The sequence below is a fragment of the Carcharodon carcharias genome, chromosome 2, assembly GCF_017639515.1.
Source record: "Carcharodon carcharias isolate sCarCar2 chromosome 2, sCarCar2.pri, whole genome shotgun sequence".
In the NCBI taxonomy this organism is placed as follows: Eukaryota; Metazoa; Chordata; class Chondrichthyes; order Lamniformes; family Lamnidae; genus Carcharodon; species Carcharodon carcharias.
The window spans coordinates 175301718-175590075 of NC_054468.1; the positions used below are offsets into that span (position 1 = coordinate 175301718).

Sequence of the window (288358 nt, forward strand, 5' to 3'; positions counted from 1 at the left end):
GCTTTACATTGAAGAGTGCAAAAATCGGATGCTAAGCATTATGAGTGGGTTGGGAAATGAAAGGCACAATAGAAGAAAAGTGTTCTCGGGCTTTTTCCCCATGCAGAGAGGGTGGAGAAAACTGAATAGAGGACAGAACCGAGTGGCTAAATGAGGGGCCATCAATAGTGAAGAGGTGAAAACCAGTAAGAAATTTGGTCTTAGAGTATTGGAAGGGTGCACACAGGAATTTGAAAATTAAGCCAAAATTTAAGTCAACTTCCTGGGGCTTTTGTAATGCCTGAACTGAGTGAGAGAGAGAGCATGTGGGTGAGAGATAGAGAGGTGGCACAAACACTCTGGCTCTCAAATTCATCTTCTTCATCAAACTCACCCATTAGAGCTGAGCCCCAGGATGTGCAGGTTTCACTCGGTCTGGCCTGACTCTCAAAGTGAGCCACAGTGGCAACATCAACACTGGGATCCTGCTAATCAAATGGCGAATCCCGGCTCTCACATGTTGCTATGGGCCAGGGCCCCCTGTGTCACGTGTTTGTCCAATCTGCTTGGTGGCCATGAGAGCAGATATGGAAGCTAGATTCACGGATGATATCTCTTGCTCCCAGGTGCCAGCAAGAGATCTGCTCACACTGGTCTGTGGCACTGCATGATGACCTCACAACAAGCAATCTTACTCCAACCTTTGGTCCACACAGCCTGGAAGAAGAGTATGACATAGTAGCCTACATTTTCAACCTGCCTGTAACAATTCCCAAGATTTCAGAGCCCTCTTGCAAGATAGCGAGATAGGCTAAATTTTGCTTAGAAATTGCTCGACTTGTGATAAATGTGCAAGAGTTGGAATGTCTGGAATTCCCAGTAGATTTATTACACAGGAATAGTGACTAATGTTTATGGTCCCTAATTTTGTTCTTCCTTTCTTGCATGCCAGCAGCATTTTCCAGCTAACTTGCTTTGATTTGAAAGATGACTGTTCAATCCTAATGGGGGTTAAGGTCCAAGGCTTTAACAGAATCACAGAATTGTTATGGCACAGAAGGAAGCCATTTGGCCCAGCGTGTCTGCACCTGTTCTCTGAATGAACAACTCACCTGGCACCATTCCCTGCCTTCTCCCATAACCCTGCACATTCTACCTTTTCAGGTACCAGTCTAATACCCTTTTGAATGCTTCAATTGAACCTGCCTCCACTACACTCAGGCAGTGCATTCCAAACCCTAACCACACGCTGGGTAAAAAAATTTCTCCTCATATCACTTTTGCTTCTTTTACTAATTACTTTAAATCTGTGGTCTCTCATTCTTGATCCTTTCTTGAGTTGGAACAGTTTTTCCCTATGTACTCTGTCCAGAACCCTCATGATTTTAAATACCTCTATCAAATCTCCTCTCAGTCTTCTTTTCTCTAAGGAAAACAATCCTAAATTCTCCCATCTATCTTCATAACTGAAGTTCCTGGAACCATTCTTGTGAATCTTTTCTGCACCTTCTCTAATGCCTTCACATCTTTCCTAAAGTGTGACGCCCAGAATTGGACGCAATGCTCTGAAGCCGAACTAGTGACTTATACAAATTCAACATAACCTCCTTGCTCTTGTATGCTATGCCTCTATTAATAAAGTTCAGGATGCTGTATGGTTTATTAACTGCTCTCTCAACCTGTCCTGCCACCTTCAATTACTTATGCACATATACACCCAGGTCCCTCTGATTTACTAATCATTTCTGCAACTAAAATTCTAATAGGTGTCAGCACTGGCTCAGTGTCATTTGAGTCTGATGTTTTTAGGTTCAAGCCCCACTCTAGAGTTTTGAGCACATAACCCAGACTAGCGCTTCAGTGAAGGAGTGCTGCATCATAGGAGATGCTGTCTTTCAGATGAACCATTAAATCAAGACCCTGTCTGCCCTCTTTGTTGGATACAAAATTTTCTATAGGCAATAATCAAAGAAAAGCAGGAGATTTTTTTCCAGATTCCTGGCAAACAATTTGTTCCCCAACCAGGACCACCGAAACAGATTATCTGGACCTTTATCCTATTGTGTCTGTGGGATCTTGCTGTTTGTAAAATGGCTGCTGTGTTTTCTAACATTACAACAGCGACTGCACTTCATTGGCTGTGAGAACGTGAAAAGTGCTATATAAATGGAAGTTCCTTCAAATCAAAGCACATCCAATAAATGCCCCTTGCCTAAAAGGTCCTTCAAGCTAACTTCAAAGGCAATGGGATGTTTCCATTTACTTCTTCTTCATAATTACTGTGAACCATCCATTTAAAGGTATACATAGAACGGCTGAAGGTACAGACAGGCTGCTAGAATATGATACCAGTGAGAACTGTACATGCTTAGTTTCTCTTCAGAGCGGATCATGATGCCGAGTTGCAGTTCAATGATTCACATTAGGGCATTGGTAATATCACTTATTGCTTAAGGTTGAGGCAAGGTAACTTGATCTTCTTTTCTTCAAGTGAACCAGTCTTTAAAGTGCATTGGGCCTGATGTGCTATCATGAAGTTAGTGGATACCCTGACACAATTATATACGTACAAGCAAAAATGACTGGCAGGAAAAGATCAGTTGGTTCTTTAAGCCTGCCCCTAACTCAAGATTAAAGAGCATCATGAAGTACTTCCAAACAACGTGCAGTCATGTAATCTGGGAGAGACATAAAACTAGAAAGAAATCCAGGGTCAGTAATGGGAAAATTCTACTCCAACACCATCAGGCCACCTAAACCAGTGCAAGAGATCACATGTGTATGTTAACGTGTACATTGGGACAGTCTTCCCTGGAGCAGAGAAGGCTGAGAGGAGATTTGATAGAGGTGTTCAAAAACATTAGGGGTTTGGACAGAGTAGACAGGGAGAAACTGTTCCCACTTGTGAAAGGATCAAGAACAAGAGGGTATAGATTTAAAGTAATTGGCAAAAGCAGCAAAAGTGACATGAGAAAACATTTTCACACAGCGTGTGATTAAGACCTGGAATGCACTGCCTGAGAATATGGTGGAGGCAGGTCAATTAAGGCATTCAAAAGGGAATTAGATTTATCTGAAAAGAAAGAATGTGCAGGGTTATGGGAGAAGGCGGGGTAATGGCACTAGGTGAATTGCCCATTCAGAGCTGATGCAGACATGAGGGGCTAAATTGTCTCCTCCTGTGCTGTAACAATTCTGAGATTCTAGTGATAGTTGTTTCTTACTGCTATTCATCCACTTACTATTTATATGATGTGATCTCTGTTGCAACAAAGAACTGGTTCACCTCTGTCTTGATGATGTGCAGAAAGTCAGCACACAATGCACGAACCAGCAACAAATTCCAGAGATAAAAACCAGAGGCTCCCTACTCTGCGAAAAGAAAAAACACCTAACATCTGGCCTATCTGTATTTTCGAATAATTATGATTCACTTTTAGGTCATTAATCAATTAAGTTTCTTTGCTCCTTAAGCAAATAAATAACTTTAAAAAATCTGTTTGTAAAAATACACATTAAAATGCAGACAAAATAACTACTGATTTCCAAATATTCAGGATGTTCAAAATGCTTACCGAGATATATTAAAATGCTAAGGTTCCCTTTTAAGTCCCACTTTGAGAACTTTCGTGGAAACCTGTATGGGCATATGGGGAAATTATTCTCTATAGATATTGGTAAGTTTCTCACGAGTCAGTGGTCTATTGCAGTCGTAGACAACCTTATAAAGCTCAAGACCTAGAAAAATAAATCATCTACAGATAAAGCCTCAAATTCTAATTAAAAATATACTAACTACCACGAGTACACCAAGAAAGGTTAAAATCTAGCCAGTGAGGGAAATTTTGACATTCTTTGTTTCAACCTATTCAGTTGAAATCAAGATAATACTAGATAAACAAGGTAGTTATGCTAAAACTTTATAAATAACTGGTTATGTTTCTGCTGAAGTATTATGTCCAGTTTTGGACATTATTCTTTGGGAAGGATGTCAAGACCTTGGATAGGTTGCTGAGCAGATGTAATAGAATTGTACCATAGACTTCAGTAATGTGAAGAGAGGCAAGATTCTCAGATTGTTCTCTTTAGAACATAAGACATTATGGGGCAATTTAATAAATCAGTTCAAAGTTTTGAGGGGTTTTGAAAGGTCAGAAAGAGAGAACTTGTTTCTATTGGTAAGAGATTCAGTGATCAGAAGGCAGTGATTTAAGACAATTGACAAAAGACTCAGAGAAGAGATGAAGTAAGTTATGATTTGGAATTCAATGCAATAAAAATTTTCAAAAGGGAATTGGATTTTTACTTGAAAAGGAACAATTTGCAGGCTTATGGGGAAAGGACGGGGTGTTAGGGCTAGGACTTCCAAAGAGTTAGCACAAATACAATGGCTGAGATTTTCCAGCCCTGTCCTGGCAGGAACCGCCGTGGGAGATTCAATGGCCCAGCCTAAAGTCCGTTGACTTTCGGCAGGACCGGACAATCCCAGCAGTGGATGGGGCCAGAAAATCCTACCCAATGGCTCCAATGATATCCTTCTGTACTGTACAATTCCTCTTTTCTCTGTTTCATTCCCTTTCTTATGACATGTTCCCCATTCTTTTGTCTTGTCTCTCTCCTTTCCTCTCATACATTGACAATTTCACATACCCGAACTTCACTTCCATTCAAACTAAAACTAACTTGCTTTCTGTTGCAGAGGCCAATAATGTGTTGAGAGTATGTCTTTGTGTAACTCTGTTTACTCCCTTTCTGTGGTCTGCACTAGTTCATTGTAGAAGAATGGAGTTTGTAGGGTAGGACCCTTATAAGAGCTCAACCTTAACCACTGAAGATTGGCAACTTTGTTCAAAACTTATTCATGACTAAATGAACCAGTAATCAACAGCAATAATCAAACACCATACTCCCATCCATCCATACTGGTTCTCAACTAAAATTCTCATGCATCACCTTTCCCAGTCCATGCTGAGTTTCTCAATGAGTACTCCCTACATCAAGAAACTTATCGCACTTTGAAACACATAAACTTCACTGTCCCCATCTTCTTTGACAATATTGCCCTTTTGTTATTCAATCTCACTATTCACAAACTTTTTCACCTGAAACAATGGCCACCCTCCTGACCTCACCATGACTTGGAGGCTCTTCATTTCTGACGTTTTTTTTATCACCTATGACTTTCTCATATGCTTGCCATCTAGTTTCCTATAAGCTCACTCTTCTTACCATCTGCCCAATGGTTAAAAAAACTCTTCCAGATCCCTGATTAATTCACTCTCAAACTTATAATGCCCTTTCCCTGTATCCACCCGTCTCACCCTGCCTCATCCCATCCATCTGTCACAATACCTGCTCTTTATTTGCTCATTTGACTGCTCCTTCACCTCTGCCTTCAATATCTTCATTCACATCAAATCATTCTTCCATCTCTACTGGTCACCTGATACATGAAACTGTTAGAGAGCTACAAAATTGAACACACCTGAAACACGACTGATATAATTTGATCTGGCTGAACCATATTGAGCATCACCATTTTATTAGACACAGCTCTGGCTGAACATGATCATCCTTGAGGGGGAAGAAAAACCCCAAGAATCGTTTCTCCATTGCAATCCTTTTCCCTATTTCCACTAATTTCACAAGATAACTGTGGATGAGAAAAGCCATTCATTCTATCATAGTTTATCCATCCAGGATAAAGCAATTCTTGCCTTTATGACTCAATTAGAATCCAGTCCATTGGTCACAATATATGTGAAAGAAAACTTCCTTGATATTAGAACCATAGAACCATAAACACTACAGCACAGAAAACAGGCCATTCAGTCCTTCTAGTCTGTGGCGAAATATTATTCTACTAGTCCCATTGACCTGCACCTAGTCCATAACCCTCCAGCCCTCTCCCATCCATGTATCTATCCAATTTATTCTTAAAACTTAAGAGTGAGCTCGCTTTTACCATGTCAGATGGTAGCTCGATCCACACTCTCACCACTCTCTGAGTGAAGAAGTTCCCCCTAATGTTCCCCCTAAACCTTTCTCCTTTCAATCTAAAGCCATGTCCTCTCATGTTTATCTCTCCTAATCTAAGAGGAAAGAGCCTACTTGCATTTACTCTGTCTATACCCCTCATACTTTTGTAAACTTCTATCAAATCTCCCCTCATTCTTCTACGGTCCAAGGAATAAAGTCCTAACCTATTTAATCTTTCCCTGTAACTCAACTCCTTAAGACCCGGCAACATCCTAGTAAATCTTCTCTGCACTCTCTCAGTCTTACTGATATCCTTCCTGTAGTTAGGCGACCAGAACTGCACACAATACTCCAAAGTTGGCCTCACCAATGTCCTATACAACCTCACCATAACATCCCAACTCCTATACTCAATACTTTGATTTATGAAGGCCAGTATGCCAAAAGCTTTCTTTACAACCTAGTCTAGCTGTGACACCACTTTCAGGGAATTATGTATCTGAACTCCCAGATCCCTTTGTTCCTCCGCACTCCTCAGTGCCCTACCATTTACTGTGTATGTCCTACCTTGATTTGACCTTCCAAAATGTAACACCTCACACTTTTCTGCATTAAATTCCATCTGCCATTTTCTGGCCCATTTTTCCAATTGGTCCAGTTTTCTCTGCAAGCTTTGAAAGCCTTCCTCGCTGTCCACAACACCTCCAATCTTACTGTCATCAGCAAACTTGCTGATCCAATTCACCACATTGTCATCCAAGTCATTGATATAGACAACAAACAACAATGGCCCCAGCACAGATCCCTGAGGCACATCACTAGTCACAGACCTCCGATCTGAGAAGCAATCATCCACTACCACTCTCTATCTTCTCCCACACAACCAATTTCGAATCCAGTTTACAACCTCTCCATGGATACCAAGTGTCTGAACCTTCTGAACTAACCTCCCATGTGGGACCTTGTCAAAAGCCTTATTAAAGTCCATGTAGACAACATCCACAGCCTTTCCTTCATCTACTTTCTTGGTAACCTCCTCGAACAACTCTACAAGGTTTATACCTACCACGCACAAAGCCATGCTGACTATCCTTAATCAGCCCTTGGCTGTCCAAATAATTATATATCCGATCTCTCAGAACACCTTCCAATAATTTACCTACCACTGACGTCAGGCTCACTGGCCTGTAATTACCTGGTTTACTTTTGGAGCCTTTTTTAAACAACGGAACAACATGAGCTACCCTTCAATCCTCTGGCACCTCACCCGTGGCTAAGGACATTTTAAATATTTCTGCCAGGGCCCCTGCAATTTCTACACTAGTCTCCCTCAAGGTCTGAGGGAATATCATGTCAGGCCCAGGGGATTTATCTACCTTTATTCACTGTAAGGCAGCAAGCACCTCCTCCTCTTTAATCTCTATATGTTCCATGACATATTGCTTGTTTCCCTTCCTTCCTTATGCCCTATGCCAGTTTCCTGAGTAAATACTGATGCAAAAAAACTGTTTAAGACCTCCCCCATCTCGTGAGGCTCCACACATAGACGACCACTCTGATCTTCAAGGGGACCAATTATGTCCCTTACTGTCCTTTTAATATAATTGTAGAAACCCTTCGGGTTTACCTTCACATTATCTGCCAAAGCAACCTCATGTCTTCTTTTTGCCTTCCTGATTTCCTTTTTTAGTATTTTCTATACTCTACAAGTACCTCATTTGCTCCTTGTTGCCTGTACCTGCTATACACCTCTCTCTTCTTCTTAACTAGATCGCTAATATCCCTTAAAAGCCAAGGTTCCCTATGCCTGTTAACTTTGCCTTTAATCCTGACAGGAACATGCAAACTCTGCACTCTCAAAAATTCGCCTTTGAATGCCTTCCACTTACTGAACACATCCTTGCCAGAAAACAACTTATCCCAATCCATTCTTCCTAGATCCTTTCTCATTTCCTCAAAATTGGCCTTTCTCCAATTTAGAATCTCAACTCGAGGACCAGACCTATCCTTATCCATAATTAGCTTAAAACTAATGACATTGTGGTCACTGGACCCAAAATGTTCGTCTATACATACTTCTGTCACCTGACCTGTCTGGTTCCCTAATAGGAGATCAAATATTGCATCCTCTCTCATTGGTACCTCTATATATTGATTTAGAAAACTTTCCTGAACACATTTGACAAACTCCAAGCCATCCAGCCCTTTTACAGTATGGGAGTCCCAGTCAATATGTGGAAAGTTAAAATCTCCTACTATCACAACTTTCTGTTTCTCACATCGGTCTGCTATCTCTCTACAGATTTGCTCCTCCAATTTTCTCTGACTATTGGGCAGTCTATAATATAACCCTATTAGTGTGGTCACACCTTTCCCGTTCCTCAGCTCCACCCCTATGGCCTCTGTAGACGAGCCCTCTGGGCTGTCCTGCTTATGCACAGCTGTGATATTTTCCCTGACTAGTAATGCCACTCCTCCCCCTTTCATCCCTCCCCCTCTATCACGTCTGAAACAACGGAACCCCGGAATATTGAGCTGCCAGTCCTGTCCCTCCTGCAACCAAATCTCACTAATAGCAATCATGTCGTAATCCCTAAGCTCATCTGCTTTTCCAACAATACTCCTTGCATTGAAATAGATGCGCCTGAGAACATTTCTATCACGTACAGACCCTTGATTTCTGTCTATACATGCATTCCTCTCTTGACCTTTATCCTCCTCCACCTCACTATCTGCTCTAACACTCTGGTTCCCCTCCCCCTGCAAATCTAGTTTAAATGCCCCGGAGCACACTAGCAAACCTACCGGCAAGGATGTTAGTCCCCTTCCAATTCAGGTGCAAACGGTCCCGTCGGAACAAGTCCCACCTTCCCTGGAACAGAGCCCAATTGTCCAGAAACATGAAGCCCTCCCTCCTGCACCATCTCCTTAGCCACGTATTTAGCTGCATTATCCTCCTATTTCTAGCCTCACTAGCACATGGCACGGGTAGCCACTCCTGAGATCGTAACCCTGGAGGTCCTGTCCTTCAACTTGGACCTTACTCCCTAAACTCTCTTTGCAGGACCTCCCCCTCCTTCCTATCCACGTCATTGGTCCCTACATGGACCATGACATCTGGCTGCTCACCCTCCCTCCTAAGAATACTGAGAACTCGATCCGAGATATCGTGGACACTGGCACCAGGGAGGCAACAGACTGTCCGGGATTCTCGATCTCTCCCATAGAACCTCCAATCTGTCCCCCTAACTATTGAATCCCCTATCATTACTGCTCTCCTCTTTTTCCTCCCTCCTTTCTGAGCTGAGGGTCCAGCCTCGGTGCCAGAGACACGACCACTACAACTTGTCCCTGGTAGGTCGTCCCCACCACCAGTATCCAAAATGGTATACCTATTGTTGATGGGAACGGCCACAGGGGTGCTCTGCTCTTTCTGTCTATTCCCCTTCCCTCTCCTGACATTCACCCAGCTGCCTGCCTCCTGACTTTTAGGGGTGACTGTCTCCCTGAAACTCCTGTCTATTACTGCCTCTGCCTCTCAAATGATCCGAAGTTCATCCAGCTCCAGTTCCCTAAATCGACTTCTCAGGAGCTGCAGCTGGATGCACCTTTAGCAGGTGTAGTCATCAGGGACAATTGTGCTGTCCATGACTTGCCACATGCTGCATTCGGAGCACTCGACTGCCCCAACTGCTGCCTCCATTACCTACTCCTAATTTACTTAAAGGACTTTACCCGGCCCTACCCCACTGGGAGCAAGCTCGTCCTCAGCCTCGGCTCGCCTAAGCCTCTCGAACCAAAGCCTCAAAGGTCCACTCCTTCACTGGGCCACTCACACGCTGGCCACTCACACGTTGGCCGCTCCTCTTCAGCTTCCCCTCCTTTTATTTTCGCTCTCCGTGCTCTTTTTCAACTGACCTGCCTTCAAGATCCGCGCTCTTTTTCAAATGACCTGCCTTCAGGATCCACGCTCTTTTTCAAATGACCTCTCCCATGCTCTCTGCGCTCTTTTTCAAATGACCTGCCTTCAGGATCCACGCTCTTTTTCAAATGACCTTCCCCACGCTCTTTTTCAAATGACCTTAAATTTTCTTTCAAACTAGTTTGAACTGATGATCCATTCACCTACTTTCAATTTAAATTAAATACTTTTTGGATTCATCTTTTGCATACTACTTAAAGTTTAAATACCTCTTTACATGATCACCTTACGGATGCATTTTTTCAAGGTTGAAAAGCCCATATTTGTCCAATCTTTCTGAATACCTCTGACCGATACAACCGAGGAGCAGAAATTTGGTTCTTTGCACTGCCCTAACAACTGAACGCTTCTCTTTGATCTTGCTGTAATCAGACTGGACACAGCACTCAAGATGTGTTCTGAACAATGGTGTTTGATCATGACCCCCTCTGACTTGTCTTCTGCTGGTTTGGCTATTTAGTTCATCATTGGTTTTATTGATTGTTGCTCTGCATTGAGTCTACTAAAATTCCTAGGTCTCTTCCAATTTCATCTTTAACTATTTAGCACCATTCATTGGACAGTATAATGGACAGTATATGCCGTCCATTTTTCCTTTCTGTACACAGTACTTTATATTTTTTACCTCTAATATCAAGTATGAGGAACCATGGATTTATCTCTAAGATTGAGACCATTGTGCAGTTGCCTCTGCCTCCATTTTTCTTTCCTCCCTCCTTGTCCCAACTTCCCCCTAATCTCTCATCAACTCCAAATCTTGTTATTCTGCACCATCTCTCCCATCTCCTGCTAAATTCTTCAAGTTAATTTATTTTATAAGATCCAGCACCTGCCTTATAAATCTCTCTCCTATTTAACCCACATTCAACTATTCCTTCTGGCCTCATGCTTGCTGATAATCATTAATAGCTCCCCTTACTTAGACATTGTCTCTGTCCCTTTCAAAACCGCTATTACCACCTCCCCAAAAAGCAACATGCAACACATCTGTCTATTCCACAGCTCATTTCTAACCTCTCTTTTCTGTGCTCTGAGCTTATCACCTTCCAATTCCATGCCTTTTTGGTGATTTTTTCAGTGATTTTTTTTCTCAGTTTGACTTTCACCCTGCTCACAGCAATCATCCTGACCAATGTCAGGACTTAAGGTGTGTTGGGAAAAAGAGACAGTAATATTTTCACCTTGTGGTCAGATATGCTTTAGATACTTCTATATGCAAAAATCTGATTAAAGCCCAAATTTTCTCCATGCTTACAACAAATAAGGAATGGTTGATTGGTGGCTTATTCACCTTCCTAGCTGAAATGAACATCAGGACTGTCATTCTCCATTGTGAAACTTCATGTCAATTGCAGCCAGTAATTCAAAGGACATTAACTTCAACCAAACCAGGTTCAGATGCGAATTCAGATCAACCGGTTTACCAATCTCAAGTTCTTTCATAAATCTAGGATCTATCCCTGGCCCATCCCCTTTCTCAACTATACGCTGCCCTTGGCAACATTATATAAAAACATGCCAGTTTCCACAAGTGCGTTGATGACACACATTTCTACCTCACCACAACCTCTCATGATTGCTTCACTACTTTTAAATTGTCAGAGCTTAGGCCTAGGCAGCAGAAGGCACGGCCATATCAGACATCTAGTACTGGATGAGCAGAAATTTTCACCAATTAAACATTAGGAAGACTGAAGCCATTGTGTTCAATCTCTGGCACAAACTCCACTCCCTGGTCACCATTTCCATCCCCTTCCCTAGAAGATGTCCAAGGCTGAACCAGACTGTTCACAACTTTGGTGTCACATTTGACCCCAAGATGAGCTTTCAACTACATATACTAAGATTGTCAATTTCCACCTATGTAAGATCACCCCTGCCTCAGCTGTTTTGCTGCTGAAACCATGATCCAAACCTTTGTTACCTCCAGACTGGACTATTCTACTGCACCCCTGGCCTATTTCCCACAATCTACCCCCCTTAAGCTTGAGGTCATCCAAAACTCTGCTGCCTGTACCCTAACTCACACCCATCACCCCTGTGCTCACTGACCTACACTGACACCCAGGGTGGAATTTTCTGTGCCCGTTGGTGTCGGGCTTCATGGTGGTTGTGAGTGGACAATATGGTGGGAAGGCCAAAAATCAGTTTCACAACGTCATGAAATCAGTTTGCAATCGTCCACCCACCCGTCAATGGTGGGCCCCTTTTCCGACGTGTTTCATAACTGAACATAAGTGATGTGCACTTGGCGAGCTGCACTTCGCTTGGGACTTTGGGGCTTGTTTACCTACCTTGTTTCGGGCAGTACTCACGGTCATCAGTGCCAGGCTTCGCAGGCAGCACCAGATTACTTTAGCAGGGCTCATGGCAGATCTCTACTTATGAGACCAACCGTAAAGCGGGGATGGCTTTTTAAAGGCTGCAGGGCTATGGCTTGGTTGGGTAAGTGGGAGAAGTGACCTCGGACAAGGGAAGAGGCTGCAGGATTGGGGCAATACTGGGGAAGGTGGGTATCCCAGGGTATTTGTGGGGACATATGTTGATCTGTGCAAGTGGCCTCAAGGGAGTGAGGGCTGAGGAGGCAGTCTCCAGAGGAGATGAGGCCAGATGGAGATGTGAGGGTGTGCGTGAGAAAGTGAATGGTGATATCCCTTGAGCTGGTGGTGAGTGAGATGCCAGTGATGGGCTTGTGAGTGTGAGTTTAGAGTGATGGGATTGTTGCCCTACCCTGGCTGCACGGATGAGATAATTCATCCTCTTTCTGCATTGGATGGCAAACCTCTTTAGTGCAGCGTTGGCACTGACCACCATTGCCTCCTAAGCTGGAATGGTGACCATGATGGGCTTCCTGCTGCCATAGCGGGGTAGAGGACATCGTGGCAGGCTCTAGTGATGCCCAGAAAGTGTTCCAGGGATGTGTCACTGAATTGGGGGACTGCAGTCTTCTTGCCTTTTGGGGCCATGTCTTCTGTGCCGCAGTCATGGGCTGGAAGCACTGAGAGGTGTGCATATGGCTGCATTTTAAATATGGTGCTTGGCGTGGAGAAATGGCAAGGTGATGGCATAGGGGGTGAATCGGAGGCTGCCCGCCACCAAAACGGCGTGTTTCCCAGGAATGTACGATTAATGAGGTGGAATTGGGATGATACGGCGCAAAAACCTGCCATTGTGGCCAGCAGGTAAAATGTCCTTTTTCCCACCTGCTACTGTACTTAGTGCAAATCTGGGATGATTCTGCCCCCAGTTAACACTACCTTGATTTTAAAGTTCTCATTCTTGTTTTCAAATTCCACTAAGGCCTAGCCCCTGCTTACCTCTGAAATCTCCTTCTGCCTTACTACCTTTCAAGATACTGCGTTTCTCTAATTTTGGCCTCTTGAGCATCCCTGATTTTATTCTGTCCACCATTATTGGCCGTGCCTTTAGCTGCCTAGGCTCTAAGCTTCAGAATTGCATTCCTAAACCTCTCTGCCTCTCTTTTGTCCTTTTAGATGTTCCTTTAAAACCTGCCTCTAAGCCTTCAGTCATCTGCCCTAATATCTTATGTGGCCTGGTGTCATGTTTTGTTTTATAATGCCTCTGTGAAGTGCCTTAGGGAATTGTAGTACATTAAAGGCACTAAATAAATACAGATCGTTGAACTGAACTTTCTTTGAATCCAACCTGAGCACATAATCAGTTGTGAATTAGCTGTTGCAGGTTGCCATTTTTTTCCTTTATTTGTGTTAAGTTCTGAAATTTAAGCCTTTAAGAAGGACAAGTAATCCTAAAAAATTTTTTTAGTGTAAGCAATTTAACTAATTGACTCCTTCTTACTTAACTTTGCTGGTCCATTAGAAATCCGAATGATAACATAAATCTTGAATGAGTGAAATGTGTGGTCGGGTTACAGAGTATCCTCAAAACAGAGCATATGGTAAAGATATTCTTAAAATGCAAAGATATCTTTGTAGCTTCCCCAGTTGGATTGTTCATTTTCCCATTGTGTGTGAGAACAATACAATTAATACTTTTGAAACTTAAATTTATTCTTTATGGAGGTAATTCTTTTGAGATCTTGGAAAGCCTTACAAGATGTAAGAATATGAGGTATGTGGCAAGTCCATTAGGAACACTTAAAGAGAAGGAGCAATTAATGTTTGCAAGGCTACTTCTATTCTCAATGACCATTTTGTAAACAATGGATTATAGTTTTCTATTTAAAAATGTCAATGAACTCAAAATTATAAACACAATGCAATTGTACTTGAGATGGAGAAACAAAGAGCATCTGTTGACTTCATTTGAAAGGATCCTTTGACAATACAGAATTAATCTCAAAATTCTTCTTCTGGAGGTTAATGGAAGTCTGTTTATGTTCCCTGTCAAAAATTCCATGACTGCAGAATTGTGAGATAGGTTTTGAAATTCAGCTTTAAAAATAATGCACATGAGCCCCAAAATAATTGCCTTAATAATAAAGGATGACATAAGAACAGTATTGCGAAATGATCTTGGTTCAGAAGATCAGGAAGTGGAATAGAGAGGACAAATCAAACTGGCAAAGGTAGTATGGAAGATGAGTTTGTAGAATGTTGCAAAGAACAGTAGTAAGCCTGAGAATTGGGAGCGTTTTACAAACCAGCAAAGGGTGATCAAGAAAAGGGGAAAAAAGAGAGTAAACTAGCTGGGAATATTAAAAAAAAAACAGATTGCAAGAGCTTTCACAAGTATACAAAAAAGGGGCAAGAAGTTAAAATAAATGTTGGTCTATTAGAGGGGGAAATTATTATGGTGAACGAGGAAATGGCAGAGACATTGAACAAGTATTCTGTCTTCACAATAGGAGACACAAATTACAAACAGAAATAAAGGGTAACCAGGGGCTAATAATAGTGAAGAAATTAAGGCAATTAATATCAGAGAAGAAAAAGTACCAGAGAAACTTAAGGGACTAAAATCTGAAAAATCCCAAGGGTCTGATATCCTACATTCCAGGGCTCTAAAAGAGGTAGCTATAGAGATAGTGAATGCATTGGTTATGATTTTGCAAAATTCTTTAAATTCTAATATGGTCCCAGCCAATTGGAAGTTAGCAAATAACACACTGCTATTCAAGAAAGGAGAGAAAGAGAATACAGGGAACAACACAACAGTTAGCCTGACATCAGTCATCAGGAAAATGCTGGAATATATTATTAAGGATGTATTAACAATGCACTTAATCATAATATGATCAGGAAAAGTTCTACAAAAAGTAGTGTTTGACAAATTTATTAGAGTTTTTTGAGGTTATAACTAATAGGGTAGATAAAGGAAACCAGTAGATGTAGTATACTTGGATTTGGTAGTGCAAAGCTTAAGTATTGCTGAAAAAAGAGACATTTTTGTCAAAGCTTTTCATCTTGCACTCATCAGGACAATTTGCAAGGAAATGCCAATGTCAAGGGAAACAACGAATTTATACTATATGAGAAAAGAGTGCTGATTTGTTGGCAAGTGGACTGTGATTGGTAGAGGAATTGCCATGGAGAATGCACCAGTTGATGGTGACTGACAGTTAACTGCCAAACATTGTTTGAAATTTCAAATAAACAGCTCGACTCTGATTGGCCAAGACATTGCCATAGGAGAAGAACCAGCGAATGGCTGTCACTTATTTGCTTAGCTGATACAGGCACATTATGTGTACATGTTCTTTCCGTCTGCAAAGAACAGGGCCCTGTGTATTAATATATGTAGCTTCTAGTATACGCGGAATCCTTGAAAGTGCACCTAGCTGATCCACTGTACACATATTGTGGGATTCTGAATGATATGTCTGATTTTCACATGTATGCGAATGTCTTACAGCATTGCAAGCCCTTAAGACCAACTTGGCCATACACATCAGTAAACTTGACAAAGGGACGGGAATAGTCACCTTAACAAGTGCGACTATATCAACAAAATGCATGCCATTCTTAATGACAGGTCCAAATTTGTATCCATTGGACCTGCTGCCCAATATGACTGGACGGCCTTGCTCAAAAATAAGCTAAAAAAACGCTTGCAGGATTTGTATAAGAGCGATGAGCTGCACGTGATATATGACAGGGTTTGTCCTCACAGTTTGCTGCGTCTGCGTATGTATGGGCTGCCCAAGACACAGAAAAATGATGTCCCTTTACGCCCTATCTTATCCATGACCAAGTTTGCACAGCATGATTTGGCCAAATGGTTGGGTGAATTGATATAACTAGTTTTTAGCAAGTTTTTCAGAAACATGGTGAAAGAATTCTTCATATTTGTGAAGACCATACAGGACTTGCATATCGATAGTGGTACAGTATCCATGTGCTCATTTGACATTGCTAGCCTATTCACCAATGTTCCACTTGAGGAAACCATAGATATTTGCACTATAGTGCTATATCATGGCTTTCTAGATCCACCACCATTGCATTAATCTGTATTCATTGAGCTTATGAACTCAGCAGCTTGCGCAGTTGAGTTCAGCTTTAATGACACCATGAATGCTCAAATAGATGATGTTGCCATGAGATCCCCTCTAGGCCCAGCTCTTGCAAACATCTTTGTTGAGTTCCATGAGAAACGTGTCTTAGATGGAACGGCACTTAACCTCCTACCCCTTGCGTATTTCCGATATGTGGATGATATGTTTGTTATATTTAAATCCACAGCTGCATGCAATAATTTCCTTGCATGTCTTAATGAGCTCCATCCTGCGCTCAAATTCACTTTTGATATGGAACAGTCAAATAAACTTCCCTTTTCTTGATGCACTAGTCGAGAAATCTGCCAGGGGGTTCTCTACCACGGTCTACCGCAAGCCTACCTTCACTGGTCAATACATGCACTGGGATTCTTACAGTTCCACACGCTATAAGATTGGTCTTATCGGAAACCTCATAAGTAGGACCTGAGCCATTTTCTCACCATGCAGTGGCGCATGGAAGCCATTCTGCAGGATAATGGCTACCCTGATCAGATCACGCAAATTCATGAACGGGCCCAAGGCTGTCACCTTTGGCCCTGAAAAGTGTTCAGTCTACCTCAGATGACCCTGGAAGGAGAAATGACCTCATTGAAATGTACAAGATTCTGAAGGCACTTCACAGGGTAGACACTGACTGGTTATTTCTCCTGGCCGGGGAAATGGGAAATCTAGAGCACAGGGGCACAATCTCAGGATAAGGGACCGATCAGTTGCTGAACGAAACATTGGGACACATGCCTGATGTCATTGCGCATCATTTTACGTTCCAGCGTGTCGGGGCCCGCCCCCGCATGCCAAATGTAAAATCTTGGCCAGACTTAAAGTCTGTATGACCCTTCTTCAGTGTGGACCTGTCAAACCTGCTGAAGTTTTCCAGCATTTTCTGTTTTTATTCCTGAGTCTATAGAATTTGGAAGATGACCACCAATGCATCCATTATCTCAACAGCCCCCTCGTTCAGCACATCTGGGATGCAGATTATCAGGTCCAAGGGATTTATCAACTTTCAGTCCCATTGATTCCTCCAGTACTACTTTTATCAATACTAATTTTGTTCAGTTCCTCATCCCTGCTAGTTCCTTGGTTCTATATTATTTGTTAGGTTTTTTGTATCTTCCTTCTTGAAGACAAGACACAAAGTACTTGTTTAGTTTCTCTGCCATTTCCTTATTCTCCATTATAAATTCTCTTGTTTCTGCCTATAATGGTTCCACATTTGTTTTAGCTAACCTTTTCCTTTTTACATACCTATGGACAATTTTACAGTCTGTTTTATGTTTCTCACAATTTTACTTGCATAATCTATTTTCCTTTATTTTAAATCAGTTTCTTGGTCCTCCTTTGCTGATTTCTAAAAGAACTCCCAATCCTCAGGCTTACTACATTTTTTAAGCCTTTTCCCTTGATCAAGTACAATCTTTAGCTTCTCGTTAGCCACGGTTGGATCACTTTTCCTGTTGACCTATAAAACGTGTATTAATTCCCCATTGTATTGTTACACGCACCTCTAATTTCCTGAAATTATAAAGTTAATGCTGCAGTAGTTGACAGGGGGATGTGGGTGGGTGTAGAGATATTGTATAGAGCCAAAATAAATTGGTATCACAAACTTAATAAATCACCTGGTTCAGATGGGATGAATCCTAGGTTGCTGAGGGAAGCTATAGTGGAGACAGCAGGAGCTCTGACCAGAATCTTTCAATCCTCTTGGACATGGGAATAGTGCCAAAGGGCTGGAGGATTGCAAATGTTACACCACTTTTACAAAAAAGGGAGGAATAAACCTGGTAACTGCAGGCCAATGTCAACTTAGTGGTGGTAAAACTACTATGGACTACCGTTAAAAACAAAATTATTTGGAGAAGCATAGGTAAGGGTCAGCTGACATGGACCTGTTAAGGGTAAATCATGTCTGACATACCTGATTGAGTTTTTTTGATGAAGTAACAGAAAGGGTTAAGGTGGTACAGTAAATGACTCTTAAAAAGCATTTAATAAAATACCACAGGCTTGCATGGAAAATTGAAGCACATGGTATTATGGTAACTTGGGTACCTAAATAGTTCAAGAGTAGAGAGCAGCAGTAAACAAATAATTTTCTGAGGGGAGACACTTTTGCAGTGGGACCTCCAAGGATCGGTTGTAGGACTACTGCTTTTCTTGTTTTATACAAATGATCTGGACTTGTGTATAGGGAGTACAATTTTGAAGCTTGTGGGTGATATTAAACTTGGCAATGTAGTGAATAGTAAGAAGAGCAGCAACTTCAAGAGGACATCGATAGGCTGATGAAATGGGCAACATGTGGCAGATGCAGTTTAATACATTTATGTGTTAAGTGATGCATTTTGGGGAAAAAGCAACATAGCAAAATCTAAATAGTGCTTTTTTTGGGGGAAGGGAACTGCAACAGGAGAGGGATCTGAAAGTGCATTGTCACAAATCCTTGAAGGTAGCAAGGCAAATTGATAAAGCAGCTAAGAGTGTGTATGGGGCACTTGGCTTTGTAAACAGGGCATTGGGTACAAAAACAAGGGGGTTTTGCTAGATCTTTACAGATCACTTGCTTGGCCTCAGCTGGAGTGATGGATAGAATTCTGGGCATCACATTTTAGGGGCAGGATTTTACCGTCGGCGAGCGGGGGCGGGGCCCGCTCACCAACACGTAAAATAACGTGCGGTGACATCGGGGGGAACTCCTGACATCACCGTGCCTGATTTAAATTTTCAGGAAGGCGGGAGCGCAGCAAAATCAGCTGCGCGCCCGCTGACCTGACCATGGCCAATTGAGGCCATTGACAGGATCAATTCAGCAATTAAAGGACATGCCCGTCCAACCTTAAGGTTGGTGGGAAGGCCAGGAGCCCCGGTGGCAACTAGAAAAAAACACGAAACCTCATCCACCGGCAGGATGAGGTTTCATGTAGGGTTTTTAAAATTTTAATTAAGTTGTTATGGAAATTATGAACATGTCCCAACTCATGTGACATTGTCACATGAGAGACATGTAGGGGAAATTTTTTTCTACTTTTAATATTGTTGAAAGTAGAGCCGATCTCTGAGGCAGCACTTAGCCTCAGGGAGATGAGTGCACTCTTTCGTGCGCATGCGCGAAAGAATGCACTCGATTTTAGGGATTCCCCTGCCTGCACAGGGAGCGCAAAGCGCTTCCCTGTGGATGTCACGCTGGGCAGGTCTTAATTGCCCCACCCATGTAAAATGGCGCCGTGCCTCCGTCATGGGCGCCGATTGGAAGTGCGCCTGTATGTGCCAGCCCATCAACTTCCCCACCGACTGGGGGAAAATTCTGCCCTAAGAATGATGTCAAGGCCTTGGAGACAGTAAAGAGAACGTTAAACAGATTGATACCAGGAATCAGGGATTATAGTTATGTGGAGAGATTAGAGAAGCTGGGATTGAGAATGTTAAGGAGAGCCCCAGTGGAGGTTTGACAAACGTGGTTTATAATGGTGCCTTAGAGCAATCCAGATTTAAAAGTAATTTTCAGTGCAAGTCAAAAGTCTGACTAGCTTTTGTTATAGCTTAAAACTAAAAATTATATGTATAAAATTGAGGGATTTTAATAGAGCAAATAGGGAGAAATGGTTTCTTTTGGCAAGTGGGTTGTCAACCCAAGGTCATAGATTTAAAATAATTGGCAAAAGAAGTAAAGGAGAAATTATGATCTGATTCACGCTACCTAAAAACTCATTGAAATCAGATTCCATAGGAACTTTCAAAAGGCAATTGGACATGCATTTGAAGAGAACTAATTTTCAGGGTTATGGGGAGAAAACAGGAGTGTGGGACTAAATGAGGCAGTTTTTTCAAAGAGCTGTCACAGGCAGGACAGATTGAATGATTCCTCTGTAAAATTCTGTGAAAACTCCATTTTTCAATTAGAAAGGGATGGAATGTAGAAATTAATTCAACTTGGAGCTATGAAAATAGCTGTGTGTTAAACAGGTTAGCAGGGAATACCAAATAGAAATTAGGACTGTTAGCTTCAAGCCTTAAATAATAAAGGTCAGTACCGCATAATACATGATTCCCACTCAAATTAGAATTTATAAGATTTAGAATTTGTTGGTATCCATAAGTAAACACCAAAGGGATACATTTGAAATCAACATTCCTATTAATAGTATCACATTTGTCTTTATTTTAAAAATGGCTTATTGTTTATTTGAGGTTCATTCAAAACTGATAAATGAAGTTCAATGACGATATTACTTTAGATTACATTCATGAAACATAGAATCACACTTTCTAAACAACAGCAGCTTGACAAATGTGAATTACAATGGTGCCTTAGAGCAATCTCGATTTAAATGGAGTTTCCAGTGAATGTCAAAACTCTGACTTACTTCTATTTGAATTTAAAACTAACTAAAAACGACGTATTTCTATTGATAGCTTTTACAGTACGAAAATAATTATGGCTTATTGTACTGTAGCTTGCAATCTCACCTTTTCCAAACATTGAAGTATTTGACAAAAAATCGGCATATCGATATAGTGCACAGAGGCAGATATTCATAAACCACATACACAAGCTTGAGTGCAATTCGGACATTTTATAGTTTGACTTAGACTAAACACCTAGAATATTCAACATGTGGTCTGGAGTACAAAAGGAAAATGCTGCCAATGCTGGAAATCTGAAATAAAAGTAGAAAATGCTGGAAATACTCTGCAGGTCAGGCAGTATCGGAGGAGAGAAAAAAAAAGTTAATGTTTCAGATCAGTATCCTTAAATCAGACCTGGAAAATGTTAGAGACGTAACAGTTTTTAAGCAAGTCTAGAGAAGGAAGAGGTGGAATGGTCTTTTATAGGGTGGAAAACAGAAGTGATTAAATAATGAAAATGGGATGATGGTGCGAAAAGGGGCTGGTGAAAGGCGCATGAAAAAAAGAAAAATGTTGCACTTACATAGCACCTTTCATGACTTCAGTATGTTCCAAACCATTTTACAGCTAAGGAAGCACTTTTTAAAAAATATTGTTACTGTTATGATATTGCAAATTGTGGTCACTGCTCTAATGCGCTTGTCCCATTACCACTCCCTTTTGCCTGGCACCATCATCCCTTTCTGTCATTTAATCACTCCTGTCTTCCACCCCATCACATACCTTCCCTGTTGTCCTTTCCTTCCCTTTCCCCGCCACTGAAATTGCTTAAAGATTGTTACATCTCTAACCTTCTCCAGTTCTGATGAAAGGTCATCGACCTGAAACCTTAACTCTGCTTTTTCCAAAGATGCTACTGAATATTTCCAGCATTTTCTCATTTTAGTTAAGTGTTCTCCAGATTCTGCTGGGAAGTGCAATGATCACAGTACAAATGCTTTGATTATCAGATGTTCTACATACAAGATCAACTTCTGGGACTAATTCTGCATTCCGTTGTTCATCTATTGTACTTTAAAACACTGATTTCAATCCCTGGATGGCTGCTGTTTCCAGCAACAAGACAGGCAGACAGCATCCATGTGAATGACATTTTACTGGATAATAATATAAGCATGCCAAGTTGAAATTTGACTTCTCCACTTAGACTTTATGGTAATAATAAAAATATTACCAATACCTAAATATGCAGTGCAAACTATTCTTGGGTTTAATCTATAACCAAAGTATGCCTCCAGCTTAAGCATGACTTTGCTAAGGACCATGGTTAAATAATGAGAGAACACATTTTGATACAGAGAATACATGGATGCATACATACTTTTAAAATATCACACTAAGGTCATCAGCATTGCATTTAATACCCCTATGTTTTGGTGGGCATTGTCAGCAAAAATAGTGATACAGCAAGAATAAATTAAGAGTAAAAAGGGGTTAAGGTGAAGACAGTCTCTGATCTAGCCCTGTTTTATTGCAACAATCCTTTATATACAGTTATTTTTTCCATTTCTTTCTAAAAGCTCTTTGACCATTTTCTCTAATGAAAAGAGATGTTCATCTGTATCTTCTGGAACAAGCTTGCGTATGGAGTCAGCAAGTTCAAATAAGTACTCCGTGTTCCTTCCACTTTGCCCAACAGCACTTGAAATCTGCAAAGCCATGTCTTCCAAGGGCGCTGGGCCCAAGTAATTGGGATTATCACATGTTCCTATGTATTGCATCACAGGGAAAGGATCTATTGAAGTATCTTTAGGATAAAATGTAACTGTAATAGTCCTGTAACCATCTTTTTCTCGAAAGTCAAGATATTCCTTTACCTCCTCTTCCTTTCCATCTGGAAGTTTATACACCACACCCCATACAAGGCCCTGAACATAAACACATGATATGGTAATGCATTTGTCCAAAGAATACATTTTACTCAATAATGAATTGCACTAGTTTACTGCAGAAAACAAGTTTAATGAGATATACATCTTTCACATACATGGAAAAGCTCCTTGCATTAAAGACATTTGAGGTTGCATTATGGATTATTGAGCCAATTGTATATGTTTATCAATGTAAATATTCATGCTTTGGATTGGTGCAATTTACACTCTTCCAACCCGGATTAATAGCTTGGCAGATCCTAATGCTGTACACATACACACACACATATATATATTCACATCTTAATTTTTATTGCTAATGTTCTGTACTGACTCTGATGCAATGCTTCAGTTGAAAAAGGTCAATAACAATTGCAATAGTTTCCTATTTTGAGTTGCCCCATAAAATTACTATAATGCAACACAGAAGGTACAAAAGATGAATAATCATGAAACTTCAGTTTACCATATTAAGAATTCCACCTCCTCCTCACAACCCGCATTTTCATCTGAACCAATCTTAATCCAGGCAAAGAACATTGCTTAGCATTCCCTCTGGTGAAAACCTTGTGTGTAATATGCATGACTCTCAACCTCTTGGCTGAGATCCGAAACTCAACATGGGACAAAATACCTCAGAATACTTAAAATCTAAAGTATTTACACTTATCCAACAAATCATTTAATGGAAACTCTCACCAAAGTAATGAAACTTGACTAAAAGCCTGTCTTTCTTCTGACAAGATGCAAGCATGAAAAAAAAATCAAGATTGCAGTTTAATGTTGTTTTTGTATCAGCTCCTTCAAAAGAAAATTTGAGGTCTCAATAAACACACCGTTATGGAACGAGTGTTGATAAGCGTCAAATTAAATAGGGAATAATTCTATCTGATGTATGAAATTAAAATAGTGTTTAGTTTTACATAATATACCAAAGGTAGTAGAGAACAGAAGCCTCTCTGGCCATTCATGGATAGCTTATTATAAAACAGGCTCAGTTACAGTTTAGTGAATTTACTATTTGATGTGCTGTGGTTTTTCTATAGAAAATCAGCATTTTACTATTATTTATATTTTCTGCCGATTTAATGTATTTTGGATCAGAAAAACCATCCAGCAAACAATTGCATAGTAGTTATGTTACTGGACTAGCAATTTAGGGGCCTGGACCAACGATGGCCAGAGACATGAATTCAAATCCCACCATGGCAGCCAGGGAATTGAACTTCAGTCAATTAAATAAATCTGGAATAAAAAGATATATCAGTAATGGTGACCATGAAACTAATAGATGGTCATAAAAGCCCATCTGGTTCATGAATGCCCTTTAGGGAGAGGAATCTGCTGTCCATGCCTATTCTGGCCAATACGTGATTCTAGACCCATAACAATGTGGTTGATTCTGAAATGGCCAAGCAAGTGTCTCAGTTTTATTAAACTTTACAAATTTAACACACAGACTGTGGCAGTTCATGAAGGTACCTCATTAGCGCCTTGTCAAGGGCAATTAGGAATGGGCAGTAGCTAGCCTTGACTGTGATGCCCACATTCAATTAATGAATAAATTCCAACTGTTACATAAAATTCCTAAAATTTGTATGTTCTAAAGATGGCAAGTGTACTCCATGATGGAATTATTCTCACCTATCTCTACTGTGGTAAAAGCAAAAAACTGCGGATGCTGGAAAAGAAAAACAGAAATACCTGGAAAAACTCAGCAGGTCTGGCAGCATCTGCAGAGAGGAACACAGTTAACGTTTCGAGTCCGAATGACCCTTCAACAGAACTAAGTAAAAATAGAAGAGAAGTGAAATATAAGCTGGTTTAAGTTGGGGGGAGGGGGGGGGGGAAGATAAGTAGAGCTGGTTAGAGCACCAGTGATAGGTGGAGATAACCAAAAGATGTCACAGACAAAGGGACAAAGAGGTGTTGAAGGAGGTGATATTATCTAAGGAATGTGCTAATTAAGGTTAGAAAGCAGGACAAGCAAGGTACAGATAGCCCTATTGGGAGTGGGGTGGGGTGAAGGAATCAAAAAAGGCTAAAAGGTAGAGATAAAACAATGGATGGAAATACATTTAAAAATAATGGAAATAGGTGGGAAAAGAAAAATCTATATAAATTATTGGGAAAAAAGGGGGGATTGGAAAGGGGGTGGGGATGGAGGAGAGAGTTCATGATCTAAAATTGTTGAACTCAATATTCAGTCCGGAAGGATGTAAAGTGCCTAATCGGAAGATGAGGTGCTGTTCCTCCAGTTTGCGTTGAGCTTCACTGGAACAATGCAGCAGGCCAAAGACAGACATGTGGGCATGAGAGCAGGGAGGAGTATTGAAATGGTAAGCGACAGGGAGGTCTGGGTAATACTTGCGCACAGACCGAAGGTGTTCTGCAAAGCGGTCACCCAGTCTGCGTTTGGTCTCTCCAATGTAGAGGAAACTGCATTGGGAGCAACGAATGCAGTAGACTAAATTGAGGGAAATGCTGCTTCACTTGAAAGGAGTGTTTGGGCCCTTGGACGGTGAGGAGAGGGGAAGTAAAGGGGCAGGTGTTGCACCTTCTGCGGTTACATGAGAAGGTGCTGTGGGAGGGGGTTGAGGTGTAGGGGGTGATGGAGGAGTGGACCAGGGTGTCCCGGAGGGAATGATCCCTGTGGAATGCCGCCATTGGGGTGGGGGGGGGGGGGGGCGGTGAAGCGAAGATGTGTTTGGTGGTGGCATGCTGGAGTTGGCGGAAATGGCGGAGGATGATCCTTTGAATGTGGAGGCTGGTGGGGTGATAAGTGAGGACAAGGGGGACCCTATCATGTTTCTGGGAGGGAGAGGAAGGTGTGAGGGTGGATGTGTGGGAGATGGGCTGGACACGGTTGAGGGCCCTGTCAACCACCGTGGGTGGAAAACCTCAGTTAAGGAAGAAGGAAGACATGTCAGAGGAACTGTTTTTGAAAGTGGCATCATCAGAACAAATGCGACGGAGGCAAAGGAACTGAGAGAATGGGATGGAGTCCTTACAGGAAGCGGGGTGTGAGGAGCTGTAGTCGAGGTAGCTGTGGGAGTCAGTAGGCTTGTAATGGATATTGGTGGACAGTCTATCACCAGAAATTGAGACAGAGGTCAAGGAAGGGAAGGGAAATGTTACAGATGGACCATGTGAAAATGATGGAGGGGTGGAAATTGGAAGCAAAATTAATACATTTTTCCAGGTCCAGATGAGAGCATGAAGCAGCACCAAAGTAATCATCTATATACTGGAGAAAGAGTTATGGGAGGGGGCTGGAGTAGGACTGGAACAAGGCATGTTCCACATACCCCATAAAGAGACAGGTATAGGTGGGGCCCATGCGGGTACCTATAGCCACACCTTTTATTTGGAGGAAGTGAGAGGAGTTTAAGGAGAAATTGTTCAATGTGAGAACAAGTTCAGCCAGACGGAGGAGAGTGGTGGTAGATGGGGATTGTTCGGGCCTCTGTTCAAGGAAGAAGCGGAGAGTCATCAGACCATCCTGGTGGGGGATGGAAGTGTCAAGGGATTGGACGCCCATGGTGAAGAGGAGGCGGTTGGGGCCAGGGAACTGGAAATTGTTGATGTAGGGTGTCAGAGGAATCACGGAGGTAGGTGGGAAGGGACTGGACAAGGGGAGAGAGAATAGAGTCGAGATAGCAAGAAATGAGTTCCGTGGGGCAGGAACAGGCTGACACGATCGGTCTGCCGGGACAGTCCTGTTTGTGGATTTTGGGTAGGAGGTAGAAGCAAGCTGTCTGAGGTTGGGAGACTATCAGGTTGGAAGCTGTGGCAGGAAGATCTCCAGAGATGAGGTCAGTAACAGTCCTGGAAACTACGGCTTGATGTTCAGTGGTGGGGTCGTGGTCCAGGGGGCGGTAGGAGGAAGTGTCTGCGAGTTGACGCTCAGCCTCTGCGAGGTAGAGGACAGTGAGCCAGACAACAACAGCACCACCCTTGACCAGCGGGTTTGATGACAATGTCAGGATTGGACCTGAGAGAACGGAGTGCAGCAAGTTGAGAGAGAGACAGGTTAGAGTGGATGAGCAGAGCAGAGAAATTGAGACGACTAATGTCACGCTGACAGTTCTCAATGAAATGATCAAGAGAAGGTAAGAATCCAGAAGGAGGGGTCCAGGTGGAGGGAGAATACTGGATGTGGGTATAACGATCCGTTGAACAGGGAGAGGACTGTGGTAACCCTATTATCTATTGTGGTAACCCTGGTTTAAATGTGTTCATCTCAGTCTTATTAACCTTCAAATGAACACTGAGGGCTGGATTTTCGCCAAGTTGAGATGACTTGGGAACACTAAGAATGGCGCATTGGTTTGGGATTCCTGACCTCATTCTTGGGGTTTCTGATTTTTGGGAGTGCCTTTTAAGGCTGTGGGCTGCTTTGGGTTGCAAGCCTGCACCCTGCATTCCCAGTCTGGCTGGCTCCATTGCGGGGATAGGCATATCCTACTTCTCCGCAATTTTCATGGAGTTGGGCCAGCTTTGCAAAGAATCGTGACACCTCAAGAGGTGTTGTGAACCATAGTCTACATGAGGGAACCTTTTGAAAGGCCAGTTCAAAAGGTCTTTCTCATGTCCCTCGTGCCAAGTTATGCCCCCACAAACAACCTCCATGGCCCCTCATGCCAAGCTATGGAACATCTATGTCCATTCACCCACTACACAGTGTTAGAAGCAATGAATGCTATAGTAACAACGGGATGTGTAAAAACAAAAATTTGGAAAAAAAAGTCATTCATTGATAACTTTCCCTTTAAACAAAAAACCCTCCGTTTACTCATCCGGTAGCCTCACGGCAGGTTCGGCGAGCTATTCAAACTTCCATTTGCTTTGGTGGGGCAGGAAGATCCCGCTGGTGGGAGAGATTGAAAAATCCCACCAATTGCATATTCCTGGCTGACAGTCCAGAAATACATTAGCCTGTTGAAACACCTGCACCCCAGGGAAGGCATTGCTTGATTGACAGTACTGGCTCTCTGATCTATGTTGTCAATTTCACAATGTTTATTTACACAAGATAGATGTTTCAAGTACTTGCATTTTCTGCAATTGATACTTTAAAGGGTCTGGCTGATTGACACTTTTATTGTGCTGTAGTAAAAAGATTTTTTTTGAGTGGAAAGTTATCAATGACTTTTTTTTAAAAAAAGCCTTTTTAAAAAAAAAACTTATCCTACTGTGATTATAGCATTCATTGCTTCTAAACAGTGTATAGTGGGTGAAGGGACATGGAAGTGCCATAGCTTGGCATGGAGGGGCCATAGGGGTTGTTTGGGGGCCACATCTGGGCATGGGGGCATGAGGAGCCATAGGGGATGGGTGATGGGATGTGAGGGGTGAGGTCTGGAAGTCCTGCATTCATTATAACTGCGATGAAGTCCCACAGCACCGAGATGTCCCACAGCCCACCTCTGCACCCGGCAGGACCTGTGGCTGCCTCCGAACTTTTTCCTGGGGCAGTCCTCACCTGACCCCAATAATGAAAGAGCAGTCCTTGCGGGCAATTTCTCCCGAGGTGGGTGGTGTCAAGTCGGGCCGCTGCCTGCCTCAAGGATGAAAATCCAGCCCTGAGTGTTTACCATTCTTCTACAAGTCCCTGGTGTCTCCGTTTATGGCTATAGCACTAACCTTCTTTGACCTCCTCACCTTATTCCTCTTGGCTTCTCTTTAAACTCATTTTATTTCTTGTCCATCCAAACTCCATCCTGAGTTTCTCAGCAAAATATCCTTACTCCTTTCCTCCATCAGGATCTGCACAGAGTGATCTTCATCCTCGGTGATATCAACCTCCATCTCAATTTACTTTGCTCTTTTTCCTCAAGAGTTCACTGCTCATCTTTCCTCACTATCCATATTCATGGCTGTCTGCTTGACTATGCCAGTTCATGGGGCATCTGTATTCCCATTGCCTCAAATGGCAGAGAAGGCCACTCTCATCACTTTCTTGTATCCCTAACAACTCACATTCCCCCTTGCAACACGTGTGTCTGCAACTGGAAAAATCTCTCCCCAAATGATACTTGCAACTGCACTTCTGTACTCCCAACTGTCTAGCCTGTGTAGTCCTCTGTTCCTCACAATTATCCTGAAGTTGTTGATCTGCTCAATCATTCTTTTGTCTCCATCCTTGATGTTCATCTCCCGAGTAGAATTAGTCTTAACCTCCAATACAGCTCTCATTTTCACTCCATTGAGTACAAGGGTGCAGTATTGAATGTAGCAGGCATACAACTAGTTTTGATCACATCAAGCACTATCAGATTCTACACTCCTCTGTCAAAACTACTCAGTTCTCCAGGATCATCCTTAAACGTAAAGATAAACTTCAGGTTTATTTTCTCATGACTAACCACCTCCTTAATCCCTTCTCCCCGCCCCCCTCCCTTACCTCCCACAAGTGTAAGAAGCTCAGGTAATTCTTTATTACTAAAATTGATTAAATCAGTTGTCTCTTATACGACCCCCATCCTCTTGCCCAGCTTGCTAAACCAATCCAGACTTTCCCCTACCCAGCCTGGACCCATTGTTACGAAAGTATAATAATTTTCATAATATTATTGTGATTTACTGTAAAAGTAGGTTAATGGTGGGGTTCAGATAGTTTGTGTGTGCGTGGGATTTAATTGAATTGGAGTCAACTGGTCTAGAGGTTTGGAAATATCAAAAGAAGTTAGATAGAGGGGGGTTTGAAATGCTAAATACGTAATTGCATTTGATAAGGTCCCACTGGGAGACTGATAACGAAGGTAAGAGCCCATGGGATCCAAGGCAATCTGGCAAATTGGATCCAGAATTGGCTGAGTGGCAGGAAGCAGAGGGTGATGATCGAGGGGTGTTTTTGTGACTTGATGCCTGTGTCCAGTGGGGTTCCACAGGGATTGGTGTTGGGTCCTTTGCTGTTTGTGGTATATATAAATGATTTAGACTTGAATGTAGGAGGGTTGATCAGTAAGCTTGAGGATGACATGAAAATTGGTGGGGTGGTAAATAGCCTTAGATTACAGGAGGATATAGATGGGCTGGTCAGATGGGCTGATCAGTGGCAAATGGAATTTGATCTGGATAAGTGTGAGGTGATGCACTTGGGCAGGACAAACAAGGTGAATAGTAGGACCCTGCGAAGTACCGAGGATCAGAGGGACCTTGGTGTGCAAGTCCACCACTCCCTTAAGGTAGCGGGACAGGTAGATTAGGTCGTTAAGAAGGCATACTTGCCTTTATTAGCTGAGGCATAGAATGTAAGAGCAGGGAGGTTATGCTGGAACTGTATAAAACACTGGTTAGGCCACAGCTAGAGTATTGCATGCAGTTCTGGAATCTGCATTATAGGAAGGATGTGATTGCACTAGAGAGAGGGCAGAGGAGATTTACCAGGATGTTGCCTGGGCTGGAGAGTTTTAGTTATGAGAAGAGACTGGATAGACTGGGGTTATTTTCCCTGGAGCAGAGGAGATTGAGGGGGGACATGATTGAGGTGTATAAAATTATGAGGGGCATTGTTAGGGTAGACAGGAAGGAACTTTTCCCCTTGGTGGAGGGATCAATAACCAGGGGGCATAGATTTAAGGTAAGGGGCAGGAGGTTCAGAGGGATGGGAGGAAGAATTTTTTTCACCCAGAGGGTGTTGGGAATCTGGAACTCACTGCCTGAAAGAGGCAGAAACGCTCATAAAATTTAAGAAGTATTTGGATGTGCACTTGCGATGCCATGGCATACAAGGCTATGGGCCTAGTGCTGGAAAATGGGATTAGAATTGTTAGGTACTTGTTTGGCTAGTGCAGACTCGACGGGTCCTTTTTCTGTGCTGTAGACCTCTATACCTCTATGTAAACATGGCTGAAGTCTTAGCTTTTGCATTTTTAGATAAATTGGGACAGTTTGAATTTCAAAGAAATAGTAGGATGTTTACATCTAACAAGATATGAAAGGCCAAGCAGTGTGTCTATTTTTCCCAAAGGTTAGTGACAATATTAGTGCCATGAAAAGTTTATATTATGGGAAAGTAGATTTTCAAAGACATATGGCACAATGGAATTTACAGATTAAAAAAAAGAGAAAACGTATATAAGGGAGAATGAAAGGCTATGTTGAGAGAGGCCCTGTGGCATCTAGCATAAGCTTGTGAAACAGCCTCAGAAAAGCCTCCAGCCATGTCTGCATGAGTCTGCTGCATCCAGCCCTTCAAGGTGATGGTTTGCAATTTTTCAATCTCACTTGCCACGGAGGGTTTTGGAATTGACTAGGGAACATTGTTTGTGATGGGCCAAAAAAAATGGTTTTAGCCTTGCCAAGGTTTAATTGGATGAAAATGTGGTGCATCCAGATCTGGATACTTATGATAGGTGTGCTGACAACATATCGGGCAGGGATCAAGTGAGGTGGTGGCCTGTCTTTCTAATTTTAAAATCTATTTTTGACTGTTGCCTTACAAGGGAGTGTATTTGGGAGGCAGCTTAAGTAGGAATTTTAGTATTTACTATGGTATTAAGTAATTGAAATCTTATGTATGTGTTTGAACGCTTCTATTTTGTTAGAAAATATTTTCATTTGAAATTCTAAAGGTCTTAATGGACTCGTTACTTCTGATTTCAGTGTTCAGTCTTCTCGGAATAAATACAAATTGCGAAGCCATTGTGACTGCGGAACCAAGTTTCCCTCGTGGATATGGGTCCAGCTGGCACACATCACTTGCAACGTCATAACACCGTGTCTTTATTTTCCCTCATGTCTTTTCTAAGCTCATCTTGTCCATGAGTCCATGACACCATGCTCCTTTAACACCATTCCCAGTAAACTGTTGACCACCTAATTTCCCATCCTGGCCCCCATACTACCATGTAAATTGCTTTCAAAACTGTTGTCATCACCCCTCCCCTCATTAAGACTTTGACTTCTCCATCCTTGCTAGCCACCTTCAACATCCCATTCCTCGTTTTGTTCTGGCCATCTCTCAAAAACTGTGCCCATTTTTCTTCAAATGACATTTTTGAACTACAGATTTCGATTCCTGTCAAGCACTAAAATGGACCTAATCAGTTGCAAATTATACACATTTTGACTGGGATCACAGTGCAGAATCTCTCCTCATCTTTCTCAATCTTTCTGCAGCCTTTAATACAGTCGCCCATGCCATCCTGCACTAAAGCCTCTCTTCCATTATCCAGCTTAGTGAGACTGCCTTTCCTTGGTTGCATTTTTACTTATTGTGAAGAAGTGTATATCCGCTCAAGGTGTTATTGGGCACTTGGGGTGTGTGGTGGTAACCATCTAAGCTCCCACAATTGAATTGGTTTCAAGAACTCAAGGGTGTGATTAAAGTGCTGGCCATCCCAACAAGGAATACTTGATCGTAATATCCAATCTGAGCCGGAGAATCTTCTACTTCTCTTTCCAGCTCTGCAAGTCACCCCTGGAGCTGCCAAGGATCTATCCTTGGCACTCATCTATTCCACACCTATATGCTGAGATATCAGGTTCCACATGTATGCTGATTAAATTTAGCAATACCTCACCACCACCTCACTTGATCCCTGCCCTATATGTTGTCAGCACACCTATCATAAATATCCAGGTCTGGATGCACCACAATTTCGTCCAATTAAACCTTGGCAAGGCCAAAACCATTGTTTTGGCCCCCATCACAAACTATGTTCCCCAGTCAATTCCAAAGCCCTCCGTGGCAAGTGAGATTGAAAAATTGCAAACTTAAGAAAGTTGAGATAAAGAAGGAAGAAATTATAGCCTTGTTAGTCTAACATTTGGGGAAGTTATTAGCTTCTATAATTAAGGTCAGAGTGACTGAGCACTTCTGAGAAATTTGAGCTGATTAGAGAGCCAAAATGGATTTGTAAAGGGTAGATCATGTCTAACAAACTTAACTGAATTTTTTGAGAAAGGAACTAAAATATTAGACAATGGGGCATCTATTGATGTAGTTAACATAGATCTTCAGAAGGCATTTGATAAATTTCCACATTAGAGACTGTTAGTTAAATTTAAAGCTTTGAAGGCTAATTATTGACTTGGTTAGGACATTAGGTGGTAGAGGACTGACAGTATTAATAATGGGTATGCACTTGAATTGGAAGGAAGTTCCACAATGATTTGTGCTGAAGCCTCAACTAATCATATATTCAAGTGCGCTGATGACAAAGATTGGAGAATATACTAAGTAGTGTAGATTGGGGCATAAAACTACAAGGAGACATTGACAGATTAAGTAAATGGACAAAACTGTGGCAGATGGATATCAATCCAGGCAAGCGAAGGGTGTCGGGCGAGGTCTGTGGTAGGGGAAGGAGGGAGAAAAGAGTGTCCCTGTGGGGGTGGGAGGAATCCTGTGGGAGTGGGGGGTGAGTCTTGGTCTGTGCAATAGTTATTATTGGTGTAACCCAGTCGGAACCATCCGATGTTTGCGATTTAAATCACATTTTTTGGATGGTTCCCAGTACAGGGCAGTTGCCCAGGGGAAGTTTGCACTTCTGGGCAATTGCTATGCAAACCTTACCTAGGAACTTCCGATAGGGATTCCCCAGCGCGTCTTTGGGGTAGCTCCGCAATACAATGCTGGGGAGCTCAGAAGTTACGGCCCAAAATATTATAGATGTAACTTGGTGTCATGCTTAGTTCAATATGATTTGAACAATGTTTGCATGTGGTACTTTCTGGGGATTTCGTTTTAAAAGAAAGGAAGCATTTAAATGGCAAATGCATAATGAGCATTACAAAAGAACAGTCACACCATTTGAAACTAGTCTGCTCTACAGCATCTATAGTTACCATTCAACACCACCATGTTCCTACTGAGAAAGGCAGAATCAAAGCAAAGCTGAGGATTAGGGCAAAATAAAAGGATATGCTGTCAAGACTGACAATAAACAACAGCGAGCAAAAAAATATGGAAAAATGGCAATTAGGAAATTTTGTAAAAATCTATCAACAACTTACATTTATATAGCATCTTTAACAAAGAAAATGACTTTAGGATCTTCACAGAGGGGGAAATTGGATGGCAGCTAAAAGAGGGGGACCGGGAGGGGTAAGCATAGGTTTGGTCAAAGAGGTGGATTTTAGGAGGGTATTAGGGAAAGAAAGGTAATAGAAAGACTATGGGTTTTGTAGCAAGTATTTCATGGTAGGACAGCAACTAAAAGCGTAGCTGCCAATGGGAGGCCCAAAAATGGAGGGATAAATAAGATTCTCTACAAAATCCAAACTTCCAGTATTGTAATAATATATTGAGAACTAGCTGGAACGCCACAGAAAAAGTGGTTATAAATGGATTTGGATCTATTTGGAGACAGGTCACTGGTGATTTCCTGCAGAGTTCAGTGTTGGGATCTTTGCTGTTTTATTTTTAACAATGTTCTAGATTGGGATATGATCTGCAAGTTCGCATAAGATACTCAAGAGTTGTGCGAATGTCATGATTGTAGGTGGTGCTCGACTGCATCAGGTCAATCTTGATGCACTGGGATTTTGATTGGCAAATGATGGTTAACTTGGAAAAGTGCATTGTTATGTGGGCAGGATGAATACTAAACATACGTACAACCGTTAGAGAAAAGCATTAAATTAGGGAAAGGAAGAGAGAGATCTGGGTGCTCTAGTGCATGGATCTCAAAAGGCTCATGAGCCATGAAGTGATAGCCAGAGTGGGGTGGATTTACAGGATAATTAATTACAAGACAAAGTATACTATTTTGTCCTTATACATTATGTTGGTCTGGCCTCAGTTAGAATAAGGTGTCCAGTTTTGGTTTCCTCACATGTTGTGTGTTAGAGGCTTTGGGAAGGGAGGACCACTCAATTAATGCTGAACTTGAAGCATTTTAGGGCGCAATCATCCCTGATTTGAATAAGTGCAGTAGTGGGTGAGATAAAGGACGTTTTACCTTGCCAGCTGCAGTGGCGGGTTTATATGCGGTATCACCCCATTCCCACCTCATTCACTAAGCATTCCTGGGAAACACGCTGGGTCGCTGGCAGGGCGGCCTCTGATTCACCCACCCTGCTGTCACCTCAGGCCTTCAGTAAATCAGGCGCCATATTTAAAGGCTGCCCCTGGACAGAGCTAGCACTCTTCATGGGATAGGAAGCTGCTGGGAACTGATAGCTGTCAAAGGGATGAAACATGCTGCCCCCAGATTTAGCAACACTGCCCTTGAGCACCTACTGGTTGCAGTGGAGACCCGCTGAAGTCCTCTAACCCTGCTCTGGGTGAGGACCAGCAAGAAAGATCACCAATCCAGCATGGAAAGCGGTATAGCGGTGGTCAGCACCGACGCCCTACAAAAGAGGACAGCCAGCAAGTGCGGGAAGAGGAAAATGATCTCCTCCATTCCACCAGGGTAAGTCACTCTTCTCATCACTCTCAATTCTCAAACCCATCATACATCCACAGGGATCTCAATCACTGCCAGTTCAAGGGGCATCACCATTCACACAGTCACACATCTTCATTTGCCCTGCGGATCATGTCCTCATTCAGTCCATGGCATCACTCACCACCCACACACATGCCAGGCATCCTTGTTATCTGGCCTGGCAGGTGTACTGCTTACACTCTCTCCATCTCTTTTCATACTGGACAATCTGGCACACAAAAAAGGGACAGGTCGCAGATTGGTGGAGGAATGCCAGAAATCAAGGTCCTCACAGACTTTGAAAATAGAGTCATCACCTGACCGACGACAATCTGGACCGTTCCTGTGCTGACACGGAGGCTGGCGGTGCTCAACCAAGTGAGGATCCAGCAGTGCAACATCCATCAGATAACCATGCTGTGAGTGAGTTCCCCTGTTCCGCAGTCCCCTGCCATGCACTAATTATCTCCCCTTGCTTTCTCAAGTACATCTGGGAAGCAGCTGAGGGGGTCCACAACCCAGGTCTTCAACTTGCGCCCCAAAGAAATCTCAGAAGTGTCTGATGACACTGTCATTGAAAATCCGTCACGGCGCTCACCCACACTCTCCACCAGCGCAAAGACACACACCTCAGTGGGACCTAGCTCTAGAGTAGCCTTGGGGTCACAATCTGGCGAGCACATTGCACTGTCTAATCCACAGCAGGCAGCGGCAGGGACTTCCCAGGTTTTTGGCATCGGAGGACTGCTGGAGTCCAGAAATCTGCTGGGTTCAAGTCAGATGAGGAACCTCTGGGCTCAGTCGTACCTCAATTGCTGGAGCTGCAAAGGCAAGCTCAGGAACATCAGGAAGGGATGTCCGCTGCAGTACACTCCTCAGATTGCAAGGCACAATGGAGTAGTCCGTCCGTCTTCAGTCTGAGGTGATAACGCCAGCATGCAAATCACAGAGGTTAACACTGGTAGGATGGTGAGCCGCCAAAGAGACCTTGGACGAGGACATTGGTCCTGCACTGCTGCGAGGGCTCAACTCCATCGCTGATGCCATAGTAGGCCTCCAACAGTGTCAACATGAGAGGAGCGTTGGGTAGCTTGATCTCACTCCAGCTTCCCCTTCGCCTCAAGGAGTCAGCCAGGGGCCCAAGAGCACCCATAAGGAGTATCAGCAAGTGCATACTGTGGGGTCATCCACCCAAATGACTCCAGGAGTGTCCGACCCATCCAAATCCCCTCTTCCTATGACCCCAGCTGCTCCACAGGCCAAAGAGAGTGCCACTGTCACAAAGCAGGACCCCGAAAACTGGCCGGGGTTCTCCAGAGGATGCCGGTCAAGGTCATCATAGACAGAGCGTAGCAGTCAGCAGGGTGTCTCCATCTCTGCTGTGGATGTCAGGGGAGCACCAATAGACATTGTGGCAGGGTTAGGAAGGTTAAGAAGATATAGTTGCACAACCTGGGCACAGGTGTTAATCACTTGTACATAATGTTCACTATTGTAAATAAACTCCCAAGAATGTCTCCTTGACTTGGCTCCTCGTTCTGATGAGCAGTGTTTGTATCACTCAAATGTGAAACATTGGTCCCCGCACAAGATAAAGTTAATCCAGTGCCTCTTCCCTGTGCTTTGTGCAACCTTCTCAGCAACTGATGGTGCACCTTCAGAGTCACTGGACACATCAGTCATGCCTGCACCTCAATGGGGCTCATCATTGCTGCTAGAATGTACAGAGCCGGTGACATAGAGTTCCATCATTTTCTCTGTGTGCTCTCAGCATCTTGGAGGCATAGCTCCACCCTCCCCCCCCCCGCCCCCGCCCCCTCCCCACCATCTCATGAGCATCTGTGCCCAGTGACAGTGTCTGGTCCTGAAGGGTTCAGCTCATGAAGGATGCCATAGGATCAAGGGAAGTTGCATCTCCATGCAATAACCCTGTTCACAGAGCACAAGCGATCTAGCATCAGCCAGACAGCTTATGTGAATGTCTGACTCCTGTGTGAGGTCTATGGAGTGTCCCCACTGCACGTAGTCATCATCCTCCTGGAATGTAGGGACTATGGGCATCCGCTGCGTTTTCATGATAGGAACCTTATCACAGAGGGTATGTGCAGTGCCATCAGCCAGACAGAAGTCAAATGTTCACAGATACAATGTGAGGATCTATGGTGTCTCCTCCCTGCATGTTGTCATCATCCTCCATGAATCTAGCAGCTATGAAGGTTTCAGGAGTGCGCCTGTCTTATCTGGCCAGTGTGATGGCCACATCACCGTCATCCTTGCCTTCGAGGACCTCCTCACCTACATCCTGGTTGACTTCCTCCTCATTGAAGGAGACGTGCAGCTCCTCAATCTCCTCCTCAGCAAGCTCCTCTCCCTGTTGCAGCGCTAGATTGTGAAGGGTGCAGTAGGCGACAGCGATGCATGACATCCTCTGTGGACTATACTGTAGGGCTCCAGCAGACCAGTCCAGCACCGGAACCTCATTTTCAACATTCCGATGGTTTGCTCCACTGAGGTGTGAGTTACAGCATGCGCCTTGTTGTACCTTCTCTCTGTTGTGCTCTGAGGCCGCTGCATGGGCATCATCAGCCATGTCCTCTGCGGGTAGTCCTTGAGGAGCCAACCCTGCAGCCTCTATGGACCCTGGAAGGTGTCGGGGATCTGAGACCTCCTGAGAATGTAGGAGCCGTGGGCACCCTCTGGAAACCATGTGCAGACCTGTTGGATGCACTTGTGGTGGTCGCACATCAGCTGAACATTCAGTGAGTGGAAGCCCTTGTGGGGCTGACATAGCGGAGATCTGAGCACCATATGAGTGCAGTCAATCGCACCCTGCACTTGTGGGAAACTCGAGATCTGCGCAAATCCCAGTGCTCTTGCTTGCTGAATTTCCTGATCCTGGGCAAAATGCATAAAGTTGTGTGCCTCATGAATATGGCGTCTGTTACCTCCTGGATGCATTTGTGTGTGGAGGCTTGCCAGATCCTACAGCGGTCAACTGTGGAGCCCTTAAAGGACCCAGTGGCATACAAATTGAGCACCGCAGTCACTTTCACAGCCATTGGCAGTGGATGCCCTCCATGTCGCCGTGGCGCCAAATCCTGCTGCAGGTGGCAGACATGACCAACTAGTTCCCTGGACATGCGCAGTCTTCGACAACACTCCTTCTCGATCATCTGCAAAAATGATAGGCATTGTCTATAGACCCTAGGTCTAGCTAGGTGCTGCCCAGCGACGGCTCGTTGTGGCTCATCAGCGGTGTGCACAGGAGCACCAGCCGCCCTTTCTTCTTGAGTGCACTGCTCCTCTCTCTGCCCAGCCAGGTGCCTCTGTTGCTATCTTCCCCTTTGTCTCTGCTCCCCCTGTAGGCCATGAGGCATACAGCTAGGTCACCAGGCTCCATGCTCTTGATGTACTCCTCCTGCAGGATGAAGGAGAGATATGCATGGATTAGCTTGGGTATACTAAGAACCTCTCTTGAAGGCCCCTTAACGCATGCTGGAGAGTGCTGGCCACCATATGGATGGCCAGATTTTAATGCACTGCATGGCTACCTGAAACCCCAAACACCTTCGTCCCAATCCACCTGACTGATTGGGGCCAGCTTCACCCACTGCATGCTGTGCTGTCAGTTCAGGCATTCTCCTAACCCACACTGCAAGGGTGCACTGTTAGCTTGAACCATGGGGGAGAATGGTCCAAACCTGATGAAGACATTGTAAGGGGCTGTGAGCACCTCCATCACTGACTGCTCCATGGCCAGTTTTCGCAAGGAGATTGCACAACTTGCACATTCATCCAATTGTTCTGCACTGAAATGCTCATTAATATCGAGTCTGTGCCCGAGGGATGAAAGGTTCTGGAGTATTTGGTGGCACTTTAAAGCGTCTGCGTTGGCTGAAAGGGCAGATAAACTAGAGGCTGGACTCCAAGCCTGTCAATGTGGCTGCGCCTGAACTGTCTCAGCAGGAGAGGAATGGTCACTTTATACAAGGTATCCCGAATGTGTGGCTGCTTCTTCCCCTCCTAGCTCCTGCATGTGTTTGTGCTCTACCATAAGACTGCTGCCTTGCCCCTACCCCCTCACCCGAACTGCAGTGTAGCCTTTGACTCGCGCAACTCGCTTCAGACCGCACTTCCTTGCGTACCACCACCCCCTACCAACTCACCAGAGACAGTGCAGCCCTTGCCTCGGCATCACACTGTCAGCCAGCCAGGAAAAACTTTTCTGTGCCCTCGCCTGAATGCATGGCACTTCAACCTTGAAGTTGAACATGTGATCTTCGCAAGTGCTGCGCAACATTAGTGAGCACTCACCTCCAAGTTCCCCTCGAAGTTCAGCTCAGCAGGTGCAGACATTTTAAATGCTGTTACGAAACACGTCAGTGTTCCTCGAAGATCCAGCCCAGGAGGATGATTCCGGTGAGCAGGGATTATAATTACATAGATGTATTAAAATGATATTCCTGATGTCCAGCAGGTGGAACGGATGATCGCAAACTAGTCTAATGACGTCTTGAACCCGATTTTTGGCTTTCCCGCCATATTATTTGCTCACGTCCACCATGATGCCCGATGCCAAAGGGGATGGAAAATTCTGGTCTTAGTGTGGGAGCTGCTGCATTGTTCCAGGGCACTGCTCAAGAAGATAAAGGAGCTGCAAGGGCATGGATTAATTTAAAGACAAGGACGGGAAATTTAAATCTAAGACTTTTTGATAATCTGTCAGCATTAGATTTAAATCCTGTGCAATAAACAAGCACGCTTTAGTTTAGTATAGTTTCCCCTGCCTTCCTAATCTGGATGCTGATAAATAAAAGGTGCTGTATTTTACTGCAAAGTTTGTGTTACTTGAGAGAATAGATCTTAACCAATATTCAACAATATAATTTAGAAGAATTCTACTGCTATTTTGCACACACTTGATCAGCTAATAAATATACAATGGCCTGTTGTTTCTATGCAGAAACTTAAATATTTCAAATACATTTATGAATGAATTGAAAATCTTAAACTGAAGGACTGATTTATAATTATGCATTATTCTTTTACCTCAGGATCTTCAACAAGTGTGACAACTCTTCCAGGCTACAGGAATGGAATAAAAATACATAAAGTCTTAAGATGTGTATAATCACACGAGTTAATTATACTATGATAAAGGACAAGTCAAATTTGGTCGAATTTTAAAAGACCTCATAAAATAAAAATTATTTTCTTACGTTACAACAAAAGTGACATATACTTAGGCTCCAAATACTATTGGTCCAGTAAAAAACATGTGACTTAAACCAGAATTTTATTAATGACAGAATACATTGTAACTTGTCCTTTCAGAAACCATTCTACAGACTACTTACCTGTACTCTCCCACAACCTAACAGGAACAGATTACCTCGCTGCTATCAAGCAAAGTTGCTGTAACTGCAGTCACTCTATATTCTAAATTTTATTTAGCATTGCACATTTGAATGTACTGAATCTTAAGCCATGATGAACATTTAATACCCTAAATTTTATGCACTTTAAAATGTTCTCCAAGCTTATTCTATTTGTACAGTGGAAATAATAATTAAAATTATATTGGTAAATTACAGACCTTAATGGAAATAAACCCTAGAAGAAAAGTACTTTTAGAAATTTTAGGTTTGTTTTATTCATAAAACTTTACCTCAATTTGAAGAGGAAATACTGATTATACAGTACAATAATCTATTGCTTAAGGTCTGGGACTAGCAAGTCTCAGGTGGCAAGTTCAAATCTCACCATGACAAGTTGTGAAACTGAATTCAGTTAATTCTGGGAATTTATGGGACAGCTGGACTTTTGTAAAGAAACCCAACTGGTTCACTCAAATTACCACTCCTATCTGAATCAGCTCACATGGGACTGCAGTTTCATATTCCGTGGTTGACTTCTAATGCCTACAGACGACTAGAGATGGGCAATAAAACTCCCATGCCAGTGTCAACCACATCCCAAGAACTGCAAATATTTGAATGTTTTAATTTGATGTTTCTGGACTATAAATGATAGATATATTTTCAATACAACACCTTGATAGATGTGCTGTTTTCAATAATAAAGAAACACTAAGTTGTATTTGCCATACACAGAAAATGTTTCTTAACTTACATCTTTGAACCCCCATGATCAACTTCCTGGGGGGTTACCATTGAACAGAAATTGGGCCACAGAGCAGGTCAGAGGCTGGGAAATTCTGCAGAGAGTAACTCGCCTTCTGTCTCCCCAAAGTCTGTCCACCAACTACAAGGCACAAGCCAGGAGTGTGATGGAATAATCACCACATGCCTGGATGAAAGCAGCTCCAATAACACCCAAAAAGTTCAATGCCAATCAAGATAAAGCAGGTCACTTGATCAGCACCTCATTCACCAATTAAACGTTCACTCCCTCCACCACCAACACACAATGGCAGCAGTGTCTACCATCTATAAGCTGCACTGCAGCAACTCACCAAGCCTCCTTCAACTGCACTTTGCAAACCCACAACCTCTATAACCTAGAAGGATAAGGGCAGCAGATGCATGGGAACACCACCACCTGCAGGTTCCCCTCCAAACCACACACCATCCTGACTTGGAACTGTGTTGCCGCTCCTTCACCATCACTGAATCAAAATCCAGGAATTCCCTTCCTAACAGCACTGTGCGTGTACCTGCACCAGATGGACAGCAGCAGTTCACCACCATCTTCTCAAGAGCAATCAGGGATGGGCAACAAACGTTGGCCTTGCCAGTGACGCCCACACTCTGTTAAAGAATAAAAAAAATTTAATCCCCAGAGGAAATGCAAAACAAAAGATCTGTCTTTGCACTAGAAAAAAATCGGAAATGCCAGGTACAATTCTCATTTTCAGTGAAGAATTATCAACACAAGCAGTCACTCTCATCTCAACTCTGGAATTCAGGTCATGTCCAAGCTTGGACCAAGGATGTACTGAGATATGCAGCAGTCTTCTTGGCAGAATTCAAACTGCATCAGTAAGCAGGTTATTGGTAGGTGTTGCTTGACAGAACTGTTAATGACTCCTTCCATCATTTTTCTGATGATTGGGAGTTGGCTATTGGGCTATTGAACAGTATTTGGCTGGATTTGATTTGCCCTGCTTTGTTGCAGTGCAAGTCTGAACCAGTACATCAGACTCAATAGCTTATTGAGAACAGGACATATAATAAAAACTAATCTAAAGATTGGCTGCAGGAATATCTGTATGGTATATCCTTAATAAACAAGTATGATTGACAAACCGAGTTCTTTGAAAATGCCACAAATAAAAAAAAAACTATGATAGTGAACTTCAACCATTTGTTCCCACATGAAAAATTTCTAAGTAAGTTAAAAACTATATTTAAAAAAAGCCCAAGATATAACATGAACCTTGATTAAGCAATTGGTTTAAAATAAAATACTTTGAGAGGCATAATGTTAACTTGGGAGGTTTTGAAAGGCATCATGCAGGGTTCAGTGCTTGGAAAACATGTTTTTCTCATCTATACTCATGTCCTAAATTTGAAATCAAATGCAAGCTGCTCAAATTTAAGTGACAGCACTAACATAGGGAAAAAGTAAAGATAGAAGGCGCTGAAAACAAATTACAGAATTTAAATTAGCAACGTAATTGCAAAGACAAATGGCAAAATTAAACTTGACACTGCTAAATATTACATAAGAACTATGAAATAGGAGGAATAGGTCATTCAGCCCTCGTGGTCTGGGCTCCACTTTCCTGCCCGCCCCCCATAACCCTTGTTAGATCAAAAATGTGTCCAACTAAGCCTTCAATATATTCAATGAACCAGTCTCCATTGCTGTCTGGTGTAGAGATTTCCAAAAATTAATGACCCTGTGGATAGAAATTCCCCCTCAGCCCATGTTAAAAGGGAGACTCCTTATTCTGAAACTTGCCTCCCTAGTTCTAGATTCCCCTACAAGAGGAAACATACTTTCAGCATTTACCCTGTTAAGCCCCCTCAGAATCTTATGTTTCAATAAGATCACCTCTCATTCTTCTAAATTCCAATGAGTACAAGCCCAACTTGCTCAACCTTTCCTCATAAGACATCAGAGGATGGTCTTCATTGTTGGATTCAACCTTGTGTACCTTCGCTGAACTGCCTCCAATGTATTCATATCCTTCCTCAAATAAGGAGACTAAAACTGGAAACAGTACTCTAGATGTGTTCTCATTAATGCTGTATACCACGCTTGTCCAACATGCAGCCCGTGAAGCCCCTCTATGCGGCCCCCAAAGCCGGTCAAACAGGTAAGTTGGAATGGAAGATGTTGCAAGGAGCAGCTCCTCCAATTAGGGGTTGTTTCTCTTCCGTGTTTGTTGCTGATAGGCTCACTCCCCCTTCGCAGCGGATGCAGGTGGGTGGGAGGAGCAAGTGAGTGTGGCGGGCACAGTGAGCAAGTGTGCGGAAGGAGCTTGAGAGAGAGAGAGAGAGAGACAGTGTGTGTGACTGAGAGAGAAAGTGTGATTTTGTGTCTGCCTTACTCCCAAACTCAGTTTTCTCAATTACTCTCACCACCACACATACACACATCCACTTACAGTGGATGAGGGTGAGTGAGCACCCTGAGCCTGGGTGACACACTCCGACCCTCTCATACTCTGGTCATTTTTATTAATTACTTATTTTTAACCTAACTTATTGCTATGACATTGAGAAAAAATAGACCAGTCATTGTTTCTTTTCTTAATAATTTCAAAATAAAATGTTGAGTTCAGTTTAAATTTGTGCCGAACATTATCTTTCTGAAATTTGCTTGTTGGCCCCTTGAGGGAAAAAAATGGAAATGTGGCCCAAACGAAAAGGTTGGACCAGCCTGCCCCACACAATTATAGCAAGACTTCCCTGCTTTTATACTCCATCCTTCTTGCAATAAAGGCCAACCTCCCATTTGCCTTCCTAATTACTTGGTGTACCTGCAGGACAACTTTTTGAGGTTCATGTACTAGCTCACCCAGATCTCTCTGTACTACAGCATTCTGCTCCCTCTCTCCATTTAAATAACATTCTGCTTTTCTGTGCTTCCTACCAAAGTGGGCTGCCTCACACCTTTCACATCATACTCCATTTGCCAAATTTTAGGCCACTCAATTAACCTATTTATACCCGTTGCAGATTCTTTGGGTTGGATGTTTAAATTGGGGTTAGGAACCTGACACCCGGATGAATTCCGGGGCCCAACTCTGCACCACAGCAGTGTCGATCTCATTTAAATGTAAATACCCTAATTGGGCAGGAGGTGAGCTTGGCACCCAATTTGAGGATTCAAGTGTCTCCAGGAGATGGAAACTGTCTGCAGAGCACCAGCGGCAAAGATGGCAGCCATGCTGGGGGCTACTTCTGCAAAGATGGATATAGCAGGCAGCTCCTTACAAGGCCAGTGGCATCAACGAGGATGAAAGGGGTCATGTCAGAAAAGTGGAAGTCCACTGCTTGCATCGGCACAATTATGTTAATTAAAAAACAGTCCCAACACAATCCCTGGATTTCCCTTTCATAAAACCATGTTGACCCTGCCTGATGGTATTATGAATTTCTAAACATCCTGCTACTATTTCCTTAATAATGGATTCTAGCATTTTCGCAATGACAGATGTTAGGCTATCTGACTTAAAGTTTACTGTCTCTCCTTTCTTGAACAGAGGCATTACATTTGTAGTTTTCCAATCCGCTGGGACCTTTGCAGAACCTAGAGAATTTTGGTACATTATAACCAATGTATCTACTATATCTGCAGTCACTTTTTTTTTTTACAGACCCTAGGATATAGGCCTTGAGGTTTTTTAAAATTTATTTGTTCATGTGGGAGTTGTTGGCTAGACCAACATTTATTGACCAGCGTTTATTGACCATACCTAACTGCCCTTGCAAAAGTGGTGGTGAGCTGCCTTCTTGAGCCACTGCAGTCCATATGATGTACACCCACAGTGCTGTTAGGAAGGGAGTTCCGTTTTGACTCAGCAACAGTGAAAGAACCGCAATATAGTTCCAAGTCATGATGATGTGCTGCTTGGATGGGAACATGCAGATGATGGTCTTCCCATTCATATGCTGCCCCTGTCCTTCTAAATGAGAGGTCACAGATTAGGAAGGAGCTGTCAAAAGAGCCTTGGTGAGTTGCTGCAATGCATCTTGCAGAGGGTACACACTGCTGACACAATGCACCACTGACGGAGGGAGTGAACGTTTAAGGTGGTGGTTGGGTGCCAATCAAGCAGGCTGTTTTGACAAGAGGTGTTGGTTAGATTCTCTCTTGTTGGAGATGGTCATTTTCTGGCACTTAAGTGGCAAGTAACATTTGTGCCACACATCAGCCCAAGCCTGAATGCTTCCAGGTCTTGCTGCATCTGGACTGTTTCAGTATCTGAGGAGTCACAAATAGTTCTGAACATTGTGTAATCAGTGAACATCCTCACTTCTGACCTTGTGATAGAGAGAAGGTTATTGATAAATCAGCTGAAGAACACTACCCTGAGGAACTCCTGCATTGATGTCCAGGGATTTGTCAGCTTTTGGTCCCATTAGTTTTCCTCGTACATTCTCCTCAAGTGACTGTGATTATTTTAGATTCCTCCCTCTCTTTTTCCCCCTTGATTTTCTATTGTTCTTGGGATGCTTTTAATGTTTTCGCCCATGAAGACAGATATAAAATTCAAAGTCTCTGCTATTCCCTCGTTTCCCATTTTATGTTCTCCAGTCTCATCTTCTAGGGGATCAATGTTTACTTTAGCTACTCTCTTCCATTCTATATAATTGTAAAAGCTCAGTCTGTTTTTATATTTCTTGCTAGCTTACTCTCATCATTTTCATTCATTCTTTTCTCTCTATTTTAATTGGTCATCCTTTGCTGGTTTCTAAAATTCTCCCAATTTTCTGACTTACTGTTAATCTTTGCAGCATTGGATGCCTTTTCTTTCAATTTGATATCATCCTTAACTTCCTCAGCCAGTCAGTGATGGTTCATCTTTCTCATAGAAACTTTTTCTTCTCAAGGCATATATCTTTGTTGAGAGTTATGAAATATTTCCTTAAATAAATGTCTGCACTATCTATCTTTTGACACCTTTTCCCAGTCTACTTTAACCAACTCTGTCTTCATACCTGTGAAATTGCTTTCACTTATGTTTCAGACCCAGGTTTCTCACTCTCAAAGTGAAATTCTATCAGTTCTGAGTCTATATTGACTATGAGATCATTAATTAATCCTGTCTCATTATACATTTCAGGTTACCTGGTTGATTCCACCAGCGTATTGTTCTAAGAAACTGTCCAAAATACACTATGAACTCATCCTGAAGACTATGTTTGCTAATTTGATTTGTCCAATCTATATGAAGATTAAAATCTCACAATTATTACAGTACCTTTCTTACAATGTTCTACAGTGTAGCTACTGTTAGGATAACAGTACTCCCACCAGTGACCTTTCTTTTGCTAGCTCTTATTTCCACTGAAACTGATTCTACGTCTTGATTTTCCAAGCCAAGATCATTTCTCACTACTGCACTTATCTCAAACTTTATAAGAGCCACACCACCTCCTTTTCCTTTCTGCCTATCCATCTGAAATGTCAAACACCCTTGAATAGTCAATTTCCAGCCTTGATCACCTTGCAACCCTGACTCTGCAACTGCTATCATATCATACCCATTTAATTCTATTTATGCTATCAATTCATCTATCTTGTTACAAGTGCTTTTTGCATTCACTTAAAGAAGCATAAATTTTGTCTTTTTACCATTCGTCCTTACTCTGTCCCTAATTGCTGGTGCACTTATATGTTTGTGCACTCTGTCCCTTCCTGTCACACTCTGGTTATCATTATCCGTATTTCTACCCTGTGCTATTGCCTTGTCTTGTCTTTTCTTGTAAATGTTCTAAATCTCCCCTCAGGTGAACCCTACCTCTACTGTTTAGTTTAAAGCCCTCTCTGTAGCCTGAGTTTTTTGATTTGCCAGGACACTGTCCCAGTACAGTTCAAGAGAAACCCGTCCTAATGGAACAGCTTCCTCCTTCCCCATTGCTGGTGCCATGCATTCAACTTTCTGATCCCATTGATAGAATTTTCTCGTGCCTCAGGTAGTAATCCAAAGATTACCATTGTGCTTCTGCTTTTTAATTTGGCCCACAGCTGCTCATATTCCCTCAAAAGAACCTCTTTCTTAGTCCCACCTATGTCATTGGTCCCCACGTGGACCATGACAACTGGATCCTTCCCCTCCCACTCCAAGTTCCTTTCCAGTCCCATTACAGAAATGCACATAGATCAAAGTGAATTATACTGAGGGAAACTTAGAAAGTAGGTCCAAGAGTGATGGCATACTCATGACTTTCGGTGTGTGAAATATAAAGAAAAGAATACTGGATATATAGTCAGAGCATTAGAGTACAAGATACTAGAGCACATGTTGACACTTCACAATGCAGAGGTCAGACCACATTTAGGGAACATGTACAAGTATTTAAGGGATAACGAGGGGAACAAGGTCAATGTGGTGAAAAGGAATAAGCAATGAGGATAATTTAGAGAAACTCAACTGTTTAATCTAGAAACAAGAGACCTCTTAAAATGCATAAAATATTAACTGGTGAAAAGATATAGCCTTTTTGTTGCACAGTATACATACTTTAGTATACATTATCAAAAATTAAAATGACAATGGCATAGATTTTGTGGCAGTCATGACACTGATAGTGTCAGTGTTCATTATCATGCTCTACTGAAACTGCCAGCAACCTCTGGAGTCTGCATTTTCTCAGTTAAATACAGAAATCCAGAAGTTGCTGTCAGTAATTCTACTCTTCTCTATAGGGTGTACTATTGAAGTCCCCATGAATGGCAATCAATTAGAAATCACTAAACTGACAAGAACTTGCCCTATATGCTATTAGCTTCATCGTAAAAATCTTTGATAAAGTTACACCTTGTTGATTAAAGTGTAACTAGGTTTTTTAACAGTATACTAAGTTCATAATTATTGCTAAACAGCCTCAATGGCCCTGAAAAACAGATTTTATATTTGAGAATTATCAAATTTCTCCATTATGTTAAAAAATTCGCACATTTTTAAAAACATTTTATCTAAGAAAAATTTGTCATCATACTTCATCTTCTACTTTAATCCCACATGTATGCCCGAATCATTTATTTCATTTTCTGTGAAGTTTAAATTAAAATGAAGGATAATCAGTGCATTTTACTTCTTGGTTTGATGTCGGAGAACTGCTCAACGTGATTGCTTGTTTACCCTGCTTAATGACTTCATTGTAGTTAGAACGTCTGGAGTACCCTTGACTTGGCACCAGATTCAAATTAGCATTGAGAAAGAGGAAATCCACAGCAGAGATTGCTAAATCTTTGTGAGCAGTTTCCTTTTAGTTTAACAGTGACCACCATTGCTTCACAGCTGATTGCAAAATCCAGGCCAAGAACTGGGAGAGTGAATTTTACTCATTTCTGATCAATGCCACATAATCATTGTGGCCACATCTTCCAGCCATTTTCAAATCTCCCAATCCAAGAAAATTTAAGACAAAGTAATGGCCAAGAGATAAAATTACAAATACAGTCAAATTGACCAGGCATTCAGCAGCTGCTGCAGTTTCCAAGGCACTTTGGGGCTCTAGTTAATCTGGTGTATACCTAGCACTTTTGAGGTTCGTTGCTCCCTTATCACCTTTAATATTAACACTTCGCACACCAGTGTATATGCTGAAAGTCCACCATTGAAAGTCAAACATTTACTCAATGGTGACTCAATCCTCATTGTTCAGATTAGTTCTGTTATTTCAGCACGTTCCTGACTTTGATGGCTTGACAAAATAACTTGGGTGAGGAGAAACATCTATGCAGATGGTTTGCAATCATGATGCCAAAGATTTGTTTCAGTTGTATCAATATTGAAGTGTTATCACCAAACACTTCATTTATGTTTGATATCAAAGATGCCAATAAAGGAAATAATGAGATAAGTAAGTTTGCCTTATAAGTCAGGGCACCTCATATGCAGACCAATCTCAGGTTCAGTTTTTTAAATGTATTTACAGGATGTGGACGTCCATGGCTAGGCCAGCATTTATTGCCCACCCCTATTTGCCCTTGAGAAGGTGATACTGAGCTGCCTTATTGAACCACTGCAGTCTCTGTGGTGTAGGTACACTCACACAGCTGTTAGAGAGTTCCAGCATTTTGATCCAATGTCAGTGAAGGAATGGCAATATATTTCCAAGTAAGGGTGGCAAGAGGCTTGGAGGAGATCTTCCAAGCAGTGGTATTCCCAAGTATCTGCTGCCCTTGTCCTTCTAGATGGTAGCAGTCATAGGGTTGCAAGGTGCTGCCTAAGGAGCCTTGGTGAGTTTCTGCAGTGTATCTTGTAGATGGTACACACTGCCACCACTGTTCATTGGTGGTGAAGGGAGTGAATGTTTGTGGATGGGATGCCAATTAAGCAGGCTGTTTTGTCCTGGATGGTGTCAAGCTGAAGTGTTGTTGAACCTGCACTCATCCAGGCAAGTGGAGAGCCGGTAAGCACTGAATCATAGTATGGTACTGCAGTGGGTGAGTCAAAATTTAACATAGAAATGTTATTATTCTATAAGTAACTAGTGAAGCACAAATTAACCATGGAATGACAAAGGCTTGTAGCTCCCATAAACGTGAATACAGTTAATAACTGATCAAGATCGCTTGATCCATGAATAAATCTGACCCACATTTTATACTGACCAGGGAAAATATTATTGGGGGTTTATGCATGGTTTTTGAGTCGGCTGCAAAACCTCCGAAAATCAGACCACGGGCTGGTTATACTATACGGCATTAAAAGGAGCAAGTCCTGTCTGTACTACTCCAAATTTATATTGAGCAGAGGTGTGACCGTGTGGAGGAGGGGAGAGTCACAGCCGGCTCCCAAAGATCTGAAAGGTGAATTGGGGGGGGGGGGGGGAGAGACATTTTCTGTCACTTCACCGGGATTTAAACAGCTGCCACAACTGGGGACAATTAATCGGATCAAATGTCAGCCCCTCAGCAGCCTGTGCCGGGACTGAGAACCCAGAGCCGCCTCCCTGACTCACCTTGCCCGGGACACCCCGGTGGTCGGTGCTGCCCTGCCAGAAGCGACGGATGTAGCCCCGAATATAACCCACTAACTTCTCCTGGTAAGGGAAATCCACTTTCCAAATCAGCGAGCCGTAACCGAATATCCACATGTTGGCACACCCTTCCCCCCCTCCCCCGACTATTACCGACTGCTGTGTCCCTTTTAACCGTAAACAGACCGATCTCAGCAAAGGTCTCAGTGCCTCCGCAATCAGACCGGGAACCGACTCCCCAATACCGCGGCCACCTCCAGCGCAGGCGCACGGGCTGTGGGGCGCGAAAGGCTTCACGGGAAATGGAGTTCCACTGTCTTCACTTTGTCACGTGATCTCGCGTTGCACTGGCGCCCGCCTGCTCAATTCCCAACAGACGCAGCGCACCGCCCCCTCCCCCAATCATCGCTCTCCTCTGATTCGTTCGTCAGATTAAACCTATTGCTGAAGGGATCGCGGCCGGGCGAACCAATCAAGTATCAGTCACATAGGCGCGAGTGCGCGCGCGGGTTGGTGACGTATCAGCTAAACAGGAAGGTGTGGGAAAGGTGAGAGGGAAAACTCGAAATTGATGGTGAATAACGGAGGAATTAGAAAGTTCAGGCATCAGGTTTTCATTTTGGTTTCTGTTAATGTGGCTGCATTTTTATTGTAAATCAAATTCGGGGAGTATTGCATTTGGAGGAATCTTGTCACCCGCTACTTCATAAGGCTGCAGCCGATTTCGTCTTTAAATTAAGCCCAGTTGTAAGTGTTGCGAATCTGGATCAAAAACGGAAAATGCTGGAAATACTCAACAACTCATGCAACATCTGTAGAGCGAAAAGCAGAATTAGCGTTTGAGGTCAGTAACCTTTCATCAGAACTACAGATATGGCCTGACTTACTGAGTATTTACAGCATTTTCTGTTTTTATTATTGATTGTAAGTGTACCGTTATCGAAGAATTGGAAACGGTCCGAAAATGTAACTGACGATTGTGTCTACTTTATTTTTCTATACTTGCCGCTTTGTCAGTTTGTCGATGTGTCATACACATGAGCATTTTTTTCCAGTGGGGTTAGAAATAGTTCGTATCAACTAATAAAAACCTTTTTAGTGGAGTATAGGTTCAGGGTAAGGCTTTTCAGTCTCCAAACAATGTTCTGCCATTCAACGACCAATCTCTGTCTCAACTTTATTACTGTCCTATGTTCCATTTCCTTTGGTATCCTACCAATACAAATATATGACCTCAGTCTTAAATTTAAACCGAGTACCAATATCCCCAGTCTTTCTCGAGGGTGGGGGTGGTGGGGGAGAGAGATTTCCAGATTTTTAACCACCTTTTGTGTGGGGAAAAATGCTGACTATTTCTGGAGGAAATAATTTTTCTTACCCCTTTTACTTCAAACAACTTAAATTAGATGCAGCCTCAGCTTTCTTTACTTGAGAAAATTTGAGCCAACTTCATGCAGCTGGTTTTCTTAATTTAACACTTAAACCCTGGGTATCATCCTGAGAAATCTGTACTGTAGTCCTTCCAAGGTCATTATATCCTTTGAGTCATGGTAGCCACATTTGAATGTAGAATTCCAGATGGCGATTGACCAAGGTTCTATGCAACTGAAGCATAACTTCATTGTATTCCATCTCTGTTGAGATGAAGACCAATATTCCATCAACCGTTGTTGTACCTGTGCACTAGCTTTTAGTGATCTGTGTATTTGGGTCTTTGTTCTTGGTTCTCACCAATAAAAAAAAATCCAAAGTGGACTTCACACTTTGCCCATATCAATCTCCATTTGCCACACTTTTGACAACTCATTTAATTTGTTCATATTACTTTGTAACTATATGTTCCTATCTGTATAATTTAGTGCCACCCGCAAACTTGGACATAAACTCTTTTTTTCCTTCATCCAAGTCATTGATGTATATGGTGAAAAGCTAAGTGCCAGTACAGACTCTGGGAAATGCTACTTGTCATATCTCAACAATCAGGGCGTTCTCTTTATCCACACACACACACACACACACACACACTTCCTTCCTGCCACCAATTTTTAACCCATGTTGCAACATTGCTTTCAATTCCCCACACACACACATTTTTGCTGATAATGTATTGTTCTGAACCTTATCAAGTGTCTTCTGGAAGTTGGCATGTAGACAACACCCATATACTCTCCCTCATCAACCATGTTAGTGGCCAATTTTTAAGCAATCAATTGGATTAGTCAGAATTGACTTAACCTTCAGAAACCCATGATGACTCTCTAATCATCTTGTAGTTTTCAAGTGTTAAGTCACTGTCCCTGAAGATGGATTCCAGTAACTTCCCCACATCTGATGTTAGACTGACGGGTCTGTGGCTACCTGATTTTCCTAGCCCCCGAGTGATAAATACTGGAGTGTCATTTGTAGTTTTTTAATCTGACAGACCAATTCCTGAAGCTTTGGAAAATTGTGACTAATAATTCTGCAATTTTGTTTTAATTTGTCTATCTTATGTATCACTGTTTTCTCTCTTACCAGAAACTTGTACTATTATCCATCAAGTTCCCAGTCTGCTGAGTTTTTATTTTTCCTTGTAATAATGTAAATCTTTTAGATACTGCATCTTACCTCACCTGTTCTGCATGGTTGCTTAACTGCACAAGTGGAGCTTTTGAGGATATAACTTGTATTGTGCCAGTTACTACTTTGAATTCTTGCATTGTTTGTAATTTACCCATACTGTGGTCAATTTATGTCACTTTCCTTTGAAATCTGTCTGTCTTCGGTTCAAAACCATGATTTGTGACTCTCCCTTCTTAAACTTAAGAACAAATTAATGATATGGTTATTGTTAGAAAATGTTTGAAATACCAAGTACATTGATCAACATTTTAAAGAGGAAAGGACAAGGTAATTTTTGAGTATGAACCCAAGTTTATTAGAACTTGGATTTAAAGTTATGTTTCAATGATACTGACTTGCACTAGTCCCTCCTGAAGTTGTTTAGTTCAAACATTAATCAGAATACCCTCAATTCATGTCATTTCACAGCTGCCACTGTGTCTCCATGGATTTGAATACTGGGACAGACGTGATAATGGATTTGTTTTATTTTGTGCATGAAGATTGTGCTCCTGTATTGTATATTGTAGACACATGTTATAATTATTTCATTTCAATAATTGATATAAAGTATCTGGGCCCAGATTTTCTTGACCCTTTAAAATTGTTTTGCAATCCCTACACCTCCCTCCTAATCTAAAATTGCTGAAACCCTTCCAGGAAAAAATATTTTTGATGTAGTGGCAAAATTAGAGTATGTGCCAAAAATTGAAAATGCAACATTTTCTGAGGATGCCTCACTTCTCTCTAGAAAATAAATCTCATGCTTTCAGTACTTATAAATCCTTTTACCATTAATACTGCAAACTGCATTTTGTGATCCTGGGATTTCAGGAACAGTTCCAGATTTGAACATTTATGGTGAACAACTGGCTTAGCAATTGAATGCAAGATCTGTCTCAACCACATAAGGCACTAATGAGTCGTACACTCCTGTGCCAACATTATTCACAGTTCCACGATCATCCTGGAATGCAGTGACAACCACTGGCTTCTATTCTCCATGCCAGAATATCTTCTGAAGCCCTTCTCTCCTGACTTTTCCTCTTCATTCGAACAACAGCTGTGATGTGCTCATGGACTTCTTGTCACTAAGACTGAGTCCGTTTATTCAGCTGCTTTTGCTCTTTATTTCCATTCTCCTAGCTCACTAGGTCACCTTCCCATAAGGTCCCCCATGCCTTAACCCTGAACTTGTAATTTCTGTGGCTTCTTATCTACATCTCCTCATGCCCTCTCCAAGCTTATCTTAACTGAGATACCCTCCTTTCCCCAACTCAATCAACCCTATTCTCACCAAACTGCTGATCGCCCAACTTCCCATCCTGATCCCTATGTTAGCTGCTACTGTTTACAGTTCCTCTCAAGTATACCCCCCATCTCTTCAAATCTGCTGTCAGTACTCTTCAAAAAACCCACCCTGGACCCTCTGTATTTGCAAACTACTGTTCCACCTCCAACCTCTCTTTCCTCTCCAAATCTCTTGAATGTGTTGGTCATCTCTAAATGTTACCCACCTTTCTTGCAACTTCATGTTTGAACCCTTTCAATCTGGTTTCTGCCCTGTCACAATAAATGACATTTTATGTGACTCTGAGACTATCTTCTCTCTCCTTCCAATCTGCCTGCCACCTTGGAGGTTGACTGCATTATCCTCCTCTAGCATCCCTCCATTGTTGTCCAGCTGGATGGGATGTCTCCCATGTAGTTCTTTTCTCTAGCTCCTACATGGTTATCTCGAGTCCTCCAATAATTTTTCCTTGGCATCCTCCTGTTTCTCATCTAAATGCTGCCCCTTTTGTGGCATCATCTGAAAACACATCAGGTGCCATATGTACGCTGATAACACCCAGCTTGACTTCACCACCCTATTTCTAAATCTGGCTGCTGTCTCAGACGTGTCATGCTGCTCGTCAGAGTTCCAATTCTGGATGAGGATACGTTTTCTTCAGATGAATACTGGGAACCCCTAAGCTGTTTTTGGTTCCTGTCACTGACTCCATCCTTCTCACAGGTCATTGTTTGAGACTTAACCATAGTTTTGCAAACTTGCTGGCCTATTTGACCCTGAGATGAGTTTCTGCCAGCACCTTTGCTTAATCACAAAGCACACCTACTTCTACCTCTGTGACATTGTCCATCTCCAACCCACCATCTCCACCCCACCTCAGCTGCTCTGCTGCTGAAACCCTCTTCCATGCCTGTGTTACCTTGATTTGACAATTCCAATGTTGTCCTGGCCGTTCTCCTATCTTTCACCCTCCATAAATTTGAGCTGATTCCAATCTGCTGCTTTACTGAAACTCATAAAAGGTCCCTTTCCCCCTGCTATTTTTGTGCTCATTGGCCTCACTGGGGAAACTTGCAGCTGAAGACTGTGTTCCGCTGCACCTCCAATCTAACTCGATTTCACGTGGGTGGGGCTATATTTAGGGCTGCTTTTAAACTATCAGCTTTTGTCAGATTGCTAGGTTGGCATATATGCATGTCATCTTTGGTGACACCATTGTTACGATCTGGTTAGGGACTGTTAGCATTTAAAAAGAAATCGGAATACATGTTTTAACTAATAAAACCACATCACAAGATTTCACTTTTTAAACAAGACAAACTTTATTCTATATAAAAGAATTAAATAAAGCAAATATGACTAAGTTAACATTATAGCTTCTAACTAGATGTTAAGCATTCAGGTTTGCTTCTTACTTCCCCCAAGAATTCTTTATAGACACATCAATCTTAAAAGTTATTTCCTTTTGAAGGGGCCATAAGTATGCCATAGTCCTCTGGAGAGTTCTCCAAATGTGTGCAATTTGCACCCATATGCAAATAAGACTGCAGTGGGGAAAGGCCACCATCTAAGGCCTTTCTGCTGCAGTCCACCGAGGGGCTGGTAATACTGTAGAACCCCATTGGCTGTATGCTTTTCAATGAATGTATATAGTAAATGCAATTGTATTGTGGCACCTCAGAGTTCAACATGTTGTATGGAGAAAAATTAAAAGTTATTACACTTTCCTTAATGTCAAATTTGAAATGGTTTGTAATGACCTTTTAAGTATTTTATGAATAAAGTATATTTTTGGGAAGAAAAGACTTTCAAGCGGTGTCAGGAGTCACCGTGAAATGCAAATTGTTGTTGATTTTCTCAATCATTCCCTCATCTCTGCTTTTGTCCTCTTTCCTAGCTGTTTTGCTATTTTGCATGTTTGGCATTCCCTCTGGTACAACCCAGATATTTGTGCTCTCAAGTACATGAGGCACAAATTTGTGTGCATTGAGCATGTAACCTATTTAGTTTCAATCACAGTTTGGTGTTTTTTTGGCCATTTTTTCACAAAGGATTTGGGAAAGTATTTTTTTAAAGCAAAATGTATTCACTTTGGGTATGGTCGGTACATGCTTGATGTGAATACCCGAAGGGACATGCTGTTTGATTTAATTTGCCAGCCTTTGGGACATAGGGCCTGTGTACCTAGCATCACACCAGCTCGGAAATTCATATACCACATTACTCACTTGTGATAAGCAGCGTGTATTTTTTGATGGGTGTTAAGACAGAAGGTCACCCAAGTGCTAATTTGCCTCAAGACACTAAACACACCACTTGTTAGCTTGTCTTGGTATTTGATAAATGCTGAAATTGTATTATAAACTCTTGGGCAAGTCTTCCTTTTTGGCCCTGAGCACAATGAGCAAAAATACATACAGAATCAAGCAGTGATTAGATCTTCAAACAGAAAACATTGAGGGAATGTTTTGACGAGGGCTAGAAAGAAAGTGCAGGAGAGACATGGGAACAGCAAAAGGCCATTTTGCCCCTCATCCCTGTGCCTTCATGGTTGATCCATGACCTAACTGTACCTGCCTTTGCCCCATATCCTTTAATACCTTTGGCTTGAAAAAGCCAGTGAAATTTCAGTTTCAAAATTGACAATTAATCTAACGTCAATTGCCATTTGTGGGAGAGCGTTCCAAATCTCCACTGCTGTGTGTAGAATTGTTCCCTGAATTCACTCTTGAAAGGCCTGACTGTAATTTTTAGACTGTTCTCTAGTCCTACACTCTCCAACCAGCAGAAATAGTTTTCCTCTTTACCCTATCTCTTCCCCTTAGAATCTCAAACTTCAATCAAATCACCCCTTAACCATCTAAATTCCAGGGAGAACAACCCTAGATGATGTAATTTCTCCTCATAATTTAACCCTTTGAGTCCAGGTATTAATTTGGTAAATCTATGCTGCACTCCTTCCCAAGACCAGTACCTCTTTCCGAAGGTGTGAAGCCCCAGAATTGCTTGCAATACTACAAGTGTGGTCGAATCAGGACTTTATATAGCTGAAACATGCCTTTTACCTCCTTGTATTTTATAGCTCTAGATATAAAGGCCAGCATTCCATTAGCCTTTTAAAATTATTTTCTGTATCTGTTCATGACATTTTAATGATCTGTGTGCCTGGGCCCCCAAATTTTTTGGACCTCTAGTGTTTCTAGTTTCCCACCATTTTAAAAAGTAGCCTGTTCTACCCTTTTTAGGTCCAAAGTGGATGACTTCACATTTGCCTATATTGAATTCAATTTGGTACAGTTTGGCCCATTCTTGTAATCTATTAATATATTGTTGTAATTTTATGGTTCCATCTATACTGCTGCCTATCTTTGCCATCGGCAGATTTGAATATGTGATATTCTATCCCATCATCCTAAGTCATTAATGAATATGGTGAATAGTTGAGGCCTTAACACAGATCCTTGTGGAATACCATTAGTCGCATTCTGTCCATTAGAGTACCTTTTGATTATTCCTACTCTCTTGTTCCCTGCCGCTCAACCAATTTCCTACGTAGCTATTTTGGTTAAGTCAAGCAAAATTACTCTCTGATATGGGAACTCCATCATATATTCTTTAGTGTTGCTGAAAAAAGATACGTTGGTGGAGCTTTTTGTCTTACACTCATCAGAACAATTTGCAAGAATGCCAAATGTAAAGGGAACAACAATTTATACTTCATGAGAAGAGTGCTGATTGTTTGGCAAGTGGACTCTGGTAGAGGCATTGCCATGGTGAATGCACCAGATAACTGATGACTGGTTAAGACATAGCCCTGGGTAATGAACCAGAGGATGGCCGTCATCTATTTTATTTAGTTGACAAAGGAGCAATGTGTGTCTTTCTGTCTCAAAGAACAGGGATCTACGTATTAGTATACGTAGCTTCTAGCACAAGTAAATGCGCCATACTGTAAGCTCGAATGATTATCTTAAATTGGTTGTCAGCGTAACTCTTAGTATACTCAGTTGTTTAGCAAATGTTGTCTAATTGTGGATTCACATCTAATGTTGCACACTATGTTTGGGGTTTTGCAAGCACGGCTGGTCAGGTATGTCAGTACATGCTTGTTGTGAGCACTGAAAGGACGTGCTGTTTGATATGACCTATGATCTGCCCGTCTTTGGGATGTAGGGCCTATGTACCTAGTATCACACCGGCACTGAAATTCATATACCACGTTACTCACTTGTGATAAGCAGCGTATCTTGGCTTGGCCACAGCATCCTGTTAGTGGTGTTGCTACTGCATCGTAGGAGCATGAAGTGGCTTGCTCCATCTGTTACTTGAATTTTTGAGATACTTTATCCGTCCAGGGTGATCTGAGGTAGACTAGGCACTATTCAGGGCCAAAAGTGACGGTCTATGCTTGTTGCGTATTGTGCTGTGATCTGATCAGGGTAGCCATTATCTGCAGAGTGGTTTTGCTGCCGTGATCAGTCAAACCTGAGTCCACTTGCCAATCAATCAGCACACTCTTCTCATGAAGTATAATTCATTGTTCCTTTACATTTGGTATTCTTTTGAATTGTCCTGATGAGTGGGGGATGAAAAGCTTCGACAACATGTGTCTTTTCAGCAATGCTCAAGTTCCCTACTACCAAACGACTGAATGTGTTTGCATTAGGACTGACTGAATTAAGTGAGTATGATTGTAACTGTTATTCTGTATGTTTATTTTTTGTAAAATAAAGGAACTTAATGATCTGCATCTGACCTCATCTTGCCAATTGTTGTCTTGGTCCACTTTTGGGGAAAAAAGTGGAAAACTACATGTCAGAAAAACGAACATCCAGTTTGGATCACAAAGGAATATCATTGTTTGGCTGTTGACTTGCACTATTGTATGGTTAGATACTGTATGGGCACACCCAGAAATATTAAGGTTCTCAGACTGTTTGTGGGATCGACTAGCACCACTGTATGAATGAATGTTGAAGGTAAAGTCCTGGACTTGTAATACCGTCCATCACTCAATCTGGCTGGACTATGTCAAATCCTGCTGGGATTTCTTTCCTCTGCCAAAACTGTTTATATCTGTTTATAACAAAACTGTAGGATTATCCTGGAGGATCATCATGGCTGCTTTTCTGTTCTACCAGTTGTTTTCTTAAACAACTTTCACCTGTCCACTCCATTTTCTCTAATGAGAAGCACGAGGAGCTCAAGCAACTCTTTGTCACCAAGATAAAGACCTTTGATTTGGCTGCCTATACTGCTTCCTCACCTCTGGCATACCTTAAACCCATTTTTCTTTCAAGTTTCTTTTCCTTCTTCCTCGGTACTCATTAAGCTGGTTTCATTTTTGAGACACATTGTCTTCTCCCTTAACCCATTTTCACATCTCCCATCTAATTTCCCTTCCTGGCCCTATGCTTGTTGATTGTGTAAATGGATCTATTGACTCTGTGCCTTTCAAAGCTGCATCATCAACATCCCAATCTTCAAAAAGGAATTCCTTTGTCCTTGCAAATTACTGCTCTTTCCCAGCTTCCCTTTCTTTTCTCCCAAGGCTTCTCGTGGGGGCGGGAGGGGGTCTCTGTTTAAATTCCTTGTGCTAGATTCCTTCTCTCACAGCTTTGAAACTACTTTAACTTTACAGAATAAAGTAAATAGTGCTAAGACGCTTCCATTAGTTGGCAAAATGGTAATAAGATGTCACACATCTAAGATAATTGCAAAAAGAATGAAAGGTGGGGGTGTTTAGACAAATATTCACAACATGGCGGCGAATTAGAATTTGGAATTCTCTGTCACAGAATATTGTTGAAGCCGAGTATGTAAATTAGTGTGAAAGGAACTTGGATCAAGTTACTCTGCTTTTGATCTTAAAAAAATGAATTTAAGTGATGCTGCATTTTTATCCATACTATATTGGATAATGATTGAACTGATTCCCACAATAGAGTTTTTAAAAGCTTTTAAATTCAGTTCCACGTGAGATATAGCCACAGTGGACCGGTGGCTGATTTATGCAGGTGACTTAATTACAGCCTCCATTTAATGTGCACAAAAGGACCAGTTTTGACTTCCATGAGGAAATGGTTATTTCAAAGGTTGAAGAATCTCCCTTCCCCAAGATGAGGCTTATGAATTGGTTCAAGCAGAGGGCTGTTGGAGCACGGAGTGTTTTGCCACAGACAGTAGTTGAGGCAGAGATAATAGCACCTATTTAAGGGAAAACTGGATAAATATTTGAAGCAGAGGAAGGTACAAGTTTACGGGGAGAGGAATGGGAAGAAATATGCCTCTGTGTGCAAATCTTTAGAGTGCCTCTGGAGAGAATAGACTTTAATGCTATCAGTTTCAGGTAGCTCATGCTTGAAATCAGGGACCTTTCAATAAGGGTTCTAAGCAACTGCACTCAACAACTGTGGTGCATCAATTTATAGTTCAATGGGACCCTTCAATCTCTTGCATTAGTTTGTTTGTTAGAGGTTTCTATCACTGGTAAGTAATCATCAGTTGAAGGTTGTCTTTATAGAGATTACGTTTTAAGGTGTGAGTGTCAACTAATACTTTTGGCAAGTGGGTGAAAATTATTTTTTAGATACACTTACTTTGTTGTATTGGTGCTTCTTTGATTCATTTGTTTTAAGTTCTGACATCTGTTTGGGCCTTACCCATTAGTCGTGTTTGGAGGAACAAATGCTTAGATTTAGAAACCAGTCTGCTAGGACTTCAGGTAATTACAGAGATTTTAATCAGGATCTAATCCTGCCGTAGTGCTTGTTGTATAATTATTTTTGTCACTAGATATTGAGACTGGTATTCTATAGGAAAAAATAATTGCACATAAGTGCTGAGTCTCTTAGCAAGACACTGATGTCCTGGAGAAACAAGGCAGCTCGGTCAGCAGTTTCCTGATTTCCAGGTTTAATTACATTTGTACAGTCACCATAAGTTACTGTCTGATTTACTCTTTACTCAGACTAATGGTGAATGCTGGTAGCCTCTCTGTTATTTTTACCTGGAAAATCTAATGCAAGATGTTCTTTTCAGACAGAATCTAAGGTTGGAAGGAAAAAAATCTGCCATTCTCTATAGTACAAAATTAAACACACACCCATCACTATGTTTTCTGAAATTCTAGTAATATACTAGTCTTGTACATAGCAATCTTTGTTCCTTAAAAGATACTTTTAGTAAAATGCCTTGTCCTAGTATATTTATTCTGTCATAATCCTTAACTTTGTAACGTCAGCTTTGAATACTTGGGTGGCAACTCTTAAGGTGGAATGTACAGGAGAGAGGTGACATCTAACATTTTCTGACTTCAATTTAATGTTCTTGCTTTATTCATTCAGCTCTGGAAAATGGACTTCACTGAGGCATACTCTAATACATGTTCAGCTGCTGGTTTTGCTGCAAGAAAAGGAAATGTAGAACTTTTGAAGGCTTTGATTCAAAAAGGTCATAGTCTTGATATTGCAGACAACCGTGGTTGGTGTCCAATCCATGAAGCCGCAACTCACAAATCTTTGAGATGTTTGAGGCTTTTAATACATGCAGGTACTGTAAACTACTATACAGTTATTATTGAAATAAGACCTGTCCCTGTCACCTAAACCCTGAGCCTTACTAATTGCTTACACATTACAGTTGTAGTAATTGTCTCAGTTTGTGATATCCTAGTAAAAATTGACAGTTATTGTAAGTTTTAAAAGGGGGATTTAATAAATTCAAATTTGATTTAATTTAGTTGCAGGCAGCCTAATTACTGGATCCCATATTAACCTTTTAAACTGTTTGAGTTTGACAAAGATATAACCATCAGGCAAAGACTCAGACACTGAATTAGCAAATAATACCAAAGTTTATTGAACATAAGCCAAATAAAACAACAATACACTTATCAATTAACTAAAGACTTATCACTTAAATAATAGGAAGAAAATAAAAGTATGCTTATCAACCAAACCCTACAAACTTGATCCCTGTGCTGACAGGAAGCTTCCTCTGTCCTGGAGGATATCAATTATCCCAACCCTTTGCGCCGACAAGTATTCGCCTCCTAAAGGCGAAGGAAACTGCACTATCCGGGGCCCACATCAAGAGCAATTCTGTCTCTGTCCCTAGGCCCAGTGTTACACTCTTCATCTCCGTGCTGACAGGAGTTTTCCCTTCTGTTCCCAGAGATTAAACTAGTTTCCCTTCACTTAGTGTACATGCCAAGATGGTTCTCATAACCCCTTTTTATACCTAAGAACACACATCATTCCACCTTAGCCAATGTTACTGGAAGTGGCTAATTGATCAATTATGTTGTAAAGGTTCTGGCTAATTGCGCATATTGCCTTAAACTTAAGACAATGGGTTTGCTTCAAACTTTGTTCCTTACCTTAAGACTTACAGGCAACCCATTGATCAAACTAAGGCTGACTCAGTCAAGGCCAGTGCGTTCCTGATGCAGTAAGATCCCATGGAGTTCAGGCCTTCTCTTTCCCAGACTCTGTGACAGTAGTTTTAATCATTACACACGAATATTAATGGAAAAATACAGAAATCTAACTTAATTGATTATTAACTACTTATCCATCAATTACAGGGTAATTGAAGCACTTCCTTCTGATATAATCATCCAAAGCTAGTCGGTGACTACTTCATAGTACTATGTTAAGTTAGCTTGTTTCAATAAGTCTTGCAATATCAATATGGCTTCTTTTCTGTTCACGTTAGTACAAAATGGCGGAATTAAGCAAGCACACTAAATCCTACTGAAGTAAAATTTAAAATCTAGGCTGGTTTACAGTATGTACACCATTGTTTGTGATCAGTCATTTTGTACAAAAATCATGTCCAGGCTGTGCTATTTTTTACGATCCTAGAAGCCTTTTGTAAGAAGGCAGAATGTTGTAGGATAGCACTTTCCATCGAAATCAAATTAGGCAAACAGACACTTTTTCCTTGACTAAATAAAAGTAGCTGCAAACTATTTTCGTTAAAATGTAAAATAGTCTAATAATTGCATATCACTTAATGGCAATACCATGGTGGTATTCACAGTGGAGCGCGCACACGCTTAACTGTCTCATTTTTCTTTTGTGTTGCTGTTTCTTTGCTTCTGACTCTTTTTTTTGCCCTCTCTCCCATTCTCCCTCTCTCTGTTTCTGTGTCCTGTCCTCTTGATGGATGATTCTGTTGACATCCAGGTGCCGATGGACACTTGGCTCATGACCAGAAAGTTCCATTTCCCTTTTATGGACTCACCCTCACCAGACTCCCCCAGAATGTTGTCTGGCACCTTGGCCCTCATTATCAGGGTCACCCTGGCCTCCCTCCCACTCATCAACTCCCCCTCCCAGTAAGCATTTCATCCTTTCATTGTATATTCCCCATTTGCCTGGATGAGTGCAGCTCCCACAGCACTCAAGAAGCTTGAAACTGTCCAGGACAAAGCAGCCCGCTTGATTGGCATCACATCCTCAAATATTTACTCCCTCTACCACCGACGCACAGTAGTAGCAGTGTGTACCATCTACAAGATGCACTGCAGGAATTTACCAAGGCTCCTTAGACAGCATCTTCCAAACCCATGACCTCTACTATCTAGAAGGACGAGGGAAGCAGATAGATGGGAACACCAACACCTGGAAGTTTCTCTCCAAGTCACCCACCATCCTGACTTGGAAATATATCGCTGTTCCTTTACTGTCGCTGGGTCAAAATCCTGGAATTCTCTTCCTAACAGCTCTGTGAGTGTACCTACACCACTTGGACTGCAGCGGTTCAAGAAGGCAGCTCACCACCACCACCTCAAGGAAGACTAGGATGGGCAATAAATGCTGGCCCAGCCAGCGAAGCCCACATTCCCTGAATGAATAAATAAAATTTCCACACCTCACACCACTCTTTCCATATCCTTGTTGTTTATAGCACCTCTGCGTCAACTTCTTCCTATTTATTTTCCTGAGTGCCTACTGAGTGATTTTCATACTTGGTGATTTAAACATACCCGCATCTTCCTAAGTGTGTCTCCTGTAACCTTTCTCTTCTTCAATCTGCCCTTGAAATAAATTATCAGACCCCATTTCCTTTGGCATCCTTGATCTTGCCCTTGTCCTCTCTGCACCCAAAATCTTGATCATTGACTAGGCAACCTGTGATCACTTCCTTATTTCACTTACTGCCTGCATAGATCTATTCCCTTCCATTCCCACTATTCTTACCACCTGGCCACAAGAAAAACAAATTCTTCCCTAACTGCCTCAAAGCTCCCTTTGAAATTCCCAATTTTCATGACTAGTCCATCAGCCATCACAGCAGCTTTGTTGCTGTCAGTATCCTTGATCGTTCCCTCATCACAGCCTGCACCACCCTTGATTCTAGCAAATCAATCACTATTTCCCCACCTCTGTCACTCCCCTGATTCAGCTCCTTTTACTGCTCCAAGTCAACAGAATGCAAGCTCACATGCCTAAGGCACATCTGGCTTAGACATCAATCATCAGATCTAACTTGGCCACACCATAAAATATTGTGCTTCATCCCCACTTCTCAAAATCACCTACTTGATCATCCTGAGAAGATGAATCTTGCCCCACTTTTTCATAACTACCTCAACTCAGTTGCCAGATATGAGAAGGTTATAGACCTCTGACTTTTAAGATTGATATCACCTGTGCAGCACCCTTTGCTGCTTCCTCCTCTTATTGCTGCCTACATTAACATTGGACCCCATGGGCTACATTTTCCCCCCGTTGTGGGGGGAAGAGCAGTCGCGGGTGGGCTTCCGGCGCGCTGCCATTTTACGTGGGCGGGCCAATTAAGGCCTGCCCAGTGTGACGTCTGCCAGGAAGTGCTACGCTCTCCCTGTGTGTGGGGGTAGGGGGGGGTCCCCTGCGGCATTTTACGCGTCGGTGAGCAGGCCCCACCCCCGCTCACCGACTGGAAGATACAGCCCCACCTTTTTTCAGTTTTCTGCTTATCTCTTCCCAGTTCTTTCAAATCTCATCCTTTAAACCTACCCCCTCACCTTTTAACCTATTCAACTCCCTTTTCTGGCTCCCATACTAACTGACATTGTTAATGGTTTCCTTTCCTTCAAAACTACTATTGTGTCCTTTAACTTCAACCTGCTCACCCTTTCAAATTGCCAACCAATCTCTAAAATTCCTTTCGTCTCCTTAGTTTCTCAAATGTAATAGTGGCTCTGAGCTCTTTACTCATTGCTCCCAAAACTCCTTTGTTAAAAACTCTGCTCTTTGCTACAATTCCATGTTCCTCTCCAGATACTGTCTTACAATAAACAAGATGAGTTGTAAATTTGTCACCCTGTTTGACTCTGACCTGAACTTTAAAACCACACCATTTGTGTCATAATTATTTTCACCTGCTCAATATTGCTAACCTCTGCCTCAGCCTCTCTGCTGTTGAAACTCTTTATAGTGGCTTTGTCATCTTCAGATTCAATTATGCTTATAGCTGTCTCACTGGCCTCACACTTTCCATCTTCCATAAACTATGATTTGATCAAAACTTTGCCAAATGTACTCTACTCCAGTTTTTGCTCCCACTGTCCCCAACACAGTAAAAATTATAATTCTTGCCCTTGATTAAAAATTCCTCCATCTTTATGCTGTCCTCCACTCCACACCATGTCTGCATTTACCTCCATCCCAATATGTCTTCCTCAATGGCTTCTTCCTTTGACTGCAGCTTTCTGCGCACTTGACCTTCCCACCGCCACTCCCCAACCAGGCAATTGCTAGTAGAGCTTTCAGCCATCTTGAAACTCCCTCCTTAAATGTCTTCATGTCCCTGTCCCCTTAAAATTGTAACTTTGATGCAGTCGCAGCTATGTGTACCATCTACAAGATGTACTGCAGCAACTCACCAAGGCTCCTTTGACAGTACCTTCCAAACTGTGATGTTGGCCACCTAGAAGGACAAGGGCAGCAGATGCATGAGAACACCGCCACCTGCAAGTTCCCTTCAAAGCCCACACCACCGTGACTTGGAAATATATTTTTTTTTTATTCATTCACAGGATGTGGGCTTTGCTGGCTGGGTCAGCACTTATTGCCCATCCCTAGTTGCCCTTGAGAAGGTGAGCTGCTTTCTTGAACTGCTGCAGTGGGTGTAGGTACACCCACAATGCTGTTAGGAAGGGAGTTCCAGGATTTTGACCCAGCGACAGTGAAGGAACGGCGATATATTTCCAATTTAGGATGGTATATCACCATTCCTTCACTGTCGCTGGGTCAAAATCCTGGAACCCCCTTCCTAACAGCACCATGGGTATACTAACACCACATGGGCCGCAGCAGTTCAAGAAGGTGGCCCAGTGCCACCTTCTCAAGGGCAATTAGCGGTGGGCAATAAATGCTGGCCTAGCCAGTGATGCCCACATTTTGAACAAATAAATAAGAAAAAAAAAGTCAAGTTTTCTGTCACCCCTTTTTAATCTTTCCCGTCTTGACTCTACCCATTTTCTTTATGCTTAGTTATGAAGCAGGTTGGGATGTTTGTTTGTATTGAAACTAGAGTAGCAATGCAAGATGTTTTTCAGTTTTCTTGTCTGCTGTTGTTTGACTCTTACACTGTATACTGACTGCAATTAGAATTGGGAAGGCGAAGAACTTAAAAATAGGAAAAGTTGACGAGCAGTTGGGCAGGGGCCTGGTGAGTGTTGGCAGTAGCTCTGGCTGGGTCAAGTCTAGGTCAAGTTACAAAGCTGTCCTGCTTGTTTACCTGTCTATCTGGAGTGTCGTCCATCCTACTGTTGTCCTCCCTCCTTTCTCCTAATTACTTTCTGAACAATCCGCTTACCTGCCTGCTCGCTCATATGATGATCCTACGCGAGCGCTTCTTGACTTGATCTAGAGTGCAGCAGCTACGTTACATGAGTGCCTCTGGCTTGCTGAAATATGAAATTGGACAGTAAGGGGCAGGAGGAAGTAGAGGAGGAGTGAAACTGAAACAATGAAGAAAAGTGAAAAATGAAGGAAGGGGGCAAAAGAGAACGAAGTATTAGACTAAGTTATGTAAGCATTTGAAAAGACCATCTTTAATTCAGTGGAAATTGCTCATTTTTTTATATCCCTCTAGCTTCGTCAACTCCATGCATCGAATTAAAGACTTTTGAAGGCGAAACAGCACTACACCTTGCTGCTAAATGTGGCCATTTAAAAATTGTTCAGATTCTGCTAAAGGCTGGGGCAGATCCGAATGCCGTCACTAATGAAAACATAACACCACTTTTTTTAGGTAAGGCACCAGAACCGTGGATGTTGGGCCATAGTTTTCAATGATAGGGCATCTAACAGTGTCTGTTGTTAGACTTGCCCTTGCACTTTTAGGATTTAAAATTTTTTGCATATCAAGTAGCTGAAAGTGAGAGCTGATACCATCGTAGGGAGGGAAAACGGGGCCAGAATTTTTCAGAGATGGCAGAAGTCTGCCTGCTGGGGCCAATAAAACCCCTGTTTGTGGCTAGTCAGGCGATTAGGGTGGGAGGGTAAGGGTAGGGGAGGTCTTGGTGCACACGTGCTGTTGCCATGCGGAGGGCCCTCTGTGGGCCAAAGAGAGCCCAAAAGAAACACCCCCGCCCCCTGCACAAAGTGCTAGTAGGTAAGAAATGCCCACGAAGGCAAAAAGTAGCTGCCCTTTGGCTACTTAAATGGTTAAATTAGGTTTGGGGTGGGCAGCTTGTCTATCATTCTTTCTGCTGCTGGCAAAATGACACCATGGCAGAAAGATGTCAGGCTTTCTATACCATTCTGACAGCCTTTCCACTTCCCAGCCTGTCCCCAAAAGGCAGGTGAAATTCAACCCTCGGCATTTGGGTCCTGAGTAAACAGGGCAAGCAATTGTGTACCTCCTTAACCAACCTGATTGAAAGATTATGAAATTAAGATTATGAAATTAACAGCACAAGTACTGAAAAGGAAATTAAATTAGGGTGGATAAATTCAATGTCAGTTCTGGCACAGAAAGTGGAATAGAAAGGAAAAGATTGGATTAAGAGAGAAAAAAGTGACAAAGGAAATGTAGAAAAGGTTAACTTTTAAATTTTTTAAATCTCCACAATTTAAACCTAAAGGACTGAGACTCTACAAGTGTAGTAGTTATTTCTGTGCCAATTTGGGATTGTTTATCAGTAATTAACACTTGTCAATTCCAATCCATTTTAACAGCATGGTGAGATTAGAGTTTCTGTGGTAAGTTTTTAGTTTGTATCCACTGTAATTAAAACTTTTTTATTCAGTATGTTTCAACAGTGAGACAGATAGTAAGTTGCTTTTGTCCACAGTGCTAATGGTAGACACTCAACACAGACTGCAATTTTTGAATATTTAAAATTGTGTTTGCACCTGCCCATTTGCCTGAAGTTGCTCTTCCATTTTGCCTTGCGTGATTTGTTATACTAGTTCTATATCTGTTATAATTTTTATTTTTCATAAAGTTTAAAGGAGTTCAATTTCTTTGAGCTTCTTCAGCCCCACTGACCACTGTAGGGATGAGGGCAGCATAAAATTTGATCACTAACTGCCTGGAAAGCTGCCTGTGGCTTTTTTTTTAACAACTAGCCAAGGCTCAGAACTCAAATTAATCTGATCACAGGTGTGACAAGGGTTATCTTTATGTACAATTTTTGTGTATAGACTAAATTGAATTTTTCATTTAAGCATCTGCATGTGTTGTAAAAACTAGCCTCAATAGGCCTGAGTGAAACACAATTTATTGAATACTCATGCCCTGATATAGTGGGGTGGTGTTGTATGTAGTCTCTTCCCTCTTTGTCATTTTAAAGCCCCAAAACTAGTATTTTGGTGTTGATTAACATTTCCTTCAGGTTTTTGTTTCATTAAGCTACTGAAAAATCTACGTAAGTTTAGAGACACTTTCTCCCAGTAAGGACACATCAGAGCTTGCCTTAGTCCAGAGCCAAAGCTTAGGGATCCCAAATGTGTGCAAGAGTAATAAAACAGGGTTGTGTCCCCCTCACAGGAACATTCTTGATCATCAGATAACTGATCAGGACATTTTTAAATCAATTTCCCTTTTTCTCTTTCATTCACACGTGTCCCTCCTTGATCTTTTTGCTGGCAGGACTGCACGGCATAAGCTTCTGGGAATTAATAGGATGTGCCAATGCAATTAGATAACAAAAATATACTTTGTCACACTTGAGGCACATGAGTTGCAGGAGATCTATTCTAAAAATAGAAGTGGCAAAAAAAACTTGCAGATTCTTTAAACCATTTATTTGCAATTTTAAAAGTATCAACCCACAAAATCAGAAGAAGCCATAATGAGTTTGATTCTAGATATAAAATTTCTGTTTTATATTTGGATTGCTATTTCAACTAGATAAGTCTTTACATAATGTAACCGGTATTTAAAATGCTTCCATTTATTTTCTATGTATTGATATGATTACTGTTTTAAATGCTACTATACTGGGCTGTAACTTCGGAGCTCCCCAGTGTCGGGTTTCATGGGGGAGTGGGGATCATGTCAAAGATGCGCTGGGGGACCCCTCTCAGAACTTCAGGTTTGCACGGCAATTGCCCAGAAGTGCAAACTTCCTCTGGGCAATTGCCCTGCTCTAGGAACCATCTGAAAATCGTAAACGTCAGATGGTTTTGGCTGTATTACACAAATAGTTACTCAGAACAAAGTTAGAATTGTCCTGGGTAATTATTGTAAAGACACAGAGCCCTGACTCCTGAGGGGTCTTCCCCTGTCCCCGACTACTCCCCCACATGGTGTTCCCTCCCCCGACTCCCCAAGGAATTTTCTCCAACCCCCTCCCCCAACCTGACCCAATTCTATTTCCCCCCGCACCCCACAAGGCCCAAGGCCCCCACAACCTGATCTAACCCCCAGTCTCACCAGTCCAAAGCCCTGCCCCTTCCTGACCTGACCGGATCTCCCTCCCGACCTCCTATCCCCGATCCACCCCAGGCCTCCAAATCCTGTCCACTTACTTTCTCCCTGGCCTGTCAGTTTCAATGGGACCTTTAAACTTACCTGGCTTATGGCAGCTGGTGCTGTAAAAAAAAAAGGGGGCGTGTCCTTCTTCACTCCGACAGAGCTGGACTGCGATGCTGAGCTTCAGAGACAGCTGCGTTGCTTGGATCTCGCCCAGCAAGAGTCGGAAGGACGGACGAGACAGGCATGGAAAAAATTTAGAGTAAATAATTGGGCATGGAGTGGCAATCCGATGCTGATTGCCACGCTGAGGAAGTTATGACCCATTGTTTCAAGTTGTTGGAAGAGAAATTTTGATTGTTTCAATTTTTCCACATTTCAAGCTACCGAGAAAGGCCACATTGCTGTTGCAAGGACACTTCTAAGGCATGGAGCAAGAATTAATGGACCCCATTCTGCGTGTTTATGGAGTGTTCTGCATCAAGCAGCTTATCAGGTACTATGACATTCATTATTTGCCCCCATGGGAAAGGACAAGTTTTGATGTAATGTTAAGATTGACGTGATTGCTAGAGTAATGTATTTATTTTGTTTTACATTCTTGAATGTATGTGGTGGTAGTGTTGGACTTTCTAGAAATGCTGAAGCTGATGATGTTCAGTGCTATTAAGTATTGAGTTCCAGGAACTTTTGACCCAGCGATGAAGAAATGTTGATATATGTCCAAGCCCAGATGGTGTTTGACTTGAAAAGTGAACTTGGAGACGTTAGTGTTCCCATGTACCTGCTGCCTTTGTCTATTACCTTTTTTGCATATGCCAGGCTATCTTTATTCTTTGTAGGATGCCTAACAGTGAATTATTCACCTGCTCCTCATTAGCTTTGCACTGCTTGCCATTTTAACAGATGTGTTCTAGCCAGCCAGTGATCAGGCAGGCAAGAGCCTTTCTGTCACGTAAAAGTCAGCATCTAATGACATTGTTCAGATCCTGACTGTATTTAATGCTGGATAGCCATGTTTTGTGCCTAACGCCAGCCTCATCAGGAGTACTAATGTGAAAGAGCAGCTTGTCTAGAAGCAAACGGCAAAGCTAATTTGTTTTTAGAAGGTTTCCTTGTGGGCATTGAGGAGTGGGAGAGACCATCACGTGAGTGCAAAAGGCGAGGCTTAAATAGTTGCACCATCTTCAGCCAAAAGGGCTAGATGGATGAGCCATGTAGGCCTCTTCCTGAAGTCCCCAACCTTCACTGAATGTGACATCAAGAAACAGATGAGTTTTCAGGATACAGCGAAGGCTGTCAGGTCCCAGTAGTGTGCCAGCTATAACTTTGAAGATTAGTTCTCCAGCGCTAGCTGTGCCCCCAGCTTAGCATTTCCACTACAGCTACAAAAGTGGCATCTGTCTAACAATATGGAAAATTGCCCAGTTGTGCCCTGTTGTCTAATTCCTCAAACATTAACCACCTTATCGACCTATTTTCAGTCAGCAAGAAAATGATTGAAGGAGTCCTCAGTGGCATACTAAATCACTGTCAACCTGCTCACTGGTGCAGAGTTTGAGTTCTGTCAGGTCTGCATATCTCCCCATCTCATACCAATCTTTGTCCAAACATGGACAAAAGAGTTGAATTCCAGAGGTGAGATGAGAGCACCTGACCTTGACATCAAGGTAGTATTCAACAGAGTGTAACATGAAGGAGCCCTAGTAAAACTAAAATCATTGGAGATCAGGGAGAAAGTTCTGCAGTTGCTGGAGTTATGCCTGGCCTGGGAAAATGGTGGAGGTTGTTGGAAGCAGCATTCTGGGGCATTGCTGCAGGAGTTATTCAGAGCTGTGACTCTGGCCCCACTATCTTCATCTGCTTCATTAAATAGCTTTTCTTCCATCATAAGGTCAGAAGGTTGGGGGTTGTGGAAGGTTGGGTGGGGGAAGAACATGTCATCTTCATCCAGTAAATATTGATTATTGATGCATTCTTGTCCAGATAGGACATCCACTTAAAGGTAGAATTTGTTTGAAGCAAGTAGACAAAAGAAAGCTGACCTGGTATCAATTGCTGAAATGTATGGTGGGGTGGGAAATGATAGAAGGAGCAAAAGTTATCCTGATGATTTTTCCATTAGCTGCACTCTGCGATTTTTATCTTGGCTGGTTGATATCTTGGCTAGTTCGTGAAAAAGGATCCAATAATAAGCCACTTATGATAAGACGTCAAAGTTTATGCAATATTTTTGCAAAATTTGTTAACAGTATCTCAGCACTTTGGTTCTTAATGTATCCACCTTTAACATCTTTTCAAATGTGCGATCCAAGTTTCTTGCAGTCAAAAGTATGCTTTAAAGCTTTATTTGTGATGTGCAAAAGCATTGTCTCCACTACGTTTGATTTAGCATTTTGACAGGTACTCCTGAAACTCACTTGGACCTCCTACCAAAACTTACTACTTGTTTCCCTTCACCCAAGTTTTCCTCCAATGAATGAAAATTAGATTTGAGCCAGCCAGTCCAGATACAGCTACCAGAACTTACCCAGAAGAAGATCCAGGAGGAAGAGAACATCTTTACAGAAGGAGATTTAGGACTGATAGCTCTCAGGAAAGTGAGGCAGCTAGTTCATTTATGACAACTCATAGGGATGAAGTCATATAAGTTCTGGAAACATTGCACAATATAAGCATGTAGACTTCAATTTACTTAATAGAATGGCTATCTAATGCTCCCAACTAGATGACTATCTGAACCCTAAATTAATCTCACTAGTTTGTAACAATTTTAGACATTGATCGCTATTGTACACTTATAATCAGCAAACAGTTAATGCTAAATTATTGTGGGGTCACTGAACTGCCATTGTAACCTCATTGTTTTTTGTCACTTAACCCTACCTGTCAATGTTCAAATTTAAAGTGCTAACTATGACTTTAGTGTTAATAAACAATTGTTCATGACTATGCTGTCTGACTACTTTGCTAATTTTTGAGAAAAGGTTAATTCGTTTACTTAGCTTGTGTGATCCTGATGAAAAGTTGGTTGTGTAAATGCCAATAAAATCTGGTTGAAGTAAGGAAGTTTGGTGAACCAAATTTAGCTGTAATGAACTTCTAGGCAAAGATTATATGACCCTAAAATGGTTCCTTGACAAGACTTTAAGGGGAAGGGGTCATGAATTTGACTGGTGCCCTTGTCATGGTATCAATCACAGTATTCTTGTCTATTTTCCCCTATCATCAATCAAGCCCGATTTAATAGCTGTGCTCTGTGTGTGTGTATATCAAAAAATTACCTATGGTAAAGTAATCACTCTTGAGCAGCTGAGCAAACTTTTTCTTGACTGCTTTTGACTGAAAAATTTAGACTTATGACTGCCTGGTAATTTAACTGAAAGGTTCTAGTGAATTGTCAAACTAGTTTTCACATTAACTTGGACAGGTCAGAACCATAGTTAACTTTAGAAATATCGTATCTGAAACCTTTGAATTATAATGTTTTGCAGGAACACTTAGACATATTGATGCTCTTGCTTGAAAAAGGGGCTGATAAAGAAGCCAGGGACGATTATGGAATTACACCATTGTTTCTTGCTGCTCAGTATGGAAAGCTGGAAAGTCTAAGAGTTCTTCTACAACATGGTAATTGTCCAGAATCTTAATACTTTCATCTAATGCAATAGTGCTGCTAATTTTGGAATGGGCTATTTTAAAATCATAGAATTGCAATTACACTGTTTGTATTTCTCTCCTGTAATGAGGTTATTGCTTTCAGTCTTCAAAATTATATAATTTCAATTCATGTTAAAAATGGCTCAGTCCTTAGAAATTAAGTAGCATAGTAAGTTAGCATGCTGTTTCATATTCGTGCATAACGTTTGCATGTTGACAGTGTTTCTGAAGTGTAAGTATTCTCTGCCAGCTGCAAGAACCTCACATGAATGTAGTGACAGTTCCAAATATACTTTTGGAATACCGTGACTATTTATTTCCTACTTAACAGTCACTGGTTTCCAAAAAATGATTCATTGTTTGAAGTGATTTGAGAAGTTTCCTCTTAATAAGATACTGAATGAGTACAAATATTTTTATTTTATAAAATATGTTTGGGCAACATAACCCAGTTCTTTGTGTTGTAACTTGACTGAGCTTGTAATAAGTATGAAAAAGCTATTTCAGTCAAAGGGTACAAGGGCAATGGAAGAATACATTCCAGTTTTCTTTATTGAGATTTTAATTAAGGTATGCTGTTGAGTGGCATAGAGATTTGTTCTGTATCTGAATGTTAACTTTTTTCTGGGATTACTTAGTGGCAAAATAGAAAGTTGTTCAATTGTCAGTACTTTATCTTGAGGAGAGTAATAGCAACACAAGGCCATTAGCTTCAAATTGACCCTTCTAATCCAGATATCAAAGCCAGGAAGCTCTCCCTTTTATTAATATACCTTTTGTTACTCTCACTGAGGCAATGGTGCTAATTCTCTGCAGTGGCAGAATTCAGCCAATAAGCAGGTTAGAACCAGAAAGAAAAGCAAATAAAACGAGAATCTGGAAAGAGCGAGTTGATAATGAAGAGAGTTTCCATGATGAGAAAAGCTTGAGGCAGAGAAAACCTCAGTAGCAGAGAAATGAGAAATAATTAATTTTAACCTGGGGAAGTGTGCAGATTTGGGTGCAGATGGGGGGTTAAAGTTGAGAAAAATGTTAGCATATTGGGAAGCTGGCTCCAATCCACCAACTTCCACATTTAACTGGAGTGCATTAGGCTGCTTGCTTGTAAAACTCCCTTGAGAGAGGTGAGTTACTTTTTAATATATGCTGATCACTCAATTAGAGCTCGACTTTAACTGATTTTCAAAAGTTAACAGAGCATCCATGTGTTTCTCGGGATTCCTAAAATGGGTCAATGAAAGCAAGTCAAGAGAATACAACAGAAATTGGCAAGTGCTGAACCAAACTGATGGAAACACAACAATAAATATTTGATAATCACAGCTGCTTTCTTACCTGCTGGTGGGAAAGAGTTTGTTCACAATACCTTTGCTGAGAGTTTACTTCCTACATTTTGTAAGATTTTGGCATTACATCAGGATAGCCGATACCTGGGCTGGCTTAGGACCTTGGATGAGGACAGTATTGCCAGCACCATCATACTGTTGAAAGGCCTGTGGCTAATCAGCAAAGAGGGCAGCAGCTCACTTGAGGCACTACCTGCGATAAAGTGTACACAGAGAGGTTGGGTTTCCTTGAAGTGGCCAAACAGCAGCTTTTCTGGAGACTGAGGTTGTCGTATCAGCTTGTGGCAAACAAATGCAGTCTCTTAGACTTGTTTCCTGTTGGGCATGCTTGGTGGCCATGTGTTAGCATAGAACCATTATGGCACGCAAGGAGACTTCGGCCCATCAAGTTCATGCCACTTCAGTAGAGCAATCCCTGCTATATTTCTGTAGCCCTGCAAGTTTATTTCTCTTAACTGCCCATCCAATTTTCTTTTGAAATCATTCATTGTCTCTGCTTCCACCACCCTCATAGGCAGAGAGTTCCAGGTCATTACCACCAGCTGTGTAAAACAGTTCTTCCATGCAACCCCAATGCATCCACTTGCTCAAAACCTTATATCTTTGTTCCCTAGACCTTGTACCATCAGCTAATGGGAATAGCTTTTCTTTGTCTACTTCATCTAAACCTGTCATAATCTTGTACACCTCTATGGGATCTCCCGTTAACCTCCTTTGCACCAAGGGGAACACCCCAGTTTCTCCAATCTAACCTTGCAGCTAAAATCCCTCATCCCTGGAACCATTCTGGTAGATCTGCATTGAGTTGTGGCCTAACTAGAGCTTCATAAAGGTTACACATAACTTCTTTATTTTTGTACTCAATACTCCTGTTTATAAAGCTTGAGATCCCGTATGCTTTGCTAACTGGTCTCAATATGACCTGCCATCTTCATAGATCAATGCATAAGAACCCCCAGGTTCTTCTGTTCCTGCATATTTTTTGGAATGGTACCATTAAGTCCATATTGCCTTTCCCTATCCCTTCTGCCAAAATACATCAGCTTGCAGTTCTGTGTGTTAAATGCCACCTGTCACTTGACTGCCCATTCTGCTGGACTGTCTATGGTTGTAAAGTTACCACTGCCCTCAGTTTTTGATATCTGGATCCTTTCTGGGCTCTTTAATACATGCAAGATATCCCAAAAAGTAGCCCACGAACGCATAAAACAGGTGACTGTTGGCTTGTTTGTCCATGCTGACCATTTTTTGCATTTCTTCTGTGATGATGCCAGTCAGAATGAGCTGGCACATATGTTTGCATCTCTGCTGGCTTCCCACATGCACAGGGTGTTATTGAGTGTACACATGTGGTAATCCAAATTTTAGACACATGCACGAAGGTCCTGTCAGAAGTTCCTGTTGGCCAGTCATTCAAAAAGGTGCCCTGTGTGAACAAGCAACTGTTTATCTCCTTTACCAGTCGGGTTAAAGAACTTTTGATGAATAGTACAGAGTCTGAACGAGAAAGTGCCAGATGGCTTATTGAATTCAATGTCAAATAACATTTAAGGCTATGGGCTAAGTGCTGGTAAATGGGATTAGGTAGGTAGGTCAGGTGTTTCTCATGTGTCGATGCAGACTCAATGGGCTGAAGGCCCTCTTCTGCACTCTGTGATTCTGTGAAATCAAGTACAGAAAGCGAAATACAGAAGGAAAAAAATATTGGATAGATAGAGGTCAGATAAATAAAACATTCATTTTTGTATTATTTAATTCTCCAACAATAATTGAAATCTGAACAAATGAAATTCCACACTTATAAAAGTTAATTTTCAGTGCCAGAGAGATTGTTTGGTAGTAAATAGGACTTGCCATGCCACTGAAAGGATATTCACATTTAATTGCCAAAGCCCTAACTTTCTTTGTGTTGCATTTAATCCATATTTGTACAGGAACCTCATGCCATTTGATTTTTTTGAGTGGTGAGTCAGAGTGAGAGATATCGCTTTTGGGAAGCTTTTGGAGGAGCTGGACAGTAACTTGTGATTTCTATGTTTAACTGGGGATGTGGAAACAGTTGAAGTAGCTGTCTGGTTTTACACTTTTACATGTAAATAATGGTGAGCTCTGTTTTGCCTGCACTATTTTACAGTAAAATCTGACCCATTATTTAGAACTATTAAGGTTTATTATATTTGTTTATATTTATTATACTATATTACTGGTATAACTGTATGATTGTGTACTGAATGCCCCACGAGAAATATGATATTGTCCATCATATGATCTGCCATTTTCTTCCAGATTCAATAATTATTCCCACGCCACTTAATTACTGGCCTGTAATTTCCGAGCTCCAGGGTGTCATAGCTGAGGGGTACCCCAAAGATGCGCTGCGTTGTGCACCCCCCCCCCCCCCCCAATAAATGACCCCAGCCCTGACCACCTGACCCACCACCCAGCTCCCGCCCCCACACCACATCCCCTGACCATCTCACTTCACCACCCCCTCCCCACCACCACCATACCAGTCCTACCCACTTACCTCACAAACTTCAACTTCACCCTGGCTACTCAAAGTGACTGATCCTTTAAACTTGGCTGCTTTGAGATAACTTGTCTACAAGAATCACATTAGTGAATATTTACCCAAAGTGGTAAAATTCTTAGAGTGGTGGAAGAGAGTGCAGCTACAGAAATCTTTAAATGTAGAAGTACATGTAATAAAGTCACTAAAAAAGGCAATTGGATTTTCCACATTGGGATTTGAGGCATTAATTTGGCCACAGCTGGAGTAGTGCATTATAAGAAGGATATTGTAGCCATTGGAAATGTACAGCAAAGGCTCACTAGAACAATATTGGAAAAAAGTTATAGTCATGAAGAAAGTCTCAAAATGTGACTTCTTTCTGCAACAGGCAAAGCTGAGACATCCAGGAGGGAGTTTCAAAATCATAAACATTTTTGAGGATAAAAATGTGAATAATTGTTTCCAATTGTTGCTGAATTATAACTTGTATTACCACTAGAAGAATGAAGGGGGAAGTGAGAAAAAATGTTTCCTTAGAGTCATTATATAAGGAAATGCTTTGTCAAGCGGATAGAGATTCTTTTATGCACTGATTCTATTTTTGTTTTTAATTATGATTTATGATGCACTAACTTGCTATATGATTTAATAGATCTAAGCTCTGCAGTCCTGCCACATCCAGTTGTGAATGATGGTGGACAATTAAACAACTCACTGGAGGAGGAAGCTGCACAAATATCCCCCTCCTCAATGATGTGGGAGCCCAGCACATCAGTACAAAAGATAAGGCTGAAGTATTTGCTACAACCTTTAACCAGAAGTGCCAAGTGGATAATTCAACTCTGCCTCCTCCAGTGGTCCCCAGCATCACAGGTGCCAGTCTTCAGCTAATTCGATTCACTCCCCGTGATATCAAGAAACGCTGAAAGCACTGGAAACTGCAAAGGCTATGGGCCCTGACAATATTCAGGCAATGGTGCTGAAGACTTGTGCTCCAGAGCTTGCCGCGCCTCTAGCCGAGCTGTTCCAGTACAGCTACAACACTGGCATCTACCCAGCTATGTGGAAAATTGCCCGGGTATGTCCTGTCCACAAAAAGCAGGACAAGTGCAACCCAGCCATTTACCGCCCCATCAGTCTATTCTCGATCATCAGTAAAGTAATGGAAGGGATCATCAACAGTGCTATCAAGTGGCACTTGCTTAGCAATAACCTGCTCACTGATACCTAGCTTGGGTTCTGCCAAGGCCACTCAGCCCCTGATCTCATTACACCCCTGGTTCAAACGTAGACAAGAGAGCTGAATTCCCGAGGTGAGAGTGACTGCCCTTGACATCAAGGCTGCAAATGACTGAGTGTGGCATCAAGGAGTCCTAGCAAAACTGGAACCAATGGGAGTCGGGGAAAACACTCGGCTGCTTGGAGTCATACCAAGCAATAAGGAAGATGGTTGTGGTTGTTGGAGGTCAATCATCTCAGCTGCAGGATATTACTGCAGGGATCCCTCAGAGTAGTGTCCTAGGCTCAACCATCTTCAGCTGCTTCACCAATGACCTTCCTTCCATCATAAGGTCAGAAGTGGGGATGATTGCACAATGTTTAACACCATTCACGACGACTCAGATACTGAAGCAGTCCATGTCCAAATGCAGCAAGATCAGGACAATATCCAGGCTTGGGCTGACAAGTGGCAAGTAACATTCATGCCACACAAGTGCCAGGCAATGACCATCTCCAACAAGAGAGAATCCAACCATCTCCCCTTGATATTCAATGGCATTACCATCACTGAATCCCCCACTATCAACATCCTGGGGGTTACCATTGACCAGAAACTGAACTGGACTAGCCATATAAATACTGTGGCTACAAGAGCAGGTCAGAGGCTAGGAATAGTGCAATGAGTAACTCAGCTCCTGACTCCCCAAAGCCTGTCCACCATCTACAGGGCACAAGTCAGAAGTGTGATGGAATATTCCCCACTTGCCTGGATGAGTGCAGCTCCCGCAATACATGAAGCTTGACACCGTCCAGGACAAAGCAGCCTGCTTGCTTGGCATCACCTCCACAAACGTTCACTCCCTCCACCACTGATGTACAGTAGCAGCCATGTGTACCATCTGCAAGATGCACTGCAGGAATTCACCAAGGCTTCTTCGACAGCACCTTCCAAACCCATGACCACTACCATCTAGAAGGACAAGGGCAGCAGATAGATGGGAACACAACTACCTGGAATTTCCCCTCCAAGCCACTCACTATCCTGACTTGGAAATATATCGCTATTCCTTCACTGTTGCTGGGTCAAAATCCTGGAACACACTTCCTAACAGCACTGTGGGCGTACCTACACTACATGGACTGCAGCAGTTCAAGAAGGCAGCTCACCACCACCTCAATTGTGACTAGGGATTGGCAATAAATGCTGGGCCAGCCAGCAAAGCCCACATTCTGTGAATGAAAAAACCGCTCTGCGTAGTAAATTTGACTGATATTCTTGGTCTAGGCACGTATTAGCAAACAAGGAACAACCAACACAAAAGCAAAATACTGTAGGTGCTGGAAATCTGAAATAAAAACAGAAAATGCTGGAAATACTCAGCAGGTCAGGCAGCATCTGTGCAGAGAAACAGATTAACATTTTGGGTTGATGACCCTTCATCAGAACTGAGGAAAGATAGAAATGTAATAGGTTTTAAGCAAGTGAAGGCTGGGAGTGGGGCTGCGGGAAGCACCGGGTAAGGAAAAAAGGAAGGTATGTGAAAGGGTGGAGGGCAAGAGAAATTAAGTGACAAAAGCTTACATGGTACAAAAGCCAAAGTGAGTGGTAATGTGACAAGTAAAGAAACAAAAATGTGTCCAGTTGAGGTGTGACTGACTATTCAAAAAACCTGTTGCATTTCTATCTTTCCTCAGTTCTAATAAAGGGTCATCAACCTGAAACTTTAGCTCTGTTTCTATCCATAGATGCTGCCTTATCTTCTGAGTGTTTCCAGCATTTCCTGTTCATGTTTTTTATTACAAGATAAAACTGTTAGTTCCTTTCTACTTTTTGGGGTAGCCAAGAGAATGTGGTAGGTGTTTCATTTACTTTCAGCTGAAATTATACACAAGTTTTTTTATTCATTCGTGGGATGTTGGCTTCGGTGGCTGGGCTGGCATTTATTGCCCATCCCTAGTTGCCCTTGAGAAGGTGGTGGTGAGCTGCCTTCTTGAACCGCTGCAGTCCAAGCACTGTAAGGAAGGGAGTTCAGAATTTTGACCCAGCGATAATGAAGGAATGGCGATATATTTCCATGTCAGAATAGTGAGCGACTTGAAGGGGAACTTCCAGGTGGTTGTATTTCCATCTATCTGCTGCCTTTGTCTTTCTAGATGGTACTAGTTGTGGGTTTGGAAGGTGCTGTCGAAGGAGCCTTGGTGAGTTCCTGCAGTACATCTTGTAGATGGTACATACTGCTGCTACTGTGTGTCAGTGGTGAAAGGAGGGAATGGTTGTGGATGTGGTGCCAATCAAGTGGGCAGCTTTGTCTTGGCTAGTGTCAAGTTCTTGTGTTGTGGGAGCTGCATTAATTCAGGCAAGTGGAGAGTATTCCATCGCACTCCTGAAGTGTGCCTTATATGTATAGATAATGGACAGGCTTTGGGGAGTCAGGCGGTGTTACTCGTCACTTGACTCCTAGCCTCTGACCTACTCTTCTTGCCACAGTATTTATATGGCTAGTCCAGTTCAGTTTCTGGTCAATGGCAAGCCCCAGGATGTTGATAGTGGGGGATTCAGTGATGGTGATGCCATTGAACATCAAGGGGCGATGGTTAGATACTCTCTTGTTGGAGATGGTCATTGCCTGGCCCTTGCCACTTGTCAGCCCAAGCGAGGATGTTGTCCAGGTCTTGCTGCATTTGGACGTGGACTGCTTCAGTCTCTGAGGAGTCCTGAGTGATGCTAAACATTGCACATCAGTAGTGAACATCCCCACTTCTGACCTTATGATGGAAGGAAGGAAGGTCATTGATGAAGCAGCTGAAGATGGCTGGGCCTAGGACACTACCCTGAGGAGCTCCTGCAGTGATGTCCTGGAGCTGAGATGATTGACCTCCCACAACCACAACCATCTTCCTTTGTGCTCGGTATGACTCCAACCAGCAAAGAGTTTTCCTCCGATTCCCATTGATTCCAGTTTTGCTAAGGCTGCTTGAGGCCACAGTCAGTCAAATGTGGCCCTGTTGTCAAGGGCAGTCACTCTCACCTCACCTCGGGAGTTCAGCTCTTTTTTTGTCCATGTTTGAGCCAAGGCTTAATGAGGTCAGGAGCTGAATGGCCCTGGCAGAACCCAAACTAGGCATCAGTGAGCAGGTTATTGCTAAGCAAGTGCCATTTGACAGCACTGTTGATGACCCCTTCCATTACTGATGATCAAGAGTAGACTGATGGGTGGTAATTGCCGTGTTGGATTTGTCCTACTTTTAGTGTACAGGACATACCTGGGCAATTTTCCACATAGCTGGGTAGATGCCAGTGTTGTAGCTGTACTGGAACAGCTTGGTTAGGGGCGCAGCAAGTTCTGGAGCACAAGTCTCCAGTACTATTGCCAGGATATTGTCAGGACCCATTGCTTTTGCAGTATCCAGTGCCTTCAGCCATTTCTTGATATCACGTGGAGTGAATCGAATTAGCTGAAGACTGGCATCTGTGATGCTGGGGACCTCCGGAGGAAGTCGAGATGGATCATCCATTTGATGCTTCTGGTTGAAGATTGCTGCGAATGCTTCAGCCTTATCTTTTGCACTGATGTGCTGGCTCCCTCATCATTGAAGATGGGGATATTTGTGGAGCCGCCTCCTTCAGTGAGTTGCTTAATTGTCCATCACCATTCACAACTGGATGTGGCAGGACTACAGAGCTTAGATCTGGTCTGATCGCTTAGCTCTGTCTATCACTTGCTACTTATGCTGTTTGGCATGCAAGTAATTCTGTGTTGTAGCTTCACCAGGTTGACATCTCATTTCTCGGTATGCCTGGTGTTGCTCCTGACATGTCCTCCTGCACTCTTCGTTGAACCAGGGTTGATTCCCTGGCTTTAAGTTAATGGTAGAGTGGGGGATATGCCAGGCCATAAGGTTACAGATTGTGGCTGAGTACAATTCTGCTGCTGATGGCCCACAGTGCCGCATGCATGCCCATCCTTGAGTTGCTAGATCTGTTTGAACTCTATCCGATTTAGCATGGTGGTAGTGCCACACAACACAATGGAAGGTACCTTCCATGTGATGGCGGGAATTTCGTCTCAGCAATGACTGTGTGGTGGTCACTCATACTGACACTGCCACAGACAGGTGCATCTGTGTCAGGCAGGTTGGTGAGGTTGAGGCCAAGAATGTTTTTCCCTCTTGGTTCCCTCACTGCTGCCGCAGACCCATTCTAGCAGCTATGTCCTTTAGGACTAGGCCAGCTCAGTCAGTAGTGGTGCTACTGAGCCACTCTTGGTGATGAACATTGAAGTCCTCCACCCAGAATAAATCTGTGCCCTTGCCACCCTCAGTGCTTCCTCCAACTGAAGATCAATGTGGAGGAGCACTGGTTCATCAACTGAGGGAGGGCGGTACGTGGAATCAGGAGGTTTCCTTGCCCATGATAGACCTGATGCCATGAGACTTCAAAAGGTTCAGAGTCAATGTTTTGGACTCACGGGGTGACTCCCTCTCGACTCTATACCACTGTGCCTCCACTTCTGCTGGGTCTGTCTAGCTGGTGCTACAGGACATACCCAAGGATGGTGATCGTGGCGTTTGGGACATTATCTGTCATCCTCATGAAATCATATCTTACAATGTCAGGCTGTTACTTGACTAGTCTGAGAGACTGCTCTCCTAATTTTGGCACTTGTCCCCAGATGTTAGGAAGGAGGACTTTGCAGGGTCGACAGGGCTGTAATTGCTGTTGTTGTTTCTGGTGCCTAGGTTGATGCCAGGTGGTCCGTCCGGTTTCATTTCTTTTTTGTGACTTTGTTGTGGTTTGTTGCAACTGAGTGGCTTGCTAGGCTATTTCAAGGGCATTTAAGAGCCAACCACATCACTGTGGGTCTGGAGTCACGTGTAGGCCAGACCAGGTAAGGATGATATATTTCCTTCCCTAAAGGACATTAATTACCCGGTATTATGTTAGGTGGGTGGGGTGAGTTAACAAGGCAAGGGATTATACTATGAATGGTAGGACCCTGGAAAGTACTGAAGACCAGAGGGACTTTGGTGTGCATATCCACAGATCCCTGAAGGTAGCAGGGCAGGTAGATAAGATGGTTAAGAAGGCATATGGGATGCTTGCCTTCATTAGCCAAGGCATAGAATACAAGAGCAGGGAGGTTATGCTGGAACTGTATAAAATGCTGGTTTGGCCACAACTGGAGTACTGTGTGCAGTTCCAGTCACCACATTATAGGAAGGATGTGATTGCACTGGATAGGATTGCACTGCAGAGGAGAGTTAACAGAATGCTGCCTGGGCTGGAGGGTCTGAGCTCTGTGGAATGATTGGATAAGCTGGGGTTGTTTTCCTTGGAGCAGTGAAGGTTGAGAGAGAACCTGATAGAGATGTATAAGATTATGAGGGACATAGGGTGGATAGGAAGGCACTTTTTCCATTAGGTGAAGGGTCAATAATCAGGTGACATAGATTTAAGGTAAGAGGTAGAAGGCTAAGAGGGAAGGTGAGGAGAAGTTTTTTTTTCACCCAGAGGGTGGTGGGAGTCTGGAACTCTGCCTGAACGGTAGTTGAGTCAGAGAAACTTGTAACATTTAAGAAGTATTTAGATATTCACTTGCATTGCCATAGCTTCCAGGGCTATGGGCTGAGCGTTGGAAAATGGGATTAGTGTAGTCAGATCTTTGACCTGTGTGGACGCAATGGGCTGAATGGCCATCTCCTGTGCTGTAAAGGTCTGAGTCTACTAGTATTTTGAACTTAAATAAGAGCAATTGAGGATATGAAGACAGAGTTGACTAAAGTGAACTGGGAAATTAAGTTAGGGAGATAATATATATTGATGAGATGCAGTGGCTGATATTTAAGAAAAATACATTCCGGAGAGAGAGAGAGACTATAGCGGAGGGATGTAGCATCTGTGGCTAACTAAAGGAGTTAAAGATAGTATCAAATTGAAAGAATAAGTCTGCAATTCTGCAAAGATTAGTGGCAGGTTAGAAAATTGGACAGAGTATAAAAAAGCAGTTGAGAATGGCTTAAAAAATAATAGGGAGGGAAAAATTAAAGAATGAGAGAAAGCTAGCTAGAAATATAAAAAACAGTAACAGTAAGTAAAATGAATGTTGGTCCTCTTACTTACTTATTTATTAATATATAATATTTTATATATATATATATATATATATATATATATATATTGGTATCGACAGAGAGATATTGGTATTGACAGAGAGATAAGTGTGTCTGGGGATTTAATTATGAAAAGTAAGGTAATGGCAAATAAATTTCAGATATTTTGTATTTGCCTTCACAGTAGAGGATACAAATACCACCTCAGAAACAAGTGTCCAACAAGAGGTGAGAGGGAGTTAAGAACTTAAAACAATTCCGATCACCAGGGAAAAATTATTGGGACTAAAAGCTGACAAGTCTGCAGGTTCTCATGGACTTCATCGTAGAGCCTTAAAAGAAGTAGTTGCTGAGGTATTAGTTGCATTGGTTTTAATTTTCCAAATTCCTAGATTCTGGAAAGTTTCCATAAGATGTAGGAGCTGAAGTAGGCTATTCAGCCCATCGAGTCTCCTCTGCTATTCAATGAGATCATGGCTGATAAGACTATAAGACATAGGAGCAGAAATTAGGCCATTCGGTCTATCGAGTCTGCTCCACCATTCTATCATGGCTGATAAGTTTCTCAACCCCATTCTCCCGCCTTCTCCCCATAATCTTTGATTCCCTTACCAATCAAGAACCTATCTATCTCAGTCTTAAATACACTCAATGACCTGGCCTCCACAGCCTTCTGTGGCAATGAATTCCATAGATTCACCACTCTCTGGCTAAAGAAGTTTCTCCTCATCTCTGTTCTAAAAGGTCTTCCCTTTAATCTGAGGCTGTGCCCTCGGGTCCTAGTCTCTCCTACTAATGGAAACATCTTCCCCACGTCCACTCTATCCAGGCTTTTAAGTATTCTGTAAGTTTCAATCAGATCCCCCCTCACCCTTCTAAACTCCCATCAAGTATAGACCCAGAGTCCTCAAACGTTCCTCATATGTTAAGCCTTTCATTCCTGAAATCATTCTTGTGAACCTCCTTTGGACCCTCTCCAGGGCCAGCACATCCTTCCTGAGATACCGGGCCCAAAATTGCTCACAATATTCTAAATGCGGTCTGATCAGAGTCTTATAAAGCCTCAGCAGCACATCCCTGCTTTTATATTCTAGTCCTCTCGAAATAAATGCCAACATTGCATTTGCCTTCCTAACTACCGACTCAACCTGCAAGTTAACCTTAAGAGAATCCTGGACTAGGACTCCCAAGTCCCTTTGCACTCCAGATTTCTGAATTCTCTCCCCATTTAGAAAATAGTCTATGCCTCTTCTTCCTACCAAATGCATGACCTCACACTCGGCCACATTGTATTCCATATGCCAGTTCTTTGCCCATTCTCCTAACCTGTCCAAATCCTTCTGCAGCCTCCCCACCTCCTCAATACTGCCTGTCCCTCCACCTATCTTTGTATCATCTGCAAACTTAGCCAGGATGCCCTCAGTTCCTTCATCTAGATCATTAATGTATAAAGTGAAAAGTTGTGGTCCCAACACTGACCCCTGCGGAACTCCATTAGTCACCGGCCGCCATCCTGAGAAGATCCCCCTTATCCCTACTCTCTGCCTTCTGCCAGACAGCTAATCTTCTATCCATGCTAGTACCTTGCCTCTAACACCATGGGCTCTTATCTTACTGAGTGGCCTCCTGTGCGGCACCTTGTCAAAGGCCTTCTGGAAGTCCAAGTAGATAACATCTATTGGCTCTCCTTTGTCTAACCTACTTGTTACCTCCTCAAAGAATTCTAACAGATTTGTCAGGCATGACATCCCCTTGATGAAACCATGCTGACTTTGCCCTATTTTACCATGCACTTCCAAGTATTCTGAAATACTTCATCTGAGGATCCTCAACTCTACTTTCCTGCCTTTTCCCCATAACCCTTGATTCCCTTACTGATTAAAAATCTGTCTAAGCCTTGAATCGACTTAACAACCCAGCTTCCAGAATCCTCTGCAGTAAAGAATTCCACAGATTCACTACCCTCAGAAGAAATTCCTCCTCTATCTGTTTTAAATGGGCAACCCCTTAATCTGAGATTATGCCCTCTGGTCCTAGACTCTCCCATAAGGGGAAACAATCTCTCAGCATCTACCCTGTCAGGCCCCCTAAGAATCTTATATGTTTCAATAAGGCCGCCTCTCATTCTTCTAAACTCCAATGAGTACAGGCCCAACCTACACAACCTCTCTTCATTAAAAAAAAATCCCTCCATACCCGGACTCAACCTAGTGAACTGGACTGCCTTCAACGCCAGTATATCTTTCCCTATCCTTATCTAAGGCGACCAAAACTGTTCCCAGTATTCTAGGTGTGGCATTGTATAGTTTTAGCAAGACTTCCCTATTTTTATACTCTATTCCCTTTGAAATAAAGGCCAACATTCGATTTGCCTTTCCCATTACCTGTTGAACTTGTATGTTAGCTTTTTGGGATTCATGCACAAAGTCTCCCAAATCTCTCTGTGCTGCAGCCTTCTGCAGTCTTTCTCCATTTAAATAATATTAAGCTCCTCTTCTTCCTGCCAAAGTGCGTAACCTCACATTTTCCCACATTAAATTCCATCTGCCACATTTTTGCCCACTCACTTAAGCTGTCTATATCCCTCTGTAGACTCCTTGTGTCATCCTTACCACTTGCCTTCCCACCTATTTTTGTATCATCTGTAAATCTGGCGATAGTACATTCACTTCCTTCTTCTAAGTCATTGTTATGTATTGTAAATAATTGAGGCCCCAGCACTGATCCCTGTGGCACTCCACTACTTACAGGTTGCCATCCTGAAAATGCCCCCCCCCCCCACCGATCCCAACTCTGTCTTCTATTAGTTAGCCAATCCTCTCTCCATGCTAATATACTACACCCAACATCGTGGGCTCTTATCTTATTATATTGCTGTGCGGTACCTTATCAAATGCTTTTTGGAAATCCAAATATATTATACCGACTGGTTCCTCTTTATCTACCCTGCTAGTTACCTCCCCAAAGAGTTCTCATAAATTAGTTAGGCATGATTTCCCCTATATGAAGCCATGCTGTATGATTAGATTATGTAATTCTAAATGTTCTGGTATTCCATCCTTTATAATAGACTCTAACGTTTTCCCAATGTCAGATGTTACGCCAACTGGTCTATAGTTACCTGTTTTCTGTCTCCCTCCCTTTTTGAATAAGGGTGTTACATTGGCAGTTTTCCAATCCTCTGGGACTTTTCTAGAATCTTAGGACTCTTGGAAGAATATACCAGTGCATCCATTGTCTCTGTAGCTACTTTAATATCGTAGGATGCAACCCATCAGGTCCAGGAGACTTATCGGCCTTTAGCCCCATTAGTTTCCCTAGTACTTTTTCTCTAGTGATAGTTATTGTATTTATTTCCTCCCTTCTTTTGCCCCTCGATTATTTAGTATTGGAATGCTATTGATGTCTTCTACTGTGAAGACTGAAGCAAAGTATTTATTCAACTCTTCTGCCATTTCCTGGTTCCCCATTATTATTTCCCCAGCATCATTCTGTAAGGAGCCTATGTTCACTTTGGCCTCTCTTCCTTTTTATATATTTACAGAAGCTCTTACTGTCCGTTTTTATATTACTTGCTAATTTACCCTCAAAGTTTATTTTCTCCCTCTTTATTATCTTTTGTTTGCTTTTAAAACTTTCCCAATCCTCTGGCTTACCATTAATGTTTGCCACATTGTATGTTTTTTTACTTTCAATTAGATACTATCCCTAACTTCCTTGGTTAACCGTGGTTGGCTTATCTCCTTCCTCACTGGGATATATCTTTGTTGTGACTCATGAATGATTTTCTTAAAACATCTTCCATTGTTCATCAGCCATTTTTTCTGCTAAAATCCTATTCCAGTCCCCTCCAGCCAACTCTGCCCTCATTTCTTTATAATTATCCTTATTTAAGTTTAGCACAGTTGTTTCCGACCCAAGTTTCTCATTCTCAATCTGAATGCTAAATTCTACCATGTTAAGGTCACTGTTCCCTAGGGGATCTTTTACTCTGAGATCATTTATTAAACCTGCCTCATTGCACATTACCAGATCCAAAATAGCCTGATCCCTGGTTGGATCCACAACATATTGTTCTAGGACACTGTTCCGAATACACTCTATGAATTCTTGCTCCTGGCTACTTCTGCCAATTTGAGTTTCCCAATCTACATGAAGATTAAAGTCACCCATGATTAATGTACTGTCTTTTTTTACATGCTCTCATCTCCTGATTTATTCTCTGTCCTACAATATAGCTACTGTTCAGGGGCCTATAGACTACTCGCACCAGTGTTGTCGTCTTCACCTTGTTATGTCTTTTCTCCACCCATACGGATTCTACATCTTCAGATCCAAGATCGTTTCTTGCTATCGTACTTATTCCATCTAAATGTACTAACTTTGTACCAACAAAACTACCCCACCACCCTTTCCTTCTTGCCTGCCCTTTTGAAAAGTCACATACCGCTGAATATTTCCGTCAGATTGGAAAATAGTGAATGTAACTCCTCTGTTCAAGAAAAGAGGGAGACAGTAAGCTGGAGACTGCAGGCCAGTTAGCTTAACACCTGTCACAGGAAAAATGCTGGAATTTATTATTAAGGAAGCTATAGTGGGGCATTTAGAATATCTCATTGTGATCAGGCAGAGTCAGCATGATTTTGTGAAAGGGAAGTCACGTTTGATTAATTTACTAGAGTTCTTTTGAGGAGGTAAGAAGCAATGTTGGTAAAGGGGACCCTCTAGTTGTGGTGTACTTGGATTTCTAGAAAGTATTTGACAAAGTGCCACATCAAAGGTTATTAGACAAAATAAAAGCTCGTGGTGTAAGAGGTAACACATCAGCATGGATAGTGGATTGGTAGCTAACAGGAAACAGTAGGGCTAAATGGGTCATTTTTGGGTTAGCAAGATGTAATGAGTGGAGTGCCACAGGCATCAGTGCTGGGGCCTGAACTGTTGACAAATCTATATTAATGACTTGAATGATGGGACCAAATGCATGGTTGCTAAATTTGTTGATGACAGAGGTAAGAAAGTAAGTTGTGAAGAGGCTGTAAGAAGCCTGCAAAGGGATATAGACAGGTTAAGCGAGTGGGCAAAAATTGGCAGATAGAGTATAGTGTGGGAAAATGTGAACTTGTCTATTTTGGCAGGTAGAATAAAAAAGCAGCATATTATTTAAATGGGAAGAGATTACAGAACTCTTGAGGTACAGAGGGATCTGGGTGCCCTGCTGCATGAATCACAAAATAGTTAGTATGCAAGTACAGCAAGTGATTAGGAAGGCAAATAGAATGTTGTCACATATTGCAAGAGGAATGGAATATAAAAGTAGGGATGTTTTGCTACAGTTTTACAGGGCATTGGTGAAACCACATCAGAGTAGTGTGTACAGTTTTGGTCTCCATATTTAGGAAAGGACATAATTGCATTAGAAGCAGTTCAGAGAAGGTTCACTCGACTAATTCCTGGAATGAAGGGGCTACCCTCGAAGGAAGATTGGATAGGTTGGGCCTGTATCCATCGGAGTTTAGAAGAATAAGAGGCAATCTTATTGGAACATATAAGATCATGAAGGGGCTTGACAGGGTCAATGCTGAAAGGACATTTCTCCCTGTGGGAGAGTCTAGAACTAGGGGACACCATTTAAAAAGAAGGGGTCACCCATTTAAGATGGAGATGATTTTTTTTTTCCTGAGGATCATGAGTCTGGAACTCCCTTCCCTAGAGTAGTGGAGATAGGGTTATTGAATATTTTTAAGGCTGAATTAGATTTACTCCCCCGTCAATCAAGAATCTAAGGGTGTAGGGGATAGGAAGGAAAGTGGAGCTGAGGCCACAATCAAATCAGCCATGATCTTATTGAATAGCTGAGCAGGCCCGAGGAGTGGAATGGTTTACTCCTGCTAATTTGCATATTTGTTTGGCACTCGTCAGGTCAACGCCATTCTTATCCCGGGGTCAAGAACCCTGGGGGTATAGTCTCGCCTGCAGAGCTGCTGGCCAATCTGCTGCTGGTATGACACGCACCCCAGGGTCTCATATTGATGCTGGGTCCCAGGCCACAGGTGAATGATGGCGTGAGGGGGCTTTGCGGGGTGGGGATAGTGTGGTTGCAGGGTGTTGGGTCAGAAGCAAGGGGTGTGGCTCTGAGCAGCCCTTTCTCTTTCCTGATGTTGGGTCCCTTGAGGCATCAAATGCCTTTGAATGAGACCATCTTTCCCCCTACCCTGCTGCCTGTCACTGGGTTAATACCAGCAGCAGCAGAATGAGGCCCTTAAGTGGGCACTTAAGGGACTCTATTGGCAACAAGGCAGGAAGGCCATCCACAAGCCTTCCCACCAGGAACCTAATCAGGATGGAGGCGGCTCCTGTGTGATATATAAACCATGACCTAACCTCCCTGGTTTCCCCTCCCCCACCCCATCCCACCCAACTCACCATTAGTGATTAGTACATCACAACAGTGACTATACTTCAAAAGTAGTTCATTAGCTGTAAAGCGCTTGTTGTGTAAAACTGTATCTAAATGCCACTCTTCCTTTCATTTCTGTAACCTTTCTGTAGCAACACCATTTATGGGATCTGTTAGTCGCATGGATATTCATGATGCATTCAATTTATGGAGTTTAGTGAAACTGAGTGGTAAAGAGCCTGAAAAATTGGTTCCTTATTGTACCACAATCCTTTGTGCTGTGTTTTCAGTGGAGTTGACATCAGTGTAAATATTAATATGATGTATTTTCTGGTTCTGTCAGCCCTGGTTAAAAATCTTAAAAATTGCCATCAACAGCAATTTGCACTGGTTTGTTGAGCCTGAGTTATCTTTAGAAACCAGACAGAGAATCAGAACCACCAAAATGAATGCCAAAGAGCCCCAGCAGCAGTTGATGTTTTATTTGAGAAATACTGAACTCTGTTATCACCTTAAGGTGTTTTGCTAGATTATTTTTAGAAAAAGGTTATAGTGTTTATGATAGCATTTGGTTTACTAAAGGAAAAAAGCGAAATCCGCTATGTAATAAAATCATTAACACCAAAATACCTGTGGTGGGGCATGTCACAAATAAAACATAGGCCAGAATTTTTAACTCATCGGGTAGGTATGAGCCTGGCCTGAACGAGCGTAAAATGATGCACGATGATGTCTGGCAAGCGTCTATTTCGGTTGGCGGGTGTACGCGGGAGTCAGCAGCTCGCCTGCCCACAATTAAAAGGCCTATTAAGGCCATTAATAATGTATTTGAAGTTAACTTTTGTTGTCTGTCCAACCTTATGGTTGGCGGGCAGGTGAAAAGGCCAAGCGGCCTTTGCATTTTAGTGAAACCTCATCCACAGGTGGGATGAGGTTTTGATCTGTCATTTTAAAAAAAAAAAATTGTACTAATTTCTAACATGCCCCTGCTCGTGACAGTGTCACATGAGCGGACATTTTTTTTAACACTTTAAAACTCTCTTTTCATTTTTTATATCTACATCTCCGAGGCAGCTCTGTGTCTTGGAGCTTTTCCAACGCGCACCTGCATGCATGTGCAAACTTGTGCGCTCGCCCTCTTCTTTTCTCTCACCAGCCCCCCACACACCCCACCCCAAACAGGCAATGCTGAGTGCTGAAGTACACATTTCACGCTTTAATTAGTCCACCAGCGTGAAATCGCGGTCTGGTCCCGATCGTGGGTGGTGGTCGGCTTCCCGCCTGCCCCCACCGAGCCCGCCTGAAGAGGGCAAAATTCTGCCCATAATATCTTTGGGAGAAGGGGTAAGGAAATTTAGTGAAATCTGAATCAGCTGGATTTCTGCCCATTATGGTAGCCATCTGAGATTCTAATTAGTGTGAAGGCTGGGTGAATGTTCTGCACTGCACCCCTTAAGTCTGCTTTGAAGGTATGATGGGGGCATACCATGGCTACCCCACAAACCTTGTCTAGCAGTCATGGTTCTAAAGTCACGGTCCTAAGGTTGGCATGGATTCTTTCGTGAGCCTGCTAAAAGCCCCAAAGAACTTGCAAAATCAATGTGCTCAATTCAAGCAGGAAGTTCCGAAAGCTAAACAACTGTATGTTTCAGGTGTTCTTTAATTCTGATTTCATCCTTTTTAGGCTGCTAGACAAAACTTGAGAATGTCGCACTAATTGATGTGGAATGATTCAAAGTGTGGTTACCAGTTGTTTGGTACCAGTTGATCTGGGGTAAGAGAATAGTCTGGTTTGGGGGGGGCCGGTGGGGGGTGTGCTATGACCAGGTGAATGTGCAAGGGTCTGTGGGGTTGATTGCCTCCTGAGGAGTGAAATGAGGGTGAGCGTGGTAGGAGGGAATGGTGAGAATGAGATAGGATAGGGTTGGGAGAGTGAGGGTGCGAAGGGGGAATGCAGGTGGAGGACTCGAGGCCTGTAAATGAAGCCAAAAGAGACCATTGCACATTATTTGATGAAAGAGAATATATTTTCAGATTATAAAGTGACAAAATGTGTTCAGCCGTGCAACCAATTGTGATCAGAATTTAATAACTTTCCTAGGCCTAACACTTTTCTATTTAATAACTTTTCTAGGCCTAACGCCTAGTGGGAGGGAAACGGGACGGGACCCTGGCTTGCTTTAGCTGTCCTCCTATGGACCAGCTGCTCCCCCTGCAGTGACAGAGGATGAGGTTAAAGGGGTTACAGGCAAAGAAGAGGATAGCCTCTGAAATTCCTGAGTAGATGACTCTGGGGTGTCCAGCTCTTCCTGCCTTCAGGTGCCCGAGGGCCCCGGCCTGACACCTTGAGGGGAAGGAGTAACGGGGACGTTGAGATGCCCTTTTTCTCTCTCGCATTACCACTGCAGAAACTTACCTGCAGTGGAGTGCAGGTCTGCATGCATCTCCAAGTTCTGCTGGACCAGGGCCTCCATCGCATCCGCCACCCTTCCCGTGGTGACCTCCATGCACGCACATGTGGACACCACTTCATCAGAGAGCGGGTGACGCAGTCCGACTCGTGTGCCGCTCTGTTGACGTCTTCCAACACCTCTGCATGACACTCTATGATGAGTTGGATGGCCAAATCCAGTGGCTTATCACCTGACTCAGACCTCACAGATGCCTCTTCTCCAGCAGTCCTCAGAGTGCAAGGGAGCTCGGCTGAACGTGTCTCCTGTGTATGCCTGGCCGTGCGGTGACCACCAGATTGTGAACCCGAGCCTGCTCTAGATCTAGGTCCCACCGAGGTGTGTCTGTGTGCGCTGGTGGAGGGTGTGGGTAAGCGCTGTGATGGTTCTCCAGGTTGCATGTTTTCAGCTCTTCAATGGAGGAGGTGTCCTCTTGGCTGGAGGTGAGGACCTGGATGGAGTGGAGGGTGTCAGTCACTTGGCAGACCTCCCTGTGAACCAAAGTAGAGATAATTAGTGCGTAGCAGCAGAGTCAAAAGTAGGAGAGAGAGAGCACTCAGTTGCGTTGAGCGAGGGATGATCTTGTACAGGATCCTCACGTTAGTTTTGCCGCCAACCTCACAGTTGCCGTGGCACAGTTCACATCCTCGCCAGTCAGCATGAAGGCATGTTTCACAAAATGAGGCCGCTCCACCCCAGGTCTGGGACCTCTCCAAGGTGTTGTCAGCCAGCTTCTCCTGCATGAAAACAGGTGGAGAGTGTGAGAGCAGGACACATGGCACTGTGCGGAACGTTTGTGTGGTGAGCGGAGCCATGGATGGGATGAGGACACGAGCTCCAGAGGATATGAGCTTGATGCAAATGTGAGGGTGTTGTTAGTGGTGGTACCCCTTGAGGTGCGAGATCCCTGTGAATGTGTGATGGGTTTGAGAGTGTGAGAGTTGAGAGTGATGAGAAGAGTGCCTTACCCTGGCTAAACAGAGGAGACCATTCATCATTCATCCTCCTTTGGCACTAGGTGCCACCCTCTCTTGTAGGGTATAGGTGCTGACCACTGCTTCACTGCCTCCCATGCTGGATTGGTGACCTTGCTTACTCGTCTTCACTTGGAGTGGGGGGGCAGAGGACATCACAGTGCAGCTCCACGTTGTCCAGAAGGCATTTCAAGGACGCATTACTGAATTGGGGCTGCAGTCTTCTTGCCTTTTGGGACCATGTCTTCTGTGCAGCAGCCCTGGACTTGAAGCATCAGGTGTGTGTGTGACTGCACTTCGAATTTGGCGCCCAGCTTGAGGAAGCGACAAGGTAAAGGCGTGGCAGGTGAATCGGACGCTGCCTGCCAGCGAAACAGCGTGTTTCCTGGGAATGCATGATTAATGAGCTACTGCACTTAGTGCAAATCTGGGTCGATTCCGCCCTGAGTGAAAAATCCAGCAATAGTGCACTCTCAATAATCTCCTTTTAAATCCACTAAATTAAAAATTAAAATGAGACTTGATATCGACTTTTGTCCTGCAGAACTGGGCAATAAAGCAAAGTGTTAGAGGATTGCTAGTTGTACATGTTAAATACAGAAGTTGAGGGGAATAGTGCATTACATTTGTCAAGATTGTCATCTATAACTTTGCTTCAGTACGATGGCAAGTGTGGAACCCTGGTTATACATATTCAGACAGGAATCTGTAGGAGAGAATTGCATGGATCTGATAGATACCAGCATGTTCAGGTATATTAGAGATGGAATGGTAATTGACAAGGACAAAGGCATTGGGAGTGGATTTTTGAGGAGGAGCCATGACTGTGGTTCTGCAAATGATAGAGATGGTGTCTGTGAAGATGGAACTATGTACAGTATAATTTAGGATGGAAGCCAGAAAATTGGATGATGCAGTTTATTGGGAAACGGGTTGATAAAATACGAAGGAATAAGCTTGAAAATAATACGTGGAAAATGAAGGGATGGGTGGTGGTGATGTGGAGTTTACAAAATACATGCTTCAGCTATACAAATGCCCTTGTTTGACCACAGCTGTGAGTACTTCTGGTCACCACACCTTAGGAAGGTTAAATTGGCATTGGAGGTAGTGCAGTGTAGACTTACCAAGATGTTACCTGGACTCCAAAGGTTAATTTATAAAGTGAGATTACACAAACTAAGGTTGTATTCCTTGAAATTTAAAGTTAAGGGCGATTTAACTAAAGTTTTCAAGATATTAAGGGGAACAGAAAGGGTGAATAGAAAATATTTCCACTGGTTGGGGAGTCCGAGACAGGAGACATAGTCTACAAATTAGAGCCAGCCCATCCAGGAGTGAAATTAGAAAAAACTTCTACACACAAAGGGCAGTAGAAATTTGGAACTGTCCTCTGCAAATGACAATTGTTACTGGATCAGTAGTTAATTTTAAAACTGAGATTGATAGCTTTTTGTTAGCCGAAGGTATTAAGGGGTATGGGGCAAAGGCAAATATATTCGGTTAAGTTGCAGATTTGCCATTATCTCAGTGAATGGTGGAACAGATTCAATGACTAAATAGTCTACTCCTGTTCCCATAGTTGGCGCATGAGCAATTCATTTGACCCAACTAACCCATGCCGGTAATGCTCTATGCAAAACTCCTCCAAACCCTCTTCACCTAAATCCATCAACACATCTGTCTGTTCCTTTTTTCTTCTTGTTTATCCAGCTTTGCCTTGAAAGTGTCTCTGGTATTCTCCTCAACTGCGGGTAGCAAGTTCCACTTCATAACCACTTAACCATAGATGGGTTTGGCTAGTGGGCAAAAAATAGCAATGGAGGAAAAAGGGTTTAAAGGGAAGCTTACTTGATCATAAGACTGAAGTTATCACATGTATTGAAGAATAAGTCATAAACTATATTGCATGCCCAGCTCTGAATTGGCAGCTAGTGCAGTCATCAGAAAACAGGAAATTGTCCGTGGACAGCTTGGTCTTTGCTTAGGGTCAGCTCAGTGCAGCTTCCTATCCATGTGATAACTGATTTTGATGCCAGAATTGCCATCATGGAAGGTGTTGGAGAGCATGGTGGAGAAAAACGTGAAGGTTGGCACTAGCATGCACCCTTATTTAACAACATCAGCGACTGGGAATGGATCAGAAGACACTCCATCACCCAACACATGCAAGCATGCCTTCATGGAACCATCAAACCATTGAGATGGATTTCTCAGTGGCTGAGTTTCTCCATGCCATCCAAAGACCCTCATGGCTGACTGTGTCAAAGGCCTTGGTCAAGTCAACAAAAGTGGTGTAGAGGTTCATGTTTTGTTCTTGGCATTTCTCCTAGAGCTGTCTAACTCAGAGTGCGATATCAGTGGTTTCTCTGAAACTGCACTGACTCTCGTGCAGCAGATCCTGGTTGAGATGCTACGCAAAGCGATTCAGGAGGATCCTGGCAAAGGTTTTGCTGATGATGGAGAAGAGTGAGGTTCTTCCATTGTCGCAAGATTGGTGAGTTCCCTTCTGCTTGCACTGGTGGACAACAGAGGCAACTTTGTATTCTTGTAGGATGGTTCCTTCCCCACACACAAACTGAAAAAATTCAGTGAGCTACTTGGCTAGGCATTGGCCTCCAGCCTTGTAGACCTCAGCTGGGATAACATCAGCTCCAAGAGTTCTGGCGCTTGACAATGAAGTAATGTAACAGCCTGCTCCAGGAAAGCTTTATCTCGAGCCCAAGATTCAGCCCATGACCAGAGCCTAGCAGCAGTGGTAAGTTCACTTAGCTTGGCAGCACACTATCTCCTGAGCTGTCTGTGTTGATGACGAGACAAATGCAAGAATTGCTGAAGTATGTGTAGCCTTTGGCAGACTTCAAACATCAGTCTGGGAGCAAAGAGAAGTAAATCTGCCTACCAAACTGAAAGCCTAAGGAGCAATAGTCATTTGCACTCTACTCTACATATGTGAGACTTAGACTGTGTCATGCCAAGATGCTCAATCACTTTTCACTTGAGCTGCCTTTGGAAGCAGGACAAAATACTAGAAACTGAGGTGCTCACCTGTCAAGTAGCCACACCAAATTGAGTTAGTCACAACTAGGTTGGGCTGGTCATGTAGCCAGAATGCCCGACACTCGCTTACCAAATCAAATCTCCTGTGGGGATCTTAAGTCTGGGGTGCAGTTTCATGGTGGTCAAAGGAAGTGCCACAAGGGCACTGTGAAGGCTTCACTCATGGGGTTTTGATATTGAACCAGGGTCTTAGGAGAAGCTCGCCCAGGATCGCTTCACCAGGTGCAACCAAGCATGTTTCAGAGCCAGAGGGAGGTAAAGAGAGGTAATCCCGAACCAACAATTCGTCTAAAACACACACTCCTGTGATATCCTGTCCTATCTGTAGCAGAACCTTTTGGGCGCAAATTAGCCTTGGTGTCCATCGGAATCCCACTAAACACTCCAGATGATAAGCATCTTCACCTCAAAGGATAAGCAAGAAGGCTCCCAATTTAGCAACAGCATTTCTCCCTGTTCCCAATTTTGATTTTATGTACAGTACCAGTGCCAGAATTTAGCACTCCTATGTCAATTGTAGCACAGTTCAATGCAGAGCAAAGTTTATGCACTAGGCATCCAATAACCCATGAGTGTTATTGCCAATTTAGTGCCGAGTTTCTGGAGATCCAACTCTTCAGAATATGGATTGAACCTTAACACATTTCACATAGCAACCTCACAACTAGCAGACATTCTTCCCAGAAATGATAGGCCTTATGTTACCTTGCCACATTTGTTATGCTGCAAATTCTTACCAAACTTTGCACTCCGTTAATCAATAAAATCTCCCCTTGGAGAAGTTTGCCTATCACACAAATGAGTAATGTGATATATAAATTTGTGCTAATGTGAGGCTAGGTATGCAGGCCGTACATTCCAAAGATTGGTGAATTGTATCAAACAGCATGTCCCAGCTGCTGTTTGTAACTGGCAAGGTACAGACCATACCCAACCAGCCCGTTCTTGCAAAACTAAAAATAGTGCCCAACATTAGATGTGATTCCGCGTTTGGACAACATTTGCTAAATAATCCTCAGTCCACTAAGAATTATGCAATTTAGGATTGTCAGTTGGGCTCAGTGTGGTGCATTTGCGTGTACTGGAAGCTACATACATAGGGGCCCTGTTCTTTGCAGACAGAAAGAACATGTACACACATTGCACCTGTTTCAGCTAAGCAAAATAGATGACAGCCGTTCACTGACTCATTCCTCAGGGCAATGCCTTGACCAGTCAGGGTCAAACTGCCTGTTTTAAATTTCAAACAATGCTTGGCAATTAACTGTCAGCCACCATCACTGGTGCATTCTCCATGACAATGCCTTTACCAATCCGAGTTCACTTGCCAACCAATCAGCATTCTCTTCTCATACAGTATAAATTGTTGTTTTCCCCTTATATTGGTATTCTTGCGAAGTGTTCTGATGAGTCCAAGTTAAAAAGCTTTGACATGTCTTTTTTTCAGCAATACTCAAATATGCGACTGTTTGTGTCGTAGAGCTATTGAGTGATTGTAAATTATTCATTAATAACTGGTTAAAATATAGTTTTAAATTAAAGGAAGAAATATTGTTAGCTTTAGTAAAATAATTGGTATTCTTTCAATCCTCCACACAGTGGTGCTGATGAGATGCTTTTCTACATATTCTATAAATTTATGCATTGTTAAAATATTATTTTATCAGTATCATTTTAAGTTGCTGCTGATGTTTTGCATAACATTAGAGGATGAATTTGTGATAAAGAATATTTGGAATAAATGGTAAGCAAATATAAAAATTTCAAATAATGGGTAGAATGTTATGATCCTCTGCCAGGGTACTTGAAGCTCAAAATACAGCGCTTGGCCGGCCTGCCTGCCCACCACCCCCCCCTCACCCTCAGCCCTCTGACCTGTCTTTCATTTTACGGAGGTCGGTGGAGGTGTCAGGCAGCCTGCCCACCCTCCCTTGAGCCTAATGAGGCCACAAATGCCTCATCCCATCCCCGCAGCTATTTGACCCACAGAAGGGCAGGCCAATGCCAAGCAGGTAACTCAACAGTTCTAGCTTTGTGGGATATTGTCAGAAGAAACAGATCTTTTTGGCCATAAGACATGCTGTACAGAAGATTATTCTGTAATAGATTGTTATCCCTTGTAGAACTTCTCCTTTATAGCAGGATATTGTAAATTATTATAGTTGATGTATTGCCTCTTTATATTACTTATACTCTCTAAAAAGTAAGATTGCAATTTTTAAACCAATGTTCAAGTTCAGAAATTTTACTGATGGAAAATATAAAATAACATGCATCAATTTTTAAAAAAAAATACCAATTTTGTCTCCACCTTGCCTCCAGAGTACTTACTTATTAGGGAATTACTTCACAGAAATTGGGCATTTGCCTGTACCTTCCTCTAGTTACCATTATTCAAGCCTGATCCTTCATGGTCCATGTTGACATGGTGTGGGAGGAAGGGAGAAGGGGATTCACACCTTAGCCAAATCCTGTCTTAACATAACATGGACAGACATCCACTTTCAGCATCTGCTAAGCAATCAGGACTACAACTTATATGAAACCAGAGAACTCGGAGGAGAAAGCAGGTAGCATGTGACTGTTGGCAAGAAACTGCAGCACTTGATAAATTAAACAGAAGGCTTTTTTAATGTAATATAGAAATTTTTTGATCTACTGAAATGTGTAATACAGACCTTTTGGCGTCACTTTGTTTCCATAGCAATTGAGGTTTTCCATATTGTATTTCATATTTCATATGTGTTGTATTTGAGAAAAAATGATTTTTGTTGCAGTGCTGTCTTTCCTTTAAATGTAATGTTTTCCAGTGCATTCTACTCCATTAGAAGTACTAATGCTATTTTCATACTTTTTAAATAACACCACACAAATTGGAATAAAAATGGCGCAAAATTGAATTTTAATCTTTTACAGCTGCTATCTCTGTCAAATCTGTTCTATCTGGTGGTTTAGCTGTACAGCAAAATAGACACCTCCAGCAAAAAGGCTGGAACCAACAGCAACAACCTGTGTTTCTATAATGCCTTTACCATAATGAAATATCCCAAGGCACTTCACACAAAACCATGCAAGGAGATATTAAGCCAGATGACCAAAAGCTTGGTAATGCAGGTAGATTTTAAGGAATATTTTGCGAGGTTTAAAGAGCGTGCACTAGAACTTGGGGCCTTGACAGCTGAAGGCATGCCATCGCAAATGAAGGGGGTCAAATCTGGGATGCTTGAGAACTGATTTAGAGAAGTGCAACTACTTTGGAGGGTTATGGGGCTAGAGGATATTCGAGATAGGGAAGGGGTGAAGCATTGATAGATTTTAAAACAAGGATGAGAATTTTAAAATTGTGGTAGTGCTTAACTCAGAGCTAATGTAGATTATTGAGCATGGGTGTCATGAAGCTATTAATGTATAAAATATTTTGCTTTTAAAATAGAGGTTTAGTCTGTGGGTGTGTCTTAATTTAATTAAAACCAGCTAATCTGGGTGCTTTGATGGGTACTAGTTTTGATATGGAAGAGAGATAACGTGCATTTGCATTTTTTGAATAGAGCATTCAAGAAGTGAGGTGAAAATTTGACACCTTTTCTACCAGCTACCAAGCGATATGTTTATATTACTAATAAAATTGGTATTATGAAAGGGGCTTCATTGTTAAAAGGTGAAGTTCAAAGAGGTTGTTGATACAATGAAAACACTAAGTGGGGCTGGTAGGTATAACTGCAGTAGTTTTTGGGTGTGCAGGCAGAAGCAACATAAGATCAAAAGGCAAGTGCAAGCCTCCAACTGGCTCCACAGTGAAAGAGCTTCATTTTGAATTTGTAAGGTGAAAATACTTTGCTTGGTGTTTGGTTAAATCTGTGGGTTGCTGTTGCCTTAATGGAGATTAGTTTGGGAATTTGTTAAAAGTTGTGATAGTAGCAATTTGTAGCCATGTGTACATATATTTTAACCTGTGTAGATTAATAAAATATTTCATTTAGTTTAATGTAAAACCTTGAACTAGTGGTCTGTTTCCTAACTTTAGAGCTGCATCTCAAACATAAGCACTTAAAATTATTGATTATGACAATGGGTGATAGGTGAATGGCATTTGGTGCTAGTTAAGACACAGGTAGCAGAGTTTTGGATTACCTCAAGATTATGGAGGGTAGAATATGAGAGGCAGGCTAGCTGTCTGTTGGAAGAGCCAAGTCTAGAGCCAACAAAGGCATGAATGAAGATTTTAACAGCAGCTAAGCTGAGTCATGGGCAAAGTAAGGCAATGCTATGGAAGTGGAAACAGGCAGTCTTATTGATGCAGATGTATGGTTGGAAGTTAATCTCTGGTTCAGATATGACATCAACATTGCAAACAATCTGGTTCAATCTCAAACATTTGCCAGGGAAAGAGGGATGGAGTGAGAGGCTAGGGAACAGAGTTTATAGTGGGAACCAAAGACAATGGCATCGGTCTTCCCAATATTTAATTGGAGGAAATTTCTGCTGATCTAGTACAGAATGTTGGCCTAGAAGTCTGTTAATTTAGAGACCATCAAGAGAGGTGGTACATAAACCTGTTCTGTTATTTCATGATGTGCAATGAAACAATGTGCAATGCCTTAGATCAATGTAATGATGCATGTCTCATTGCTTGTGCCAGTAGACAGTACACTGGTGGGTAGATAAATAAGTGTGTGCCATATTGTTCTTGTATTGCCTATCCGGTGTTTTGATTCATCCAAAACTTAAAACACAAATTTGCACGGGTGAACACCGTGGCTTAATGGCTTAATGAGGAGTGCACGGGAACATGCCAGGAGTGGCACCAGGCATGCTAAAAATGAAATGCCAAACTGGTGAAGGTACAACACAAGACCATTCGCATGCTAAACAGTGGAAGCGACATGTGATGCCAGAGCAAAGCGATCCTACAACCTGTGGATCAGATCGAAGTTCTTGCAGTCCTGCCATATTTTTTTGAAGCAATTTGTTGTGGAACTCACTGAGGTGGTTATTTTAGATCTGGTATTGTGCAATGAGGCAGGGTTCATTTGTAATGTTATCGTAAAAGTGGACATAATACAATCGAATTCCATTTTAAATTTGAAAACTACTTACTCTAGACCCAAACAAAAATTTAGGACTTAAACAAAGCCAATCACATCAGTGAGAGGAGAGCTGGCTAAAGTTGATTGGGAAAATAGACTAAAATGATGGTGATAAATGTTTCCCACTGTTTATTTAAAAAAAACAATTCAAAATGTTTTTCAGTGTAATGTGTCAAAAACACAGCAAACAAGATCCATCTGTGGCTTACTATGGAAGTTAAGGATGGTATTAGATTATAAGTGGAGGCTTATAATGTGGAAGTGGGTAGTGGCAAACCTGAGGATTGGGAGTTTTTTTTAGAAAACAGCAAAGGGTGACCAAAAAGTGGATAAAAAAAGAGAAAATAGAATGTGAGTAAACTAGCCAGGAATATCAAAACAGATTTTAACAGAACTTTTGTTAGTATATAAAGGAGAGTAGCTGAAATAAACATTGGTCACAATGAGGCAGAGACAGGAGAAATTATCATGGGAAATGAGGAAATGGCAAAGACATTGAGCAGATATTTTCTGTTTCCATAGTAGAAGACACAAATTGCATACCCAAAATAGAGAGTAACCCATGGGGCTAAAAAGAATCAGGAACTTAATGTAATTAATATCAGCAGAGGAGCAAGTATTGGAGAAATTTAAGAGAAAATCTGACAAATCCAAAGGATCTGATGGCCTAAACCTTAGGGCTCTAAAAGAGGTAGCTGCAGAGATGGTGGATGTGCTGGTTATGATTTTCCAAAATTCCCTAGATTCTAGAACAGTCTCAGTGAATTAGAAGTTAGCAAATGTAACACTGCTACTGAGGAAGAAGAAAGAGGAAAAGCCAGAACTATAAGCCAGTTAGCCTAACATCAGTCATCTGGAGAGTGCTGGAATCTCTTGTTAAAAAAGTTGTAACAATATACTTAGGAAGTCATAGAACACAATTTCATGAAAGGGACATAGTGCTAGACAAATTTATTAGTGTTTTTTGAGGATGTAACTGGTAGGGTGGTTCAAGGGGAACTAGGCTTTGTGACTCGTGGAGTGCCGCAAGGATCAGTGCTGGTGTTGCAGCTATTTATAATCTATATTAATGACTTGGATGAAGAGACAGTAATGTATCTAAGTGCTGACAATACAAAGCTAAGTGGAAGTGTAAGCTATGAGGAAGACAAAGAGGCTGCAAAGAGAAGGACAAATTGAGTGGGGAACAAGGTGGCAAATTCACTGTCAGGAAGGTGCGAGGCTATTCACTTTGATAGTAGGAATAGAAAAGCAGAATATTTTGAAACTTGCAAATGTTGATGTTCAGAGAGACTTGGGTGTACTTGTACAAGGAACACCAAGTTAGCATGCAAGTACAGCAAGCAATTAGGAAGACAAATACGTTGATTTTTATTGCTAGGGGATTGGAATACAAGAATAAGGAAGTCTTGCTACAATTGGAGTACTGTGCAATTTTGTTCTCCATATTTAAGGAAGGGTATACTTGCATTGGAGGTAGTGCAGCGAAGGGTCATTAGATTAGTTCCCAGGATGGGAGGGTTGCCTATGATGAGACACTGAGTAAATTGGGCCTGTACTGTGGAGTTTAGAAGAATGAGAAGTGATCTCATTGAAACATTCAAGATTTTGAGGGACTTGATAGAGTACACATTGACAGGTCTATGGCCAATTCAATTTACTCCATCAGGAAATGGCTGAAGGGATTGGATACAGCAGAGGCTAATGTCATGACTCACTGGGGATAGTGCCCTATAATATCAAGCCCCACTGTTCCCCGAGCTGCGACAAATGTGAAAAGTTTGACTAAACTACCAGATTGCCCCAAATCTAGCTAACTGTTTAATTTATTGTTAACAGAATACAAGCACCAGGTTTGTAAACTTCATAAGTAAATAACTGTTTATTGTCTTTAGTGGCAAAATAAAGAAAGAAATATGAACTGCTAACCTCTAATTCTATAACTTAAACTCTACCCCTTGTTAAATCCCTGTATACACAGACGCATAGGCACGACACGCAAGTGTGACATACAGGCAAAACATGGATTTTAAGGGTGAGATAAAGCAGTTCAATAGCACCAAGCCTGAGAACAGGATTAGTTGGGTTGATGTTGATTGCTATCCTCCAAATTCTTTGCGGCTTGTTGTTGATGACATGAGGTGGTCTCCCAGCACTTTCAGTCTGTGGTTCACTAGTTGGAAAACTGGTTTTTCAGTGTTTCTACTGGTGATTTTTTCCCCCTTTTTGCCTCTTGACAGGGGTTTTCAGAGACAGCAGGCTATAGAGATATGAGGAATAGCCAGTTAGCTACTATGGCAGAATTACCGGAATCTCTTAAATACAGGAGAGAGAGGTTTTAGGTCTTCCCTCTTTGCAGGCTAGGAGCTGTACTGTATCTCACAAAACCCTGGTCAGGAGCCAATTAAAATGCTATTGTCAGGCAGTTCCCCTTAGTCCAGGACTCCTTTCCAGTGCCATCCTGTTCTCTTATGGCACCCTTTGTTCCAGGATAGCAATGTTGTAAATATTCCTCATCCTGTTCCAGTGAACATGTCTTTCAACTGCAGCCATGCTAGTTTTTAAAGCCACAGTCCAAGGAAAATGAAAATAGGTTATTTACGCCAACAACATCCCAGTTGCTGTATTGAAGACTTATGCTCCAGAACTGACCACCGCCTAGCCAAGCTATTCCAGTACAGTTAAAACACTGGTATCTACCTGACAATGTGGAAAATTGCCTAGCTTTATCCTGTCCTCAAAAAGCAAGACCAAATCCAATCAAACCAGTTATTGCCCTCATCAATCTACTCCAAATCATCAACAAAGTAATGGACGGTAACAAAAACAGAATTACCTGGAAAAACTCAGCAGGTCTGGCAGCATCGGTGGAGAAGAGCAAAGTTGACGTTTCGAGTCCTCATGATCCTTCAACAGAACTAATGGCCAGTGTTGGCCTCCGTGCTTTCAAGCTTGTCATGATTGCGCCATATGCCTGTGAATTTATGGAAATGATGACTGTTTTTACTATTTGAAATAAAAGCATGGCAAATGGAAAATCTACCTTGACCGAAGATGGAATCCAGGGGGTCAGGTGACTTGTTGCAATCTCTGCACAGACAATAATTAACTCAAGTCTTTGGAAAGTCACTAAAATGTAAACGTCCATGGGTGAAGTGCTCTCTGTTGAAAAGGCATTGTGGATACAAAATCCTTCATGAATTTATAATTCCTGTTGTCAGGGTATTTACAGAAACTCAAATATAATGGTTCCGCCCTAGACTCCATGTTTGTGGAACTTGAAACCTAACAAAGAGAGATGGGGAGAAACCAGTTTACCATAAGCAGGTGTGAATAGCTGCCATTCATCCTCAATTGTGTGGCAATAGCATCTAACTTCGAATCATTTTTGTGGACAATGGAAGCATTGATTCAGTGGTCACATGGGCGAAACCTGGCTTGAGACAGCAAATCTTATTCCAAGGGCAGGCCAGAGACAAGTCAGTTGGGGCAAACAGGAAGAAGAACAGAACCGTGCATAAACAACCAGTCAACTTTGGCAGTGCGAGGGGTAGTAATTTGTTTCGTCTGCAAAAGTATATTTACTTTCTGCAGATGCTAGGCCACAACTTCTGAAAACCCTGAGACTTTCAACTTCTGTTCACCTTCAAAGATCCATGAGCAAGAATTCCATCCAAGCCTGCAACAATTTCATCTTAAAAGACTAATATAAACATGTGATTTGTTTCTTTGTTATTCCATTAATAACCTAAGTGTACATGTCATCTGGAAAACACATTTTCTTGTCTGTGTATTTGAGTGAGTGTTTTGTTGCATTCGGGGTGTTGTATGAATAAGCGTTTATCTTTTTGATTTAAAATTACCAGAAAGCGTGCTCTATGTCTATCCTTTAAAGTTTCAACACTAAGGATTTAAAAACTCCATCTAAAAATATACATCTTGTTGTGGGCAACAGAGGTGAGGGGGGAAAAAAAGGAGAAAAGCTATCCCACCACTGCTCCCCCTCTGTAACAAGCGGCACTTAGTCAGAAACACTAATATTTGGTTTTGGAGTCTGCCAGGGAAGATGGTTGTGATTTTTTTTTTGAGGCCAATCAATGATTGCAGCTCCAACAACACTGAAACTTGACAGCATCCAGGACAAGACAGCTTGCTTGGCACCCAATTCCCTTTAAAAATTCATACCCTCCACCACAGTGGCAGCAGTGTGCACCATCTACAAGATGCACTGCAGTAATTCACAAAGCCTCCTTTGATAGCACCTTCCAGACCTACGACCTCTGCCACCTAGAAGCATAAGTGCAGCAGACACAGGAGAACACTACCACTTATAAATTCCCCTGCAAGTTGCACGCCTTCCTGAATTGGAACTATGTTGCTTCTGCTTCACTGCCGCTGAGTCAACAACCTGGATCTCCCTTCCTAATAACAGGGTGGTTATATCTACACCTCAATGGATCAAAAAGGCATGTCTTCATCACCTTCTTAAGGACAATTGGGGATGTGCAACAAATGTTGGCTTTGGCAGCAACGCTCATATCCCATGAATGAATAAAAATATTGCATAATTCAGCACGTACATACCTTTAGTGATACTTTGTATGGTGGAAATATTTAATGTTCTGTAACCAATATAAGCAGCCTGAATGTAGCAATATTATTGAATACCATGTTTGTCCAATTAGCCCACCCAGAAAACAAGTTCTAGAATTGTACTACTTCAAATAGCATGTTAATGTGGATAAATAACTTGGCAAAATGTTGTATAATGGTATTGAATTCAACAAGTACAGGGTGTGCTTGGCAATAAATCGCTTTGGCGTTTAATCAGTACATAAGCTGTTTTTGTCCTTTTGCACTTTGGCGAAGCAGGCATTTTCATTTAAATGCAACCTGTTTCTAGTGTTCATGCCTGATTGATTTGTACACCTTTGTAACATCTAATAAAAGGAGTTAAGATGGGCTTTGTGGATTAATTTAGATCACATTGTGGATTTTAGGGTTTTTACTTCACATTGTTACTTTCAACTTTAACTGTGGAGCACATTAAGAATTTTGAAAGTTGGCAACAATTATTGCAGCACTGTATAGAGATGTCTTTTTAAATGTGGCTCAGGTTTCTATATCTCATACATCTGCATCAGTACTGTAATCCACAACTGATACCTGGCAAAATAGTTGGATTGTGCCTTTTCCCCATTTAACGCGGCTTGTAAATAGATTGGCACAGAATTTACATGTAATAAAGGTATTTGTGCAAGGGACAACTGTTCCTGAAACACAAAATCCAGATAGTTAGCTGTTTTCACTTGTGCATGCAATAGCAAAGTGAGTTTATATAAAAAAAAAGTTGATCTGTTGTCTCATTACATATTCTATCTATATAATTCATGTTGCTTCTTTTATTGAAGTGATATGCATATGAATTGAGCCTTGCTAGATTGAACACTGGTAAATTCCTTCTGTCATACAGATTCATTCAAATTATTTTGGTCCAATAATGATAAAATGATGGTTAAAAAGCATAGACTTTCAGTAAGTAAATAATTAGCTTGCACTTTAATATTTCAAATGCATTACACAGTAGTCTTGAGATATGACTCTTCTTAATCCGTAGCCATGAACTCAATTTGCAGCAAGATAACCTGTTAAATCTACTTTGCAGGTAGTAATGTTAATTGCCAGGCCTTTGATAAGGCCACACCATTGTTCATAGCAGCTCAGGAAGGCCATACAGAATGTGTTGAACTTCTGTTGTCAAATGGAGCTGATACAAACCTCTCCTGCAGTGAAGATGATTGGCAGTTGCCCATTCATGCTGCTGCCCAGATGGGAAAAGTCAAGTAAGTACTCATAGACTGAGTTATTAAAAAGGCATGTATTGTGAGCAGTGTGTGATTGGAAAATATATTTTTGCAATTGATATTATACATTGCTGCACAGCAGGTATGTGTAGGATTGCAAAACAGAATTGAAGATCATAAAGTTCCATTGTGATGGTAGTACTTATTCTTTTATGTTTTTGAAATGAATTTTAAAAGGCGAATGCATTATTTTTAAATTAAAAATTCAGAATTTTCCAAGGGAGCAAACCTAAAAAACCCTCCACTGCCACCCAGAAATACATCCCCTAATTCTGTGCCTTCAGCATTTCGATTTCACCCACAGGCACTTGCACATTTTCTCTTTGCAGTATAAGTGAAGGCAAGTTATGTATGCCTACTGTTTAAGTTACAAAGACCTTGTAATCCCTGCTTTCACATGACAGGATTGTTCTTAAATTGTCAATTTTTCAGGGGCATGCCAACTTTTTTTTGTTTTCTAAGTTGACATCTGTGCTTTTATACTTGGCATTTCATTGAGATTCACTGCTGCAGTGAATACACTTGGCAAGGCTAAATGGTTCTCTTAAATAGTCATAACCAAAACATGGTCTTAAGTTGGCCTCTGCAAAGATCTCACCCAACCTACTTTTTGAAACACCCTTTTATGACTTCCGTTACAAATTTATTTGAGTAAAATTTGAATACATTATGTTAGCTCATTATCATTCAAAGTCTTGTTGTAATATTTATAATTTAAGATGAGAACCAAGAGCATTTTTTCTTGTTTCTGTTGTTTGTGAATGCACATTCATTTCATAGTATGTATGGATTTCTGGCAGGGTGCTGGAATTCTTAATACCAATCACTGATCGAATATGTGATACAGGGAGGAATAAGGTGAGCCCAGTCTATTCAGCGGTGTATGGAGGACAGCAAATGTGTTTAAAAATGTTACTACAGGCAGGCTACAGTCCTAACGCCCAGGAGTGCCCATTGTATGAGTGTCTATCGCCATTGTGCATGGCTTTTTCTCGGAGGTAAGCTGTTCAACTTTTAGAGCTTTGATTTCAATTTCTGCAGAATTGTAAAAGACACATGCTGTGGTTATAGCTGCATAGATATTGCAATATTGTATTATATATATGTATATATGTATATATATATATGTATATATATGTGTAAATATGTGTATATATGTATATAAAATGGGACCATATTTTATGCTGAGTGGTGAACAAAGAGGGCCAGCCATTAATTGCACTTTGCCCACAGATTTTCCATAGAGTTTTGCATGTGATCAGAAAACTATTCCAATGCAGTGCTTTCTACAGGAGATCTGGCACCTGTGAACAGGGCAACTGTGAATTCCCTTAACCAATCAGATCGACGAATGGTTACTGAACAGCACAGAGTCTTGACCCGAAGCACAAGTTAGCGTTTTAATTCAATCATGTACATAAAGCAAATTAGAGAGGGGGAAAAATGGATTGAGAGAGATAAGAGACCAAGAGTAAAAGTTTTTGTTTACATTTAAATTTTATTAAATTCTCATTATTACAACAGCAGCGATTTGTATTTATGTGGCACTTGGGACTTTTTTTCAGCTTACAAGGGGCTTCACAGGACCATCACAAAACAAAATTGCCACGAGCCACATAAGGAGATGTTTGGCAAATAACCAAATGTATGGACCAACGTGTGCCTTAAAGGAAGAATAAGTGATAGAGAGATGGAGGAAATTCGAGTTTAGGCCTTAGCAGCTGAAGGCAATGACACCAATGGTAGAGCAAATAAAATTGGGAAAGCTCAGAGGCCAGAATTGGGGCAGCGCAGTTATATAAACATACAAAATAGGAGCAGAGTAGGCCATTTGGCCCCATCAGCCTGCTCTGCCATTCAATAAGATCATGGCTGATCTGTTTGTATTTCTAATTCCACGTTTCCATCTACCGCTGCTAACCTTGTGATTCCCTTGCCGAACAAGAATCTACCTACCTCTGCCTTAAAGATATTCAAAGACCCTGTCTCCACTGACTTCTGAGGCAGAGAGTTAACTGAAGGTTGTAGGGCTGGAAGAGATTAGAGATAGGGAGTGGTGAGTCCCTGAAAGGATTCTGAAACGCGGATGAGAATTTTAAAATTGAGGCATTCCTTGAGGGGAAACCAACATTGGTCACAGCAAACACAGGAGTGATGGTTGAGCAGGACTTGATGCGAGCTAGGACATGGGTAGTACAGTTTTGGATGGCCCCAAATGGAGGGTGGAGCCTGGAAGGCCAGCCATGAGTGCATTGAAGCAGTCAAGTCTAGAAGTAACAAAAGCATGGATGAGGAGGGATATTTTACCTTTGTCACAGTCACGTGGAATGTAATTTTTGACTTTGATAAGAGCTGTCTTAGTACTCTGGTGGGTGGAACCTGTTTAAGGATTTGAACATAGAGCTGTGGGAATACTAGGCATGGACCATTCATGGACTTTGGAGAGGAAAAGGGAAGTTAAAAATGGAGCATTAGTTTGCAGGGTTGGAGTGGTCAAGTTTTTTAAGGAGGGGCGTTGTTGGCATATTTGAACAAGACGGGGACAATACAGTAAAACCCCAATGAGTTGAATGCCATGGGATTTGCCCACAAATTTTCATTAAGCTGAGCTCTGTGATCACTGAGGAGGCTACATTCCCACATGAATGCATCTCCATGTAATCTGCCTACAAATACCATCTATGTCAAAAGCAACAGATTCAAATGCCAAATGAAACACAGTAAAGCAGTAAATGTGTGACGAGGAACTTATTCGATTTGTTCACATCTTACAATGGCCTCCGCTTGCATAAGGCCGGAGCTTTGCATTGAAAAATGTCGGGAGTTAGCTTTGGTAAAGCTCTAATCGTTTTTGCTTAGCTTGTTGTCTTCGGACGTACGTGATACAGTCCAGGGTGTCATCTGTGCTAGCAAATATGTTGTTGTGCTGCAGTGCAAAATCCCAGATTTCTCTATGGCCTATGTGGCATTGGCTAGGGAAATAGGTGGGTGAATGGGCGGGCATTCTTCAGACTCTTCAGGGCTTGCCCAGTGCTCCTTGATTTCAGGCTCTTGCGTGGCCCAACTCTGCTCTGAATTATCAGTGTGGTCATATGACAAGCTTAGACAAGTTCATGTAATCTGGAAATACCAGTGCAGTATTTCAATCTATTTTTGATTGGGCATTAAATATTTGCCATAACACTCGGAATATCTCTTCTGCTCTTCTTTGAAAAAGTGCCACAGTATCTTTTGCATCCACCTGAGAGGACGGACAGGGCCTCAAGGCTTTGCCTGTCTGAAAGATGTCTTCTCCAATGGTGCAGCACTACCCCAGTAATGCACTGGAATGTCAACCTAGATTTTTGTGATTAAGTCATTGGAGTGGATCTTGAACCCACAACGTTCCAACCCAGAGTTGTGTGTGCTACCAACTGAGCCACAGCCAAAGATATCTAGATAAGGGAATGCAATTGACGCATTGTATTTACACTTTCAAGACATATTTGATAAAGTGCCATATAAGCAACACAAAAGAGAAAGTAGGAAGTAGTGGTGAACAGTTTTTCAGACTGGAAGGAAGTGTGCAATGGTATGTTCCCCCCCCCCAACCCCCCCAAATATAAGGATAAGTGTTGGGACTCACTGCTCTTTGTTTATGAATATTCAGGATCTGGACTAGGTATGCAGGGCATAATTTCAAAGTTTGCAAATGATACTTGGAAAATGTAATAAACTTTGAGGACAACAGTAACAGACTTCAGGAGGACATGGAAACGTTGATGAAATGGGAAAACACAACAGATAAAATTTAATATAGTGTTGTGTGATGTGATTAGTTTTGGTAGAAAGAATGAGAAGAGGCAAAATAAACTAAATTGAGCAAACTTAAAGAGAGTGCAAGAACTGAGACCTGGGGGTTTATGTATATAAGTCTTTGAAAGTGGAGGGACAAGTTCAGAAGACTGTTAAAAAGGTTTATGTGGTACTTGGCTTTATAAATGGAGGCATTGAAGAAGGGAAGTTATTCTAAACCCTAGGCCGAAACATCTTTAGCTGCTTCATCAATGACCTTCCTTCCATTATAAGTTCCGAAGTGGGGATGTTCACTGATGATTGCACAATGTTTAGTACCATTTGTATCTCCTCAGATACTGAAGCAGTCCACGTCCAAATGCAGCAAGACCTGGACAATATCCAGGCTTGGTTTATTAAGTGGCAAGTAATATATGTGCCACAAGTGCCAGACAATTAACATCTCCAACATGTGAGAATCTAACCATCGCCCCTTGATATTCAATGGCATCACCATTAGTGGAATCCCCACTATCAACATTCTGGGGATTACCAAAGACCAGAAATAGAACTGGACTAGCCATAAAAATACTGTGGCTGCAAGAGTAGGTCAGAGGCTAGGAGTCACCTTCTCTCATTCAATCTTACACACCCCATTAATAATCATTCTATCTCATTCAAGGTCCCTGGAGAAATCTTATGGCCCAATACAACGTTCTCATAAGTTCTTAAAAGCATAAAACAACCGTTTCCATTTGATTTCAAGGCATTAACACTTGTTTATCTATTCCTTATTTTAAACAACTTTTTATTTCTCAAAAATAACCCATGGCATTGTGCCTGACATTTTATCATTCCAAATTTACACACACATTCGAATGCCATTAACAACCTTCAATTATATTTCTCTCCCCAAAAAACTAGACTGCTTTTCATTAGTTTATTGCAATGAAAATTTGATTGCCCCTTTTAAACTCCAGTAAATCTTCCCTTTCTCAAATGCTTAAATAAATTTATCTGAGTTGCTATTTTATCAATTCCCATTTCAGAAACAATGATGCTCAGTCTCAGTTTTTACATTAAAGATAGAACCCTTGTAATGAATATCTCCCTTCCTCGAACTTTTGATTCCCAAAGAAAATTAATAGGTTCAAGCCAAGCATTTGAAAGGCATTCAAGTAGTTGAAAATAATCACCATGCTGTGATAGTGTATACCTGCAGACCAGATCTTACCTCTTGCTGCTAGATCATTTGCTGCAGTATTCATGTGATCTGCCATCCATGGTCATCTGTTTAAAAGAAAATTCAACGAATCCATTGTGTCTCTGCTTAAGATCCCAATAGTTTAATTTGTCCAAACATATCAATCAGTTTAGAAGGTTAAAATTTAAATTCCAATTATTACTGAACTTTTTCCTTTTTTTAAGAGATTTCCAACCCAAGATTTTTAATATAATCAAGGCAAATAAACAACTGGAATCACCTAAAATCCCAAATTCTAATTAATACCATTGAGTATTAAAACAGATTCAAAACTGCCAATTCTTATGTGAATTTTAAAACCCTAAATTAAAATTCCCAGAAATTCATCAAAATAACCTGAACTCATTCATGCTCCCAATGAAATTCGCGTCCTCACGACATAAGTTAACTTTAATAATTCCACATTAATTTCGGTTAACAGTTATTAACTAAACACAGCACAAAGCATGTTCTTTAAACAAAACGTAGATCATGTAATTTTCCTGCTCTTCTCCAGGCTCCTTTTGAATGACTAATGAAACTGAAGAAAAATTTAAGTTTCTCAGTTAAACAAAACTTTTCAACATTCTTGCATTAAAAAGAGTTATGAGTGGAATTGCCCCAGCTTGTCAGCTCCAAACATTCACGTGCAGGTGTTTTAAGAAACAGCACTGCAATCTTGTGATCCTTTCACCATAAAACAAAACAGAACTTTTTTACATTTCTCCTTTATTCCATTATATGATTGATATATATAATTTATCCCTTTCCTCAAACCATTTCCCAATTCCTGAAGTTATGTACATTATCCCATTTTGTACTGATTCAAAATTACAGTTTGTCTCTTCATCCAAACCTATTACCTTCTGCAAAATTCTTAACATTTTTATCTGGGAGAGCTGTAACAACTTCGTGAAAAGGGGGGAAGGGAGCACTGAAGCTCAACTTTTCAGTATCCCAGCACCAATTCAGATTCCTTTAGACCATGCTTACAAATCTCTAATTTTAACTTCAATGAACGTGTCCTTTCCCGACAGATCCATAGGTAAACTTTAGTCAAAAATCTTTTTAAAATCCCAATTTTGGGTGCACAATCTTAAGTTGACATGGACACACTCAATCAAATTCACACTTTTGTATTTCCATGCACCTGTGAAAAATGGATTCTTATAATGAGTTATAAATTCAAAGTGCCAATTTTGTGCTATCCCCAGACCTTGAGATGTAGGAAAAATTTAAAGTTTGAACCAGTTTAAAACCTGACCCATAATAGATATATATGCACATTGAACAAACAACAAACTCCAAGATGAGACCACAAGGAATTAAACGTCTTTTAGTTGTGTGCGTAGAACAGTGGGTTTACAAGCATAGGAAAAATAGTCATTCAAACTAAAGAAGCACACTTTTCATATATCTCTTTCATCATCACACAAATTGTAAAAAGTCTTTCATTTTGAAATCTCCAGCTATCTTTTCCTTTCACACAGTATTTTAACTTTTGTTGTGGATCTCTCTAACTTTGTTCTTTTCTTCCTTTAAACCTGCTTCTGGTTTGCCATGAACTAGATGGTATCAACCCCTCTCTGAGGGGCACCAGGATTTACTACTTCATCCTGAATCTGTACTCTGTCTTGTTTTTACATCTTCATTATCTCTTAGCCCTTTCTACTCTTTGCTTCTCATTGTACACTTCTTCTTTCCAAGCTTCGATTTCCCTACTCTGGAATTAAAAGTCTAATGATGACCATTAAACTATTGCCGATTGTTGTAAAAACCCATCTGCTTCACCAATGTTTTTTAGAGAACAAAATCTGCTGTCCTTACTTGGTCTGGCCTACATGTGACTCCAGACTCACAGCAATGTGGTTTATTCTTAAAATTAGAATGTGCAATAAATGCTGACCTAGTCAGCGATGCCCACATCCTATGAATGAATAAAAAAAACTCTTATCCACGTGCTGACTTTCTAGATACTGTTTAGAATGCACCAAGTTTCCTTTCCCTTTTTGAACTCTTCTCGTTTCTCTATTTCTTTTAATTGTCTAATCATTGCCACTTGTTGGTCACTTGCCTTTGCCTTATACGCCTCAGTTTCTTCCCTTAACTTAACCAAACCCTCTGTTAGGGGCATCATTTTCTCTGTCACGGACAGAATTTAACTTGCCCCAAGGTGAATTTGATAACGGGATGGACATTTAATTGGGTGGGAGCGTGTCTGGTGGGGACCCCGCCACCTTCCCACCTCCACCCTGATTAAGTCGGGGGCAGAAAGGCTTGTTGTGGCCTTCCCATCAACCCTTAGGTGAGAATTTAATTAATTACCCAAGCAGTGGCCCTGTTAGGTTGTTTGTGGGCTTCCAGAAGTTTCCCTCATTGTCAAGCACTCATTGCATGATGGAGGGACCCATCTGGAAGGGGAAGCCCTGTGAGAGCTAACTGCCCTGCCCTTTCTGCTTACTCTGCTCCATCCCTGCCCGTGACCCTCCTCCCGTCATTTCTCACCTATGTCTTGGGTCCCTTGATGATCATGGGCCGCAAACGGGTGCTTTACTGGCAGCAGCCACTGCCTCCCAAGTGGCGCAGCCAAGCGGTGCACAACTGCTGGCCTCTGATTGACCAACTGCTCTCAAGGATGGCATTTCCTCTCCCAAGTCCTTATTCCTATGGAAGGCCTGCCACTGCCTTGTTAAATGCCTGAATGGCACTTCATTTGGCAGGCGTTCCTGAAAGTAGACGATGCAAGACTCTCGCCAGTTCTCCAGCTGGTAGGTGAACCCCCTGTTGCCACCAGTAAGTTCCACCCAAATGGAGATGCAGTCGCTGGGATTAAACCAGCCCTACCCGTCCTGAGATGCATCTTTGCTTCACATCGTTTGTGACTATTCTGTAATTGGATCCCTATGCCCATTGTTCTTTCCTGTATGTGAGATCACTACCATCTGTACTGTGTTCTGTATTCACCCCTTCCTGAAGGACACCCTCTCTGCAACATATAAAAGAGTACACTTTAGGATTTGGTTTGCATTATTCTTACTCTTCTCCCATTTTTTTCGCCAATTGTAACACATAACCACCTACCCTTGACAAGTTGCTCTACTTTTCGAATATGCAAATTGCAATGTCACTCAAAGCCCAAATTAAACACGTGTCTTTAGTAGGTTTAATAGGAATAGCAGTTAACAATAAAGTACACCCATTAACAATACACCCATTAGTCATAATTATGTTACCTGGCAGTATACAGCATCCTGTTGATCATACTCTTCTTCAATTGACCAAATTGCTTGGCAAAAGCACTGAGCTACTCTTTCCAATGATATTTATGCCTTTCTTTCTGGGGGGCCATGATGTTTCATTGACGAGATCGTACCGTCTTATCACAATCCACCTAAAACTACAGTTGTCCAATGAGGTGCATAATTCTTTGTTCAAACCATGTTAGACCCTGTCATGATGTTTTACATCTGTTTTAAACTTCCTTCAATATTTTTACATCCCTTTTGGATGCTGCAGATGTCTTTAAGATCATTAACAGCACACACAACAGCAATTTCTGTTTTTTGGTCTCACATTTCAGAGCCACAGGATAATTAATCAGAGTTAAGGATTCTATAACCTAAAAGAACCAAACTTTCCAAATATCCCCCCAGCAGATGAAACTGATGAACAAGATTTTACTTTTTATAACTTTATCAATCAGAACAAAATCAGCATAAATTAAACAGGAATTAACAGGTAAATTATATTCAATAGAAACCATAAATTACATTTCATATAGCTGATACAACAAAGATAGATCCCGCAGGTTTACTGGCAGTCCCATAGCATATATGGCACCATGTGCTGTCCAATAGCCATTCACAACCCTGCCTTCCTCCAGTAAAGTTTAGCTCCTTTTCGTCATGCAGGATTTGATCCTGAAGTTCTTCCGACAACAGCTTTGCTCCACCTGAGTTCCATGGTTATCACCCAAAGGGCTCACTTTGTTTTAGCTGGGCTCACGGCAGTCCTGATAGCATAAATTCCCCAGAGTCACCTTCAAACAACTCAATAATATTCCGATGCAAGGTATGGCCACCCTGGTTAAAAACTGAAGCAGTGGGAATAACTTCATTTCACCATCCCAGCTGCCAAATGCAGTCTTCAGTTTCTCATTCCTTAGCTGCCTCTCTCTTGCACAGCTCCTCACAACTAGGCACTACTGCGCTGACCACTGGCTGAACTTTGATCTCTGCTTTGTGTTTCCCCTGCACTACCCCCCACCCCTCAAACATAAACTTCTATTTCCCTAACAACCTAAGCCACTGGCTGATTTTTCAGACATCTTATGTCACAGCCTGGAAACCAAGATTATACCCTACTCTTTCCCAGAAACCTGAAGTTTTTGTTTCTCTTTCCAGTTGGGGACTCTCTCAAAAAGTACAGATTTTGAAAGCACAGTCCGTGCAGACAACAACTTGCAAACTGTGTACTTCACCATAGGGTCCTTCAAATTACTGACTTATGAGTTGTTGCTTGGTGAATTAAAGACAGTTTATCTGATAAATAAATACAAAAATGGCTTCTTGTGGAGTTTGTTTCTCTGCATTTCACTTGAAGACAAACTCTGACATCATCAGTCAGTGTCAGTTTCTGCAGCTTTCAAGACATTTAAGTTAGTGAAACAGACACTTTAGGTTGGTGTTATTTATCGAAACATGAAGTTTCAGCATAACAACATAGATTTGAAGTATATCTATTGGTTTCAACCTGATTTTATGACCCTGGCCTCTTGCTAAACATTCCATAGCCTCAAGTGTTATTTTCTATCACAGACCAGTGATTTTCTTTTTATTCATTCACAGGATGTGGGCTTCGCTGGCTGGGCCAGCATTTATTGCCCATCCCTAATTGCCCTTGAGAAGGTGGTGGTGAGCTGCCTTGAACTGCTGCAGCCCATGTGGTGTAGGTACACCCACAGTGCTGTTAGGGAGGGGGTTCCAGGACTTTGACCCAGTGACAGTGAAGGAACGGTGATATATTTCCAAGTCAGGATGGTGAGTGACTTGAAGGGGCACTTGCGGGTGGTGGTGTTCCCATGGAACTGCTGCCCTTGTCCTTCTAGATGGTAATGGTCATGGGTTTGGAAGGTGCAGTCTAAGGAGCCTTGGTGATTTCTGTAGTGCATCTTGTAGATGGTACATGCTGCTGCCACTGTTAATCAGTGATGGAGGGAGTAAAAAGTTTGTGGGAGGGGTATCAATCAAGCAGAGTGCTTTGTCCCTGGATGGTGTCAAACTTCTTATGTTGTGGGAGCTGCGCTCATCGAGGCAAGTGGAGAGCATTCTAGCACACTCCTGACTTGTGCCTTGTAGACGGTGGACAGACTTTGGGGAGTCAGGAGGTGCATTATTCACTACAGGATTCCTAGCCTCTGACTGGCTCTTGTAGCCACAGTATTTATATGGCTAGACCAGTTCAGTTTCTGGCCAATGGTAACCCCCCAGGATGTTGATAATGGGGGATTCAGTGAGGGTAATGCTATTGAATGTCAAGGGACGATGGTTAGATTCTCTTGTTGGAGATGTTCATTGCCTGGCACTTAAGTGGCAAGTGCCGCTTGTCAGCCCAAGCCTGGATCTTGTCCAGGTCTTGCTGCAATTGGACATGGACTGCTTCAATACCTGAGGAGTCACGAATGGTGCTAATGTTGTGCAACCATCAACAAACATCCCCACTTCTGAACTTATCATGGAAGGAAGGTCATTGATGAAGCAGCTGAAGATGGTTGGGCCGAGGGCACTACTCTGAGAAACTCCTGCAGTGGTGTCCTGGAACTGAGATGACTGACCTCCAACAACCACAACCCATCTTCCTTTGTTCTAGGTATGACTCGAACCAGTGGAGCGTTTTCCCCGATTCCCATTGACTCCAATTTTGCTAGGGCTCCTTGATGCCACACTCGGTCAAATGCGGCCTTGACGTCAAGGGCAGTCACTTGTACCTTTATTTGCAATGCGAAACAGCCTGCAGCTTTTAACAGGCTACTTTAATTCAAAGTCTTCTGGCCTTTGTAATGCAAGCTGGTAAGATTTGGTCAGTCTCTGTCTGTCACTTGTCTGTCTCAAATAGCATTCTGTATTTCATTTAAACAATCGATTTTTGCCACTCCCTCCAATGTTGAATAACTTTCCAAAATCTGACCTACAAATTTCACTTAAAAATAGGATTAAGTTAGTTAAAAATATTACAGCCTCTTACAAAGTTCACTGTGGTTCTGTGTCCTTAATTTTGAGGGCTGTTTCAATCTTCCCTCCTCCTGCTCTTACAATGGCAGGGAGTTCTGAGATGGTTAACCGAAACCTGCAGAAGGAACCTTGGTGATCGAGATGGTACTTAGTTGTCATGATTTTGAACCTTTTTCCCTTTAAGAAAAAGGTGTGATTATCTTCAGTGTGCTGTTATTTTGAATCACTTCAGCTTTATTGAGGTGAAATGTCACTCACTTTCAAGGCTCTCTCTTTCTATAAGCCCAGATCATGCCCTACACCGACCTTTCCTTGGAATTAACAACCAGGCCCATATTACATATAGTAACAACTTAATTGAAGACTCTCTTTTTATTGGCTTGGTACCCTGAAGAAACACCAGACTCAAACATTGTGGTGAGTCATATTGTTACAGACAAAATGGCTGCTCTGATGCTTTTCAGCTACTGTTGCAGCAGCAGATTCCTTGTCCATTGTCTTCTGAGTTTATAATAGTTTTAGTAATGAATTGTGCAGTACCATTTGTATTATCTCATTTGCCAGAGAATAGTAGAATATTTTACATAAGTTATTTTGATTGGAGAGATTTAATTAAAATGCTGGTTTTGTTACTTTGCAATAGATTTTTGTCACATCTGTTAAAATTAGAATATTCAAAATGGCTTAAGTGCCTTCATTTTATCATCTGATTACATGCAGCTGTGCTTTTTTAAAAATAAACTAGGTAAACAGATTTTTCTGTTTTGGTATCAAATTTACTTTATGGTTCGCCACCTAAGAATAGGAGAAGTGTATTTGTTTATGCGCAAAGATGCCTCATGAAGTAATAGTACGAGGTTTGAAATTGAGTTTTTATAATTGAAAAGTGAGGAAGAATTACCGAAGATCAAAAGTGTAGAACTGAAAAGAAATGAGATGGGGAAATAAACTGTGCTGGAAGTAGCATTAGAATTAGCATATTGGGTGGTCTGCTATTTTGCTGATTTGGTTTTACTTTCCAATGTTGAAGTTTAGACGATCAAAAACCTGGAAAACTTTCAGCTTTGCTTATCCAAACCTGGAGACGTGAACACCTATTCTTAATATAGAAATGGTATTGTAAGCCAGGATTGGAAATTGCTTCAACCACATTCTAAGGAGAGTGGCAGTAGAAAAACTCTTAAAAGCTGTATACTAATTAATGGAATGAAGAATCCATACAATTACATAGAATTATAGAGGATCTACACAGATGCAGACCATTCAGCATACCTGTCCCTGCAGTTTTTATGCTCCACACGAGCCTCCTCCCACTCTACTTCATCTAACCCAATCAGCGTAATTGTTTATTTATCTTTTCCCCCTGAGGTATTTATCTAGCCTCCCCTTAAATGCATCTTGAAGAAAGTTTGTGGCAATTCTTACTTTTATTTTTTGCCCAGATTGCCCTTGGACTTTTGCATTCTCCAAAGGATTTGTGTTTTAGGCAGTGGAATTGAAAGTGTTTAGTCAAGATAGTACAGCCATCGATTTAGTATGTTTGTAGTTTAAAATATCCTTTTGAATTGGCTCTCCTTGTTCCATTATTCTGTCTTTTAGTTTAATCTGTTATAGAGGATCTTAAACTTTAAAAACCAATTGCATAGGTATGAGGGGACAGCTACCTGCGGTTTATTGGGAAAATAGATTTAAAGGTATGGCAAATCTACAGCGGGAAACATTTAAAGGAATAATTCAAAATGTTAAACAAATATATATTCCATTGAAAAACAAACACTGAGAAAGATCCATCTATGGCTTACTAAGGAGGTTAAGGATAGCATTAGATTAAAAGAGGCTATAATGTTGCAAAGAATAGCAGTAAGTCTGAGGAGAGGGAGTGTTCCAGCAAAGGGCCACCAAAAAGTTGATAAAAAGGACAAAAATATAGTAAACTATACAGAAATATAAAAACAAATTGTAAAAGCTTTTATATGTATAAAAAATAGAGAGTAGCTAAAGTAAACATTGGTCCCTTAGAAGCAGAGCAGGAGAAATTATCATGGGGAATGACGAAGTGGTAGAGATATTGAACAATTTTTTTTGTGTCTGTCTTCACCGGAGAAGATCAAGTTACATACCAGAAATAGATGGTAACCTAGGGCTAATAAGAGTGAGGAAATTAAGGTAATTAATATCAACAGAGTAAAGTACTGGAGAAACTCGGATTTGTAACACCACTATTCAAGGAAGGAGGGAAAGAGAAAATGGGGACTGTAAGCTAGTTAGCTTGACATCAGTCATAGGGAAAGTGCTGGAATCCATTAGTAAGGAAGTCTTAATAATACACTTAAAATAGAGTATGATCAGGCAAAGTCAATGAAAGCAAGATACTGCTGATGCTAGAAATATGAAATAAAAACCAGAAAATGGTGGAAAAACTGAGTAGGTCAGGCAGCATCTATGGAGAGAGAAACAGAGTTAACATTTCAAAGCTATATGACTCTTCAGAGCTTAAGAAATCCTGGAAAATCCTGTTTGACAAATGTATTGGAGTTTTTTGAGTTTGTGACTAGTAGGGTAGATAAAGGGGAACCAGCAGATATGATATACTTGGGTATCCAAAAGACATTCTATAAGATGCCATGCAAAAGGTTAATACACAAGAAAAGGGCTAATGGAGTTAGAAGCGATATATTAGCATGGATGCAGGATTGTTTAATGCACAGGAAGTGGAGAGTAGGGGTAATTGAGACTTTTTCAAGTTGGCAGGCTGTGACTAGTGGAGTGCGACAAGGATCAGTGCTGTGGCCTTAACCATTTACAATTTATATTAATGACTTAGATGAAGAGACAGAGTAATGCATCTAAGTTTGCTGACCATACAAAACCATGTGGGAATGTATGTTGTGAGGAGGACAGAGATTGCAAAGAAAAATAGACAGGTTGAGTGGGCAACAAGGTGCAGATGGAGTATAATGTGGGAAAGTGTGAGGTTATTCACTTTCTTCATATGAGAAAGATAGTGTTTTTTAAAAAGGTGTGAAACTTGTAAATATTGATGTTCAGAGAGACTTGGGTGCACTCATACAAAGAACATAAAAAGTTACCATGCAGGTACAGCAAGCAATTAGGGAGGCAAATTGCATGTTGCCTTTATTGCAAAGGGATCAGAGTACAAGAATAAAGAAGTCTTACTGCAGTTGTATGGGGCTTTCATGAGATCACACCTGGAATACTGTGTGCGGCTTTGGTCTCCATTCTTAAGGCATTGAAGTCAGTATAGCAAAGGTTCACTTAATTGGCCCCTGGGATGAGGGGATTGCTCGATGAGAGGCTGAGTAAATTGGGCCTATATCCTCTGGAGTTTAGTGAATGAAAGATGACCTTATTAAAACATTCAAGATTCTGAAGGGGTTTGACAGGGTAGATACCGAGACGTTGTCCCTGATATATTGATAAAGGTATTGAATGATTTACGCCAGAGTGATTTCTTTTTGTTGTTCTGGAGCAAAATTAAAAAGAAAATTTGCTTTCTTATACTTGTGTTCCAGATAGAGCCATAAGCTATATCATAGCAGCTGGCAAAACTGGCCAATTGTTTGATTTGCATATGTAAAATGATTGGATGCATATGCATTTATTTATTATTAATCAACCTTGGAAAATGGCTCAATTGATGAATGATGATGATTGTTACATGTTATGTGTGTCCTAAAAAAAAAAATCTGCTGTTTATATGATTCAGGAAGTCAGACTAATTTTGCTCATTTATTTTATTCCCCAGATTTTTCGCAATTGTTTATATCCTCCTTAAAGCTGGAGCTGTTGTAACAGGTCTTCATTATTGTTATTGCCTGCAATATCAGAGCTTCCATTTGCTGCAGTTTCTTCTGGCACAGGGTTACATATTGCCATCGGGCCATCATTTGGCTGACATTGCAAAGTATGGATTATCATCAGAACATCAGTTTAAGCATTGGCTGCCTCATCTATTACTGGCTGGATTGAATCCTGTTGATCTGCTTAGTGAAACATGGTAAGTGACAAGGTCAGAGATGTGCCTACTTGTTATTTTAAAATTACAATAAAATAATTGCAAATGGCTTCTTTATAACCAAAATAGTAAGACAGGAAATAGACATGTTGGTTGAAATATTATCATTCCAGCCCACTTTGTTTGTATTTAACTAATGAGCTTGAGTATGCAATGTTGTTTCATTATTTGCAAGCTTCATTTGGTAATGGATATCACATCCAAGACTGATTGTAGAGAACAGGCTAATATTCCACAGGGAATGATTAAAATATTATGTATGCAGAAGTGTAGGGTTGATTTTTAAATGCCAACTTAAGTATGGAGTTAACCATTTAATGTGCTTGTTAATATTGTACCAAGCAAAAGTTTAATGTTGCATATAAATGCATAGTACATTTCTCAATGTTGCAGTTAGATTTTTTTCCTTCTGTAACTTTTTCTAATTAAAGCAGCATTCACAATCTAATACCTGACCTTTGTTTGTTCCATTGGAATGAGTAGCTTCACTTGAACGCTTATTTTTCCACCCCAAGCTCCAGATACAAGACACTGTAAGATCTACCTGTTATACAATGGTTCACCTACTACATTTTAAGTATTTTTTGAGTCATTATTGAGAAAGCAATAAAAAGCAGTAATTAGCAAAAAAATGTTAATGAAGAACCAAAACTCAAGGCTATAGTTTGATATTTCTGAGAAGCTGTGAATGATAAAGGAATAGATACCAGTGCAAAGTGTGCAAAAAAAAAACCTTGGCGATAAAATTCCTCAATCTTTCTCTGCAGCGTAACAGTGTCAGAGCAGGATTTATGCCTGAGGCTTGGACCTGACCCTGATTTTATTGCAGTATCCAGTGTTAGATTATTTTGATAAATCAGACAAATGGCCATGCCGTATGGGTGTATCTTGATGTCCACTGGAAGGTAGGGTGTAAAGTGTGATTGCAGAATAACCACTCAGGAGAGCTGATTATAAGAGAGATGGTATTGTGTTAGTCTGTCATCTTCTCTGGTGTTCCAGGCCAGTGAAGCACCACTGTGGGGTCTACTTATGTTTCTCAATTGACTTGGATGCTGGTATTTTGCTGACGTCTAGGTTCCTTGGATCAGCGTAGAATTTGGTGGGTGATTCGTGTGCTCTTCCTCCATCTTGATGTCAGGGCTGCAATGCAATGGACAGAATGTTCGACCTGCCCTTAGTTTCAGTTGGAGAAGCCAACCTTGGATCTTTGGGACAGAGACTTGGTATTATTGGGTTCCAACCAATATCTGGCTCTCTTGCCTGTCTTCTCCTGCTCCTTTTATTACAGACATTTCTGTGTTCTAAAATAAAACAGTGGGGGTTATATTTTTCATGAGCATTAAGCAGTTTTTGTCTCTAGAAGATTAAAGCATGACAGAGACAGAATCACCAAATCAAAGGATACTACGTGTTTAGTGCAAGTTATAAAAAAAACTTCCTCCTCGTTTTCTTGCACAGATGAACTCCAATCAGGAGCATTATAGACAGCAGGTAGCAGAGCTCTGTTTTCAAGTCTCTAGCATTTAAAGAATGTAGTTATGTACATGCAATTTATTTTAAGAATCTTATTGAAGGCTAACTCCAGCTTAATTTTGTTCAAGGCCCAGGGAGTTGATTTATTTTGTGTACTTTTTTTTTAAACACACTAATCTGTTAGATTTTTATCTGTTTTAATGCAGTCATTAGCCCAACAAAATAGATTGGGAATGATAGCATTTAAATGGTAAAAACAAAAGTTTATTCGTGTCAAAATAGCATATTAAAGAAACTAAAGCCGCTAATCTATTTATTTGTTTTTTTTTAAAGAAGAGAAAAGTAGTGTATATATTTTCATGATATGCCAAGAATGCATAAATGCAATGAAGATATAAATCCCAGAGAAACTATAATCCAGAATTCCAAATTCAGTATTTTTCTCCCCCGTCCCATGCATGGAGAAAGATAGAGGACTAATTCTCAGATTCCAAGGCAGATCAAGGAATAATTCAAATGTTGCTGAACAACCTCGGAAGATTAACATGCGTTATTTTGGGACATTTATAAGAAGGATTTTAACATAATATCTGCTTCAAACTCTACCTTGATGTTTCCACTAAGAGCCTGTTTGGTCTAAAAACAACCAATACAAAAGCAGTTTGAGATAGCAGGGAGAAAAAGTTTAGGTAAGACACACAAAACAATGGGGAAAATTACTTTCACTTATGTACCAGATGCGTTATAACAGTTAAAAGAGGAAAATGTGTAGGTAGTTTGTTCTGTGCAAAATTACAGCAATTTCTATGTACCTGCACTTTTGGAGCTTCATAGATTTTAGCAGTTGAAACAAAGGATGATACAAATATAGACTAATCTTGGACTGAAGTTATTTTATCCAAACTTGCTTGAATTATACAAATGTTTACAGAAATTGAGAGCTGTATGAGTAAGCTATTGTGATAGAGGTTCTGGGAATGATGATGTGAGTGCTGTAAGAATTCAAAATTAAGCTTATGTTGTGCTTCTGTTACTTGGGGACTATGGCTTACCAACCCAGTCTGTACTTAATAGTACACCTATGGCACCTCCCCATGCCCATGCAAAAGATGCAACATCTGCCCCTCCACTTCCTCTCTCCTCACCGTCCAAGGGCCCAAACACTCCTTTCAAGTGAATCAGCATTTCACTTGCATTTCCCCTAACTTAGTCTACTGCATTCGTTGCTCCCAATGTGGTCTCCTCTACATTGGAGAGACCAAAGGTAAACTGGGCGACCGCTTTGCAAAACACCTGCGGTCTGTCCACAAGAAAGACCCAAACCTCCCTGTTGCTTGCCACTTTAACACTCCACCCTGCTGTCTTGTCCACATGTCTGTCCTTGGCTTGCTGCATTGTTCCAGTGAAGCCCAATGCAAACTGGAGGAACAGCACCTCATCTTCCGACTAGGCACTTTACAGCCTTCCGGACTGAATATTGAATTGAACAACTTTAGATCTTGAACTCCATCCCCACCCCCTTTCCGTTTCTTCCCCCTTCCTTTTGTTTTTTTCCAATAATTTGTATAGATTTTTCTTTTCCCACCTATTTCCATTATTTTTAAATCTATACCTTTTATGCCCTGTTAGTCTTTCCACCCCACCCCCACTAGAGCTGTACCTTGTGTGTCCTGCCATCCATTCTTAATTAGCACATTCGTTTAGATAATATCACCACCTTCAACACCTTTGTTCTTTTGTCTGACATCTTTTGATTATCTGCTCCTATCACTGCTTGCTTGTCCCTACAACCACACCCACTTCTCTCCCCCCACCCCCACTCCCCCCCTTAAACCAGCTTATATTTCACCCCTCTCCTAATATTACTCAGTTCTGTTGAAGGGTCATGAGGACTCAACGTCAACTCTTTTCTTCTCCGCCGATGTTGCCAGACCTGCTGAGTTTTTCCAGGTAATTCTGTTTTGGTTTTGGATTTCCAGCATCCGCAGTTTTTTGTTTTTATCTGTGTTTAATTGACTGCCATTCCTCTTCAAGAAATGCCTACCTTTTAGAAGTACTGTTCCTCTCTCCGACAGGATTTCCGTATCTCCCTTTTGCCTTGTTCACCTTCATTGCTTTCCATTTCTCTCCTGGTGTTTGACAAGGTGTTTACTAAAACCCGCTTTCACAGCCATATCTCCTTTCTCAGTGACTGTCTCCCTCTCCGACTTACCCAACGTGGATTTCAACTGAAATTCCACCCCTCTTGTTTCGAATCCACCCAGGATTACAGGTATCTCCGGGACATAAAATGTTTCTTGGACTGCTGTTCCCTTCGCATTCTGAGATCCACACTCAGTGCCATGCGCCGCCATATGAACACACTCGACCTCTCCCTCCAGCAGCGCCGCTGCACCTTTTTCAAAGCTGCGCGTGCCCCCAGTTTCATTTTATTCTTCGTCTCATCCGACACCTCAACAAGAAACATTTTCTCTTTCTGTCAAGTGCTAAGGAACGCAAGCTCCAACAACTCATTGACACCAACACCCATCTAGGACCCTCCACCCCTGCCTGTCCCTCCGTCCCCACCCCATCTTTTAATTCCAGCCCCATTCGTGTATTCATCATATCCCCTGACCTTCCCCTCTCCGACGCTGAACGTTCAGTGCTCAGCAAAGGACTTAGTTTCATACCCTTACACCCTCACCTCAATGAATTTCGGGCTCGGCACAATGCTGAACTCTTCTTCTGCCGTCTCCGTCTCTGTGCTCACTTCTTTGGGAAGGAGTCCTCTCCCCGTTCAACGGATCCTTTTACCCACCTCCAATATTCTCCCTCCACCTGGACCCCTCCCTCTGGATTCTTACCTTCTCTTGATCTTTTCATTGAGAACTGTCGGCGTGACATTAGTCGTCTCAATTTCTCTGCTCCTCTCACCCATTCTAATCTCTCTCTCTCTGAACTTACTGCACTTCGTTCTCTCAGGTCCAACCCCAACATTGTCATCAAACCCGCTGACAAGGGTGGTGCTGTTGTTGTCTGGCGCACTGAACTCTACCTCGCGGAGGCTGAGCGTCAACTCGCAGACACTTCCTCCTACCTCTCCCAGGACCATGACCCCACCACTGAATATCAAGCCATTGTTTCCAGGACTGTCACTGACCTCATCTCTGGAGATCTTCCTCCCACAGCTTCCAACCTGATAGTCACCCAACCTCAGACAGCTCGCTTCTACCTCCTACCCAAAATCCACAAACAGAACTGTCCTGGCAGACCAATCGTGTCAGCCTGTTCCAGCCCCACGGAACTCATTTCTCGTTATCTTGACTCCCTTCTCTCCCCTTGTCCAGTCCCTTTCCACTACATCCATGATTCCTCTGACACCTTACGTCACATCAACAATTTCCAGTTCCCTGGCCCCGACCGCTTCCTCTTCACCATGGACGTCCAATCCCTCTACACCTCCATCCCCCACCAGGATGGTCTGAGGGCCCCTAGCTTCTTCCTCGAACAGAGGCCTGAACAATCCCCATCGACCACTACTCTCCTTTGTCTGGCTGAACTTGTTCTCACACTGAACAATTTCTCCTTTAACTCCTCTCACTTCCTCCAAATAAAAGATGTGGTTGTGGGTACCCGCATGGGCCCCAGCTATGCCTGTCTCTTTATGGGGTATGTGGAACATTCCCTGTTTCAGTCCTACTCCGGCCCCCTCCCACAACTCTTTCTCCGGTACATCGGTGATTACTTCAGTGCTGCTTCATGCTCTCGTCGGGACCTGGAAAAATTTATTAATTTTGCTTCCAATCTCCACCCCTCCATCATTTTCACATGAGTCCATCTCTGATACTTCCCTTCCCTTCCTTGAGCTCTGTCTCAATTTCTGGTGATAGACTGTCCACCAATATCCATTACAAGCCTACCGACTCCCACAGCTACCTCGACTACAGCTCCTCACACCCAGCTTCCTGTAAGGACTCCATCCCATTCTCTCAGTTCCTTTGCCTCCGTCGCATCTGTTCTGATGATGCTACCTTCAAAAACAGTTCCTCTGACATGTCCTCCTTCTTCTTTGACCGAGGTTTTCCACCCACGGTGGTTGACAGGGCCCTCAACCGTGTCCAGCCCATCTCCCGCACATCCACCCTCACGCCTTCTCCTCCCTCTCAGAAACATGATAGGGTCCCCCATGTATTCACTTATCACCCCACCAGCCTCCACATTCAAAGGATCATCCTCTGCCATTTCCGCCAACTCCAGCATGATGCCATCACCAAACAAATCTTCCCTTCACGCCCCCCCCGATGGCATTCCTTAGGGATCGTTCCCTCCAGGACACCCTGGTCCACTCCTCCATCAGCCCCTACTCCTCAACCCCCATCTATGGCACCTCCCCATGCCCACGCAAAAGATGCAACACCTGCCCCTTCACTTCCTCTCTCCTCACTGTCCAAGGGCCCAAACACTCCTTTCAAGTGAAGCAGCATTTCATTTCCATTTCCCCAACTTAGTCTGCTGCATTCATTGCTCCCAATGCGGTCTCCTCTACATTGGAGAGACCAAACGTAAACTGGGCGACCGCTTTGCAGAACACCTGCTGTCTGTAAGAAAGACCCAAGCCTCCCTGTCGCTTGCCACTTTAACACTCCACCCTGCTCTCTTGCCCACATGTCTGTCCTTGGCTTGCTGCATTGTTCCAGTGAAGCCCAACGCAAACTGGAGGAACAGCACCTCATCTTCCGACTAGGAGCTTTACAGCCTTCCGGACTGAATATTGAATTCAACAACTTTAGATCTTGACCTCCCTCCTCTATCCCCACCCCCTTTCCGTTTCTTCCCCCTTCCTTTTGTTTTTTTCTATAATTTGTATAGATTTTTCTTTTCCCACCTATTTCCATTATTTTTAAATCTATACCTTTTATGCCCTGTTAGACTTTCCACCCCACTCCCACTAGAGCTGTACCTTGTGTGTCCTGCCATCCATTCTTAATTAGCACATTCGTTTAGATAATAACACCACCTTCAACACCTCCTTTGTTCTTTTGTCTGGCATCTTTTGATTATCTGCTCCTATCACTGCTTGCTTGTCCCTACAACTGCACAGCAACCCCCCCCCCCCCGCCCACCCCACCACCTCCACTTCTCTCCCTCCACCCCTCCCCCATCTTAAACCAGCTTATATTTCACCCCTCTCCTAATATTACTCAGTTCTGTTGAAGGGTCATGAGGACTCGAAACGTCAACTCTTTTCTTCTCTGCCGATGCTGCCAGACCTGCTGAGTTTTTCTGTTTTTGTTTTGTACTTAATAGTTGTTTGATTATCCCTCTTTGAATAAATTATTTCAAAAATAGCAAATGTTTTTGCTCGCTTCATGACAGCAGCAGATAACAAACACTGATCTATTCTCTACTGATATATTCATTAAAGACAAATATCTGCTCCTGCCCTTTATAAATAGTGAAATCTGCTTTTTGCATGTAATGACTCTTCAGCTAATCATGCTTAAACTCAAAAACAGTAGATATTTAGTTGAAAAAATGATTAATGACTATAATAAATATTATCATCTAATTAAAATTCAAATCTTTTCGCTTTTATTTTCTTCCAATGATAAGATTTCATTAGGAAGGTTGTACATTATAAATCTGACTGAGTGCTTCCAATTTGGAGGTAATTTTGTTCATGATGAAATAAAGCAGCACTTTAATAGAAAGTAAATGCCAACAATGTATTTGGTTGATTATTTGTCAGGTATTTCAAGGTATTATCATAAAAGGTAATCATTGAGTTTGTTTGTTACTGATGTGTTGTCCAGTAGTAAATCTGCCTGTCTACAATTGTAAGGCAAGTTCACTGTTGCGTGAATTGGTGCAATGTAATATAATCTATCACTAGGAAACTCATTTCCTTGTTTTTTCAAGCATTAGTATGACTGATTATTTTGTTTAACCCAAAAGGCCAAGAGCCTGTTGCTGATAAAACTGGAACATATACTTTATGGCTATCCATTTGAGCTCTTTTAAAATGAGCCCTTCATGCAAAAACTCTTTGGCCACCACAAAGTTGGTAGACCTTTTTAAATATTATAAATAACACCTATAATTTTAACTTCTTACTAAAATAGTATGATCAAATATATTAATTTCTACATTATTCAAAAGTTGGTGCAGTATTCCTTGGAAAAGAGGGTGACCTCCCTGGGCAGGATGACATTTGTTGTTGTGTCATCTCAATCTTTTCTGTTCTTCTTTGTGTGCAAAATTTTCATTTGTAGCAAAGGTGCATTTGGTCTATCCTTTAATTACAAAAATTGACTCTGTTCACATTGCATGTGTAATGAAAATTTGATTTCCAATATCATCCTTAACTTTGCTCACTGCTTTTTGAAAGAGATCCCTGGCTGTTTATCAGGCTTTACTTCTGTATGAAGTGTAGCCCAATGCTTACTCTGTTTTATACCAGCGAACATTGTCACTGATGCCTCTTGTCAGAAAATGATGTGGTGTGAAAAATCTGCCATGGCTCTCAATTCGACACCAAATGAGACCAATTTCAGGTATCTGAGCTGGTTTTACTGAAAAGGGAGGAGGTTTCACCCTCCCAGAAAACACAATGCTGTCTAAAACCTCTGTTCAGCACCAGGTGGGTTCAATGACTTCAACTCTAGAAAGGGCTTGGGGAAGGCACTTTGTTTTGTACCAGCGCTTGTTCAATGCATCAGCTTAGTATCAGCAATTTTACATTAGAAGGAACACCTTTGGTGTTGATCCAAGCAAACATAACGAACAGTGAATATTCTTCCCCTCATCTGTATATTTTTTGGAACAAAGTGGAAGGAGATCACTTTAGATGTTTGATTAAGGGATGCCATCGTCAGGGATTACATCCTTGCATCCAAGTCGGTCCTTCCAGCTAGTTGTGATATTTTCTAGTCCAGTAATTTGATATGTAGTTAGTGCTCACACTGAAGGTCAAGATTAACAGATTACTCCCTATTGCTTGAAGAGAAGATTCCATTTCATGGAAGTTTACAGCACAGATGTAAGCCATTTGGCCTGTTATGTCTCTGCTGGCTCTTTGTCCATAGTCTTGTACATTCCTCATCCTCAAAGATCTGTCCAGCTCCCTTTTACAATTATATATGGATTTAGCTTCTACCACCTTTTCAGGTAGAGCATTCTTGATCCTGACATCTCTGAGTGAAAAGATTTCTCTTTATCTCCCCTTTCCATATCTTTTTTCCAATGATTTTGAATCTATGACCTTTAGTTATTGACCCCCTTGGATTTTTTTTCTTTAGTTGCTCTATCAAAGCCTCTCATTAGCATCTTGGAAACTTCTATTAGGTCATTTGTAACCTTTCCTGTTCCAAGAAAAATAGTTTGAACGCTTACAACTTCACCCCATGACTGAAGTGTCTCATCCCTAGTAACATCCTGGTAAACTTCCTCTGTTCCCTTTTCTAAGGCCTTTATACCCTTCCTGATATGGTTCCCAAAATTGTCCACAACACTCTAGCTGAGGCCTAATTAGTGATTTATAAAGTTCTAGCGTGACATCTTTGCTTTTATGTTCTATTCCTCTATTTATAAACCCAGATAACCCATAAGCCTTTTTAACTATCTTATCTTGTCCTATATGGACACCAAGATCTCTCTCCTCACCTACAATTTTCAAAATTGTACCACTTATAGTATAATGTTTGCCCTCGGAAAGTCTATCACTTCACACTTTTCATTGAACTCTACCTGCCATACTTCTGCCCAATCACCATCCCATCCGTCATCCTTAAGATGATGATTATCCTCATCATGATCTACAACTTTGCATAGTTCTGTTCTGAGCCTGAATTTCTATGCATCTCAGACATTTCACATGTCTTAAAGGGAAATTCAAAATGGAAGCATTGTCTTGGACAATTGAGGCAGTGCGCCCAGGAAACTGGTTGGTCAGTGTAGATCTCCAGAAGTTTGGTGCAGGCGAGTCCAATCCATTTGACATATCAACAGATTCAAACTTTGAACAATGCAGTTATTCTCATTCTCGCTTGAAGGGCACCAATAGTAATTTGGTCTAACTAATTTTTGCTTCTGAGGTGCAATCCCGATTTTTATTGACACAATTATCATGTAGTTCTCAGACTTCAACATTATGTATGGATTTGAATTGCTTGGAACAGAAGAATTCATTTGGGCATGATTTTGTTGTTTATAAGAGCAATGTACTGAAAATACACAGGCCCAATCCATTTTCTTGACAGAGAAGTTATATTTTTGTGGTGTACCACTCATCAATAGCAGTAGAGCTGCTTTGCAAATGCTGACTGACCTACTATGTAATTCTATCATTTTCTGTTTCTATTTAGATTTTGAGCATTTGAAGATTTTCTATTTATGTATCATTTGTTTTTTGCTCTGCAGGTTGAATACTGCCAATGATAACATGCTTAACTTTACACTTGAGTTTACAAACTGGAAGAGACTTCCTTCGGTTGTGGGACAGATTCTTTTCTGTCGCAGAGCAAACTCCACTTGGGTTCACCAGAAATATTTTGGTATGTAAGCTTTCTAAGTGCAAATTGGTGACATGTAGTTGAGCTGCTGTGACTTTAGTTAGACACAGATTCTTACTGAGAACTGAGGTCGCTAAATTTAGAACAATCATAAATATTGTTTTTGGAAAAAGTTTCTATTTGAGATACGCCAACCTATTATACAACTCCCACTGCGCTTATTGCTTTTGTCTGTGTTGAATCCTCTTGAACAAAAACAGAATTACCTGGAAAAACTCAGCAGGTCTGGCAGCATCTGCAGAGAAGAAAAGAGTTGACGTTTCGAGTCCTCATGACCCTTCAACAGAAACGTCAACTCTTTTCTTCTCCGCCGATGCTGCCAGACCTGCTGAGTTTTTCCAGGTAATTCTGTTTTTGTTTTGGATTTCCAGCATCCGCAGTTTTTTGTTTTTATCTCTGTGTTGAATCCTCTTGATCTTGTCGAGCTGTTTTTTATTCTCCCTTCATGGTTTTAAACATGTTTATTTGCATTTGTTTATCTCAAAATTGCTGTCTTTTTTGACTCATAATTTGTTCAAACTTTCTATTTGCTGGAGCACAAGTGTTTTATACAATTTTTACCTCGTGGTTTTCATCATTGTAAATGCCTCAAATGCTACCTGTTTCTTGGTCCGCTTTCTTTTGATTGCTGTGTGCTTCAGTTATCATTTAATATGAATTATAACTGAAAGCATTCACGTTTGCATTACATATTAGAAAATAAACCAGAACTTATAAACAACCTCTGTTCTTTCGAGAGATAACAATCTTGGGGACAGGGAGGGAAGAGGAAGGGGACAGGAGAAGGAAAACTGGATGGAAGATGATTGAATGAAAAGTGGGAGGGATTGGAACACTTCTTGGCCTCCTGGGGCCATCTGCTAGAAGTTGGTGGGAAGTGTTGTTCAATGAGCACAGAAGGGTGGTAGCAAATCCAGATTGATCCACTGACTTGCTCACTGGGCAAGATGGCAATGACAAAATTGTTGCTGATGGGAGGGTTGTGGGAGAAATCAGTGAGGGTGGGTGCGTGAGCCAGGACTGGTGTTAATGGATGGATGGGGGCACCTTAGTGGCTAAATTTCAGCTTGATGTGGAAAGGGCAATAAATGAGGGTGAGCAGGTGATGGATGAAAGACCAGTGGCCAAAGTGGGAATGGGAGAAGGAATGTGGGAAGGTATGAAGGCCTGCTCAGTTGGAAGGCGAAGGTTATTGAAATAATGTTTGGCGGTGGAGTAGGAGCTGTTGCAAGGACAAATATACTGCTAAATAATGGGCTGATATGCTCAATGGAGAATGGTGTAGAAGTGTCACATTAGGTGAGGTGGTGTAGTCCTGCCTGGTGGGTAACAGAGCATGATACTGCTTGATGAGTGTGGGAGGAAAAACACTCCACTGACTGAATTCACGTCTTGTACAAAGCCAGGTTGTGGCTTTATTGAGATGAATCATCTCGGCCCCAGAATATTGCTGCAGGAACCCCTCAGGGCAGTTACCTAGGCCCAACAATCTTCAGCTGCTTATCAATGACTATCTATCTACCATGAGGTCACAAGCGGGGGTGTTTGTTGATGATCGTACAAAGTTATGTTCCATTTGCACCTCCTCAGATGCTGAGGAGTTTGTGTCCACATGCAGCAACACCTGGACAACATTCAGGCTTGGGCTGTTTATTGGCAAGTCACATTCATACCACACAAGTGCCAGGCAATGATCATCTCCAACAAGAGAGAGTCTAAGCATCTCCCCTTGATATTCAGTAGTATTAGCATTATTGATGAAGTGGGATAAATTAAATGATTTTATTAAGATTGATATTAAGTTGTAGATTGATAGCTTTAGAACAGACAAATGTGGTTACGAGAGGTCTTTCTAGGCATGATGGGAAATTTAATCAATACTATAGGCATGATGGGTCCTTGGTTTCTCTCTCTCTCTCTCTCTCTCTTTCTCTCGCTCGTGCTCTCTCGCACACGCTCTCTCTCTCTCTCCCTCCTCCCCCACACACCTGGAGATTTGCAATGCATTCAGGGCTCAGTTGGCTCTTCTAAACAAACCCTCCACATCGCCAAGAAACTTCTCTTTCTTCTCCCTTTCCTGATATTCTGAATTCCCAGGGTTGTGCAGGCCTTGTAATCCTAGGTCAAACGTTGTAATTTTTGTTTCGTCCAGCTAGTGGATTCTGCGTCATCGCCACAACCTGCTAGTAGGGATGAACCTGGTCAAATTATAAGTCACTTCTAAGGTCACCATCGTAACATCATGTAATACCACTTTGGGTTTCCTGATTTTGACTATCCCATCCAGAGGCGGTGACCTGGTGGCTGGGCACATAAGTGAGTTGCTTATACCTATAAATTGACAGATTAAAACGCCACAACCAAGCCAATTAACAACATCTATACATTGTTCTTGACGATATTGCCCCACCAATCCTGGTTCCCAAACAAATTGGGGAAGATTCACCCATCCATCTGTAATATTCACAGTAGTCTTAACCTTTAAGATATTAATACCACCATTCCAAGTTTTCTTGCATGTTAAATAATATATACCCAGCCCAGAAACCAGGCCGTAAATGCTTTGCACACCTGTCATATTTAATCTACACCATCAGTGTGGGTGATCGGATTTGGTGATGTGCTACCAGCAAAGAGGCTTTGACACATCCTTCAGGTTTGAGCAGCCAGGAAGCCACTGTGCCATTGCAAGAGCACCATGGAATTGGTAGGTAGAATGTGGTACTGGGTCTGGGCAGTGTTACTTGTGTCCCATTGTCACCCTTCCTGATAACACAACTTGAATAACACACTGACTGTTGGTAGTGACTCTATCAGAAATCCAAACACTTGGTTTCCTTGACCACTCTTTGCTCCCTCCTTTAGGTAGCAGTACGTACTATCCTGGCTGCAGACAGGTGGATTTATTGATGTTCACAGAGGGCGCCTCCCATGCGATTGTTATTGTTAAGGATGTGTTGGCTGCTGCTGCTGTCCTCTAGATTGCCATTGCTCTGAGGATTTGTCTGAAACAAACTAGTTAAGTGAGCTGCTGGTTGTTTTCCTGCTGACAGAAACTGAGAGCTATAAGGTTTCACCTGTGACCAATGTTCCCAAACATACACAAGTATCATTAATCATCATTATCCAGTAAGGTCCTTGCCATTGTAGGGTAGATCCCGGTGGTTTCAGTGCCCCTTAAACATTACCTTATTCCTCATTTGTAGCAAGTGCTTGGGGTGCTGCTCCCCCTCACTTCTTTACTGGTCTGATACCTCCTGCTGCTGCCCTACCTCGGACCTCAATTCCTTAAGCTGTTGACACAACTCTACAATGCACCTTCTTAACCTATCTTTCAATGGCCTAATATCTTCACTTCCAGTGGTGGTTCTCTCTGGGAGGTGCATAACTCTGCCTGTCATCATAGTGTTAATCCTGTGGTCCTACTTGTAGCTCGCTTGCGCATTAATATGGTCAGTAATACATGCAACTATTCTTTTTCTCCCTTTACCTGTGGATAATTATTGTTAAATATTATTTCGACTTACCCTTCAATGGTCTTGAACAGAGATTCTTGTGCTTTTTACTTCGGCTTTTTACTCCCTCTGACCATGATCGTCGATAGATTCTCTTAAAGTCAGTTTCTCTATTGCCTTGATCGATTAAAACTGTTTTCTTACTCTTTAGGCCATTTCAACCATTTCCTTTAAAAGGGGGTCTCCACTCCTAGATCTTTGTTCCTCTTCCCCTATATGGCTCCAATGTCTCTGGTGATGGCCAGATTATCAAATTCAGTTCTCTTAAGTTTGTATGTTGTGTCCTTTTTCCCAAACTTTACCTCCTACCCTTAATCATTTCCTCATGCCATTTTACACATGCAATACCTCGTTCAGGTTGTCTGGAGAGACTTTTCACCCAATAAAATATTCTCATAATATTTTAAACCTTAAGTCAGACATTAACATCTTTTGCTTGTCTTTTTGCCCCCAGTAACATTTTATTTTCCCAAAAGTAACCCACTAGATCGTGCCTGACATTTTTTTCATTTTAAAATTATACCAGATTTGGATAGCAGTTTTGTTGAGCTGACAGGTTTGTTATTGCTCAATTTATTTCTTCCGAAAACAAAAGTCCTTCTGTTACTTTGCCACAAATTGAATTTCTGTCAAACATCAAGATTTCAGGCTTTGGGAACAGACTTACAAGTATATTTTAAACACTCTTTTTCAGCACAGAAACTTGCAACATTTTGAACAAGTGTCAATTGTTGTCAAACCTCTTAAAATAAAAATCCTATTTCCTCTTTGAGAACTTTATTGGGAACCAAACCTCAGATCTTTAAACTTTGTAAGAAATGAAATCTACACTATGAAAATTAAAAGTACCCCTTTCTCATGTGTGAATTTGTATCCGGATTAAAAGTCCCACGTGTTTCTGAACACACATTCTTTATGTGAACATAAAAATGGGAGCAGAAGTAGGTCATTTGGCCTCCTGAGCCTGCTCCCCCATGCATCAAGATCATGGCTGATCTGTTTGCATTTCTAATTCCACATTCCCATCTACTCCCAATAACCTTTGATTCCTTTGCCTAACAAGAATATATATCAGGTGTCAGCCTGTTCCTGCCCCACAGAACTCATTTCTTGCTGTCTTGACTCCATTCTCTCTCCCCTTGTCCAGTCCCTTCCCACCTACATCCACGATTCCTCTGACACACTACTTAAATCAACAATTTCCAGTTCCCTGGCCCCAACCGCCGCCTCTTCACCATAGACATCCAATCCCTCTACACCTCCATCCCCGAGTGGGATGGTCTGAGGGCTTTCCGCTTCTTCCTCGAATAGAGGCCTGAACAATCCCCGTCCACTACCACTCTCTTCCGTCTGGCTGAACTTGTTCTCACACTGAACAATTTCTCCTTAAACTCCTCTCACTTCCTCCAAATAAAAGGTGTGGCTATGGGTACCCGCATGGGCCCCAGTTATGCCTGTCTTTTTATGGGGTATGTGAAACATTCCTTGTTCCAATCATACTCCGGCCCCCCTCCCACAACTCTTTCTCCGATACATCAATGACTGCTGCTTCATGCTCTCATCTGGACTGGAAAAATTTATTAATTTTGCTTCCAATTTCCAACCCTCCATCACATGGTCCACCTCTGACACTTCCCTTCCGTTCCCTGACTTCTCTGTCTCAATGTCTGGTGATAGACTGTCCACCAATATTCATTACAAGCCTATTGACTCCCACAGCTACCTTGACTACAGCTCCTCACACCCCACTTCCTGTAAGGACTCCATCCCACTTTCTCAGTTCCTTCACCGCCTCTACATTGGAGACACCAAACGCAGACTGGGTGACCGCTTTGCGGAACACCTTCGGTCTTTCCGCAAGCATGACCCAGACCTCCCTGTCGCTTGCTATTTCAACACTGCACCCTGCTCTCATGCCCACGTGTCCATCCTTGGCCTGCTGCAGTGTTCCGGTGAAGCTCAATGCAAACTGGAGGAACAGCACCTCATCTTCCGACTTGGCACTTTACAGCCTTCCAGGCTGAATATTGAGTTCAACAACTTTAGATCATGAACTCTCTCTTCCATCCCCACCCCCTTTCCAATCCCCCTTTTTTCCAATAATTTATATAGATTTTTCTTTTCCCACCTATTTCCATTATTTTTAAATGTATTTCCATCCATTGTTTTATATCTACCTTTTAGCCTATTTGGATCCCTTCCCCCCACCCCACTCCCACTAGGGCTATCTGTACCTTGCTCGTCCTGCATTCTACCCTTAATGTCATCCATTAGCACATTTATTAGCTAATATCACCACCGTCAACACCTCTTTGTCCTTTTGTCTATGACATCTTTTGGCAATCTTCACCTATCGCTGGCCCTCTATCCAGCTCTACTTGTCCCACCCCACCTTAAACCAGCTTATATTTCACTGCTCTTCTATTTTTCCTTACTTCTGTTGAAGAGCCATATGGACTCGAAACGTTAACTGTGTTCCTCTCCGCAGCTGCTGTCTGACCTGCTGAGTTTTTCCAGGTATTCTTATTTTTGTTTTGGATTTCCAGCATCTGCAGTTTTTTGCTTTTATATAAGAATATATCTGCCACAGCCTTAAAGATATTCAGTGATCCTGCCTCCACTGCCTTTGAGGTTTAAGGCAGAGTGTTCCAAAGTCCCTCAACCCTCGGGGGAAAAAAAAATCCTTCTCATCTCTGCCCTTCAAAGGGTGCCCCCTAATTTTAAAACAATGCCCCCTAGTTGTGGACTCACCCACAAGAGGAAACATCATTTCTGCATCCACCTTGAGACCAATCAGGATCTTATACTTCAATCAAGTCACCTCTCACTCTTCTGCACTCCAGTGGAAAAATGCTCAGCTTGTCCAACCTATCCTCATAACACAACCCACTCATTCCAGGTATTAATCTAGTAAACTTCCTCTGAACCGCCTCCAAAGCAATTACATCCTTCCTTAAATAAGGAGACCAAAACGGAATAGTATTTGAGATGTGGTCTCACCAATGCCCTGTATAACTGAAGCATAACATCCTTACTTTTATGTTCAATTCCTCTCGTAATAAAGGATAGATTTCCAAAGGTCTTAATTACTTGTTGTACCTTCATACTAACTTTTTGCAACGTGCACAAGGACACCTAGCTCCTTCTGCACCTCAGAATTCTGCAGTCTTTCTCCATGTAAGTAATACTCTGCTTTTTTTATTCTCCCTGCCAAATTGAACAACTTCACATTTTCCCACATTATACTCCATCTACCAGACTTTTGCCACGCAATCAACCAATCTATATCTGTCTGTAACCTCCTTATGTCCTCTTCACATCAAATTTTCCCATCTGTCTTTGCGTCATCTGCAAATTTAGTTACTATGTCTTCAGTCCTTCATCTAAGTCATTGATATAAATTGTTATAAGATGAGGCACCAGCACAGACCCCTGCGGGACTCCACTTGTCACATCCTGCCAAGCAGAAAAAAACCCATTTCTGTATACTCTGCTTTCTGCCAGCCAGCCAATCATCTATCCATGCTAATATGTTACCCCCTACACCATGAGCTTTTATTTTCCGCAATAACTTTCTCAAATGCCTTCTAGAAATCTAAGTACAGCATGGCTCCTCTTTATCCGCAGTACAAATTACTCCTTCAAGGAACTCCAGTAAATTGGTTAAACATGATTTCCCTTTCATAAAACCATGCTGAATCTTTCCCAGTTATCTAGTGTTTTTCTAAGTGCCCAACTATAACCTCCTTAATGATCTATGCTAGCACCTTCTAATGTGACACCCCTGTTCAAGAAGGGAGGGAAACAAAAAGCAGGAAACGGCCAGTCAGCCTAACATCTGTAGTTGAGAAAATGCTAGAGTCCATTATTAAGGAAGAAATAGCAGGTTTAGTAACGCTTAATGCAATCAAACAGAGTCAACTGTGAAAGGGAAATCATGTTTGACAAATTTGCTAGAGTTCTTTGAGGATATAACAAACAGAATTGATAAAAAGGAACCGGTAGATGTAGTGTATTTGGATTTCCAGAAGGCATTTGGTAAGGTGCCACATAAAAGGTTATTGCACAAGGTAGGAGCTCACGGTATGAGGCATAATGTATTAGCATGGATTGAGGATTGGTTAACACATGGAAGACAGAGAGTTGGGATTAATGGGTCTTTTTCAGGTTGGAAAGACGTACCTAGTGGAGTGCCACAAGGATCAATCCTAGGGCCTCAATTATTTACTATCTGTATTAATGACTTGGAGGATGGCAGAGTGTAATGTAGCCAAATTTGCTAAAGATACAAGAATAGGTAGGAGGGCATGTTGTGATGAGGACATAAGGAATCTGCAAGGGGATTATAGATAGGTTGAGTGAGTGGGCAAAAACTTAGCAGTTGGAGTTTACTGTCGGAAACTTTGAGGTCATGCACTTTGGTAGAGAGAATCAAAATGCAGACTTTTATTTAAATGGAGAGAGACTCCAAAAAAGTGCAGCACAGAGGGATCTGGGTGTTCTTGTGCATGAAACACAAAAAGTTTGCATGCAGATGCAGCAAGTAATTAAGAAGGCAAATGGAATTTTGGCCTGTTATCAGAGGGTTGGAATTTAAAAATAGGGAAATCTTGTTACAGCCGTACAGCGTGTTGGTGGGGCCACACCTGGAGTACTGTGTACGGTTTTGGCCCCGTATTTAAGAAAGGATTTACTGGCATTTGAGGCAGTTCAAAAGAGATTCACCAGGCTGATTTCTGGGATGAAGGGGTTGACTTATCAAGAACGGCTAAACAGGTTAGGCCTTTATTCATTAGAGTTTAGAAGAATGAGGGGTGCTCTTATTGGAACGTACAAGATTCTAAGGGGGCTTGTTAGGGTAGTGGTGGAATCTCGAACTAGGGGACATAGTCACAGAATAAAGGGATGCTCATTTAAAACTGAGTTGCAAAGGAATTTCTCTGAAGGTAGTGAATGTCTAGAATTCTCTAAGCCAGAGAGTTGTGGATGCTGGATCACAAAGTATTTAAAGAGGAGGTAGATAATTTTTTGAAATATCGGGGAATTGAGGGCTATGAGGAGCTGGCACGCAAGGGGAGTTGAGGCTTGGGGCAGATCAGCCATGATCTCGAGGGGTTGAATGGCTTTCTCCTCCTGTTTCTTAAGTTCCCTTCCAACTCTTGATTTACGGCTATTATTGGCATGTTTTTTATATCCTCTATAAAGACAGAAGCAAAATATTTGTTCATTTCATCCGCCATTTCGTTAACGTTTACTGTTAACTCCCCACTGTCACTCTCTAGAAGACCAATGTTCACTTTACTTACTCTTGTCGTTTTTAAGTACCTAAAGAAGCTCTTGCTATCTGTTTTTTACATTTCTCGCTAGTTTCCTCTAATTTCTTATTCCTGTTTAACCTTTTAGTCATTCACTTAGATGACATCATAGTTTCCCAAAATAACTTGCTCAAAATGTCTGATATTCATTGTTCAGTGTGTTCACATTAGATCTCCTGTTTCCAAACAGAAGATAACGGTTGGCCTGAATGAGTCAGGTCTTTTTTTAAAAAAAGGTAAAGTCGAGCCTCTAAACCATGGCTATGCTGTGGCATTGAAAACCTCCAAATGAATTCTCAGATTCTTGAAGCTGCTAGAAATCTTGTTACATTTGCATTTATTTCTAAATAAAAGCACAAGGATCCGTTCTGCTTGAGGCAAAATGGATTAATTCAACAGTCTGAAAGCTGAAGCTGCTGGTGCTAAGAGTTAACTCCCTGATAGTTTAAAATCTACTATATCTCCTTTAGAAAATCTTTGAATTGTGATTTTAGGCCAGAAATCTCAATTCTAACCTTATAACAACATTGGTTTGTTTCATTGTACTTTACCCCGACTCTCAATCCTCCTTATGAGGCTTTTAACTCAAACTGTTGAAACTCCACACGTACAAACATGACAACACATTAAAGCTCTCACACACATTCTTCACTGCACACAAAAACACAAACATAAAGAAATGTGTATTTCCATTCTTATAACATTTACATTAACAACTTAAAACTTTCATACTCCAAACAAAACTTCAAGCAGCATTGGGGGGAGAAAACAGATTTTAGAATTTCATCTACAGCAACAATCAAAACAACTGAAGCTCACATTTCCTCTGTCCCTGCCTGCTGATTAACTCCCCTAGGGGTACCCCTCTCTCTCCTCCTCCCCAGAACAAAAGCTTTAGTGACTTACATCAATTTATTTTATCTTTTTAAAAAATTCACTGAGTGACCCTTTGGGTCCCCAGCCTAAACTCTTATCTGTCATGGCTGATGTTATGTTTCTAGTTTGACCGCTACCATTTAGGAAGCGGTCCTGCCGGTTAGGAAGCGGTCCTACCCGTTTTACCCTGCCGGTTAGGAAGCAGTGCTGCCCGTATTACCCTGCCGGTTAGGAAGCGGTCCTGCCCGTATTACCCTGCCGGTTAGGAAGCGGTCCTGTCCGTATTACCCTGCCGGTTAGGAAGCGGTCCTGCCCATATTACCCTGCCAGTTAGGAAGCGGTCCTGCCCGCTTTACCCTGCCGGTTAGGAAGCGGTCCTGCCCGCTTTACCCTGCCGGTTGGGAAGCGGTCCTGCCCGCTTTACCCTGCCGGTTGGGAAGCGGTCCTGCCCGCTTTACCCTGCCGGTTGGGAAGCGGTCCTGCCCGTATTACCCTGCCGGTTTGGAAGCGGTCCGGCCCGTATTACCCTGCCGGTTGGGAAGCGGTCCTGCCTGTATTACCCTGCCGGTTGGGAAGCGGTCCTGCCGGTTGGGAAGCGGTCCTGCCCGTATTACCCTGCCGGTTGGGAAGCGGTCCTGCCCGTATTACCCTGCCGGTTGGGAAGCGGTCCTGCCCGCTTTACCCTGCCGGTTGGGAAGCGGTCCTGCCCGCTTTACCCTGCCGGTTAGGAAGCGGTCCTGCCCGCTTTACCCTGCCGGTTAGGAAGCGGTCCTGCCCGCTTTACCCTGCCGGTTAGGAAGCGGTCCTGCCCGCTTTACCCTGCCGGTTAGGAAGCGGTCCTGCCCGCTTTACCCTGCCGGTTAGGAAGCGGTCCTGCCCGCTTTACCCTGCCGGTTAGGAAGCGGTCCTGCCCGCTTTACCCTGCCGGTTAGGAAGCGGTCCTGCCCGCTTTACCCTGCCGGTTAGGAAGCGGTCCTGCCCGCTTTACCCTGCCGGTTAGGAAGCGGTCCTGCCCGCTTTACCCTGCCGGTTAGGAAGCGGTCCTGCCCGCTTTACCCTGCCGGTTAGGAAGCGGTCCTGCCCGCTTTACCCTGCCGGTTAGGAAGCGGTCCTGCCCGCTTTACCCTGCCGGTTAGGAAGCGGTCCTGCCCGCTTTACCCTGCCGGTTAGGAAGCGGTCCTGCCCGCTTTACCCTGCTGGTTCTCACTAGTTAGTGGGCTTGAAGCATTCCTGCCTGTTTTACCCGATAGTCGTTCATCATGTCTTTAGTTTACTCTGAGAACAATTATAATATTCACTTCTTGTTTACCCAAGGAGCCAAACTGCAATTGTGGTGCCACAATATCTTTAGTTACTCCACTCTTAGACCCGTACTCTGGTTCTGATCCTCAAACTGGCCCAATGGCTCCCTGTTTAAAATGCCAACTGCCTTATCTAATGAGTGGTAAATGAACATATTCACCCGTCCTCTGCTGCCAACATTCGATCTGGTGCCATTGACCAATATTCCAAGGGTCCTGCTGACTACGCCAATTGTTGTGGTAAAAATAACCACTGAATTTGTGAGCTTTCAAGAAAGTAAAGGCTTTACTTAAGCATATGCTGGAGAGAGAGAATCACAGCTTGCCATGGTGCTTCTCTCTCTGATACAGGCTTTGTAGCATACATTTATAATTTTTATCTTCCTAGTTTTCATCACAATGTTTCTTATTAATTTCTTAACTAACCATGCTATTCGATCAGCAGATGTTCCCATTATCTCAGCCCTTATTCTTGGGAAGGCCTTCAACTCCCCTTTATCTCCTCCTGGCTCTGTTCAGCAATGAATGTCTGTGAAAGCTGTTATTGTTAGAACTGCTGGACTAGCTGCCTCGAACTATTCTTGGCCAAGGACCCCATCATGCCCATAGTACTGACTAAATTTCCCATCATGCCTAGAAAGACCTCTCATAACTACATTTGTATATTCTAAAACTATTAATGCACAATTTAATATCAATCTTAATAAAGCATTTCATTTATCCCACTTCAATGAATATCCCACCATCAACATCCTGGGGGCCTATCATTGACCAGAAACTTAACTAGACTGGCCAGGTATTGTGTTTCTTCTCATGGATTTCTCATTTCTCTAGTTTTGACAAAACTAAATTTCACTTCTAGCTGTTTTCAAAGCTTCTTACAAAGTAGCAGCTAAGTTGGATGAGATTTTGCTGGTCACAAAATTATTTACTTCATATTCTGGTTTTTGACGCACATTTCAGAGGTTTCTGAATATGCTTCTACTCGTCTTTTACCTCTGCATGACTGGTTCCATAGCAACTGTACTCTTGTGTGCTGAGATTTTGGAGAATAATAATTACTGACGCATCAGAATGAAGTCAGTTGTGAATTAAATTTTGTGCTGAGATGCAAAATACATGGATCATTAATACTTTGTGTGTTATAGCGACTGTGCATTGTATATCGCGTGGTGTTGCAATAATTTTAAATAATGAATGCGATGACTCTGGGTATAAATCTCACTCACAGCTTCAGCAAATGCTGCAAAAAATGAATGGCTATTTCCCCTAATGCACACAACCTCTTAGTTACTGACGTTATGAAGCTGCTTTGACTACCATTAAATACATAGTGATTTCATTTTAATTACAAAATATTTACAGCAAAGAAACAGGCTGCTCAGCCCAACAGATCTTTGCTGGTGTTAATGCCCCATGTACAGCACCTCCCATTCCTCCTCTTCTCACCATATCAACATATCCTTAACTTCCTTTCTCCCACTGTGTTTATCCAGATTCCCTTGATTGCATCTGTACTATTCTCTGCAATTACTCCCTGTGGCATTGAGTTCCATATTCTAGCCACTCTTTAAAAAAAATAGTCCTGAATTTCCTATTGGATATGGTCCCAAGGTTTGGCCTCACCCCCAAGTCAAACACCTTCTCTATGACAAACCTGTTGAACCTTTTCATAATCTTGAAGACCTCCATTAGTTAGTTACTCCTTGTTTGAAATTTGCATGGTGATTTAATGTTAAAAATTATTTTTAAAAAATCTGTGCCAGCAATGCAAGCACAGTTGAATTAATCACTGTGTAGAACATTTGCATAATAATGCTAAATTTTGAATGATCTGTCAAAAAATTGAGTGCCATCGAAATTGCCACCTGACTTTTAGACCTTCACTCGACACATCTTGCATGATTGTAGTGGATGTTCAGTTCTGAAGTGGTGTTATTCACTTTATGTTGCTTTCAGTTATAGCTTTTATGATCCCTACTTTAGAACTGTATTTGGCAGGATTTTTTTGTTGCTGATTTTCTCCCCCTCTATCCTCAAGGTATTGCCTCCTACATGTAGTGATGTTTCTTAGATCCTGGGTGGCTGCTTGTAACATGCCAGTGTTTATTCTTCATGTGAAAGCCCAACAATGAATGTTGTGGGCACCACAAAGTTAAACTTCTCCTTGGATGTTGTTCACACATGAGCTCTTTCCAGCAGGGCATCATTGGAGAGTCATCAGGAGCGGGATGATTTTTTGTTTCCTTTCCACTTAGACTCCCCAGAGATGCTGAGGCCTTTAATAGCATTCCAGTTTTTCTTTCAACTGAGATTAGCTTTGGATCTTCTGATCTTTACAGCATTATTACACAAGTGAGCATGAGGAATTCCTAATGTGGAACCAAAGAGCAGGTAATGGACAAAAGCATAGGGACAGTATTTCTTTGGAAAGCTTCTCCAACTGGCACCCAGGATCTAGAGAATTTAAATCCTGCATGTTAAGAGTGACTAATAAATATGTTGACACTAAACTGACACTAAAGCTAAATAACCACTTTTTCAGAATTTTACTCCTGAGCATCTATTATATAATGAAAATAGAACTTGATAATAACCATCATCCTTGCAGAGCTTATGTATCAGAAGGGGTTAGGAAAAGAAGCAAACATCATGAAATAATACGGCTGCAAATGGTAACTATGTGTTAATATCTGATAACTGCTACATTGATGCATTCTTGCAGAAAGAGAAAGCAAGTACTGGAGGTTTCAGCTAAAATCCCTCCAAGGATGAGACATAGCACAGAGCTGTACTAAGTGTTTATGATAATCTTGATACATTTTTGATATATTTTTCATGATTACTTATTGATTTTCTGTTCCAATTTAGACGATATTCCTTCGTTGACACACCTCAGTCGTTTAAAGATACGATCAATACTAAAAAGTGAATACCTTCGTTCTGATAAATTTATTCGACAGTTACCACTTCCAGCCTGCCTGCATGATTTTCTTCTTTATAAAGAAGTTTTGAAATTATATGACATTCCAGAAATTTCAGAGATTCGAGAAGAAACACAAACAGAAAATGATTATATTGAATATTCAGAAGACTGATCAGAGGAAATGCCTGATGTGTGGAAAGAAAACAAAAATATGGAAGATTTGGTTGTCGTGTCTTAATACTCAAGTTGTCAGTCATCATTAAACCTGCACATGTATATCTCTGGCAGCTTGAGAGTTTAATTTAGCGATTCAGTTTCCTTAATTAAACTTTTTGTTCATCTATTTGGATTTAGGACCTGCCATTGTATGTTGTGAAAGATGGACTGTGAGCAACACCTCTCATTCATAATGCCACTGGATTTTATCTTTAAGTGTCATATCAGGGAGAGGTTCTTGCACAATCTCTGTCCCATGGCTGTCGCATTTTTTTTTTAAATGCCCCCCGGCCTTGTTTACTTCCATAGTTGCTCAACATCCTGCAGTACCTCATCCAAGAAGCTGCCATTCACTTGCAAGTCTTGACTGTGAATCTTCACAGGCTGTTCAACTGAGAATTATTATAGTTGAGTGTAATTCTGTTCTCAGCCAATATTCATATATGAGCGCTTTCTAAAAAGGGTGCTGGATACTGGCAGATTGAGGACCTTATTCAGTTTTTCCCTTCTGTGCATAGGCCAGTTGTAACACCCTTATCACTGTTCTGACTGAAATCAACTAAAGCAGCACAAGCTGTGCCGAAGCTGGGACTTTGCTGATATGTGTAGCTCAGTTGCTTATATATATGTACAGGCTCTTTAAAAGAGCTATCCAATTAGTCCCACTCTGCTCCTTCTCCATAGTCGTGCAAATCTTTCTCCTTCAAATATTTATCCAATTCCCTTTTGAAAATTGCTGTTGAATCTGGGTCCACCTCCCTTTCAGTCAGTCCATTCCAGATTATCATAACTCACTGTAACATTTTGTTTGCTCATGTTGCCTCTGATTTTTACGCCAATTGCCTTAAATCTATGTCCTCCAGTCACTGACCCTCTGCTACTGGGGATTGTTTTCCCTTACCAAAATCTTCATGATGTTTGAACACCTTTATTAAAACACCCGTAATCTTCTGTACTCTAAAAACAATCCCTGCCTCTCTATATCTCCACATAATTGAACTCTTGCATTCATTGATACCTCAACCCAAATTATCCCTGATCACCAGAATGGAAAAATTTGAACTCCATTTTTTTAGATCTCACTACTCATATTTCTGACCCTGCCACAGCACTGAAAGAGCACTAATCAAAGTCACATGTGACTTCCCCTGTGAACTTGACTGTGATGTATTTTACCCCCATCTCTGTGGATATGGTCAGTCACACTATTCTTGTCCAATGCCTCCTCAGTTATGCAGCTCAGTGGGAGTGCCCTTGGTTGTTTTCACTCTTGCTTATCAAATCATACCCAGAGCATCTTCAGCAATAGCAGTTAATAACAATAGCAATAACCGTCTCTGCACCATTCTTTTTGGAGTCCCCCAAAGATCTGTTTTTTGGCCTTTCTTCATCCTCATCTACATGCACCTCCTTAATGATATCTGTACAGAGATTTTGTGCTTATCAAGATAAGGGCTGTTAGTGCTGGGAATGGAGCGGTTCCCATTACAGGCACCGAGTATCAGCACCCAAAAAAGACCTGCATTTGCCTTTCATGGCCCCAGGTTGTCCCAAAGCACCTTACAGCTAATTATGTAGTTTTGAAGTGTAGTCGCTGTTGTGATGTAGGAACATGGCAGCCATTTTGCATACAGCAATATCTCACAAACAGCAATGTGATGATAACCAGACTGCTGACTTTTTCCAGGTAATTCTGTTTTTGTTTTGGATTTCCAGCATCCGCAGTTTTTTGTTTTTATCTTTTAGAGATATTGGTTGAGGAGTAAGTATTGGCCAGGACATCAGCGATAGCTTCCCTGCTCTTTAGAATAGTGCCATGGGATCTTTTACATTTGCCTGAGATTGCTTCAGTACTGCGCTGGAGTGTCAGCCTTGATTTTTCTTTTTTTTATTCAAGACCTGGCCTGGAATTTGAACCTACATCCTTCTGACTCAGTGTGAGAGTGCTACTAAGTGAGCCACAACTAACACAACTAAATGTAGAGTCATGCGCTCTCCACCCTGCCCTAACAGCATATATCAACACCAACCTCAAAAGGACATTCCCTACCACTCCAATTCCAACACCTATGCGCTTTCTTTACACTGGCACTAATTTGTAAGAGTACAAAGGCGGTTTTGTGCTTTAGGCCCATGTCCACTGGGAATTGGATTGAAACATCCCAAACATATTGCACATCAGGCCCTTAAAACCAGCAGATTAAGGAGAATTTTACCCCATCTGTTTGAAAACAGACTGGGCTAGACTTGAACCCAGGAGGTGAAAGGCCATTGTACCATCCAATTTCCCTTTTCATTTTTGTGACATTTATCGTTTTGCGATTATTTTGTGCATGATAGCCAAGCAAATAATTTAAAATCCAAGTACAGTAGCTATTTAGCTGCTTAAAGGAACATTGAGATTGATGTCTTTTGCTTGTCAGGAAATTAAGTACACTTGTGAAACAAATAAATTATGAGCCATCACTAGACAGCTTAGCTCCAGCTTTGTATTTTGTATTGGCAGATGGAAACTAATTAAGGCTGGTGATGGGATATTGTATCAAAAAAAAATTGAACAATGGAACAGAAACAATATAAATCCTAAATAAAATATCTTCAACACAGTGACCATGTGTACCTAATGGATAAGATGGACTGAACCTGTAACCTGCCAATTGAAATCATTTCTTGTAAATGGGTTTTGTTTAATACAAAATGTGGAGAAATTTTCCAGTGGTGTAACTGCTGGAACTTTTACTGCAATGCTTAGGAAACTGGGAACAGGCGCCTTCAGAAAAGTAGATCATCAATCAATGCTTGGAATTCTACAGTTGTACTGCTTTTTAAATGTGTTGAAAATGTGAAACAAATGGGTAACGGTCTAAGGAGGGCAGCAAAGATTCACTAAACCAATATGAATATGGTAATCACTTTGCACTCTCTTAAAGACCACATATTATCACTGTCAGATTATAGATTTTATGTATTACAAGTATGAACCCAGCGTGAGGCTCGACATGTTGCAAACATGCCACTGACTTTATCTTTGCATCTCAATCCGCATTAGGAAATTGAAATTTTGCATCCCTCTTACTTAAGTCATGCCACACACCATGTTTCCTACTCTTAGGGACTTCACATAATATCCCCCAATGTTGCATCTTCATGCCCTGATTGATGGGCGTGGGGGTGAGGTGGTGGATACACACTCGGAGCCGGGTGGGCATGGAATTTTGCACACCAGCTGATGTGCTAGTTTCCCAGCGCCATCCCATCCATTGGCCATTTTTCCATAGGTGGGATGGGGCATGGCAGGTCTAAGTAAAAGTAGGCCTAAAGTAAGAATGGTCATTTTTGAGGTTGCTCATTAACAGAGGGCCGTTTGTATTCCGAAATATGTGAAGTTGTTGTTTGAAGATATAGAGTTTATAACATTGAATTTTCTTTTGCCATGTGCACAGTGATAGTTTTCTTCCTTTCAGTTTTTAGCACAACACATTATGGACAACTTTCCCAATAGAACTGTCCCAGATGAGGTATGATTTCCAGAATATAATATCACTTTCCAAATATATGGTAATCAAATACTTCAAACAATGTGCCTCACCGGGACCATTTGCACTGAGAACCCTGTCCACTATTAAATCGGTTACCTAGCAAGGAAAAGCAAAATGCATATGAGGAAAATCAAATTTCACAAGCTTTATTCTCCTTTTCAGTTTTTGAGTGAGTTATTTCACGTGCTAGTCAGAGTAGAAATAGCAGGATATATCGGATGAATACGTGGCTGAAAGGATGGTGTGAGGGGGAGGGTTTCAGATTCCTGGGACATTGGGACCAGTTCTGGGGGAGGTGGGACCAGTTCAAACTGGATGGGTTACACCTGGGCAGGACCGGGACTGATGTCCAAGGGGGAATATTTGCTAGAGTGGTTGGAGAGATTTAACTAAAATAGCAGGGGGATGGGAACCTGGGAGAATCAAGGACAAGAACAAAAGACAAAAAGGAGAATAAGAAAAGTGATAGGCAGAGAAATCAAGGGCAAGAATCAAACAGGGCCTCGGTGAAAAATAGTGGGAATGCAACAAGTAATGTTAAAAAGACAAGCCTTAAGGCTTTGTGCCTTCACATGAGGAGCATTTTCAATAAAGTGAATGAATTAACCGCGCAAACAGATGTAAACAGGTATGATATATTCAGGATTACAGAGACATGGCTGAGGGTGACCAGGGATGGGAACTGAAATCCAGGGGTGTTCAGTATTTAGGAAGGACAGACAAAAAGTAAAAGGCGGTGGAGTTGCATTGCTGGTTAAAGAGAAAATTAACGCAATAGTGAGGAAAGGTATTAGCTCCGACGATGTGGAATCTGTATGGGTAGAGCTGAGAAACACTAAGGAGCAAAAAACATTAGTGAGGGTTATATACAGACCCCCAAACTGTAGTGATGTTGGGAATGGCATTAAACAGGGAATTAGAAATGCATGCAATAAAGGAACACCTGTAATTATGGGTGACTTTAATCTGCATATAGATTGGGCAAATCAAATTAGTAACAATACCGTAGAGGAGGGATTCCTGGAGTATACGGCTTGGTTTTCTGGACCAATATGTTGAGGAACCAAGTAGAGAACAGGCCATCCTAGACTGGGTATTGTGCAATGGGAAAGGAATAATTGGCAATCTAGTTGTGCGAGGCCCCTTGGGGATGAGCGACCATAATATGATAGAATGCCGCCATTTTACATGGGCAGGCCAATTATGGCCACCAAGAAGTGCCATGCACTCCCTGTGCGGGTGGGAGGGAGATGGGGGGGGGGGGGGGGCGGATTCCCTGAGCCATGAGTGCACTCTTTCGTACATGAATGCACTCATCTCCCAGAGGCTAAGTGCTGCCTCAGGGAGATTGGCTCCACATTTAAAAATGCTAAAAACAGAAAAATAAAATTTCCCTGATGTGTCCCCTCATGTGACACTGTCACTTGAGTTGGGACATGTCCATCACTTTTCGTTAAACTTTTATTAAATTTTTAAAAACCTACATGAAACCTCATCCCCCTTGTGGATGAGGTTTCATGCTTTCTCTGAAGCCCGCCAGGACTCCCGGTCTGCCCACCAACCTTAAGGTTGGACGGGCAGCCCTGTCAATTATCTAAATTGTTTTATTAATGGCCTCAATAGGCCGTTGACAGGTCGGGGTGGGGGGGGGGGGGGGCGCGGTGTTGGGGGGGGGCACAGCTGATTCGGCTGAGCACTCGCCGACCAGGAAATTGAAATGACGTGGGATGACGTCCGGAGTTCCGCCCGACATCACCCCGTGCCATTTAATGTGCCGGTGAGTGGGCCTCGCCCCCGCTCGCCGACTGGGAAATCCTGGCCTATAGGTATGAGAAAAGAAGAAGATTGGTGAAGACAAATGTAGGTCCCTTACAGTCAGAAACAAGGGAATTTATAATGGGGAACAAAGAAATGGCTGACCAACTAAATACGTACTTTGGTTCACAAAGGAGGACACAAATAATATACCAGAAATGTTGGGGAACACAGGGTTTAGTGAGATGGAGGAACTGAAAGAAATCAGTATTAGTAGGGAAATGGTGTTGGAGAAATTGATGGGATTGAAGGCCGATAAATCCCCAGGGCCCAATAATCTACATCCCACAATACTTAACGAAGTGGCCCTAGAAATAGCAGATGCATTACTGGTTATCTTCCGAGATTCTACAGACTCTGGAATAGCACCTACAGATTAGAGGGTAGCTAATGTAACCCCACTATTTAATAAGGGAGGCAGAGAGAAGACCAGTCAGTCTGATGTTGGTAGTGGGGAAAATTCTAGAGTCCGTTATAAAAGATTTAATAGCTGAGCACTTGGAAAACAGTGGCAGAATTGGACAGAGTCAGCATGGATTTACGAAAGGGAAATCATGCTTGACAAATCTACTGGAATTTTTTGAGGATGTAACTAGTAGAGTTAATGAGGGAGAGTCAGTGGATGTGGTTTATTTAGACTTTCAGAAGACTTTCGACAAAGTCCAACATAAGAGATTAGCATGTAAAATTAAAGTGCATGGGATCGGGGGTAGTGTATTGAGATGGATAGAAAACTGGTTGGCAGACAGGAAACAAAGAGTAGGAATAAACGGGTCTTTTACCCAATGGCACTCAGTGACTAGTGGGGTACCGCAGGGATTGGTGCTGGGACTCCAGCTATTCACAATATATATTAATGATTTAGATGAGGGAACTAAATGTAATATTTCCAAATTTGCAAATGACACAAAGCTGGGTGGGAGGGTGAGCTGTGAGGAGGATGCAGAGATGCTTCAGTGTGATTTGGACAATCTGAGTGAGTGGGCAAATGCATGGCAGTTGCAGTATAATGTGGATAAATGTGAAGTTATCCACTTTGGTAGCAAAAACAGGAAGGCAGATTATTATCTGAATGGCTATAAATTGAGAGAGGGGAATGTACAACAAGACCTGGGTGCCCTCGTACACCAGTTGCTGAAGGTAAGCATGCAGATGCAGCAGGTGTTAAAGAAGGCAAATGGTATGTTGGCCTTCATAGCGAGAGGATTCAAGGACTCAAAGGAGCAGGGATGCCTTGCTGCAATTATACAGGGCTTTAGTGAGACCACACCTGGAATATTGTGTGCAGTTTTGGTCTCCTTATCTGAGGAAGGATGTTCTTGCTATAGAGGGAGTGCAGCGAAGGTTTACCCAACAGATTCCTGGGATGGCGAGACTGACATATGAGGAGACATTAAGTCGGTTAGGATTATATTTGCTGGAGTTCAGAAGAATGAGGGGGGATTTCATAGAAATCTATAAAATTCTAACATGACTAGATAGGGTAGATGCAGGAAGGCTGTTCCCGATGGTGGGGGAGTCCAGAACCAGGGGTCACAGTCTGAGCATACAGGGTAGACCATTTAGGACTGAGGATGAGGAGAAATTTATTCACCCAGAGAGTGGTGAGCCTGTGGAATTCGCTACCACAGCAAGTAGTTGAGGCCAAAACATTGTATGTTTTCAAGGAGTTAGATATAGCTCTTGGGGTGAAAGGGATCAAAGGGTATGGAGAGAAAGCGGGAGCAGGCTATTAAATTGGATGATCAGCCATGATCATAATTAATGGTGGAGCAGGCTCTAAGTGCTGAATGGCCTACTCCTGCTCCTAGTTTCGAAGTTTCTATTAAATGGAGGCAGTTTCTCCCAAAATAGAATCCAGATTCACTCTACCTTTTAACTGTTTGAACAGGCTAAGAAGAATTATTCTGCTTGCCATTAATATTTCTCCCAAAGTGTGTGGATGGAATTTTCCTTTCTGGAGACTAAGTGCGGTGTTGGGCAGGAAAGTCAGTGTCATTCCTGCTGGGTGGAAGGGTGGGTTCTCACGCCAGATTTTCCACTTTTCAGATCATTATTTATGCATAAACTAGGAGCTCATCGAACCTCGTGGTGGGGTGGGCAGAGATTAGTCCACCCCACCATTACCTCATGGGGTTGAAGGTCTGGCCAAAATATTTAAACAGCACCCACACACACATTCACTCTCTGGAACCCAGAACTTGTTGTGGCGAGTGATGGTGCCCAGAAGAAACAAGCTCTCTTCCAGGTTCAGCAACAAGTGCCTGGAGAGACTCCTCCAGGCAGTCCAGACTGGCGGGAGGTCCTCTACTCTCACAGTGGAGGACGTAGGTCCATCAGCCTCACTACGCCAGCTTGGGGGGAGGTTGCCAGGGAGGTCAGTGCATGTGGACTCCAGAAGAGGACCACCATGCAGTGCAGGAAGAGGATGAATGACCTCACTCCACTAGGGCAAGTTAACCTTCTCCTCATTCCAGACTCAAACTCTAATAAGGCCATCAGGCATTCACAGGGTTACAGCCCACAAGGACCTCACACACTATCAGCAAAAAGGAGATCACCACTGAAACTCTCACACACACTTTAACATCTTGCACAAGCCGTTTCTTCAGTCCTTACTGGGGATCACCCAGCACACACAGCAGGAATGCATGCTTATGACCTGCTCTTTCATCCATAGTGCTCACAGTCTATCCACCTGTCTTAATGCAGGACAAGATCGCCCATAGCAAGAGGGAGAGATCCCAGACCAGAGGGAGAATGCTGGAGTTGAGGCCACTCATCCTCTATGAGAAGCAGGTGGCAGAGCTGACTGGAGAGGACAGGGAACATTTTTGCTCCAAAGGCAAGATCAGCGACTCCCAACAAGCTGGTGAGGGTCCACGCAGTAGTCATCAGCCATTCACGGACACTGTGAATACTCGTTAATGTAGGTAAAAGCAAAATACTGTGGAAGCTGGAAATCTGAAACAAAAACAGAAAATGCTGGACAAACTCAGCAGGTCTAGCAGCTGTGGAGAGAGAAACAGAGTTAATGTTTCGACTCTGTAAGACCCTTCTTCAGAACTTTCTTTAATGTAGGTGACTGTCTAGTCAATCACTAATTATCTCTTCTCTCTATTGCAGCCACCATCAAGAAAAGGACAGGGGGAGACACAGTCAGCCAGCCCTTCTGCCCCAGCCCCCAGAGCACCTCAGGTGACGGATGAGGATCCTGAGGAAGCCACTGAGGAAGAACAGTCACTGCGTTCACCTGCATCCTTCAACAGCTCACAAACACACTTCAAAGGGACATAGTTCTAGAGCAGGCTCGGGGTCACCATCTGGTGAGCACAGAACAGAAACAGCTCCACAGCAGGTGGAGGCAATGACAGCCAAGGTTTCCGACACTCGGAGGAGTGCTGGAGGACAGGCCGCTGCTGAGTCTGAGTCCAACAATCAGCCTCTGGAATCTGCCCTCAGAGAAATGTTGTAGCTGCGAAGAAAGACCCTGAACAGCAGACAGGGGTTTCGGAGACCTTCACCAGATTAGAACGGAGGATGGAGGAATCTGCCCACGTTCTGCCTGGGTCTGGAATTCAAGTGCATTGAGGTCACCACTGGAAGTGCAGCATCTGCCATGGAGACCCTGGTCCAACAGTTTTTGCTGGATATATGCATGGACCTGCAAACCATTGCTGTAGCCATGAGTAGGATGCATCAGTGGCTAGGCGGGAGGGGGACAGGACACCTCAATCTCCCTCCTCAAGGAGTCAGAGAGGGGCCTTCAGGCACCCACAAGGAGAAGGAGAATCAGCCAAACATCCTGGGGGCTTCCATACAGGATTTTGGTGTTGGGGACCACAGATACCTAAATAGGCAGTTGGGCTAGTCATAAGTAATTTTAAGATAGTTTATTTAGTTCATTACGAAACAGTAGTTTAGATATGATACATTAACTAATTAGACAGAAAAAGTACACGACCTGTAACAATTGAGAACATTTTACTGATCTAGGATGGCGGACAAACAGTTGGCATAGAGTGTGTTGATCTCATCATCTTCCTCCTCCTTATCCATCTTTAGAAGACACGTACCATCGAGTATTGCAACCTCACCACGACACCCGCAGTATCTCACCAAAACCTCACCAGTATACAGCCAATAAATATACCCTTTTTGGGGGCTGATAGCTTACCCAGTGTCAATCAGCTATTCAAACTATTCTGACCAATGGACACAGGACAGGCACTCAAAATATCAGAGTGGTTACCACCCCCTTGTACGTCACCCTGCTCGAGGTCGGCTTTTTATTTTAAACATGCCGAAGATCATATCCTGACCCTTTCTAAACACTTGGATAAGGGGGTGCACAAGATGCCATTCCACCAGCTTAGGAATTTTAACATGGCAGCCTGAACCAAGACTGTTTAGAAGTCAAAGTGCTTAGAGATCCTCTTTCCAGAGGGAGAACTAATGCTGCTTAGCTAACCCCGTAAAATACTGAAAGTACCTGCTTGTTAAAGACCCCAAATTCTTACAGTTCCCCCCTTTGAGAAAGAAATATCCTTATTGACTTCTCACAAAAAATTTTTAAATAACATAGTATTTTCTACAACACAAGCTGTTTCTCTAATTTCTTGATTACATATAGTAGATAACATACTAAAGCTACTAGAATTATCTGATTGATTGGTTTGTCACCCTCACCTGCAGATCTTATGGTTCCCCTCTTTGAGAGGGAAAAATCCTTAAAGCCGGGATTTTCCAGGAAAACCTCTGTCGGGATTATCTGATCCCGCTGAAAGTCAATGGACTTCTGGCTGGTCTACTACATCCCCCACAGTGGGTCCCGCCAAGTCCTTTGTAGGAGTGCTGCTAATTTCTGGGTTCTTAGCATATAAGTACATATAATTAAAGCAAAATATTATGCATGAACTTTTAAGATTCTCCAGCTCTCCATTCACCTGTATCCATCTTGTGGATAATTCTTATTAAGTATTATTTCTCCCTAGCTGCCTTAATTTGTCCCAATTCAAAATTCCTTTTACATTTACTTTAATTTGACTTTATGATGGAAGTGGTCAGGGGGAGTAAAATTAATTGTCTTAAAGTCAGTTTCTTAATTGAATATGTGTCAGTGCCTTGATCATTTAAAAATGTTTTCTTACGCTACAGACCATATTAACCATTTCATGTCATGCTGTTTGTCAAGTAGCTGATTAAGTCTGGGACCTGTTCTCCAGTGCAGTTGCACCATCTACTTTCGCATATCAGTTACTTCGCAAGTTATAAATCACTTCTGCACAATCACCGTTGTCCCAATTCCTTCTTTAATCCTCTGTTGGAGTTTCACATTCGTTAGTCATCTTCACACATTTCTCTATCTATTGGAAATGGTCCCTAGTGATTCTCTTTTTACCAAATTTTCTATTCAGGCAGGGTTCTTTCGTCACGCTTGGTGATAACCTCTCTGCCCTCTCCCACAAATCCTTGTGGAAGGCTTATCAGGTCTGTAGGGATTGTGCTGTGTTTTTTGCCAATCAACTTCATCATCCGGGATTCTTGAAAATGATGCACCATTCCATAATTGTTCCTGACTTTCTGGTAATCTTCTCAAAAGATCAAAGGGAGTCTTGACTCAAAATCTTTTCTTATCTCCCCCTGTCCGGCCCCAGTGTCTCAGATGGTGGCCAGATTATCAAATTCAGTTCTCTTAAAAAGTTCATAGGCAAAGACACAGATATCTCCAAGAGAAAGCTGTTACCTTATTCATTTTATCTACACTTCCCTTTCACTAGAACATACATCAATACCCAAATTTATACATTCTATTGAACTACACCAAGGTGAGTTATTCCAATTCACATTTGGTGTTGTGTCCTTTATCCTTAACTCTATATTTTATTTCTACATGAGGCATCCCATTAATTGCCATTGTATCTCTTCAGGAGTTCTGGAGAAATTTTACAGCGTACTAACATGTTTACATAATATTTTTAAAACAAAAATAAAATATTTCCACTTGCTTTAAGACATTAATTTTAAAATTTTGCTTCTTTGTCCTTTCCCTTAGACAACATTTTATTTTCTCAAGAGAAATTCACTAGATCAGGCTTGTCCAGGAGCTGGCTAATGAGACAGTTGTGGCAGGGGTGGGGTGGAATGGGGAGGAAGGGCTCTTCACGGAATGACAGATAGGCATCAGGTCTGGGATGTGCCATGGTGCTACAATGAATCCCTGTTGCAGGCAAAAACAAGGGCAGATGTAAGGCGATAAATTAGTCTTCTCATCAGCTGCTTGTTCACAGAGATGCAGAGGAATGTTGTTTGGAATGATAGTGAGGTAAATTTCCATTCCTCTCAGCCTGCTTCCTTTTCTTCCTAAGCATTTAAAATGTGGCCCCAAAAGCAAAAATGTTGGACATGCCTGCACTAGATTGGGCCTGACTTATTTGTTTTAAAATTATCCCAAATTCAAATAGCTGTGTTGTTTGGCTAGCAGGTTTTGTTCGTATTCAATTTATTTCTTCCAAAAACAAACTTTGTTTTTGATACTGAGAAACCACCTAGACTGTTTTTCCATTAGCTTTTTTGGGAAAATTAGAATTTGTTTATCCCCTTAAGCATCGGCTAAATTTCCCATTGAATGCTTGAAGTCGCAACTCATGACCAATTATTTATCAATTCCAATTTCAGAAACAGGAGTAGTGGTTTTAAATGGTGGTATTACATCTGAGACAAAAAAGCATTTGCAATCAGAGGTGATTTTCATATCACCCATAATCAGACACTTTGTCTCGAAAGATATTAAATGGTAACAAATGGCCTAAGTGGTTAAGGCCAACTCTCTGAAAAGTAAAGTCTTTTTGCTTTGCTTTAATTCTCAAAACTGCTGGGTTCATTTGGAGCTGAAAACCATCTTCACTTGTTTAAAAAAGCACAAACAATCCATTATGGCTCAGGCCAAGAGCCCAGCGGATTAATATATCCAATCCTTCCTGGTAAGTTTAGAAACTTAAAATCTAATAATGCTCAATATAGGTTGTGTGATGAATTAAAAAAAGAACTGTCAGCAGAAAGAGTTAACCCCATTGCATGTTTGTTGGGGGGCTGGTGGTGGTGGAGGGCAGGGAAAACTTGACACGCAATTGCATTACTTCATGTAATTTATTAAAACTTCCCAAAGCACAAAAAACAAACTTGATTTTAAACTTAAACAGAAACTGAAAATGCTGGAAAATTCAGCAGGTCTAACAGCGTCTGTGGAACAAGAAACAAAGTTAAAGTTTCGGCTCCGTATGACTCTTCTTCAGATGCTTCCAGCATCCGCCATATTTTGCTTTTATTGATTTTAAACTTTCTCTACTAAATTCTTTTCTTCAATTTCTCCCAAATATTAGATTAAATTCCAATTATTTCTAAAACTTCTTAGCATTTTGTAAGGTGTTCATCACCCAATATCTCTTGTATTTATCATGTCTCCTTTAAAGTTCCTTTTCAAGTTCCGATATTTGCTACTTAATCAAATTTGAAAGAAATAGTCAGTAAAAAGTGTCTTCAGTTTAAATTTTAGCCGTTCTCCTTTAGCTTGCTCTGATACAAAATGTTTTTTTTATTTCTGTTTATTAAGTTTTAACAACAATCACAATGAGTATCAGTACAAAAAAACTTACAGTACAGCAGTAATTTAATACACTTACGTTTGGAAGAGAAAGAGAAAGAAAAGGGAAAGGAAAAGAGAAGTAGGAGGAAAAAGAAGAAAAAGAAAAAAACAGAAAATAAAAATCCTCCCCAGCACCCCAAAATAATAAATAATGAGAAAATCATCAACAATCATATGTCAGATATAGTTGCACATGATATAATACATACAACTTAATTAGGTCAGTTATATAAAAGCGGAGAGCAGTAGTTCCTCAAAATAATCTAAGAAAGGTTGCCAAGCTACATAAAATCCAACAGTGGAGCCTCTTAGAATGTACTTTATTTTCTCAAGTTTAGGATTCTACATAAGATCAGTTAGTAAAAGAAGGCGGGACAGATTCCAATTTAATTGTTTCCAATTTAATAGAATAATATGTCTAGCCAATAATGTTGAAAAGGCAAGTGCATGGGTCTGAATTTTTGTAAAAGGGATGCCACTTGGTTCCACTCCAAAGAGTGCTGTAATAGGAGAATGTTCAAAGTTGCTACTAAAAATATGTGAGAGTGATGTAAAAATGTTTGTCCAAATCAAAGCCAATTTAGAACACGACCGCCCCCTCCAATTATGGAGGCTAGGGCAGTTTGACATTTATCACAGTTTGAATCAAAATTTGAATAAATCTTAAATAATTTCACTTTGGATACATGGATACAATGTAAGATTTTAAATTGTAGCAACCCATGCCTTGCAATAACAGTGAGGAATGTACACGAGAGAGAATAGACTTCCAGTTAACTTCCATTAAGTCTGAGCCAAATCTAGCTCCCAAAGTGTTTTTAAGGTAAAAAGTGAAGGCAGTGCAGTGGAAAAATTAGATAATGCAATTTGGAAATTAACGCCCAGCAAAAGGATTTAGTTCTAATATAATATCTATCAGTGATTTAGGCAGCAATAAAGGAAACTGAATGATTTTTTTTGCACACAAAATCTCTGATTTGTAGGTAGCCAAAGGAGTGTGTGTGGGGCAGATCATATTTCTGAGAGTCAAAAGAAGCAAAAATATTATCAATGTATAAGTTAGCATCTCGCATGCCAGACTTGAAAGGCAAAACCTCCTAATGAAGATGGAAATAAATGATTTACATCAATAGGGCTGCATAAAGAGAGACATTGTAGCCCAAAGTGTGTCCTGAGCTGGGTCCAAATCTTAAGTGATTGTCCAACGGTAGAGTTTGAAGAAAAGTGACTGGTTGAGAAAGGAATGGAGGAGCACAACAGACCAGGCAGAGATGTAGATTGACAGGACACTGCCTGCAATTGCAATCACGCTAAATTAGCCGAGTCCAAATGAAGCCATAAAGAAATATTACGGATATTAGCAGACTAATAATAAAACTGAAAATTTGGCAGTGCCAAATCACTTAAGTGCTTGGGTCTTTGTAGAAAAACTTGACTAATTTTGGATGCTTTCTTATTCCAAATAAAGGAAGAAATTAATTGGCCTATTACACCAAAACAATGCTTGGGGATAAACAATGGAATGAACTGAAATAAGTAGAGAAATTTTGGCAAAATATTCATCCTCACAGAATTTATACGACCAACTAAAGAAAGGCTAGACCAGCTTGCTAAGCCCTGCTTCGTACATTCCAACAAAGGGTCAAATTTGAGCTTAAAAAGGTCTCCAAGGAATCGAGCAGTTAAAATTCCTAAATATTTAAAACTGTTTGCTGAGACCTTGAAGCAGAGGGAAGAAGGGAACACCTTGCAATAGAGTTAATAGGAAAAATTACACTCTTTTGCAAATTAATTTTAAAACCTGAAATATGACCAAATCGCTCATGAATAGAGAAAATATATATGAGAGATGAGGCTGGACTAGCAATATAAAGAAGCAGGTCATCAGTATATAGGGAGAGCTTCTGTTCGACTCCACCCCATATAACACCCTGTATATCTCCACAAGTCCACAGTGAGATTGCCAGGGGCTCAAAAGCAATAGCAAAAAGTAGGAGGGAGGGGGAATGGGGACAGCCCTGTCTGGTACCCCAACTGAGGTCAAAGAGTTTAGAGTGGATATTATTTGTATGTACTGAAGTAACCAGTGAGGAATACAATAATTTCATCCATTTTATAAAAATGGGCTCAAACCCAAATTTTTGAAGAGTGAAGAAAAGGTAGTCCCATTCCACTCCATTCCAAAGCCTTTTCTGCATAGAACTGCATAGTTATAAGAACCTCATATAACTGCATAGTTATAAGAACCTCAGGGAGAGGAGCAGTTGAATCTCTATGAATAATATTGAAAAGATGCCTTAAATTGAAGAAGAATTGCCTGCCCTGTATAAAACCTGTCAGGCCAGGAGAGATAATAGAATGAAGGCCAGGTTCAAGGCAGTGGGCTAAGGCTCTAGCTAGTGTCTTGACATCCGCATTTAAAAGGGAAATAGGCAGGTATGAACTACAACGCAGAGGATCCTTATCCCTCTTTAAAAGAATAGACAAAGATGCCTCAGTAGGAGGAAGTGTTTTAGAGAAAAAACTTTCAGAAAACAGAGACAATAATGAAGGAGAAAGTTGTGTTGAGAATTTTTAAATAAAATTCTATTGGAAATTCATCAGGCACTGTGCCTTATTATTTTGCATGGACTTAATTGCCTTTAGTATTTCATCTTGGGAAAGGGGTACTTCTAACACATTCATAGAGTCAGATATTAGAGATGGGATGTCAATATTATCAAAAAAATAGTGTAATAAACTAGGATCTGAAAAGGAGTCTGAGGAATAAAGAGTGGAATAAAAAAGTTTGAATTGATCATTGATCCCTTGATGATAGGTGGTGGTTGACCCTGTTGCAGTGGTGATTTCAGTAATAAGTTGAGAGGAAGTGGACTGGTGAAGCTGCTGAGCCAGGAGTCAACTGGTTCTTTCACCATATTCATAGAGTATACCATGTGATCTATGTATAAGCTATTCTGTTTGTTTAGTAGAAAGAAGATCAAATTCAGTCTGTATAACCGGATGCTGTTTGTATAATACTGGGGTAGGTGCTACAGCTGATCCACTAAGAGAATTTGGTCAATCAGTTGAGTCAATTTTGAGATATTGCATTTATTAAGTTGAGCTGTATATGAAATTATTTGTCCACGTAGGTAAGCCTTCACACTCTCTCAGACAGTAACAAAGGAATTATCTGGAGTGGCGTTAAGTTCTATAAAAGTATCTATTTGCAAGGAAATGAATTTAGTAAAATCCGGGTCCATCAGAAGAAGAGAACCATGGTGGACGAGAAACAGGTTGGCCATAGAGCCGTATTGCTAAAGCTAAGGGGGCATGATCAGAGATCACAAAACTATTATTTGTGCAAGATTGAATAAACGGGAGCAGCCTCTTGTCAAGGAAAAAATAGTCAATATGCAAGTAGGTGTGGTGAACAGGAGAGAAAAAAGAGCATTGTCTTGCTGATGGGTTTAAAAAATGCCATGAGTCTATCAATCTATGCAGAAGAGACCTGATGGCAGAGGCTGATTTTTTTATTGGAACAGATTTTGTGGATGAGCGATCTAAATTTGGGTGAAGAACACAGTTAAAGTCTCCTCCAAGAAGTAAGTGATATGAGTCTAAATCAGGAATGGAAAATAAGAAATTTGAATGAAATGGTGATCATCCCAGATGAGTGCATATACATTAGCTAGGATCAATGGGCAGTTAAAAAGTCTGCCTTGTACTATAACATAGCGGCCATTAGGGTCAGATATAACCTGAGAGTGAACAAAGGGAATGCCTTTATGAGTTAGAATTGCCACACCTCTCGCTTTCCTATGAAAATTAGAATGAAATATTTGCCCAGCCCAATCCTTCTGCATTCAAAAATGGTCAGAGGTACCTGAGTGTAGTCATTATAGTTTTGATAAATGTAGGGCTGTAGCTTTTAGAATAGTCCTGTATTGTAAAATCACATGATCTGTGTAAACCAATGAGTTAGCAGTATGGGGCAGAGAGTTCTTCTTAGTTATGGAGTTTGATGCACACATCTAGTTGCTGCTGCTGTCTTGTAAATAAAGTTCAGTGTTTCCACCAAGAAAAGTTGTCTGGAAAATCAATTCTATAACAAAATGGCAACAAGTATAGGTCTGATCCAATGCTCGCCCAGCAATTATGAGTATCTAAGATAATTAAAAAGAAAGGAAGATATACTCAACTGAGACGCCACAGATTGGCAGAATCAATCCCTTTGAACTAGCCACAGATGACTGGTCTCAATATATAGAACATCTTGCATTCTACTTTCAAGACAATGAACTCACGGGAGAGGAAAAGAGGAAAGCAATTCTCCTAAGTATTTGTGGGAGCAAAACCTACAGTTTAATTTGTAGCTTGACAGCCCCCATTGCCCCTGATTCAAAGAATTTCAGTGAATTAGTAGACCTTGTTAAAGGGCATTTCTAACCCAGCCCTCAGTCACAGTGCAGAGGTTCAGGTACAATTCACGGAATAGAGCTCTGGAGCAGACTATTGCTACCTATAGTAGTAAAATTAAAATAACTAACAGAATATTGTGATTTCGGTGAAACCCTGAATGACAGGCTCAGGGATCATTTGGTCTGTGGTGTGCAAGAGGATGCTACTCAGCAAAGTTTGCTGGCTGAAGTGAATCTTGATTTTAAGAAAGCGTTAGAAATAGTGCTTGCGATGGAAAGCACTGTAAGGGATTCATAAGCGATTCAAGGGGTGCAAAATGGCACCGTTTTCCTAGTTGGGTGGGAATGATCAACCAAAAATGGCATGAAAAGCCAAGACTCTGCCACGAAGTGGGAAACAGCCCCCACTAACTGAAAATTTAGAGGAAACAGCTTAGCAGCAAATTTGAAAACTAATTTGTATTGACGTGGAAACACTCATACTCCTAACGATTGATGTTATAAAAAGGTGGAGTGTTATTTTTGTCACATAAGAAGACACATATTGAAACATTGAGAAGTGAGATTGAAACAGACTTCCAGGCAACAAAGTCCAATGAAGTATAAAGTATGGAAGAGCCAGAAACAACAAATTCTGACATTTATTCCTTATTTAACATGAAATTTGGGAAGACAGCGCCAATTACTGCCACATTGCAAGGAAACGGTAAACCTTTAAAAATGGAAGTAAACACTGGTGCTTCTACCACTGTAGTAGGAGAAAACACTTTCAGATATTTAAATAAAGGTGCTCGACAATTAAACTTGGAACAAACTTCTGTCAAGTTGAAAACGTACATAGGTGAAGAAATCCAGATAAAAGGTATCACCAGAATACATGCTTATCATAGATACCAAACAGCATAATTACTAGTGATGGTATTAGAAGGTAGAGGACCAAGCCTTCTAGGTCAAAATTGGTTGTGGGAAATTAACCTTGATTGGCCAGTGAGATTTCAAAAGGAAGCAGGAAGAGCTCCTGAGTTGGAAAAGGAACAAGCCAAAGTACTTCACAAAGAGCCTGGAGAGTCTAAGGACTGTAACTGGATGAAAAAGGAATGTGTAGCCATTCAGCAACCTGAAGAATTGAAGACTGTCTTAAACAACGACATGGAAGAACAGCAGAAGAAACTCAAGGAGACTTTGCTGAATGACAGACTTCAAGGTGAAGCGAGTGAGTTTTGCAAAGAAAAGGAAAACCTGTTGAAATACCTTCACATACTACAAGGATCACCCAGGTCAAAATTTGTACCTCTGGAAAGTTATGAAGAGAAACAGGAAAAATTTTTAGTCACTCTGAACATACTGAAGAGCCAGTTGGCAGAGAAGATGCAGCAATGTTCAAGGTTCCAGGAGGAAGACAACAGATACAAGAAGGGGACAGAAGAGCTGAAGAATCAGCTAAATGAAGCTAACGAGGCCTTGAAAGCAAAAGCCATAGGACTTTCCAAGAGCAAGTAGATAATGAAATCATGGGTAGCTCAACTACTGAACTAAGACAAGTTGAGATTGCATCTGAGAAAAGTCTGGCCGACAGTGAGGTCAAAAAGAAGGCGGAGACTAAACCCTGTGATAGAAAGAAGAAGACACGTAGGAAAAGGATGCAGAATTACTGATGAGGCACAATCTTCAAACAAAACTAAGCCTGATACTTTCCAATTTTGAGGGGAAGGTGAAGAAAAATCAAGGGGACCAAAAAGTGACTCATGATTTGCATAGTCATGAGTGACAATTTACTGTTGGAGAAGCAGTAAATGTAAGGAATTTCGGTGGAGGACCAAAGTGGTTACCTGATAAAGTAAGCTCTGTGACCGGACCATTGTCATACCACACGGAGGTGGAGGGGTGGATCACCCATAAGCAAGTGGATTATTTAGGAAGGGAAATACCCCAACAAAATGATGTTCCATCTGTAACCATTGCTGAACCTGTGGTTCCTGTTGAAGTTGCCCAAGGATAGATGTGCTCAATGTCTCTGTTGGAGTGGACAACAATGAACTGCCTGTGCCTAATGAGGTACCTGATATTAATGAAGTTCCAGGGAATGTGGTTCCTGTCAAAGAATTAGAAGTCGTGGAGGGTGGAGTCATGGAATTAAAGTTGTGGGAGGGGGCCTGAGTATGACTGGAACAAGGAATGTTCCGCATACCCCATAAAGAGACAGGCATAACTGGGGCTCTTGCGGGTACCCATAGCCACACCTTTTATTTGGAGGAAGTGAGAGAAGTTTAAGGAGAAATTGTTCAGTGAGAGAACAAGTTCAGCCAAACGGAGGAGAGTGGTGGTTATAGGGATTATTCGGGCCTCTGTTCAAGGAAGAAGCAGCGAGCCCTCAGACCATCCCGGTGGGGATGGAGGTGTAGAGGGATTGGACGTCCATAGTGAAAAGAAGGTGGCTGGGGCCAGGGAACTGGAAATTGTTGATATGATGCAGGGCGTCAGAGTAATCATGGATGTAGGTGGGAAGAGACTGGACAAGGGGAGAGAGAATGGAGTCAAGATAGCAAGAAATGAGTTCCGTGGGGCAGGAACAGGCTGACATGATCGGTCTGCCGGGACAGTCCTGTTTGTGGATTTTGGGTAGGAGGTAGAAGCGGGCCATCGAAGTTGGGAGACTATGAGGTTGGAAGCTGTGGAGAGAAGATCTCCAGAGGAGATGAGGTCATTGACAGTCCTGGAAACAATGGCTTGATGTTCAGTGGTGGGGTCATGGTCCAGGGGGAGATAGGAGGAAATGTCTGCGAGTCGACGCTCAGCTTCAGCGAGGTAGAGGTCAGTGCGCCAGACAACAACACCACCACCCTTGTCAGCAGGTTTGATGACAAAGTCAGGGTTGGACCTGAGAGAACGGAGTGCAGCAAGTTCAGAAAGAGACAGGTTAGAGTGGGTGAGAGGAGTTCAGAAATTGAGATGACTAATGTCACACCGACAGTTCTCAATGAAAAGATCAAGAGCAGGTAAGAATCCAGAGGGAGGGGTTCAGGTGGAGGGAGAATAATGGAGGTGGATAAAAGGATCTGTTGAATAGGGAGAGGATTCCTGCCCAAAGAAGTGAGCACGGAGACGAAGGTGATAGAAGATGAGTTCAACATCGTGCCGAGCCCAAAATTTATTGAGGTGAGGGCATAAGGGTATGAAACTGACTCCTTTGCTGAGCACTGAACGTTCAGCATCAGAGAGGGGAAGGTCAGAGGGTATGGTGAATACACAGCTGGGATTGGAAGATGGGATGGGGTCAGAGGGACAGGCAGGGGTGGAGGGTCCTGGATGGGCGTTGGTGTTGATGAGTTGTTAGAGCTTGCATTACTTAGCACCTGAAAGAAAGGGACAATGTTTCTTGTTGAGGTGTCGGATGAGATGAAGAATAAAATGAAACTGGGGTCAAGGACAGCTTAGAAATAGGGTGAGATGGTGCTGCTGGAGGGAGACTTGCAGCACTTTGTTTTCTCAGGTTCAACCCTGACTTTGTCATCAAACCTGCTGACAAGGGTGGTGCTGTTGTTGTCTGGTACACTGACCTCTATCTCGCAGAGGCTGAGCGTCAACTCACAGACACTTCTTCCTACCTCCCCCTAGACCATGACCCCACCACTGAACATCAAGCCATTGTTTCCAGGACTGTCACTGATCTCATCTCCTCTGGAGATCTTACCTCCACAGCTTCCAACCTCATAGTCTCACAATCTCGGACGGCCTGCTTCTACATCCTACCTAAAATCCACAAACAGGACTGTCCCAGCAGACCGATTGTGTCAGCCTGTTCCTGCCCAATGGAACTCATTTCTTGCTATCTTGACTCCATTCTCTCTCCCTTTGTCCAGTCTCTTCCCACCTACATCTGTGATTCCTCTGACACCCTACATCATTTCAACAATTTCCAGTTCCCTGGCCCCAACTGCCTCCTCTTTACCATGGATGTCCAGTCCCTCTACACCTCCAACCCCACCGGGATGGTCTGAGGGCTCTCTGCTTCTTCCTCGAACAGAGACCTGAATAATCCCCATCCACCACTACTCTCCTCCATCTGGCTGAACTTGTTCTCTCACTGAACAATTTCTCCTTAAACTTGTCTCACTTCCTCAAAATAAAAGTGTGGCTATGGGTACCTGCATAGGCCCCAGTTATGCCTGTCTCTTTATGGGGTATGTTGAACATTCCTTGTTCCAGTCCTACTCCGGCCCCCTCCCATAACTCTTTCTCTGGTACATCGATGGCTGCTTCGGTGCTGCTTCATGCTTTCATCAGGACCTGGAAAAATTTATTAATTTTGCTTCCAATTTCCACCCCTCCATCATTTTCACATGGTCTATCTCTGACACTTCCTTTCCTTGACCTCTCTGTCTCAATTTCTGGTGATAGACTGTCCACCAATATCCATTACAAGCCTACCAACTCCCACAGCTACCTCGACTACAGCTTCTCACACCCTGCTTCCTGTAAGGACTCCATCTCATTCTCTCAGTTCCTTCGCCTCTATCGCATCTGTTATGATGATGCCACTTTCCAAAACAGTTCCTGTGACATGTCTTCCTTAACTAAGATTTTCCACTCACGGTGGTTGACAGGGCCCTGAACTATGGCCAGCCCATCCCTCCGCATCCTCCCCCACACCTTCCTCTCCCTCCCAGAACCATGATCGGATCCCCCTTGTCCTCACTTATCATCCTACCTGCTTCTGTATTCAAAGGATCATCCTCCGCCATTTTCGCCAACTTCAGCATGATGCCACCACCAAACACATCTCCCGCCCCCCCCCCCCCCCCCCACTGTCGGCATTCCATAGGGACCGTTCGCTCTGGGACACCCTGGTCCACTCCTCCATCACCCCCTACACCTCAACCCCCTCCCATGGCACCTTCCCATACAACCGTAGAAGGTGCAACCCCTGCCCCTTTACTTCCCCCCTCCTCACCGTCCAAGGGCCCAAACACTCCTTTCAAGTGAAGCAGCGCTTCACTTGCACTTCTGTCAATTTAGTCTACTGCATTCGCTGCTCCCACTGCAGTCTTTTCTACATTGGAGAGACCAAACGCAGTCTGGGTGACTGCTTTCTGGAACACCTTTGGTCTGTCCACAAACATGACCCAGACGTCCCTGGTTGTCACTTGCCATTTTAACATACCACCCTGCTCTCATGCCCACATGTCTGTCCTTGACCTGCTGCAATGTTCCAGTGAAGCTCAAAGCAAACTGGAGGAACAGCACCTCATCTTCTGATTAATCGCTTTACAGCCTTCTGGATTTAACATTGAGTTCAACAACTTCAGGTTGAACTCTCTCCTCCATCCCCACCACTTTCCGATCCCCCTTTTTCCAATAATTTATAATTTTTTTAATATATATACATTTTAAAAAATATTTTTCTTTTCCCACCTACGTCTATTATTTTTAAATTTATTTCCATCCATTGTTTTATCTCCACCTTTTAGCCTATTTCAATCCCTTCGCCCCCCCACCCCACCCCCACTAGGGCTATCTGTACCTTGCTTATCCTGTTCTTGACCCATAATGTCACCATTGGCACATTCCTTAGCTAATATCACCACCATCAACACCCCTTTGTCCTTTTGTCTATGACATCTTTGGCAATCTCTTCTTTGCCTCCACCTATCACTGGCCTTCTATCCAGCTCTACCTGTCCCACCCCCCTTCAATCAGCTTATATTTCACCTCATTTCTATTTTCCCTTAGTTGTGATGAAGAGTCATACGGACTTGAAATGTTAACTGTTTTCCTCTCCACAGATGCTGTCAGACATGTTGAGTTTTTCCAGTTATTTTTGTTTTTGTTACAGATTTCGAGCATCTGCAGTATTTTGTTTTTTTCTTAGCATTATCAGCCTTGGAGATTCACCAAGCTGCGGCCGTGACACCAAAGAGCGATGGGCTCAATCCACTACCACCGGTGAATCAAAACTCTCCTTGCCGAAAACCTCCAAAAGAAGTGCCTCAGTAAAAGTTGTAGGGTTTCCCTGTTCCACACTCTCGGGCACCGAAAGAATCCTTAAATTCTCCCTTTGGCAATACCTTCATCAGCAAGTTAGTATTTTGGGCTTCCAGTTGGGTGCAGCGGGCCTCCAGAACTACAATTCAGTCACTCGAGTCAATAGCTTATTGTTCAATATCCCACAGCCTTTGATTGAAGAAGGGTGATCGAGGCTTTTGGAGTAGCAACAGAGGCTTGTAGAGTAGCAATAGAGGAACGCAGTTCCGTACGGAGTGCAGCAAGTTCAGCGAGAATAGTGCTCTGGAAGTCAGCAAGTGTGCTGACAGAATTAAATTCAGTGTGGGAAATCACATAGCAGTCAATAAAGCACCAGGCCTGGTTTCATTCTGATTGCATTTGCCTCTGGGTTTAAACATTTCAAATGTATGTTGAGCATCAGGATAAACCCCAAAATACTGATAGTCAAAAAGCTGAACCTTTTAACCCAATATCAATAATTTTTATGGGGATAAATGACAGAAATTGTGGGAGCTGTCTTCGGCCACGTCTTACTCCATTCCTGCCACGTGACCTCCCCCTCTGATACAAAATGTTTTGAGAAGTTCAAATTAGATTCCTGCCAAACTTCAGGCTTATCTTTATATTTTGGGAATGAACTGGCCTTCACAGTGCTATACTAGTACAATTTGAGTTTTTTTAAAAACAGAACCTCACAGCAGTTTAAAGTCAGTAAAACATGTTTGAATTTTAAACATCTTAGCTTCTTCCTTGAACCCCACTTTTTGAACTTTTGATGTTTACTAACAACACCCTGCTTTAACAATAACTTGACTTGAATGTACGGTATACTCTCAGCTGGGCAAAAGTACTCCATAGGGTCGGGGTAAGGATCGTGAATGATGACAGGGCAGGAGTCAGATCTTCCTGAGAATACACTTGAGCTTTTGGTGGGGAACTGTTTAATGCTAACTAGGACCTCGTAAGTGTCCATCTCTTGCTTTAACTCTATGGTGCCTGCAGCTAGAAGGATCTATTTAAAATCATTGCTTTTGAACTCTGTTTGGAACCTCCCCGGTCCCTGATTAACTCGAAAAGAAATATTCATGTGGCTTCTCCAGAGCCACTTCAACCCTCATGGGTTCCAGTGTTTGGCTAATTTTTCACCTTGTATAGTGTATTTGCATAGTCATGTGTTTCCTGTTTGGAGCAGAACTGATCAAACAGGTCAATCCATTTTCTAACTTATTGACTTGTTATCTTAACTCCTTATACTTGATATTCAGCTGTAAGGCAAACACACATGCACTGTGGACCAACTTATTCCGGACTTTTCCAACTCAGTCTTTCCTTTCTGAACATTTTTAGAAAGCTTATCAAAAATGCACTTGCAATGTCTTGCTCCAGCCTCCTTTCAGCCAAACTCTCTATCAGCGTATGCCATTGCGATTTCTGGCTTCACTTAATAACTACACCACACGTTTAACTACAATCTAAAACCATTATTTCTCACATTCCAAGCCAATTATACCTTGATAATTGTGTATCCCACTTCTGACATCATTTGTAAGATTGTTCAGGACCACAAATACCTAAACAGGCAGTCGACTAGTCATAAGTAATTTGAAGAGGGTTTAATAAGTTTGTTAGAAAACAACAATTTAGATATGAAACATTAACTAATTAGAAGAAAAAGTACACGACCTGTAACAATTGAGAACGTTTTACTGATCTAGGATGGCAGACAAACAGTTGGCATAGAGTGTGTTGATCTCATCCTCCTCCTCCTCCTTATCCATCTCAAGTAGACAGCTACCGACAAGTATTGCAACCTCACCACGACACCCGCAGTAACTCTCACCAAAACCTCACCAGTGTACGATCAATATATACACCCTTTTTCTGGGGGCCTGGTAACTTGCCCAGTGTCAAATCACTATTCAAACTTCTCTGACCAATGGACACAGGACAGGTACTCAAAACGTCAGAGTGGTTACTACCCACCTTGCGCGTCACCCTGCTCAAGGGCAGCTTTTTTAGTTCATGCTGAAAGTCATATCCTGGCCCTTTCTAAACACTTGCATAGATAAGGCACCAAGACACAAGACACCATCCTATCAGTTTAAGAATTTCAGCATGGCAGCCTAAACCAAGACTGTTTAGATGTCAAAGTTTATAGAAATCTTCTTTCCAGAAGGAGAATAAATGCTGCTTAGCTAATCCCATAAAATGCAGAAAATACCCGCTTTTTAAAGACCCCAATTTCTTACAGAGTAGTCTGTCCACGTTTTATCTGATGTCATGGGTCCAGCATGCAAGTGCATTGAGGTTACCATTGGAAGTGTGGCATCTACCATGGAGACCCTGGTCCAGCAGTTTCTGGTGGTTATGTGCTCAGACCTGAATGCCATTGCTGTAGCCATAAGTGGGATGCATCAACGGCTAGGCAAGAAGGTGGGGGGGTGGGGGCACTTCAATCTCCCTCCTCAAGGAGTTATAGAAGGGCCTTCAGGCACCCAAATGGAGGAGAAGCATCAGCCAGACACCAGGGGCCTCCAAACAGAGCATGCCTAGAGTTTCCAGCTGCTCCAAATCCCCTCTGCCTCTGAACCCCATCAAAGCTAGCTGCTCAGGCAGGAGACCCTGATCAGGCTAGGGCCCTCCAGGCCTCAGGTTTCTGGAAGATGACCATCAAGTTATCTCAGGCATCAGGGTGTAGCAGTAAGCAGGCTGCCTCCACATCTGCTGGGGATGTTGGGAATGCACCTAGACATAATGGTAGGGTTAGAAAAATTAAGAAGTACTGAGAGCACATTGGCCTCATGGGAGTTCCCTCACTGTATATATTTTGCACATATGTAAATCTATTTTGCTTTCCAGCCTCAAAGTCTCAGGTAATGAATGGCTCTTCCATGTGATGAAATGTTCCAAGGTCATCCAAGTATAACAGATGTCCCCCTCCTCAAGTATCTCCTATTGTGTCCCTCAGGTGTATGGTGTGTCGCTAAATCTCAGCTCAGGCAATCATTGTTATGTCCACAGAAGTGACATGAACAAAGCCTGTTGCTCTTTGGACATAATGGTTGGACAATGCATTTGTAAGATGTAGCTCAGAGGGTCATATAATGTGGTCTCATGAATATAGATCTTGGAAAGTTTTTTATTATCCTGATGCTGCTGCACTGAAGTCTGTTCTCTGTGATTTTAAATGCAACCCTCCTTGGAGTCATTCAAACCAAGTGAACTTTTCAATGGCCTCCATGTAATTACTGTCAGGTCTGGGTGTGGGATAAAGTTTAAGTAATCATTAGTGTCCTTAGCCTTTCATGCCAGCCTGCAGTGTTAACCTTTGACCACTTTTACGGCTAAACATTAGCCCTATTATAGTTCCAACTCTCCACCTTGTAAGGAGATATAACTTTTCCTAATATTATACGTGTGTGTGTGTGTATATGTGTGTGAGATTAATTTAATTAGATTGAAGACAGTCAGGCTGCAAGGTTTAAATAATGAAAGGGATTAAGTGTAAAAGCAGGCATTTTGAAATGGGGATGGATGAGCTAAGATGAGATCCCAGTAGATACAGTATGAATGTAATTTGCATTAGGAGATAAGTGAGGAGTAAATTGTTAGCTGTTGAACTTCAAAGAGGCATAACTGGAAGTTTTACAACTGGCAAAAGTCAAAAATAAATAAGGCAAAGCTATTAAGTTTATTTTCCCAAAAGGGCTGGCCATAATGACAACATGAAAGATTTTTTTATTCTGAGAAAGGTAAATTCCAAAGAAAGTTTAGAATAATGGGTTTAGAGATAAAAGTGGAGAAAATATATTTAAGGGAAGATTGAAAGCTGTATGAGGGTGCAGCAATGTGAAATCTTGAAAGGCATGCTGTGCAAAGACAGACCTGTAAAAAGCAGCCTCTAAGCACCCCAGAGAAGTGATTATTTGTTCTAGAAAGCAAGGTTTTGCTACAAGCTTTGGATTTCCATTGTTGAGTAAGAGGGGGAGGGAGGCCCTGTGAAATACCTCCCTTATAGCAACCGTGGGTGCCTTGTGGTAATATTACTGGATGTTTTATAGATTAACAATCCATTTGGACTGTTGCCTGGAAGAGGGTATTTATTTGGGAGTCTTGCTAAGTAGAAATTTTCTGGGAAATGCTATAAGCCTAAATTTAACCATGCAACTGTAATCTTGTGTGTTTATGTTTTATTTTATTTTGTTAATAAATGTTTTAATTTAATGTTTAAAATCTCCAAAAGCGGTAGTAGAATCTTTACTTCTGACTTCAGTGCACATACCTTCTCGAAATAAAATACAAATTGCAAATCGTTGTGATTGCTTGGCCAAGTTTCCCTTTGGGATTTGGTCAGCCCAGCAATTACTACCTGCAATATCATAACAACCTGCATGATGCAGAGTAACGGATCGAGTTTGCACTTGGTAACTCTTGAAATCTCTGCTAAATGGCCACGATTATGCAATGTTATAGGCGTGTGTCTAGTTTCATAATGCCAGCCTATTACATGTGAGGATGCTAGTTTGCACCTGAAAGTCTGGATAGCTTGGTTTGACATAATCCTGTGCTAGCTTTCAGAAGGGAAATCAGCATGCTTATCTGATTGTGACAGTGCCATCAGTGCCCTAGGCTTCCTCATACATACCTCAATCTGCTGGAACGAAAATGTGGAGACCTGTAATGGGATGACAGCGAACCTCCAGTACATCTGCTGAGTGGTCTTTAATATCAACGAGGTTACTAAGTATTCCTTAAATGTGGTGTTGATACCGACTGGGCCATATCACTCCCAGGTGCCATGGCAATGCTGGACATGAACTTGAGAAGCTCCTGACGAAGGCATGAGTTCTTGTCAGTGATCAGACGATGGTTGTGCTGAAGCTCTCTCTGTGCACACAAAAATTACCTGATTTGCAATCTCACGCCCATGATGTAGAGTGACAGATTACAGCATCCTGAAGAGTGATCTCAGCCTGGGGACTCAGTATTGGGATGAGGCCAGAACATTAGTCATGCATGAGAGTTGGCCTGTGGAGAGATGCTGCTGCCCAGAGTTAGATTAGTCTCAGACAGTCAACCAATAACCAGTGATAGATGATTTTCCCCCTTGAGGCACCTTGCAATGCTCCAGGCGTACTGCCATGAGTGCATTGATGTTTGTAGTATATTCTTGCCTCTTCAAGGCTGCCATAAGCAGTGAAATGTTGACGCGATGCTTGAAAGGACAGCACCATGTCTACTTGCTGCAGATTGAGCACTGGTGGAGTTCTTACCCCATTACAGAATGGCCACATGTTCCATAGGCTGCTTAGCTTTCCAAGGATGAGGCAATCGTTATACAAGATTGTGACTACTCATTCTGAGATTGATGTCCTTCATTCAGATGCTGAGGACAACAAAGAAGGTGTTAATGTCTACCCTGCATCGAAAGGACAGCTGATATGGGCTTGTATGAGTTAGTCTTCTTCAACACCTTGAAACCTTGTGGCTATAAGGGTCTCCTGGCCCATGTGCCACGTCTGCCCTGTGCAATGGCCTCTTCCTGTGGGGCGTCATCCTTTTAGCCCTCTTCAATGTCATCCCTTTCGGCATCCTCCTCATTGGAGGAGACATCCCGCTGCTCCATCTCTCCATGTGGCAACCCATTCCCCCACTTTGGAGCGCCAAGTTATGTAGAGCATAGCAAACTGCAATGGTGCAGGACCCCCTTTGGGAGAGCACTGGAGAGTATCACCTGACTGGTTCAGATATCTCAAACACATCTTCAACATGCCAATGTCTGCCCAATCGTGTGGAGTATGTCGCTGAATGAACCGCATTGTACCTTTCCTCCGAAGCACTCTGTGGCCACTGAACGGGTTTCATTAGCCACATATTTTGCAGGTAGCCTTTATCATCGATGATCCAACTTTGAACAAGCTGAGGGCCCTCGAATATCTGTGGCACCTGCGAGTAGCTCAAAATTTAAGAGTTGTGTAAGCCCCAAGAGTACTTCACACAAACCTCCATAATCTGCTTTTGGTGATCACAGATCAGCTGCAAGTTGAGGGAGTGGAAGCCTTTCCTATAGAATAATCTTAGTGGCTACTGCTAGGGAGCTCTTAAGGCCACATTTGTGCACTCAAGGGTAGCCTAAATTTGTGGGAAGCTGGAGATCGCTGCAAATCTCACTGCTCTGACAGCCTGGCTGTCTTCATCCATGGAGAACTGGATGTAATTGTGTGCTTTACTGAATAGGGCATCAGTAACCTCTCAGATGCATTTATGAGCGGAGGATTGTGATATTCTGCAGAGGTCCCCAGTGTAGCCCTGAAATGAGCCACTTATAAAAAGGTTGAGCGCGGTGTTAACCTTTAGAGCCATGGCAGTGGATGGCCTCCCAGTCCCTGCAGCGTAAGATCCTCCCAAAGACTATGGAGATGTGAGACACAATATCCATTGACAAGTGAAGGCATCTGTTGCACTGTTTCTCGCTCATCTCAAAGTATGAGAGGCATCTTCAGTATAACCTGGGTTGCGCCAAATGCCTCTGTGGAATTGATATTTCCTCCTCAGTTTCGGAGGCTGCATAGGGCCTCGTTGGCCAATGTTCCTCTGGGTGAGTCTCTTCCCTTAGCCCTGCCAGATGATGATGGGTCCTTCTCATCCTCTTCAGTTGATTCAAGGCCATCAGAAAGACAGCATTTCCTGCAGCCTGCCTTCTGCACTCCTCCTTCTGCCTGTGGAACAATAGATGAAAGACATGACTGCACCTCACCCTGCAATGATCACTTTCCATCGCCAAGCTAGGCAGTCATTGTGAAGCCCTTGGGCTGCCCTCATTACATAATTCCATTACCAGGTCCTCCCCTGAAGCTGAAACACATCCTGAAGGATCACAGATAGCTGAGTTCCTCCCTCACCGCACCCCCTCCCCACACCCAGCCCCCGACCCCACCCCAGGCATGATAGCACATTCAAAAAGGGAGTTGGATCTGGGTGAGTACAGCCATATGCTATCAACAATCTCAGTCAGGGCACAAAACAAAAACAGAATTACCTGGAAAAACTCAGCAGGTCTGGCAGCATCGGCGGAGAAGAAAAGAGTTGACGTTTCGAGTCCTCATGACCTTTCGACAGAATCTGTCAGGCTGCCTCGTTTTGAATAGACTAGAGCCCAGCCTTACACTAATTTAATGACTGCAGGTGTTGAGCCCTGTAAGCCCTGAACATTCCAACTCTAATATGTCAGGTTGTCTGGAACATGTAGCATATGTACTGCAGCCATGGCCCCTTAATAGCTTGATTCTTCACGTTACTCTGTGATGTACAAATGGTTTATCATACCAAATCCAAATTTTGCCCAAGCCTTAATGGATTCTAGGAAGAATGTACACCGTGAGTTAAGGTGCCAAATCCTTCAACTGGTATTTGAATTCTCCTAACATGTCTCAGCTGAGCCTTGATCTCCATGTTCTGAACTGGTAATTATTAGAGTGCCCTTCAATCGGCCCAGAAATGCAATAGCCAAGTTCTCCCACAAACCCTCAGACCCTTCCCCTGGTGATTTTTTTCCGAGGTTATTTTCCTGATGCATCATTCCATTGGGCTGTCGAGATGGTGCTGCTCCGATTCTATTTCGAGACCAGCTTCCAACACCCTGCATCCTGTCACCATCCAAGTCCCTCCTATTGTCCTCAAAGCTCATCATGTGTGTTTCCCTCCCTCCGATCACTCTCCTATCTCCTCCTTTAACCCTGGAGCCCATTGTCATTGTAATCAATATGCCTGTCCTTCCCCCTGAATCATTTGCTGTTGATGTTCCCATGCCCCATATTGACCTCACCCGTCTCCATCTTGAAGCCCTATGCACAGTAACCTACTGGGATTCCTCCATGAAACGATTGAGTGCCCCCCTCTGACTTACCAGTTCCCCATTTACAGGCTACAGATGCCTCCCCTGACCACAACAGTGTCACCTGCTGCCCAGTACCAAGCCACCAACCCAAAGTACCCAAATGTGTGAGGGACTCTCCATGCCCTGCACATCATGCTGTGCATGATTGACACTGCAGAGGACTGGGACCAAGATATGTGTGCCAGGCATAGCCCTGTAGCATGGTCCGCTGTGCCCTAGGACTGCCTTTAAATGCTGGCCCCAACATTGAGCTACGCACTACACTAGAGGCAGAAATTTTCACTTGGCGGGTGAGCGTGCGCCCAACCCATTCCAGCGTGAAATGACACGCGTTGACATCAACCAAGCGTGCTGATGTCAATGTGCAGATGCGCAATAGTTCAGTCGGCAGGTACACGCCAGAACTGGCAGTACGCCCGCTGACAATTAAAAGGCCTTTTAAGTCATTAAGTTATCAATTAACGTAAATTTTTCGCTGCCCATCCAACGTAATGGTTGGTGGGCAGGCGATAAGGCCAAGCGGCGTTTGCAATTTTTTTGATGACTCATCCATGGGCAGAATGAGGTTTCCAAAAGCAAATCAAAAATGAAAACTTTCATTTCTCATTAATAACAGGTCCCTGCTCATGTGACCGAGTCAAACGAGGGAAGATGTTTTATAACATGTTTATTTTCTTTATTTTTTTTTAATATCTCTTCATCTCCCTGAGGCAGCTCCGTGCCTCAGGGAAATAATGCAAGCTGGCTGAGTGCGCATGAGTGAAGTTCGGGCTTGGCTAGCTTGTATTCCACCCTCCCTGCCACACAGGCAGCGCTCGGTGCTGCCGCTTGTATTTCACGCATGCCTTAATTGGCCCGCCAGCATGAAATCGTGGTGTGGTGCCGATCATGGGCGGCGGTGGGCTTCTTAACCACCACCACCCTCCCCCGTGAGCCCGCCCACCAAGGGCAAAATTCTGCCCTAGGACTGCCTTTATATTCTGGCCTGAACACTGGTCCACACGGGCCCAGGACTGACTCACTTATCCCCGCTGTTCCTTTAAAACTCCCCCGAGTTATGTGCCTCTGTCCATCTCTTTCCTTCCATGCGCAAGTCACCACGCACCATCCCTGCTCCCCCAGTCAAACATCTGCTTTCTATGCCTTCCCTTGCCTCTGTCCAGTCACCACCACCCCTGTCAAACATCTGCCTTCCACCCCTTCCCTTTCTGCTGGTCTAGGCTGACACTGACCAGCCTTGGCACAGAACTGGAGCAGCTGTTAGAGCAGCTTAATGAAAAGTAGATGCGCGTACAAACCTCAAAGTCGTGAGTGAACTGCCAGTCGTCAGGTGCACAGCACTTATATCTGGCTGTGAATCGGACCGGTCTAATTATCTGCTGGTAGGGCAATTAGATTCTGAGTGTGAAAGTGATTTTTTAAAAATTCATTTAGAGAATGTGGGCATTGTTGTCTGGGCCAGCATTTATTGCCCATTCCTACCTGCCCTTGAGAAGGTGGTGGTGAGCTGCCTTCTTGAACTTCTGCATTCCATATGGTATAGGTACACCCCCAGTGCTGTTAGGAAGGGAGTTCCAGGAATTTGACCCAGCGACAGTGAAGGAATGGTGATTTATTTCCAAGTCAGGATGGTGAGTGACTTGGAGGGAAACTTCTGGGTGATGGTGTTCCCATCTATCTGCTGCCCTTGTCCTTCTAGATGGTAGTGGTTGTGGGTTTGGAAGGTGCTGTCTAAGGAGCCTTGGTGAATTCCAGCTGTGCACCTTGTAGATGGTGCACACTGCTGCTACTGTGCGTCGGTGGTGGAGGGATTGAATGTTTGTGGAGGTGGTGCCAATCAAGTGGGCTGCTTTGTCCTGGATGGTGTCAAGCTTCTTGAATATTGTTGGAGCTGAACTCATCCAGGCAAGTAGGGATTCCATTCCACTCTTGACTTGTGCCTTGTAGCTGGTGGACAGGCTTTGCGGAGTCAGGAGGCGAGCTACTTGTTGCAGGGTTCCTAGTCTCTGACCAGCCACAGTATTTATATGGCTAATGTTCTGATGAAGAGTCATATGGACTTGAAACGTTAACTGTATTCCTCTCCACAGATGCTGTCAGTCCTGCTGAGTTTTTCCAGGTATTTTTGTTTTTGTTTTGGATTTCCAGCATCTGCAGTTTTTTGCTTTTTGCTTTTATTTATATTGCTAGTCTAGTTCAGTTTCTGGTCAATGGTAACCCTCAGGATGTTGATAGTGGGGGATTTAGTGATGGTAATGCCATTGAACATCAAGGGCCAATGATTAGATTCCCTCTTGTTGGAGAGGGTCATTGCCTGGCACTTGTGTGGCATGAACGTTACTTGCCACTTATCAGCCCAAGGCTGGATATTGTCCGGGTCTGCTGCATTTGGACATGGGACTGCTTCAGTATCTGAGGAGTCGTGAATGGTGCTGAACATTGTGCAATCATCAGCGAACATCCCCACTTCTGATCTTATGATGGAAGCAAGATAATTGATGAAGCAGCTGAAGATGGTTGGGCTGAGGACATTACCCTGAGGAACTCCTGCAGTGATGTTCTGGAGCTGAGATGACTGACCTCCAACAATCAAAACCATCTTCCTTTGTGCTAAGTATGACTCCAACCAGCAGAGACTTTTCCCCCTGATTCCCATTGCCTCCAGTTTTGCTAGGGCTCCTTGAGGCCATAGTTGGTCAAATGCGGCCTTGATGTCAAGGGCAGTCACTCTCACCTCACCTCATGTTTGACCCAAGGCTGTAATGAGGTCAGAAGCTGAGTGATCCTGGCGGAACCCAAACTGGGCGTCAGTGAGCAGTTTATTGCTAAGCAGGTGCTACTTGGTAGCACTGTTGATGACCCCTTCCAATACTTTACTAATGACGGAGAGTAGACTGATGGGGCGCTAATTGTCCGGGTTGGATTTGTCCTGCATTTTGTGTACAGGGCATATCTGGACAATTTTCCACATAGCCGGGTAGATGCCAATGTTTTCGCTGTACTGGAACATCTTGACTAGGGCGCGTCAAGTTCAGGAGCACAAGTCTTCAGTACTATTGCTGGAATATTGTCAGGGCCCATAGTCTTTGCACTATCCAGTGCCTGCAGCCATTTCTTCATATCACATGGATTGAATCAAATTAGCTGAAGACAGGCATTTGTAATGCTCGGATCTCCAGAGGAGGCTGAGATAAATCATCTGCTCGGCACTTCCGGCTGAAGATTGTTGCAAATGCTTCAGCCTTATCGTTTGCACTGATGTGCTGGGCTCCCCCATCACTGAGGACGGGCATTTTTGTGGAGCCTCCTTCTCCAGTGAGTTGTTTAACTGTCCATCACCATTCAGGACTGGCTGTGGCAGGGCTGCAGAGCTTAGATCTGATCCGTTGGTTGTGGAATCACTTAGCTTTGTCTATCACTTGCTGCTTATGCTGTTTGGCACGCAAGTACTTCTGTGTTATAGCTTCACCAGATTGACACCACAGGTGCTGCTCCTGGCATGCCCTCCTGCACTCTTCATTGAACTGGGGTTGATCTCCTGGCTTGATTGTAATGGTAGAGTGGGGGATATGCTGGGCTATGAATTTACAAATTGTGATTGAGTACAATTCTGCTGCTGATGGCCCACAGCGCCTCATGGATGCCCAGTTTTGAGTTGCTAGACCTGTTGGAAATATATCTCATTTAGCTCTGTGGTTATGTCACACAAACGATGGAGGGTATCCTCATTGTGAAGGCTGGACTTCGTCTCCACTACGACTGTGCGGTGGTCACTTCCACTGATACTGTCATGGATAGGTGCATCTGCAGCAGGCAGGCTGGTGAGGATGAGGTCAAGTATGTTTTTCCCTCTTGCTGATCCCCTCACCATCTGCCGCAGACCCAGTCTAGCAGCTATGTCCTTTAGGATTCGGCCAGCTCGGTCAGTAGTGGTGCTACCGAGCCACTTTTGGTGATAGACAGTGAAGTCCCCAACCCAGAGTACATTCTGCACCCTTGCCACCCTCAGTGCTTCCTCCAAGTAATGTTCAATATGGAGGAACTGTGATTCACCAGCTGAGGGAGGGCGGTACATGGTAATCAGCAGGAGGTTTCCTTGCCCATGTTTGACATGATGCCGTGAGTCCTCATGGGGTCCAGAGTTGATGTTGAGGACTCCCAGGGCAACTTCGTCCTGACTGTATACCACTGTGCTGCCACCTCTGCTGGGTCTGTCCTGCTGATGTGACAGGACATACCCAGGGATGGTGATGCCATGGTTATCTGTAAGGTATGATTCTGTGAGGAGGGCTATGTCAAGCTGTTGTTTGACTAGGCTGTGAGACAGCTCTCCCATTAGCCCCCAGATGTTAATAAGGGGGTCTTTGCAGGTTAGACAGGGCTGAGTTTGCTGTTGTAATTTCCGGTCCCTAGGTTGATGCTGGGTACTCTGTCTGGTTTCCTTCTTTTTCTAGCAGGTTGATACAACCGAGTGGCTTGTGAGGCCATTTCAGGGGGCATTTAAAAGTCAAACACACTGCTATGGGTCTGGAGTCACATGTAGGTCAGATCAGGTAAGGACAGCAGATTTCCTCCCCTTGAGGGCATTAGTGAACCAGATGCTTTTTACAACAATCAACAATGGTTTCATGGTCATCATTAGACTTTTAACTCCATATATCCAACAGAGGCTGGTAGTGAGAAGTGACTGAGAAGTATTCTGGGAGAAGTCAGCGCAGTCACCACAACTCAGAAGGAGTTCGAGGAGGACACATTGTCAAAGAACGGTATAGCCCCAAACATTACATTGCTGTAGTGTTTCCATCCCTCCCACCCCCTCAAACCAAAAAAAAAGAGAGGCGAGGCAGTACCTTCAGGAGTGCACCAGACCTGCGAGGGACACTCTTCTGAAAGTGGATTTTTAAAAAAGCAGCTGATTGGTGAGTAATTCCTGGTGAGGCTTTTTTTCAACCTATTAAAGTAATTCATTGCTTAATACTGAAGTAGGAGCTTAAAAAAGCATAGAATAGTACTGTACAAGTATAATTAGTCAAGAAACAAGGTTCCTAGCTAACATAAATAAGGCCCCGAGCTAGCGTATTTTTTAAGGGAGTAACTAGCTTAATCGAGAGGCTTGTCTTGGCAGGAGAACTCAGACCTGTGATATGCTCCTCCTGCAGGATGTGGGAAATGAGGGATGCTTCCAGCGTCCTTGGTGACCATGTGTGCAGAAGGTGTGTCCAAATGCAGCTTCTAGCTAACTGGACTTTGGAGGTGGATTCATTGTGGAGTATCCACGATGCTGAGCAAGTCATGGATAGCACGTTTAGCGAGCTGGTCACACCACAGGTGAAAATTACAAAGGCAGAAAGGGAATGTGTGACCATCAGGAACAGTAAAAGACTCAGGAAGGTAGTGCAGGAGTCCCCTGTGGTCATCCCCCTCTCTAACAGATATACCTCTTTGGATACTGCTGGGGGGGATGGCCTCTCAGGGGAAAGCAGCAACAGCCAAGTTCACAGCACCGTGGGTGGCTCTGCTGCTCAGAGGGGCGGAAGGAAAACAAGTGGCTGGGCTATAGTGATAGGGGATTCAATAGTTAGGGGCACAGACATACGCTTCTGTGGCTGCAAACATGAATCAAGGATGATATGTTGCCTCCCTGGTTCCAAGGTCCAGGATGTCACGGAGCGGCTGCAGGACATTCTGGGGAGGGAAGGTAAACAGCCAGTGGTCATGGTGCACATTGGTACCAACAACATAAGTAAACTAAGGGATGAGGACCTGCAAGCTCAGTACAGGGAGCTAGGAGATAAATTAAAATGCAGGACCTCAAATGTAGTAATGTCAGGATTACTCCCAGTTCCATGTGCTAGAGAGAGCAGGAATAAGAGGATAGACCAAATGAACATGTGACGGGAAAGATGGTGTAGCCGGGAGGGATTCAGATTCTTGAGGCACTGGGACTGGTTCTGGAGAAGGTGGGACCTGTACAAACTAGATGGGCTGCACCCAGGCAGAGCTGGGACCAGTGTCCTTGCGGGGGCTTTTGCTAGTTCTGTTGGGGAATATTTAAACTAGTGTGGCAGGGGGATGGGATCCCAGGAGTAGGATCAGATAGGTCAGATTCAGATCAGAAAAATGGAAGTAGAACATTAGCTAGGGACGTTGTGATAGACATGGAGTTACAGGAGAAGCAAAGTTTATAAAGTGTCCAGAAAGGGAAATTGATGGGGTTAAACTGTTTATACTTCAATGCAAGGTGTATTACAAACAAGGTAGATGAGTTAAGGGCACAGGTAGACACATGGCAGCAGGATGTCATTGCTATAACAGAGACTTGGCTAAAGGAGGGACAAAACTGGCAGCTTAATATCCCTGGTTATAGAGTCTTCAGACATGATAGAGTAGGAGATAAAAAAGAGGGGGGAGGGGTTAGCACTAATGGTTAAAGAATCACTTCCAGTTGTGGAAAGGGATGATGTACTAAATGGGTCAACAAACGAGGCTTTATGGAATGTGCTTAGAAATAAAAAAGGTGCAGTCACACTATTGGGAGTATACTACAGACACCCAAATAGTGAAAGGGAGATAGAAGAACAAATATGTAGGCAAATTTCTGCTTGTAAGAACAAGAGGGCAATAATAGTTGGAGACTTCAACTATCCTAATATCAATTGGGATTCAAACAATATAAGGGGTACTGAGGGAGAAAAATTTATGCAATGTGTCCAGGAAAATTTTTTCAATCAATTAGTGACAAACCCAATGAGAGGAGAAGCAATTCTAGACCTAGTCTTGGGGAATGAAGAAGGGCAAGTGGGTGAAGTGACAGTTGGCGACCATATCGGGGACACTGATCACAATTCAGTTAGATTTAGCATTACTATGGAAAAAGACAAAGGTAAGGCAGGAGTGAAAGTCTTGAACTCGGGGAAGGCAAATTTTGCAAAAATGAGAAGGGACTTGGCTGAGTTGGACTGGACAGCACTGCTGGAGGATAAAACAATGGAAAACCAGTGGGAAACACTAAAAAGCGAGATCCTAATTGTACAAAGTAGACATGTGCCCTACAAAAGTAAGAGTGGTATTGCCAAATCTAGACTCCCCTGGTTGTCTAGAGGAATACAGGGGAAGATCAAACAGAAAAAGTGTACAATAGGCACAAAGAACTAAGCACCGCAAATAGCCTAAATGAATATAGGAAGTGCAGGGACGAAGTAAAAAAAGAAATAAGGAAATCAAAGAGAGGGCATGAAAAAAGATTAGCAAATAAAGTTAAAGATAACCCAAAGATGTTTTACCAATACATTAATGCTAAAAGTTTAGTTAAGGAAAAAGTAGAACCTATCAGGGATGAAGATGGAAACTTGTGTGTAGATGCAGAGGCTGTGGGAAGGGTTTTGAATGAATATTTAGTCTTCATGTTTAGAAAGGAAAGGGAGGACATAGATACAGTAGTCCAGGAGGAACACTGCGAGACATTGGATGGGATAGTCATAAAGAGAGAGGAAGTACTCGAAGGGTTGAAATCCTTGAAGGTTGATAAGTCACCAGGGCCAGATGGATTGTTTCCGAGGCTGCTGAAGGAAGTCAGGGAGGAGAGAGCAGATGCTCTGAGGATGATTTTCCAATATTCACTAGATACAGGGAAGGTACCGGAAGACTGGAGAAATGCAAACGTAGTCCCATTGTTTAAAAAGGGACCAAAGGAAATGCCAAACAATTATAGGCCAGTTAGTCTTACATTGTTGGTGAGCAAATTAGTAGAATCAATCCTGAGAGATAGGATTAACTGTCATGTGGAAAGGCATGGACTAGTCAGGGATGGTCAGCATGGATTTGTTAAAGGAAGATCTTGCCTCACAAATTTGATAGAATTCTTTGAGGCAGTGACAAGAAGGGTTGATGAAGGTAGCGCAGTGGATCTTGTGTACATGGATTTTAGCAAGGCATTTAACAAGGTCCCACATGGCAGATTGGTCAGGAAAGTAAAAGCCCATGCGATTCAGAGTAATGTGGTAAACTGGATAAAAGGTTGGCTTTGTAACAGGAAACAAAGGGTAATGGTCGATGGATGCGCTTGCAAATGGAAAGTTGTCTCAAGTGGTGTTCCACAGAGCTCGGTGTTGGGACCCTTGCTGTTTGTGTTATATATTAATAATTTGGACGTGAATGTGGGGGGCACGATTGGGAAATTTGCAGATGACACAAAGATTGTTGGAGTAGTGGATAGTGTAGAGGATAGCCATAATCTCCAAAATGATATGGGTGGATTGGTGGAGTGGGTGGTAAAGTGGCAGATGGATTTTATCATAGAGAAGTGTGAGGTCATACATTTAGGGAGGTCAAACAGTTACAGGGATTACACAATAAATGGGAATATACTAAGGGGGGTAGATGAAGTGAGAGATCTTGGCGTACAAGTGCACAGGTCCCTGAAGGCAGCAGTTCAAGTAGACAAGGTTGTAAAGAAGGCATATGGAATGCTCTCCTTCATTGGCAGAGGTATAGAATATAAAAGTAAGGATATAATGTTGGAATTGTATAAAACGCTGTGAGGCCACAACTGGAGTATTGTGTGCAGTTCTGGTCACCACATTACAGGAAGGACGTGATAGCTCTGGAGAGAGTGCAGAGGAGGTTTACAAGAATCTTGCCAGGGTTAGAAAAGTGTAGCTATGAGAAGAGATTGTATAGGTTGGGGTTATTTTCTTTAGAACAAAGAAGGCTGAGAGGTGACTTGATTGAGGTGTACAAAATTATGAGGGGAATAGATAAGAGTGGAATGGATAAAACTTTAGTGGAGAATTCTAGAACCAGGGGACGTAGATTCAAGATAAGTGGCAGAAAGTGTAAGGGGGAACATGAGGAAGAACTTTTTTATGCAGAGGGTAGTGGGTGTCTGGAATTCACTGCCCAAGTTGGTGGTAGAGGCAGAAACTCTAAACTCTTTTAAAAAGTACCTGGATCTGCACCTTAAGTGCTGTAAGCTGCACTGCTATGGGCTGGGTGCAGGAAGGTGGGATTAGAAAGGGCACCTGGGTATCCTTGGGCTGGCATGGACAAGATGGGCTGAATGGCCTCTTTCTGTGCTGTAACTTTTCTATGGTTCTATATTTATTGAATCAATTCCCCCATCTGCCACGGCAGAATTTGAACCCGGTTCCCTAGAGTATTGCCCTGGGTCTCTGGATTATTAATCCAGCAACAATATCACTATGCCATCATAGGGGGAGCTGGGTTTTTAATGAACATTCATGAAATGCAAGGGGATACAAACATGGTTCCTGACATGAAGCCGCAGGAAAATCAACTCGCCTTGAAAGTCCAGAGGGGAAAATTCCAACTTATTTTGCAGCTGCAGAAAACCCCGTCCTGTGTGCCTATTTTTCTTTATAAGGTAAGTGCTATTGTCTGCATATAGGAAACAAAAAGGAAAGAATGAGTAAAGCATGAAGAAGCTATTTAATTGGTTCATACAGTTCAGGTATATGTAGCCCATTGCGGTTTCCATTTTTAATGTGGATTTTTAAACTGAAAATGTGCATTTGCCACCTGTCCCACATTACCAGCTCCTGCTCACTTCTTGGCGCCCAGTGAGTTAGTCAGCAGGAACCTGATAAAGGCTCAAGGCACTTTAAAAAGGAAATATCAGGCAGGAATTTTGCCTTCTGCTGAGGCTGGGACTGGAGGCGGGCGGGAGCCCCTCTGGCCAGTGGGCCGGTTTCCCAGCTCCATCCTACCTCGGGGCCATTTTTGCAGAGGTGGGATCAAGGCCGACAGGGCTACCCATCTGCATTCAGCAGTTAACAAATTAGGCTTCTTTAAGAGCTGAATGGAGGCCTGTTAAAGGAGGCTGACTGGAACATTCCAGTTGACCTCGAGGTCCCCACAGGCAACGGGGCTCTCCAAAGAGGCCCATATAGCTGACCATCAGGATGCAAGAGCAGCCATAGGCACTCCCCAGGCCAACCCAACAAAACAGCGGTGTCATGGCTGCTGAATCAAATTTTTAAGTAAAGATTTAAAAAAGTTGGAAAAAGGGCATCTCCATCTTGAAGCTACCTCTCTCTTACTTACTTTCCATTGCAGCCTGCTACTCCTTTCAAGCTGGGAGGCCTCTGATTGGCCTTCCTGGTATGAGACCCTACGCACCATCCTTAAATGGATGGTGAATCTGCCCTCCTGTCACTAACTGGCTGCCCTGGGGAAAATGGCAGGTGAGTAACTGCCCACTAAGGGCAGGCTCGGGACCCAGAAACAGTCTCAATACCTGTCTCGAGCCCCTGGAGGGAAAATCCAGCTCATGGTTTCTTACCAGAAAGAGCAGCCATGAGGCCAGGAGGTTACTATAGCAAGATAAGGTTAGGAGGGTAAAATGGGGGAGATGCTTGGGGGGATTGCTGACAAAGTGTGCACCATAAAGGCAAGCACAAAGTGATGGGTTAGGAAGAAGGGGATTAAGCAAAAGCTTCAATGGAAACTAAAAACATGAAGCAGAGGAAGGGGTAACAGGGAGAGGGAAGGCAAAGGCAAGGAAGAGGAAACTAGCAATGAAGACCAGGAATAATAACACAAGAATATAAGAATATTAGAAATAGGGCCAGAAGTCCATGGGCAGAATCATCCCAGATTTGCACTGTGTGGTAGTGGGCAGGAAAATGGATGTTTTACCCACCAGCTGTAATGGTGGCTTTTCATGCTGAATCATCCCATTCCTGGTGTGTCCCCCCTCATTAATAATTAATTCCCGGGAAACACACTGAGTCCCTGGCGGGGTGCTCTCTGATTCCCCCGACTCGCAGCCACCTCAGGCCTTCAGTAAACTGGGTGCCATTTTTAAAGGTTTTACTGCACATGGAGATGCAAAGTCAAAGCTGGGTCAAGGTGAGGCTGCACAGAGGGGAGCAGCCGAAGAGGGGAAGGAATGATAATGAGGAAGCTAATGAGGATGAAGGTAAGAGAAAGCAGAATAGAAGAAGAGGAAAGGGGACATAACAAAAAGTGGTGAGCTCAAGAGGAAGGGGTGAAGAATTGCCAAATGTATGGCACAGCAAAGAGACTAGGCGCATGGGGAGTGCTGATGGCAACACACATAGCAGGGAACAAATAACTAAGTCACCACATGGTGAGGGAACATTATAGATAGGGAGACAAGCAAGAGAGAAATTGAGGCACAGCAGGAGAGAGAGATAGAGGGCCCTTCAGACACAGATACACAACACAAATAGAGGAAAACTTGAACAATCACAAGAATAGAGAAAAACAAAAGAATAAAACAAACAAACACTGAGAGATGAGAACCAGAGCAACACAATAAGATATTGAGGAAGAGAGTAGAGATTCATGGCCATATTGAAGAACAGAGATTGGTTTTGGTCATAAAAACAAAAAAACTGCGGATGCTGGAAATCCAAAACAAAAACAGAATTACCTGGAAAAACTCAGCAGGTCTGGCAGCATCGGCGGAGAAGAAAAGAGTTGACGTTTCGAGTCCTCATGACCCTTCGACAGAACTTGAGTTCGAGTCCAGGAAAGAGCTGAAATATAAGCTGGTTTAAGGTGTGTGTGTGGGGGGCGGAGAGATAGAGAGACAGAGAGGTGGAGGGGGTGGTGTGGTTGCAGGGACAAACAAGCAGTGATAGAAGCAGATCATCAAAAGATGTCAACGACAATAGTACAATAGAACACATAGGTGTTAAAGTTAAAGTTGGTGATATTATCTAAACGAATGTGCTAATTAAGAATGGATGGTAGGGCACTCTAGGTATAGCTCTAGTGGGGTTTTTTGTATAATGGAAATAGGTGGGAAAAGGAAAATCTTTATAATTTATTGGAAAAAAAAAGGAAGAGGGAAACAGAAAGGGGGTGCCCCCATCCCCACCCCCTTTCTGTTTCCCCCTTCCTTTTTTTTTCCAATAAATTATAAAGATTTTCCTTTTCCCACCTATTTCCATTATAAAAAAAACCCCACTAGAGCTATACCTTGAGTGCCCTACCATCTATTCTTAATTAGCACATTCGTTTAGATAATATCACCAACTTTAACTTTAACACCTATGTGTTCTATTGTACTATTGTCGTTGACATCTTTTGATGATCTGCTTCTATCACTGCTTGTTTGTCCCTACAACCACACCCCCCCCCCTCCACCTCTCTGTCTCTCTATCTCTCCGCCCCCCACACACACACCTTAAACCAGCTTATATTTCAGCTCTTTCCTGGACTCGAACTCAAGTTCTGTCAAAGGGTCATGAGGACTCGAAACGTCAACTCTTTTCTTCTCTGCCGATGCTGCCAGACCTGCTGAGTTTTTCCAGGTAATTCTGTTTTTGTTTTGTGATTGGTTTTGGTCCTTCATTGTGGAATGGAAGCATACAAGAATGAGTCACCTTTCTGCACCACTTTATAAAATATGAAAATAAAATAACTTTGTTCCATAGCTTCAGGATTTTGCTCCAACAAAATTGAGTGTGCCTACCCTGCAGTTACTGGATGGTAACCTAAGGCGCTTCAGCACTCTCTTCATATTGTAAGATAACTCCTTCCAGTCAGTGTAGCACAGACAGTTCAAAAACACAAACAAGGCAGTCTATGTGAGACAAAACAAAGTAGAAGATGATCAGACTTCTTTATACTGATCTATAAAAAAAACTGGAAGAGGAACTCCTTTGGCACTTGTTTAGGAAATTTAGTTTATTGCTTTTATCTGTTTTGTTTCTTTAAATTTTAAAAACTAACTTGTTATCCGTCTGTATTAATACAATTACCTGTTTTGGTACAGCTGATGGTAAATGCTGAGCTGCTCAAATCCCAAAGGGAAACTTGAAATAACTGCCACAACTGTTTTGCAATTTGTATAAATTTTGAGATGTGAGCCTTGAATTCAGTAGTAATAAGACCACCGAGTTTTATAGGTTTCTTGCAAAACTAAATTAAACCTTTATTAATAGAAGAAATTATTTTAAACATAGACATAGATCTACAAATTACTACTGTGATAACTTCTATATCTCCTAATTACTCTAACTCCCAGTTACGCTTTCATTGAGGCAACAGTAGACACTTAGGACAGAATTTTCCGTGCATGCTGATGGAGGGTGTAATAGATGGCGTGCGTGGATAACATGGTATGATCTGTTTCATGACAGCGGAAAGGCAGGTCGTGATCATCCACCACCTGTCGTCAGGGAGCTCATTGTAATACATCAGCATATCATTAAAAGGCCATCCCACCAGGCTCTTTCACCCCGGCTGGATCATCTGTCCATGTCTGCGGGAAAGCACGTCGACATGTTTTACAACAGCACAGAGGTGATGTGCACTTGGCAGTCTTCACTTTGGGTGAACTGGAGGCGAGTGCACAGTAACGTTCTGCAGAGCTCGCCAGGGTCACCTCAGAGGTGACTGTTGTTGTTGGGGGGTGGCAACTGCTGCCCTGGCATTGGATCCCGTGCACAAGAAATCGAAGTGGGGGCCAGGGTAGGTGAGGGAAGTGGCCACGCAGTAGAGACACCTGAATAAACTGTCCATGCCTCTGAAACTGAGACAGATCAGACACAGCCACAGTGATATGATTGGGGTCGGGCTCCTAGCCTGCCCGACCATGCAAACAATGTGGAGGCACCAAAGGGCCACCAAGCGCTCCGTATCTTAACCCCCCCCACCCGCCCCAGCACTCCCCCCCACCCCCACCCCACCCGCCCCCCCACCCCCACCCCGCCCCTCCTGGCACAGTGTGAGTCCATGACAAATTTATTGAACCGGGGGGTAGTTGGACTGCACAGGTTGTACAATCTCCTCTACAGCGCTGGCCATGTAGCAGTCACTGCTGAAGGCGCTCAGCAATCTCAGCATTCCAATTAGGAGCTGTCTCCCCCATGTTGCAGGTTGACAGGGCAGCCATGCAGCGCAACCATCTGTGGCCATCCGAGGGGTGTCCAGCACTCTCCGGGAAGTATTAAGAAGCCATCATACAGGGCCAGGAAAGGTGCTAAGTACACCTATGCCAACCACATCTCTCTCTCTTTCATGCTGCAGGAGGACCATGTCAGGAACATGGAGCTTGGTGACCTAGCTGTATGCCTGATGGCCTACAGATACCGTAGAAGACAGAGGAGAGAGTGCCTGAGCTCCTGGCCGTGCAAAGGCAGGAGCAGCAACCCCAGGAAGAAGGGGCTGCCCAGGAGTGACAGCGAGCCGTGGCTGGTTGGTGCCTAGTGACACCCAGGGTCTATAGATGCCGCCTGCTATTCCTGCAGATGACCAAGAACCAGTCTTGCTGATGACTGCGCATGTCTAGGGACTTGGTGGCTCGCATCTGCCACTTACTGCAGGACTTGGCACCAAGGGGACTTGGAGGGAATACAGTGCCCGTGGCTGTGAAAGTGACTGTGGTGCTCAATTTCTATGCTAGTGGCTCCTTTTAGGGCTCCACAATTGACCTCTGTGGGATTTCACAAGCCGCCATCTACAAATGCACCCATGAGGTTACGGATACCATCTTCTCCTTGACACACAACTTTGTGTATTTCGCCCAGGACCGGAACATCCAGGATGCAAGGACCATTGGATTCTCTCAGATCTCAGGGTTCCCACAGGTCCAGGGTGTGATTGACTGCACTCATGTGGTGCTCAGGTCTCCATCGCTATACACGATGGACTTCATCAACCGCAAAGGTTTCCATTCACTGAATGTGTAGCTGGTATGTGACAACCGGCAATGCATCCTGCAGTTGTGTGCATGGTTTCCTGGGAGTGTCCATGATGCCTACATCTCAATGAGTCACAGATCCCTGCAGGGTTGGCTCCTCAGGGACAAGGGCTACGCGCGGAGGGTGTGGCTGATGACACTTGTGCAGTGGCCTCAGACTGTAGGAGAGCAACGCTATAATAATCTCACACTGCAGCTCGCAACTTGGTGGAGCAGATCATTGGGATGCTGAAAATGAGGTTCCGGTGCCTGGACCAGTCTGGTGGAGCCCTGCAATACAGTCCGCAGAGGGTGCCACACATCGTCGTCATCTGCTGCGCCCTTTACAACCTGGCGCTCCAATGGGGAAATAAGCTGGCTGAGGAGGTGATGGAGGAGCTGCATGTCTCCTCTGATGAGGACGGTGATGAGGGTGAAGCGGTCCCCAGAGGCGACGATGACAGGGATGAGGCTCTTGCACTGGCTAGATGAAGCAGGTGCACTCGGGAGGCTCTCATAGCTCCTCATTGTGGAGGATGATGTCGACATGCAGTGAGGTGTCCCCATAGATCCTTACATTGCAGTTGTGAATGTTTGACTCCAGTCTGGTTTATGGCAGCATGAATATCCTCTGTGAGAATGCTCCTGTCATTGAGAGGCAGTGGAGGCCTAATAGTCGATTGCGGAAGGACGATGATGACGTGCAGTGAGGACACTCCATAGAACTGGCTGAGGGCAGCTCGCTTGCACTCTGTGATCAGGGGCATATCATAGAGGCACCACCATGAAACTTTAGAAACACCTAATGCTGTGTCCACCTTCAGCACCTGATTCCTTCAGGAGCTGGAGCCCATCATCAATGGTCATAGATTCTGAAGAGATAGGAGCCGGCCCCTCCTTAAACGTGCTGAGAGCACACAGAGAGTATGAGAGAACTCTGTGGCATCTGCCCACTACATTCTGGCAGCATTGACCAGCATCGTTGAGGTGCAGGCATCAGTAATGTTTCCAGGGAGTGTGAGGCTGGACCATCACTGTGGTCTGAAGGCCGCACAGAACACAGGGAAGAGGCCCTGGACTGGGACACCTGCCTTTATCTTGTGCAGGAAGATTTCACATCTGAGTGACAAGAACACTGCTCATCAGAACAAGAAACCACAGGCAGGGAGACATTCTTAGGAGTTTATTGACAATAGTGAACAGTATGTACAAGTGATTAACATCTGTGCCCAGGCTGTGCAACTAGTTCTCCTTAACATTCCTAGCCCTGCTGCTATATCTTGTTGCTCCCCAGACATCCACAACAGAGGTGGAGGCAACCAGCTGACTGCAACACCCTGTCTGTGATGACTTTGGCGGGCGTCTCTGGAGGGCTGAGACTTTGAGGGCCCCAGCCTGCTTTTGGAGCCCTGCTGTGCAGCAGTGGGACCGGTCCAGATCCTCGCTGGCCAGCTGGATGGCTCTGTTTTCAAAGTCCGTGAGGACCTTGATTTCGGGCATTCCGCCTCCGGTCTGCAGCCTCTCTCTCTTGTCCTGCATGGAGAGAGATGGAGAGAGTGTAAGCAGGACGTCTGCCAGGCCAGATGATAAGTATGCCTGGCATATGTAGGTGCTGAGTGGTTCCATGCCTTTTGGACAAAGTAATGTGGGACGCATTGGTCGAAAGGGTGGTGGAGATCCCAAACCCCCTCAGATGAAATAGGTCTTTGGCTCTGCAGCAGTGATCCAATGGCATGTTAGACCACAGTGATAGTGGTCACAAATGTGATAAGGTGACTTTGGAAGATGGTGGAGACGCGATTCCTCAAGGGGACGAGGGTCCCTTCTGTATGACCCACACGTCAGAATGTCTCAGCCTGTGAATAAGTATTAACGATTACAGCAACCATCTGTGGTTTGGATGGTGGGCAGACAGAGTGGATGGGACTGTCGACCTCAAATAACTGCCTGCTGGACCCCAGCCTCACCACCCCCGGCCACCCTGGCTCCTGACTCCTGCCCAGCTCCATGGCCTGCTCTTCAAAAGGCATGAGGCGCTGCAGGAGGGCGCGCCCACCTCCAGTCCTCTATCACTTCCGGGCATTGTGGTGACTTTTTGCCTGCAAAACAGAGAAGAGGATTTATTGGGGCTGCTCGCTCATGTACTCTGCATGCGCACACCGCACGCCAACCACAGTGGCCCATCTGAGGCCTCCAGCGGCTCCTGTCTACACTACTGGTGATCAGTCCCTAGAAGATAGTTTGGCTGCTCCCAACACCCTCCCCCAACGGCACCTTGGACACATTTGGCGTCCAGCACTTTGAATAGCACACGAGTCTTAGCGCCCATGGCAAGGAGGCGCAAGTAGGTGTGGTGCCGATGCCAGCAGATGGCACTTGCCCAAAACACCTTGAGGCACCCCTTGCACCATTTCATCACCATCAATATGACATGCGTTGGAGTTCTGAATATATGTCTAGTGGCCTTAACTGCAGGTTGCCCCCAGACTACTCAAATGCCACAAACACCAACACATGCTGCGGGGAGAACCCTTCTTCTCCTCAACCACTAAGGCTGATGTATGCATGGTCAGTACCCATTTGCCTACCCAGTGGGTGACAGATGCCCTCTGCAGTAATGAACAGCAGGACATGTTGGGTGGGGGGGGGGGTCAAAGGCTAAGGCTGCCTTCTGGGTCAAATGGCCAAGACAGACATGGTACTCATCCGTCCAGAGTACAGCAAATCATTGAATCTTTTTTCTGCATTGGGTGCCAGTGAATTGCACATCATCATGGGCACTTACAGCGTCACCCACCTCCTCCCATGCCTGGCTGGTGACATGGGGGGCCCTCCTCCTCCCATCCTTCAGATACAGAAGGTACCGATGGATAGACACCTCTTAGAGGAGGACAGCAAGGCATGCATCTGAAAATCGGGGGGGGCACTGTGGCCCCTCGCTAGCCTCTCCTGCAGCCTGCCCCCTTCCTCCTGCTCATGCTGCTGTCCACTCGGACCTCACTCCGTCTCTCCACGATTGGCCATGGTGCACTGCCTCAAGCAGGCTGCCTGGCCACTCTTTAAACAGGCTGCTGGCTCCCCATTGGAACCAGCAGTCTGACGCAGCCCACCCCGCGACTATTTTCCTGTTCTCCAAGGGAGTCGCTTACCCGCAGGGCGGGCCTTAATTGGCCCACCCGCAGAAAATGGTGGCACGGCCTGTTTCTTCAGCGGCAATCGGCCGCCTGCCCACCACCGAGTCGGTTGGGCCCGCCTGACCAACAAACGGAAAATTCTGGCCACCATGTCTTTGGACTTTACCTCTCTGATAATAAAAATACCCCACTGTATCAATTTTACCAGTAATCTTTGGGAAAGATAAACACTGTTTCTTACTTCACCTGAGTCGGTCACACATTTCACCCCTCCTTTAAAATCAATCTAGTTTGGTTTATTTAAAAGTGCAAATGTTCCCTTTACACCTATGTTTACCTACTTAATATTTCAAACCTAGCTAATCTTCTAATACAACAAAGCCTTCAGACCAGCTGCCTTTAATTCAAATTAAGTCACACACACCCACACACGGTCATGGACCCATAGACACAGATCCCACTATTACTCTACTTTACAATGAATTTCAATAGCATTATGAGAATTATTAAATTTTCTTGACATTACCATTGGATTGACATTTTCGAACAGGAATTCTAACAACAACTTGAAAAGCAGTTTGATTTTGTAACCCTAATTACTGTACGAGAGAAGTAGGTTGTGTTTGCTTTCCAGGCAGGAGCTCCTTATCTTCTGATTTCAGTCACATGATGCATTTCAAAATTCTTACATCTTGCCAGTACTTTTAATGTATATTACAGCGTATCAAACAACTGAGGTTTGTTAATGTTGTATCAAATAATGGTTGCATTTCTGAAGAGAATAAAATAAAAAAAACAAATGGTATTGTCCCTCGTGAACAAAGGCTTTAGATTTAAAATTAAGGGTTGGATATGAGGGATGCTTTTGTAATGCACTTCTATTTTGAATGAAAATTATTCTTTTAGCTTCAATTTTTTATGCATTTACATATGGGAATTCTATCAGTTTATTCTTGATTGTGGGCTCTTGCATTCAAATGTCATAAACATTTAATGCAACCTAAGGCCACAGTACATGTCTGTACTGTCAATTTATCACATTATAAGAGAATCAATATAAATATGTGAAGGATTTCAGCAAAATCTGCAGGGAGCTTAATTTGTACTGCAGGAAATTGTGCCCATATTGTTGCTGTCAAAATCCCATAAATATATTTTTTGTTTCGTAGGCAAAAAACAGACATGTGGGATTTCACATATAGCATCTCCACTTCAGGGAGATAACAAATCAACTCACTTTGTGCTGGCTTACTCTTGGTCAGATTGCTAATTTTGAATTTTTGATGGTGTGCACTAATTGACAGAAAAGTCCAGATAACATTACAGATTGAAACAAAGACCAGTTTACTCTCCATTTGCTGGTATTTTATATTCTCTTAAATTGTTTGCAACATTCAATCAATCAAATCTGTCTTCAAGTCGCTGGCCTAGGCTTGTGATAAGAATTATAAATAGAGAGGGCAATTTTTTGCCTGCCAATCGCTCTGATTTTTCAGTGCAAACTGGTTGGCAGCAGACTGAAAAACTTTGAAAAGAAACCTTTGTCTCAGTTTTCTGCCTGAGGTCTGCCCCATGAAATTTTTGGCTGGGCTTTGAAATAGGCAGTAAGTGGTTTTATCCAAAACAGGCACCAGCCTCACTGAACTTTTTAAATCAAATCTAGGACTTCCAGTGGGTGGAATGCATGCATCAGAGCAAATGGGAATGAGCCTTAGGTTTATTGGTAGTATTGCAGCCACTGAGTCAGAAGACAAAGAGCATGATCTCCTCTCCAGACAGCCTGGCAAATGGAGTCTAGAACGTGGTCTGTAAATGCAGGGTTGATATCCAATGAAGTACTTGTGTATGGATGGCTCTGTGGTTGTATTCCCACCTCTGAGTCAGAGTATTGGGTTTCAGGTCCAGCCAAGACATTCCTGGCAGTTGGAGACCAGGGCATGGCTCTGAATACCTGGATTGATGCCCTTTGGGGTGTAATTGGATGACCCATATCCTGCCAGTATCATAAGGGCAGGTGAAGGCTTTACAACTGTGGTTGCAGTCCATAATCACAAAAACATACCTGGGGCTTGAAATGCTAGTGCTGTTTAGTGAAAAATAAGTGAACATGCCAAACGTTTGTTTGTTACTGGACCTCAAAGACCTTACAGTGTTATAATACCCATGGAGTCCGATAACTTTCAAAAAGAAATTTGAGCTTCCAGTTAATAGCTGAAAGAATTACTTGGCAAGATTTCACATTTTAAGACATTTATTGTAACAAAAGACAAAAATCTCTATTGATGAAACACTATGTTTCTAGACAACTTATACTTTAAACCATGGAACAGAATTCTCCCCTTTGTTTTTGGCACAACTGAAGAAACAAACTTCACAGGTATACGTTACACTGTCCTTTATGTAGACATTCAGTTCCCTCAAAATCAGTCCAAAATGATTCTTAGCTCCTGAGGGTTTACCTCTCTTCCTTTCTCAGCCCACTTCTAACTCCAGTGTTATGACATGGTGGGTGATGTATGCCAGGTGAATCGAATCCACGAGAGAAACTGGACCTTGCTATCACAATGGTTTTGCAATTTGTATTTATTTCAAGATGCATGCCCTGAATTCAGTAGTAATAAGTCCACCAAGACATTGGAGAGTTTTTTTTAGAAAACCAAATTACACATTTATTAACAAAAGAAAAAATTTCAAGCATGTACATAGGTCTACAAATTACTACTATAATAATTCCTAAAACCCCTAATTAATCTGGCTTCCAGTTACGCGCCCATTAAGGCAACAGTGAAAATAAAATAGATTTCAAACAGATCCAGGCAAGTCAACACAATACCCTGGACGGTAGAATTCAAACTGGCTTTTCCCAGCTTCGGTTTCTGTAGACAGCAGGCTTCTTGCACTTCTGTTAGATCTTACAATGCCTTCACTGACACAGCCGCATTCTCCTTTATACATGTTTCTCCCTTTTAATGTAAATTCCATTGTCCCCATATGTCTTTGGAACTTTACCTTTCTCATACTATATATCTTTTCATGGTGCTAATATTGTCAGTAACCTTTGGGAAAAATAAACATATTGCTTGGCCTAGCTTCTCTGGCTAGGTATAAACATCCTACCATCTTGTTGAAATTCAAACTGCTCTGATTTATCAAAAAAAAATTCCCTAAACCTTACATTCTAAGTCTTCAGCCATGTTTACGTATTTAATATTTCAAACCTAGCTTCTTTTGATGAATCAAAGCCTCCAGGCCAGCTGTCTCCAATTCAATCAAATTGCACACATACAATCCAAACCCCACTATTAACCTCCTTTTATGATAAATCACAACAATATTATGAGAATTATTATACTTACGTGATACCCAGAACTGTCCTTCACGGGGAAAGTATTATTGGAGATCCTCCCTCTAGCAAAAGCCATGTGAATCTTCCAGCCTCATTTTAACTCCTCATGAATTTGATCTTTACAATCTGTGAATGAGCTTCGATTTGGATTTTGGTGCAGTGAACCATAGAGGCTCTCTGTCTCTGGCTGCCTTCTCTCTCCCGGACCCTGGCAGGCTAACCTGTCTAAGATATTCAGTAATATTTTAGGAAATCGTGTAACTTGATATCATAATGGCTTCCTCTGTACCCTTTCCACCTCAAACCCCATCACCATGGCAGTGTGAATCACATGCGCCTTGTATCCAGGTAGACATGTTGATTAGCTATCCTTGAGACCACCATTCTGTTTGATCTTGGAACTAAATGGAGAGCTTAAAGCACAATTGTTTTCAACCTGACATTCTCAAAATCTTTTTCAGGACTTTGGTGGCTCACAGTCTATCCAATGTTGGCAAATAAGTTGCTACCATTGTCTCCAAGTGTAATCACCCTGCACTTTCTTTCCAGTAAAACAGCCTGGCCCCCTTTAATCACTAACAATCAGACCACCAGGCTTTCTGTCAGGCAGACATTAGAGCAGGTCACATGATCCCCTTCAATAAATTAAAGACACAGTCCCAAAGAACAGCAACCGTATAAATCTCATAATCGTAACAGCAGCCAATGAATGCATAAACACAAAAGCATACAAGGGAATTGTGAAGCTGGTGTTTAGTAAAACAGTAAATGAATATGTCAAATACTAGTTTGTTATTGTAGTTATTTATATTTCACTCTACAAAATGCCACATTAGAAACCTTCAGTAACGGAGCATGACAGTCTTCTAACATTTTTTAATCTTAAATTGTTATAAGTTAGCAGTTAGATAAGTTATGGTAATAGATCAAAATACATGCCTGATAATGAGAAAAATATCAAATTGATAATTTTATAACAAAATAAAAAAATAAATATTCAGCAAGTAGGAGTAGAAAGATGCAAAACAAAAAACTGAGCTGAAGCAATTTATATATCATGTTTGTTATTAAAGAAAGTAATGTAGACACAACATCACACTTTGGGCGTGAAAACTCCTGCAGCATTTTATTTGTATGATTTTTCAGGCTGAAGCTATTTCTGTGACACTACTTTATTAAGACAAACCCAATTACCTGTGTTTGCAGGCAGCTGGAGAATGTGCATTCACTGCATACTCCATTCTAATTGATATTTAAGAGTCTGCTGATATATTAGCATTATTATTGGGGAAACTCCTTCTCAGTAATCAATCTGAATTATAACTTGGAATTCATTTCATGCATCTGATTTATTAGGAAATTTCTTTCATTCCTTTGAATTATTCATATCCGCTGAAAATCTATATACAGCACCTAGATATCCCATTAATCATTCTTATTACAATTACATTAGTAATCTGCTGTTTTTGAGATTTAGTTGTGTACCAATGGGTGTCGCAGTGGCCACAAACAGAAGTGACTGCACTTCAAAAATCACTCATTGGATGTGAAGCATTTTAGGACATCATGAGGAGGTCCTAGAGTGCCATAAAAATGTAAATTCTTTATTTTCTTTGTGTAACTGATTTAATTTTATGTCTGAGAGCTTCTCAGCTAGGGACTGTGTGGACACTGTGCTTCAAGGAGTTGAAGAGATGCTCTGTGGCTTACACAGAAAGCGCCCCTAAAGAAACAATGGAGAAGGAGGAGCTATGGCCCACAATAGAAAATGCCAGAGTGGAGTCTCCTGACAAATAATGTGGAAGCCAAGTGAATTAGCAAATCTGGAATTACATTAAATGTGAAAATATGGGGGTACTTCCAACTCGGTACATTGTAGTCGATTGCTTATAAAGGTCACAGAACACATACATTTTAGTTTTAAAGCTTTCATTTACAAACAATTTGGAGGTGTTTTTGTGTCTGCTAAGTCATCAAGCATAGAATCAGCAAAGTGTATAAATCAAGATCAATATTTCTGTGCTGCTCCTTTAAAAGATGGGAAGTTCTTTTTATTTGTTTGTAGAATGGGAGTTTCACTGGCAAGGCCAGCATTAATTGCCCATTCCTAATTGCCCTTGAGAAAGTGGTGGTGAGCTGCCTTCTTGAACCATGTTGGGTAGGTAAAGAACAGGGCTATTAGAACACAAGAACATAAGGAATAGGAACAGAAGTAGACCATTCAGCCCCTCAAGCCTGCTCCGCCATTCAATAAGATCATGGCTGATTTTCTTGTGTTTCGAATTCCACATACCCATCTGCCCCCGATAACCTTTGATTCCTTTGCCAAACAAGAATCTATCTACCTCTGCCTTAATGACCTTCAGAAGCAGAGAGTTCCAAAGTGGCACAACCCTCTGAGAGAAAAAAATTCTCCTAATCTCTGCCCTAAAAGGGTGACCCCTAGGCCAGGATTTCCTGGTCAGCGAGCGGTGAGGGGGGGGGGGCAGGGCCCGCTCGCCGACACATAAAATGAGGGGGAATGACGTTGAGCGGAATTCCCGACGTCACCCCACTACTTTTCAATTCTCAGGTCGGCCATTGAGGCCATTGACAAAGTAATTAATTAGTGGACCTGCCCGTCCAACTTTAAGGCTGGCGGGCAGGCTGGGAGCACTGGTGGGCATTGGAAAAAGCATGAAACCTCATCCATGGGCGGGATGACATTTCATGTTGGTTTTTTAAATTTCAATAAAAGTGTAACTAAAAGTGATGGACATGTCACATGAGGGGACATGTCAGGGAAATTTTTTTTCTCTGTTTTTAACATTTTTTTAATGTGGAGCCGATCTCCCTGAGGCAGCACTTAGCCTCCGGGAGATGAGTACACTCTTTTGGTTCAGGGAATTCCCCTCCTATCTGCACTTCCTTGCTGACATCACGCTGGGCAGGCCAATTGTAAATGGCAGTGCGATCCCGATGGGGGGCGCTGATCGGAGGCACATCCACTCCTGAACTTTCCTCTGAATGGGTGGAAAATTCTGCCCCTAATTTTAAAACAGTGCCCCCTAGTTCTAGACTCACCCACAAGAGGAAACACCCTTTCCACGTCCACCTTGTCAAGGCCATTCAGGATCTTGTACACTTCAAAAGACAGTTTAAATCACCCCTCACTCTTCCATCTTGAGTAGAAACAAGCCCAGTCTGTCCAAATTATCCTCATAAGACAATCCACTCATTCTAGGTATCAATCTAGTAAACCTCCATTGAACTGCCTCCAATGCATTTACATCCTTGCTTAAATAAGGAGACCAAAACTGCACACAGTATTCGAGGTACAGTCTCACCAGTGCCCTGTATAACTGAAGCATAACATACTTACTTTTATGTTCAATCCCGTTCGTAATAAAGGATAGCATTTCATTAGCCTTCTTAATTACTTGCTGTACTTGCATACTAACTTTTCATGACTCATGTACTAGAACACCTAGATTCCTTTGCACTTCAGAATTATGCAGCCGTTCTCCATTTAAGTAATGCTCTGTATTAGGGACGGAGGTCCAGGATTTAAAACCAGCGATGATGAAGGAATGGCGATATAGTTTGAAATCTGGATGGTGTGTGACAGGAAATTGCAGATAGGGTGTTCCCATGTGCCTGCAATACTTGTTCTTCTAGATGGTAGAAATTGCGGATTTGGAAGGTGCTGTTGAAGGATTGTGTTGACTCTAAGGATCGGATACTTGGGGTAAAGCAGGACCTGAAAAGAAGCCCATCTCTTCGATATGTACTGAAAATCCAGTGACTTACCGTCTGGTTTTGCATTTCTCCCTTAAAGTCCATGTACTAGTTCAAATTGTTCATAAAATAATAATAATGAATATCCATAATCAGAGAAGTCGCTAATCGATTACTGCTTCACTGGTGGCTTATAGAGCTGGATAAATAAAGGCTGGATTACATTCAACAATAAGCTTTTGTGTTTAAGAGTTATGGCACATTTCCTGTAGATTCTTAGGTTTATCCTGGGTAATTGTACACAGTTAGGAGAGATCAGCTAAACACACGAGGCTATTCCATTTCATCCTCATTGTGAGATAATGCTAAAGACTTGGAACATTTAATGCTATCAGAAAATAAATAGATGTAGAAAAAAAGCCAGCTACAATAGCCCATCAGGGGGTGTAACAGTAAAAAACTGTTGAAGGGTCATGAGGACTTGAAATGTCAACTCTTTTCTTCTCCACCGATGCTGCCAGACCTGCTGAGTTTTTCCAGGTAATTCTTCTTTTGTTTAGTAAAAAACCGTGCTTGATTTACAATGGTATTTATTTGTCTTTGCAAAAACTCCTTGCAATGTGACCACATTGAAACAATACCTCATTGTATATTGAACTGGTTTATTATTTCTCCTTTATACTTTGGCTGCTGTAAATATGCAAATCTTACATTTAAAACTGTGCTCAAGGATATATATTTTTTGCAATTTAGTCTTGTAACAAATTGCATAAAACAACTATGCAGATGCTTTTTCAAATGTTTTTTAAACTACAAAAGTACTCCACTGATGTTTTAAAAATAAACTTCTTTTAACTGGCATACATTGTACAAATTTCCAGGCAGCACCCTGAAAGATGTACTGTACCATTAAATTGTGCTTTAGCCAAACCTCAGAAAGGTAACACCTCCTCCAGCAGTCTGACATTTCAGTTTCTCATATGAATTATTCTCATGGACTGTCTGATGAGAAGAAATGTTATATCAATTTGTACCTAATTACCATTAAATCTTAGGCTGTGAATTCACATCCACAGGAAGTTCAGCTGGCATTGGTTGGATTCATCTCACATGAGAGTCTTGTGCAAGTAAGGAGACATATCCTGTCAGTTTGAGTTAGATTTGTGTTAATTTACTGCCCTTTCAGTTCCTTCCATTTTCTTCAGCAAATTTTCTTTATGTGTTTTTGGGATGTGAGTATTGCTTGCAATTGCCTATTCCTGATTGCCCTTGAAAGGAAGTGGCTTACTAGGCATTTCAGAGGGCACTTAAGAGTCAACTGCATAGCTGTGTGTCTGGAGTCCCCTGTTGGCTAGACAGCAGATTTCCTCCTTTGAAGGACATTAGTAAACAGTTGTGTTTTTTAATGATAATTGTGGTTTCATGACTAGCATTGCATTCCCAATATATTAATTGAATGAATTTAATTTCCCCCAGCTGCAGCGGTCGGATTTGAACTCATGTTGCTAGAGTGTTGGGTCTCCAGATGACTAGTCCAGTAATATTGCCACTATTCTACCAACCCCTTGACTTACAACTACTAGATGAGCAGTATGAAGTAGATGTCAGAGTGAGAAATGAGTCTTCCAACCTGGGAGAAAAATAAAGTTTTGCGCCTGTGCTGTGAGCTGGCATACTTCATTCCCTACTCCCAGGTGCGCTCTCTCCAACCCTCGCTCTCTCCGAAGCTGCATTAATCCACAGGTTGACAGTCTGTGGATGTTTATAGCTGCAACATGCCATGAAATTTGCTAATGTTCCTTTCCATGGATTTTGGTAAGTATGGACTGAATTTTACAGTGAAAATTTGGATGGCTGTCCTTCCTGCCAATTTGAAAAATTGGGCGTCCTGAAGCTAAGTTGGGCCACTGACATCATGGACACCAGTTTGTGATAATAGGGATGGCGGGGTGTGAATTTGGAATCCCGCTTCCCAATTGAGGCACTTGATGGGGCAATTCACTTTGATTTTATGTGGCCTGTGCAATTTTATGGAGATTGCATGGGCCACATGGAGGAGGAGAGGGGTGGCGATCACAGCCGGATTTATTGAGTGTCAGATTGCCAGGACATAAATTGGGGACAGAGAAACTCCTAGCATGGGTGTGGAAGAAGCAGCTGACCCTGTAGAGAGAGTTTTGGGGTTATCTGTTTATAAATTTTGGCCTTCTGATCAGGAGAAGTCATTGGAGCATAATTTTGGAGGGAGAGTGGTTTAAGTGGGCTTGCAGCAAGATGTCAGTTAAACAGGGATGACTCAAATTGACCCCTGAGCACAAGGGCTGTGGGGTAGTTCACTCAGTAGAGGATCCTCCAGAAAGGAAGAGAACCAAAGGAGGAGGGGGAGGAGGGCAGCTGGCCAGGGACAGCAGTGTCTTGCTGGACAGCCACCCGAGGATGCTGATGATTACTGCAGAGGTCCCTGGCTGCAAGGGCACACCAGCAAAAGTGCTAACCTGGCAGGCAGTGTCTACAGGCAGACGACTAACTACCTGCAGCTGCAGGAGTGACAGTGTTTTTGCAGGCTGCATCTCTCCCAGTAACATCTCTGTGCCAGATGCTGGCAGTGGAGATCAGCTCCAATTGTGTGGGTGGCCTCCTGATGCCAGTGGCTCCAAAAGTTGGTGCTTTAGTTATTTGTTACAGTAAAAGCTTTAAAATGTGAAATCTTGTCCTGTCATCTTTTCCAGCTATTAACTGGAAATTCAAATTTCTTTTAAAATTATCGGTTTCTAAGGGGATCTTAGCACTAGTTGTGGTTGTTTGCGGTGGTCTGTACGATCTGGCTCTGCAGAGGGGAGGCCCTGGCAGCAGAGGAACTCTTTGAATGCCAAGTATCCTTAAAGAAGGGTACAGATAACGATCCTGATCAGCATCAGCAGGATGTAGACCACCTGCTGCACCATCTGAGGCCCAACAGGGATTAGGTGCCAGAGAGACTCGGCAGTCTCTAACCCTGAGGTGCTTCTCATGATGAATTGGATACCTCTCACCAGACCCATCAGGGATCTGCAATCTCATGCTCTGTATCCTCTTCTGATTGATCCCATCCAACAACTCCTAGACCAGTATTGCAGAGTGCTTCTTTGATGCCTTGGAAAACCCCAAGCGGCTGTGGACTTGTTGGGTGAGACAAAACCATCTAACTGCGAATTCCCTCATGACAATGGCTCATTCGTAATCAGTGATTCACATTTAATAAAGTATGACATAATAGCAATTGATATGGTGAAACAGCACCAACAAAAAGCTGTGAAAACCTACGTGCATTGAAATGTGTTCTCTTAGTTCTTTTCAGGGTGCTGCGCGTGGTTCTCCTTCTTTACTGCTAGCTGCACAGGAGTCAGGTTGCTGACCTTGCTGCCCTCTTGCCTGGGATGACCTAGGCGGACGTCCTTTTGTTGCCTGAGACCTCTAGGGTCCCAGCATGCTGACGGACTCCTGCACAGTTGCAGGAACCTCCTCTGTCACTGGCACTGTGAGGCACTGGTGTCATTGGCAGAGGGCTGGAGGAGACACTGTCACCATTAGAAGTGCCCTGAAAGGAGCCCTCAGATGCAGACAGCTGTTCCTCATGCACCGTCATGAAGCACACTTACACTTTCCTACTTACCTGAGAGAGATGATGACTTGGTGGAGGCTCCAAGTGCCTCATCCTCCTCTCACCTTGGCATTGTCTGCTCAGCAACAATGTAATGGCAGCATCTTCTGATTGGTTTGTTGGATCTAAGAGTCACCAGTCTTTCTATGGAGGTGGCCACTTGCGCAGACAAGGAGTTTGCAGCATTCATAGCCTGGATGTTTCCACCGCTGTGTGGGACAGGGTGTGCATAACCTTCGGAATCCTTGGCAGATCTTCCTGCCAGAGCATTCACCATCTGCCACCTTATGATTGACTCCAGAGGCTCATCATCAGCCAGGGGCTCAGCATGGACCTCAACTCCTGCAGTTTCCTGAATGTCAGAGGCCTGGGTCGTCACAACCTCTCACAGTTGGTCTGGCGCTTGTGATGGGCTCAACCCAGTTTGCACTTCCCTATTGGCTAACGTGGGCGTACCCACCATGGTCTGAGTTTCTGAGCTGGTGGAAGGTGCTGAGCAAGGATGTGATAGTGCACCCTCAAGTCCTCTCCTCTTCCTCAGAGGTCAAAGCCAGTCCCATGGGGATGGTGGGAGCTGGGCCCAGTCTTTTTTTTATTCATTCACGGGATGTGGGCTTCACTGGCTAGGCCAGCATTTATTGCCCATACCTAGTTGCCCTTGAGAAGGTGGTGGTGAGCTGCCTTCTTGAACCGCTGCAGTCCCTGTGGTGTAGGTACACCTACAGTGCTGTTAGGAAGGGAGTTCCAGGATTTTGACCCAGCAAGAGTGAAGGAACGGAAATATATTTCCAAGTCAGGATGGTGAGTGACTTGAAGGGAAACTTCCAGATACTGGTGTTCCCATCTATCTGCTGCCCTTGTCCTTCTAGGTGGTAGTGGTTGTGGTTTGGAAGGTGCTGTTTAAGAAGCCTTGGTGAATTCATACAGTGCATCTTGTACAAACTGCTGCTACTGTGCGTTGGTGGTGGAGGGAGTGAATGTTTGTGGATGTGGTGCCAATCAAGCGGACTGCATTGTCCTGGATAGTGTCAAGCTTCTTCAGTGTTGTAGGAGCTGCACTCATTCAGGCAAGTGGGGAGTATTCCATCACACTCCTGACTTGTGCCTTGTATATGGTGGACAGGCTTTGGGGAGTCAGGGGACGAGTTACTCGTCACATGATTCCTATCCTCTGATTTGCTCTTGTAGCCACAGTTTTTATATGGCTAGCCCAGTTCAGTTTCGGGTCAATGGTAACCCCCAGGATGTTGATAGTGGGGGATTCAGTGATAGTAATGCCATTGAACATCAAGGGGAGATGGTTGGATTCTTCCTTGTTGGAGATGGTCATTACCTGACACTTGTGTAGTGTGAATGTTACTTGCCACTTGTCAGCCCAAGCCTGGATATTGTCCAGGACTTGCTGCATTTGGACATGGATGGCTTCAGTATCTGAGGAATCGCGAATGATATTGAACATTGTGCAATCATCAGTGAACATCCCCACTTCTGACCTTATGTTAGAAGGAAGATCATTGATGAAGCAGCTGAAGTTGGTTAGGCCTAGGACACTACCCAGAGGAACTCCTGCAGATTACTGACCTCCAACAACCACAACCATCTTCCTTTGTGCTTGGTACGACTCCCACTAGCAGATAGTTTTCCCCCTGATTCCCATTGACTCCAGGTTTGCTAGGGCTCCTTGCTGCCACACTCGGTCAAAAGCTGCCTTGATGTCAAGGGCAGTCACTCTCATCTCACCTCGGGAGTTCAGCTCTTTTGTCAATGTTTGAACCAAGGCTGTAACAAGGTCAGGAGCTGAGTGGCGCTGACGGAACCCAAACTGGGAACCAGTGAGCAGGTTATTACTAGGCAAGTGCTACTTGATAGCACTGTTGATGACCCCTTCCATTACTTTATTGTTGATGGAAATTAGACCGATGGGTCGGTAATTGGTTGGGTTGGATTTGTCCTACTTCTTGTGTACAGGACATACCTGGGCAATTTTCCACAAAGCCGGGTAGATGCCAATGTTGTAGCTGTACTGGAACAGCTTGGCTAGAGTTGTGGCAAATTCTGGAGCACAAGTCTTCAGTACCATTTCAGGAATGTTGTCAGGGCCCATAGCCTTTTCACTTTCCAGTGCCTTCGGCCATTTCTTGATACCACATGGAGTGAATCGAATTGGCTGAAGACTGACATGTGTGATGCTGGGGACCTCCGGAGGAGGCCAAGATGGATCTTCTGGCTGAAGATTGTTGCAAAGGCTTCAGCCTTATCTTTTGCACTGCTGTGCTGGGCTCCTCCATCATTGAGGATGGGGATATTTGTGGAGCCACCTCCTCCGGTGATTTATTTGATTGTCCACCACCATTCACAACTGGATGTGGCAGGATCCGATCTGTTGGTTGTGGGATCAATTAGCTCTGTCTATCGCTTGCTGCTTATGCTATTTGGCATGCAAGTAGTCCTGATTTATAGCTTCACCAGGTTGACACCTCATTTTTAGGTATGCCTGGTGTTGCTCCTGGCATGCTCTCCTGCACTCTTCATTGAACCAAGGTTGATCCCCTGGCTTGATGGTAATGGTAAAGTGGGGAATATGCCGGGCCATGAAGTTACAGATTGTGATCGAGTACAATTCTGCTGCTACTGATGGCTCACAGTGCCTCATTAATGCCCAGTCTTGAGTTGCTAGATCTATTCAAAATCTATCCTATCTAGCACGGTGGTAGTGCCACACAGCACAGTGGAGGGTATCCTCAATGTGAAGGTGGGACTTCGTCTCCACAATGACTGTGCGTGGTCACTCCTACCAATACTGTCATGGACAGCTGAGACTATGGCAGGCAGGTTGGTGAGGATGAGGTCAAGTATGTTTTTCCCTCTTGTTGGCTCCCTCACCACCTGCCATAGACCTAGCCTAGCAGCTATGTAATTTAGGACTCAGCCAGCTCGGTCAGTAGTGGTGCTACTGAGCCACTCTTGGTGATGGACATTGAAGTCCCCCACCCAGAGAACATTCTGCACTATTGCCACTCCTCCAAGTGATGTTCAACATGGTTCATCAACTGAGGGAGGGCGGTATGTGGTAATCAGCAGGTTTCCTTGCCCATGCTTGACCTGATGCCATGAGACTTCATGGGGTCCGGAGTCAATGTTGAGGATTCCCAGGGCAACTCCCTCTCAAGTGCATACTACTGTGCCACCACCTCTGCTAGCTCTGTACTGCCAGTGGGATAGAACATACCCAGGGATGGTGATGGTGGAGTCAGGAACATTATCTGTAAGGTATGATTCCGAGAGGATGACTATGTCAGGCTGTTGCTTGGCTAGTCTGTGAGACAGCTCTCCCAATTTTGGCACTAGCCCCTAGGTGGTAGTAAAGAGGACTTTTCAGGGTCAACAGGGCTGCGATTGCCGTTGTCGTTTCCGGTGCCTTGGTTGAATCAGGTGGTCTGTCTGGCTTCATTCCTTTTTTGTCTTTTTGTAGTGGTTTGTTGCAACTGAGTGGCTTGCTATGCCATTTCAAAGAGAATTTAAGAGTCAACCACATCGCTGTGGGTCTTTCACCCTGGTGACTAGCCAGCTACAGGATGTCCTCTTCCATCTGTGTCTTTATTGACATGTTGGGTACTCCCCTTCCAGTCCTCACCCTTTCCGAGGTGTTCTGGGCTTCATCCTCCTGTAAAGATAGGGGAAGAATGTTGAGTTGCCCATATCTGGAGGGAGCAAACTTTCAGGGTAGGGATGACAATCTACATTCCTTGCTCCTCTGCCTGGCTGTGTTTCCCCAGTGCCTAACTCCCTAACTCTGCTCCCAACCCACACACCCAAAGCCAGGCAGGGTGCCGAGACTCCTTGAGTTGGCATTCTGGCCATGTGGCGTCCATTCCTCCATTTCCCTGGCAACCATTTGCCATGTAGCTCACCTGCATACTCACCCAGCTGTGTGCGCCCACACAGAGAATTAGGTTTGTCAGTCACACTGGTGAGGCAGAAAAGGCTGTCCACCCACTTGTGGAACTGCAGCCAGATTCTCCAGATGACCTCTCAGCTACCCACCTCCTCTGTCACCTCCATCCAGGTTTCCAGGCTTGCTTGGTCTGTTGGGGAAGTCTCTTCTTCCCATAATGCAGGAAGAGAACCTCCTGACATTCAATCAAAGCCTCGGGGAGGTCACGCAGTATGTCATCATCAAACAGTGGGCTCGTCTGGGATTTTGCCTCATCCATTGCCGCCGGTAGCTAATGTTATGGACTGGATCAATCTGAACCGGTGGGGTTGGCGGGGTGGCAGGAGGGTTGCCCTGGAGCAACAGTTGTGACATTCATCTCTGACATCTTGGGGTGGCAGAGATGGCAGATGTGTCAGGCAGTTATCAGCACGAAGCCTGATGTGCTGCCAATGGAATTCAGGCTCCCCCTCCTCTCTCGCTTTACACCACTGCCTTTACACTGATGTGATCATCAGTTGAATGCCAGAGGCAGCTCCTCTATCAGTGTCAGTATTTCAATAACAGTGTTATTGGCATACACTCCCCTGCTGAGGGCAAGTTAACTTACTGGCCTCTCAACTGATTTTTAGCTAACCTAGCTATTGTTAACAGGCACACAGACCAACACTTCCCACCTATAAATCATCCCACTCAATGATATGCCTTATAACTTTTGCAGGAGTTTTGCTAAATCCAAGTTATTAGCAGATCGTAGTGGTTACACAATTCAGGCAACATTATAAGTGCATAGGGCAGGGTTTTTACCGTGTCAGGTGGGCGCGGCAGGCAGGCCCGGGAACAGTCATGAAACCGACCGCTGTCCGCGATCGAGCCCCAACCGCGACTTCACGCCGGCTGGCCAATTAACGGCCACCCAGTGTGAATTGCAGAGTGCTGCCGGGGTGGGGGGGTGGGGCTGTGGGTGGGCAGGAGGGGAGGGGAGGCGGTGGGGGAGGGCGGGAGGAGAGCGAGTGTGGAAGTTTGTGCAGGCGCGCGAGTGCTCGCACTGAAAGCTCCCCGAAGGCACAGAGCTGCCTCAGGGAGCTGAAGATTTTTTACAAGATTGTCACATGAGCAGGGACATGTTATAAATGAGATTCACACATCTTTATTTTATTTTTAATTCCTATTGGAAACCTCATCCCGCCCATGGATGAGGTTGCATAAAAAATCCAAAGGCCACCTGGCTGATTCGCCTGCCCACCGACTGTAAGGTGGGACGGGCAGCAAAAAATTGCCTTTAATTATGACTTTCATGGCCTTAATAGGCCTGTTAATTGTTGGCGGGTGCAGTGCCTACTCCTGCACATACCCGCCGACTGAAATATCGCTTGAGTGCATGATGATGTTGGGACACTCGCCTGATGTCATCATGCGTCATTTTACACTCGAGTGGGTCAGGCACACGCCCAAAAAAAATTCAACCTGGGTGTAGTTTAATGGAATATATCAATCTGGTATCCATGTACATTTTAGTTTAGAGTTAGGAAAGTGCAGTTTAGAATCGAAAAATCCTGCCCATAAGGTCTCAAGAAATAGGAGCAGGACATAGGTAAAGAAAATCATAATACATTATATAGAAGGCTATAGTTTACTATATGATCAATAAATCATGAACTTAAGGTATCCTCAGCCTCTCCCTTTATCTCTATTCATCTTGTGAATAGTTCTTACTAAGTATTATTTCTTCCAAGTCCTTAATTGTTCCAATCCAAATTTTATTCCATTTATTTTAACGTTACTTACTTTGATCATTATCTAGGTGTTTAATTCTATCCTGATTGTTTTAAAGTCAGTTTTTTTATGGAGTATATGTCAATGCCTTGATGATCTAACAACATTGCCTCATTAACTGGCCACATTAACTGTTTCATGTCATGTTGCTGATCAAGTAGTTGTGTATGTCCGGGACCAGTTCTTCAGTGCATTTGCTCATGTTAGTTGTTCAACATGTAACAAATCACATATGCACACTTACATGTGCCAATGTTATGCCACATGTTCATGACTCTCAGGTGATCTTATCAAAAGACCAAAAGAGCGTATCTTCCCCTCTGTGGTCCCATTGTCTTGGGTAGTGGCCAGACAATCAAATTCAATTAAAGAAGTTCATAGGGAAAGATACAAACATCTCCCAGAGAGAAAAAAAACTATCAGTTTACAATTCTTAACTGCACTTTCCTGACTCTTAACTAAAATATACATGGATACCAGATTGATATATTCCATTGAATTTCACCTTAGGTGAATTATTCCACATCCCATTTTGTGGTGAGAGTTTCCTGTCTCTATCCTTTATTCTAAATGGGCCATCCCATTAATTACTATTCTATCAGGAGCCGTGAGAAAACTTTACTGACCAATACAATGTTCTCATATGTCTTTAAAACAGAGTTCAATCATTCCCATTTTATTCTCGGCATTTACAAATTTTGTTTGTTTTGTTATTTATTTTAGGTGACATTTTACTTCTTAACATAATCTGTTATATTGTTTTATCATTTCAAAATTATCCCAAATTCAAATGCAGTGTTGTTGGGCTGACAGGGTTTAATCAATGTTCATTTTTTTCTTTTCCAAAACAAACTTTCTTTTTTGATACCCAGGAACCACCTAGACTGTTTGTATATTTTATCATTCGTTTTTTTTCGAGAATTTGATTGCCCCTTTAAACTTCAGGAAAATGTAACTTTGAGTGCTTGAAATAGCCACTCATATCAATTTATTTTAACAATTCCAATTTCAGAAACAATTATGCCCAGGCTTGGTGGTTTTAAATGGTGATTTTACATCAGAGACTTATCACTAGCAATCAGTTTAGAGTTAACTTCTAAATCTCCAAATCTCAAGAACTTTGCTTTGGAAGATGGCCTGAATGGTTAAGTCCATGTCTTTGAAAGGCATAGCCTTGAATCCAAATTTGATGCCTGTAGATAAGTTCTCGAAGTTGTAAAAACTTCTAGATCTCTTGCTGTGGTATAGGTACTCATGTGGCTCTGGAAACTATCGTCACTTGTTTAAAAAAACACTATTTGTGGCTCTGCCCAAGAGTCCAATGGGTTAATTTGTCAAAAATACCTGTAAATTCAGAAACTTAAGATTTAAGGATGCCCTTGGCGGCGTGCAGGTCCCACCGGCTTGGTGTGGGCGGACAGCCGACCCCCGCTGCTGAAACGGGGCCTTTTGAGTGCTAGTGGCCTGCCCGATGGGAAGTGCCATGCCCTCCCTGTGCGGGGGTAGGGGGCGGAGGGAATCCCCAGTTGTCAAAGTGCGCTCTTTCATGCATGTGCGCAAAAGAGCGCACTGCTCCCTGAGACTAAGTGCTGTCTTAGGGAGATTAGTGACAATCTAAAAAACTTAAAAAATAGAAAAATAAAAATATTATTTACATGTCCCCCTCATAGGACAATGTCACACGAGATGGGACATGTTAATATTACATTACATTTATTAAAGTTTTTAAAAAGGCACATGTAACCTTATCCTGCCAGTGGACGAGGTTTCATGTATTATCAGAAGCCTGCTGAGGCTCTTGGCCTGCCCACCAACCTTAAGGTTGGATGGGCAGGTCCTTTAATTACTTTAGGAACCGTGTCAATGGCCTCAATTGGCCATTGACAGGTCGGCGGGCGACAGCTGATTTCGCTGTCCGCCCGCCTTCCTGAAAATTTAAAGGGACCGGGATGACGTCGGGGGTTCCTCCTCACGTCATCCCGCATCATTTTCCTGTCGGCAAGTGGGTCCCGCCCCCAAATTGCCGACGGGAAAATTCAGGCCGTAAAGTTACATTTAGCAATACAAACGTTAAGTGGTGAATTAAAAATAAGCAGTCAGCAGAAAGGATAAATTTTCCTGCTTGTTTTTCAAGAGTGAGAGGAAATTTCTCATATGCACACAATTGCATCATTCTAATTAATTTTTTTACAAAAACTTTCCGAACAAAGAGAGGACCACACTCCATTTTAACCTGTGTTTTTAAAAATTCTTTTGGTATATTTTGTTCAACCTTGCATAAATGTTGTCATTAGTGATTGAAAACATAATCATTAGCAACTTTATCATTTAAAAGGAAGGCAATATTTTAGATTAAACTTCAATTATTTCCAAACTTTTCAGCCTTTTGTACCTTTTGTAAGAGGTTCCCAACCCAAGATTATTTTTTGGCACAACCAGGATGTTTGTCAACCAGAATCAATTCAAATATCCCAAATCCAATTCACATCATTGATCATTTAAAATTAAAATCTGACAAGTTTTAGATGTGTAAGTCTTATTATTCAGAATTAAATACTCCCACATACTTTCACATAATAACAAGAATGTCACTGTGGCTACTAATGAAATTCTAGCTTTCAAAACTTGACAGGTTAGTTAATGTTAATACTCCAACTTAATTCCAACCAACACTTCCTATCTAAACACAGAACATAATAGCACATACTCTAAGAAGAAAAGATAGATTATGTCATTCTTGTGATGTTCTTCAGGTGTCCTTTCAAACCATTGTAATAAAACTATTAACAGAATCTTTCCCATATCTCTTTTGTTTATATTTTCCTCCCTTAAACCAATTTTCAATTTCTGATGTTTACTACGTAACCTTATGTGGAGGTCATTAAGTCCACAAATCTATAATTTACAATATGGCTAACAATGGTAGTTGTTATCTACCATAGTAGTCAAAGCAAAACACTTTGTGCAGTTCCAATTGGATTTCTGCCAAACATTCTCAAGGCTTCAAGGTTGAAGCTTATCTTTTACAATAAAAACTGTTCCTTTCCTAAAGTTGCAAAAAAAAAATAAAAATAACACCCAGACCAGTAACTTTAATTTAAAATGCAATTCATTTTTTATATTTTTCCAATTCTTGCCACATGATCTTAAATTGAAACAACCAAACTCAACAATCATATTTATACATTCATAATTTGAGCAACTTAGAGATATTGATTCCCGTAGTGCACTATGAATTCAAATGCCAAAAATCTGCGTTATATTTCCAAACCTGAGCCCAAGGAACATACAGCTTCAACTCCTTCACAGCCAAAACATGTCTCAAGTTTCCCACCAAATATACACGTGTATAGATAGAATAAGTAACGAACATATACTTTCAACGTTAAATGCCAGACAACAAAGGGTTAACTACTTTTACTTCTGGAGAAGATAGCACACGTATGCAGAGATGTGAACAGATTTTCATTCACACATACAAATACTGAAAACAGAATCTAGCTGCCACTCACTTAAAACAGAGCAAGACGCTTAGTCCTTTCTCAGCAGTTTTAACCCTTGTTGTGGACTTTTAACACATTTCTTTTCCCCTCAGCTGTTTTCCCTCCTCAACAAATGTAATTTTTCCTCGGCACGGAAGCTAACAGTATTTACTATGAGCCTAAGTGATGGTTTCAACTCTTTAATTTTTTTTCGTTTTCTTGAACAGCTTGTTTCGGCACACTAACTCCCTCTTAGAGGTTAGATACATGTTGCTGCAGCAGTCGCCTGCTTTTTGCACAGTTCCAAATCTTGATCCCGCTGGTTCAGTCATTCTACTTCCTGATCTTTCCGGTTAGTAATCACTTCATCTCTCTGAGCAGAAAAGTGAGCACTGTAAGAGAGAAGGTTTCTCATCCTCCCAATTTTTAACTGCTTCTGGCTTATCCCATCTTGCATAAGCTCTAGCTTCTGCTTGAAGACACACTTAATGTTTTTGGATGATATCTATTCTTGTGCCTTTGATCACGGAGAGGTCCATCAACGTCGCCATTAAAATAACATTATGCTTCATACGAGCCTCCTCCCATCTTATTTCAACACTCCATCACCATATTGACCTGATCCTTTCTCCCTGAGGTGCTGAGCTAGCCTCTCTTTAAATGCATTATGCTGTTCACCTCAATGCTTCCATGTGATTGTAAATTACATATTCTTACTATCCCCTGAGGAAAGATGTTTCTCTTGAATTTCTTATTGGATTTCTTGGTGACTATATTATGCTCATGGCCCTTAGTTTTGGATTGTTCACAAGTAGAAACAGCTTCTCTAGGTCTACCCTATCAAACTCTTTCATGAGTTTAAAGACCTCTATCATGTTACCTCTCAGTTTTCAATATTTTAGGGAAAAGAGCCCCAGTCTATTATTGGGCTTGAACCTCCTCCAGTCTGTTTTTGGGCGTGAACTTCATCTGAGTGGCAACTAGCGTCAGATTGCCACTACATGCCCAATTTCTTATCTGAATTTTTTTCCCAACCCGTCTCACCCAACCTTCTGACTCAGGCCGGGAGAGATCCAGGCAGTGTAACATGTTCCCGGGACTAGCATGGAAGTGCAGCATAGTCGAAGGGAAGCAGGCCGCACCCACTTTTTAAGGGCACTAGCTGCTGTAAACCAGGTTAGTATAAAGGGCCATTGAAATTTAAAGATCCTTGACAGGCCAGGGAGAAATTGAGTGTCCAAGGTAAGTGCATAGGATTTGTGGGGTGGGGGCAATCAGAGGTGGGAAAGGTAGATCAGAAGTCAGGGTAGTGAATCGGATGTGGGTGGGGGATCAGAGGCTGGGGGGTTGGTGGTTGGGGGTGTTGGAGGTTGAGGAGGTCAGGAATCAGTAGGTCTGAGGGAGGAGGTTAGGGGTTGGAGGTTGGGGGTGGTTGGGCCATGGATCAGGTTGGGTTAGGCTTTGGGGGGGGGTGGGGAGCTGCCGGGCCTCGAGTTGGGTCAGATTAGGCCTGGAGGCAGGTGGGAGAGGTGGGGGGAGGGTGGAGGGGGGCGTGGTCAAGCTCTGGTGAACAGGGAGGGTTTGGGCCTTGGGTCAGGTTGGTTGGGCCTGGGGTGGGGGTTGGGGGGTGGGTGCTGGTCATTGGGGTTCGGGCCTCAGGTGAGGTTTGGGCCTGGGGGGTGCTGGGAGGGAGGGTGTTGGGCCTCTGGGGGTGGGGGAGGGGTGCGGGGGAAGGCTCTCATGTCTCATCGGCTCAGGCCTGGGGGTCATGGAGGAAAGGTGTTGGGCCAGGGTTGAGGGTGGGCTCGGGCCTTGGAAAGGGTCAGGTTGGGCCTCCAGCCAGGAGGGGTGAGTGTGAGAGTCAGGCCTGGAGGGATGGGATGAAAAGGGTTCCCTTGGGGATGGGGGAGTCCCGTGGGGGGTTAGTTGGGGCAGTTGGGGGCGGACCCCTGGGAGTCTGGGGCTGTTGGGGGATTCCTATGGGGTGTCAGTCTGGGTCTGTACAATAGTTACCCAGAAGTTAGAAGAGGTTATAATTATTCTAACTTTTTCTAGGTAACTATTGATGTAACCCCATCAGAACCATCCGAAGTTTATGATTAAATCACATTTTCAGATGGTTCCCAGTGCAGGGCAATTACCCAGGGGAAGTTTGCATTTCCAGGCAATTGCCGTGCAAATCTTACCTGTGAACTCCCGAAGAGGGATTCCCCAGCGCATCTTTGGGATACCCCCGCAATACAATGCTGGGGAGCTCAGAAGTTATGGCTCAATGTTTCCCTTTATTCTCTAGGCAAGTAAACAGAGGGATAACTCTAGTAATCTCTAGAATGACATATATGGTGAAAAGGTTCACTGGAACTTAAGCTGAAGGTGTTGGATGTCTTAAACTCGACATGATGGGCTGGATTTTTCCATAGGTTTTGGGACCCCGATGTCAGGATCAAATGGGGATCATGAGTCTGCACTCACCGGCAACGTGACTGGCTCAGTGATCTTCCAGGAGGTGGCCTCCTAATTTGCTGCCTCCGACCTGGTGTCCAGTTAAGGATAGCAGGCAGGTTCTTGATTCTGCAAGCCCCAAAACAGAAGTTGGCAGCTCAAGAGCCTTGGGCCAGAGGTGCCATCTGAAGAATTGAACATTCAGCCAAGTAAACTGTGGCCACAGCAGCCAGGCTGTCTTTGCAGTGAAGGAATCCTTCCACAGAAGGCTCACAATCGTGGCTGTGACTGGCTTTCCAGCTTCCAGCCTTCCAGTTCCAGGCTGCAGCCACGTCGGGGGCCCCTTTACCATCTGAAATATTCAGACAGCATGGGAAAAGTGCCCTCAATAGGCATTTCAGTTGGTCTAATTGGCTACCCAGCAGTGGTGGGTAGGTAGCCAGCACCCTCCCGGACGCCACCTCCCTGAGAAAGGGCCAGAGGCGGAAACAAGCAGCATCCTGGCAAGCTGGCTGATAATGAGAAATTGTCACCATGCTGACCTCCAAATATGCCTCTGCCTCCATGGCAAAATCCCGCCTGATGAAGGCAGTGAGGAGATTGTATCAGTTATTCACTTAATGGAGCAGAATTATCGAAACAATCATTGAGTGCAACAAGAAGACCTTGCCATTACATGTTCCAAAAAACATATATCAGGCATCATAAAGCAGACATGTCAGCTCTTACGGATTCTCCATGTGACGAACAGATTTGACGCACGCTTGCGCCAGGAGTTTGCCCTCATCGGGCGGGCTCGGCAGGGGCGAGCGGGAGAGGCCGGGAAGCTGACCAGGCTGTGACCGATTACAGACCAGTTAAGGCCTCTCAGCGTGAAACGTGTGTGCAGCGCTCAGCGCTGCCTGTGTTGGTGGGGGGAAGGAGGGCGAGTGCACAGGTGCGCGGAGGAAAAGCTCCCTGAGGCACAGAGCTGCCTCAGGAAGGTGAAGATGTTTGAAAATAAAAAGAAAAGATTTTTAAAATGTTAAAAACATGTCCCCTTGTGTGACTCTGTCACATGAGCAGGGACATATTATGAATTAAATTTAAATATTTTTATTTAAGTTTTATTTGCTGCTGGAAGTCATGGATGAAGTTTCCTAAAACACCCAAAGGCCGCTTGGCTTTTTCGTCAGCAAAAAATTGAACTCAATTATTTCTTTAATGGCCTCAATAGGCCTTTCAGTTGTCGGTGGGAGCAGTGCCAACTCCTGTGCGCACCTGCCGACCGAAATATTGCATGAGTGCGCGATGACATCGGGACGCTTGCCTGACATCATCGCGCATCATTTATACTCGATTGGGTCGGGCGTGTGCCTGCCCGACAAGTGGAAAATCCTGCGCCTGATCAATTTTGGTGAAAGATTTGATGGAATGCCACAGACCTGGGGCAGAAATTTTGGCGGGACCAGATGATTCCAGTGGCAGGTGGGGCCAGAAAATCCTGCTCATTAACCCTGCTTCTCTTTCCACCAATACTGCCTGATCTGCTAAATATGTCCAACATTTTCTTTTTTGCTCAGATTTCCAGCACCCGCATTATTTTGCTTTTGATTGTCTCGCTTGATTGAACTCTGTGCTCGTGGAAATAATCTAATTTGATTTAATTATCTTTTAAAATGCTTTAATGTATTCATGTTTAGGACATCAAGCCCATGGTTTTGTGAGCAACCATGAGGATATGCGTACAGGTTTTGGCTGAGCTGCTTACCATGAATGTTGTCCCTATCTCTGTAACCTCTGCCAGCCTAGCAACCCTCCAAGTGCTCTGCACACCACCAATTCTAGCCTCTAGTGAATCTCAATTTCCTTTGTTCCACCATAAGTGTCCGTGCCTTTAGCTGGCTGTGCCTCTTGTACTGGGATGACCCCCCTAAACCTCTTTGGCTCTCTACCTCGCTCATCTCCTTTAAGGCCTACCTTAAAGCCTACCTCCTTGACCAAGCTTTTGGTCACCTGTTCTCTATCTCACTGTGTGGTTCCATGTTAAATTTAGCCTGATAACACTGCTTGACAATGTCTTGGGGTGTTTTGCTATGTTATAAGCATTATATAAAAACAAGATGCTATGAGATAATTAGTGATAATACATTTATTGAAAAAGAACTGATTTTACTTGCTGTTTATTCTACATTCTACACACATATTCACCCACAGTAAGTTATATCACATCTGCACTAATAAATGTAAATATTCTTAGCTTGCATGTTAATAAGTGACATTGAAAAACACACTCTGCTGGAGGTTTATTTCTGCCTTACTACCACAGTAATCAAAGATGTAAATTAAAGAGTTGTGATCATTACCTAATCAAGCAGGATAACTGCAGCAAGATTTAATTGAGCAACAAACCCACAATATAGTAACCTTTTCTCTTTTTTCTAATTTTACATCATTTTCTCTCTTGAAAGTTGGTCTACTTCAAAAGTTGTTGGTGACTCGCCAATGGTTAACCAAGTGGCCAGTCTGCAGGTGGAACTTTTAACTTTGGCAAGGCATCAAGTGGTTGGCGGTGGATGGGCTGCTTCGCATAAACCCTGCTGAATTTCCTTTCATTGAAGTCACAGGCAGCCAATCTACGACCATCTGCTTTGTACCCTCATTGAAGGTGAGAATTCAGCCCTTCATGTTTAACCGAGACTGTGCATGTTGTTATGTGTTAGCTTTGTGGGTCATCACAGCTGAACCTAATCCTGTTTCTAACCTGATGTCCTGATTTTTTGGCAGGATTTACTCAATCACAACCAGAAGCAGAAAGTCTGGTTGATTTTCCTTTCTGCACCGTAAAGACATGTACGTTGGTGAGATCACCTAACTCAGTATGGATCTTCCATTGAACTTTGGTTCTTCCAGGCCTGGATAGCAAAGTACACACCAGGGCTGGAATTTTACGTCCCATGGGTGGGTGCTTGCCCGACCCAACCGGGCGTAAGTCTGCGTGAGATTTTGTCAGTCAAGCGTCCCGACGTCATTGTGCACTCGCGCGATATTTTGCTCGGTGGGAGCACACAAAAGTTGGAAGACCGCCTGCTGACATTTAAGTGGGCCGTTAAGCCCAATAATGGCCCAATTGAAAGCGATTTTTCGTGGCCCAGCCAGGCAGACTTTACATTTTTGATGAAACCTCATCCAAGGGCGGGATGAAATCTCCGTTAGGATTGAAAATAAAAAGAAATATTTGGGGACTTTTTTTAAATGAGTTATGCTTCTGTGTGCTTGATTGTGCTGCATGGGCATTTTCTGCAGCATTTTTGTGCTTTCTTTTATTATTTGGAGGTCTACAGCTCCCTGGGCAGCTGTCTGTCTTCAGGGAGCTCAGTGGAAGCGCTCACCAGCACCTGCGGTGATGTCGGTGCCCACCCTCTTCCTGCCCCCACTGGCAGTGCTGAGCCTTTCTCCAGGCGTGTTTCACGCTGGCTGACTGTTAGTTGTCCAGCCAGTGTAAGATTGCATTCACAGCCCTATCTCAGCCAGGAGTGGGTTTTACATCTGCTTCTGGCCACGCCGACTTTGGGCTTGCCCTGAGGGTAAACTTCAGGCCCCGGTTTTGCACTGGGGAAGAATGACTTCCTAATTTGAGGTTATAGCGTCGGCAATTTGAAAAACCAAGCATCAAATGTTGCAGTTTAGTGCAAACAGAAGTGCAGTTTTAAGGCTTGGAACTTATAAACATGTTTACCAAAGAAAACCAGGTCCAACAAATGTTTAGCAACATTAGTATAATGAAATTGTCAGCTGCTTTATAAGAATGAAAGAAATAAAAAAAAAACTTTCTGGACAGCACGAATCTTAATAAAGGTTACTTTTTTTTATTGGATGTGAGAGATGCATTACATATCAATTTTAGACCTGATTCTACAATGTTCTGTATGAGGTACAGAGTGTGATATCTTTGCAGAACAAAAAGAGACTGGTGCGTGCATATGGGGCAAATTTTTTAGCTTGGCCAGTGGGTGCACGCCTGACCCGCTTGAGTGTAAAATGATGCGCATTGACGTTGGGCGAGTGTTCCAACGTCAACCCACAATCACACAATATTTCGTTCGGCACCGGAATCGGTGGCTCGCCTGCCGACAATTAAAAGGCCTGTTAAGTCCATTAAAGGATCGATTGGATAGAATGTTTTGCTGCTCGTCCTACCTTACGGTTGGCGGGCAGGCGAAAAGGCCATGCGGCCTTTGCAATTTTTAGGAAACTACATCTACGGGCAGGGTGAGGTTCCCTAAAGCAAATATAAATGAAATAAAAAATTTAAAATTTAATTAATAACATGTCCCTGCTCATGTGACAGAATCACATGAGGGGACATGTTTTATTACATTATTTATTCCTTTATTAATTTTTTGAAAATGCTTCATCTCCCTGAGGCAACTCTGTGCCTCAGGGAGATTATGAAGATTATGATTAAATGCACTCTCATGCATGTGCAAAGGTAGCGCTCACCCCATTCGCCCTCCTCCCCCCACCCGCACAGACAGCACTGAGCGCTGCCACTCACGTTTCAGGCTGGGCGGGCCTTAATTGGCCTGCCAGCGTGAAATCTCCTTCTGACCTCGAATGCGGGTGGCAGTCAGCTTACTGACCGTCCCCGTCTGCCCCCACCGAGCCCGCCCGACAAGGGTGAAATTCTGCCCATGGAGTTCAAGTGCTCTACTGAATTGTTTAATTCGTTTTCTTATAAACATACATACACAACCGGTCACAAGGGGGTGCTATTGTACTCCTCCCTCCTGCATGAAAAAGTCACACAAAGTTCAAATTCCATACAACTTATATATTATACATTTCTTGTTTTTCATTTATTTACAAATCTAAGTTAGCCACTAGGTTCCGACTCCTGAGAGGATACCACCTTTCTCGACCTAAACTTTCAAAACTGGGGGAACGATCTTGACCCGAGTTTGAGGAGAACAAAGACTGACTGCCCTTTCTCCAGTAAAGACTGATATTTCCTTTGGCCTTCAATTGAAGTTTCCACTTTATCAGACATGTATGCCTGACTTCGACTTGGAACTGAACTGGCTTCAGGCAGAACTTGTGCTGAAGTAACTCCTGGCGTTCTACTCGTACCCCAGCTATTCAATTCATCAGACTCATTTGTTTCTTTCTAACTTCGTTCTTCTTCATGAACCTCTGAAGGTAAAGCACAATCCATATGTACAAACGTTATCTCTCCACTACCAAATACCTCGACCAAGTATGTGTGAGGACCACATCTTTTCCCGACTCTTCCTGGTAGCCACTTTGATCGCTTATGATGATGATCTTTCACCTTAACCTTTTGGTTCAATATCAATCTTCTTTCTCTCACTCTATCCTTCTCGTGACTCTCTTTCTGCCTGGACTGTTGCTCTTCTACTGACTCTGCTAAATATAGCTTTAGCAATGAAAACCTTGTTCTAGGCTGTTTTCTAAGAAACAATGCAGCTGGCATTCAGCCAGTAGTAGTGTGAGGTCTGATACGATAAATAAATTAAAAAATTGACAATTTGTGATTCAATAACTGGCGTTCTTTTCAATTTGTACCTAGCACCTTAACAAGAGCGCGCTTAACAATTTGTGACATGTGCTCTGCTGCTCCATTTGAAGCAGGATGATACAGTGGAACGCTTGTGTGCTTTACCTCATTCATTTTCATGAATGTTATAAACTCTTCTGAAGAAAATATCTACAGTTTTTCTAGTTCTTGTTTGATTCATTGGAAACCCCTCAACCTAGTTTGAATGGCTATCTATCACAATGAATAGTTGGTGCCCTTCAAGTTCTGCAAAATCTCCCTGCTGCCTTAGCCACGCTCTAGCTGGCCATTTCCCCGGTTGCAAAGGCACTAATGGTGGCTTCTTTTCTACTACTTGACATACTCTACGTTGTTTCACTTTATGTCTTCTATGTCCTTATCCAACCCTAGCCACCAAAGATAGCTTCTCGCTAGACTCTTTGCCAAGTACATCCCTAAGTGTTGATCATATAGATCGCATTGGAACCGACACATTATGGGGACTTTCTCTCCTCCATAACTTCATAATTCCATGCGTGATTTCTCCAGCTGATGTTGACTCAACTTTTCCCAGTATAGTGATTCAAGGATCATGCTAACTGACGCACCCATGTTGACCTCCATGTTTATTGAAATTCTATCCAATGCTACTTGGACTACGATGCCCTGCAAATGTCCACTGAATCTCCTTGTGCTTCGGATTGTATGGGTCTCAACTGACCCCTCGATGACCTGGTGCAGTTTGACAACCGTATGTAGTGACTGCCGTTTCCTTCAGCCAGTGCTTTCGTCGTTTAAATTCTTTCGACATGCCTTGGCAAGGTGATGCTTCTTCTTGCAGCTGTAGAACTCTGCTATCAGAAATGGACAATTCTATGCCCAATGTTGTCCTAAGTACCAGTAACTGGGCTTTGTTGTGCCTCTGTGACAACTGCCATCATTAGGGCCCTTAGGTTTATTCAGTTGCAGCTTATGTACTTCAGCAAACAACTGGCAGTTGTTAACTCTGACTTCTCACAAATCACATTCCACCATGTTCATGGCAATGCTGTTTGGCAAATTATGTCGAAAGTTAACTTTGGCAATGTCAGCAACTAATTGCGAATGCTTTTATTTTTTAAATCGCACACAACCCTGTCCTGCATTCCTCTCTCTTGAAATTCGCCAAAATTACAATGGATGGCCAGCTTTTTTAAAGACATGATAAAGTCCCCCATGTCCTACTTGGGCAACTGATTCCTGGTTCTAAACTTATAGCTTTCTGCAAACTCCAATGGCTTGGCTTTGTAGTGCTGCTCGAGCTTACACAAAATGTCTCACAGAGGAGTGTCTTTTGGTTTAGTGGGGCAAGCAAATTCTTATTCATTTCATCCACTTCTGGGACTGCTTCTGTCAAAAAGATTGCCTTTCCTATTCTGCCGCTGCCTGTTTAACAGCTGGATTATCAGGATCTTTGAGGATATTATTAGCTGTGAAAAACATCTCGAGCCACTCTACATATCCACTGAAAAGTTCTAGGTCATGGATGTACTCTCCCAGGTGCCCAATAACAGCTTATGAGGTCACTCCACCCACGTGTACAAACAGCCTATCCCCTAAGACTGGATTTTCAAGCCTAATTTTCAGCAAGAAAAAAAACTCACAGTTCCTTTGCTGGTTTGCTGGAATTCTTGCCAACCAAATTTTATTCAGCAAGGGAATCCATAATCCTATCCTTATGGCCAGTCAGTGATATCTTTGCAGGACAAAAAGGGGCTGGTGCATCCAGATGGAGTTCAAGTAGCCAACTGAACTGGTTTATCCCAGTTTGCTTATATACATACACAAATGGCTTCAAGAGGGTGCTATTGCACAGAGCATGCAATTACCAAATATTTGATTTTTGAATGCAGATTTGTAAATTGCTTCAGCCTCTTTCTCAAGGCAGCACCTCTACTGGGGAATGTGAAATGGATGCAATACAGCTGACCTCAGCAGCCACTATGGGTTGTCAGTATTCTACTCACTAATGACTTAAAATAGCACTTTACTAGTGTTTTGCTGCAATTTGTCATCTGCTCCATTGTGAAATCTTTCCTTAAGTGCCAAGAGCGTGGTATGTGACATTGTTGTGTAAAATTCTGAAAATTCTCCCTTCTTAAACCACTTGAAGCACTAGGAAAGGTGGACATGCTAGCTTAGATTTCCTCCAATGTGCACACTTGTTGGAAGTGTGATGGGATGGGTCTGTGTGACAATATGAGCATTCACCACAGTGTTTTACTGATGGCAGCTGATTCAAATTTTTTGCATTCTTGAGAATTCTGAGGGAGGAGATGGCGGTGTAGTGGTAATGTTACTGGACTTGTAATCCAGAGACCCAGACTAATGCTCTGGGGACAGGGGTTTAAATACCACCATGGCAGCTGGTGGAATTTGATTTCGATTAATAAATCTGGAATATAAAATTAGTCTTAGTAATGATGACCATGAAACTATCACCGATTGTTGTAAAGACCCTTGTGATTCACTAATGCCCCTTTAGGGAAGGAAATCTGGCATTCTTACCTGGTTTGGCCTACATGTGACTCCAGAGCCACAGCAATGTGGTTGACTCCTGATTGTCCTCTGAAATGCTCAGCTCAAGGGCAATTAGAGATGGGCAACAATTGCTGGCTTTATTAGTGACACCTACATTCCATGAAAGCTTAAAGAAAGAAAGAGGAAGCCAATAACTGTTGGAAGAGACTGGCAACAGGCACGGAGATGAATTTTGAGACCACTTGTTTGTTATCTGTGAGGAGAAAACCTTACAAATTCTGGGAAGAGAAAGTCAGATTGCAACCATTCCATATTTCTCACCGGAGGCCATTAAATAGGCTTAAGAATTTTGCTTGTTTGTTTTCTAAAATTAAATGCTTTATAATTGTAGGGGGCTAAATTGGGCTCTATAGTAGCAATATTTAGGTACTACAGCCAGAATTTTACATGACCTGGGAAGCGGAAGGTTGAGCTGGAACCAGGTGCTAATGGCCCTCCTGATTCGATTCCCATTTCTGGAGCCATCTTATGCCTGCTGATATAGGTGTCACTAGCAAAGTCAGCAGCTGGCACACAGAGTGGCTGACCTGTCATTGGCTGGTGGCAGCGATTGAGTTGGCAACCGCATTGTCAGCTGACATGGTCAGATGTGCTGGTGCCATGTTTAAAGGTGTGCCAGCACTGGAAAGCTTCTTCAGACCTCCTTTTCTGTACCATTCATCCCAGCATGAAGCCTCTAACTTTTAGCCCATTAACTTTGGAAGAACTCATGAGGAGAGATATGCTTATTGGCATGGCCTGAGGAAGATTCTGGATGGCTCCATGGTTCAGTGACAACTCCCTGCCTGTGCTCCAATAAACAGTTATGTACTTATTAAGTTTACAAACCTGGTGCTCATATTCTGTTAACCTAAATTAAACTCCGGTTAGCTTTCCCCATATTGTTATCCTGCATTATTGCTTTCTTCTTCCTCTTTGATTTTCCAAATCCTCCTTCACATGAACCCTCCCCACCCCACTATTTAGTTTAAAGCCCTCTCAACAGCCCTAGTTAAGCGATTCACAGCGGGGGCGCTGGTCCCAACACGGTTCATGTGAATGCTGTTCTGTTGGCACGGCCCCCTCTTTCCCCAGTACTGGTGTCAGCTCCCAATGAATTGAAATCCATTTCTTCCATAACAATCATTGAAGCATGCATTTAACTTGCTGATCAGATTTACCCCATGCCAATTTGGTGGTAGCTCAGGTAGCAATCCAGAGGTTATTACCTTTGTGGCTCTGCTTTTTAATTTAGCCCCTAGCTGCCCATTCTGTCAGCAGAATATCTTTCTTAGTCCTACCTCTGTCATTGGTATCCACATGGATCATGCCAATTGGATCCTTCACTTCCAACTCCAAATTCCTCTGTATCTCTGAGCAGATGTCCTTAACCCTGGCACCGGGTAGGCAACACAACCTTCAGGACTCATGCTATTGGCTGCAAAGAAGAGTGCCCACCACCCTAACTATACTGTTCCCTACAGCTACTGCATTCAGTTTACTCCCCCCGCTGCTGTGGTCAGTTTGCTCTTCCACCCAGCAGTCCCTGCTCTCGTCCACACAAACTGCAAGAACATCAATCCTGTTGAACGAGTGCAAGGGCTATGGTTCCTCCAGTGTTATCACTGGACCCCCACACTTGCTTCATTGGAACAAAGTGTTCAGGCAGCTTCCCCCACCCCCCCGCCTCAAAATGTATCACAGTGTCTGAAGCTTGGACTCCAGCACATCAACTCATTGCCAAAATTCCTCAGGCTGCAGACACTTGCTGCAGATGTGGTTGCTGTATATCACACAGGTGTCCAGCAGTTCCCATATGCTACGGCTGCAGTACATTGCCTGGCCTGTTATCTTTATTGCATTTATTTTAAATAATTAGAGTTTCAAGGGTGGGATGAGGTTTCCATTATTAAATGTAAAAAATAAAAATGTATGGACAGAATTTTCACCATGTACATGTTCAGGTGACTGATTCTGATGCATGGACATTTTTTTCCATAATTTAAAACCTTTATTTATTTGTTTTAAATTCTTCATGTCCCTGATGCAGCTCTCTGCCTTCAGGGAGCTTTCATTCTGCGCTCCCCCACGCCAATGCTTATGTCAGCGTCCGCCCTCTTCCTGTCCCCACCCCGTCATTGCTGAGCATTTCAGCATGCGCTCCACGATGGCTGACCGTTAACTGGCCAGCCAGCGTGAAATCGCGGTTGGGGGCCAAATGTGGGCGGTGGTCCATTCCCAGTTGTGCCCGCCAATCATGCCCGCGTGCTGACCTAAAAATCCTGCCCTTGGAGTACAAGTAAGTATTCTGTGCATCACACCTCAGGCAGGTGCATTGACCTTGGAGGGAGTGCAGGGTAGATTTACTAGAATGAAACTGGCTGTTCAAAGTTTCAACTAGAGGTGAGGTTACACAAACTAGGGTCGTATTCCCTGGAATTTGTAAGGTTAAAGGATGATTTGATCGAAGTTTTTCAGGAATTAAGGGAAACAGATAGGGCAGAATGGGATAAACTATTTATGCTAGGTAGTGAAAGGAAAGGATTAACAGAGTTCAGAGTAGTGTTTGTTATGTGAAAACTGGATGAGTGCAATATTTGCTAATTCCATTGATACTTGTTAATTGCAGTGATACTGCTGAATTGAATAGGACAATTTACGTTGAAATAGAACAGTTAATTGCAGCAAACTGATCAAAGCCAGACAGGTAGGACAGGAAGAAGTTCTTATATGGCTAAGCCAATGGAAGACAACTTGGGAATACACTAACCAACCAACAGCCAATCATGCACCCAATCCACATCAAGAAGAGGGTTGTGCATGAGGTCTTTCAAAAACTGTACTCTGTACGTAAACCTTTGTAAAAAACTAGCACACAGCAGTGCTCAAGAAGAAGACAGAAGTTATGTGTCAAAGAGAAGAATCCCGGTGAGCCAGGAGGAAGATCTCAGTCAAAGATCATTCTAGGCAACCTACAGTCATCTCAGATCTACCATCTGAGGGATAAATGCATGATTTAAAGTTGCATTTGTTGCCAATGCTTTGCATGCACAGTTCTTGTGTTTAACTCTGTCATGTCATTGTGAGCGAAAGAGTAAACAAGGAGCAAAATTGCACTGCTTTTACTCAGCTTTTTTAGGGAAACAAAGGTCAAGATAATGGAATGTTCCTCCTCTCTCCAACCTCTTTGTCAAGGATCCTCTGCCTCCCTCCATCCATCCACCCCTGGGCCCACCTTCAATGCTGTCTGTCCCAGAGTAGAGTTCATCTGAGAGTCTCAAACTAACCTGTTAATGAGGGTATGAGTTAGGCTGCATCACACACACAAACTCACCCCTGGCCACCCAGCCTGTGAATTCCGGAGGACGCAGCCCACCCCAGCCCTTTTTCAAAAAAAAAATCTTGGTTTGGGACAAATTAATGACTGAGGCTGAACTTGGGATCTTGGCTCCTGCCACCATCTCCTGCCCATTGGCTCACCCCCCCCACCCCACCCCGAGCCTGCCCATTGGTTGACATGCCTGTCAATCAAACCATTGTCATAGCAAAGAGCTTTCTGGCATGCTGGGCACAGCGGAGTGATATTATTGGATTTCTGTGCCTGAGTGGTGGGCATTGGCAGCCATCTTGTATTGGCAGGAGTCACAGTGATGATTTAATTGAAACTTTTGTTTAAATTTCTCAATACATGTGTTCGACTTAATGTGAGATTGTGTCGATCATAATTTTCAGTTGCTGAACTTAAGAAAGAGGCAAAATCACCTATAGCAGGATGTCTAAAACTAGGGCCATAGTCAAAAAATTAGAGCCAGGCATTTCAAGAGTGAAATCAGGAAACACTTCTTCACATAAATGATGGAAGGAGCTTGGAACTCTTTTTCACCAACGGCAATGGGAGCTAGATCAATTGTTAATTTTAAAACTGAGATTGATAGATTTTTGTTCACCGTGGCCTGAACCTTCGGGTCAGCGTGTGGGGGTGGGCCCTGCTTACCGACACATAAAATGATGCGTGGTAACATTGGGCGTGCGCCCCGACATCACTGTGTGCCATTCTGACCTTCAGTTCAGCAGGAGTGCATTGGAGTCGGCTGCGCGCCCGCCGAACTGTCAAAGGCCTATTAAGGCCGTTAATAAACTAATTGAGCTAGTTGTCTGGGCTGCCCGTCCAACTTTAAGGTTGGGGGGGCAGGTGAATGATGAAACCTCATCCACTGGCAGGATAAGGTTTCATAAAGGCTTTATAAATTGAATAACAATTTTTATTAAAATTCATTGATGTGTCCCAGCTCATGTGACATGAGGGAACAAGTCTGAATAATTTTTTTTCTATTTCAATTTATAATAATCAAACTAATCTCCATGAGCCTCAGGGAGATTTCTGCATTCTTTCACACGCATGCGTGAAAGAGTGCAGGCCCTGATTCAGCCTCCTCCCCCCACCTGCACAGGGAGTGCTCAGCGCTTCCGGGCGCGTGTCATGCTGGGCGGGCCTTAAATGGCCCACCCATGTAAAATGGCGGCACACAGCCAATTGCAAGTGGTGATCAGCTGTGTGACCGCCCGCACCCACTCCTGCATAGCCCCCCTGATAGGGAGAAGATTCTTCCTATTAGGTATTAAGGAAGTTACTATCGAGTTAGGTCGCAGATCAGCTATGATCTCATCGAATGGTGGAACAGGCTCATGGGGCTAATTGGCTTATGTTGCTTCATTATTTTGATGACCACTATCAAACCTCCCTCTTCTCTGTTCTAGGGAGAACAACTCCAGCTTCTCTCATCTATTCACATAACTGAAGTCCTATACCCTTGGTACTATTCTAGTAAAACTCCTCTGCACTCGCTTTGAGACTTGACCTTCTCCTAAAGTGTAGTGCACAGAATTGGACACAATGATCCAACCAGGACCTGAACAGTGTTTTATAAAGCTTTAGCATAAATTCTTTGCTTTTGCATTTGATGTCTCAATTAACAAGGCCAAAGATCGTATGTAATTTTTTAACAGCTCCCTCAATTGATTTTGCTACCTTCAAGTACCCGTGTGCATTCACCCCGAGGCCTCTTTGTTTCTGCATCGCTTTTAAAATAATTTATATTGCTTTTTCTCATTCTTCTATCAAAACGTATCACTTCTCTCAACTAAATTTTATCTGCCATGAATCTGCCCACTTCAGTCTTTCCATGCCCTCCTGAAATCTGTTGTTAATTCTCCTCATTGTTTAATACATTTTCAAGCTTTATATCATCAACTTTGAAATGACACCTTGTATGCCTTGCATATCAAAATGAGCAGTGCTCCTAATACTGCCCCCTGGGGTTCACCGCTGTACACTTCCCTCCAATCTAAAAAGCAACTGTTCACAATTACTCAGCTTTCTGTCCCTTCGCTAATTTTATTTTCCCACTGGCACTCTCCCTTTAATCCCACGGCTTTTAATTTTACTTATAAGTCTACCACTTGGGATCTACACAGGGTGGATAGAGAAAACCTGGCCCCCTGTGGGAGAATGGCCGAGAACCAGACCACACAGATTTAATATGTTTGGCAAATGAACTAAAGATTTCATAAGGGGCAGAATTTTTACCTCAGTGGCGGGTGTGTGCTTGACCTGCTCGAGTGTAAAATGTTGCGCTTTGACATCAGGTGAACCTTCCGACATCAACGCGCAGTAGTATGATATTTCGGATGATGGGCGCACGCGGTAATCGGCGGCACGCCAACCGACAATTAAAAGATAATTAACTTAAATTTCTTGCTGTCCATCTGACCTTGCGGTTGACAGGCAGACGAAAAGGCCAAGTGGCCCTTGCACTTTTTAGGAAACCTCATCCACGGGCGGGATGAGGTTTCCATCAGCATTTAAAAATAAAATGAAACATTTTAAATTTCATTTATAACATGTCCCTGCTCATGTGACAGAGTGACATGAGGGGACGTGTTTTATAACATTTTAAAAACCATTATTACTTGTTTTGAAAGCTGTTCATCTCCCTGTGGCAGCTGTGTGCCTCGGGAAGATTTTCAAGCACGCACTCGCGCGCCAGCATGAAATTCGCGCTTGCCCCCTCCCCTGCCGCACAGGCAGCGCTCAGCCACTCGTGTTTCACGTTGGGGGGGCCTTAATTGGCCTGGCAGCATGAAATCGCGGTCCGGCCCTGATGGCGGAGGGTGGTCGGCTTCCCGCCTGCCCCCACTGAGCCCACCCAACAGGGAAGTTTATTTTTGCAGCAAGTATTTATGATTTGAAACACACTGCCTGATAGGGTGGGGGAGGTAGATTCAATTGTCATTTTCTAAAGAGAATTGGGTGAGCACTTGAGAGGAAAAAAAACTACAGGCGTATGGGGAAAAGGCTGGATAGTGACACTAACTAATTTGTCCTTGCAGAAATCCAAGCTGACAGGCTGCATGGTCTCCTCTGAGCTTTGACCATTCTATGATTCTACTTGGAGCTCATTTATCGTTTGAGACACGCTTTGTTTAGTATTCATGCGGAAGGTAGTTTGGATTATGCCAGATGAAACCAATCAATTATTTTGTATCTTTAAAATATAACAATTTTCCCTATGAGGACATTCAGATAAACGTCGTTATAATTCTAGTGGGTCTACTACATAGACTGGAGCATGTGTTGGTACTGGGAAATATTTGTATTGCTTAGTGATGTGTAATGCATCACAAGTGTTTAAATACTCATTTAATGTTGCAAATTCTGTCATAAATTATAAAAAGGGGAATTTAATGTACAGTGCAATCTATTTTTAATTGAGTGAATGGCACGGTACTGCCACATCTGACTGGCTGCTATATAATAAAGTACATAAAGAGTGAACCCCAAAATATACAAAAATGCCTTTCCTACAATGGAACAATGAGAACTTTTCAATTCACTGTAAAGTCTTAATTGTGAAAATATCAGTTGTCTACCTGTCGTGTCCTATTGTCAGTGCAGGCCTGAAATACCACCTCTGTGGGCAGTATTTTGCCATCGGTGAGCAGGGGGCGAGGCCATTGACAGGATCATTAAAACAATTAAAGGACCTGCCCGTCCAACCTTAAGGTTGGCGGGCAGGCCAGGAGCCTTGGCAAGGAATAGAAAAAACATGAAACCTCATCCACTGGCAGGATGAGGTTTCATGCAGGGTTTACAAAAGTTTAATAAACTTATTATGTAAATTATGAACATGTTCCATTTCATGTGACATTGTCACATGAAGGGGACATGTTAGGGAATTTTTTAAAAGTGTAAGCGATCTCCCTGAGGTAGCACTTTGCCTCAGGGAGGTGTGCGCTCTTTCATGTGCATGCGTGAAAGAGTGCACTCTCGCTTTTGGGGAATGCCTCCCTGGCACAGGAAGCGCATAGCACTTCTTGCTGGATGTCACACTGGGCGGGCCTTAATTGGCCCGCCCACATAAAATGGCAGGGGTGTGGGGGGCTTCTCCGGCGGGGAATGGCTCCCTGCCTGCCAGAGGTTGGGTCGGGCCCATCTGCCCTACAGGCAGAAAATTCTGCCCTATGTGTGAGAACTTCAGTCATAATTAAGTCAGACAAGTTGCTCGATGGCTTCTTGCAGAGTAAGTAGGGCATCAGTGCACTTACAACATGTAGTAATCTGATATGAAATATACCTTTAAGACAAACATTGTAATGTAAGGTCACGTGATCTTAATATCCAATAGCAGAGTAGCGCATCTACCTCTATGTGAGCGTCTCGAGTTAGTCACTGATGAGTGAAGACAGAGTTTTATGTTGTGAGCACACAAGTGTAGCTGCTGAGTATAGTTTGTAAATAAGTGGCATGAGTTTATTCTAACAACGATCTCTGGATGTTCTCTGCCTCTGTACCAACTTGGTCAGCCCAAAACAAGCATGCAACCCGGATACTTTAGCCCCTCCAAGCCAAGGGCACTGGATCCACACAACTGTTACAAGTTTATTAAGCTGAACCTCTTCATCACCATGAATATCCTATATCTTGGGCCGGACTTGCGTTACCGATTCAGGTTGCTTGAGTTGGGAGTTTTCCGGACTCACTGGACCCGTCTCAGTGAAATGTACCCCGAATTGCAAGATTTTCCCTTGTGTTGGGTGGGGAGAGGAGCTGGAGGGGTGGGTGTGGGATGGAGTTTGGCCCACTGATCCCAGAAACAGCTGGGTGCTGAGGTTGGGCTAGTTAGAAGGTCTGCCTCAGGCCTCAGTTCTTTGGGACTTCATCCCAGTTGTTTTAAACGACCTCACCCCTCACAGACCCTCATTCCCCACCTACCCCCCTTGGCCCCTCACTCTCCATGCCAACTCAATGCCATTAACTAATAGTAACTATATGCATATATATGGTATAAGGTCTAAGCTAGGAGCTGTCTGCATGCTTGCCTCTACACACGTCTCTGTCCAGTACAGCAATGGCCTCTAGACTCAGGTCATATATTCTTTTACATTATGCTGTGGGCATACTGTACCCTTTCTGTACCCTACGTTAACCCTTTCTATGTCAGACTCTTAAACTGTATCATGTTCGGGTGTAGAACTTAGAATTTCCAGGATCATCCGTCATTTTCACCACAACAGAGAGGCTCTCAGTCATGGTGAAAAACTGGGCCTGTGGCAGTTAAACAGACTTATCCACACCTCAAGAGCGTTAATGATCACAGGCACTCCATAAGTTCATGACTCCACAATACAGGTTAAGACCTTTGCAATAGCCAATTAGGGTCAGTACGAAATCAGCACACAGTTCAAATGGCACTCTGAATTCAGGTTTCTCTCCTGTGTGATTCATTCCCTTTCCCCACTGACAAAAATGGGATCTGTCAGAAATGGGAATGGAACTTCTATATGCAGGTCCCACCTGCCATTTTTAAAGTTCCATTGAGTCTTCCTGACTCTGTGAAAATCTAGTCCTCTGTGTCTGCATCCAGCTGTTCATCAATTCTGTAATAAACTTAACAGCATCCTTTTGAGGCTCAGCATCCCTGAGTTCCCCCTCTTGATAAAACATTAACTTTTTGCCCATCTTGGCTTGATTACATCATATATATCTTTTAAAAGATGTGCTAAGTCAGCTTGAGGATGAATTCTACTCACTTGAAAATTAAAATGGTTGTCCAGAGGTGACTCTACATGCCTATAGCAACTAGCAACTTCCCAGCCAGAAGCATGCTTTATAACTGGTGTAATGCATCACTTTGTCTCGCAAAACATCGCTTGTTGTTTTATATTTTTCTGAGATAGATGCAGGTGCTTAAACACCTGCAACACCACTTGCTTGTGTTCGGTAAGCTTATCAAAGGTAGCAGCAAAGGACAGTCATCCAAGAAATTTGTTTTTACATCAAGGGGATAGACTACAAGAATCTTTCAGTACTCTGTATTTTTGTAATGACATTGATATATATTCGGATGCACCATATTGTCATTACCTCCAGACTCGACATTTTAATTCTCTCTTTGCTGGCCTCCTAACCTCCACCATCTATAAGTATAAGCTCATATACAATTCCACTGCACGCTTCCTAACTCACACTAAATTCCATTCACCCATCACTCCTGTGCTCACTCATCTACATTAGTTCCTAGACCAGCCACATCTCAAATTTAATTTCTCAACAACCTCATGAAATTCCTCTAAAGCCTCACTCCTTCTTATCTCGGTAACTTCCTCCAGCCTTACCACCCTTTGAGATCTCCACATTCCTCTAACTCCTTCACCCCACCGTTGGTGACTGTCTTTAGCTGTCCAGGCCTTGTGCTGTGGAATCCACTCCCTAAACTCTCCACCTCTGTTCCCTAAGACAATTCTTAAGAAAATTTATCTTTTTGACCAAATTTTTGATCACCTCTCCTTTTTTAGCTCAATCTCATTTATTGTCTGATTACACTTGTGAAGAGCCTTGGCACATTTAATGCATTAAACTTTCTATATTAATGCAAGTTGCGATTGTAAACAGATGGCTTATACATTATAACCGGTGATTTTACCATTTTAAGAATTGCTTAAATGTGTTGGGACAAATAGCATTTTAAACATTTATCCTCGTTGTATGCATTACAAATTCCTACTGTAATGTATGTTTCTACGGTAGTGATTTTGAAATTGGTTCTTCTCATAGGGCAAAGCACTCACAAAGAATGAATCTCAGGAAATTCTGGAAGCAGGTGGAAAATCATAGGATGCACATCAGCGATTTCCCAAGTGATGCCCAAACAACAGTCACTCGTCATTGGGAGCACAAGATTCTGGAATCGACCTCTACATTTTCACTTAATTAAACAATCTAAATGTAAATAAATGAAATCAGAAAAGTTTTCTGTGTTAAGCCTACAGTTTTATATGTTTGTCTTTATCTTCTGCAAAGTCCAGTGTACAGTATTACTCATATAAGGAAATTGTTAATCCTGGGTTATGTTGGGTCAGTACAGCAGAAAGAACTGAGAGGATATACTTATCAGGAAAGGCTGAACAGGTTGGGGCTGTTTTCCCGAGAAAAGAGAATGCTGAGGGATGACCTGATAGAGGTCTTTATGTTCGTGGAAGGATTTGTTGGGGTAGATCTAGTAAATGTTTTCACTTGTGGGAGCCCAAAACTAGAGATCATAAATATAAGGTAGTCATGAATAAATTCAAAACAGATTTCATGAGAAACTTCTTTACCCAGATTGGTAAGAATGTGGAACATATGTTACTACAAGAAGCAAATACCATTGATGCATTTAAGAGGAAGCTAGATAAGAACAAGATGGAGAAAGGAATAGAAGGATCTGCTGGTAGGGTTAAGTGAAGTAAGGTGCAGGAGACTTTTATGTAGCATGAAAAGCAGTAAAGACCAGTTGGGCTGAATGGCCTATTTCTTTGCCATACACTTGATGTAGCTTTCGGATCATATGAATATATTCTACTAATGGAAACTTGTCCATCAGCTTACAATAGGAAATGCTGTTGGAAAAATATCAAATGTAACACCCTACGTACATAATTAATTAAATTTTAGTTCAGTTCATCCTGTGACAAATTCTCACTCTGTACTTGGTCCACATTCTCCTTTATAACCCACTTTCATTGAAGTATTGAATGTATTATTGTTGCCATTCACAATGTTCCACACTTGTTCCGTGATCTTCATTGCGTCCAATACACTGGCTTACATTATGGCAGCAGTTGAATCAGTCTCCCTCGTGCTGTCAGCTCACATTATATTAATGCCCTGTCTTTTGAGACAATAAGTTACTATTGATCAAAGAGACGGGGATGTTTTTGCCAAAATCCTTCAGTTGAAGACCTAGCTGAATCAGTTAGCAATGTGTAAGCCTGAACACTGTACTATGACAAGTAGTTTGGGTGTCGTGAGCTGCCCTGTACTCCTCCATCATATCGAAGACAGTGTCCATTATATAGCTGATGAGCAGACTGAGGTTTTTAATGACAGCTGCAGGAAAGATTTGGGTACAGAAATATGAACTTAAATGTCCAGTGTTCAGTGTGCACCATGATTGGTTTTCACAGAGGCAAATAGAAGCTGCTGAAAATCTATAGTGAGGTCAATAGCTGAGGTGGCCTTTAAGACCCTGATTTACAATTAAAATTCTGAAGGACCAGTGCAGGAAATCCCAGTAGTGCCTGTTTCAAATATGTGATAAATGCTGAAAGAATGAGCAATTGAAAAGGATTACTGATTTCAACTTGGAATCGATTTACATTGGATTGTTTAAAATGAAGAAAGTTCTTCCTTCAGGGCAGTGCTGAATTTATGCATAAGCTAAGTAGCCTATAGTTTAAGGCCTTACATTATGAGGGGCCCCTAAATATGAAAAGAAGGACTAAGTTTCATATTTTACATAATTGGTTGAAAAATAAAGGAAATGGGGAAAAAGACTCTCAAAAATGGATATTCTGGTTCTGATATGACAAAAATACACTTACATGGCTACACAATTAATTGTCAAGTTGAGTTTAGAAATCGGTACAGAAATAACTATAATTCATTTCTGCAGTGGGAGTCGATGCCACCCTTTCCCCGACCTCCGAGAGTCACATGATCCATTTAGACACTTCGATCATTAAATACCAGTGCCTTATATGGCTTTTTCAAGGCAATAATAAATGTAAAAGTACTTTTTTTATTTTAAAATGTTTTCCTTTAAAGAAAATTCTGAAAACTAGTAAAGTGTGAAAAACACATGTGATGCTGTAGTAATCCGTGATGCAGTTGTCTTCAGAAAATTTTGCACAGGGATCTCCCTTCTGTCCTTGACACCAGGGGGAGAATTTTCGCCTTGTCAGGGGGGTTGTGTGCGGGTGGCTGGGGGTGGGTGTGGACCTGATCGGTGCTCCCGATTGGGTCCGTGCCGCCATTTTACGTGACGTGCACCTGGAATTGCTGAGCGCTACCTGTGCAGGAAGCGGGGTGGAGAATTCCCTGATTCAGGGCCTGCGCTCTCTTTTGTGCATTCGTGTGAAAGAGTGCAGAAATCTCCCTGAGGCACGGAGCTGCCTCAGGGAGATTAGTTTAAGTTCCCAAAATTTTAATAGAGAAAAGAAAACATTTTAAGACATGTCCCCTCATGTGAGAGTGTCACATGAGCTGGGACATGTCAATTAATTTTTATTCAATTTATAAACACGTCATGAAACCTCATCCTGCTTGTAGATGAGGTTCCATGAAAAATGCGAAGGCCGCCTGAGCTCTTCGCCTGCCCGCCAATCTTAAGGTTGGACGGGCAGCTCGGTTTATTTGTTGAATTGATATTTAAGTGGCCTTCATAGGCCTTTGACAGTTTGGCAGGTGCGCAGCCGAACTGAAAATCTAAATGATGCGTGGTGACATCGGGACGGCCGCCTGACATCACTGCACGTCATTTTACGCCTCGGTGAGCAGGCCCCACCCCCGCTCGCCGAGCCGAAGATTCAGGCCCAGGTAAGTATATATATAATTGAAATATACATGTGGACTTTTTACTGATACTTGTAAATATAAAGGACTGAGTTTGTGGAATTTGTCTAAGGTTTAATTGTCTCGTTATTATCAAGAGGCCTGTCAAAAATGAAAAGGAGTTTTGAATGTGGATGACAGAAGAGAAAAGAAGAAGCAGCAACTTGAAGGTCAGGTAAAATAATTACTGAAAGCTGACAGTTATTTCGCTGTGAAAAAGGAGGGACCTCATACTCAAGAGAGTCAGCCGGGCCCACAGCAACCACAAGCTTACACTGATCAGGGGTGCAGTGCCATTTTACGTGGGTGGGCCATTGACAGGTCGGCAGGCGATTTTGCTGCAGACCCTCCTACCAGAAAATATCAGATGATACAGATATGAATGTGACTACTACACCTGAGAATGTAACAGAGCCTGAAATGCCAGCTGAAGGAAATAGATATGTAAAGTCCAATAATCTTGGTCTCTGGGGTGTCTTGACTGAGGATGATATTGCATTCTGGACACAGAAAGGTCACTCAGAGTGTCAACATTGGAATGGCCCATTTGAGAAATCAAAGTGGTCATTCAAAAACCAAATTAGATATTGTTCAAAGGGTCTAGTTCATTCAACAAAAGGTAATGGTGAAAAATACAATTGAATGTTGCTAGTATACTCTCCAACAACCAGTAATGTTTACTGTTTTGTCTGCAAACTTTCCTCGACATCATTGACAGCACTGGCTAATGATAGATTTAATGAGTAGCGAAACCCTGTTGGAATTCAAAATCATGAGAACGCTGAGGCTCATAGAAAAGCTTTGCTTACCTATCTAATGAGGCAACGTGGGTTTACCTTGGATTCACATCTGAAGGAACAGATAAAAAAGGAGCAAAAATACTGGAGGCATGTACTTGAACATGTTACTGCAGTTATATACACATTAGCAGAACGTGGACTAGCTTTTAGGGGAGGCAATGACAAGTTTGGCTCCCCATATAACAGGAACTTTCTTGGCTTCATAGAACTCATTGCTAAGTTTAATCCATTTCTTGCCAGCCATATAAAACATTATGGAAGCTGTGGATCTGGGAAGCCTTCATGCTTTTTTAAAACAATACATGATGAACTCAGCCAGCTTCTGGTTGAAGAGTAAGAGGATCTATTTTGGATGACTTGAGAAAAGCAGGATACTTCAGTTTGTCTGTTGGCTCTACACCAGATCTTTCACATGTTGATTAACTAACTGCTATTGTAAGATATGTGTCACCCGATGATGGCTTTCCCATTGATCGCCTCCTAACTTTCCTTGAATTAGAAAACCATAGTGGTGGAAGTATGACCAGTAAGGTGCTGGGTTATCTAGGCAATGACCATACAGTTGGCTTCAGTAAGTGCGGAGGACAGTGATATGACAATGCAGCTAACATGGCAGCAAGGTATAACGGCATGCAGCAAAAACTTGTGGAGAAAAATAAGTATGCTATATATATTCCATGTGCTGGACATTCACTGAACCTTATTGGCCATGCTGCCCAAGTGCAGTAATTTTTTTGTTGTTGCGCAATACTCAAATCGTTTTTGGGTCCTGATTCCACTATACTAAAACATTTCTCTGACACTACTTGGGAAGCACATGTAAAGAGTACTTCAGTCATAGCTGAGAGTTAAGGTTCAATTATTGGTGCTCTGACTCATCTTCATACTGATAATAATGAAAAAGGTGATACAAGGACAGAAGCTGGCATTCTGCAGGAGAAAATGATTAATTAAAATTTGTGTTCATATTAGAATTCTGGAATCGTTTGTTGGATCAGTTCCACAAAATCAGCCAGGCTCTACAGCCCTTACTATATGTGCAAACTTCACACGTCACTCTCTCACTTCTTGAAAGAAACCTGAGAAAGTTTTGGTGAAATTGAACTGCCTGATCCAGACTACAAGTGTGTGGTCACCATCACTACAAAGATGGTGATGCACCAAATGCTGATGAAACACTTTCTCCAAGAGTCAAGTTTCAAGTGAAATCTTTTATTCCTATGATGGATGCACTTGAACCAACTTGAAGAGCAGTCATATATGAAAATGTTGCAAATAATTTTACTTTTTTGGTTGATTTAGATGCCTTGGAAAAATAGCTGCGTGAAGGTCTAAAGCTTCTGATGAAATATCAGAAGAAAGGATATTTTTGCAGCTGAAAAACAATGCTGCAAGAAAAGCTGTCTGCACTAACTATTATGGACATAGAAAATTATAAACTTCGTAGCTTATCATTTGAGGACAGCATCAGTGACTTTGCTGCCCAAAAACCACAAAAAAAGGTTTTAAGTTTTGTGCAGGTTTTATTGCTGCTTCCATTTACTCAGTGCTGATCTGTGTAATTACTCTTGTGTTGTGTACATTAAAAGTTTTCATACATGCTAATTAAGAAATCTCTAAGCATTTCATAATGCAAATAGCCTAATTGCGAGATATATGTTTTAGTTAGATTATTAGTTTTTCGTTGCACCTCACCTACATACATATGTAAATATAAAGCTTTAAGATTTCAATTTTCATTGTCCTTTCTGTTAGAATAATACACTTTTTTTGGTAACGTTGGGCAGGATTTTCCCATTGACGAGCAGGGGGCGGGTCCCACTCGCCGACACGTAAAATGACGCGTGGTGACATCGGACAGAACTCCCGTCACCGCGCCCCATGTAAATTTTCTGGTAGGAGGGGCTGCAGCAAAATCGCCTGCCGACCGGGTCAATGGCCCGCCCACGTAAAATGGCACTGCACCCCTGATCGGGGGTGCCGATTGGAAGCATGCCTGTGCACGCCTGCCCTTCAACTTCACCCTCGACGGGGGGATAATCCTGCCCGCTATTAAGCCTAACATAGCCTCAGCATGTCAAAATCAGGCCCTATTTCAGGGCTTCAGTGGAGAATTGACAAAACATATTCAACTTTCTTGAGTAATAGTGAGGCAGGCTCCGGGCTTAGTCTGTGTGCGGACCATTGCTAAAGCAACTCTAAAATGCTTAAAACATTGAAAGTTAATGCAAACTCCCTCTTAATTATTGGTCAAAGTTACAGTTTTTAGTTAACTAGTAATATTTGTTTAAAAGAGTGAATGTTGGAAACATGAAATAAAAGTAACTTGAATTGCATAACAATTCAATTAGCAACTGAAAGTGAGATAGTTTATCATTTTTATTGGGACCTTTCTTCAAAGCTGATGAAGGTTCTGATAAAGAGCGCTACCTGAACATTAACCTTGCTTTCTCATTTAGATAATTGCTTACTGCTGTATTGAACCTATTACTAGACATCTGAAATGGGAGTAATACCATTAAAGTACCCTTAATTTTGGCTCAGAGGTTTTTTTTTTATTTTTGCAAAAATATACTTTATTCATAAATCTTCAAAAACATTTCGAAACTTTTTAAATCACCATTACAAAAATACAAAGGTTCAACTTTTACAAACTGAAAACACAAGGTGTATCAGAAAAAACAATGAATATTTCAATCATTGGCAGACATACATTTTAATCTGTACAGACTGAGGGGCTCTTTACAGTTCCCAGCCCCCCAGTGCACTGTGGCAGAAAGGTCTTAGGCAGCGACCCTTCCCCATTGCGCCTTTGCGGCGGCTGCCCCAAGCTTAACTGTGTCCCTCAGCACGTAGTCCTGGACCTTGGAAAGTGCTAGTCTGCTACACTCGGTCGGGGACAACTCTTCGCGCTGGAAAACCAACAAGTTTTGGACAGACCAAAGAGCGTCTTTCACCGAGTTGATGATCCTCCAGCTGCAGTTGATGTTTGTCTCGGTGTGTGTCCCTGGGAACAGCCCGTAGAGCACAGAGTCCTCTGTCACAAAACAGCTCGGGATGAACCTCGACAGCAACCACTGCATCCCTCTCCAGACCTTCTTTGCAAAGACACAATCTACAAGGAGGTGAACAACGGTCTCTTCCCCACCACAGCCACCTCGAGGGCAACTTGCAGAGGGCGTGAGACTCCTGGCGTGTAGGAAGGATCTTACAGGGAGGGCCTTTCTCACCATCAGCCAAGCTACATCTTGGTGTTTGTTGGAAAGTTCTGGTGATGAGGCATTCTGCCAAATTACTTTGTCAGTCTGCTCAGGGAACCATCCCACAGGATCCACCCTCTCCTTTTCCCTCAGGGCCTTTAAGATGTTACGTGCCGACCACTGCCTGACGGACTTGTGCTCGAAGGTGTTTCTCTGCATAAATTTTCCCACGAGGGACAGGTGGTACAGCACAGTCCAACTACTTGGAGCGTTCCGCGGCATCGTGGCCAGACCCATCCTTCGCAACACCGGGGACAGGTAGAACCTCAGCATGTAGTGACACTTGGTGTTTGCATACTGAGGGTCTACGCACCGCTTGATGCAGCCGCACACAAAGGTGGCCATCAGTATGAGGGCGATGTTGGGCATGTTTTTTCCCCCTTTATCTAGAGGCTTGTACATCGTGTCCCTGTGGACACGATTCATTTTCGACCTCCAGATAAAGCGGAAGATGGCTCGGGTGATCGCCACCGCGCAGGAGTGTGGAATGGGCCAGACCTGCGCCATGTACAGCAACAGCGAGAGTGCCTCACACCTGATGACCAGGTTCTTACCCGCAATGGAGAGGGAGCGTCGCTCCCACATGCCCAGTTTCCTTTTTACCATAGACACTCGCTCCTTCCAGTTTCTAACACATGCCCTGGTCTCTCCGAACCATATTCCCAGCACCTTCAGGCCATCAGCCCTGACAGTGAAGGGGACAAAGGATCGGTCAGCCCAGTTCCCAAAGAACATGGCCTCGCTCTTCCCACGATTTACCTTGGCTCCCGAGGCCAGTTCGAACTCGTCGCAGATGTGGATAAGTCTGTGCACCGACAGCGGATCAGAGCAGAAGATGGCGACATCGTCCATGTATAGGGAGACTTTGATCTGAGTGCCTCCACTACCTGGGATCGTCACTCCTCTTATGCCCGGATCCTTCCTGATGGACTCAGCAAAGGGTTCTATGCAACACACGAAAAGAACAGGCGAGAGAGGGCAGCCCTGCCTGACTCCAGATTTAATAGGAAAGCTATCTGATTCCCACCCATTGATTGAGACTGTGCTACTGATGTTAGTGTAGAGCAGTTGGATCCAATTTTGAGTGCTGGGATAGCACCTGCAGGCAAGGTCAAATTATGATAATCAGCAATTAGGATACTATTGTATACTTGTATTTTGTATACTAAAATTGTATACTAAAATTGTATACTAATTGTATACTGAAACCAGACTTTCACACAGGCATGTCTTATTAGCACAGCATCCATTTAATGACTGTTCTCACTTTTTCATCAACATAATCCACTTATTTTTTAAATTTTGGAGAGCACATCCACCATGTAGGTATGCAATATTCTGTCAAAGGCCTTCTCCTGATCCAGGCTGATGAGGCAGGTATCCACACCCCTGTCCTGTACATAGGCAATCGTATCCCTGAGCAGCACGAGGTTAATTTTGGCTCAGAGGTAAAATTACTGACTGTCCAAATTGGTTTCCTTGATTTCTGTTTTGCTTCCTCCTGGGCTCCAGTGGAGAATTGACAAAACACATTAAACTGATGGTAACAAGTAGAAAGAAGTTGCATATTTTATTAATAAAATATAACAAAATATACCTAATTTTCTCATGAGGATTTTTTGTCTTTCTAAAACATTATTTGCAAAGCATAGTTAATTAGTTTCTTAGATTATGCTTTTTATTTTAATTAGGAAATCAATTCTCTGATCCTATTGCAGATAATGAGCCCTGACAATATTTACAATTCTACTACCAACGATGCATTCCATTCCTTTGGTAAAGGAGGCAAGAATTAAAAAGGGACATTTACACTAGGAATCTTCAAAGGTGCAGAATTGGGAGAAGTAGTTCTAAAGGAAGAACATCTGAGAGAAGTTAAGATAAAATGAACACATGTGAAAATTAGATGACCTGAGACAAATCAAAATTTAAAAAATAAGTGGATTATGCTGATGAAAAAGTGAGAACAGTCATTAAATGGATGCTGTGCTAATAAGACATGCCTGTGTGAAAGTCTGGTTTTAGTATACAATTAGTATACAATTTTAGTATACAATTTTAGTATACAAAATACAAGTATACAATAGTATCCTAATTGCTGATTATCATAATTTGACCTTGCCTGCAGGTGCTATCCCAGCACTCAAGTGCTGATGAGACACAATTTTCAATATAGGTGAGCTCCACACTTCCACTTCCACTTCCATTTCATGTGTGGTGTACTCTGGCTGACAAAGTGGTGGGTTTCAGAAATGCTGAAAGTATGAGGGCGAAGGCACAAACATTCTTGGATGTAGATTTGGAGGTCCTGGTGAAGGATGTCCCGAGGAGGAGGGATGTCCTGTACTCAAGAAGGGAACGAGCCCATCTCATCCATTCCTGCAGCAGCTGGTGCTGCTCTGCCAGGTCTCATGCCCTCCTCCCATTCCTCCTGTAGACAAGGTGCCCATGATCAAACACTTCTTTTCTCCTGGTGACTTCTTTTCGCAGCCCAAAAGGGCAAAGTAGTACAGATCTCACTGCTTTAATGTGGAGTTCTCAGTTGGTTTCCAAGATAAATGTTGATGAAATCTTGACAACAGTCTCAGAAAGTCTCCCTCTGTGTTTCAAATGTCCTCTTCAAACCTCCAACAGTAAGTGAACAATAAAATTTGATCTATCTTTAAGTAATGGTCAAAATTCTGAGGTGTAGCTAGTTTCCTCTGAATCAGCTGGTCACTGTTAGGAGGGAAGGTTAGGTCAAGCGCTAGCCACCAAAATGCAGTGCAGCCTTCTTAATGAGCTCTAGCAGGCAATTTAATTGGTAGCCAGTTGCTGAATATGAGGTGGCTTTTCCTAGCGCAAGTTTCAATTTCTTTACCAAGATGTTACCTTGCCTTAAACATGGGCCAAGCCAGTGTATCAGCTGAAGACCCCATGTTGACTGCTTCAGAAGCTCATTAACACCTGAGTAAGCCATTGAAAATTGTTCCCTAAAAATTTTAAAATTAGACCTGTGAACAGCAAAAAGTATAACAGCATAGCAAAAACAAAACCAAAAAGGAGCCATCTGAGATTTAAACAAAACTAAAATAAAAGGGATAATTAAGATGGAGGCCATGAGATGTGCTTGCTATGGAATATTTACAAGGGAGAATGCCAGGTATAATAGACAGTGAAGAGATGTAAAAACTCTTTGTTAATCAATAAGCATCAAGGAAGCTGTGGTAATCTGATGTGTAATTCACCTTTAAGAAAAAGGTTATAATGGAAGGTCACATGATATTGGCATCCAATAGCAGAGCAGTGTGGGCTGCCTTAGTAGTCAGTAGTCTACAGTCAGAGTCTGTAATGCAGAAACAGGGTTTGAGTTGAAAACACACGTGTGGCTGTTGAGTTTCCTTCGTAAATAAATAGAATGTATTCTACCTAAGAACTGCCTGCTGATCTACCCTGTCTATTGTACCAACTCGGCCATCCCAAAACAAGCGTGCAACCTGGATCCATAAGTCCAACCAAACTAGTGATTAGGCTCCAACAAACTGGTGATGAGGAAAAAGCAAGAAAAAGCAAGGTAGGATGAGAAAAAGGCAAGAAAAAGTGCGAAAAAAGCAGAGATACAATAAGTTGGCTTCGAGAATAAAACAAGCTAACGAAGGAAATCAAGAGAATCCAAATTGGGCATATCTTACACAATAAATGTCAGTAGAATTTCCGTCCTAATCATTGATGAAATCCCCTCAAAGCATGCTGCAATTTGGAAGATCCTTTTGATCCAACGTGGATGATTGGTCTCATTATATTGAACACCTTGTGTTCTTTTTCCAAATGATCGACATTGCGGGGGAGGAGAAGAGGCAAGCGGTCCTCTTATCCACATCTGGGAGTAAGATCTATGGATTGATTCAAAGTTTTATGGCACCCAGAGCCCCTGATTCAAAATGCTTTGATGACTGAGTGAACCTTGTAAGGAGCCATTATCAGCCAAAGCCCTTGGTAATGATGAAATGGTTCAAATTTAACTCAAGAAATAGAGCCCCAGGGGAAACAGTTCCTAGTTATGTGGCAGGTCTGAAATAGTTAACAGAACATTGCGAGTTTGGTACATCTATAAATTATAGGCTTAGAGATTGTTTGGTGTGCCGTGTAAATGAAGATACGATTCAGGAGAGGTTACTGTCTGAGACTATTTTGGTTCTTAAGAAGGCGTCAGAGATAGCACTGGCATGGTAAGTGCAGTAAGGGAAGCCATACAGGGAGCGCAAAATGGCGCGTCATCCACATTGGGTGGGAAGCCCCAGCCAAAAAGGATGCAAAAATGCAAGGCTCTGCTGAGAAGCGGGAAGCAGCTACCGCTAGCAGACAAATAAAAAGAAATGATTACAGTGAAAACATGGAATAATAGTAACAGAGCTGGAAGCAGATAACCTTGTAATGAATGGAAATTTAAAAAAAATCAAATGTTTTTACTGTGATCGAAACAGACACCTCATGAGAGATTGCATGGATAGAATGAGGCAGACTTTCAAATAGAAGAAAATACCCTGAGATGCATAATGTAGAACAGCCTGAAGTAACAATTTCAGATATTTATTTGTTGTATAATTTGAAGGTGGGAAGAACAGAACCCATCTAGTGAGAGTGCATAACAAAAACAGAATTACCTGGAAAAACTCAGCAGGTCTGGCAGCATCGGTGGAGAAGAAAAGAGTTGACGTTTCGAGTCCTCATGACCCTTCGACAGAACTTGAGTTCGAGTCCAGGAAAGAGCTGAAATATAAGCTGGTTTAAGGTGTGTGTGTGGGGGGCGGAGAGATAGAGAGACAGAGAGGTGGAGGGGGTTGGTGTGGTTGTAGGGACAAACAAGCAGTGATAGAAGCAGATCATCAAAAGAAGTCAACCACAATAGTACAATAGAACACATAGGTGTTAAAGTTAAAGTTGGTGATATTATCTAAACGAATGTGCTAATTAAGAATGGATGGTAGGGCACTCAAGGTATAGCTCTAGTGGTTTTTTTTTTAATTTTTTTTTTATATATTTTTTTTATATAATGGAAATAGGTGGGAAAAGGAAAATCTTTATAATTTATTGGGAAAAAAAAAAGAGGAAGGGGGAAACAGAAAGGGGGTGGGGATGGGGGAGGGAGCTCACGACCTAAAGTTGTTGAATTCAATATTCAGTCCGGAAGGCTGTAAAGTCCCTAGTCGGAAGATGAGGTGTTGTTCCTCCAGTTTGCGTTGGGCTTCACTGGAACAATGCAGCAAGCCAAGGACAGACATGTGGGCAAGAGAGCAGGGTGGAGTGTTAAAATGGCAAGCGACAGGGAGGTTTGGGTCATTCTTGCGGACAGACCGCAGGTGTTCTGCAAAGCGGTCGCCCAGTTTACGTTTGGTCTCTCCAATGTAGAGGAGACCACATTGGGAGCAACGAATGCAGTAGACTAAGTTGGGGGAAATGCAAGTGAAATGCTGCTTCACTTGAAAGGAGTGTTTGGGTCCTTGGACGGTGAGGAGAGAGGAAGTGAAGGGGCAGGTGTTGCATCTTTTGCGTGGGCAAGGGGTTGTGCCATAGGAGGGGGTTGAGGAGTAGGGGGTGATGGAGGAGTGGACCAGGGTGTCCCGGAGGGAGCGATCCCTACGGAATGCCGATAAGGGGGGTGAAGGGAAGATGTGTTTGGTAGTGGCATCATGCTGAAGTTGGCGGAAATGGCGGAGGATGATCCTTTGAATGCGGAAGCTGGTGGGGTGATAAGTGAGGACAAGGGGGACCCTATCATGTTTCTGGGAGGGCGGAGAAGGAGTGAGGGCGGATGCGCGGGAGATGGGCCGGACACGGTTGAGGGCCCTGTCAACGACCGTGGGTGGAAAACCTCGGTTAAGGAAGAAGGAGGACATGTCAGAGGAACTGTTTTTGAATGTAGCATCATCGGAACAGATGCGACGGAGGTGAAGGAACTGAGAGAATGGGATGGAGTCCTTACAGGAAGTGGGGTGTGAGGAGCTGTAGTCGAGATAGCTGTGGGAGTCGGTGGGTTTGTAATGGATATTGGTGGACAGTCTATCACCAGAGATTGAGACAGAGAGGTCAAGGAAGGGAAGGGAAGTGTCAGAGATGGACCACGTGAAAATGATGGAGGGGTGGAGATTGGAAGCAAAATTAATAAATTTTTCCAAGTCCTGAAAATGATGGAGGGGTGGAGATTGGAAGCAAAATTAATAAATTTTTCCAAGTCCTGACGAGAGCATGAAGCAGCACCAAAGTAATCATCGATGTACCGGAGAAAGAGTTGTGGAAGGGGGCCGGAGTAGGACTGCAACAAGGAATGTTCCACATACCCCATAAAGAGACAGGCATAGCTGGGGCCCATGCGGGTACCCATAGCCACACCTTTTATTTGGAGGAAGTGAGAGGAGTTGAAGGAGAAATTCTTCCTTAACCGAGGTTTTCCACCCACGGTCGTTGACAGAGCCCTCAACCGTGTCCGGCCCATCTCCCGCGCATCCGCCCTCACTCCTTCTCCTCCCTCCCAGAAACATGATAGGGTCCCCCTTGTCCTCACTTATCACCCCACCAGCCTCCGCATTCAAAGGATCATCCTCCGCCATTTCCGCCAACTTCAGCATGATGCCACTACCAAACACATCTTCCCTTCACCCCCCTTATCGGCATTCCATAGGGATCGCTCCCTCCGGGACACCCTGGTCCACTCCTCCATCACCCCCTACTCCTCAACCCCCTCCTATGGCACAACCCCTTGCCCACGCAAAAGATGCAACACCTGCCCCTTCACTTCCTCTCTCCTCACCGTCCAAGGACCCAAACACTCCTTTCAAGTGAAGCAGCATTTCACTTGCATTTCCCCCAACTTAGTCTACTGCATTCGTTGCTCCCAATGTGGTCTCCTCTACATTGGAGAGACCAAACGTAAACTGGGCGACCGCTTTGCAGAACACCTGCGGTCTGTCCGCAAGAATGACCCAAACCTCCCTGTCGCTTGCCATTTTAACACTCCACCCTGCTCTCTTGCCCACATGTCTGTCCTTGGCTTGCTGCATTGTTCCAGTGAAGCCCAACGCAAACTGGAGGAACAACACCTCATCTTCCGACTAGGGACTTTACAGCCTTCCGGACTGAATATTGAATTCAACAACTTTAGGTCGTGAGCTCCCTCCCCCATCCCCACCCCCTTTCTGTTTCCCCCTTCCTCTTTTTTTTTTCCCAATAAATTATAAAGATTTTCCTTTTCCCACCTATTTCCATTATATAAAAAAAAATATAAAAAAAATAAAAAAAAAACCACTAGAGCTATACCTTGAGTGCCCTACCATCCATTCTTAATTAGCACATTCGTTTAGATAATATCACCAACTTTAACTTTAACACCTATGTGTTCTATTGTACTATTGTGGTTGACATCTTTTGATGATCTGCTTCTATCACTGCTTGTTTGTCCCTACAACCACACCAACCCCCTCCACCTCTCTGTCTCTCTATCTCTCCGCCCCCCACACACACACCTTAAACCAGCTTATATTTCAGCTCTTTCCTGGACTCGAACTCAAGTTCTGTCGAAGGGTCATGAGGACTCGAAACGTCAACTCTTTTCTTCTCCGCCGATGCTGCCAGACCTGCTGAGTTTTTCCAGGTAATTCTGTTTTTGTTTTGGATTTCCAGCATCCGCAGTTTTTTTGTTTTTATCTAGTGAGAGTGCATGATAGATCTATTAGAATGGAAGTGGACGTAGGAGCTTCTATTACGGTAATTGATGAACATACTTTCAAATACTTGAATTATGGGGAACATAATTTAAAGTTGGCCGAAACAGATGCCAAATTGAAAAATTACATGAGAGAAGACATTAAAATCAAAGGCATTAGTAAGGTTGCCGTACGGCTTGGAAACCAATCGGTAAAACTACCCTTGATGGTGCTAGCAGGCCAGGGGCCAATCCTCCTTGGGCAAAACTGGCTGAAATCTTCCAGCTGAGAGCCAGTGGGCTACCTGAGCTACTACAAAAATACACCTCAATCTTCAAGGACAAACTTGAGAAGATCCAAGGGCTACAAGCAAAAATTCATATGGATCCAGAGGCAATCCCCCGATTCATGAAGGCAAGACCAGTACTTTGTGCACTGCGGGATAAGATTGACCCCAAGTAGGGCAGATTAGAGAAACTGGGAGTTATACAACCTGTGCAGTTCTCAGAATGGGCAGCCCCAATAGTCCTCATCCTTAAACCTGACCAAAGCATTCAAATTTGTGGAGACTACAAATTGACAGTTAATAGGGTGGCTAAATTGGACAGATAAGTTCAAACGTTCAAGGCTGGCATGAAGAAATTAACTGGAAATTCCATAGCGACCAAGCTAGCACATTTTCTTTTCTATTATAGGACCATTCTTCATGCAACAACAGGTGTCACACCTGCAGAATTGTTGATGAAACGCTGTCTAAGAATGAGATTGAGCTTAATAACTCTAAATTTAGGGGGGAAGGTGGAAAGGAGGTGGGAAGTCAGACAGCTGGACATGACTGGCATAGCCGTGACAGGAAGTTTACCATAGGAGAGACGGTATATGTAAAGAATTTTGGAGAAGGACCCAAATGGTTATCGGGTGAAGTGCAGTGACTGGACCTCTTTCTTACCACATGAGAGTGGAAGACCAAGTCCTGTGGAGACATGTGGATCATATCAGGAGGAGAGAAACAAAGTACCAAGAAATGATAACCCTCAGTGTTCACGACTGGGTCAACGTTTCCTGTTGAAAGAACTCAACTGAGTAGAGATGCATTTGAAGGGCCTGCAAGAGTTGAGGAAACAGATTTGCAGGTGCCCACCAAAGAACCTGATGTTCAGAAAACTTCAGAAAAGGAGGTTCCTGACAAAGCATCTGAAGCTGTAGAGCTGAGACGTTCTACATGCATAAGGAAATCCCTAGAAAGACTGAATTTGTTAATTACTTCTCTGTGTAAATGATTTGATATTTTGAGAAAAATTGTAATTGTAACTGCAAAATGTATTTCTGAGTATAGGGAGGGAGATGTGGTAACCTGATGTGTAATACACCTTTAAGAACAATGTTATAATGGAAGATCAGACGATCTTGGTAACCAATAGCAGAGTAGCACGGGCTACCTCAGTAGTCTATAGTTAGAGCCTATAATGCAGAGACAGGGTGTGAGTTGAAAGCACACGTGTGGCTGCTGAGTTTCCTTTGTAAATAAATAGATTGTGTTCTACCTAAGAACTGTTTGCTGATCTACTCCATCTATGGTACCAACTTGGCCATCCTGAAATGAGCATGCAGCCTGGATCTGTAAGTCCAACCAAAGTAGTGACTAGGATCCAACAGAAGTATTATGTTTTTAGAAAGCAACGTACAAGAAGTTACAAGGGCTAACAAAAGCGGGGAACTATTAAGGGTGAGAGGACAAAGTACCTTGGTAATGAAGTCATCACAGGTTATTGAAATGGCTGTGTTAACCTTGAGAGTGAAGCTTCAGGGATTGGCACTGGACACCAGTACCGCCAGAAACCCCAGAAATGTAGATACTGGATGGATTATGGCTGTTAAAAAGTTGTGCTGCCTATGATGCTACCCGTAAAATTACAATAGCAAACAAATACCAGGCCAAGGTCACAAAAGGAGATAAGGGGCTTGGTATTAACAGTTTAAGTAGCTTCTGAAGGTTGTCGGGGGCATGATGGAATTGCACAGAAAGTCAACTAAATGTGTTGGAATATGCAATCTCAAATCACTTGTACCAATTAATTTTGGCTTCCAGGTTTTGTGTCTCCAAAGCTGTGAGGCAGGGGTAACCCAGGTGACATGATCATGTACTACCTTGTGCTCTGTCTACCATCCATCCTGAAGTCCTCTAATCTCCATTGCCCACTGCCCCTTTAGGGAAATTAAAGGATTTCGGTATCGATGGCAGGCATAGTACATGATGAGTACTCAGATTTAATGATGCCTCACTGGAATTCCAGCTGGGGGAATTCAGGAGCAGGAAGAATTTACTTTTCCACAGCAATGAGAGGAATAAACCTTTGGCTTTCACACACAGGATGTGATTGGAGGTAATTGAAGAGATGAGTCACAGGAGCTATGTGCCCAGGTCTTGGATGCAATGCAGGAAGTGATTTAATGACCTAACCCAATCAGCAAGGTGGGTACATTTGCTGATTCAGAGACATTCAGTGCGACCTTTCCCCCCTTTCACTTGTCTTGTTTACTGAACTCCATTATGTCACTCCTCATACCCAATCAATTTTCAGCAACACCTAACCTCCACTTTCTATGGACTTTATTGCTTGCCCATTTATCCATTCACCATTGGCACTCATCCCAATCCTTATGAAACATGATGCAACTGTCTCATGGTCACTCTTACTGAATGTGCTACATCCTTTGGGTGAACACCTGTCCTTCACTCATTCACGGGTCTGTTTTTCTGCCTCTTCTGGGAGAAGAGAGCACATAATGCAGGGAAAAGGGAGAGAAAATTGAAGTTGGCTGGCAGCAAATGGTCCAGCTCATTGCTGCAGACTGAGCATAGTGATTGTCAAGATTGTGACTTTACCATGACTAAATTTTCTCCCTTTCACTTGTCTCCCAGGGTATTTACATGTGCAACAAGTGTTGCAGACATATGTGGGGATAATTCCTCACTCCTTCTGAGGGTCCACCATTACTGGACTCACAGCCATGTATCAGCCCAGATACTTGCACTTCAGTGGGTTCACTTAGACAGTTGGTTGTGTTTTCACCTGGTGATTCACAATGTACAAGTGAGCACGAGCAGACACTGATGCAAGGGACAGCTTTGGAGAGTCCGTATCATAGGGTGCAATCCTCTCCAAGCTCTAATCAGCTGGACAGTGATGTTAAACCCTAGGAAGAAGAAGAATGCTAGAAGTGCATCAACAACTTAGCTGGTGTTGATAGATTTAATATGCACACACTTTACAATAACAAAGAGCATGGAGGACTCCAAATCAAACACTTGTGATTTTGTGAAGTAGATAATTGTGAGAATGCTCATCATGGAGATTGTGGCTGCCTACAGGGAGCTTCAAGCACATCTCTCAAATGAGTCCATGCAGGCCATGGCCCATCTTACCACTGGCCTTACAATGTGCCACTGATCTTTATCAAGCTGGTTTGCAGCCGGAACTAATCCAGCAGAGGAATGATGGTGAAAGAGGTCATAGGTACAAAAGCAAAATATTGCGGATGCTGGGACTCTGGAAGAAAAACAGAAATTGCTGGAAATACTCAGTGGGTCAGACAGCAGCTATGAAGAGAAAAACAGTTAATGTTTCAGGTCTGTGGCCTTTCATCAGAAGGGAGGCCATGGAAGCAGGAAGTCCACTTAAAGTTCTCCCACTTCTCACCCATTGGTCCTTGCTCAGACAGTGCTTTTTTTTCCCCCAATGGCTGACTGCCCACCTGTAGGTGCAACAGGCTTTGGTGAGCCTCTCAGGAACTCCAAAACCCATAGACCAAAAATATCAAGGGTGGACCCACGTGAGCAGACAGATTGTATCCCTGCTGGAGCCACATGGGATGCATTATGTAGAAGTGATAAGAAGCATAAGTTCAAGCAATTGCAATTCATCAAGGATATGCATATGGGTGTTTAACAAAATGTTATGTTATTCAGTTTTGTTTTCTGTAGCTCCATGGAAAATTTATTGATTAGAACCATTTACATGTCTTGCACAAGATCACAAATCTGATCTTTCACTTGTTTCACGTTGAATATCAGTATGTGATCTGAACCATTGGGTGAATGTGCAATGGGTGGATGTGTGGTTGTTGGACTTGGTTTCAAGAGTGGGGGCGGTCCTGGTGGTGGGAGCAGACTGCTGGATTTCATTCATTATGTTTCACACCAGGTTAGCCTTTGTAAGTGCTGTGATGTGGGTAGTGAATCCAGTGACCTGGGCCTTTCTCTTGTGCACCTCCATCCTGCGTATGTGCCGATCCCACCACAGCATGTTGTCACTACCATGGATGGGGATGGTCTGGGTTTGAATCCCGCTACGGCAGATGATGGAATTTGAATTCAATAAAAAATCTGGAATTAAAAGTCCAATGATGACTATGAAACCATTGTCAATTGTTGTAAAAACCCATCTGGTTCACTAATGTCCATTAGTGAAGGAAATATGTCGTCCTTATCTGGCCTGGCCGACATGTGACTCCAAATCCACAGCAATGTAGTTGACTCTTAAATGTCCTTTGAAATGACCTAGCTAGCCACTCAACTGTAATAAACCGCTACAAAGACACAAAATAGGAATGAAACCTGACGGACCACCTGATTCGACCTAGGCACCGGAAACGACAACGGCAATCATGAGTGCCAAAATTAGGAGAGCTGTCTCACAGACTAGCCAAGCAACAGCCTGACATAGTCATCATCATGGAATCATACAGACATATATCACAGATAATGTCCCAGACATGGAGATCCCCAGCATTACAGATAATGTCCCAGACTCCATCATCACCATCCCTGGGTATGTCCCGTTCCACCGGCAGGACAGACCCAGCAGAGGTGGTGGCACAATAGTATACAGTTGGGAGGGAGTTGCCTTGGGAGTCCTCAACATTGACTCCGGATCCCATGAAGTCTCATGGCATCAGGTCAAACATTGGCCAGGAAACTTCCTGCTGATTACCACATAGTGCCCTCGCTCATTTGATGAATAAGTGTTCCTCCATGTTGAACATCACTTGGAGGAAGCACTGAGGATGGCAAGGGTGCAGAATATTCTCTGGGTGGGGGACTTTAATGTCCATCACCAAGAGTGGCTCGGTAGCACCGCTACTGACAGAGGTGGCAAAGTCCTAAATGACATAGCTGCTAGACTGGGTCTGCGGCAGGTGGTGAGGGAACCAACAAGAGGGAAAAACAAACTTGACCTCAACCTCACCAACCTACCTGCCACGGTTGCATCTATCCATGACATTATCGGTAGGAGTGATGGCCGCACAGTCATTGTGGAGAGGAAGTCCCACCTTCACATTGAGGATACCCTCCATTGTGTTGTGGCACTACCACCGTGCTAAATAGGATAGATTTTGAATAGATCTAGCAACTCAAGACTGGGCACCCATGAAGCACTGTGGGCCATCAGTAGCAGCAGAATTGTACTCATTCACAACCTGTAACCTCGTGGCCTAGCATATCCTCCACTCTGCCATTACCATCAAGCCAGGGGATCAATCCTGGTTCAATGAAGAGTACAGGAGGGCATGTGAGGAGCAGCACCAGTCAAACCTAAAAATGAGGTGTCAACCTGGTGAAGTTATAAAACAGGACTACCTGCATGCCAAACAGCATAAGCAGCAATTGATAGAGCTATGCGATCCCACAACCAATGGATCAGATCTAAGCTCTGCAGTCCTGCCACATCCAGTCATGAATGATGGTGGACAATTAAGCAACTCACTGGAGGAGGAGGCTCCACAAATATCCCCATCCTCAATGATGGAGGAGCCCAGCACAGCAGTGCAAAAGATAAGGCTGAAGCATTCACAACAATCTTCAGCAAGAAGTGTCGAGTGGATGATCCATCTCGGCCTCCTCTAGAGGTCCCAGCATCACAGATGCCAGTCTTTAGCCAAGTCGATTCATTCTGCATGATATCAAGAAACTGCTGAAGGCACTGGTTACTGTAAAGGCTATGGGCTCTGACAACATGCTGAAGACTTGTGCTCCAGAACTTGCTGTGCCCCTAGCTAAGCTGTTCCAGTACAGCTACAACACTGGCAACTACCCGGCTATGTGGAAAATTGCCCAGGTATGTCCTGTACAGAAAAAAATAGGACAAATCCAATTTGGCCAATTACCGCCCCATCAGTCTACTCTCCATCGCCAGTACAGTAATGGAAGGGGTCATCAACAGTGCTATTAAGAGGCACTTGCTTACCAATAACCTGCTGACTGATGCCCAATTTGGATTCCGCCAGGGCTACTCAGATCCTGACCTCATTACAGCCTTGGTTCAACCACAGACAAAAGAGCTGAACATCCGAAGTGAGGTGAGAGTGACTGCCTTGACATCAAGGCAGTATTTGACCGAGTGTGGCATCAAGGTGCCCTTGCAAAACTGGAGTCAATGGGAATCAGGGGGAAAACTCTCTGCTAGTGGGAGTCATACCTAGCACAAAGGAAGATGGTTGTGGTTATTGGTGGTCAGTCATCTCAGCTCTAGAACATCACTGCAGGAGTTCCTCAGGGTAGTTTCCTAGGTACAACCACCTTCAGCTGCTTCATCAATGACCTTCCTTCTGTCATAAGGTCAGAAGTGGGGATATTCGTTGATTGCACAATGTTCAGCACCATTCACGACTCCTCAGATACTGAAGCAGTCTATGTCCATATGCAGCAAGACCTGGCCAATATCCAGGCTTGGGCTGACAAGTGGCAAGTGACATTCACGCTACACAAGTGTCAGGCAATGACCATCTCCAACAAGAGAGAATCCAACCATCTCCCCTTGATGTCCAATGGCATTACCATCACTGAATCCCACACTATCAACATCCTGGGGGTTACCATTGACCAGCAACTGAACTGGACTAGCCATATAAATACTGTGGCTACAAGAGCAGGTCAGAGGCTAAGAATTGTGTGACGCATAACTCACCTCCTAAGTCCCCAAAGCCTGTCCACCATCTACAAGGCACAAGTCAGGAGTATGATGGAATACTCCCCACTTGCCTGGATGAGTGCAGCTCCTACAACACTGAAGAAGCTGGACACACTACAGGAAAAAGCAGTCTGCTTGATTGGCACCACATCCATAGACATTCACTTCCTCCACCACTGACAGTAGCAGCAGTGTGTACCATGTACAAGATGCACTGCAGGAATTCACCAAGGCTCCTTAGACAGCACCTTCCAAACCCATGACCACTACCAACTAGAAGGACAAGGGCAGCAGATAGATGGGAACAGGAAGATGACACCTGGAAGCTCCCCTCAAAGTCACTCACCATCCTGACTTGGAAATATATCACCGTTCCTTCACTGTTGCTGGGTCAAAATCCTGGAAGCCCCTCCCTAACAACACTGTGGGTGTTCCTACACCACATGGACTGCAGCAGTTCAAGAAGGCAGTTGCAAGGGCAACTAGGGATGGGCAATAAATGCTGGCCCAGCCAGTAAAGCCCACATCCCGTGAATGAATAAAAAAAATAGTGACTGAGGAAGGACCAAGCCTTCTGGGCTATGATTGGCTAAAAGAAATCAAGTTAAATTAGTCCGAGATTTTTTAAGTGCGGGCAGGAGGACTGCTAGAATTGTTTAAAAAAATACAACAGTGTCTTTCGCAATGAATTAGGAAAAATCAAAGACTTGCAAGCCAAGATTTATGTTAATCCAGTGGCAACTCCCCGATTTGTTTTTTTAAGGCAAGACTGGTACCATATGTCTTCAGAGAAAAAATGGGTGCTGATTTAAACAGGTTGGAAGGACTAGGCATCATACAGCCAGTTCAATTTTCGGAATGGACAGCACATATCGTCCCCGTACTAAAACCGGATAAGACCGTCCACATTTGAGGAGATTATTTGCTAACAGTTAATTGGGCTGCTAAGTTGGATAAATATCCAATTCCAAGAATTGGAAACTTGTATGCAAAGCTGGCAGGAGGTCAATCCTACAATAAGTTGGATATGCGCCATGCATACCAGCAACTCGAGTTAGGTAACACATCCCGGTGGTATGTCACAATAAGCACACACAAAGGCCTATTCCAGTACTTGTGCCTACCTTCTGGTGTGTCCTTGGCATGTGTAATATGTTAAAGGATGATGGAGAGTTTGCTACAGGGATTATCAAGGGTTGTAGTATTCCTTGACGGTGTCCTCATAACTGGATCAACAGAGGCTGAGCATTTAGCAAATTTAGAGGAGATGTTAAAAAGATTTCTGGAAGCTGGAGTCTGCCTAAAAAAGGAGAAATGCACTTTCCAAGCCATCGAGGTTACCTATCTGTGACACTGTGTAGATGCAGAAGGATTATACCTTGTGGAAGAAACGGTTAAGGCCTTCCCCCATATATCACCAAACTCACATTATTTTTAGGGATGGTAAACTACTAGGGATGGTAAACTTATCGACTGTGCTGGCCCCTTTGCTCATACTGCTGAAGAAACACCATCATTGGTCCTGGAAGGCTCCACAGGAGGCAGCCTTCAACAGAGTAAAACAACTGCTGCACTCCTAAACCTTGTTAGTGCACTTTGACCCATCTACAAAATTGATATTGACATGTGACGCCTCTCCATATGGCACTGGTGCAATGTTGCCCCATGAAATGGACGACAGCCCTGAGAGGCCAATAGATTATGTATCAAGAATAGCTCTCTCAGTGGCCGAGAAAGGTTATTCACAGATCGAGAAGAACAGGGAAATGGCAGATAACTTAATTTTTTGCTTCGGTCTTCACTGTGGAAAACACTATAAATATCCCAAAGATATCAAATAAGCAAGGAGCTAATGGGAGGAAAGATCTTGTAACAGCCTCTATCGTGAGGGACAATGTATTTGACAAACTAATGGGACTAAAGACAGACAAGTCACAAGGACCTGATGGCCTGCAGCCAAGAGTTTTAAAGGAAGTGGCTGCAGAGATAGTGGAGGCATTGGTCAAAATATTCCAGAACTCACTGGATTCTAGGAGGGTCCCAGCGGATTGGAAAATCACTAATGTGACACCCCTGTTCAAGAAGGGAGGCAGACAAAAAGCAGGGAACTATAGGCCAGTCAGCCTAACATCTGTCGTTGGGAAAATGCTGGAGTCCATTATTAAGGAAGAAATAGCAGGACATTTAGAAAAGCTTAACACAAACAGAGTCAACATTGTTTTGTGAATGGGAAATCGTTTGACAAATTTGCTAGAATTTTTTGAGGATATAACAAGCAGAGTTGATAAAGGGGAACCGGTAGATGTAGTGTATTTGAAGGCATTCAATAAGGTTCTATGTAAATGGTTATTGTACAAGTTAGGAGCTCATGGTATTGGTGGTAATGTATTCACTGAGGATTGGTTAACACACAGAGGACAGAGTCGGGATCAATGGTTCTTTTTCAGTTTGGAAAGATGTAACTAGTGGAGTGCCACAAGGATCAGTCCTAGGGCCTCAATTATTTACTATCTATATTAATGACTTGGAGGAGGGGGAAGAGTGTAATGTATCCAAATTTGCTGACAATACAAAAATAGGTGGGAGAGCATGTTGTGATGAGGGCATAAGAAATCTGCAAGGGGATATAGATAGGTTGAGTGAGTGGGCAAAAACTTGACAGATGGAGTTTAATGTAGGAAAGTGTGAGGTCATGCACTTAGGTAGGAAGAATCAAAATGCAGATTATTATTTAAATAGAGAGAGATTCCAAAAAAGTGCAGCACAGAGGGATCTGGGTGTTCTTGTGCATGAAACACAAAAAGTTAGCATGCAGGTGCAGTGAGTAGTTAAGAACGTAAATGAAATTTTGACCTGTATCGCTAGGGGGTTAGAGTTTAAACATGGGAAAAATAGGTATTGGTGAGGCCGCACCTGGAGTACTGTGCACAGTTTTGGTCCCCGTATTTAAGAAAGGAAATACTGACGTTGGAGGCAGTTCAAAAGAGATTCACTAGGCTGATTCCTGGGATGAAGAGGTTGACTTATCAAGAACAGTTAAACAGGTTAGGCCTTTATTCATTTGAGTTTAAAAGAATGAGGGGCGATCTTATTGAAATGTACAAGATTCTGAGGGGGCTTGACAGGGTAGATGTTGAGAAGTTGTTTCCACTAATGGGGAATCTTGAACTAGGGGACATAGTTACAGAATAAGGGGACACTCATTTAAAACTAAGATGCAAAGGAATTTCTCCTCTCAGAGGGTAGTGAATGACTGGAATTCTCCACCCCAGAGGAGTTGTGGAGGCTAGATCACAAAGTATTCAAAGTGGAGGTAGATAGATTTTTGAAATATTGGGGCATTGAGGGCTATGAGGAGCTGGCACAAAAGAGGTGTTGAAGCCTAGGGCAGATCAGCTGTGATCTTATTGAATGCTGGGGCAGGCTTGAGGGGCTGAATGGCTTACTCCTATTTCTTCTATTTCTTATGTTCTTATGATCGTCAATAGCTTTTGGAATTAAAAAATTCCACCAGTACTTACATGGCAGGCACTTTACTATCGTCTCCAATCATAAACTGCTTTTGGGCCTTTTCAAATAGGCAAGGCTATCCTGCCAATAGCCTCTGTAGGAATTCAGCGATGGTCATTAACTCTGTCCGCCTACAAATACACTTTCAAGCACTGACCTGGGATACACGTAGCGAATGTGGACACCCTTAGTCTAATAACCTTGCAAGAAAGCATCTCTTGTACTGCAGTATCCCAAGAAATCACCCTTGCATTGCATTTTTTAGACTCATCTCCTGTCTGCGTGAAACAGATCAGGAACTGGACCTATCGAGATCTGCTTCTGTACAAAGTGAGAGACCAGATACTTACAGGATGGTTAAATGAACTAGTCTCTGAGGAAATGAAACCACTTTTTACCCGTAAGGTGGCATCGCACTCTGGGGAGCAAGACTAGTCGTTCCTGTACCAGGCAGGGAACTGCTTTTAACTGAATTACACAGCACTCATCCTGGCATATCTAAAATGAAAATGCTCGCTAAGAGTTATGTGTGGTGGCCTGGTATAGATGCAGATGTTGAGGTGAGTTAGAAGTTAGCGCTGTCAACAGTGCCAACTGCAGCAAAAGTTGCCAGCTGCAGCCCAACTCCACTCTTGGGAATGTCCTGGCCGGCCATGGGTGTGGATCCATACAGACTACGTAGGCCCATCCCCAGGCACGGTGTCTTTGCTTATAATCGATGCACACTCAAAATGGATGGAGATTTTTGAGGTGAAATCACTGATGTCGCACGCTACCATCGAAAGGTTACGCCAATGATTTTCGACTCATGGATTGCCATAAGTGCTGAATTTCAGAACTTCACAAATCTAAATGGCATTACACATGTCCGAACTGTGCCTTACCATTTAGCATCAAATGGACTAGCCGAGGGGACTGTCCAAACTTTCCAGTCAGGACTAAAAAATTTGTCGGAAGGAACCCCGGAAACCAAAATCTCACGCTTTTTTCTTAGCTTCTGCACAATTCCACATGCAACAAGGGGGGTTCAACCAGCAGAACTGCTTATGAAGCGTCGTCTCAGAATGAGACTGGGCCTCGTATTTCCAAATTTGCCAGGGAGGGTAGAGAAGAACCAAGGTAATCAGAAAACAAGCCACGATTTGCATAGCAGAGCCCATAAAGTTATAGTAGATGAAGCTGTCTGTGTAAAAAACTTTGGTAGCGGTCCAACTTGGATCCCAGGAATTATTTTGTGAGAGCTCGGACCCCTTTCATAACAAGTTGATGTGGAAGACCGGATCGTTCATAAATACGTGGATCACCTGAGGAGCAGAGGAATGCCTCCACAGTCGGTGTTGCCACCAAGGAATGTTATCGAATCCATAAGCACTGAAGTACCTACAGGGATTGAATGGCCAGTTATTGTAAAGCTTACAAATGTCTTGATTATCTCTTCTCCACCTCCAGATCATCTCTATGAAAAAGCATTATGGCTTGTTTGATGTTGTCCCATATGAATTAATGAACACTGTTGCTGCAAAAGAAGGCTTTTTTTTGGTACAAAAGCTGGTACTTTTTATTTATGATCTCCAAGTGTATATGTACATGAAACTGAAACGCAAACTATAAGTATTTCACACAAGATCACCTATCAATAGGAGTAGCCCAGTCTTTACATACTGAACCTTCTAAATTACAAACACTACTGGTCCTAACATCCAAACATATATAAGAGGTGAGCAGTGTGTGAGGGTGAGAAATGCTGCCAAGTCTAACAAGAGAGGTGCAAGCTTTCATTTTTTGTGTTTAAAAAGATTGAGCTATTCCACTTGTTATAAGTTCTGATAGAAGGATCATCACATGGTTAGGTTCTGTACTTCATCAGCATAGCAGCCTGGTGTAGGGAGAAACAAAAACTCTGCTGTAACAATGCACCGCTCAGATCCACTCACTCTGGTGGGAGAGCAAAGGATGCAGAGAACAGACTTGCTCTGCACACTGTGTGACCGAAAACATAAAGCTATTCAGGTTTACAATTCTGTTATAAATCCTTTTGAGAGCCACACTGAACTCAAGATATAGTGAGGGCCCACTAGCAGATGGGTTTGATTTGCAAACACCTCCATAAGGAGGATTGTTTTTTTAAAACAGGGAGCAATGAGCAGCCTTATTACTAAGTGCTAAATATTCTATCGTCAGCTGTAAATTTAATTCTCTGAGCTAATATTGTGCTGATCGCCTTGTCAATCAGTGAAGTTTCAGATGGGCACAGTCCACAGGCTTGGCACCCAGAGGAATTCTTAACATAAGATGAGCTCACTCATGAGTCGCCTTTGCCAGCTACCAGGCAATTGAGCATAGAGCTCATAAGAGAGAGTTCCATTTAAATCTTCTGTTGTGCTCATTGAAAAAAAATCATGCCTCAAAGCCCCACGTGTCTGATTCTTTGTATTTACTGAACAACCACCACAGTGAATATATATCTCCTGCATTCTGTACAAAAGCAAAATACTGCAGATGCTGAAAATCTGAAATAAAAACAGAAAATGCTGCAAACTCTCAACAGGTTTGGCAGCATCTGTGGACAGAAGAAAAAGAGTTAAAGGACAGAATTGTCCCAGATTTTCACAAAGCATGATAATAGGTGAAAAAAAAGTTGTTTTGCCTGTTGGCCGCAATGGTAGGTTTTCACGCGGTATTGCTCCATTCTCAGGGCATCCTGCCTCATTAATAATGCATTCACGGGAAACATGCTGGATCGTCGATGGGTAAGCTCAGAGTTGCCTGCCCCACTGTGACTTCAGCATGCCCTTGCTCCAGGTACCATATTTAAAGGGCACCAAAGCACATGCCCACTTCATGTTTACAAACCAGGGCTGTTCCAGATGACACATGGCCCCGAAAGCAAAGAAGACAGCAGCACGAAATTTGCTGTTGCCTCCCTGGGGCACCTGCTATACACAGTGGAAGATTGCCACGATGTGCTCTACCTCCGCTCTGGCTGCAGGAGGTCCACCAGGGTCACCAACCCGGCCTGGGAGGCTGTGGCAGCAGCAATCAGCACCACTGGAGCACAAAGGAGGTCAGCCATCCAATATAGGAAGAGGAAGCCCGCATGAGTCAGAGGAGTGCGTCCGCCTGCTCTCTGATGGAGTGATGCCCACATGTGCACACATGGAGTTCTCCATGGGAAGAATAGCGCATGTATTGGAGACCCTGGTCCAGCAGAATGCAGAGATATGTGCAAACCTGCATTCCATCGCGGTAGCCATGGATGAGTTCCTGCAGTGGCAACGTGAGGCGTAAAACAGGGCACCTTGACATCCCCCCAGGTGCTCCTTCCCCTCAGGAGTCAGGCCAGGGCCCTCAGGCATGAAAAGGGAGAAGAAGTGGCAGCTGGACACCCCTGGGTCATCTACTCAGGACTCCCTCTGAGTCCCCTTTGCCTGTGACCCCCTCAACCTCATCCTCTGCCACCACAGAGGAAGCAGCTGGCCCACAGGAGGACAACCAAACCAAGCTGGGGCCCTTAAGCCCTCAGTTCTCCAGGGGACACAGACCAAAGTCATCAGAGGTAACATGGCTAACCATTGCACAGACTGTCTCCACCCCTGCTGTGGATGTCAGAGCAGCACCTGGAAGAAGCGGTAGGCCTAGAAAAGTTAAGAATTTCTGATCACAAGCGGTTGCATGGGTGAACACATTTTGTCACTTTATAATCTGAAAATATATTCACTTCCACTGAATAATATGTAATGTTGTCTTTCAGCTTCATTTACAGGCTTTGTAAGTCCTCCCCCTGCACCCCCCCTCCCTCTAGCAGTTCAGCTGCACATAGTCGGACAACGAGTGATTTTGGAGGAAGAGGTGTGTGTGTGTGTGTCAGGGCCTTTCGGAGTCTCATGCAAACACTCACACACACGCAGAGCCTTCATCCATCACTCTCATCTCACTGTCCTGAGCATTTTCAATACTACCTATTGGGGTTCTCGTTCAGTTGTCCATCTGAGCTGACCTGCATCTCCCACCCACTGATTGCACTCGCATGCAGCACCTGTGCCCGTCCAACACGAGGCTCCGCTCACTTTTGATTTTGACAACAATGGTCATAGTCAGATTTTTACTCAACGGCCCCCATCCTTTCCCCTATCATTGTCGACCCCCTGACATCGTCTTCCACCTCCCCACTGTCACCTATCAATCCAAATCCTTTTTTTCCCAGTATGTCCAGTTGAATGTGCATGGTCTCTACCTTCCTGAGTATCCCACCACCATCCACATTGACCTCCCCAACCTTCTCCCTCCCATCCCCAGTATATATGTCTGCCCCCAAATCCCCACCAACCAACCTCACTGTTCCTTCTACTGTTACCTTCACACCCACACTCCCCCACCCTTCTGGCTTTCTCTGCTCCCTCTCATACTCACCATTCCCTCCTGCTATGCCCACCCTTCATTCCCCAGGAGGCAGTCATTGACTCCACAGACCCCTCTCTTGCATGCTCACCTGGACATACCCCAACGCTTACGCCTTCCTCGATCCTTACTCCCTGCAGCACCCTTACTCCTTCTTCCCCCAAGACTTATTCCTCTCCCTGGACTCCTTCACCCCTCTGAATTCCCCCCCCTTCCAAACTCCCTTGTCCTTCAGACTCCTTCTCCTCTCCGAACTCCTTCCCCCCTCCAAACTCCTTCACTTACACCTTCCTATTCCTTACACCTACCTCCCAATTTCCGCATTCTCCCCCGTTACACCCTTCTCCCCCTGTACGCATCCTCCCTTTCCCAACCTCACCCCCCTGACACCTTCGTTTCCCCGCCCCCAACCTCACACCCCTCAACACTTTTGCCCGCCCTCTCCTAACCTCACCATCCTGGCACCTTCATTCCCCCACACCCAACTTCACCCCCCCCCCAGCAATGCCCCCCCATTCCCTGTTACACCATCCCCTCCCCCTCCTTCGCTGGCTGTTCGTAGCCACCCATGACCAAGACCGTGATGTCCCAAAGCAGACCACAGACATCAACAGAGAGCTCCCAAATTCGGCAAGCTGCTTTACGGCAGAGCCATGTCCATGAGACTCCACCCAGCATACGATGCACGTGTTCCTCCAGGATCCAGTAGCTGTAGGGCTCCAGCATCTTCTGCTCCTCGGACGTCCATGATCTAAGCAAGGCCCTAACAGTAAGTCCCAACATCTGCGTGTCACACTTGTCCAGATATGCTCTGGGTTGGCGTGTTTTCCCGCTGGTGCAACGGTAAATCTGGCAAGGGGGGTCGATTCCGGTTGGGCCTTACTTTGCATCCCATTGACGGGACACAAATTGTGTTCATGCTGGCCTCCAGTGTTCCGCCATGGTGGACACTATTGGATGACCTTACCATGCTCTTGTGCTGGTGTGAAATCGACTTTTGGCCTTCCTGCCATATTCTCCCCACCACGCTCCCCCCCACCCCCCCCACCCACCCTCCCACCCCCCAACCAGCTCGCACAATGCCTGATGCCAATGTGGCCGGAAAACTCTGGCCAAAGTTTCAGGTTGATGCCTTTTCAGGAACTTGACCTGAAATGTTAAATCTGTTTTCATCCGCACAGATGCTGCCAGATCTGCTGAGTGCTTCCAGCGTTTGTGTCAGCTTAGCATCGCCATTCTAACTGCTCAGATCGCTTCAATGAAAATCAGTATTTAATGGAACTAACATTTTCCCTGTCCCAATGTTTCTTATCACTGGGTCTTTCATTAGTTCCTACAGTTGTGTTCCCTCTTGAATCTGGCCTGTTTGCCTCTCCTGTACTTGCTCAATGGTTGGTGATTCTTTTTTATTCTTTCATGTGATGTGGCTATCGCTGGCAAGACCTGCATTTATTGCCCATCCCTAATTGCTTTTGAACTGAGTGCTTGCTCAGCCATTTCAGAGGGCTATTAAGAGTCAACCACATTGCTGTGGGTCTGGAGTCACATGCAGGCCAGACCAGGTAAGGAAGGCAGGTTTCCTTCCCTAAAGGACATTATTGAACCAGATGGATTTTAACAACAATCGACAGTGGTTTCATGGCACCTCATTTCTGAGATTAACTTTTCAATTCCAGATTATTAATTGAATTTAAATTCCACCAGCTGCCATAGTGGGATTTGACCCCTTCTCCCCAGAGCATTAGCCTGGGCCTCTGGATTACTAGTCCGGTGACATTACCATTCCACACCGGTCTCTCTGAGGGATGTGTACTGATATTTTGCAGCAGGAGCCATTAGGGCCTCTAGTGACCTTGACTCAGAGCAGATGAGATGATAGGGAGATCTGCTACCGGCCACCTCCCTGCTGCTATAAATAGCAAAGCCAGTCTGGCTCTGGCAGCTTAATTATTTACATGCAGATGCCAGAGAGATCCAGAGGAAGGGTACATAGGTTTCACTGTCATGAGAGTGCTTGCATCTGCCACTGGTACTGGACAGGCTCTCCTTGGCTAGTGGTCAACAGGAAAACAGATTGAATGGCACCAATCAATGGCTGACTTGTCAGGAATGTCTGCTGCTGACCCCATGGAGTTATCTAGAACCTGGGATGGTTTCCTGATTTGGACTGCATTACTATGGGTGCCCCTTGGGCACCTGCTCAATCTTGGAGGAAACCACAAATGAGAAGGCTACTGACTCAAGGAAAATGCCAAAATTCTTCAGAAGAATATCCCTTCCGATGCTTAGACCAAATATTCCTCTTCCCACCCGACCTCACTGCCTGACAGATCCTAGATCGGAGCTGAGGAAACAGTCAGCCTGGGATTCCCTCACTCCTCCATGCCCCATCAGACACAAATGCCTTTTTTTGGGTCAAATGGGGGTTCACCCTCAAACAAAGCCTTGTGGAAAAGTACAACAGGTGCTGGGACACAGTGTATTTGAGTCCTGACCTATTTTTCTGGCCTTCCTGTGCATCCCCTGCCTGGCATTCTACCCAAATATAATAGAAAATCATGGTCAAGGTCTTTGAAGACCTGAGAGTTAGCCACTTCCTTCTTTTATTCATTCACGGGACTTGGGCTTCGCTGGCTGGGCTAGCATTTATTGCCCTTGAAAAGGTGGTGGTGAGCTGCCTTCTTGAACCCACGGTGTTGTTAGGGAGGGAGTTCCAGGATTTTGACACAGTGCCAGTGAAGGAATGGCGATATATTTCCAAGTCAGGATGGTGAGTGACTTGAAGGAGAATTTGTAGGTGGTGGTGTTCCCCTATGTCTGCTGTCCTTAAACATGTAGATGGTAGTGGGTTTGGAAGATGCTGCCTAAGGAGTCTTGTAGATGGTACACACTGCTTCTACTGTGAGCCAGTGGTGGGATCAAAGAGGCTGCTTTGTCCTTGATGGTGTCAAGTTTCTTGAGTGTTGTTGGAGCTGCACTCATCCAGGCACATGGAGCATGTTCCATCACACTCTTGATTTGTGCCTTGTAGTGGACAGGCTTTGGGGAGTCAGTAGGTGACTTACTCACGGCAGGATTCCTAGCCTCTGACCTGCTCTTAGCCAAAGTATTTACGTGGCTAGCCCAGTTCATTTTCTGGTCAATGAATGTTGATAGTGGGGGATTTGGAGATGGTGATGCCATTGAATATGAAGGGGGGATGGTTAGATTCTCTGTTGTTGAAGATGGTCATTGCCTGGCACTTGCCACTTATCCGCCCAAGCTAGGATATTGTCCAGGTCTTGCTGCATTTGGACATTGACTGCTTCAGTATCTGAGGAGTCCCAAATGGTGCTAAACATTGCGCATCATCAGCGAACATCCCCACTTCTGACCTTATGACGGAAGGAAGGTCATTGATGAAGGAGCTGAAGATAGCTGTGCCGAGGACACTACCCTGAGGAACTCCTGCAGTGATGTCCTGAAGCTAAGATGATTGACCTCCAACAACCACAACTATTTTCCTTTGTGCTTGGTATGATGCCAACCAGCGGAGAGTGGTCTGATTCCCTCTGATTCTTATTGACTCCAGTTTTGCTAAGACTCCTTGATGCCACACGCTGTCAAAGCTGCCTTGATGTCAAGGGCAGTCACTCTCATCTCTTTTCTGGAGTTCAGCTCTTTTGTCCATGTTTGAACCAAGGCTGTGGTGAAACCAGGAGCTGAGTGGCCCTGGCAGAACCCAAACAGTGTCAGTGAGTAAGTTATTGTTAAGCAAGTGCCACTTGATAGCACTGTTGATGACCCCTTCCATTACTTTACTGATGATCGAGAGTAGACTGATGGGGCGGTAATTGTCCGGATTGTATTTGTCCTGATTTTTGTGTACAGGGCAAACTTTAGCAATTTTCCACATTGCTAGGTAGATGCCAGTGTTGTAGCTATTCTGGAAAAGCTTAGAAAGTTCTGGTGCACAAGTCTTCAGTACTATTGCTGGATTATTGTCATGGCCCATAGCCTTTGCAGAATCCAGTGCCTTCAGCTATTTCTTGATATCACGTGGAATGAATTGAATTGGCTGAAGACTGGTACCTGTGATGCTGGGGATCTCCGCAGGAGGCCAAGATGGCTGAAGATTGCAGCAAATGCTTCAGCCTTATCTTTTGCACTGATGTGCTGGGCTCCTCCATCATTGAGGATAGGGATATTTGTGGAGCCTCCTCCTCCAATGAGTTGCTTAATTGTCCACCTCCATTCACGACTGGATGTGGCAGAACTGCAGAGTTTAGATCTGATCTGTTGGTTGTGGGATTGCTTAACTCTGTCCATCACTTGCTGCTTATGCTGTTTGGCATGCAAGGAGTCCTGTGTTGTAGCTTCACCAGGTTGACACCTCATTTTTAGGTATGCCTGGTGCTGCTTCTGGCATGCCCCCTGCACTCTTCATTGAGCCAGGGTTGATCCACTAGCTTGGTGGTAATGGTAGAGTGGAGGATATGCTGGGCCATGAGGTTACAAATTGTGGTTGAGCACAATTCTGCTGCTCCATAGTTCCACATGGATGCCCAGTCTTGAGTTGCTAGATCTGTTTGCTATCCATCCCATATAGCACAGGGGTAGCGCCACACAAAAAATGGAGGGCATCCTCAGTGTGAAAACTGTTGGTACCCTCCACAAAGGTGGCCAAGGCATCAATAGAAGAACTTGTAATTGCACATTTTTCCACAGCTGCAGAATTCTCTAGGATTAACTTTGTGGCTTTACTCACATCCACCATGCTGCCTGAAATATAATTAGTAGATCTCTGCAAATGATCTACTATCTGCAGTGGAAACATCTTATTTGCCTGTGTGTGTTTGATGCTCAGAAAGTCCTCTTAGATGTGGGTCTAGTGAAGCCTGTTGCTTCAATGTCTGGTTTGGCATTTTTGCCCTTAGGCATATACAGAAGAGCATACTAAGAGAGATTAGAATGGGTTGTTGAGGTGATATAGTTTACGACCAGGTCACATGGGATAGAATAGGATCAGAATAAAGAGAAGCAGAATGTCATCATGAACTTGGTTCTGGCACCTGTCAGTCTACTACCTCCCTACTCTAACTCTCTCTATTTCACAGGAGTAAGCAGTGAAAAGGCAAAGATTTGTGGTCCATACCTGTTTCTTATCTCTTGACACTACTTTGAGAAAGAGCCAAGTCAATTTCATAAACTCTGAGATGTAACAAAATGTCATAAAAATATAAGTTTCATAATATTATTGTGATTTATTGTAAAAGTGTAATAGTGGGGTTTGGAAAGTCTGAGTGTGTGTGAGATTTAATTGAATTGGAGACAGCTGGTATGGAGGTTTTGAGTGATCAACAAGAAACTAGGTTTGAAATGCTAAATACTTAAGCATGGCTGAAGTTTTAGTGTGTGAGGTGTAAGGAAAATTTGCATTTTTAGATAAATTAGACGAGTTTGAACTTCAAAGTGTTGGTAAGATGTTACACCTAGGCAGAGTAAGCTAAGCCAAACAGTGTGCTTATTTTTTCCCAAAGGTTACTGATGAAATTAGTGCCATAAGAGATTTATCTTATGAGAAAAGTAAAGTTGCAAAGACATATTGGAACAATGGAATTTTCACTAGAAAGGGAGAAACATGTATAAAGGAAATGAAGCTATGTGCAAAAGAAGAAGGTATTCTAAGAACTAACACAAGTGTGAAAAGCCTCCAGCCTCTGTGCATCAAGTTGCCATCTACAGGAACTGAAGCTGAGAAAACTCACTTTGAATTTTCATATCCAGGGTATTGTGTTGCTTTGCCTGTGTTTGATTATATCTATTTGTTTTTACTGTTGCCTTAATGGAGGTGTAACTGGGAACCAGATTAATTATGGGTTTTAGGAGTTATTATAGTGGTAATTTATAGACTTATGTATGTGCTTGAAATCTTTTCTTTTGTTAATAAATGTTTAATTTAGTTTTCTAAAACCTCTGAAGTTGCAGTAGTCTGATTGCTTTTGAATTCATGGTGTGCATCCTGAAATAAAATACAAATTGCAGAATGGTTGTGACCACATGATCAAGTTTCCCTGGTGGATTTGACCTGCCTGGCACACATCATTTGCTACATCATAACAAATCCAGGTGTCTTCTTATAGCACATTTTGGGGGAAATATTACAGGCAATATTTTTCCATGTGACATTTTAATATGATGATTACGTATAAGTGATTGTGAATGAAAAAACAATTGCAGCTGATGCTGAGGGTATATAGAACATCTGCAACTTAATGGGGAAGTGATGATAATTCACTTTTAAGCAGTGCGAGAAATGCAGTTGTAACTGACAGACATGCTTATAGTACAGCATATTCTTGGAAAATCTGGTAGGCTTCTCTTACCTTGTCTGATCTGTAAAGTCATTACATTATTTTGAGTGGCTGTGCATTGAATACTGAATAATGGCTCCTCCCACTTCAGAGGGTGCTTCAAACCCATCCCAGAATGACTACAAAGTAGGACCAAATTAGGCAGAAATTAGTAACATTTAGAGTTCAAGGATTTCAGTCTCAGTTTGGTAACTGTGTAAAACAGGACAGGACCTGTCCCCTTATATCTGTGATAGTACACATGGGCCTAAGATTTCTCAGACCTGGAGAGTACAGAAAGCCTGATTTCCACTTAGAGGACCAGGAATTTGAAGTGGTATTGTGGACCTTTAAATTTCAATGGCTGGGCTACATTGAGAGGTGAGTAGTTCCTGGGCTTCCCCCAAAATTCAACCCATTACACACCTCCAGTAGGAATCTGTAGAACTCATGTCAAATGATAATGGGCATGATTATTGGTGAGTCCTTTAAAAAGTCCTCACACTTATAGCAGAGTAATCAGTCCTGGGAGTGGAGAATTTTTTGGCTGTTTTTCATCTTTGGCTTGAAAGGGACGGGGGAACCTCAGATGAAGTGGGCTACTCTACCTTATGGCAGGTATCAGGGTGATTGCCATTGTGTTATGATATGGCAGGTGGTAATTGCCAGGCTGACCAAATCCCAAAGGGAAACTTGGCCAAGCTATCACAACAATTTTCAATTTGCATTTTTATAATGAGAAGGTATGTGCACTGGAGTCAAGGTAAAGAGTCCAGTACCACTTTTGGAGATATTAATGATTAAATTAAAACATGTATTAACAAAAGAAAATGGAAGTTAAACACACAAGATTACAGATACATAGGACAGAATTTTGCCCTCGGATTGGGGGGGTGGGGGGGGGGCGGCGGGCCCCACTGCCTTGGTGGCGGGCGGATAGCCCGCCGCCATTTTGAGTGGGCAGGCCAATTAAGGCCTGCCCAGCGGCCTGCCCAAAAGGAAGCGCTATGCACTTCCTGTGCGGAGGGGAGGGAATCCCCAACTGTCAAACTGCACTCTTTCGCGCAGGCGTGCGAAAGAGCGCACTGTTCCCTGAGAGAAAGTCCTGTCTCAGGGAGATTAGTGACAGGTAAGAAAAGTCAAAAAATAGAAAAATTAAAAAATTATTAACATGTCCCCCTCATGTGACAATGTCGCATGAGATGGGACATGTTAATAAAAAGGACATAAACTTTATTAGACTTTATAAAAACGGACATGAAACCTCATCCTGCCAGTGGATGAGGTTTCATGTATTATCTGAAGCCCATTGAGGCTCCTGGCCTGCCCTCCAGCCTTAAGGGTGGATGGGCAGGTCTTTAATTATCTTAATTAGCCTGTCAATGGCCTCATTTGGCCATTGACAGGTCGGCAGGTGGACAGCTGATTTCGCTGTCCTCCCGCCTTCCTAAAAATTTAAAGGAACCGGGATGACGTTGGGGGTTCCTTCCGACATTATCCCAGTCATTTTCCCATTGGTGATCGGGCCCTGCCTCCAAATCGCCGACGGAAAATTCAGGCCATAGTTAAATTTAGTCTTACAATATTTCCCAAAAGATTTCTACTTAACTAGACTCCCAAAACAACACCCTTTTCCAGGCAACAGGCCAAATAGATTCTTAATCAGCTGATGCTGAGGGTATATAGAACATCTGCAACCTAATGGGGAAATGATGATAATTCACTTTAATGAGGCCAGGAGGTATTTCACAGCTTCTCTCTCCCTCTCACTCAACATGGGAAATCCAAGACTTTTAACAAAGCCTTGTTTTCCAGGACAAACAAACACTTCTCTGGGGCGGCTAGAGGCTATCTCTTCACCAATCCATCTTCACACAGTCCATCTATCAGGATCTCAACTGATCACTCCTCATACAGCTTTCAGTCTTTCCTTAAATATATTTCTCCCCTTTGATCTCTAAATCCAATTGTTAACCTTGCTTTGGAGGTTACTTTTCCCAGAATAATAAAACCTTTCATGTTGTCCATTTGGCCAGCACTTTTGAGAAAAATAAACTTAATAACTTTGCCTTATTTATCAATGATTTTGCCAGTTGTAAAACATCCTATCACACCTCTTTGAAATTCAAAAGCTTTCAACTTCTCTACAAATGCAAATGTTAGCTCTAACTATTTACCTGTCTTACTTAACTCATCCATTTCCATTTCAAAATGCCAGCTTTTATACTTAACCCCTTTGATGATTCAAAGCTTGCGGCCTGGCCGTCTTCATTGAATTAAATTAATCACAGACACACAAACATAAACACACACAGCCCTCACAAACCTGCTTCAGTATCCTACAGTAATTTTAGGGAAAAAAATGATATTTCCTTTAAAACTGAAGCACCCTTTCAGGAATAATGTGCTTATCCCTGTTTTGCAAATGACTGCGGGCACCACAATTTGGGATGGAGCCTCTAAATTCAGGTAAGGTGCATGACCATGGGATGGGGAATTTAAAACGAGTTATTGTCAAAGATAACAAACAAATGCAGGATACAAATTTTGGTTTCCTAAAGTCTGTGACAATAGTTTTTTGGCATCAACTATATTATGCTAAAATGTGAACAATTAATTTTTACATCTTGGAGTAGACGTGTTTACTGAGCTGGGTGCTAAGGAATTCAGGGGCTCACTGCAAGTGTACTTGGTTGAAGAACTGTCACATTTTGATGTGGAATCTATTATACAAAAACATCTTTAAAGCTAGTTATCAGCCAAGAAACACCCAAATATTCTAATCTGACTTCAATGTTCAAAATGGATCTTGAGAATCAGAAGTAAGATGAAACAAGGTAAGTAAATTATTTCAAATTCATTCATCAAAGGCAAACAAAGCCTATGAAAGATAATTTAGTTAGAGGCAAAAGTAATAATTAAAGTTAAAATGAAAGCAAAATAGAAAGAAAATAGCAAGATAGAACTGGTGGAAAATGGGTGTAGCAGGGGAACAGAAATAAAGGAGAATAATTTTCCAATGATGTGCTGCTGGTGGGGTAGCTCACTGCAAATTGTGGATGCCATTCCATGATGACATGCTGAGCAGAAATTCCTGCCAATTAAATATTGGGAAGATCAAAGCCATTGTCTTTGGTCCCTGCTACAAACTCTGTAGCATACTACTGACTCCATCCGTCTTCCAGGCAACTGTTGTGCCTGAACGAGATGGTTCACAGTCTTGGTGTCATATTTGATTCTGAGATGACCTTCTGACCACATATCAGTGCCATGACTAAGACCATTTATTTCCTTTCTAACACTGCTCAACACTTTCCCTGCCTTAGCTCATCTGCTGCTAAAACACTCACCCATTCCTCTGTTACCTCTGGATTTGACTATTCCAACACACTCCTGGCCAGACTCCTACATTCTGTCCACTGTAAACATGACACCATCCAAAGATGTGTTGCCCTTGTCCTTTTTGTATCATGTCCTCTTCACCCACTACCCTTGTGCTCGTTGAACTACATTGGCTCCGGTTAAGCAATGCCTTCAATTTAAAATTCTCATCCTTGTTTTCAAATCCCTCCATTGCCTCACCCCTCCATATCTCTGTAATCCCCTCAGCCCCACAACACTCTGCACTATTCTAATTCTGGCCTCTTGCTCATCCCCAATTTTATTTGCTCCCCTTTCGGTGGCATGCCAAGGTTCCAAGCTGCCAAGGTCCCAAGCTCTGGTATTCCCTCTATAAGCCTCTCAGCCTCTCTACATTGCTCTCATCCTTCAAGAAGCTCCTTAAAGCCTACCACTTCAACAAAGCTGTTTGGTCATCTACCCTCATATCTCTTTATGTGGCCCGGTATCAAATTTGCTTTACAATGCTCCTGTTGTGTATTATTATCATAAAGATGCTCTATAAATGATGTTGCTTTTGATGATGATGATGTACTCCCTGTCATATTGTGCCAGTTGAAATGGTCACAGAATCAAGGGTTGCTCCCATTATTTTTCAATATGAGTTGCTGGCAGGCAGAGTCCCTTACCACTGCAATGAGTTTGAAAAAAGATCCCTAAAATGTTCAGCTTGCCTTGTTTAAAATTGAAATCATGCTTTACATGCATGTTGTGATTCCATATGATTAAAGTTTATGCAATATAGCTACTTCTGACTTTCTGGTGGCTTTATTACTGTAATATAAGGTTTCTTCCAGCAAGCCCAGTTTAGTTCCTGGAAGCAATCTTGTCCCTGGAGTTGTTGGAAGTCTAAGGGTTAAGGTGTACTATGTAAATTGTTGAAAATCCTTAGAGTTCCTGAACTCTCTACGTGTATTGAATGGTGTGCACAGACATACTGCATGAGATAAAATGCTTCAGCCAACACATGCCAAAATAATATATCATTTGAACAAAATGACAGCATCACCACACAATAAAAAGTTGAACCTTCTTTTCAAGATTATAATGGATCACAACCTCTTCTACCACAAGCAATTACTGATAGAATTCTGCAAAGAGCAAAGAACTGGGATCATTCAAAGGGTGACCTTGGTGGAACTGAAGGACAGTATATGCAGAGACATTGCAGACTGTTCCATCCTTTAATGTTGGTGAAAAAGGTGCCACCATTATTGATCGAGCTGAGACTTTGATTAATTCCATTTATTACACAGCAGTATGGAGTGACTACTCTGTAAATTGCTTACTATATTGTATGAATTTTATTCACGCTATTTTTAAACTTTTGGATCCAAGTACCTAATATGCTGAATATAAAGCTCAGGTCAATGTACTATTTTTCTGCTAAAACTAATACAGTGAAATGACAGTATATATATTTGAAATCTGAAATCATAACAGAAAATGTAAATATCAAAATACAATTTTAATAAAAATAGGCCTTTTGAACTAATCCCTTTTAAAATAAAGTTACTAGGCTATGCAGCATACAATAGGCTTCTGAAAGCAATCAGAGGGACTGTGGGCTTAGGATTTTCAATCCGTTAAGCCTTTACATGGAAGAAATAGGATATCTCGCCCAGCTGGCATTGAGAGTCCTTTGACATTATTTCAAAAAGTGACAATACTTCTGTATTTCTTAACATGTATGGATAACATTTATATTGGGTTGATGAGATGAAGAGTGATATTATTGTAGCAAGGTAAGTGCCAGAGATGCAGTACAAAAGTATCTAGAGACTAATGACTTTAATTGTAGTTTGTTATTCTGCTGATCTTCGTTTAAGATTATCCACATGCCTATGAACCCTCTCTGACTTGGGTCACGACAGTCCTGATGGCACAGAGTCCTCAGGGACTCCCTTCTCCAACCTCTTTAAACAGTGTGATGGGCTCTGGCAACACTGAAACAGCAGCAACGAGCATTGTTCAATCCACAATCCCTTGCCCTCCATTTTTTTCAGTGCTCTGTCCTTTCCAACTATATAAAACACACAGTAGCCCAGTCTCTGCTTTATTCCCTGCTTCAACACAAGAATTTGTTCTAAAACTGACAAAAAGAAAACTGTCCCATTCAGAGAGGACATTGCTTGTCTCTCTTCACACAAATTCTCAGTTTGTTCTGAACTGCCAACCAGAAAACACAGACTAAAATCCAATCCCAGTGCAAATAGCTTTCTATTTACCCTTTGCCTCTTAGCTGTTCATCCCCATGGCAACTCCAGGTCACATGGGCATTTTTGGAACCTAATAATGTTATAATTGGGAAAACAATTAACCCTCTTTCAGAATACTCCCGAGCCCACTTTGGTCTTAAAGGGACATCGCACAAACAGATAATATATGCTTCCTAAAGCACATGGGTCATCACACTAGCAATTGTATTATAAAAGAAAGAGCCCATTTATTGAAACATATTCTCAAGGGTATATTGCATAACATATCAGAACTGTTTAACTTAGATACAATAGCATTAATTGATAGCTGTGTAATGGAAACATATAGTTAAGAGCAGACATTAATTTCCTGTAGTCAATAGGTAAAGCAAAAATATATGGTAAACAGTGCAAATTATCATCAGCATTACATAACCCTGACAAGGTACCCAGTCACTTTAATTTGGCCCAAATCTTCCAGTCTCTGTATCATTGGAGATGGGACGTATGTTGAGAGATGTCTGCCAGGACCCTGTGGAAGTCCTGACACAAAGACATATCCAGAAATTGCTTGGGAGGTTTAAATTTCCAAAGGGCTGATTCCCTGCTGTGCAGGACCCTCTGTGAATGCCTCCGACCCTGAACATCAGGTGGAGACTTGGGTCAGATATGTGGGACTTAACCTGCATACTTACCCTGGAAATGTTAGACAGTTTAATACCTGGCCTAACTCAGTCGTTAGCCAGGGTAACTTAACTGATCACTACAACTGACTCCCCAACCACCCCATCCGAGCCAATCTAACTATCCCCCCAACCACTTGATTACCCTGACCCGACCTGACCCCACTACCCCGCCACCGACAACCTCCAGACTATCTGACTACCATCCCGTACAGCTGACTACCCTCCAACTTGACTTGGCTACTTCCCCCCAACCACCCGACCACCCCAAACGACCTGTCTACCAACTTACCAACTGACTACTCCCCCGATCGCATGACTTACCCTGAACATTTGACCACCCCATCAACCCGACTCTCCCTAACCACCTGACTATCGTCCTGTTGACCCGACTGCTCCCCGACTCATCTTGAATACTGCTCTGACCACCTAACACCCCCGACAGCCCAACTACCCCCTGACAACTTGACTACCCCCCTGACTATCTGACCACCCCCAACTTGACTCAACTACCCATCCCAATTACCCAACCACCCCCATGAACCACCCAATTACTGCCCAGCTACCCAACTTCCCCCCAGCCACCCAAGTATGCCCAGACCAAACTACTCTCCCAACCACCCAACTACACCCCTCAGCCAGACCCAACTGCCCTCCTGGCCACCTGACTACCCCCAACCATCCAACTTCCCCGAACAGACCCACCTAACCTCCAACCAGACCCAATTACCCTCCCGACCACCTGACTACCCCCTGAGTACACAATTTCCCCAAACCAGACCTGATTAGCTCTTCTGACCATGCGACTACCTCCTAAGCACCTGACTGTCCCTGACCACCTGACTAACCCCCCAACCAGACTCCAACTACCATCCTGAGCACCCGACTACACCCTTGACCACCCAACAACAATCCCAACACAACTACCACACATCCACTCACCCACCTGCCCATTCACTCACACAGTCACCCATTCACTAACCCACACTGATTCATTAAAAGACTTGAGACCTTTAAAAAGTTACCAGAATATGGCAGTCACTGTCGTAAAAAGTGAATGTGTCCTCTCCTTCCTCAGCTCTCCTTTGCTTGCTCGACTTACCCTGGAGATGCTATCCTGCTCACTTCTGTTTAAGTTATGATCAGAAGATAAGGTTGGAAATTGGGTATGGTCATTGGGTTAGAGAGAACTTCATGGGCAGCACCAATGCGCCCAGCATTGTTGCTGACTGTAAGATCTAGATCATTGAATTACCATGGCAGAGCAGAGTTTTCTTGCTTCTGCAGTAAATTTTTTGCTGAATAAGTTACCTAATGAAATAAAATGTCCAGAGTCAATCTTTTGACAGGCATACTTAAGTTTGCTTTATTTGATTTGAATATTGAAGTAAAATAAAATCTTGTTATTTCCAGACCTTTCATTATAATATATGTAATCCTCCGATCCTGGCTGAAGTTTCATTAGATTGTCCTTGATGCAATTAACTCTTGGAGACAACTAATTCGTTTGCCCTATTATGAATGTAGCATATGGTGAGACAATAATGAAAGGCTAAAGAAAAGCTGGTAGTTGCTGTGTGGAGATGCAGCATGACCACAAGTTCTGTTGAACTGTTTTGAGATTCTGATTAATCAGGATTACAAATAAGATACAGGATACTTAAAAAGCATGATCTGGGGAGTATTTCATTTGATGTATTGCAGAGTTGTTACGCAATGTCACAAAGTAAGGGTTTTCTTCTGCAGGTTGTCATGGAACAGTGTTCAGTATCTGTGACATCTGCTGGAATGACTTCGGGCACTTAGGGGAATAATACAGCTACCGCGTCTTTAAGGAATGCTCCATCTCTTAATTTTTTGTTCATTCATGGGTTGTGAGCATCGCTGGCAGGTCCAGCTTTTGTTGCCCAACCCAAATTCCCCTGGAGCAGATGGTCGTGAGGCGCCTTCCTGAACTGTGGAAGTCCACCTGGCACTGGCACACTTACACTCATGTTAAGAGAGTTCCAGAAATTTGACTCAATGATAGTGAAGGAATGGCAATGTATTACTGTTTTCCTTGGTGAAGAGAAGGTTGAGAGGAGATTTGTTAAAGGTATTCAAAATCAAGAGGGACCTGGACAGAGCAGATAGGGAGAGACTGTTCCCATTTAGTGGAAGGATCGATAATTAGAGAGCACATATTTAAAGTAATTGACAAAAGAAGACATGAGGAGAATTTTTTCATGCAGCGAATGGTTAGGATCTGGAATGTGCTGCCTGAGAGTGTGGAGGAGGCAGGTTCAATCAAGGCATTCAAGAGGGAATTGGATTATTATCTGAAAAGGAAGAATATGCAGGGTTATGGGGAGAAGGTGGGGAATGGCACTGGGTGAATTGCTCACTTGGAGAGTTGGTGCAGAAACGACAGGCCGAATGGCCTCCTTCTGTGCTGTAACAATTCTGTAACATTTCCAAATCAGATGACGTGCAGCTTGGAGGGGAACTTGCAAGTGGTAGTTTTCCCATGTGTCTGCTTCTCTTGACCTTCTAGGTGTAAGAAGTGATTTTGGAAGGTGCTGTCGAGGGATGCTTGGTGAATTGATGCAGTGCGTCTTGTAAATGCTACACACTGTTGACACTGTGCACCAGTGGTGGAGTGAGTGAATATTTAAGGTGGTGGATGGGGTGCTGGTCAAGCAGGATGCTTTATCCTGGATGGTGTTGAGCTTCTTGAGTGTTGTGGGAGCTGCATTCATCCAGGCAAGTGGAGAATATTCCATCACACTGCTGACTTGTGCCTTGTAGATGGTGGACAGGCTTTGGGGAGTTAGAAGGTGAGTTACTCGCCACAGAATTCCCAGCCTCTGAACTGCTTTTGAGCCACAGTATTTATATGCCTCGTCCAGTTAAGTTTTTGGTCAATAGTAACATCCAGGATGTTGATGGTGGGGGATTCAGCATTGGTAATGCCACTGAGTGTCAAGGGAAATAATTAGATTTTCTCTTGTTGGAGATGGTCATGCTTTGCCACTGGGGTGGTGCAAATGCTACCTGCCACTTATCTAGGACACTACCCTGAGGAACTCCTGCAGTAATGTCCTTGGGCTGAGATGGTTGGCCTTCAACAACCACAACAATCTTCCTTTGTGTAAGGTATGACTTCAACGAGTGGAGAGTTTCCCTCATGATTCTCGTTTACTCCAGTTTTACTCCAGTTTTGCTAGCACTCCTTGTCGCCACATTTGGTCAAATGATGCCTTGATATGAAGGGCAGTCACTCTCACCTCAGCTTTTGAGTTCTTCTCTTTTGTTCATGTTTAGATCAAGGCTGTATTGAGGTCAGGAGCTGAGCATCCAACCTGAGCATCGGTGGGCAGGTTATTGCCAGTGAAAGTGCCATTTGGTAGCACTGTCGATGATATCTTGCATCACTTTGCTGATGCCTGATGGGGCAATAATTAGCTAGGTTGAATTTGTCCTGCTTTTTGTGAGCAGGACATGCTTGTACAATTTTCCACATAGCTGGGTAAATGCCAGTGTTGTGGGACAGCTTGGCTAGGGGCATGGTTAGTTTTGGAGCACAAGTCTTCAGTACTAATGTAGTCATTACCAGGATGTTGTCAGGGCCCATAGCCTTTGCAGTATCCAGTGCCTTCAGCCATTTCTCGATATCACGTGGAGTGAATCGAATTGGCTGAAGACTGGCATCTGTGATGCTGGAGACCTCTGGAGGAAGCTGAGATGGATCATCACTCAGCACTTCTGACTGAAGATGGCTGTAAATGTTTCAGGCTTGTCTTTTGCACTGATATGCCGGGCTCCCCCGTCATTGAGGATGGGGTTATGTGTGGAATCTCCTCCTCCAGTTAGTTATCCATCACATTCAAGACTGGATTTGATTTGATCCATTAGTTATGGGATCATTTAGTTCTGTCTATTGCATATTTCTTTCACTGTTTGGCATGCAAGTAGTCCTGTGTTGTAGCTTCAACAGGTTGGTACCTCATTTTTTGGTATGCCTGGTGCTGGTCATGGCATGTGCTCCTGCACTTCACATTGAACCAGGGTTGATCCTCCGGCTTGATGGTAATTATGGAATGGGGAATATGCCAAGCCATGAGGTTACAGATTGTGATTGAAAAGGTTTTGCTGCTGCTGATGGTCCATTGTACCTCATTGATACCCAGATTTGAGCCAAAATATCTAGTCAATGAGGTTTACAGTGCACAGTGCAATAAAAATGCTCATGAAAGTACATTAGGGGCAATCTCAAGCATATATTCTAGGACCTCTCAGTAGTGCAATGATGTTGACACATATTGATCTATGCCTGTAATCAAGACTTGTCCTCCAGCATGCAAAGGTACAGGGACAGAGTTGTTTCTCAAAATTGTTGCTTATCTGACGCTCGCATTTGTTACTGGTCAAACTATAACCCCATTCTTACAGCAGAATAGGAATGTGCCATTTCTGGGGCACTAGTGAAGTTATCTGTATCTGCAGCATATAGATAGATTTACATAGAAACATAGAAAGAGGGCCTCCATCCAACCAGTCGACATTTACCCTCTGTGTGAGCAAGTAGTTCTAACCATATTTAATCACTCAGTTCCCATGTTACCTAAAGCCCTATCCAATCTAATCTTGAAAGTCGAAATAGTTGTTGACTCAACCATCAGCTTTGGAATTGAATTACACAGCCGGATAACTATCTATGTGAAGAAGTTTATCCTGTCCTCAATTCTAAATCTTTTATAGCTAATCTTGAATCTATGGGCACTCTTTCTTGACCTCTTCAACTACTGGAAACAGTTTGTGTTCATCGTTTTGAACACTACTATTACATTGCCCTGTAATCTGCATTGTCCTTACATTATAAAAGACATTATTAAAGAATTACAAGTCTTATTTCATAACTGAATTTCTTAATATCAAGTGGTATCCTGATGAATCTCTGGCATACTGTTAACATCCTGCTTAGGAGTGTTGTGCCCAAAACTGTACACAATATTTTAACTGAGATCTTATTAAGATTTTAGATAGGTTTATGGTAATCTCTTGCCTGTTCTATTCTATACTTCATGAGAGAAAACCTGAAATTCTATTTGCTTTTCTCACAGCCTTATTTACCTGTAGTGCTGTCTTTGATACAAATTGATAATTCTGGAAACACTCAGCAGCTCAGGCAGCATCTATGGAGAGAAAGAAATGTTTCAGGTCAATTACTTCTTCACAAAACTGGAAGAAGTTGGTGATTTTGCAGGTTTAACAGATAGGATGGCAGGCAGGAGAGACTAAACAACAAGAGGGCAACTGGTGCAAGGCAAAAGGGGATGGTAATGAACAAATAAAGAAACGAAAGATAGGTTCAGAGGAGCTGTAAATGGCAACAGCAGAAGCAGCACCGGCATTTTTTAGGATCGGTGGTTACGGTGTGGAATTGTTTAACTTGATATTGAGTCCTGAAAGTTGTAAAGTGGCTAATCAAAAGGTGATGCTTCTGTAAAGCATCATTAGAACAATGTAGGAAGCCAAGATCAGGTGGGCATGGGACAGAGAATTAAAATGACAAACAGCCAAAAGTTCAGGGTTACACTCTGGACTGATTGGAGGTGTTAAGCAAAGCGATCACCCAATTTGAGTCTGGTCCCCCCACGTAGAGGAGGCCACATTGTGAGCAATGAGTACAATATACTAAATAGAAACAAATACAAGTAAATCACTATGTCATCTGGAAGGCATGTTTAGGGAAAGAATTGGGAAAGTAAAAAGGCTGTGAGGCAGTAAAATTAAAAAGCTGATAGTAGAAAGGGCAAGGGATGTCAAAATATTAAATTAGGATAGGAATTCGAATCGAATGGTATATAAGTGAATGCAAAGACATTCCAAAGAAAACTGAAGAGTTAGAAGTGGTAATGTCTTTTGAGGGATATAATATAGTTGCCATAACTGGATTATGAATTTAATATTCTTGGTTTAACATTTTCAGGAAAGGTGAATAGAGAAAAAACCGAATGGAGATGCTGTTAATGTTATTGCAATGCTAGAACATAAGTTTGTCTTAGAGGCTTGTGTTAAGACAGAATCAATATGGTTAGAATCAATGCTCTTCAATTTTCCTTTGTTGTTTGTGGCCTTTTGATTGCACTGTGTGGTGTGTTCAAGGTTGCTGTGGGCCACACAGCATCTTTAAGGGAACTTTGGCTGTCTGTGACCTGTTTATTGTACTGCGTGATACATTGCTGATTGCTGCATGGTGGTGGTCCCAGGCAGCTTAGAGGGAACATTGAATTGATTTAAGAAATAATGGAAGAAAATAATTTGCCTTTATATAACACCTTTCATTGGCTCAGAACATTCTAATGTGCTTCACAGCCAATATATTGTAACCACGAAGATAAAAGTAAAATACTGCGGATGCTGGAAATCTGAACCAAAAGTAGAAAATGCTAGAAAAACTCAGCAGGTCTAACAGCATCTGTGGAGAGAAAAAAAACAGATGTTAATGTTTCAAGTCCATATGACTCTTCTTCAGAACTAAGGAGAAGTAAAAATGTGATGAAATTTATACTGTTTAAGGGGGGTGGGGCAGGTGGAGTTGATTAGAAGGCCAGCGATAGGCGGAGGCAAAGGAGAGATTGCCAGAGATGTCATGGACAAAGGGACAAAGGGAGTGTTAATGGTAGTGATACTGGCTAAAGGAGGTGCTGATGGTGGCATTAAGGTCAGAAAGCAAAATGTGATAATTGCAGGACAAGGGTAAGCACTCTGGAAATAACAACATGAACAAGTGACAGATGGCCCTTGTGGGGGTGGGGCAGGGAGAGGGGACAGTGGTGGGAAAAATGATTGAAAATAGGATAAAAGGTGGGGATAAAACAAGGAATAAAAATGAAAATAAATAAAAATAAGTGGATAAAAAATAAAAATTAAAAAATGAAAAAATAAAAATTAAAAAATGAAAATGAATATTGAAAAAGGGGATAAAAAATGGGGTGAGGATGGAGGAGAGAGTTCATGGTCTGAAGTTGTTGAACTCAATGTTAAGTCTGGAAGGCTGTAAAGTGTCTAATCAGAAGATGAAGTGCTGCTCCTCCAATTTGCGTTGGGCTTCACTGGAACACATTGTAATCACTGTTGTTATGTAGAACACTCCCCTTTAGTAGTCCTGTGAATCAGTTTACTTTTCAGTAAACCACAAAGTGCAGTTTGTTTTTGCATGCTTATATGTGCATACATATTCAAATACACATGCATACACTCACATATTTACTTATTTTCACACAACATTTTTTATAATTTTCTTCAAGAATTTCCATTTGGTAAATTCCTAACTTCATGCAAAATCATAAAGGTTCTTACATTCGAATTAGCAGCAGGAGTAGACCACTAGGCCCCTCGAGCCTGCTCTGCCATTCAATGAGATCATGGCTGCTCTAATTGTAACCTCAACTCCACATTCCCACTTACTCCCGATAACCTTTCACACCTTGCTTATGGAGAATCTATCTAGCTCTGCCTTAAAAATATTCAAAGACTCCGCTTCCACCGCCTTTTGAGGAAGGGAGTTCCAAAGACTCACCACCCTCTGAAAGAAAAAAATTCTCCTCATCTCTGTCTTAAATGGGTGACCCCTTATTTTTAAACAGTTATCCCTAGTTCTAGATTCTCCCACAAGAGGAAACATCCTTTCCACATCGACCCTGTCAAGGCCCCTCAGGATCTTATATGTTTCAGTCAAGTCACCTCTTATTCTCCTAAACTTAAGGGGATACAAGCCTAGCCTATCCAATCTTTCCTCATAAGGCAACACTCCTATTCCAGGTATTAGTCTAGTAAACCTTCTCTGAATTGCTTCCAATGCATTTACATCCTTCTTTAAATAAGGAGACCAATACTGTACACAGTACTCCATATGTGGTCTCACTAATGCCCTGTATAACTAAAACATAACTTCCCAATGTTTGTATTCAACCCTTTGCAATAAACAATAACATTCTGTGAGCTTTCCTAATTACTTGCTGTACCTGCATATTAACCTTTTGCAATTCTTGCACTAGGACTCCTAGATACATCTGCACATCAGAGCTCTGAAATCTCTCACCATTTAGATAATATGCTTCTTTATTATTCCTCTTGTAAAAATGGACAATATCACATTTTCCCACATTTGCCAGATCTTTGCCTACTCACTTAACCTATCTATATCCCTTTGTAGCCTCCTTATGTCCTCTTCACAACTTACTTTCCTATCTATTTTTGTGTCATCAGCAAATTTAACAACCATACCTTCGGTCCCTTCATCAAAATCATTTATATAAATTGTAGAAGGTTGAGGCCCCAGCGCTGACCCTTGTGGCACACTACTCATTACCTCTTGCTAACCAGAAATGATCCATTTATGCCTATTCTGTTTCCTGTTAGCTAGCCAATCTCCTATCCATGCCATTATTTTACCCCCTACTCCATGATCTTCTATTTTCCACATGAACCTTTGATGTGGCA

The 288358-nt window shown here is 42.8% G+C and overlaps 2 protein-coding genes across 10 annotated transcripts; one reads left to right on the forward strand and one right to left on the reverse strand.

The window, feature by feature from the left end:
- Positions 1 to 20565: 20565 nt before the first annotated feature.
- Positions 20566 to 50469, reverse strand: chac2 (ChaC, cation transport regulator homolog 2 (E. coli)). 3 transcript variants are annotated; one of them, XM_041175079.1, is made up of 4 exons: positions 50196 to 50294; positions 40135 to 40170; positions 39400 to 39739; positions 20566 to 22699 (listed from the first exon to the last, which is right to left on the reverse strand). In XM_041175079.1, the coding sequence occupies exons 3-4, from the start codon at positions 39439 to 39441 to the stop codon at positions 22316 to 22318; spliced, it is 426 nt and encodes a 141-aa protein (XP_041031013.1). In that variant the 5' UTR covers positions 39442 to 39739; positions 40135 to 40170; positions 50196 to 50294; the 3' UTR covers positions 20566 to 22315. The 3 variants fall into 3 exon arrangements, with proteins under 3 accessions (XP_041031013.1, XP_041031022.1, XP_041031004.1); XM_041175088.1 differs by lacking the exon at positions 50196 to 50294 and adding an exon at positions 41762 to 41782; XM_041175070.1 differs by lacking the exon at positions 39400 to 39739 and having other exon boundaries at positions 50196 to 50469.
- A 225-nt stretch (positions 50470 to 50694) lies between these two features.
- asb3 (ankyrin repeat and SOCS box containing 3) lies at positions 50695 to 150775 on the forward strand. 7 transcript variants are annotated; one of them, XM_041217453.1, is made up of 11 exons: positions 50695 to 50761; positions 61452 to 61656; positions 67195 to 67353; positions 70407 to 70519; positions 73518 to 73653; positions 76964 to 76993; positions 108510 to 108687; positions 109509 to 109706; positions 123722 to 123973; positions 133868 to 134001; positions 147898 to 150775. In XM_041217453.1, the coding sequence occupies exons 2-11, from the start codon at positions 61461 to 61463 to the stop codon at positions 148122 to 148124; spliced, it is 1623 nt and encodes a 540-aa protein (XP_041073387.1). In that variant the 5' UTR covers positions 50695 to 50761; positions 61452 to 61460; the 3' UTR covers positions 148125 to 150775. The 7 variants fall into 7 exon arrangements, with proteins under 7 accessions (XP_041073387.1, XP_041073412.1, XP_041073374.1 ...); XM_041217440.1 differs by having other exon boundaries at positions 50725 to 51057; XM_041217447.1 differs by having other exon boundaries at positions 50737 to 50960.
- Positions 150776 to 288358: the final 137583 nt, after the last annotated feature.

Coding starts and splice junctions, on each gene's coding strand:
- asb3 (XM_041217430.1), top strand. Junction 76,994..108,509: donor CCATTTGATTTTTTTGAGTG/GTGAGTCAGAGT, acceptor TCTACTTTGCAG/GTAGTAATGTTAATTGCCAG. Junction 123,974..133,867: donor GATCTGCTTAGTGAAACATG/GTAAGTGACAAG, acceptor TTTGCTCTGCAG/GTTGAATACTGCCAATGATA.
- chac2 (XM_041175070.1), bottom strand. CDS start 50,330: ATGTGGATATTCGGTTACGGCTCGCTGATTTGGAAAGTGGATTTCCCT. Junction 40,171..50,195: donor ACCGGGGTGTCCCGGGCAAG/GTGAGTCAGGGA, acceptor CCATTCCTGTAG/CCTGGAAGAGTTGTCACACT. Junction 22,700..40,134: donor CACTTGTTGAAGATCCTGAG/GTAAAAGAATAA, acceptor GTTTATGTTCAG/GGCCTTGTATGGGGTGTGGT.